The sequence below is a fragment of the Macrotis lagotis genome, chromosome X (genome assembly GCF_037893015.1).
Source record: "Macrotis lagotis isolate mMagLag1 chromosome X, bilby.v1.9.chrom.fasta, whole genome shotgun sequence".
Lineage (NCBI taxonomy): Eukaryota > Metazoa > Chordata > Mammalia > Peramelemorphia > Peramelidae > Macrotis > Macrotis lagotis.
Genome location: NC_133666.1, coordinates 459,726,188 through 460,014,545, shown reverse-complemented (window position 1 = coordinate 460,014,545; position 288,358 = coordinate 459,726,188). Strand labels below are relative to the sequence as shown.

The window sequence follows — 288,358 nt, the reverse complement described above, 5'->3', positions numbered from 1 at the left end:
AGCATGGAATGACTTACGGGATCTGATGCTGAGTGAAGGGAATAGAGTCAAGAGAACAATGTACACATCAACTATATTATGAAATGAACAACCTTGATGGAAGCAGCTCCTCTAGAGAGTCCAAAGAGCTAGGACAACTGTATTTGACTGGTTATAGACTATATTATCCCCAACCAGAGGAAGAAAAACAAAACACATAGGAAAAAAAAAACCCTTCAGAATATGGTGAATGTTTTATAAAAATGATCTCTTATGTATCTCTTTCCCTTAATCCTAATTCCTCATGCCAAAAATTACTAATTTGTAAATATATTAACAAAATATGTATGTAAAATCCTAAGGGAGGGTGAAGGGAAATTTTGTAACTTGGAAATATACATGTACGAATGGTTGAAAATAAATAATTTTTTTAAAAAAGATTATCAATTTCGAACAACTTAACCTTTTCATACTCCAAACTTCCTCCCCAAGGCCTATTGTGCTGATTGGTGGTTGCTCCAGTTACCTCCTACATCTTGGTCTAGGCTTCCAGGAGGTTTCACTTTCCTCTCTGACCATGTAGCTTCAAACCCTTTCTCCCTTTTTCTGTTTCTCTACTAACCATCCCTTTTACCTTTAACTTTTTAAAATAACCTAATCCTGGCTATCACTCTCTATGTATTTTGTTTCTCCCTATTAGAACATAAGCTCTTGGGGGGCAGCTAGGTGGCACAGTGGATAGAGCACTGGCCTTGGAGTCAGGAGTATCTGAGTTCAAATTCGGCCTCAGACACTTAATAATTACCTAAGCTGTGTGGCCTTGGGCAAGCCACTTAACCCTATTGCCTTGCAAAAACAACAACAACAACAACAACAACCCTAGAATATAAGCTCTTTGAGGGCAGGGAATGATTTCAGTTTTGTTTTTGCATCTCTAGTCTTAGTAAATAGCCAAGCATAAAGAAAGAGATGTTTGGGTTTTTTTTCATTCATTCACTCATTCATTCATTTGTTCATTCATCATTCATTCATGGATAGCTTGGAAATGGCACTAACCCCAGATTTCCCCAGGCTCTTTCTTACTGGGTTGGTTTGATCATTGCACTTGCATCTACTTTGGCAAGTCAGGGAAGCCTGATTAGCTTCAGAGATCTCAGTGAATAAGGTATTTCCATGAATATAACAACTCAGGAGCACCTGTTAGTATATTTTGCCTTAATAATTCAGACTCAATTAGCCTTAATACTCAATCAACTTTAATGAAAACATTTGCTGAAAATGAAAAGCAAACAATATAATATTTAATAATTCCAATCTGTCACACTGACCTACCAATACACAGTGTCCACAAAAAGAGTAGGCATGTACCTAAAACCCTAAGATAATAAAACACTCACATAAGAGAACACAAGTGTCCAGAGGAACTCATAATTATAGAACTGTAGACTTAGGGGATGAGGATGTCTGTGTGTGGGATCTTCCTCTGCCTCAGGAACTGTCCATAAAAGGTCTTTGCCTAGTTTCTGTGGGGAACTAATGTTTCTACTGCTCTATTGAACTGACCTACCTGGTTCCTGACTTAAGCCTCTCAGTTGAGAGGCTTATCCTCTGCAGGGCATCTTCTCTGATTCACTGCTTCTTCTAAGATGCTCCTCTGCTCAGATGGATTTACTCTTCCATATCAAGTGTGTATAACATCACCTCTAGCTTCAGACTTAGCAAATGCCTTTAGCTAGACTGGTGTTATTTTTCTTTTAGGAAAAGGCAACCAACCTTTTTCCAAAAGTTGGAAAAAGCTTTTCTTACACTCCTCATACTAAGGATTGTCTTTTTTATCACTCAAGTGAAGATGCTGAAAAGTATCTTTAATCTTTTTTTCTTATCAGTAAATCATATTAAGGATCAGAGAATATATATCTATATCTATACTTATATAGATATGGATATAAAATCTGTTTCATTTATTTTTTTTTTTGGTCAGGATTAGTTTTTGAAAGCATTTTAAACTCTCATTGGCCAACCAAACTACCCAACAACAATGGAGAACTCAGAAAGAAAACTAGTTTCAATCTTTCTAATACTGCTTTAAATTTGTTTTTTGTTTTTTGGGTTTTTTTTAGGTTTTTGCAAGGCAAACGGGGTTAAGTGGCTTGCCCAAGGCCACACAGCTAGGTAATTATTAAGTGTCTGAGATGCCACCTAGCCGCCCCCTGCTTTAAATTTGTTTTTTCACCTCTCTTGTTCTTGTTCTAAGTTCTTAAGTCAACGTCTGGTTGCTTTCTACAAATGATCCCACCTTAACTCTTGGTTAGTAATCAAATTCTCATCTTCTGCTTACAAGGCAAATTACATTTTGTCCTATAATTTTGTCCTATAATTATAGAAGAGTTCTGGCATCCATATTTCCCCATTGTTAACCTGATTCTTCATATATAATTCACTGATGCAGATTGCCTTCTCCATTTGCTCCAATATTCTGCTGTTGTTGTTCACTCATTCAACTGTGTCCAACTCTTTTGACCTGGTAGACTGTAGCACACCAATACCATCCATAAGGTTTTCTTGACAAAAACACAGGAGTAGCTTGCTATTTCCTTCTCCAGTGGATTTAAGCAAACAGAAGTTAAGTGACTTTCCCAATGTCACACCATTCTTGAGCATCTTAGGTCAGATTTGAACTTCTGGGCCAGCACTCTAACCACTAAGCCACCTAAGCTGTCTCCTTATTCTATCACCTACCATATATTAATAAGCAACTGCTATTTCAGAACTAGGGCAAATAATTTAACCTGCTTCTTTGCAGACTACTCAAATTCATAAACTCTCTCAGAATCTGATGCTAGATCAGTGAACTGTTGAAGGTTCCTTCCTCATACATGTACATGAATTAATTTGCAAAGATAACTGAGGCTGGTGAAAGCAACAATGATAGGAAGAACAATTATTAGGGAAAGAGATTCAGAAAAAGTGAAGCTTGTTGGACTCAAAGGAAGACGAGGAATCTTAGAATCAGAGATGATATGGGATAACTTGGGCAAAGTTGGGAGGACCCTTTATGGTGAATTTTTGGAAGGATATGGACAAGTCAGAGACAATGGGCAGTTGTGGATGAAATAACAATTCCACACATGTCTTCCAAAGTGTAAAGACATAAAGACAGAGTTTCCATTCTCAAGTTGAAAAACAACATAGAAAGTTCACAGAAGATTCACAGTAACCTTTTGGGGCCAGAAAGATATCTTGTAGGAGATGGCACTTGAGCTGAGTCTTAGGATTTGAACTCAGGTCCATTGAACATAGCTATGGTATTCTTTCTGCTATATCAGCTTTCCTGCTTAGAAATTCAGGTAAAGATATCTAGGACCAGGGCAGCTAGGTGGCGCAGTGGATAAAGCACTGGCCCTGGAGTCAGGAGTACCTGGGTTCAAATACCTAGCTGTGTGGCCTTGGGCAAGCCACTTAACCCCATTTGCCTTGCAAAAACATAAATAAATAAACAAATAAACAAACAAACAAATAAATAAAGATATCTAGGACCTCCATTGTGTCTATACTAGTGAGTCTGAACCCTGCCTCCTATGTGGGTTCAAGTTTAGGGATTCAGGACCATAGTTCTCATGAGGGCTATAGTCAGCAGGTTCCATTAACTAGTTCAGGTTTAGGGGAAGTTAGGTCAGCAGGTCCCAGTCTACACCTAGTCTCTACAACCTGTGAATAGACTAACATTTGGATGCTTCAGGGAGAACTGGCAAAGTAGTTACCCTTGGAGCTAAATAGTAGTAGTAGTGTCTACCTCTATAAGTTGTGCCTTGCAAATTGTATATGTTCATAGGTGCACATTATAATTACCATTGATACATTTGCTAATTAGCTATGAATAATTTTTCTGTTTGTCTATTTTCAATCCATGACCTACGACTTCCTAAGATTATGACTTTATATGGATCTAGTACAGTATTGGGGCTTATTAAAAAACGGTCAGTTCTGCTTCTTTTGGTTCATTGCCCCCCCCCCCCTAGTATTTACTCCAAGAAAATCTCCAAATATAATTTAGGTATATCTTTTTCCCACAAAATATAATATACAACTCCCATATAAGAACTGAAGACAATTCAAATCAGGTAAGAGACAGTTTTATTACATACTATAGAAAATATAATGATGAAATGGACTCTCAAGCAGTTGCAGGAAACACATAAAACAATCAAATAACCCTTAAACAACTACCCAGAAAGTGATCATATTTTGGGACTACAAGACAAATAAAATTCCTTCCCATCTGAAGTGCCTGAATCATTCACTGTAATAGGGAAGATGACCAAATACAGGTCCCTTCCTTCCCCTTTCCTATTCTTCCCATGCTGGGAACCATGGAGATGACCCTCTTCCTTTTTTGAGAAGTAAAGTGTTCAGTAACTCTTCTCCCTTTAGAGTGTTGGGTCTCCCATCTCTAAAACTTGGCAACTAGATCTCAACAAGATCTTTCAGGCAACCCTCAGACTGGTGTTAAAAGATTCTTAGGTACTTGTCAGTGAAAAGGAGAAGTTTAAGAGAACTTAAAGAGATGTCAGGATCAAGAGAACATTTTTTAAGGATATAGAAGTCCATGATGGCTAAGGAAGTTTATTTTGGCTCCTTTTCAGAAATGTATTCCAAATCACAGAAGGATGGATTTCAAAAAGCTCAGACAAAAGATAGCAATGATTTCCTGGCTTAATTCAAAGGCAAAACAGCCTAAGAGGAAAAGGAGACTAAAAAAAATTCTGTTAGTATAATAATAAATGATTCAGATGGGAACAAGCTAGAACATCTAACTGAGCTAGGGTTAACTCCCCAAGTATTTTAGGAGTCCAGATTTTTAAATGGCACATATAGAAGATGAAAGTAAGAGCTTGTAATTGAGGGAAAAATATCAGTGGTATGGATGGTATCATCTTACAGGTTGTTGTTCAGTCCTGTCTGATTCTACACAACTCCATAACATGTTGATGGGATTTTCTTGGCAAAGATGCTGAACTGGTTTTCCATTTCTTTTTCCAATGTGTTCCCATTTTACAGATGAGGAACTGAGGCAAATAGAGGTTGGGTGACTCAGCCAGGGTAACACAGTTAGTGAGTGTCTAAGACTGGATTTGATCTCTTAGATCTTCTGTGACTCCAGGCCTGGCCTTCTATCCACTATCCACCTAACAGCTCCCTTATCACAGATGCTCACAGACAAAATGATCTGAACCTTGTGAAAAAACCAAACAAAAGTCTATGGCAAAAAGTTTCCTTATTACAGCATTTTCTTTAGAGCCTGTTGCTTCCTGGTATAAGTGTATATAAGTGGGGAGATTCTCTTGCTGAGCTGGCCCAGCCTCTCCTTACTGGTAGTTCCCATGATGAGAATGGGGGAGTGGGGAGGCAAAGAGAAAAGAAGAAAATTGACCACAGAGTTAAGAAGAATTTCACAGAAAGTAAATTCTCACAGCCCAAAGAACAATACTTCAATGCTTATGACTGAAAAGTTTTGCTGAGAAATCTTGATGTTTATGGGATATACAAATTAGAAAATCTAATTCAAACCTAGTTGCGGAGAGACCAGACAACTTACCCATTTATAGAATTTTCCCAGAACCCTGGCAGGAGCCCCATAAAAACAATCACCAAAACCACTCATTGCTGTTGGAGTTAGTTGGACTCCCAGATGAGCAGTGGGAGACTAATGGACTCATCTCAGTAGATTGAGCAAAGAAAATATCTGACAGTTTGTCAAAGAGCAAGATGAAACAGTGGCATAGCAAAAGACATTTCAAGTGAAGAAAGTTCAAGTAATCCCCACCAGTTCAGATAGAGGATTAGAAGCATCCTCTTTTTGCTACCTAGAACTTCAGGAGTAGGGACACCCAGGTGACATTCCGCTGAGAAGAGCAAGACTACTAGCTACCCTGAATCCTGCCTCACACACAAGTTCTGGTTCAGGGATGCAGGACTATAGTCAGGTTGCAGGATGCAGGACTATGGCCAGCACGTTTCATTAACTAGTTCAGGTTTAGGAGTAGATAGGTCAGCAGGTCCCAGGAGACTATACAGCCTGTGAACAGACTATGCTACAAGAGAAACTGAAGAAGTAACTTGTAGCTAAATTGTGTCTATCTCTAAAAATTAAGTTCATGGATGCATATAGTAATTGTTACACGTGTGTGCCATTGAAACATTTGTTTTTAAAGAGGCTCATGACTTTGAAAAGTTTTCTACTTGCAAATATACTAATAATATTATGCACTTAGTGATATTATTGCATTGCTTTTGATGCAATACAAATGCATACTTGCATGTAATGTTTTCTCTTGTGTAATTTAGACCTGTAGTTACTAGAGAGCTATTTGAATTTAGGAACTTAAATACTCCCTGGTTCATTTTCTGGTGAAGTAAATGTTAAACTGGATGGGGATGGGGTGGAGCAGAGAAAGTGAGGGACTGGTACTTGAAATCTAGAGTCTGAATGCAAAGAAGGGGCCAGAAATAAGGTGTTAAAAGAACTATAAAAGAAGTGGCACCTCTTTATTAGGTTCAAATGAATAAGAAAGGAAACAACAGATAGGATGAAGAAATAGACCATTTGAAAGTCATCTTATAAAGGATAACCTTTTAAAAAATCAGTTCATTGAGTCTAGGAGTCAAATTCAGTGGAAGCCAGCTAGTAATAGGACAATGGGAAGAAGCATGAAGTTGGAAAAGGGAAGCTGTAAGAAGCTACCTGGAGCTAGGAAAAAAGAAGCCCAGGTGAGACAAACCAAATAAAGAGGCCAGGACAGCTTGAGCAAGGTGGATTGGGGTGATCCTGAAATAGTCCCTGCCCTCCTACAGACCCCAATCCTATCTCTCCTTTCATCCTCTGAATTCTTTCATGGGAACCTGAAACCTTTGTGAGCTTGTTTTGTTTCTTTGCTTTAAATGTTAATATTATCTCTATAAACATTGGCAACTGCTAGTTATGGTATAGGCAATTGCTAGTCAGGATATACTTACTGGGAACAGAGATGGGAGGAAGGTGTGAGGGAAAACATCCCTGGAGAAGAGGGGGAGAGAGAGAGAGAGAGAGAGAGAGAGAGAGAGAGAGAGAGAGAGAGAGAGAGAGAATTTTCTCCTGAAGAACTAAGAACTATCTGGCTAGGGACTCAGAACTATTAAAAAGATAGAATGACAGCTCCTTTGATGCAGCTTTCCAAAGTGGAGAAGGAATATTTATTCCAGGAAACTCAACTGGGCAACAAGTCAATAATAGGATAAAGGGCAAATAAAAGTGGCAAAACAACCTTCATCACCCTACTGGAATGATGAAATCAGGAGAAACAGGAGGCATAAATGAGGAAGGAGAGAAATACTTTCAGGAAGAAGATGGATCGGCTTGTCCAACAAAGACCACTGTCACTGGTCTCACAGTGTGTAGGGGAATTTATGGTATAAAAATACGGAAAAGGTGGGTGTGTGGGAGGATGGGGGTGGAGGCAGGTTGGAAGAGTCTTTTGAGTGCCAGAGGATTTCATATTTGATCCTAAAAGTGAAAAAGAACCATTGAAGTTTACTGACTGGGGAGAGGCGGAGGTAAGCTTACATGATCATTTTACAATTTACAAAGATCACTTTGACAGTTGAGAGGAAGATGCAATGGAATGGGGAAGATTTGTGGACAAGCAGACCAAACAGTAGCAGGAATTGATGATCGAGTGAAGGGTTTTTGAGGCTGAGAGAGACCACGGGCATTTTTGTAGGGAGTGGGGAAGCAGGTAGATCAAAGAGATGCGAAAGTTGACAGAAGGAGCAATCTACTGGAGAGACAGAATAGAGGGGACAGGAGTTTGTCTTGGCGAGGAGAAAAGCTGCTTCATTATGTGAGATAAGAGTGAAGTGGGAGACAGGACAGAAGGCATCTGGACTGAAGTGTATTGAGGAAAGAAGGAGCTCTCCATAAATGGGAGAAAGGTGAAGAGGCGAAATTCTCAACCAAGAGGGTAGTGCTAGAAGAGGTTTGAAGAGGGATAAAAAGTTTTGAAAAAGCAGCTATGGTGAGGGGGAACATAAGTCAATTAGGGAGGTGTAAAAAATCACCTTCTGCAATGAGGCCCCAATTGAGGATATGTAGCATCATGTTCATTCTCCCTAAGCGTGTGCTTAGGTAACACAGTGCACAAAGTTTATAGATTGATCTGGGACACTGAAATTGAGGGTTGAAAGACCTTTGACAATCCTTCCAAAGTCTTTATTAGGCATTCATTGTGAGTAACTGGTAAATGCACTCCTCTGAGAATCAAAAGTTCGGGAGATTAGTCCTAGTCCTGAATGTCTTAGCTGTAAAATAAGGGGCTTCATTTTTCTGATATGTAAAATGTAAGGGTTGAACTAGAGGATCTCTAAATTCCCCCCAAATTTAAAATTGTTAACTGTTATACAACTAGTCAAGCAATTCTAGGCTGAGATCATGGACTGGTGACCTTCACCAATGCCTTTCCTAGGGGTCTCACCTCCCTGTTTGCTCTGAGTTCATCCTCTCTGGTTGCCTGTCTCATCAGTTCCACTCTCACCTCCGATTCCTAAGGAACAATTCAATTTTTGGCTTAGTGCTAAGAAATTCCCTCCTGCCAGGAAGGAGGAAGTCAAAAATGTACAAACAAGAATTTGGTATACAGAAGAACATTGTACAGCAACATAAGGGTGATGATCACCCCCTTAATGGACTTGCTCATTCCATCAGTGCAACAATCAGGCACAACTTGGGGCTATCTGTGATGGAAAATACCCTCTGTACCTAGAGAAAGAATTGTGGAGTTTGAACAAAGACCAAAGACTATATTACCTTTAATTTTAAAAAAAGACCCTGTTGTCATGTAATTTTGCTCTTATACTTTATTTTTTTTTCCTTAAGGATATGATTTCTCTCTCATCACATTCAACTTAGATCAATGTATAGCATGGAAACAATGTAAAGACTAACAACTGTCTTCTGTGGGGGATGGGGGAGGGAAGTGAGATTAGGGGAAAAATTGTAAAATTCAAAATAAGTATTTTTTAAAAAGAATTTGGTATGAAATAGTCTTATCCACATGTACAGAAAAGGGAAGGTTAAGTTTTTTAAAAAATCACAGAATGATTCAAATCTGAGAGGCTAATATTTAAGCCTAGTTTGGATATTTGCAAGCAACTTCTCCGACAGAGCCACTTCTTAGTAATTTTATATTTCCCCTCCACTGAATCTTGCCAATCAATACCAAGTGGGCTCTTTTGTTCAGTGGTTTCTCCTCTGTGGGTAATCCTTTCCCTCCTCTTGGCTAGTCTGTCTCTGTCACTGTTTCCAATGCAACTGCTCCAGCAGCTGAGTTTCCCAGGAAGGGAGAAAATGCCAGCTGTCTTTTGAGATTTCACAAGATCTTGCACCAAAGTAAAGATGACACAATGGGAAACCGTTCCATCCCAACTTTTGTCTAGTCCAGGCAGCCTTTGTTTGATAAGGGCATGCTTCCTTCAGCCATGTAGAGGTTAGAATCATTCTCAAGGAAGGCAGAAGGAAGAGGCCTGAGGGGTGGTGATTGGCCCTTTAATGTATGCAAGAAGTTTTAGCTTCCAATTCAATCCAATAAACATTAAGCACAAGATTAATAAAAAGACAGTCCCTACTCACAAGGGCAATCTAGCAGGATAAAAATCTAAAGGGGGGGGCAATAAAGGGAGGAAAGTGAGAGGCAATCCATGGTCCAAAGTTGGGGGGGTCCAGTCTGTCCTCCATAAAGGCTGGCATTAGGAGGAGGAGTATGATCCTCTGCCCTCCAATTCCTCCAATTAGAGAGGAGAAAAGGCTGTGGGAGAAGATGTAGTTCAAGGTCTGAGTTAGCAGCATAATGGTGAGATTAGAATAAGCTTTTCCTGGGAAGAGCATTTTTTTCAATGGAGTTGAAACCAGGCTGAGCAGATGCAAAGTCAAGTTTGACCTAGCACTAATTAAAGGCTTCACAGAGTACTTTACAAATATTATCTCATTTTATCCTCACAATAACCCAGAGAGGCAGGGGGAAGTGAGGTTGGGTGAAGCTATTATCCCCATTTTACAGAAGATAAAACTGAGGTTAAATGACTTTTCCAGGGTGAGGCTAGATTTGACTTCCTGACTGTAAGTATACTTCCATTGCACCACCAAAAAGAAGCAGTTAAAGGATACCTACACTTGTTCTAGAGCCTAAAGGTGAACCTCCAACAAGAATTCCCTGGAGGTTATACCATTTTCATACACATTCAAGAACTAAAAAGTGCTTGAACTTTTTAAAGCACTTTCTGCCAAAGAGCTTAATACTCAGTTAACCGGCCTGGGAGTCAGGAGTACCCGAGTTCAAATCCAGACTCAGACACTTAATAATTACCTAGCTGTATGGCCTTGGGCAAGCCACTTAACCCCATTTGCTTTGTAAAAAAAAAAAATACTCCGTTAATATTTTATTTCTTGGCATATCACGACACTTCATAGGTCAGAGATCTAGAAATGAAATGGACCACAAGGGTCTACTAGCACAACTCCTTCATTTCACAGAAACAAAGCCCAAAGGACAGAGGGTTCTATGACTCTGGGCTTACATCCTATTATAGCACTGTGTCTCCTTATGACAGGGGCAGCTAGGCAGCATAATGGATAGAATACCAGGCCTGGAGTAGGGAAGATTCATCTTCCTGAGTTCAACTAGTTGTGTGACTCCAAGCAAGTCTCTTAATGGTTTGCCTCAGTGTTCTCATCTGCAAAATAAGCTGGAGAAGGAAATGGCAAACCCCGCCAGTGTCTTTGCCAAGAAAACTCCATCAGACATGTCTGAACATTATCAGTTCATAATATACAGTCAACTTTTGTCACTGGTAAATTTTATTAAGAGTTCTAGTTGCCATCCTATAACTAAATTTACAAATTAAATATTTTGGGGGGAAAAGACTGTCTGGAACAGCGATTAAAGAAGATATCCCTGGGAAAGTACTAGGAATAATACTGCCACCCAGTGGCCATTTTTCATGCATTGTAAAATCTCTGTTTTATAACACTACACTAGGAAGAGAAGTGCAGAGGATGAAGACATGGCAACAGAGTTAAGTGGTTTACACCATTTGTTGCCAAGGACACCTTGGGACTTCATTCTAAATCCTGGCATCTGATTAAATTCCAGACTCCCTCCCAAGGTTATTTCCAAGATTGGTGGTGATGGTGTAGTAGAAATGGTCAGCTTCTATGGCTATGTTCAATTCTAACTCAACTGAAGATGTAAATTAACCTTGATTAATACATTTAACATCTACAGACCTGAACATCTCAAAGGGATTTTATGCAAATCAAAACATAATAGCTGAAACTGATGTAGCTGTTACAAAATGTTTTCTCTTACTTGAGCCTCTTAACAATTTAAATATAGAATAGAGGTATTATCACTTTTTTTTTTCAGACAAGGAAATCAAGGCCAAAGTTGGACAATCTTACACAGCTACTGTCAAAGGAAAGATTTGTACTCTGGACAGCTTTATTCCAAGTCCAGAACTCTATGCTTCCAAAAACAGTGTGAAGCTTTGTAACTATAATGAAACACCTATTAGGCATTAAGAATCAATGGTCTCATGAAGGTGATCAATGGAAATAAAGGGGGTGATTGCTCTGGGAATCTATTGTACAAAAAAGGCCTGTAAAGTTGTCATAAAAGTATCAGAGATTAAAATAAGAGGGAGAAGCACAGTATTAAAGCACCATTCATACTATCATACCAATAAAATTACACACCTAAAATGTGAAAGATTCTGTGGCAGATGATGTGTTTGATTTTAATCAACTTCCCCTCCTTCACACTTCTCCCCACGAACTACTCAAAAAGGCAATGAAACAAACAGAAAACAAAGTATTACAAAATAGATTGCTGTTTTTTTTAATTTTCAAATCAAATGTAAAATTTCATGTTAACAGGTTTTGCTGAATTTATACATTTTGGGCTATTTTAAATTTGACTCCAAGTTGTGGAGAGGGCAAAAGTGAAATAACGACTGTGGGAGGAGGGTGATGAGGCAAACTGTTAACAGGAAGGTAAGGTGTTTCCCCTTTTAAATCAAGGGTAGTTCAAGGGGTTTTTTTTTCCCTTCTTTTAGAAGAGTTAGAATGTTACAGCATAAGATCTCAGGAATCATCTAGTCAATTCATTTGACTGATGATGAAACTGAGGCCTAGAGATGAGAAATGATTTGCTCGAGTCACAGAACTAGTGACAGTCTAGATTCTAAGCATTTTAAGGAATGAAACAGATTATGTATTGACCTAATAGTGGTTTGTCATTTAATAACAATAATTTTGCAGAAGTATTACTCAGTAAATGTTGTCTACCCTCTCTTCCGATATGAGGATTAAATAGTATATACAAAAGTAATTTATAAACAATGATACAACTGTAAGGTGATGTTAACAAAATAAAACAACTTTAATAAAAAAAGTAGTAACATTCTTAGGAAGAAGATTGTAAAACACAAAGATATGGTAATCATCAAACGTCCCCACTGCCATACTCTAATATCCTCTGACTTTATCAATGCTCCATGTGGGGAAGATTGCCCTATGACTTGAGATATTTGATATGTGCTCTTAATAGGCTTGTGCCATAAATGTTGTGCATTTTAAATCTCTGTATACATTTCTCTTCAAATTACAAGTGAAAATATCAGAATCAACAAAAATACTATTGTCTGGAATCCCTTGCCTCTTCAGCTGGCTGAATCAAAGTATCTTCCTGAGTCTTACATGAATTGTCAAGGACACTCTGGTCTAAAATCAGAATAGAAGTTACAATATTATTGCCTAAAGCAATGGAAATGTGTGGTGCCCCTTCCCTTGAATAAATGCAATTACTTTAACATCTAATTTATTAGTTGCAGTTGTCAGTTTTATGTGCCACCCACAAAACACAGAAAAAGAAAGCTGAGCAATACTGATTACAAGTTCATAAGGAAATCTTAATAAAATTTAATTCATTCTATCACAAGGATTATTTGGTGTTAAAAAATGTTAAGTTATCAAGTTATTTGGTCCTGATTTTCCCCTTTGGATTTCCCCTTAAGCTTATTTCAATTTATGCTCTCAAAACCTTAGAGGTCACTTCAAGAACAACATACTTTTCTTGCCTTAATTTGGTCAATATCATTTCTAATCATCTATTGACAGGTAAGCTGAAACTGTTTCACCCCCAAATATCTAGGAAGAAACCAGCAGTGCTGTCATAAAGAATGACCTATATACATTCTTCACCTAAATTAGGTTAGACCATACTGGCCTTCAAAGAGCTCTCATTTCAGCCAGATATGAATTTTAGCAATCTAGAGCTTGGGGGAAAATGCAGTGAGCTTCAGAAATTTTCCTCATGCTCTGGGATTAAACTTAAATGATAAAATGTTAGTTAAAAAAAATCTAAAATCTAAAATTCTGAACTTACTAAAAGCATGACAAAAGTCCAAGTAAGCATAACAGTTTTTACTTTACATTAATGTTAAACATTTTAAGTTCAGATATACAATGTTCAATATTCACATTGGCAAACCAGCTTGACCATGTGATCTGAACCATGTAAAGTTGAAAATCTCCCAAAAATAATTCCAAAAAACCCCACACATCTGTTTGACTTGCCATGATATTTTACTTTGAATTGACATAATCTTTATTTCAAAATAGCAATTATATTAGAAAAAAATGTAAAAATCCAGCAAAACCAGAAATATTGAGATTCTTTTTTTCTGGGCTTTTCACATTCATTGATTTTTTTTCTTAAATTCTAAAACTCATTTCAAAACAATTTACAACATCATCCCCACTTCCAGTCTGATTACATAAACATATTATAGTAGAAGGACCTAGAATAAATACATGAGAAATAGGCAAGACTGTGAAGCTAAGTGTATGCAGCAGATTCTATCAAGGAAAAAAATGGTTTTAGGAATGAAACATAAATGAAACAGGAATAACCGACATGAATAAGATTCCTTTCAGTCATCTTTGTCCTTTGCTCCATGCTTAAGAATACGTGTGAACTCAATATAATTGAAATTTCCCTTTTTGTCAATGGGTGCTTCTCTGTATAGTTCATCTACTTCTTCATCTGTAAATCGGTCCCCCATTGTTGTCAGCAGCTCTCTCAGGTAATCTTCCTGAATGGTGCCTACAATAAATAAAGGAAAGATAGAGAGTTTGAGGAAGTAACTATTTTCTCAAATCTTCTTGCAATTTCTTTAAACTAGGGCACAAGTCACAAAATATTTCCAAATATCCACAGGATCACTAAACTCAATCTGAAAGGGAATTTCAGAGATTATCTAGTCCAATCCTCTCATTTACAGATAAAGAAATTAAAAGAGGAAACTGTAGATATAACCACAACTAAGGCTGTAATCTACAAGTGTAAAATGGAGAACTGAAACAAGGAATTAACTCAGATCTCCACTCCTCTGAGGTTAATATCTAGTTATAGAAATAATTCTTTCAATGACTTCTATTTTTTTCACTAATGTTTATCATTATCTGAAAACATACCATTTGGAGATGACTAAATGAAATTATAAAATGATTTTAGTGTAATTATGGATCACAGTAAGATAAAGATTTTAATTCTGAACTATAAACTATTGATATGAAAATTGAGGGAAAAATTTCAACCAACAATAAATTGAACAGTGTTCAAAGGGCATGAACCAAGAATTTAAGAGAGAATTTACTTTCTGTAAACAATGTTGAAAAATAATCAACCACCTTACTAATATAGAGAAATGCAAATGGAAACAACTGAGACCCATGCTTTAAATCCATAACATCAATAAAAAAAAAAAAAAGCTTGTGGCAAAACTCAAAGTGGGTAGAATTAGAAAGAAACAAGCATTCAGAATTGCAAAAACAGTACCAAATTTTTAAAGGACAATCTGACAGCACATGACAAGAGAATAATTAGTTTTAGCTTTCTAATCCCATGATTACAACATGCTTTAATAGAGTTATTGTAAAGGGGGGAAAAGTTTGTTTACACTAACATATCCGCATTATTTGTAAGAACTGAAGATCAAAATATACAATAAATGGATTAACTCTGGTATTTATGAATACTAAAGTAATTAAAAATGATAAAGATACAGAATATAAAGAAAGGTCTAGCTGAATGATTGAGAAGAGAAGTAGAATCTATCAAATACTATAACTATATAAAAAGAAAACTGTTTATATAGAAGAGGCAAATTAGTTTAATGGATTGGGCATCAACTTGGGAGTCAAAAAGACCATAGTTCAAAATCCCACCTCAATTGCTATCTTTGTGACAATGAGGCAAGCATTTTACCTCTGACTCTCAGTTTCTTCAGCTGTAAAATAAGGAACCAGGGAGAGTGGAGGTTGGACTTTAAGGTACCTTTTATTTTTTTTAATAAAAGTTTTATTTGAGTTTTACAATTTTTTCCTCCAATCTTACTTCCCTCCCCCCACAGAAGACAATTTGCCAGTCTTTACATTATTTCCATGGTATACACTAATCCAAATTGAATGTGATGAGAGACAAATCATATCCTTAAGGAAGAAAAATAAAGTATAAGAGATAGCAAGATCAGACAATATCAGTTTTTTTTTCTAAATTAAAGGTAATAGACCAATTTGTTCAAACTCCACAGTTCTTTCTCTGGATACAGATGGTATTCTCCATTGAAGACCCCAAATTGTCCCTGATTGTTGCAATGATGGAATGAGCGAGTCCATCAAGGTTGAACATCACCCCCATGTTGCTGTTAGGTGTACAGTATTTTTCTAGTTCTGCTCATCTCACTCAGCATCAGTACATGCAAATCCTTCCAGGTTTCCCTGAATTCCCATCCCTCCTGGTTTCTAATAGAACAATAGTGTTCCTTGACATACATATATACTTCAGTTTGCTAAGCCATTCCCCAATTGAAGGGTATTTACTTGATTTCCAATTCTTTGCCACCACAAACAGGGCTGCTAGGAATATTTTTGTTCAAGTGATGTTTTTACCCTTTTTCATCATCTCTTCAGGGTATAGACCCAGTAGTGGTATTGCTGGATCAAAGGGTATGCATATCTTTGTTGCTCTTTGGGTGTAGTTCCAAATTGCTCTCCAGAAAGGCTGGATGAGTTCACAGCTCCACCAACAGTGTAATAGTGTCCCAGATTTCCCACAACCCTTCCAACAATGACCACTGTCCTTTCTGGTGATATTGGCCAGTCTGAGAGGTGTGAGGTGGTACCTCAGAGAAGCTTTAATTTGCATTTCTCTAATAAGTAATGATCTAGATATGACTGTGGATTGCTTTGATCTCCTCGTCTGTAAATTGCCTTCGCATATCCTTTGACCATTTGTCAACTGGGGAATGGCTTTTTAAAAAAAGAAAATTTGACTCAGTTCTCTGCATATTTTAGAAAGGAGTCCTTTGTCAGAAACTTTAGTTGTAAAGATTGTTTCCCAGTTTACTACATTTCTTTTGATCTTGGTTACAGTGGTTTTAACTGTGCAAAAGCTTTTTAATTTAATGTAATCGAAATCATCTAGTTTGTTTTTAGTGATGTTCTCCATCTCTTCCTTAGTCATAAACTGCTTCCCTTTCCGTAGATCTGACAGGTAAACTACTCCTTGATCTTCTAGTTTGTTTATAATATTGCTTTTATGTCTAAATCCTGTATCCATTTGGATCTTATCTTGGTATAGGGTGTGAAGTGTTGGTCTAATCTAAGTTTCTTCCATACTAACTTCCAATTTTCCCAACAGTTTTCATCGAAGAGTTTTTATCCCAATAGCTGGACTCTTTGGGTTTATCAAACAGCAGATTACTATAATCATCTCCTACTATTGCACCTAGCCTATTCCACTGGTCCACCACTTTATTTCTTAGCCAATACCAGATAGTTTTGATGACTGATGCTTTATAATATAATTTTAGATCAGGTAGGGTTAAGCCCCCTTCTTTTGCACTTTTTTTTTTCACTGAAACCCTGGAAATTCTTGACTTTTATTTCTCCATATGAATTTACTTACAACTTTTTCTAACTTTTAAAGTAATTTTTTTGGAATTTTGATTGGCAGGGCACTAAACAGGTAGTTTAGTTTTGGTAGAATTGTCATTTTTATTATATTAATTCAACCTATCCATGAGCAGTTGATGTTTACCCAGTTATTTAAATCTGATTTTGTGTGAGAAGTATTTTGTAATTGTTTTCAAAAAGTTTCTGAGTCTGCCTTAGCAAATAAGACTCCCAGGTATTTTATACTGTCTGAGGTTACTTTGAATGGGATTTCTCTTTCTAGCTCTTCCTGCTGTATTTTGCTAGTCATATATAGAAAAGCTGAGGATTTGTGAGGGTTTATTTTATATCCTGCTACTTTGTTAAAGTTAATAATTGTTTCTAGTAGTTCTTGGGATTCTCTAGGTATACCATCATGTCATCTGCAAAGAGTGAGAGTTTTGTCTCTTCCTTCCCAATTCTAATTCCTTCAATTTCTTTTTTTCTCTTATTGCTGAAGCTAATATTTCTTATACAATACTGAATAGTAGTGGTGATAATGGGCATCCTTGTTTCAGCCCTGATCTTATTGGGAATGCCTCTAGCCTCTCCCCATTGAATATAATGCTTGTTGATGTTTTCAGATAAATACTACTTATTATTCTAAGGAACAATCCATTTATTCCTATACTCTCTAGTGTTCTTAGTAGGAATGGGTGCTGTGTTTTGTCAAAAGCTTTTACAGCATCTATTGATATAATCATATAATTTCTGACAGATTTGTTGTTGATATAATTAATTATACTAAGTTTTCCTAATATTGAACCAACCCTGCATTCCTAGAATAAATCCTTAGTCAAAATGTATCATCCTAGTGATAACTTGTTGTAATTGTTTTGCTAAGATTTTATTTAAGATTTTTGCATCTATATTCATCAGGGAGATAGGTCTATAATTTTCTTTCTCTGGTTTAACTCTTCCTGGTTTAGGTAACAGCACCCTATTGGTTTCATAGAAAGAGTTAGGCGGAGTTCCGTCTTTCCCTATTTTTCCAAAGAGTTTATATAGAATTGGAACCAATTGTTCCTTAAATGTTTGGTAGAATTCACTTGTGAATTCATCAGGCCCTGGAGATTTTTTCTTAGGGAGTTCAATAATGGCTTGTTGAATTTTTTTTTCTGAGATAGGGTTGTTTAGGTATTAAATCTCCTCTTCACTTAACCTGGGCAACTTATATATTTGTAAATATTCATCCTTTTCACTTAGATTGTCAAATTTATTGGCACAGAGTTGGGCAAAATAATTCCTTAAGGTACCTTTTAACTCTGAATTATGATTCTGAAATAGATACTGGCATTATCAAAAATCAGAAGGGGTGACACAAGAAATAATAAGCCTGTAAGAATATATACATATATATATATATATATATATATATATTATATATATATGTATATATAATTTTTCTATATAGAGCTTGACATTATGTGTGCCGATTTGTATTTTAAAGTTGCAAATTGTGTTATTTGTTTTTTGTTATTATGTAAAGTTGCATGCATCTTCCACAACTGCTGAAGAGGTGGAGGACTCTGGGTATAAAACATTGCATACTCAGTCAGTGTAGTGGATGTGATGTTTCAAAGAAATGTCTTTTTCCTTTTTAAATCTATGTTACAAAGGAAGGTTCAATAGGCAAATGAGAAGGGAAAGGATATATTTGGAACTGATTGTAATATAATAAAAATAATGTTTAGTAAACAACATTTAAATAAATCCTTTTTTATTTTTCCAATTATATGTAAAGATACCTTTCAACATTCATTTTTGCAAAGTTTCCCCCTCCTACCCCCCACCCCCCCATCTTAGGATAGCAAGTCATCTAATATAGAATAAGAAGAAATTAAAAACAATCATATACTACATATAACAAAGCACAAATCAAAAAAAAAAAAAAAACCTGAGTACTCTAATAATCTGAAATCAAGAGTTTTTAGTTTTTACAGACTTGGAACAAAAATGTTATTTTCTTCAGACAATACTTCTCTTAATCTTGGATATTAATTAGCAAATATCATATTTGTTTCATATGCTATAATGATTTGGTTTTTTTAGTTTTTAGTTTTGTTTTTTTTACAAGGCAATGGGGTTAAGTGGCTTGCCCAGGACCACACAGCTAGGTAATCATTAAGTGTCTGAGGCCGGATTTGAACTCAGGTACTCCTGACTCCAGGGCCAGTGCTCTATCCACTGCGCCACCTAGCCGCCCCCTTATAATGAATTTTTAAAGATGTAATATAAATTGTGTAAAAAAGATTTTTTTTAACTATTACAAAAAAAGGTAAAAAAAAGGCCATTTCAAAAAGTATTTCTTTTTTTAAGAGCAGCTGGCAACTAATTTCATAATGGCCTTTTAAATTTGGTTGACTGAAGTAGAAATTGTGTTAAAATTACAAAATAAAATATGGCAATAACCAACCCAAGTGATATACAATATTCAAATATGAATAATAGTGAGTGAATAGTGAATAATTCTCACCTAATAATGAGAAAGAAAAGTATCTGTCATGTAGATATACAGCAGATTTAAAGATTAAATTGCTAAAGTAAGGAAAATAAGCTACCACAGCTGTAACAATAACAAAAAGTCCAAAAGAAAAAAATATATTGTTCAATTTAATAGATCAGTGAGGGTTGAATTTAAAAAAAAATCTTTGTTTAACTGAAATCATAAAACATTCAAAGAAATAGGAAACTGAAAATCAATCACTTGAGTAAGAGGGATGCTCAGGAAGTTAGGGGAAGAACTAATACCCTAAGTCTCTAGAGAAGAGGAAGGAGAAAAAAAAAACAAAAGGAATATATATGCTTTTGGAAGTACAGTTTCCCAATGGAAAAAGCCAAAAGAATTAAGCTCAATGACACAAATCCTAGGGATTTGTTTGGCATTATAAAAGGACTTGTTGGATTAGGAGATAAAAACATAAATGGAATGTTAATATGTTCAAAAGAATAAGAATTGTCTCAACAGACTGTATTCAACAAAATCTTTACTCTCAAAAACTCCTACCTACGCAAGGGACCCATCTATCTCATTTAGCGAGAGTTGTTATTTCTCTCCTCACCTTAACTATGCCAAGAAGTTTAGCAGTGATTTATACCCCAAGCTATCACTTCCTCTCATACTTACACCTCTGTTACCTACTTTCTCAATTCTTTGCAATCTCATTTTTGGAACCACCACTCTAATGAAATTATTTTTTCAAGATAATCAGTGATTTTCTAATTGACAAATCTAACAAGTCTTTTTTTTATTTCTCATAATACTTTACATCTCTGTAGTATGTAACACACAAAATGCAGCACCTTCTCCTCCTCCTTTACCTTCAAAAGGTATCATTCTTCTGGTGCTTTCCCAATTAGTCTTCCTAAATACTATGCTGATACTTTTCATTCTCTTCTAAACTCCTTATCCAAGTATTCCCCAAGAATGATCCTTTACCCTATGCATTTTCCTCCTTCGCTGTTTCTCTCACTATTTTCAAATTTAATCCTAAAGACTCAATTGCCACCTTTTAAGCAGACAACTTCCAAACTTTTAACTTCAGTTCTGACCACTTTGCTGATGTTAAGATCTCCATCTCCAAAAAGATATCCTATCTATTATTGTTCAGTCATTTTTCAGTCATGTCTGACTATCTGTGACCCCATTTGAGTTTTTTTTTTTTTTGGCAAAGACACAAGAGTGCTTTACAATCTCCTTCTCCAAGTTATTTTATAGATAAGGAACTGAGGCAGCCAGGGTCACACAGCTATTAAGTGTCTGAGGGTGAACTGGAACTTCTAAAGAAGAGTCACCTTGATTCCAAGTACCACCTGGCTGTCTCTGGATGTTCCACTAGCATCTCCAAAGCAAAGTTCATTTTTCCAGGTTTTCCTCAAACCTGCTCTTTGATATTAATTCATTATTTTTGACTATGGCTCCATTAATCTTGTTTGCTAGTTCATATCACTGAAGTTATTGCTTGACCCTTCTTCCTCACTTCAATCAACAAGTATTTATGAAATGTCTACTATGTGTCAGGCCCTGGGAAACAAAGATAAAAACGAAAAATATTCTCAAGGAATATACATTTTTGGGGGATAGAGAAAAGACATATATAAGTATATGAAGAATACATATAAGCTAGAGAGCATGAGCAGTAATAGGGAATGAGGAAAGCCAATAATCTATAGAAAGTACTACTTGAGTGTAATATTTTTTTAATTTTTATTTTTTGCAAGGCAAATGGGGTTAAGTAGCTTGCCCAAGGCCACAAGCTAGGTAATTACTAAGTGTCTAAGGTCGGATTTGAACTCAAGTACTCCTGACTCCAGGGCCAGTGCTCTATCCACTGTGCCACCTAGCCACCCCTTTTTAATTTTTTTAATTTATTTTTTTACTTGAGTGTAATCTTGGAAAAAACTTTGAGAACCAGAGATAAGAAGAGAGTGAATTTCATGCATAAGGGACAGCCAGGGCAAAGGCAGAGATAGTGTCAATGGTGCTGGATCAGAGCATGGGAAGTGAACCTGAAAGATGGGATGTGGTCAAGTTGTTCTAAAGACAACAAAATAAACAAGATACTACTTTAACATAGAGACAATAGGGAAACTCAAGAGTATAATTAAGTGGAAGAACAAATAGATACACATACTTCTAAGGAAAATCACTTTGGAAGGTATGTGGACAAGGGACTGCTGCAGAGGTCTACACTAATATAACTCCTGGTTTTTTTTCATATTTCATGGCCATCACCTTCCTGTAGAGTGCTTAATACCAGAAGCCCAACTTCTTCTGCTAGGTTGAAGGATTGGAGAGTTTAGTAACTTTGGAGGCATAGCTCCAAGTTACTTTCCAGAGGACCACTGCTCAAAAATCTTCAGTGGCTCCCCAGAAGTAACCAATTAAATGTCACTGCTCAGAAATTAAAGCCCTCCAAAATTTGGCATCCCCTACTTTTCTTCTGAAAACAGAATGCAAGTTCTTGACAAGAGATGTTCATTACCATCTTTGCATCTCCAGCACCAAGTCCAGTACACAGAGTAGACAACAAACATTTCTTGCTGATTTCAAGCCTAATTCCTCAAACTTGAAACTCCATCCCAAAAGGGCTCTCCTCCAGAACAGACTACACTCTTCCCCCTCTTTTCACATTGCTTCAAGTGTCTGGAATGTTATTACCTGTTCTTTAAAGCCTATCTCACATTCCATTAACTCCAAGAAGCCTCAACTTCACACAACATGTCGCTCTGCAACTTTTTTGCTGCGCTGATGACTAATACTGTGTATAATGCTATGTCTGTGTCCTCTTTCCTTAGCAAAATGGAAGCTCCAAGAAGGCAGGTGTCCTATCTTATGCATGTCCTTAGTATTTTCTGCACACACCATGTCTCCTAGGGATCAAGGAAGATCAAGCCCCAGGACCTCATCCTCCTGCCTTCAAGGTCAAGATAGAAGAGAAGCTCAGCTAAGTCTCAAACACCTATCAAGGCAGGGAAATTTGTATAGAAACTTGGTAGAAGTTGTACTCACATCAGTAAAATAATCCTTTTTTTAACAAGTTTTAACAAAGTCAAACAAATTAAAATTTTAATTCCTGTTGTCAATTATTTGAGAAGGCCAGTTCTGCAACCAGAATCTTAGGTTTTACTGTGATCAAAGGTTCAGGTCAAAGGTCAGAACAACATAATCAGCTAATTTGGAAACTCTGAGATCTAATTTTATGATTAGCACCCACCTGTTGCTTCTTCATCAAAGCAAGCAAAAGCATTTCGAATCACATCCTCTGGGTCTGTTCCATTTAATTTCTCACCAAACATAGTAAGAAACATGGTGAAATTTATTGGACCTGGTGCTTCATTCATCATAGCATCTAGGTATGCATCAGTTGGATTTTTTCCTAAAAGAATTCACATAAAAAAAATGTAAGATTGGTAACTGTAAGGCAGTTATTTCTAGAAGAAGAAGAATCATTACCTTACTAATGCTAAATTATTATCCAATATGCAATATTAAAGTTTAGACTGTAGATTAAACCAAAATTTATATTTGAGTAAAAAAAAAATAGTAACCAGCAACATGACAGCATGTTTAAATCTAGAAATGCTATACACCTATTTGTACATGGGAGATGAAGGAGAAGGAAAATAATTGGTTTGAGAATGAAAAAATTCAAGTTTCAATCCCAATTCTGTCACTTTAAATCATTCAGTCATAAATCTCTCTCTCTAGAAATGAGTTGCTTCACCTCCAAATTGAAGAAAATAATGCTGGCATAACTTACCTCATAAAGTTCTGCAAAGCTGTGAAGATTAAGGGAAATTTTGCACATTTAAGAGCTTTGTAACCATAAAATATTATATAAATATAAGCTACTATCATTTTAGACCAAAATAATATTAAAAATATTGTTTAGATTCTTAGTTTCACCCATAACAAGATCTGAATTATACTAGTAATAGTTTAGTTTCTCATTTTTTAAGAAAATGCATTCTAAGTTCCAACAGGGAATTCTCTCTTTAAGTCTCTTAGTTTTGAGGAAACTTTCTCTCTTGAAGTAAAAGACTTCTGTATCCTGTATCAGTTGTCAACTGTAAGTAGCAGGCCATGTTGTCCCTTCATAGTAAGGATGCTTGTTGATAGTAAAAAAAAAATGGTTCAGTTGTCAGAATATTCAAAACCTGAGAACTCAAAGCTGATTTCCATAGATCTTAGAGAAAGCAGTTTATATAGAATAGAGGGGAAGGAAGCTATAATCACAAAGGGTTAAAGATTAGGTGATTAGTAAGGTAGTGAAGTGTGAGTATATGTAACTTTTTCTAGAAATTTGACAGTAAAAAGGAGAATTATGGGAGGGGTATGAAAGTTTGTGGGGTTTTCAGAAGGGGGAAATAAGCATTTTTATAGACGAGAAGTGGGCAGAAGAGAAATAGAAATGAAAGCTGTAAGGCAAAGAAAGGATACCTGAAAAAGGAGTAAAGTAATTAGCACTATGCTAATGCTAAGAATACAAATAGAAAAGATAGCTTTAAAAAGCTAATAGTCTAATGGGGGGACAACAACACAACATAAATGGAAAAGTACTGTGGTTGTTAGGGTTCAGTTGCAAAACAGACAGTAATGTAGCTTTTAAAATGTCTTTTCCATTGACAAAATCATCAGTTTCTGATGTTTAATCATTTGATAGTGCCAAGAACTTTTTTGAGTATTCAATAAAGTAGCTGTAGCACTATCTGCAGGAGCAGGTAGTTGGAAAGCTGCATCTTTTCTATAAGGTTAGGATAGAGAGTAGTGGGTGGAAGGAAACAAAATAGATGTTTTTCCTAAGTATCCTGGGCTCCCCAGATAAAAGGGTGGTTGAGAGCAGAACCAGTAATCTACTGGGTTCTGCTGCTCCCAGTCTCCTGTACCTATCTGTCCATCACTAGTGGCAAATGGCCAGCTGATGACATTAGACTCAATGATGATTTTGGTGGCTGAGCTAGAAGCAGGTCTAGTGGTTGAGGGGGACAATGTCAATCCCAAGACTCTTAGGTTCAGGTTAGACTCTTAGGATAGGCAGTCTCTGTCAGGTCCAAGAGGAGAAAATGATCAATGTGGAAATGGTAGTTTGACTTGTCTGGTATATCATCTTGCTTCCTGTCTCTCCCTTTGGGTGCCAGCAAAGCTGGCTAACTTATTCTGTAAGTAGCAGGTGGTTGGTATGTGGTGGGGATGGCTGGCCATAGGCATTATTTACAACAGTGATCTCCAAACTTTTTTGATTGCAAATCTCTATCAGGAAAAAGTTTTTGAACAAACATTCCTAATTATGTAATATATGCATGCACGTATCATATATGTAATACTATGAAACTTCTTCCAGTCTATAAGAAAAATGAGAAGGCTCTTTCCCTAGGTCACTCCTCCCTAGGGTGCAGAAGTCACCCTCCAAGTCACTCTGCAACTAGATGATCATATACCTCTTGGGTCATTTTATGCCAGCCTCCATCATGGAGACTAATGATTTATATGGCTAAGCAAAAGTGCTCAGACTAGCTGGGAAGTAAATGAAATTAGAAAATGATTTTAAAAGTTCACAATGTGCCACAGCTGTATGACAAAAATTGGGGCCACCCAATTCTTTTCTAGGCTTAGCAAGAAATAAACAGGCATTCTTTTTTTTTTAAGAGATCAATCTTGGAAATGTACCCCTTTTTTGAAGTGAATCATCTAAAATGCCACAATTTTCCAACCATTTAGAATACCAAAAAACTGTTGCACTGAACTTAAGACTATCATATGAACACTGACCATTTTGTTTGTGTAAAAATAAAAAACAAACCAAAAAAAAAAAAACCTGAATGTACAAACAAAAGGCTCTTAAGAGAATAGTGTTAAATTATTTACATGATTCCCTTGATTGTCTGTGTATGTTTTTCTCTTGTAAAATATATTAGACATACAGAATACAAGTTTAGCTATAGAGTTTGGAATATTATATTTCTGGTTTCTTATTTTAGTGCTTGGCCACATTTCTACCTCCAAGCTATAGAAGGTATATTCTTTATATTCTTCAAAAAAATTAGATCTGCTCTACCTTGTTCCGGCACAATCCCAGGATTCTGATTTAAATTGCTTTTCCAGGCAATCTGACATTCCTAACTAGTTATTCTACCTTTTTGTTAGAATCTGCCTTGCTCCCAGAAACTGTACTCTACTTCCCATACTGGCCAGATCTGCAAACTTGACTGAGCTTAAACCTGCCTATAAAATGAAACCAGTTTTGGTTCTGGGTAGGAGTCCCTATAAGTGAATCATATAAACCCCAGAATTAGTATCAAGTTCCAGTCTTGCTGATAGTTCCCTTACCTGTTACTTAAGTCTCTTATATAAATCTTGATCCTCTGTTGCTTAGGACTACATTGTGCTCTTGACTCCTCACTTTTCTTAAGCTATGGTATCAACTACTACTCTTTACCTTAATTTAGCCCATTCTATCTAGTTCAGGGGTCTTAACTTGGAGTCGGTAAATTTGTTTTTGTAATTAAGTACTGTAATAACTGTATTTTAATATAATGTTTCCTTTGTAATCCTTTTTAATATATATTTTAAAACATTCTGAGGGGTCCAGAGTCTTCTTCAGACTGTAAAAGGAGGTCTATGACACAAAAAAGAATCTCTGATCTAAGCAAACTCCTGTTCTTGACCTTTTTACATGTGCCCTGCCCTTTAGTTGTTCAAGTCCAAGGATGAAATTATTCTTACTTCCACACTTAGAAATCTCTTTGCATCAGTCTTAAGCCAGGTTCAACTTCTCATAAAGCTATTAGTTACTAATCAATTAATTCAATTCATTTTCCTAGGAATTTAGGATGACTTCCTTTGGTTGATTTTCTATGTCCTAGTTTATTAGAAAGCACTGGACTCTGATATTATCCACATGATCTTAGACAAATGATTTAATTTTTTCTGGATTCCATTTCAACATCTTTAAAAGGTTGGACTTAATGACTTCTGAAGTCCATTCCAACTCAAAGATTCTACATTTCTATGTTCTTTAGCCCCTCTCATTGCTCTGATCTTGTCAAATTATGACAAATTAGTAATTACAAGCACCTTACAGTTAACCTGGGAGGGGGTTACTTTTGTGATTTCCCTAATTCACAAAATACTTTTTCTTTTTCAGAAAAAAAGGGGGGGCAGCTAGGTGGCATAGTGGATAAAGCACCAGCCCTGGAGTCAGGGGTACCTGGGTTCAAATCCAGTCTCAGACACGTAATAATTACCTAGCTGTGTGGCTTTGGGCAAGCCACTTAACCCCGTTTGCCTTGCAAAAAAAAAAAAAAAAAAAAACCTAAAAAAAAACCAGACTCTAAAACTTACCTAAGGAAGCAAGCATATCGTGTAAATCTTCTTTGTCAATGAAGCCATCTCTATTTTGATCAATCATGTTAAAAGCCTCCTTGAATTCTTGAATCTGTGACTGGTCAAACATAGCAAATACATTGGAAGTTGCTCGCTGAGGGCGCTTCTTTGTGGTCTTTGTCTTTGCCTTTTTGCTCGACATGTTGGCTAGTGGATCCTAAGAGAAAGAGAAATTCATTAATGAAAGTAAAATTTATAGCATTAAAAATAATGATTGAAAAACCTTATTGAAAAGTTGCTATTAGGGGCGGCTAGGTGGCGCAGTGGATAGAGCACCGGCCCTGGAGTCAGGAGTACCTGGGTTCAAATCCAGTCTCAGACACTTAATAATTACCTAGCTGTGTGGCCTTGGGCAAACCACTTAACCCCACTGCCTTGCAAAAAAAAAAAAACTAAAAAAAAAGTTGCTATTAAGCCATCCTTGGTCAGCTGAAAATAAATTAACTCCAAAGAAATATAAAGAGTTTAAAATTAAGAAGTAGATATTTTCATTCTTTCTCCTTTTAACTTAGGATAAAATTTTTAGCTAAGTATGAAATTATTTCAAACAAATTCCATTATAACTTACTGAATAGATTTGATAATATCATGGGTCATCCCCTAGAGGCTGCATGTCCTAGAAGAAAGCAGGTATCTGACAAGATCTATGACCTTCTGAATTTCCCAATACTATCAAGGGCACTACCAAACCCTAGATATTACCTATGCTAACACCTCGGCTCCACCCCACATATCCAATCTGTTGTCAAATCTTTTCTATCATTGACTTATTCAGACAAATGTTTTTTAATTGGTCTTCCTGTCTCAGCCCTCTCCAAACGGCTACCAAGGTGATTTTTCCTTCAGTGTATGTCATCCCTCTAGTGAGCTACTGTGGTCTCCTCTTACCTACTGCTCTCACATTTTCCAACCTTTTCCAGCCAGTCCCTTCCTAGATTTCACCCTACTCCCATGGTCCAAACAACTATACTGCCCAACTTACCATTCCTCCATTTCTCTTTTCTTTAACTTTGCACTGGCTGTACCCTATGCCCCAAATGCTGTTCCCTCATCTGCACCTTTTAAGATTCAGTTCAAAATCTGTAGGTTTCTGGGTCTTTCCTAGCCTCCTCAGAATCCAGTAAAACTCTCATTCCAGATTTCTGTTCCATCTACTATAACCTGTATATTCCATGTTATTTCCCCCAATTAAAATGCATGCTCCATAAGGGCAGGGACTACTTTTGACTTTCTTTTGATCCTAGTCTTGGAACAAGACTACCACGTAGTAAATATTTAAAAAATCATTGACAATCTTTGGATCTGATTCCTCATATGTGAAAGAAGTTTTTATTATAATAGCCAGAAAAGCAGGGATCTTGTCTCATTTAATTGTGCTTCTCCTCTTCCCTGTCAAATGCCTACTATTCAAAGCATAAAATTCCTAAGGCCCCAACTAGCTCCAAAAACTTAATCCTATGGGGAAAAAAGGATAAAAAAGGTTTTTCTTTCTTTTCAATTAAATGATCTAAAAACCATAAACTGTAAACAACTTTTTAATGATAATGTTGTGGAATAACAACATCACATTGGTTTTTTATCATATGTAATTATAAAGCAGAGGTGGGATGAAAGTCACTTAATTTAACTTACGGTATAATAGAGCTGAGAGGAAGCCTGGTCCACTAGAGCTCTGCCTCCAACCCAAATTGTCTGTGTAAGCCCTAGGTAGTAACTCACTTCACCTTTCAGGACTCTGGTGAGGTGCAACTAGGTGATCAGGTGGATACAGTAATTGGAAGATTCAGTTTCATAAGTACAAATCTGGTTTCAGACTTTATTAATTATGGGACACTGAACAAGTTACTTCACCCCGTTTGACCCAGTTTTCTCATCTGTAAAATAAGTTGAAGAAGGAAATAGCAAATCACTCCAGTATCTTTGCCAAGAAAATCCCAAATCAATTATAAAGAATCAGACAATTGAACAACAACTCTGGTAAGATTCTAAGACTATATACAAGTAGCAGAAAGGATCCTGACCTGAATTGCTAGAGGGGTTTCCTCACACAGGAGTTCTCTACAACAATGACATGATATGACAAGTTTCCATTCCCTTAAGAGAGCTTCACTTTATCTCCCCAAATCTAAGAAGATTTAAATGGAGGGGAGGGGGGTAAAGAAATTGTTAGTTTTAATGAGAGCTTAAAACCCTTAAATTACACCCTTGTAAATTTTAGAAATACAATCAATTTACATTGAATGTTATTAAATTAGAAGGAATTATAAAAAAAAAATGGCAAGAAAATGGGCTATTCAGGAAAGCAAGAAGGATAAGAGATGGCTAGCCCAGAAGTTGCATTGATCAAGACATCATAAAATAGGGGCAGCTAGGTGGCGCAGTGGAAAAAGCACTGGCCCTGGAATCAGGAGGATCTGAGTTCAAATGTGGCCTCAGACTCTTAATGATTGCCTAGCTGTGTGACCTTAGGCAAATCATTTAACCACATTGCCTAAAATAAATTTTTTTTAAAAAAGAGATCTAGAAAAAGATTTCTAGTGCATTAGATAGGATTGAGTTCTAATTCTAGTCCTGCCCTATACTTATGACCTTGAGCAATTCATTTTTCTCCCCCTCTAGATTCTATTTCATCATCTTTAAAATTGAGATCCATTTCAACTCAAAGATTCAATTTCTGTGTTCTCTGGACCTCTCATTTTTCTTTCTATTCTCAGTCTGGCTATCTCAAATTAACAATTTCAAGTATCTACATTTTTAACAAGAATCCAGGAGTATTCTTATGATTCTTATGATTCCCCCAGCTTCAAATATTGGGTGAATATAAGTATAGGGATAATACAGGAAGATATGACTAATAATAAATACAGAAGATATGACTAAGAGCTGCACAGAACCAAAGTTTCTATTTGTTGCCAGGATTAAAAAGGCCAAGATCAAAGATCTACTGAAATAATGAAGAACTATATTTTTTAAAGGACATAAATTAGGAGAAGCAAGAAAAGTTCATTGGTAAGTCTTTGGATAATGTATTGTTTTCAAGGGCAGAAATTGATAAGGTAGGGGAGGCTAGGTGACACAGTGGATAGAGCACTAGCCCTGGAGTCAGGAGTACCTGAGTTCAAATCCGACCTCAGACACTTAATAATTACCTAGCTGTGTGGCCTTGGGCAAGCCAATTAATCCCATGGCCTTGCAAAAACTTAAAACTGATAAGTGTTGCTATAAAATTATTAGGGATATTTATGTTATTAGCTGAAAAGTGGGAAAGCATTCTGCCAAAGACCAGACTGAGTTTAAGGTAAAATATTTTTCAATGAAATTATTGAAGTGAATAAGAAAAATAAGGTTGAACAGCATTTTAATTAATACTAAAAACCCTTTAATTGAAGAGTTTTAACCAGAGCCAAGACACACTTATATAAGAAGTAAATCCACAAAAAGCCTCTTATTCTATTCCTGCTTTGTCACTACTTCTATACCGTTGTATAAATGTTTCTCCCAGTTCCTTTGAATTTTAAGAAAAAAATGCTACCAATAAAATGGTATTCTGATATTGGAGAAACTGAATACCACTTAATTCAGGGTGAAGAGATTTCAAATAATGTACAAATGCCAGGTGCAGAAGAAGAATCCTCTAGGTAATGCTATTTAATCAGGTTGCCACATTATTTTGCTTTTCTTAACTATGAATTCTAGATCTAGTCTAATAGTCTCAAAAAGTATGGCAGTTTGACATATGTTTTTAATTCAGTGGAACATCATGCAGTGGCATACTTAGGTTTCTATAGAATAAACTATGCCAATGCTTCTTCATCCTTCTTTATCCCCTTGTTGGGGGGAAGGTTCATAAGTCATTACGGTTCTTCAAACATTTGGCAAGTAATTCTGGTGCTTCCATACCAAGCAAACACTTAGTTAAGATTGTTAGCTAGTTAAACACCCAATCTACTTGGATTAACAGTGGAATAATAGGGCAGCTAGGTGGCCCAATGGATAGAGCATCAGGCACAGAGTCAGGAAGATTCTTATGTGAGTTTTTATCTAGTCTCAGCTATGAGATCCTGGGCAATTAATCTTATTTGCCTCAGTTTCGTCATCCATAAAATGAGCTGGAGAAGGAAATGGAAAACCACTCCAGTATCTTTGCCAAGAAAATCCAAAATAGGATCACAAAGAGTCACAGCTGAACACCAAAGGAATTACCTGAACTTAATTAACAGCAGGAAGTAAAACTAGATGCAAGATATTTCATTTTTTTTTTGCCAAGCAACAACTGACTTAATATGGAAATCAATATCCCCTTGTAACTTCCCTCATCACTTTCTACAATTTTTCAACCCATCCTATAACTTATAATTCCACAATGCATTGTGCAATAAATGGGCAAGGAAGATACTCTCCTTTCTGAGTTTTTCTGATGCTTCTCAAATCCTGGTGTTCCTCCTGACCAATCCTTCATTAAGTCCTCTCATCTGTTACCACCTATAAGTAGGTATCTCCCATCTTGGTGATCTCATCAGTTACAGAGCCAGCTCTCATTTCTCTTCAGAACTCCAGTTTCAAATATCAATTATTTGCCCCCATAAACATCTCAAGCAATATGACCAAAACAGAACTCTATTATCTTTTCCCCAATCCAATTCTCTTCCTAATTCAATTTCTGTCCCATCACCCATGTTTGAAACCTCAAGATTCATTCTCAATGCCTTACTTTTTCTCTGACCCTTAATATTTAGCTGTCAAGTGTTGTCAACTTCTTTAAAATCTACACACTTTCTTATCCTTATCACATCTCATCTATACTACAATAGCCTACTAATTGCTCTAACTAGTTCCATTCTTTTCCCTTTGCCATCCATTTTAAATACAGTTGTCAAATTGATATTACTAAAACATAGGTTTGGCTATATCACTGACTCATTGCCCAAAAATAAAATACAAATTCTTTTGCTAAGTATTTAAAAATTCTTCATAAATGGCTCCAATCTAGCTTTCCAAAACTGAGTTCATATTCTTCTTCCTCTCATCACTTACAGAGATATTCCATCTCTCACCTCCATATTTTTGCACAGAGTGTCCCCTGTAGAATACTTTCTTCCTCATCTCTACTTCTGGAATACTTGGCCCCTTTCAAGGCTCAGCTAGATACTGCCTTTGATAGGTGGCCTTTCCTGATCCCCCAATTTACCACTCATAAATTTACTTTGTACAAAATTTTTATTTGTGTATGATATACATATATATATATATATATATACCACTTATGAATTTACTTTGTACAAACTTGTTTATGTATGAGATATATATATATATATATATATTTGTATCCCCTCGCCCCGTGCAATGTAAGCTCCTTGAAGAAAAGAAATGTTTATGTCTTTGAATTCCAAGAACCTACATAGCACTTTATTGTTTTCTCCCTCTTCTACCTCCAAAAAACAAAAACAAAACTCAATTTCTCTTTGCAATTATTCCATTACTGTCAGGGAAGCACAGTTTTTCAGCATCTAGCACACAGTGCCTTGCAAATGGCAGATATTTAATAAGTATTTGTTTAATTGAACTGAAGATTTTTTTCTTGGCCTTTTGATTTCAAACAATCCAATTCAATTCAGACATTTATTACCCATGTTTTATGTTCTTTGCACATGTTAAGATCTGAGTTGGAAATAAACCCCCATATGTCATTGTGTTAGTTGCTGAAAGAATAGTGCTAAAGACATGAGATAGTTGTAAAAAGATTTTCTTTTTTTTTGGTGGAAAAGAACTGGGAGTGAGATGGGGAGAGAGGAGACTTGGGGGAAACTGATTATTTTAAACAAGATAAATCACACAATGCCACATGGGATCATAGGCCTAAAATATGAAAAAGAGCCTTGACAATATCCACATCAATTTCCTCATTTTTAAAAGAAACAAAACCAGAAAAAATGAAATGCCTGCTCAAATGAAAAAAAAAATAATAAACTCAGATCCTTTAGTGTTCTTTCCATAACCTCACACTGTCTCTCATTTAAGTGGAGGTAGTTTGTAAAGATAAGCTGAATTCAGATCAGCACAGAAATTACCACTGACTCCATGAAGTTTCCTAGACAGCAACAAAGAATAAAGAGAGCCAAGAGGAATAATGCCCTCAGCTAAAACCTTTGAATACAGGTGAATTTGAGGAGAATGAATGTCAATTTTTCTGTCAAGTCCTTGAAATGTTTTTTTATATATTCCCTGTTTTTCTTCATTTCTGCTCTTTATGAGAGTAGTCAAGACCAAAAATTACCAAATGATCAAATTGTTGTTGTTTGTCCTTGAAGAGGACTGTGACATCTGAGAAGAGATGCCATGACATGCAAATAACTTGGCTTTAAGTGAGAAGCTCTGTGCAAAATCACCAGTCTCATTAATCCTCCAAAGCCATCTGGGTCCAGTGGCCAGATATGAATCAGGACAACTGGAATTAGCCTTTGAAGCCCAGAAGATCTTGTCCTTTTTAAGCTAAAGTCTGAGTGAGGCAATGCCCATTCAGGGAATTAAGACAGAAAGAAATGAAACAAAAAATGGTCTCTTTTACCTAGTTGGATAAAAAAATTCAATCTGGAAGGGGAAGACCCTTCAAGGTTATCTAGTCAAACAATTACATTAAAGTGAGCAATAAACTATGGATACTGCACACAAATAGAATTTAGCGTTATAAGCAAATAAAACTTACAACAAAGTGAATAACACTTATTATTAATCTCATAATAATTAGCCATTTATGATACTGTTATCCTAAATGACTAGCCTTGATACTGTAACTCCCTTACTCAATAAACTTCAGCAGCTTCCTACTGCCTAAAGATTCAAATATAAACTCTAGCTTTCAAAGTTCTTTGTAACATAATAGAAAACAGGTCAGGAATTGAAGAGCTTCTAGGAAAGGCTTTCCCAGAAGTGATGTTTAAATTGTATCTTGAAGGAAATAAGGGATTAGAAGAGACATTGGAATAAGTACTTTTCCATCATGGAGGACAGTCACCAGAGATAGGGAGTTTTATGTCTGAGTAACAGCTACTACTAGGCAAAACTGTGAAGAGATGGATGACCCAAAGGACAAAAGTATGCTCATTACATTACAAGGGAAAAGAGCTAAAGGAGAGACTCCAACTAATGACAGTGGCAAACCTTAAAGCATTATCTGTTAGCTATTATTTTACTTTAGACTGGATCCGAACCTACAGAAATTGGGTGGGGGGGATAGATACTGTAGTTCATTAAGGAAGGGAAGTAGTGGATAAAGGGAGAAAGTTGGTTCCATATGAAACTGTAAGCCAGACACTATTACTTCTCCCCAATAACTCCTAAAACTGAGCCTCTGGCACCCTTACTACCTTGGAAACACATTTATACAAACGTTTAAATTACTAGGAAAGGGTTCAGAAAAAGAGGCTGGGATCACTAAAATTTCGTTTACTTCACAATTCTGCCCAGAAGTGAATAGCTGCCCTCTTACTTTTTTTTCTAGACAATCAAAAACTATTCAACTTGTTGAAATATTTGAAGGACCTAAAATTCCTCACACGACTAAAAGCAAATTGCTAGTGTCAGATGTCTCACCGGCAAAACAAGAGAACTGCCTAGAAAAACTGAGGTGTACTGCAATACAGCACTGGAGACTTTTATTACTTTGATAGCTGGGTCATATTACAAAAGTCATTTCACTCTATGCTTCAGTACTTTCATCTATAAAATGGGGATGGGAAGGACTAGGTCTTTTCCAGCTCTTAAATCCTATACTTATGTTCTACAATTATAACAAGTTGATCTTTATCTCTCCTCTCCCTACAATACTTCCTACATAAAGGTTGCCAGTCTAGTCAACTTAAAAAGGGCCTTCCTATCTGGGACACTATTACATTGTTGGTAGAGCTGTGAACTCATCCAACGTTTCTGGAGAGCAATTTGGAACTACCCCCAAAGGGCAAAGCAACAAAAATGTGCATACCCTTTGATCCAGCAAAACCACTACTGGGTCTACACCCTGAAGAGAAGATGAAAAAGGGTAAAAGCATCACTTGTACAACAATATTCATAGTAGCTCTGTCTGTGGTGGCAAAGAATTGGAAATTACGTAAACGTCCTTCAATTGGAGAATGGCTTAGAAAACTGTGGTATATGTATGTCATGGAACACTATGGCTCTATCAGAAACCAGGAGGGATGGGAATTCAGGGAAGCCTGGGGGGATTTGAGTGAGATGAGCAGACCTGACAGCAACATGGGGGCGATGATCAACCTTGATGGACTCGCTCATTCCATCAGTGCAACAACCAGGGACAATTTTGGGATGTCTGCAATGGAGAATGCCATCTGTATCCAGAGAAAGAGCCGTGGAGTTTGAACAAAGCTCAAGGACTATTCCCTTTAATTTAGAAAAAAAAAAACTTATCTTATTGTCTGATCTTGTTAGCTCTTATACTTTCTGTTTCTTCCTTAAGGATGTGATTTCTCTCTCATCACACTCAAATTAGATCAATGTGAAACATGGAAACAAAGTAAAGACTGACAGATTGCTTTCTGGGGGGGGGGTAAAATGGGGGAAAATTGTAAAACTCAAAATAAAAAAAATGCTGTTAAAAATAAAGGTCTTCCTCATGCTGCCCCTGGATGCATTAAATGTAAACGCCTACACTCCAACCTTCCATCCACTAGCCACAACCTCCCAAGCGTATTTACTCCTTTATTCCACATCCAAATGCTGCCCCTCAGCCCTGGCCCTCGGGCGCTTTCCATTTTTCTATTTTCATACATCCAAATGCGTCTCTTTCGGTTGCCTCCTGCTCCCACCCCCGCTCTGCCAGGACACCCTTTCTTTGGGTCCCGGCCCACGGGGCGAGGTACCCCAGCCCCCCCTCGGCCCCGCCCTGCCGCGCCCGGCCCCAGGCCTCCTCCATCCCGGCCAGGCTGGGCCCCACCGCGGCCCCGGGGCTGAGGAGCCCCGCCGGCTGGGGCGGGGTCGCCCGGAAGCTGCGCCGCGGCTGCAGGGATGGAGGGGCGGGAGGCGTCCGGCTCCCCGGCGCGGGCGCCACTCACCCGCCGCCGCCGGAACCAGAGAAACCCGAGACTTCGCCCTCCTGCGCGGGACCCGAGGCGACCGGCTCCGGGGTGACAGCGGCCAGGCGCCCCCTCTCCCGGAAGAGCGGCTCGGTGCCCGGCCCCGCCCCTTCCGGAAGGGACGGACTCCACCCCGGAGTGAACCCGAGTGAACGGGGGGGGGGGGGGTGAGGCCAGTCGTCTCTGCGCCCCCCGGGTAAACGGATAAAATGTAGGGGCGGCTCCGACCCGGAAGAGAGGGAGAGCCCCACTTGTTTGTTTCTGGGGAATTCCTTCCCGGCGCTTTCTCCTTTTAGCTTGACGGGTGTCATGGCGGCTGTGCGTCACCCCTCGGTCCCGTGAGATGGTAGGTCCCGGGAGCGGTTCCGCATTCCTAGCCCAGGGAAAGGGGCGGGCGGGCAGAACGGGGCTGGGCCGGCCCGAGCGCGGAGTTCGGACCCTGGGCAGGGCGGGGCCCGAGCCAGGAAAGCGGGCCGGCTGGGCCGGGCGGGGCCCGAGCCAGGAAAGCGGGCCGGCTGGGCCGGGCGGGCCGCCGCGCCCCGTCCTGGCCCGCGGCCACTGCCCCGGGAAGGCCGGAGGCCGGGCCGCCGCCCTCCCCAGCGGCCTTGCCTTGCTCCGGCGGGAAGCCCTGCGGGCAAAGCTACAGCCGGGCCGCCGCGGACTGGCCTGTCGCCCAGCGTGGGACACCCCAAATCCAATGTCCTTTTCTCCTTGAGATGACGGATCGCACGCCACGTCGCAGACATCCGTTCAGGCACTGACGAAAGAGAATTCTCAAAAAATACGGCCGCTTCATTTTATATTTAATAGTAAAATTTTTAGTTAAAGACAAAATTTTAAAATTGTTTTTTTCTTTGTCTATTGTTATAGTGATCATAACCATAAATAACCATTATAACCATAATAATCAAAATAACTTATTATGCAAGGTCCAGAAGAGGGGAAATAAGGCTTAGATCAGAGGGATTAGGGACCCAGCCTTGTGTTTTGGGTTTTTTTGCAAGGCAGATGGGGTTAAGTGGCTTGTCCAAGGCCACACAGCTAGGTAATTATCAAGTGTCTGAGACTGGATTTGAACCCAGGTACTCCTGACTCCAGGGCCGGTGCTCTATCCACTACCCCACCTAGCCGCCCCTGGACCCTGTATTGTTTAAGGAGACAGAAAACCTTCGCCTGGATTGAGTTCTCTTCTATTATCCATGATTTTCGAAAAATGACTTCCCCTTTCTGAGCCTCAGCTACCTCATAAGAAAAATGAGCAAGTGTTGGTTTAGATGATTTCTAAGGCTGCTTTTATAAAACTTCTGCATAATTTCTTGTTACAATCTCCCTGCGTAATAAATGCCTTAAGATGGTGGTGATTTCCCACGCAACGATTTTAAAATTCTTAGATGTTCAATTTAAAAAACCAACACTTTGACTGACAGACTCTCAACTCTCCAAACAATAAATATAATAAAGCAAAACATATCAACTCTGATCATTTCTGAAAATGTGTATCTCATTCCATGCCTAAAGTCTCCCATATTTACAAGACACGCTTCGTCATCTTTCTTTTTGTTGTTGTTGTTACATGCTGTTCCAAACTGGTTTCCTTCCTCCCAACCCAAAACTAGAGGCTACCATTTTTAACCGAGATCGATAAATATATGTAAAAACAAACTATGTATACTTCTATTTATGAGTTCTTTCTCTGAAGTTGGACAGCATCTTCCTTCTGTTGTTGAGTACTTAGGATATTCAGAATAAATTATTCTTCAAACAATATTGCTGTTACTGTTCACAGCATTCTCTTGGTTCAGTTCATTTCACTTCATTTTCATGGAAGTCTAAAATGTTTTTCTAAAATTAACTAAATTGTCATTTCTTACAACACAGTGGTATTGTGTCACTATCATATATCACAACTTGTTCAGTCATTGATCTTTTATAAAAGAAAATTAATCTGTCCCCATCCTATTATCCTTGCCCAAATGAAAAACCTTTATCTTCTCTCAAAGTTCTTGCCAGGTGTCATCTCTGGGAAGCCCTTGAATCCCCCCAATTCTTTTGTTCTTTCTCTACCTCCTCCAATAACTTCATATTTATTAGACAAGTTCTGTATTTTAGTTTCCCTAATGGAAGGAGAATTCCTTTAAGATAGAGAATTTTTTTCATTTGTATGAATATTCCAAGCACAAAAGAGCAATGAAGAGCAGTGGGAGAGACCTGGCCTTGAAGTCAGAAGGTCTGGATTGTAGTGCTGCCTCTTACACATCCTAGTGTGGTTCAGAGCAAGTCTCTAAGACTGCATTGAGAGAGGAGTTTCCTCACTGAGAGTTTCTATTACAATGAATTTATGGTTCTGGTCCAGAAACATCACTAGCATAATGCCATATATAATAAACTTAATGTTTAATTGAATATTCTCTCTGTGACATAGTTTATAATCAACTTCAAAACCCTATGTGAAGCTGGCATAATTCCTTTCCCTATTTGTGATGCTGACCATCTCTATTATCCTGGCTGTGACCCAGGAAGAAATTGGACAAGCAAGAAAAACTCCCACAGAGGCTGCTTTAATGAATCAGTAGCCCTGTCAGCTTTCGTTCAATCCAGATTATACACTGAGCATATGGAGTGAGTGTGTTTTGGCATCACATCTGTTCACGTGGCATCATCAGAGTTATTATGGGAGGGTTTGTGAGGTAACAGATCTAGGGATCTTCAGCTTAAAAGTAATTCTTGAAGATCCCACAGAGCAGAACCAAGGCTAAACACTGCACACTTATCTCTCCACAGCTAAACTTTGTGAATGTTTGCAGTAGTCATCTTTAGCAAATATAATTCAGTTCAGTTCAGTGAGCACTAACATTATCTACTTCCTGCCAGACACTGTGCTGGGTGGTTACTGCTGCTGTTTGTGTTTCATTCTCAGAGGATCATGTCATCAGGGGAGTGATGCCATGACATAAAAGTGACTTGGATTTAAGTGAGGGAGCTCTATGCAAAGTCACCAGTCACACTTTATCCTCTGGAGCCATCGGGTTTGGTAGCAAGATATGATTCAGGACAACAGAAGATGACCCTGGATGTTGTTGGAATCGAAGATCTTTTTAAGCAAAGATCTTTAACAGATGTCTGTTGGCTGAAACAATGCTTATTCACTGATTAAGGCTAGGTAAGAAAATGAGGCCAAAACAGAAACAATTATTTACTTTCACTGAGCCAGGTAGGGCCCAAACAATGATCAAGAGGACTTGGCCTGGAACCTATTGTTAACCAATTAGTGAGAGAGTGGTTTTGGTTTTAAGGCATGATTCTTAAGAAATCTAACCCATAAGTCCCAAGTTAAGGTTCTGGTGATCAAAATTTACATTCCTTTGGGCAGAGTACCTGCAAGTAAGGGTATGATTTCCCTTTGGGAACAGAGGGAAGGGAAGGGAAAGGAAAGGGTTAACGGGGTAGAAGAGAAAGAAAGGACTGGCTATGAAATTTTGAGTAATATGAATGAAAATAAGAGTTGAACTCATCGAAGTTGATGGAATCACTGAAAGAATGAGAACAAGTGAGAGGCCAGGACAAAGAACTGGAGGAGTGGAATATAGGTCATAATCCAATAAAAGAGACAGAAGTAATCAGATGGGTAGGAGAAACAGGAAATGAAAGTCAAAAAAATTCAGGGAAGAGAAAGTATCTATGAGATCAAGGCCAAGAATAAGGACTAGAAAATGTCATTGGACTTAGTACCTAAGAATTAAAGAGAAGACTGACAAATTGGTTTCTGTGGGGGTTGGGGGAAGGGAAGTAAGATTAGAGGAAAAATTGTAAACTCAAAATAAATAAAATCTTTAATAAAAAAAAAGAAAGAGAAGAGCTTTTGTCAAGTGATAGGAACCTGAGAGGCTGACTTTTCAATTTGACAGTGATTGACCCCTTGAAGTGGTTCACATTCCAATACCCATGTGTATCTCTCACCTTGATTTCAGGTAGGATAAGTTCAAGAACTGCCACAATTTGTGTCTCCAGGATCAATAGTGACATCATTTGTGACTCCATTTCTGGAACTGTCACTAAGCCATTTTCCAAACTGGTTCCAGTAGAAACCTACAGAATCCATGGAACTTGATCGGCAACAATAACCTGGGGAGAAAACTGCTCTCAGCATCCCTGGGACCCTGCAGTAAGGAGCTGTCAGCAGCAGTCATGGACATTACATGGCACTACTTGTTTCAGAGACAGATTCCCAGGAGAACCAGGAGAGTAACTTGCTTCTCCCTAGACTGGGCTTCACTGAGGATGAGAGAATATGATTCTTTATGAGGCAATGCAGAAACTGGATTCTTTCCTACTTCAGTACCCCAGGTCAGAGATTCAACTGCTCTTTTAAATTTGGAAACATCAAAATTAGAAAGCAGAAGACCAGAAATCAATCTTTGCATAGACAGGAACTTACAAGTAATGGGAGCAAGGAAGGGAGGTTGCTTGGAGTAAAACACAGTTAACTTTTTTGGAAGAAAAACCATTCATTGAAAATAAAGTAACCTTTACCTTGTCTGAGAAAGCTCTCAGTGGTTGAACTTAATTATGTTTGAGCCTGATGTTCATCTCTGCTATGTTAACACCTAGAGCTTAAAATAATGGGTTAGGAAGAAATGCCTGGGAATATACATTAGTCAAGAGTCCAAAGCATCTGAAGATCAGAGGAGAGGCTAAATACTAGCTTGGAAACTGAGGCAGTGAAAAGGAGGAATTGGTCAGAAGAGGGCACCCCTTTAGCACCATATGTGTATGTGCATATATATATATATATATATGTTATTAATTTTAAATAATTTAAGAATAGCTTTTATTATTCTATACTTAAACACCAACTAGAGCTTTTTTCTGCAAAGACTAAAGGGGACTACATATTAAACTGAATTGCTACCAAAATAGCTGACCTTTTTTTTAAAAAGCACATAATGAAGTTGTTATAACTTCAAAACTAATATACTTGTTTGTCTCCTTATGAATCTCCTTTGTTCTGTTTTTTAAAAATGTTTCATCATTAGTATTAACTCTTCTCTCCACCTCCAGGTTCCTCCTACAATTAAAAAAACAAAAAACGTCCCTTTTATGACATAATGTCATGAAGCACAACAATTCCACACAACCAGAAGTGCTTCTCATTCTTTATCTGTAGAATGCTTCATTGTCGTTCCTCTGGTCAGAGTTTAATTGGCTGAGTTCATTTATCTTGCAAAGTTGTTTTTCTTTACAATGATTATAATGATGTCATGGCAAATAGGTTGTTCTTCCGGCTCTGCTTCTTTTCACAACACAATTCATACAATTACTCTTTCTCTGAGTCTATCCCTTTCATTATTTCTTACAGCATAGTATTCCATTAACATCCATCTATCCCCATGTATTTGGTCACTCTGACTTTACATTTTTCTTATTTTTAGTGAGAAGGAAGCTAAATGACTCAGTGGATAGCATCATGAGCCTAGAGGTAGACAGAAGACCTGCATTCAAATATGAATTCATACTTTCACTAGCATTATGATCCTGGGCAAGTAACCTAACCCCTGTTGCCTTAATCCATTGAAGAAAAAGGCAAATGACTCCAGTATCTTTGCCAAAAAAAAAAAACCCATTGACAGTATGGTCCATGGGGTGATGACATGTCTGACAAGACTGAACAACTATTTTTAGTGATTTGGAGCATTTTTTTATGTGGTTATTTATAGCTTATATCCCAGAAAACTGCATGTTCATATCTACTGACCATTTAAGGGAGATAAATAAGGACAAATTCATGAGTTCACAAATGAATTTGAGATTTAATGAAGATATGTGAGGATTACATGTCAAAAATGAATCTTTCCCTTTCTCGTCTTACATATTTAACATCATTGCTCACCCTTCCCAGATTTCTTTCCAATACACCAAAAGTTCAATCTACCACAGCTGACTCTGTTCCTCTTTTTATCCTCCCTCTTCCCTTATCCATTGGATTTTATTCCATTCCAGACACCTACTCAAACCTTAACTTCACCCTTTGTAGTGGACATTCAGTCCCAACTCTGTGACCCATTAAGGGTTTTCTTTGCTAAGATAATTGTGATTTTGCCATTTTCTTCTCCCAAATGATTTAAAATTAAGTCTTGACTCCTCAGGGCAGGTAGATGGCACAACAGAAAAGAGCACCAGTCCTGGAGTCAGGAAACCAGAGTTCAAATTTGACCTCAGACAGTTCTAGCAGTGAGAACCTGGGCAAGTCACAACCCTGTTTGCCTCAGATCATTTGTAAAATAAGTTGGAGAAGCAAATGGCAGACTACTCTTTGCCAAGGAAACCCCAAATGGGGTCAGAAATGACTGAAATTACTCCTTTGATGTTTTTGTCCTTTCTCAAAGATGACCATGACATCGAGGGAGGTGATGCCTTGACAAGCACATAAATTAGGATTTGAGGAGGTGCTATGCAAAGTAACCAGTCTCACTTTGTCCTCCAGAGCCATCTGGGTCCAGTGGCCAGATATGAAACAGGACAACTGTAGATGGCCCTGGATGCGAGGAAATCAGGGTTGTGACTTGTAGCTAATAAGTGGCAAGTATATGAAGCTGGATTCAAACTCCTGTCCTCCTGATAACAACCTCCTGACTTCAGACCCAGTTTTCTATCCACTGAGCCACCTATCTACCTTTCATATCCTTAATACCATTCCAATTTTTGTGTCAAGGACTCATCCAGCTACACATTAGGCAAAAGTTGATCCCTGAACAGAATCTAAGCTGTTACCTATGTAGCCAGGCAGATGAGGCTAATTCCCTTTTAAAGCTTCATTATGTTTGGTACCTCATTAAAAATAAAGTTTGTCTATTCCAATAAAATTTTAAAGTTGATACTAACTTTCAACTGGAGATTGTTGTTAAAGAGGGTTTGGAGTCTACCAAGAAATCTGTTAGTTGTCTGTCAAATCAATTTCTCTATGATAATTGTGATTGCTGAATTTGGAGCTATTTCATCAGTGATCACTGTTGCTAAACCAAAGGTTTAGTTCTGTATGTTTTTGGAATTGGAAATCACTGAACTTTTGCCAGGGACAAAAGATAAAGCTGGTATATTTACCCCCACACACAAACTTCCCATCCCACCCCTTCTTATAAAGACTAATACTGCTATTGGTCTTCAGGAGATTTACCAAACAAAGCAGGTGCTACTGGTTTTGTAAGGGAGGTGATCTTTTTTTAATGAGACCATTCTTTAACATCCTCCACTTAAATACATATACTTTATTGGCTCTGGATTTTATAAGCAGAGATTCCAGAAATGTTTATTAAGCACTGACCTTTTACCAAGCAGAACACTGATTATATATATACTGACAGCAAAATCTTACAAGTTAGTCCTTCAACTCCCTACTTCGCACAATCCTGAGTGTTTCACCAAGAGATGGTGATATGGCTCAAAAATATTTATCTATAAAGAAATTATGAACTTGTCCAAACCTGATTAATCTTGATTAGAATTACCATGGTTTTTATCCAATTTGTGCTTGATAGAACTTTGTTATACTTACACAATATTCAAATTAAGTGAAAAACAAGAATACTGAGGCAAGTAAAGGACCCTACTTCCATCAAAGACTTGGAGAATGGAGATAGGAAAAAATATCCAGGTCATACATGTTCTTGATACTATGGAGATTAGAATGGTATTTTTTTTTTGTTTGGGACAGGAAAAGACTGGGACTCTGTATTTTTATTTTAATGGACTACAAGTGTAGCAGCCTCTTATGGGCAATTAATGATTGGCAGGGGAGGGTTAACCAGGTTGGTTCACTCCTCCTTAGGCACCAGGTGTGCTCCCAAAGGCTCCCCACATTGGTGGTGAACACCATCTGATCCATTTCTACTCTACTATAGCTTAGAACTTTCAGGCTTAAAGGACTTACATGCCTCAGCCTCCTTCAGGAGCAGAGTACAGGTGTGCACCACAACACCCAGGCTCATTTCTTCAAATAGATATATTTATTTCATGACTTCAAAAATTTAAAGTAAAACTTATGAGTCTACAGAGATTTGTTTGCTTTAAACTCACTGTCTTTAAAGAATCCTCATTTTACCAAAAAACAAATAATTGTGCTTAAATAGAGCATAACTGTAGTATTATATAACAAGTCAAATTCAATTATGAAGCAGTATCCCTAAAAACAAACTATGTTTTATTTTAAGCAACACTTGTACAGGATCATGCTATACCTTGCAATATGCCAAGCTAAAAGTAACTTTTTTATAACTTTTTACTAAGGGATATGTATTTTCCTCAGTGCAGTAGAGATGAAGAAGGGACCATGTAAAGTCTAGGATTCATTACATAATTCAGTGCAATGTCTTGTGCAGTATTAGATAAAAATATAACACACCTTTAAAGACTTTCCACATAAAAGGCACAGATACTTTATGAAGATAAGGAAATTCCTCTTAAGAAATCTAAGAGCCATAAACAATAAAAAAAAGGATGAAATTCCAATGTTAAGGCACTTGGGAATCACCTCTCTTCTGAAATAATTTTCCAAATTTAGGCAACTATTATAATAAAAATTCTTATAAATTTGGAATTAAACATGAAATTATCATGTGCTTTCACGTACTTAAGCAGTATTCAAAAAATTCAAAATAGAAAAGCCTAGCCTAGTTAAGATTATAACTACCCAAGTACTACAAATTAACAATGCAATTGTAAATCAAAATTAGAAGAGAGCAAAGGAAACCTGTTTAAATGAGGTTATGGTACCATGGCACTCATTTGACTTTTGGTTCAACAATTAGGTATTCAGTGTCCAGGATGCTAAAAGGCACTTGGGAATTCAAAAATGGTGGAGGTAGATAGAAAGCTGGAGATGGTGAGAAAACAGATAAATTAACTCCCATTTTTTTTCATCTATGGTCTCTGGAAGCACTGAATTGCAATAAATGTCCAAACTGCTATCAACTGATGAGTTTTTGTTGAGCTGAAAAGTTTTAAACAAATACTTCCATCTCAGAAATGTTTTTAATCTAACACAAGAATAAAAAATAGAGGAGTTAACAACTCTTCCTGAGGAAGAAATACCTGATTCATGTATAAGCAATAACTTAGTGTTTGGTCAATTTAGATTTTAAAACATTCACCTAATAGCTGTATTTAGTGGAAATTTGTCGTTCACAACCTTTATTTTAAAATTATTACAAAAAGTGTAAAAAATCCAGCTAAACCAGAAATTTGAGATATTTTCCCTTTAGGTTTTCACAAGTCAATGATCATTTCTCCAATTCTATTTTACTTCAGCTTAAAAAAAGTAATTACCCTTTTTTTTCCAGTCTGATTACAGAGGTGCAAGTGTGCCCCAAATGGCTTGGAATAAATACTTGAGGCAAAAAGCTGTAAAGCTGAGTGCATGCAAACAGGTTCTATCGGAAAGTCTCAGAAATAAACAAAGTGAAAATAAAAACTGTTGGCATGAATTTAACATTTTCTTTTAGTCATCTTTGTCTTTTGCTCCATGTTTAAGAATGCGTGTGAACTCTATATAATTGAAATTTCCCTTTTTGTCAATAGGTGCTTCTCTATACAGCTCATCTACTTCTTCATCTGTGAATCTGTCTCCCATTGTTGTCAGCAATTCTCTCAAGTAATCTTCCTGAATGGTGCCTGTGAAATACAAGACAAAAAGATTGGGTGGGGGGGGAGGTTATTCTATATTTTAACAAGCAAAATTTCTATGATGAATTAGTAAGCATATTTTCCTAAATACAAAAAGAGATATACTTCCATAATTCTATTTCTAACAATTTAAGACATGCTAAACTTACATTAAAAAAAGGTCAAATTGTGTGAGATGTATGATACTTGATAGCTGCCTAACAATTTGTTTCAATGTTCTCTTTATTGTCTGAATAATTAAGCTTTACAACTTATTTCTGTAGTCATACGCTAAACTTCTCATTCTTTGGCTAAATGGGGGAGGTAAAAATTAACGCTAAAATCAATGAATAGTTAGGCAAAAATCAAATCATTTTCTAAAATGCCTTTGAGATGATAAAATTGGGGATGCAGATTATTTTAAGTGACCCAAAAAGCCAGAAGCTTGGTGTGGGTAAGAAGACCAAAAAATATGTTATGCAGTAAAAGAAATCCAGCTAATGGTTAAAAAAATTTCCCCCCAAAATTGATTTGCCTATAATTACACATAAAGAATTCAAGATAGTAAAATAAACACTGAAGGATTTTCATACCATCAAATTAAAAATGATAGTTCATATAATGAAACTTTTTTGGTTATTAATAATAAATCACCAACAGTTTAAATTGCTCTCCTGAGCACATTCACTCATTTATCTGGTGGTCAATAGTCAACAAGCACACTTTTGTCCTCAATGCCACTAAGTCATACAATGTAGTATGTTCTAGTATGTTCCTCTCTTCTGTTGCTTCATATACATAGGGATACCAATGACTGCTTTATAAATTTAAAAAAAGTAAGCTAAATTTACTCTAGAAACAAGGATATTAGTGTCAGAACTTAAAGAGTACTTTATAGTTTCTTGCCATTACTGGGAAATAGTCATTCAAGATATAATCAATGGAAAAAGTATTCTACTCAAGGATTACAATATAGACTTCTGTACAGCTATTTTAAAAGGTATCTCTCACCTGTTGCTTCTTCATCAAAGCAAGCAAAAGCATTTCTGATGACATCTTCTGGATCTGTTCCATTTAACTTTTCACCAAACATTGTGAGAAACATAGTAAAATTTATAGGCCCTGGAGCTTCATTCATCATGGCATCTAGGTACTCATCAGTTGGATTCTTTCCTATAAGGATGTCCACATTTAAAAAAAGCATTAACTCACATTTATGAAGCCCTTTAAAATAAAATAGAAATCCTACTTTTAAAAATATTATTGGTTATTTCACCAGATCTTTGACTTTAAGACTAAAAAATGTTAATAGGTGATATTCTGAACATTGATTATAAGTCTAGACATGGGTTGAAGTTCTCAAACTCAAAACTCAAAAATTTTTTAACTAGGATTTATTCAGTCTTCCTAGCTGCCTCATCTACTATCCTCAAAGTGAACCTCTGAATTTATCACATTCTAATTTATAGTTGATGTTTGTGTCTTATCCTCTTACTAGCATGTAGTAAGACTGAACTGGTTTTTATCTTTGCAGTCCTGGCATTACTTTGTGACATTTATTGAACACTCAAAGAGTATGAGCTCAAAAATTTTTAAAAGTCTCTATAATATAACATGTATATCTCAAATAAAGTAATAAGCAAGGTCCAGCCTAAAATTTCACTACATAATCTTGGGTCAATCATGAAATTCTCTAGAGAACATCTCCAAAAGTTGCTTTAGTTCTTCTAAGCCCTGATTTTACCCTCAATAGCTATTACTGCACTGAAATGGTTAATATTTTAAAAACTTATTATTATGAAAATGTTCATAATATTTGTATGTAAAATGGCAAAAATCTATGGTTACCTAAGGAAGCAAGCATATCATGTAAATCTTCCTTGTCAATGAAACCATCTCTGTTCTGATCAATCATATTGAAAGCCTCTTTGAATTCCTGAATCTGTGATTGATCAAACATAGCAAATACATTTGAAGTTGCGCGCTGAGGGCGCTTCTTGGTGGTCTTTGTCTTTGCCCTTTTGCTCGACATGTTGACTGTTAATTCCTAGAGAGGAAAGAGAAATTTTTTAAAAAATTTAAAATACAAAAACACAACTCAAAAGTATTTTAAAAGTTGAGATACATTGCTGGTATGTTCATCAAGACTCAAATGTGATCTCATTGATTTTGGATATTTTCTCCAGTAATGAAGACTACAATCCATTCATCCCCACCCATTCTGTATGACCTTTGTCCATATTTTCCCATAAATTTCAAGGGGGGGGGGCAGAGAAGGAAAGAAAAGATAAGGCCTTCCAAACATGAGAGGGATATGTGAGTAACCCCACCTGTAATCTTTCACCACATAACTGTCCATCTTTTAAAAATTTATACATATTATCATACACTCTCCTTCATAAATGAACAAGTACACTGTTCACTGCAGAATAAAACAGGAGGGTTAACTGGCTGGATCACTACCTTCAGGTTATTGCACAGCCCCTTTAATGACACAGAACTTGTCCCAGAAAGGAGGGTGGGGGCGAGAAAAACAGAGTTGGATTAGATGGTGTCTGGTCACTTCCAGTTCTAAATTTATGTTCCTATGACCTTTTTTAAACACCATTATTCTAAGGAAAGGGCAATGAAGCAGAATCTGGTGGCAGGTGAGCAGGATGCAGTATGTGACAAATAAGGAACTTCTAAAAAATTATGAACGTGAAAACTATTTATTTATATTTATGCCTTGATTAGCAAGACAGTCTTATTTGAAGTTACTATAATTAAGGCTCCCTTTTCCTACAATCTTTACACTTATTCTGAGTTATGTATTTGTGCTAAGGGAGAAACCATAACTCATGTTTTTTGAGACCAGTCAATCAATATTTAAGGAAGTTTTTTTTCAATGACAACTATAGATATGTTTTACATAATTGTACATCATGTATAATTTATATTTGATTGCATACCACCCTTAGAGAGGGGAGGGATAAAATTTGGAATGCAAAAGCTTGAATAGAAATATTAAAGAACTGGGGGGGCAGGGTAAAGTTGTTTTATTTTGACTAGGACCTCTTAGGTTCCAAAAGGCCAGCACCTCTGTATAACTCAAACCACCAAACTGGTAATTTCAAAGCTGACAGCAACCTGTTGAGATATACATGACATGTACAGCACAACTGTGAACTGTGAACAACTGACATCCCAAACTTCCTGAATTTAAAAAAAAACCCAACTGTCAGTAAGATAAACTCAAGAAATGAAATGTGTATAATGGATGTGAAGAAATCTGTTACCTAACCATAGGGAATCAGTGCCAGGTTTACACTTTGAAAGTTAAGCTTTCACAGAACACAGAGTGGTAGTAATTACAATAATTATCATAATGTGTTCTTCCCATCTCTTCATAGCATTCTCCCCCCCCCCACCTTTCTCTCATCTAGTTAAGCTTTATAGCCAAGTAGAAAGGAAAGGGAATAGAGTAACAGTGAAACAGAACTATGGTAATAGAGTTTTTCACCCAGTACTTCTTACTGCCAAATACCCTTAAGCCTGAATTGACAATTCAGGTACCAGAAATCACTTAAGAAAATTTAGCTATGAAGTTGATTAAAAAATAAATAATACAAATGTACACATGGTAAAAGAAATCTTACACAAATTGTTAGTAAAGATAGATATGAAAACCATTACCATTTTAACTGAAATACAATATGAAATATTATAAAATTTAAGTGACCAGGAATAAAATAAATATATAAATGCTTGTCCCTTTAGCAACAAAGGCAATAATTCCTTTAAGATATTTGGCCTCTCAAAGACCTAAAATTGGCTTGTATAATTAATACAAGCCCCATAACCATTTCACAATAAAATATTTTACTATACCATGGCTGAGCTGAGATCCGGCTAGTAATCTGCAAAAGTTCCAGCTAAAAAGAACGGGACTCTGTAATGAGTTATATTCTTCTAACTAGATCTACAAATAGCCCCTACTGATTTCATCCACTGACCAGTTTAACAATTTTAAAACTTACGTTCCATATACAACATTCATCTATGACACAGAAAAACACTATCCTCTGTACTAAAAATATATCCCTGGACTCCAAAGAATGAACTATCACCTAGATCTCCGTGCCATAAATTTCCTTCTATAAATGAAGTGTTTAGCATAGCAGTTAAAAATTTTTATTTATCACATTAGCTTTGAACAGATGGCTCCCATGACTGACATCAATTATTCCTCTCTTTTTGGTTAGTTACATTCCCTATTACAGTTTCATTACTGCATTCATAAATATATGATCTCATTGCTTTCTTAGTTGTCATTTTAGAGTCTTAACACAAAAAATGCCTAAAACAAAACACCACACATACCAAGGGTCAGTGTGGTAAAGTATGGTATTTGCTATGGCAGGCTCAAAAGCTAAGTGCTAAATTTATCCATTACTCACTCCCAGACCTCTAATTGTCCCTAATCTGCTGAAAGAATTTATAATTGAATGTATTTTCAGCCAGTATTTATTCTAAATTTTTCTTAAACTCTTCTATACTAGAACAATATTTATCTCTTAATTTTGCTCATTTGAAGTTTTCAGGGGTCCCTCAAATAATTCCAAGATACAGTTGTCTATTTAATTCATAACCATCATGATTTTTAAAAGCATGCACAGCATTCTTTATAGACCAAAAAGTGTTCTGATGCCATTGCTAAATTCCTGAATTTTGTTAGGTGCTGCCCTGACAAGAGATATACAATCTATTATCAGTCCACTGGAATGAGCCACATATTTCATTAGGGTATGCACCCAAAGGATTTCATTTGTATTTTCTAAGAGAAACATTTATGAAATATTCAGTCACAAAGAATACTAGCTTTATTCATCACAACAAAACCCTAAAACTACGCTACCAGACACAGACACTTGCCAATTATTTTCTCACTCGATCCTCCCAATAGTCCTCAGAAGTAGGTGCTGTTAACTCATTTTGCAGATGAAGAAAATGAGATTAAATGACTTGCCCAGGCACTCTATCCACTGTACTACCTAGCACGCCTAATTTAAAACTAAAACCTATTTTTAAATAATGCTAAAAATGATCAAAACCTAAAATCAAAAGACTTCTCAAAATTGAGTGATCTTTTATGTATGTCTTTTAAATGTGGCCAATTTTGGTAGAATACAACTTGCTACTAATCATAATGGAAAAGTAAGTTTTTACTCAATTCCTTTATTTTGGCCTGTTACTTAAAGAACTAATGATAAGGGAAAATGTCAAAAATGAGCAAATTTCACATGAAAAGGCTTTTTTTTGACCTCCCACTGAATTCTCATTCAGATTTTATATACAATTACAACACAACTAAGACAGTCTTAGAATCAAGAAATTTACCATACAACTAGTGAAAACAAAGATGTAAGAATGCTAATTTTGCATTATTTTATTAATCATGTCAAATTATGTCAAAAATTTAGAGTTGACAAAAACACAAGCGATATCACATGCTTTATTGTCAAATGAATGGTACTTGGTTTAGAAGAGACATAAGTTAACTTGAACCAGTAAAGAAAGCTTTATGGTAGAAGGGCTTGAACTGAAATACAAAATATTTCAGAGTTGAAAGAGACAGTACTGTATTCTGGTATAGTGATGTTATTGGTCTCATTTCTACTACAAGCTAGCAATTCAAACTTGCATTAACTCACTTAACCTCTTGGATTCATTGGATTCATTCTATATAAAGTCTTTTGCTCTAAACTCTTTTTAGCTAATGTTTGACTACATCCAATAACCAGTAATTCCAAAAGCAGAATGCCTACTATTCTTACTTCTTGTGTAAATCTTAAAGGTCAGCTAGGATTTCTACTGGCATAATAAAAGAATAAATGTTCTCCTTGTCATATTAGGACAGAATTGCATGGATAAGACAAAAATTTTAAAAATTCAGAAAAAGCTATCTGTATGTGAATTTGGAATGTTATTTTTTATGCTCACATCCAAATAAGTACACTTGATATTGAAATTCTCAACACCTAACTTCAGTTTAACTTTTTTGGAGCTCCAAGAAAAAATTTTGGAAAATAAATTTAGATAGAGAGATAGATATATAAGTAAACATTTTTCTCCAAAGGTATTTTAGTGGTGTACATATGTGAAAAAGGAAAAAAAGAAAAAAGGAAAAAGAAAAGGAGACTACTGACAAGAACTGTTTTCTTTCACTGCCTCTATAATTTATGATCCCTTGTCATGTCAATAAGAGCCCTATATTAAAAACTTTCAACAAAGTAAATAACTTGTAAATGTCTCTGCTATCAAGTTGAAAAGCTCAGATCAATTGTCTCTCTTCCATCCCTCTGAATTTCATTTTAAAATCCAGTCTATCTCTGGGATTTTCCTGCTACTTTTACATTAGTGTAACTCTGAGTAAGTTAAACTAAATAAACTTTTCATCAAGCAAGTATAAATTAGATTATGTTAGAGTAAGTTATTAGTAACAGCTAACATGCCAGATAATGTGCTAAATATTATCTCAACTGACCCTCATACTACCCCTTTTGAGACAGGTATCCCAGCTTACAAATGAGAAATCAGACAAACAGGTGAAGTGACTTGCCCAGGGTCACACATCTAATAAATATCTAAGAATGAGTTAGAACTCAGGTCTTTTGGACTCCAGGCTCTATGCTTTATCCAATCTACCACCTAGTTGCTCCTTTATTTGTAAATACAGTTGTAAAGGCCTCATATAATCTGCAAGCATTGGTGGGATGGGATGGGAAGTTCAACAAGCCACAGCTTTCAAATAAAGAATTGCTTGGGTATGAAGTCATACTTAGGCTTTAAAAAGTCAAGAAGAATGAAAGGCTAATTAAAAACAACCAGAAAGCTGAATAATAACAACTAATATTTAAATAGTGTTTACTATGTGCCAGGTACTTATTATACTAAGAAGTCCTTTAACAATGATTACATTTGATTCTCATAATAATCCTGGGAAGAAGGTACCATTACCATGCCCATTTCACAGGCGAAGAAAATGAGGCAAAAAGAGGTTAAGTGACATGCCTAGGGTCATACAATTATCATGTGTCTTTAAGCTAGAATTTGAACTCAGGTGATCTTGGACTTCAAGTCTAGTGCTCTATCCACTGTACCTCCTAGCTTCTCCAAATTTTGAAAATGTTACATACAATTCATACAGCTTAATTTAGTACAATTTTAAAGAAGAGATTTTATGGAAATAGTCTAGATTAGGTATAACTAGAAGCAGTAAGATTAGGGGAACCTTTACAAGTTTCTCCCCTAACCCAGGGCATTCCAAATGTTGCCCTCCCACAAAGGCAAGGGATGCTAGTGAAAATAATCTCTCAAGGTTAATTTATATAACAGAGACTAATTTAAAATGGCAATTGATCAAATTTTCAAATCTGAAATGAGAAAATTGGGAGTCACTAGATAAAAACTATTTCAAAGAAAGGCTGGTGTTTCCTCTTTAAGGATATGATTTCTCTCATCACATTCAATTTGGATCAATGTATACCATGGAAAGAATGTAAAGACAGGCAAATTGCCTTCTATGGGGGGTGGGGAGAGGGAAGTAAGATTATAGAGGAAAAATTGTAAAACTCAAATAAAACTTAAAAAAAAAAAAAGAAATGTTGGCATTGTGTAGTAAAGACACTGGCTTTGATTGAGGTGCTGTATCTGAATCAAATTTCAATCTGTGTTGAATCCTGGGCAAATCAACAAACCTCTCTGATCTATAAAATGAGCGATCTGGACTCCATATCTCCAATCTCTAAATCTTAAAGACTTCATGACACTCCTCTGGATGTCAGAGGACCTGGAGTCCAACAAGCTGCAGGGCATCGATCTATCTGAACAATTCAAGTAATCACAGGCGATTTCATTTCTATAACTAATATGCTGGAAAATAAGAAACTTAATTTGTAGCGTAACAAAAAGTGTCCAATATACTAGGAGACAGTTTATTTTTAAACTAGCAAATTTCAAACTAGTCTGCATATTTCTTTATTGCTGACTAGTCTAATAATTTCACAAAACCAGTGTTTTTTTTAAGTCCCACTTTCCAAAAGTTAAATGCCTGCTTGGTTTCTCTACTCTCCTTTAACTTCCTGTTTTGAAAGCAGGATCAGTTAGGGCTGCCACACCCCACCAGGGGGAAGTTTCTCTTAAGTAGTTGGGAGGCTGAAAGTAAAAAGCTTCATTTCAACCCCGAGTCTCGTTTAAATCTCACAGACTGAGGACAATCCCCGTTCTCTTGCAGTTTTACCCTATTCCTTATGTATCTCTTGAGAGAAGGGTCCTTCAACTTAATAGCCTTTTAAAAAACGTAAGGAACTCCAGGCTAATTTTTAATCTCTCTCTCTCTCCCCCCTCTCAGTTTTAGCATCTATGTATTTATTTATAAATGCTTCTTTATCACAAAAATATGACTGACTTTGGTCTATGGTCCAGAGATGGGCTCCACGCAGCAATTTAAAATGTTGCGGTGGGTCTGCGATTTCTGACAGACCGGTGTTCAGTTCAACTTATTATTATATATTATATAGCAATTATATGTGTATATATATATACACATACAACACATAGAAATACATATATAACACATATATGCACACATGTAACATATACGTATAACAAATATACACGCATGTGTATATATGTATGTACATGTACGTGTGTGTATGCATATGCATGCACATGTGCGGGGAGCGGCGGTGGCCGCCCGCGGATCGCCCTCACACACCAGCCCGCGAAGGCCCGCCGGGGCCCGAAGGCGGACGCGGCTTCCGGTGGTCTCGAGCGCCAGCCCCCTCCCGACCTCTGCCCTTTGACACGCAGACCCCTCCTCAGAACGTTTGTAAAAGCACAAAATTCCAAAGTGGGGAAAAAAGGCTTCCGTGAAGTTTCCCTCTTCCGGAGTTTGAGAAGAGTTCCCAGCCCCCCCCCAGGTCACGCCCAGGGAGCTGGGGGGTCGCGCCAAGAGGCCGGGAGGAGACCTCCGAAGCCCCCCGGCGGCCAGTCTGGGGGGGCGCGCCCAGCTTCCCCTTCGGCCGGAGGCCACTCACCTGCGGCGGCACAGGACCGGGCACGACGGAGAAACGGCGACGCGCCTCGGAGCACCGCGGGACAGCAGGAGGCGGCGGCGGCCTCGACGCGACTCGGCCCCCAGCTCCCGGCGGCCCAGGAAGCAGCGCCCGCGCTCGGCACTTCCGGCCGACTCACCGACCGGAAGGAAGTCGGGGCCGGCTCCATCTTCAGTCGCGTAGCGGGGCCCTTGTCATGCAAAAAGGGAGGGGTGGGGAGGCAGCATGGAGCTCAAAAGACAACCGGCGGACTGCAGAAAGCCACGAGCACGGCACACTCCGCCTAGTAGCGAATGAGCGTGCTCCGTGGCATCCCTTCTAAACGGCATTCTTTGGTTGCTCGGGGTTAGCCGTTACGATTTAGTTCCTGGTCTCCCCTCTCCTACGGCACGATGGTCGCGTCCGGCCCCAGGCCCCGGCCTCAGCTCACATTCCAGGCTCGAGAAGAGGCGAGGCTCCGCAGTCTTTGTCCTTGTAGGGAAGTGAAGAGAGAGGCTGCACGGAGACACACGTGATCCCCTGGTGCGATGACCTCAGAGCTGCTCCTGCGCAGGCGCTCGGCAGCCTTCCCGCCCGCCTTGGGCCTCCTAGGCCGGAGCTGCAGGCCCCGCGTCCGCAGGAAAGCCTCCGCCGGCCTTCGGACACCGGACACCCTTGTTGTACATCTCCATGATTAACAGTACTTTATCAATTCATTAGTAACCGTCCTTTAAACTCTCTTTTTTTCCCCTAGAAAAGGAAGCGCTATGGAAGGAAGGGGAGTTTTCATGAATAGTTTGCCCTCCCTGGCCTGGCTCTCATTGCTTTGGGAAAGCTGGAAGTCTTCTTTCCACGGGCGGGGCCGGGGGGGGGCCCCCTCCAGTAGCCCCCACCCGCGTCCTCCCGAGCGGCTGGGCATTCCTCTTTCATTAGTATTTTTTTTTTAGGTTTTTTGCCAGGCAATGGGGTTAAGTGGCTTGCCCAAGGCCACATGGCTAGGTAGCTATTAACTGTCTGAGGCCGGATTTGAACCCAGGTCCTCCTGACTCCAGGGCTGGTGCTCTATCCACTGCACCACCTAGCTGCCCATTAGTAATTATTAATATATTGTATATTTTAATATATTTTATTGATATTAAACATATTAAGCACCATTGGGCGATGATTACCCAATGATGATACAATAATAAAAGACAATTCTAAAAGACTTGTGATGGAAAACGCCATCCATCAGTCAGCCGCTTAGGAATTCTCTCAGCCTTGCCTTAGGATCACCAGGGCAGCTTGGATTTGAACTTGGGTCTTGGGCTTAAGGGCTTGTCCCTGTTCCTTGTCTTTACAGCTACCAGCTAAAGACCTGGGGACATTCCAGAGAGGCATCCCTGAGGATTCTCTCTTGTGGGCTTCCCTCCCGGCTCTTTCCTAGACTAACCCCCATGCCTAAAGTGCTCTCCCTCCCCACCTCCCCACTCCTGGCTTTCTCTGCCTGCTTAAAAAATGTCTTATCCCAGGGGGTACCCCAGTTACTTCCCTTCCCCTTCTAGATTGCCTCCAATTTGCATCTTGTCTCCCCTATTGTCTTTTTATCCCTAGCCCTTGGCCCAGACCTGGCCTATTGTAAACTCCTAGTAAATGCTCACTGTCAAGAAAGTGAGCGAATCCAGCTCAAAGCTAGATGCCAGAGGGGAAAATAAACAATAAAGCCCAGCACCTTCCTCCCAAACCTTTCCTTCTAAATGTTTCCAGATTACATGGTTATTCTTAAATTCAGGCTAAAATCGAAAGGGACAAAACAAAGGCCGTTCCCTGACTATCCTCCACAATCACACCATAATTTGGGAATTTTGAGAAAGACTGATAGGTCAAAAACAAAGGAGGAGAGGCAATATTTTTCTAGGAATGGAACCTTCCAGGTTTAAATAATGCAATGCACATTTGTCTCCACTGAGCGGCAACATACTACAGAGTACTCGAATAGAAAACATGCTTCTAGGGACTGGACCAGAGGTAAAAGAACGTTTTAAAAAGCTAGGGTGTAGTTTCCTCAAAAAGTACAAGATGGCAGCAAACAAAGAATCTCGCTCAACCTCAGTGATACGAAACAGAGACAATTCCCTTGTTGACTCGAAGTTAAGGGAAAAGACTCATAGAATGCCTTAATTCCCGTGAGTTATTGTAAAAAAGTGCCAGAAGAAGTGATTGTTGTTGGTAGCCTGATCCTCTTATTCAGGTCATTTTCCAGGCAGGCCCTACAAGTTGCAACATCCAGGAAACCTCTGACATGTGACCACAAATAAAACCAATGCAACCTAGGTTAGTTAAAAGGAAGACAGTAAGTTGGGAAACAACTTTTACAACTAGTGTTTCTGACAAAGAATTCGTTTCTAAAATATTGAGAGAACTGAGTCAAATTTATAGAACAATAATGTTCCATCCATTCGTATGCTACACTTTGTTCAGCCATTCCGCAATTGATGAGCATCTCCTCAAATTCCAATTCTTTGTCACCAGGAAAAGAATTCTATAAATATTTTTGTATATGTAGGTTTTCCCCAATTGATAAATGGTCAAAGGATATGAAAAGGTAATTCCCAGGCTATCTGTAGTCATATGAAAAAATGCTCTAAATCATTGATTAGAGAAATGAAAATTAAAACAACTCTGAGGTACTACCTCACTCACACCTATCAAATTGGTTAGTGTGACTAAAAAGGAAAATGATCAATGTTGGAGAGGATGTGGGAAAATTGGGACATTAATACATTGTTGGTAGAGTTGTGAACTGATCCAATTTCTCTGGAGAGCAATTTAGAATTACAACCAAAGAGCAATAAAACTATGCATACTCTTTGATCCAGCAATATCACTACTATTTCTGTATCACAAAGAGATGGTTAAAAAAGGGTAAAAACCCCCATGTATACTAAAATATTCTTAGCAGCTCTTTTTGTTGTGGTAAAGAATTGGAAATTGAGGAGATGCCCATCCACTGGATACTGACTGAACAAATTGTGGTATATGAATATGATGGAACATTATTGTTCTATAAGAAATCATGAGGGACACTGGAGTAGCCTGGAAAGACATACATAAACTAATAGTGAAATGAACAGAAGGAGAAGAATATTAAGCATATTAAGCAACATTGGATAATGATTACCCAATGATGGACTTGTTCATTTCAGTAACACAATAATCAAAGACAATTCTAAAAGACTTGTGGTGGAAAATTTCATTCATATCTAGAGAAGGAACTGTGGAGTTTAAAAGCAGACCAAAGCTAACTCTTCAATTAGGCATTATATAAACTTTTTCCCTCTCTAATTTTTTTGTTTGTTCGTTTCAATTGTTTTCTTCTTTCAACATGATTAATATGAATCTTTTTAGCATAGTTATACATGTATAGCTTATATCAGACTGCTTTCTGTCAGGGAAGAGGAAGGGAAGGTAGGGGGAGAGAGAAAATTGTAAAACTGAAAACCTTGCAAAAAAAAGATTGTTGAAAACTAATGTATGTAGTTGGAAAAATAAATGAATAAAAACTTTTTTAAGAAAAGGAAATATATTTTAATTTTAATCTATTGATATAAAGGTTGGGAAAAAACCATATCACTACTACTCTGTCCCAGCCTTAAGCTCTACTTAAATATCTGCTTTTCCTGGGATCTCTTCACTCTACTTTGCTACTCTAAAAGATCTCTGCTCTGAACTGATTTATTCCCTACTTTTGGTCTCAACTCTTACCTTTGGTGGATATTTAATTCTTTCACAGCCCCCAATCCAAGTGATAAGAATCAAGATATACTTTAACCCTTACTAAAACAGAACCTAGGGGTGGCTAGGTGGCACAATGGATAGAGCACCAGCCCTGGAGTCAGAAGTACCTGAGTTCAAATCCGGCCTCAGACACAATAATTACCTAGCTATGTGGCCTTTGGCAAGTCACTTAACCCCATTTGCCTTGCAAAAAACCTAAAAAAAAAAGAGAACCTAACCCCTAATAATGTTTAATAAATGCATATTATTTATAGCATCTATTTGCATATATATATATATATATATATATATATGTACTCTCAAATATAGGATTTAAATACACAGTAATAGCAGTATAGGGTGTCCCAAAAAGTCTTAGGGTAACTTTTAAGTTATTAATACATAAAGGTTATGTATCTTCCTAAGGGCCATTCCTTTGAAATGTGGGGAAGTGGAGGAAGACAACTTTCTTTTATGTACAATCCTTCCCTCATATTGATTATTTAGAAGAACTTTATGTAACTGCATTGAGATTATTAAACTAGGTACTTTTTTGGAATGATAGTATTAACATCCTGTTACAATAATTAACTTAAGCCAGTAGGCCATATAGGCCATAGTCACTAAGGTCCAATGGTTCCTTCTTCTTTGACTTTAGGAAGTTTATCACTATCATAATTGTTCCAAGCCTGGGATAAGAGGTTAGGCTTAGAAATTTCTAACATTTAGAATGAGATTGGTTGGACTTTCTTGATGTACATTTATAATGAATTTCTAGTTAATCTCTCACCTCTTTTTGATTGCTGGACCTCCAAGATTACTAGAAATGTTTGGGTGATGAAATAGCATTATATTAAAGTAGTTTTTGTTTGAATGGGTAGAGATACTGTACTGAAAGGGAAAGAGACCAAAAATAAGCTTCCAGCAGAAGGTGGGAATTGAGCTGAGTGCTGAAGGAAGCCAGGAAAACCAACAGGATGAGAGGATGAAACATTTGTGGCATGAAGAATAGCCAGTGAAAAGGAATAGAACTTTGTTTTGTGATTTTTCTCAAAGAAGAGTAGGGGTGAGATGGAAGAATAATAAACCAAAGAGTTGTTGATCTTTAGGGCAACCCCCAAAATCAGACTTGGTTCATATAAGCCAGGACATGGACTGGGGCTTACATTAAGTTGATAAGTAAAGCAAATCATCTATGTTGAAGGATATCATATCTCACAAGCAATAAACATTTACTAATTGTCTACTTTGTTATTCACTTTGTTATTCACTTTGTGCCAAGTGCTGAGAGAGGATACAATGACAAAAATGAAATATGGGAAACAACAAATTCATAGATGAGTCGATACAAACTATGCAGAAATTAAGCCATCCTGGGAGAGCAGATACTTGCAGTGGGAAGCATTAGGAGAGAGGATGTTGCGTATCCACAGTGCTTCTTTCAGGTGAAGAAAATCACTCCTTGGAAGAGTTCTGCATAGAGATGGACTGTAAATAAGAAGCTTAGGGATATCTCAGAGGCAAGAAGTTTTTCAAAGAAGCACTGGGCAAGTCAAGGAAAGGTAAAAAACAGAGGAACTGAGTAGCTACAGAGAGAATGACTATTATAATGAGAGGTGGTTCTATTCTAATGAGGGGCAAGGGGATGGGTGTGACTTTGATCTCTCAGTCTTGGACAAAGATTTATTTCTACTCAGAACAAACTTTTGTAGGACAATCTAGATAAAGAAGTTCTATTTCTATTCAGATTTGTCTGAGTAGAACACAATGGGCCAGAATTCACCTAGACTAGATTCTCTTTACCTTTCCATCTCTTTTACCTTTTGATCAGTTCTAAGATTTCCCCGTTGGGTAAGTCTCCCACTAATTTCATCTCATCATCAGCCCTACCCTTCAGAAAAATCAACTTTGACCTGATTCCCAAATGAGGAAATATAAAGGGGAGGGGGGGGAATCCTGCATCTTTTCAATATTAACAACTGGCTATGTAATAATTATTTCTCTTAGTCTTCAATTCCAGTATAAGGAGAGGGTCTCATACCAATGGATTGTGAAGCAGGGGTTACAGTAACAATGGCTAATCCTAGGGACAAATTAACCTATTGTGTCCTACTCTCCTAAAGTGGGCACTGGGCAGATAGAGTAGGGCCAGGGATAAACCTAGACTCAAAACCTTCTATCCTAGAGAAGAGTGAGAATATCCCTGATTTTATCCTGCAAATATAAATTCTGGTCAACCTTCCTCCCTTTCTATGTGTCTTCCTTTCCCCAAGCTCAAGAAATCATTACAGATTGGTGAGAAGCTAGACAACTTGCCTCTACTAGGAACTCTATTCCCTTTATTTTCCCTCTTGCCTCAGAAGGTGAACCCGCAACCAATCCCATTTCTCATTGAGTTTGGATGAGATGGGAATCAACAACAAACAAATTCCAGTGAGATGGAGCATAGCTAGGTCTTTCCATCTGCTCTGCTTCTCTGCTTTATAATCCCCAGTCTGTTATCTAGCCTACTTATTTCAGGATCTTGCCTTTCCTACCACTGCATACTTAGAACTTCCTGGTCTTTCCATTTACTCTCATGTTGCCTCAGTTTTTTCTTCTGTAAAATGAGCTGAACCCTATGAAGTGTCAGACATAACTGAAGAACAACATTTGCTTCACATTGAACTTTCTTTTCCTTTATTCAATCTTCTAATTAAAGTATAAGTTTTTGGGGACTGCATCCTTAATAATTATTCTAAAATTTATTGATTTTTAAAATTACTACAATATAATATCTATCACTAAATAATAGAAGTAAGAGAACAAGTCTTTATTAAGTACCTAATATGTGCTAGGCTCTATACTAAATGCTTTACAAATATTATCTCATTTAATCATTACCATAACTCTGGGAAGTAGATGCTATTATGATCCCCATTTTATGGTTTAGGAAACCAAGGCAGACGGAAGTGAAGTTCTCCCAGGAATCACACAACTAATAAATGTCTAAGGCAGGATTTGAACTCACTTCTTTCTGACTCCAGGCCCAGCACTTTGCACCTACTATGGTAGCTGCTTATAGGGAAGAAACTCAGAAGAAGCAAGAGCTCAGAGCATTAATTTCAGTAGATTTGAACCTAAGACCAACTTTTGAGGATCTGCATTTAATATTGATTATCTAGATTATAAAAGAAGAAAGGAAAACTTTCAGTACAAGAAATCTCTACAGATTGATCTCTACAGAGGCTAAGAAGTCTCAGAAGGGTTGGGACTTTTTTTCTTTTTTTAAAATTCTGAACTCCTACACAAAAAAAGAACATTTTCACCTAAGCTGCCCCTATATAGGACTTTTTTTTTAGGTTTTTCAAGGCAATGGGGTTAATTGGCTTGCCCAGGGCCACACAGCTAGTAATTATTAAGTGTCTGAGGCTGGATTTTGAACTCAGGTTCTCCCGACTTCAGAGTTAGTGCTCTATCCACTGCGCCACCTAGCTGCTCCTTATATATTACTTTCAAAATTGTCCTGCTTGTCAGTGTTTTCTCAAGTTTTCATCTATACAGTTTATAAAATGTTTCAATGGTCCTTTCTTTTCTCTTTCTCCCATTAAAACCAGAGAATAAAAAATTTTAAATTATTTAAATAAACATAGTCCAGCAAAAATAAATCTACACAAAGGTCATGTCAAACATTATGTGTGTGTGTATATATATGTATATATATGTATATATATATTGTTTTCTGTACTTTGTGTCCATCTTTCCTTTATCAGGTGAAACATTTTATCATAGGTCCTCTGGCGACTCTGATCATATTTCTTAAGTTTGTCAAAGTCATTTTTCTCTACAATATTCTGACATTATATAATTTGTCCTTCTTGTTCAACTCACATCATTCTGAATCAGTTCATACTGCTCAAGTTTCTCTAAAATAATCTTTTCTCATTTCATATAGTGCAATAATATTCCATTACATTCATAAATTAGAATTTGCTCAGTCATTCCCTAATTTTCTAAGAGCCAATCTAAGATCTACTCTTAGATTCTAGTTCTTTTTCCCTCTTTTTACTCACCTATTTAGAGTCAGAAAATACATTTGCTTGCAGATCTTTCTTCTTATTGCTATTCAGCTTCTGACTAATTTTCTTTTTAATCTACCCAAACCCCAGCCCCAATTATTTTCCTATGTACCAAATCTTTGGTTGTATATGTGTACACATGATTAACTGTTTTGTTTCAGGTAAGAGCTTTAAGCTTATTATTGGCTATCCACTCACCTACCCCTTCCTCTACTTTAAATATTCTTCTCATTCATCCCAATTAAGAGATCCACTCATATCTTTATTTTTTCTGCATTAGTGTTTTTTGTTTTTTTTTTTTTTGCCATTCCCCTCTTCAGATCTTGTTTTTGTGAGGCAATAGAGTTAAGTGACTTGCCCAGCTAGTAAGTATCTGAATTGAATTTGACCTCAGGTCCTCCTGATTCCAGGGCTGGTGCTATACTACATCACCTAGTTGCCTCTGCCTCTTCAGATCTTTAGAACAGAAGCAATCCACTCCCAGGTCCTCCCTTTGATTTATGAAGCTCTCTCTAAATGCCCTTTGAAGATATTAAAGTTCAGAATGTACACATTTTTTCTTCTTATTAAAATGCTAGTTTTATGGCCTAAGACACTTGCTAATTACCTGTGTGACTTTGGGCAAGTCACTTAACCCTATTGCCTTACAAAAAACAAAAAACAAGTTAGTTCTACTGTTAATCCTATAATTACATAGCCCTTCCCAATTGTCAAAATAAATTTATTTTTTTCATTTAATATATATTTATTACATATTATATTTATTATGTAATATAAATTATTCTCATAATTTATATTGTTGAATTCTGTTCAGATATTTATATTCCTACTCAATTTTGACCTTTTCATCAGAAATCCATTAATGATCCATTTCCATTCTTTCTGTCCTCCCTTGTCTGTTGAATTATACTCATCTTTTCAGAGTAAGATATTCTTGGCTTTAGTCTATTATCTTTGCCTTTTGGAAAACTGTATTTCAAAAACTGTTCTCATTAGAGTAAAATTGACATGCTCTATGCGATCTTGACTATAGTCCCCTGGTACTTGAACTGCTACCTTCTGGATGCTTGAAGAATTTTATTCTTGATGTGGGAATTCTTTATTTTGGCTAGGACTCCCCTAGGACTATTCCTTTTGATGCATCTTTCAGGAGATGATTAGTGTGTTCTTTTTGATATCACCTTTTTTTCTCTTATTCTTATTAATCTGGGTAGTTTTCTTTTATGATTTCTTGAAATATAATACATTGATTAATTATTTTTAATTATAGTTTTTAAGGATTCCAATGATTCTTGAATTATCTCTCCGCGATCTATTTTTCTGGTCAGTTGTTGATATCAGCCTACATTTTCTTCTATTTTTCAGTCTTGTTTTTGTTCTAATATTTCTGGCTATATCATGGAGTCAATGATTTCTGTTTGGTCTATTTTGATTTTCAGAATTTAGTAACATTTTGTTTTCTAAGCTATTCTCCTAGTACTTTCTGCCAGAGCCTTTATTTAATTTTTATTTCTTAATTTTTCCTATATATTTATTTAGTCCTTGGAAAATTTCCTTTTTTTAAAATCCCTTCTTTCAGTTGTTATGAAGTCACTTGTTCCTTTTCTTTAGAGATCTCTAGAACTGTAATAATTTTTGATAATGGTTGGTATTTTCTTTAATTTCTGAATTCAGTCTGTAGTTCTTTTGAATCTAGGGCCAGGATTTTCTCCAGTATAATTTTGGGTGCTTATTCTTACCTGGGGTCCCTTAAGTTCTTGTACTGATCTCTTCTCCTATATTTAGGATACACCTCCACCTTGAGATTCAGAATACTGGATCTATAGGCCCCTTTCTGGTAGAACAGAGTGTTAGGAACTTCAGAGCCTTTGAGCTGGGCTATACAGATCAAGCCTCTACAGATCATTTTGTTTACTGTCTTCTACTACTCTCAGACATTCTGACCCCGCATTGGGAATTTCTTGAGGGTTCCTCCACTATAGCTACCTTTGAACACAGATCCCTGCAGGTTACATGTGTCTTCCCATGCTCTGGTCATGCTGGGAGGCTGCCTTGAGCTGATACTGGTTTTGTCAATAACTTCCTTTCTTATTGCTATTCAGCTTCTGGCTAATTTTTAATGCAGTTCTGGGGTGAAATAAGCAACTTACTTTAGTTTGGTTTTGAATTTTTTCTTAAATTATCATTTGTTCTGGTGGGAATTTTAGGTGTTTTCCAAAGAGAATTGGGCAACTTGTTCTTTAATCAAAGAACCATTTTGGGTGGGAGTTCTGTCTTACCTCTTGGAAGAGTTATGATCTGTTTCAATGAAAGGAGTAGTTACATGAAGGCAATCATACGTCATTCTAATTGTTCTGTTTGGATAATCAAATGGAGTTTTACTCCATTATATATGAAATATAACAGCTAACATCAAGAGGACAGCAGCAGAGACTCCCTACTTTCTTTTAATCAGATAAGAAAAATTCTCATCAAATAGGTAGGAGTTCCAACATGTTAAAATTAGTTTTATTAAATAACTTACAAAATATATAATTATAAAAACTATTTTTATATATATCGATTACCTATGAAAAGTAAATTTAAATAGCCCTCTAGCTGGGCTCCCTGCTTTCAGACTCTTCCCCACTCAGAACCACCCTCCAGTGTGCCCTCAGGCATCACTTTGAACAAGACACTTTCCTATTTAAAAGATTTCAAAGACTATCTCATTACCTATGGAATATATAACATGAGCCAGTCTGGGCATGCCCAGATCAACTAAGGGAGACAGTGCCCTTGAAGAGTCTTTGGAGCATATCTAGATTGCTTAAAATCAAGGTTTCTTCATCTCCTGTTATGTGGTTGGGGCTACCCTTCTTTGAATAGCTGCCTTATCTTTAAAACTAGTAAGCCTGAGTCATTCAATATCTTTTCCACCCAATTTTCCTCCACTTTATTTCTGTTGTACTCTTTTCAAAAATTTTTATCTAATGTGACCAGCAGTAATATCATGAACTGAATCAGAGAGAAAGAGGAAGGGCTCTCCTCTTGCTTCCTCTCTTTTACCACCCATTAAGAAATGAACCTGGGGGTATTGGTTTCTGTATTATGCTGTCTTTAGTTTTATGTGTTGGAAGTGATCCTTTGAGGCTAGGAGTTTGACCATGATGACAGTGGAGCCCAAGAATGAAGATACTGAAGTTGTGCAGAGGCAGAGGATGATTTTTGCCTCCCGTGTCTAATTTTGGGGATGAGGAAATAGAAGCATAGCTAAAAATTGTACCATGAGTATTGGAGATAAGATTTGAATCTATACTTCTAATTCAAGATCAAGCATTCATTCCACTGTACATGCTTTCCTCTAGTTTAAGAAGGATATTGAGATAAAATTATATCCTCTCAGAGCTTATCCCAAATAATAGTAATGTAGGAGGCAATGATGATTGATTTTTGTCTTTTGTTCTCAAAGAAGATCATGACATCAGGGAAGTGATGCCCTGATATGCATATGAATTAGATTTGAGTTAGGGGGCACTGTGCTAAGTCACCAGCCTCATTTTCTCCCTGGGTCCAGAGGCTAGATATGAATCAGGATGATTGGAAATGGCCCTGATATAAGGTAATCAGGGTTAAGTGACCTGCCCAAAGTTACCCAGCTAGTAAATGTCAAATATCTGAGGTCAAATTTGACCTCAGATACCCTTGATTTCAAGACTGATGCTCTATTTAGTGTTCCATCTATCTGCCCATCTAGGAGATAATAAATTCAGGATTCAACATGATTGTTCTTAATGGGGAAGGTAGCCCATAGCTCACATTCACAAGCTTAGCTCCTTCCCACTAAATGCTGGTTATACAGATCATTATAATCAAATATTATATATAATATATCCATATATCCAAACAAAACAGAAAACTGAAATGGAATAATTTATACAGATAAGAATAAATCAAAATATTCTTAAGAATGAGTGAACTCGGGGCAGCTAGGTGGCGCAGTGGATAGAGCACCGGCCCTGGAGTCAGGAGTACCTGAGTTCAAATCTGACCTTAGACATTTAATAATTACCTATCTGTGTGGCCTTGGTCAAGCCACTTAACTCCATTGCCTTGCAAAAAACTAAAAAAACAAGAAAACAAAAAGAAAATCCTATATCAGGATGGTATCAGTGGGAATAAAGTAGAGGAGATAAATGTGAGGGGTGTTGTATAGCTGGAACTAATTGTATTTAATAAATAATTAACTATTAGAGATAAGAATAAGAAAAATGACATTATAGTTTTGAGTATGGGAGATAGCATATATTGGTCCATAAGCAGAAGTAGTGAAGTCAGCAGTTATGGGAGAAAGATAGTAATTTCAGCTTTGGATTAGTTGAGTTGAGGTGTCAGACATCCAGCTGAAGGTGTCTGGTAGGCTCCTGGAAATATAAATCTGGAATTCAGAGAAGAGATCTGGTCTGGAGATAAAGATTTGGAAGTTAAGCACACAGAGATGAAGATCAAAGCCATGAGAATGGATGAGATTGGTAAGTAGACATAAAAAGAAAAACACTGAAGACAAATCCTTTGGAAAAATGCACATTTAGAGTATAAATAAAAGGAGCCTTTAGAGAGGGAGGAAGAAAATTGTGGAAGCAGTGGGTCAAAGGACCAGAGGTCATCAGGGTGAAGAAGTTATTTCATGGGAGTGAAAGAACAGGAGAGGTAGAAGAGGAGCAGGAGTTTGGGGTCAGAGAGTAGAATTTCCAATGTCCATTGTGTGTGATCATGCCTAGTGTGTGATTGAAGTGGGTTGGAAAAGAGTATCATTGGAATTGAAGATTCTGATAAATTGAGTTACATTCTTAGAGTGGTAATCAAAATGATGGCTCTAAAAATGATGTCAAGGTTTGGATTAGAGTGAAAGACAAAGTCAGGTAAATAAGAAAATGAGGGAAATGACCTAAAAGTTGGTGGGGAGTGGGAACAAGTTGAGGAAAGGGATGATAAAGATAGATTTCATGAAATTTAAAAGATGAAATGTCAAACAGGAATAGTAATTTTGGAGCCTCTTCTGATCATTCTGGCCAGAAGTAACTCTTCCCATTGTACTTTCTAAAATATCATTTTTATTTCAATTTCAAAATGTTATGGTGAATAAAGAACTGATTTTGGAGTTAGGAAAACCTAGATTCAGGTCCTATAGCTGACATATTTGCTATGTGATCCTCAGCAAGTCACTTAACTTTTCAGTACCCTTCTCCACCCTCTGGGTAACTTTCTAGTTTCAGAATTGTTACTGATGATATATATCTATATATATCTATATATATATCTATATATATCTATATATCTATATATATATATATATATATATTTGTAGAAGGGATTTCCTCACAATTTTCAACACAATAAAATCATAGATTGTGACTCCCACTTTCCTCTCCCAGTAAAAGTATTTACCAAATGCTAGGGCTTCTTTCAAGGATCTGGATTAGTGTCTCTCTGCCTTTATGAAGTCACTCCTCAATTTTACATTTATTTCACATTTTCATTTCTCTGAACCTCTAAGGAACTCAGAGTCTATATCACTCAACTTAAAAAAAGCAGAAATGTTCCCCAAAGATAAAACTGACTTCTCATAATATCATGGGTCACTGATTGTGGAAGCAGTATGGACCCATGTGAAAATGACTGAGGAGAGAGAGAGAGAGAGAGAGAGAGAGAGAGAGAGAGAGAGGTGGTGACTATTAGGAAAATATACAGGGTTTTCAAATCAAACAAGGGAAACTTGTTATTCAGTTGTTTAATAATGTCAAACTCTTCATGATCCCATGGATCATAATGTGCTAGGCCTTCTATCCTTCACTATCTCCCAAAGTCTGTCTAAGATCATAGTTTGTTGTTTTCATGACTATCTATCCATCTCATCCTCTACTGTTCCCTTCTCCTTTTGCCTTCATTTTTTTTCCCAACCTCAGAGTCTTTTCCAGTGAATTCCATCTTCTCCCATGGCCAAAGTATTTAATCTTTAACTTCAGTATTTGTCTTTCCAAAGAATAGTCTGAATTAATTTTGTCTCTTTGCTATTCAAGAGACTCTCAAGCATCTTCTCTGGCACCACAATTTGAAAGTTTCAAATCTGAGGCTTTCCTTATGGTATCTCATAGCCATTTATTACATACTTTCTGAGTTTGCTGACTGAGCGGTTGGTCTTTGGAAAAGTCAGTGTTGATGATAAAGGGGAACTATGGAATCTATCTTAATCTGAATAGAAATCTCAAATCTATAAGGAAAAAGAGTTGAGAGAGATATGGTATACAACTTGAACAAATAGATGCCAGAGGAAGTAAGTCTCCAGAGGAAGCAGATGAGATATAGACTCAGTATTTTGCTGAGATCTTCCAAATCTACTTGCAAAGCAGACTTTTCATTAAATGGTGTTGAATAGTTGTAGAAATTTTCAGCCCAACTGGGGGGGAAATGGGGTACTATTCCTTTCCTAATGGGTTCAGGTACAGATCCTATTTCTGTTCTTTCATATTGTAATAAAATTGTTCAGATGTTTATTAGGAGCTTGTTGCTTGAATGGGGAGAGCTATAGATCATCTAAATTTGGATATTCCACCTAAACAACTTGTAGGTGGGGTCAAACACAAGTCAAAAAGTTTACGTAAATGGAAAACTATTCCAAGAAGAGGGATATCTTCCTCAGTGGGAAGCCTAAAACAACTCACTTTTGATAGAGATAGCATTATTATATATATTTTTAGTTGCAAGGAAATGGGGTTAAGTGGCTTGCCTAAGGCCACACAGCTAGGTAATTATTAAGTGTCTGAGACTGGATTTGAACTCAGTTACTCCTGACTCCAGGGCCGGTGCCCTATCCACTGCGCCACCTAGCTGGCCCTGCATTATTATATTTTAATTATTACAAGCTATCTTAATTTGTTCTCTATTGTTTCATGTATGTATGTCTTTAAAACATTCCTTGTGTGATACTCATGGACCACACATGCATAGGCATGTTTTCCTCACTTAGAAGTTAAGATCAGAACATTTGTTGAGCATGGAGATGGGGAAGATGTTTATAACTGTACAATCCACCAGGTGGCACTTGAAGCTTGAATAACACCTATCACTATAAACAACCAAATATACTTTCCACCTCAACTTCTCTATATACTTTCTAACATTTCATTCAAAGGTAAATCTAAGAGTACTCATTAATTTTCTCAAAATCAAAATCAGAAAATATCTTACTTGGATTCCCATTTGACTTCTCCAGTCTTGCCTTCTCTTCTGACTATAACCCTAAAATAAATCTCTCATTCAGTATTCAGACTAAAAGCACTTTACTAAATTGCATTAATGTAGACAAGAGATAATAAAAATCTAAACCAGAGCTATGTCTATGTGAGCATAGAAAAGAGAAAAGATACAAGACACAAGAAAGGATACAAGTGGAGCTAGATTTCAAGAGACTTGTTAATTATTGAATATATGGGAAAGTGAGGGAGGATCTTAGGTTGTTACTCTGGGTGCACAGATGTGATTTGAGTTCTCAACAGAAATAATAAAGTCTGAGGGAAGTGCAGTAAATGTTTAGAGGGAAAGATGAGGGTACTGTTTCGGAAATATTTGGGTTTGAAATGCTGATGGTGGAGATGTCTAGCAAGAAGTTATTAATATGCGACCTGAGATAGATGAGAAATGAATATATAGGGGTGGCTAGGTGGCACAGTGGATAGGGCACCTGCCTTGGTGTCAGGAGTACCTGAGTCCAAATCTGGCCTCAGACACTTAATAATTACCTAGCTGTGTGGCCTTGGGCAAGCCACTTAACCCCATTGCCTTGCAAAAACCTAAAAAAAGAAATAGGTAAAAAGAAATGGATATATAGATTTGGAAATCATCTATGTAAAGATGATAATTTGACCCAATGGAAGCTTAGAGATAGCAAAGAGCAAGATTGTAGAAAGTATAGTAGGATGATTTCCAGGTGTGTTTCCCTGAGGAAACACTTATACTAAGGGAACTGGAGATGGGCAATGATGATCTAGTACAGTTGGTTAGATAGAGAAGAAGAGAACCAAGGAGAGAGCAATGTCAGTGGAACTATGAAGAAAAAATCATTACTCTTCCACCAACCTCTTAGTCAGTAAACTCAGAAGATATGTAAAGACCTCATTATTTGGCCCATAATCTAAGTTTTTCTGTTTTCATAGTAGTTGCCCAAAGAATGTATTAAGTTATCAAGCTTCAAAAATTCAGTCATATATAAAGATGAGGCTGAAGAACAGGGGATAGGAACAAGTTGTTTATAGAACCATTTAACAAATGCAAAGATAGGTAATTATAAAGTAATTTAGAAATCAATACTGACTTCTTGTCTTTGCTCTTGAGATTTTAGTTGTATCACAACTTCCTTTGTTTAGTACCCCTTATCTTTTTACCTTTAGGCTTCAGTCACCAGATGGGGCAGAATTATTTACATATTTCTGGTTATATATCTCTATATAGAATCTTAAGTCTTTTTTTTACATAAACTGTTTTTTAGCCATGTTTCTCTTAGCTTGTACTTGAACTTTTTTTATCTCTAATTGATTTAATTTTCTGATAGTTGATCTGTTATTCTAGCCTATAAAAACCTTTTTTGGAGCCTTAATTCCATGTTAGGTGTGGCTAGGTGGCTCAGTGGATAGAGCACCGGCCTTGGAGTCAGGAGTACCTGAGTTCAAATCCAGCCTCAGATACTTAATAATTACCTAGCTTGTATGGCCTTGGGCAAGCCACTTAACCCCATTGCCTTGAAAAAAAAATCTAAAAAAAAATCTTAATTCCATGTTAGCTTTCCCTCCTAGCTTCATGTCATCTGAAAATTATATAAATATGTCATATATACTTTTAATCAAGACCTTGATAAAATGTTAATTAGAACAGGGTCAAAGGGACATCTGTGGGGCACTCTGCTAAAGACCTTTCTCAGTATTAATTAATGACTATTATGGATCCAAGTTATTCAAGAGATTCTGAATCAATTTAACTGTTTTATTATCTAGCCAACATCTTCATCTTATCCATGAAGATGACATGAGAGACTTAAGACACTTTGGGGAAATCTAGACCTACTCTCTCTTTGACATTCCCTTGATCTATCAGTATAATAATTTATTCAAAAAAAGAAAACATAAGTCTAGCATGATCAATTTTGATACTGGCTTGGTTAACATTTCCTTTTCTAAATGGTCCAAACTATCTCTCTAATAACAATAATAATAATAATAATAATAATAATAATAATAATATATTCAAGAATATTCTCAGTAATCAAAAATAAACTTGATGGCCAAGTTTGTAGACTCAATTTTTTTCTTTTATGAAAATGGGGACCACATTTTATTATTCTTCTATTTCCTGATACTTTCTCCATATGCTGTGATATTTTGTTCATCTCATACAGTGGCCCAGAAATCAAACTTTTAATATTAGGATGTAGTTTTTTGAGGTCTTGTATTTGTTAAGCTAGTAAGAGTTGCTATCCTTTTACATATCTTGGGTTTCAATTCTCTTTTAACTAGGCAGTTAGTTGGTCCAGTGGATAAAGCATAGGAAGACCTGAGTTCAAATGTGCCCTTAAGATAATTTCTAGCTGTGGGCAAGTCACAGTCTTAGTTGTAACTTAGTTTCCTTATCTATAAAAGGGGGATGATAATAGCACCTACCTCCCAGAATCAAATGAGGTTTCTTTTTTTATTTATTTTTTTATTTTAGGCTTTTGCAAGGCAAATGGGGTTAAGTGGCTTGCCCAAGGCCACACAGCTAGGTAACTATTAAGTGTCTGAGGTCAGATTTGAACTCAGGTACTCCTGATTTGAACTCAGGTACTCCTGACTCCAGGGCCCATGCTCTCTATCCACTGCACCACCTAGCCGCCCCCCAGAGTCAAATGAGAAAATAATTATAAAGCACTTAGCAAAGTGCCTGTCACATAATGAGAGTTTATATATATATATACATATATATACATATATTATATAATATATATAGTTAGTATAAATATTATCATTATATACTATAACTGGCAGATAATATTGGAGAGAACACATCAGAATGGATATTTTTAGCCAATGGCATTAGAGAAGTACCGACCCTCAGAGGAAGATGAAGCCAGAAACCTTACTTAAGGAATCTGCAGTGAGAGTAGGAGTTGAAATAAGAAATCTAGTTAATAAGGGTGACTCACCTGCCTCAGTGGGTAGAAGAATATGGCAAGGACTCCAGTTCCCAGACTTTTCATGGATCATTCTTCCAAACCATTGAAGCTCACAAGGTTCTAGTCTAGTCTGGTACTGCTTCACTAAAAGCAGGACAGAACAAACACAAAGAAACAAAGACCAGAAGTCTATATTCATGTTCAACCAGGTAGGGAGGGCCCAAGGCTCTCCTTATTAGAGGCTTATTACAAGTGACCGTCCCTCAGAATAGACAGACAGAAAGGAGGGCTAAGTTGTCTCCATAGGAGTCTTTGGCTTACTTACTAGTTCTGGTTCAAGCAGCCAACCCCAAAAAGCACCCTTCACCACAAGATTAGTGAAACAAAATATCTGCACATTTTCTGAGCCATTTGCATTCATCACCTTTCTCTGGAAGTAAGCTCCCCAGCTTCTTCCATCTTGGCTGGCAACAAGTAGAACATTCTGCAAATGCTCTTGGATGAGTCTTCATTGATCTATTCCCTTGTTTCATATCTCTGAATTCTTTTAAAATCTTTCTCTCCTAAAGTCAATGTCAAATTATGACAAAATCAGAAACCCTTATGGCATAGTCTGCTTCACGTCTTTCCTGTCATTTTTATTTTTCAGGGTTTCTCATTTGTCAGAATCAGGTCTAGAATAACAATTCCCTGATTTGAATTTTCCATTTTATGAAAGATGAAATTGTCAATGAGGTAAGTTAAGAATTTATCAGCAGCTTTATTAGAAAATGACGTTCTGGGGGCAGCTAGGTGGCGCAGTGTATAGAGCACAGACCCTGGAGTCAGGAGTACCTGAGTTCAAATCCTACCTCAGACACTTTTTACCTAGCTGTGTGGCTTTGGACAAGCCACTTAACCCCCATTGCCTTGCAAAAACTAAAAAAAAAAAAAAAAGAAAAGAAAATGACATTCTTATTAATGCTTGGATAGCATACCAATACAATTACATTCCAATATCTTTCTAGCTTTGTGGTGTAACTGTACAAACAACAAAAACAATAACAATAGGAAAAGCTTTCTATATCCCACATTCTTCTAAATATACACTTTCACTAAGTAGCAGCAATAAAAACACTTCCTGTATCCCTAGTCTTTCTGTTCAATTCTTCGTAATCTTCAAAGATTCTTTCCAAATTTCTTTGGAAACAGTCAATCAATTTTTCATTTGATAATTTTTAAACACCTCCCATATGCATAAGTGCTGTATTAGGAGCCAAGAAAAATATTTAGTTTAAATAAGACAGTCTTTGCCCTCACAAAACTTACAACTGGAAAATAGGATTGACTGTTAGCTTCACAATCTTTTCCTTATAGTACCTCTCCCATCTCTATTTTTCTGTCACATCTCATAAAGAACAAAATTAAACAAGAAAACAGGGGAGCTGGGTAAAATATCAAAGCTGGTTAAGGCATCTAGTAAAGTCTTAGGAGAACCTAATCTGATGAATAGAATTATATATCAGAAACTTGCTATTTTTCATGAACTGAAAGACCACAAATTCCCCCACAAAAAAAGACCACATAATGGACTGAAAGCTTCTGTACCATCTTCACAGCCTTGAATTGGCAGATGTTTTCCACTAGATGCAAATGTGCTCAATAATCGCAATTGTAGACAGCCAAAATGACTCTCTGGGGGAAAATAATGATGTCCACTGCTTTATGAACTCCTTCCCAAAGGGGAAAAATAGCAATGAGAAGCTATCCCTGCATGAAACCTGTGCCAAAGATTCAGTGCAGGTCCAAGATTAGCTTTAAAGGGGAGGATCACAGCCTTTGCATGAAATGAGTCAAATTGTGAAACACTGTATGAATTCCAAACTGATTGGATACTTGTTTCTTTAGATCCCTATCTGACCATAAGAAAAATTTACCTGTTTTTTTTTCCTTTTGAATTTGACATGGCTATATATTGTCAACCCCAGGATCACAGAGTCATATGAAACTTGTGGCCCAGGGCTGTGGTTTTGGATTTACCAAGACCAGGTTCAGTCTTAGGGACTTCTCACAAATCTCTGAAATGGCTCATGATCCCAACCTCTTTTTCTCTGGGAACATCAGAATTTGGTTCATTCTGAGATCTCTGGAAAAAGATAAAAAGGTGCTGAGTTCTCCTGCAAGCTATCAGTTCAACAAAGGAAAATGGAATACCACAAGGCAAAAAGACATGTAGCTGAGTCCATCAATGATCAAATCTATTTTTATTTTCTTTTTGGTGGGAACTTCTTCCCCCAAAATCCTATTACTAGTAGTCTTTAAGAAATATAATGTTGGGACAGTTAGGTAGTGCAGTGGATAGAGCACTGGCCCTGGAGTCAGGGGGACCTGAGTTCAAATTCAGACTTAGATAATAAATACCTAGCTGTATGACCTTAGGCAAGCCCAATGCCTTGCAAAAACAAACAAAAAAGAAATATAATACTGCCTCAAAGGCATTGGAGTATTTCTCCAATGAGGAGAAAGCTCTTAGAATCACTAGAAAATCTATTCTTATGTCCAAAGAGCTCCATCTTTTCAGGGACCTCTATGGTTACTTTCAGACTTGGAGATGAATAATAGACCTACCATCCCCTGAAAGGGGAATGAACTCAGAATCATAAGACTTCTCCCTTCCTTTTAACCTGGTCCTGCACAAATCATCAATCTCAGAGGACCAGTGAATGACAAGGTAAAGATAGTCAGCATTTGTGCAGTTATTAATTTCACAGAGTTCCAAATAGTTGTTGTGAATATTAGTTTTCAGTATTTGTATTATTATTCAATCTTATTTAATATTTGTATTATTAATATTCATAAGTAAATCTTGCCTATCATCTGACTCTCATAGTCTATTATAGTCAATGAATTATATTAAGACATATCCCTCTTTCTTGACATATGTAAGCAGCTCTTCTCCCCTGCTACACCCAGAAAGGCTCTCAATCATAGTTTCTGTATTTCCTACTTTTGTTGTTTATTCTTATACAACAGTATAGCTTCTGTTCTCATCACCAGGCAAAAATTAACTCCATAAAGCTATACTTCATCCTTGGATTCACATTAAGGACTCACTGTCTTTTATCTCCAGACATACTAATAAATCCTTCATTATCCCTTCTTTGCTTTGACCTTCTTTAGTCCATCTCAGTTCTCATACGATTAGTCATCAGTCCTTAGATTGTCAACAAGAAGGAATCAAGCAAGGATTAGGGAAATGGAAAATAGCCCTCACAACTTTCCTTAAAGAAAGTTTCAGGGGAACATTATCAGACTTGTTTCCTTGGATTCCAATCAGTTCTTTTCCAGTACTGCCTCTTTTACTAGTTAAATTATTTGGCTAGTATAACAATGACATGCATATAATGTACATGCATTTTTACAGTGCGTTCACACATGCATGTGATTATGTGCATATATATATGTTTATACACACGTGCATATTTGTTCTAGATATCTCACATGATATGGAACATATTTATTATTTATATGTTTTTATATATGTGTACATGAATATATATTAAGTCAAGCATTTATTAAGAAGTTATGCATACATATATTTTAAGTATATTTATACACATAAATACACATATACATATTTACACATGCACACAAATATACATAAATTGTCAACAAGCTTTTATTAAACATCTACTAAGTACTTAGTTATACATGCTTATTTATATATAGGTACATATACAAATATACTAACATAGCAGAGACATGTGGTCAGGGGAGGTAGAGGAAGCAGAACCTCTGCTAACATCACAAAAAAGCAAAAAAATAATAATGATAAAATAAAATTAACATTAATACCTGCTCACTGATTCATGTTATATATGTAATTTCTGTATGATTCCAGTAATTTTTATAGAAAAAAACAGTTGAATTTGGGGTTTTTTTTAGCCTCAAATCTAGTAAAGCTAGGAGGTGAGCTGTGCCTCATCTCATATTGTACAACCCCTCACAAACTGAGCTGAGTGCATAGAAGAAGTTCATACCTGCTGCTGTTTCTCTTTATGTCATCTGTGTGATGTTTGTAGATCCTTTTTATTATGTATGCTTCGCATAGCTAGTAAGTGAAAAGTGTCTGAGGCTGGATTTGAACTCCCCTTCTCCCAACTCCAAGATCAGTGCTAGCTATGTGAACTTGAGCAAGTCTATTAATCCTGATTGCCTCAAATACAGGACCATTTCCAGTTGTCCTGATTCATTTCTGGCTCCTAGACCCAGATGACTCTGTAAGAGAAAGTAAGGTTGGTGACTTTGCACAGCACCCCCTCACTCAAATCCAATTCATGTGCTTATCATAGGTTCACCTACCTGATGTCATAGTCTTCTTCAAGATTGAAGGATTAACATGATCATGTATGCTTATTTTCCATAGTCTAGGTGATACATTTCACATAAGGGTATTACTGATCTTGATTTTAGCTACTTGGTGAGGCAGTCAGGGTTTTTTATTCCCATACAGTGAAAATTAGGACTCTGATATTGTTCATGCCTCCCTAGTTATGGACCCCACTGCACATCACTGTCACATACATATAGACACATATACACAGATACACTTGACTTAAGTCAAGACAATAAGCTTTTATGAAGCAACTACTACAAGCCAGGCTTTGTCCCAAGTGCTAGAGATGCTAAAGAGAAGCAAAAACAGCCCCCACCTTCAAGGAGGTCACAGGCTAATGCCACAAATGATTCAAATGCAAAATAACACAGAAGTGCCTGAAAGCTACAAAGAAAATTTTATTAAAAAACCTAAGTGAGGTGGGAGAAGATCATCACTTCCCCAGAAGTTTGGAAGTGAAGAAAGTCTTCATTATGAAGAGGGAATTCAAGTTGAATTTTCAAGATGGGGTAGGAATTTCAAAAACCTAAGGCAGATGGTAAACTCAAAGCTTTCAGGGAAGAGAGACTAGTTCACTTTATTGATCCTTAGAAAGTATGGAAGCTAGCAGAACAAATGTGAACAGTTTATTGGCACTAGATTATGTAGGGTCTTAAGTACCAGGCTAATTGAATTTTACTCAACTGGTAGTAGGTTTTACAAAGCAGTGATGTTTCAATATCAAATGAGATAAGAAAAACTGTAAAGCCCTTAACTTTAGAATAAGCATTGTATAGTTAGTTTATGTTATCTGTATAAGGAAGATGATGGGCAGCAGTATAGACTGCAATAGTAGTGGGAAGACTTTTAGAATAGCTTAAGGGGTATAGCGATAAGTGCCTACACTAGGATGGTAGTAGTGGGAAGAGAAAAGTGATTATCTGACAGATTAGAGGACAAAGGACTTAGTAACTGAAGACTATGAGAAGTTATGGTGGTTGATCATCCTTTGTGCAAATGACATCATGGTGTTGGGTTCAAGGTACAGTATGTGTAACCATGGTTGGTCCATTACAAGATTAAAAAGGCTCTATCACAGGTTAGGCACAAATGGTTTGTTTGAACTCTTGGGATGAAGATGTCACTAGATTTGCTCATTTCATGTTTCCTTTATGCTACTGAGAAGGAAGAGTCAAAGATGATATCAAGGATTCAATCAGGTAAGAAAGTTGGTGCTGCCAACAGAAATGATAAGTTAGAACGGGGAGCAATTTTTGGAGGACAGTAAAGAAAGTTTGATATTAAGCATATTGATTATGCAGCATCTATAGAATTTCCAAGAGGGGATGCCCTGTGGGCAGATTAAAGACATATGGCTAGGGCTATGGACAGAGAGGTCAAAACTAGAAAAAAAAGATTAAGGAATTATCTTTTGACAGTTAAAACCATAGGAGAACTAGGACAGCGTTATATGCTTGAACCCAGGTAAGGAGAGACTATCCAGAAAGAGGGGGTGATCAGCAGAGTCAAAATGGTGCAAAGAGGTTAAAATATATGAAGAATGAGACTAAGACTATTCTATTGGATTTGAAGTTACATGGAAGAATGATATTTTTTTCCTGTTTGATCATTATTAATTAGGAATAGTGGGTGAATATTGAACATTATATGTGGGAGGATTGGGACATTATATGAATATTGCAAAGAGAGAAATTTCAGCTCAATGTAAGGAAAAACTTCCTAACAATAGATGCTGCCCCAAGTGCAACTGATTTCCTCCATAATTAAGGAATTTCACTATTACACTAGTAAAAACTGGTTGATTGTGGACAGTCTTCTAGGGGAAAATCCTTCTCAGTCATAAACTTAATTAGATCTCTGAGATCCAGTCCAATACTCAAATTCTTTGTTAAGGAAATTATCACTGTAGCTTGCGTTGTTTTTCTAATCTGAGTATGTTCACTCCTTAGGCAACCAGGTGGCACATCTCCCCAGGGAATTTTCATATAGGTATAGTAATTTAGTATGCCTCATAGTCTCACCTCAGAACCTCCAAGTTCACATGATACTCCCTCAGTAGTAAGGATTATAAGTGTGTACCAATACTCCCAACTGCAATATCCTTTAATAGACCCAAGTTTGCATGTCTCAGTTGATCTGAAGCACATAGAAGTTACCTAGTAGCTACCTGTCATATTATACAATAAATTGCTCTATATTTATTAATGTAAAACATGTTACAAACAATTCTCTGTCCTTTCTTTATAGATTAATGGTTGACAACCCCTTAGAAATGAAAGGTTTTTCTTTGGTTTTGTTTTAATAGCAAAGTATTAAAAGAACCTTTTTGTTAAACTTATAAGTCATTAAAAGACATCCTTTAGACTGTTATTCACATTTATATTATAAAAGCTGGACCTTTTGAATCAGTAGCAATATTAAATATCTCCTCAATTCTGGAGTACAGTTTCTCCCAAAGACATATAGTGCCAGTGGGAAAAGTAGGTATCTATCTATCTGTTGTTGTTGTTTTTTTTGTTGTTGTTCAGTTATTTCAGTCATGTTCAACTTTTCCTGACCCCCTTTGGGGTCTTTTTAGTAAAGATACTGAAGTAGTTTGCCATTTCTTTCTCTGACTCATTTTACGGATAAGGAAACTGAAGCAAACGGGGTTATGTGATTTGCCCAGGGTCCCACAGTTAGTAATTGTCTGAGGCTGGATTTGAACTCAAGTCTACTAACTCCAGATCTGCTGCTCTATCCATTATGCCATCTAGCTGGTGGTAGAAAGAGTGGGCATACACCATTTCAGAGACACTCACTAAGAAAAACATATAGTCAAAATAACTCGAATTTCCTGCACTGATAGCCTTAAGCTAGAGGCTTGAGTTTGCTCTTTTTTTCTTGTCTTCATGCCACTCCCCTGGAGTGCAGTACTACTGCTGGGCAGGTAGCATCCCTGGGTTCCCTGAATTTATTCATCCCTGTGACTTTCCTTGAAATACAAATAGACTGGGCCTAATCTTTGCTGGACATGGTATTTCCCCGATGGCTGAATTTTCTGTTTTTGTTTGTTTGTTTGTTGTTTGTTATTGTTTTTTGCAAGGAAATGGGGTTAAGTGACTTGCCCAAGGTCACATGTAATTTTTAAGTGTCCAATGCTGGATTTGAACTCAGGTCCTCCTGACTCTAGGGCCAGTGCTCTACCCACTGTGCCACCTAGCTGCCCCTTGTTTGTTGTTAAATAGAATTTATTACTCTTGTTTTTATGCTAAGAATAAAATACAGTATAAAGTTCACCATATTCTGTTCCTCTGGGGAATAACCACATGGTACAAACATTTGACTATATATCACTTCACATATAAATATTTTTAATTGATATTTTAGTTTATTTTTCCAATCACATGTTATATAAGTTTTTCAATATTCATCTATATGCATATTTATGTTATATAATGTTCTTCTACCCTCCTTTTCCACCACCCCACCACCCCCAGTGGCAAATAATCTAGTGAACGTTGTACATATATATATTTGTATATAATACATTTACATATTAGTTACTTTCTGTATGAGGACTTTAGGACTAAGGGAAAAGAAAGAAAACCATTGTATAGGAAGGAAAAATAAGAGAAAATTTTAAAACGTGAACAGTGTTTATTCAGATTCTGTATTTTGTTTTGTTTTGTTTTCTTTGTCTAGATGTGAATGGTGTTGTCCTTAACAAGTCTCCCAGGGTTCCTAGCTCTCTGAATTGCTGTATCCATCAAAGTTGATCAACTCAAAATGTTGTTGTTAGTGTGTACAATGTTCCCTTGGTTCTTCTCCCTTCACTCAGTATCAGTTCCTGTAAATGTTTCCATGCTTCTCCTGAGTCCAACCATTCCTGGTTTCTTATAAAAGCAGTAGTATTTCATTATATATATATATATATATATATATATATATGTATATATATATATATATATATATATGTATACCATAATTTGTTCAGTCATTCCCCAATTGATAATAATTTCTTCAATTTCCAATTTTTTACCACTACAAAAATAACTGATAGGAATATTTTGGAATATGTGGGACTTTTCTCATTTTTATGATTTCTTCTTTATATAGGCCTGTTATTGGTATTGATGGGCCAAAGGGTATGGAACAGTTTTATTGCTCTTTGTGTATAGTTCCATATTGCCCTGCAGAATGGTTGGATTAGTTCACAACTCCACCAACAATGCATTAATGTCCCAATCCTCCCACAGCCTCTTTAACATTGATCATCTTCCTTTTTTGTCTTCTTAGTGAATCTGATATGTGTAAAATGGGACCTCATAGTTGTTTTAATTTGTATTTGTCTAATCAATAATGATTTGGAGTATTTTTTCATATGATTATTTCTTTGTTTGAAAACTGATGGCAAACCCTTTAACTGGTTGAATTTTCTGCCACAAGATCCCACTGCTAATGAGACAGTGGAGGGGAGGGGAGGAAAATCCTCCTGTCATTGTTGAATTCTAGAAATGGTTCAGTGGAAAAGGGAAAGAGCATTTATTCTTTCAAAAGCTATGTTCTTATAGCAGGCTCTTTCCTTGACTGCCAGGGATGAATGACTGACTCTCCTCAGAGAGAGTTGTTTTTTAAGGCCATCAAGTACAAACCTATTCTTTCAGTCAGACAATGTCTAATCATCCAGTAATTCCATCAATTTGACTGAGGCTCTGATACACATCTCCTTAAGGAGTAATATGTCATTTAAGATGTGATCCATGGCCTTTATAAGCCCTGAATACAAACATTTACAAGTCTCAAAGGGACAAGTTTTTAACACCTCATTGTCACTCATATCTGAGGACTAAATTGATCAGAGGCTTCCTGAAATTTGTTTTGTGATTAGAGTGCTGAGCCTGAGTCAAGACGACTTATCTTCATGAAATCAAAATTAGTCTCAGACACTTTCTAGCTATGTGATCCTGGGCAATTCAGTGAACCTCATTTGCCTCAGTTTCCTAATCTATAAAATAAACTGGAGAAGGAAATGGAAAACACTCCAGTATTTTTGCCAATAAAACCTCAGATGGGATCAGGAAGAGTTGAACTTGATTGAAAAATGAACAAACAACTATAAAAATATTATGGTACATATAATTTGTTTTCAGTTCTGTACTTCTACAAGAAATGTTGTAATTAATATTAGATATATATGTAGAATGCTTCCAAATGGAATATGCACACATACACACAGATCTGTTGAGGCAATGGTACATAGGAAATGAGTAGAGATTATATTGCATCTTAACTCTATAGCCTTTTTGTCCAAAAGTGTACACTTCATCATTATTCATCCAGAATCATGGTTGCTGATTGTGTTGATCAGAATTCTTAAAGCTTTCAAGTTTGTTTGCTTTATTGTATTGTTGTTATAAATTGTTCTCCTTGTTTTCTCTTCTCATTCAAATCTTCATATAAGATGATTACTTATTTGACTTCCTTGAATTTTATGTTTCATCAGTGGCATCCCTGGGAAAAACTCAAGAGTGGTTTTGTTCAATTTCTAAACAAAATTTATTTTTGTTTCATATAAAGTACACTGTATGAGGGTTACCTCTAGTTTTTTTTTCAGATAGTTGTGCCTGTAGTATCTATTACAAACATATACTGTAGCTTTCCATGACAGCCAACTTTGATAGATTATGGAAGAATCTCTGGGAGCAAAAAAATACCCTCTCAATATTCAACCCTTTATCTGTTTTAAGTGACAGAGTGTGAAGGAAAAGAGAGCAGGAATGGCCAAAGATGGCTTTTGATGAAATTTATTTCTCTTAAATTAAAACTCTCTTAAATGATAAATAATGTAACTGGATATTTCAGTTACCCTAAATTAACAAATAACTAGGTCATGTTCTTTATGAATACACTTGAAAAGAAGACTCTGACACAGAGTCTAAGTGAAAACCAAGTTCCCTAAAAATATTATTCTTCCAGTTAGCTCTGTTTGTAGGTGCTGATTGTATCAAGACCAGAAACATTTGCAGATCCAGAATCAATTTCTGCAAACAATTTCTCTAGCAAGTGACATTTCAAGCTTCAGTCAGCTGATGGGAGAGGATTTTGGAGAGGTGGGAAATGGAAACCTTCTGAGTCCTTTAAAATCACATAATAAATGACATATGAGTAAGACTAGAATTGAACAATCAACTTTTGTACAAAACACCAAATTTTATATAAGGATAACACAGAAAAAGCAACTTAAAAAAATTGCAAAGTTGACCATGTGTAAAATTTGATGGGTAGACATATTCCATATATGTATATGTATGTATATATATGTAATATTTAATTTACAGTTATTTCCAGATATACATCTTCTGCCCCAGTGACTGTTTACAGTAACAAAGAAAAACTATTTACAGTAACCAAAAAAAAAGGCCCAGTGTTGTAGCATCCTATATCTGTAGTACCCTATTCTTTATGAAAAAAGACAGGGTGTTTCCTCTTCTCCAAAGCTAAGATTAGTTAGTATAATTATTTAAAATTTTGTTTCATTTTATGCAGTTTTTTGTTATTTTAGACATGCTTATTATTCTCGATTTTTAAATTGCATTCTTATACTGTTTCTATGTTTTTCTGACCCCTTCTATTCATAACTTCTTATGGCAATATTCCATTACATTCATATACTACAATTATTGTTATTCTCTGACCAATAGGCCCCTCTTTGATTCTAGTTTTTTCAAAACTTTAATATACTTGTGCTTAATTTTTTTCTCAATACAATAAAGGAAACTTTTACTTCATAATACTACTGTTAATAATCTTAGTCAATTATTACATGCTATGGATAATGAGTTTCATACTAGATTTATTTCCTTTAATTTAAAATGAATGGTTAGCATTTCAGGAAAGCACCGATCTTTTACAGAATTTTCTTCTCTTTAGGTATTGATGGTTTGCTCCTGCAAAGTTTTGTTTGGGGCTTCTTTGTTAAGGTCAGCTACTCTTCCAAATATATTTCCTGATTATAGTTAGAAACAACTTGATTTTTTTTGTAAAAAAAAATAAAAATAATTGAAATAAATTTATACTGAATGTCTCAAATTGTTTTCCCCTTATACATAAACATGACTTTGATTGCTCCCAACCATTTCCATTTCTGTTATTATGATATGATGACTTCCATTTGGAAAGGTTTTTTTAAAAGTTAAAGTGGCACTATATGTATATTTTACAAACATATTATGATTTCATAGTTCTTACTGGTAGTGAACCTGACCTCTTTTATGCTTATGAGATATGAAATAGTGAATATGGAAGATAGTGACATCTGTTCTTTTGCATTCAAAACAATATCACTAAAGGCAAACCCTTTGCAGAAGTCTCTAGGCCTTTTCTAAAAATATAATCAGCTCAAATACTTTGTATTAGCTATTTATGTAGCACTGTAGAAATTGAACTGTCTAAAATTAGTCTGATTAATCTCTCCCTTCACTTCTTTGGGGGGATTATATGCTTTAAGAGATTCTAATTTAATCTCTAATAATGTCAGTATGATGTCAGGAAAATTCATTTGAAAGATCCAAGTAGAATTTGTTTCTTGGATTTTGTTATGTAGAATGCTTCCAAATGGAATATGCACACACACACACACACACACACAAACACATACAGAGGATTCTGTTGAGGTAATGGTGCAGAGGAAATAAAGCAAAGTATATTGCATTTGGACCCTGGAGCTTTGAATCTTACTACTCCTTCTTACTAGCTGTAAAATCAGGGACAAACCACTCTTCTGGCCCTCAGTTTCTTCCTCTATAAAATGGTATAATATTGGTACTACTGAATTCACAGGCAGCTATAAGAAAATAAAACTAAAGTACTACATACACTGAGGGTCTATTTTAATATATTATTATTAACTATCTGACTTCTATAGCATATAAAGATTAAAGACAGGTTAATATGTTGTTCATTGTTGTTCAGTTTGTTTCAGTCATGTTCAATTCTCTGTGATCCCATTTTGGATTTTGTTTTTAGGTTTTTTTGCAAGGCAATGGGGTTAAGTGGCTTGCCCAAGGCCACACGGCTAAGTAATTATTAAGTGTCTTAGACCGGATTTGAACCCAGGTACTCCTGACTCCAGGGCCAGTGCTTTATCCACTGCACCACCTAGCCACCCCCCATTTCGGATTTTTTTGGAAAAGACACTGAAGTAGTTTTTTAATTTCCTTTACAAGTTCTTTTTAAGGATGAGGAAACTGAAGCAAACAGAGTTAAGTGGCTTACCCAGGGTCACACAGCTAGTTGTTGGTCCTTTATTTTCTGTTGGGTTTTTTTTTGCAAGACAAATGGGGTTAAGTGGCTTGCCCAAGGCCACACAGCTATGTAATTATTATGTGTTTGAGGACAGATTTGAACTCAGATACTCCTGACTCCAGGGCCGGTGCTTTATCTACTGCGCCACCTAGCTTCCCCCTCCGTCCTTCATTTTCAAAGGAGACCAATGACATCATGAGGTGATGTCTGGATTCATAAGTGAATTGCATTTAAGTGAGGCAGAATTGCACAAGATAATCAGCCTCTCTCTCTCTTCCAAATTCACTGAAGCCCAGTGGCAAGACAAAAGTCAGGACAACTGATGATGATCTGGAGTACAAGTCTTCAGTGTTTGACCAAGCTCTAAAGCATTCCACAGCACCTGTTTCAGCCACCTTCATGGCCATTGGAATAGATTGTTCTACCTATTCTGGTCAAGGAAGTCTTCACATGCTTGGGGTAAACATCCCCCTAACCACTATGGTTCTAAGGGTATGAATTTGAACTCACGTCTTCCTGACTCTAGGCCTGGCATTCCATCCACTCTACCACCTAGCTGCCCTAATATGTTCCACAGGCAAGATCAATTAGAGTCAATTTTTACAGCTAGGAAATTTTTTTAAAAGGGTGATGTAGCAGAAGGAAAAAAGAGGAAGTTCCATAAAATCAAGCACTGCATTTAAAAAAAATCTGATTTTATATACATTGTTCCAGTGTGGATCCCTACCTCTGCAAAGTGGGATGGAGGGAAATATTTTCTCACATCTCTTCTTTGGGGCTATATTGTTCTCAACAATTTTGCAACATGCAACATGGTTTGTGGTCTTCCTTTCCTTTTACTTTGTTGTAGTCATTGTGAGTATTCATTTTGCTTCAAATCACAGAAATTTTTCTGTTCTTTGTTACATTTTTATGTTCATATAGCACAATAATATTCTATGACACTCATGTGCCACAATTTTTGAGTCATTGATGATCCTCTTATTTGTTTCCAATTCTTGCTACAACCAAAAAAATTGCTATTATAAATATTTTTGGCTATATGGGACTCGAATTCAAATATGACCTTAGACACTTAATACTTACTTAGCTGTGTGAATTTGGGCAAATCGCTTAACCTCATTGCCTTCCAAAAAAAAAAAAAAACCAATATTGGATGCAATGTTCTCTTAGTTCTACACATATGTTATCGAAGCATAGAACTTCACTTATGCTAGTTTTAAAATAAATTACTGCTGGAACAGAGTAATAGTCTTTCTCTTCAATAGAGAGTATTTTTCAGTCATTTCAGTTATGTCTGACTCTTCATGATTTCCATATGGGGTTTTCTTGGCAAAGATACAGAAATGACTTGCCATTTCCTTCTCCAACTTATTTTACAGATGGGGAAACTGAGGCAAACGGGGTTACATGACTTGCCCAGAGTCACACAGTAAGTTTCCAAGGCTAGATTTGAATGCAGGTCTTCTTAACTCCAGGTCCAACACTTTTTTTACAATGCCACCTTACTATCCTACTGTCGTAGCATTAGGAGAAATGAAGAATGTTGTTTTACAGGACAATGTGTTCAAAGTATAATGAAAAAGTGCTCTTACTGAGGCTTTTAAATGTGTATTAAATAAATTGAGAGAGAATTGTGATAGTTGATCTACCACCAGTAGTCACCTCTAACTCATTTCTTAATGACATTTGCCTCTGGTTTTCTCCTTGTTCCTTTTTCATTATCTCTACTGTACATGTACTATTAACAGAACACTGAGGCCTGCAGCTTGCCATGAACATTCCAATTATGTTCTGAGGTTCAAATTACTCAGCTTCATTTTCACTCCCAACATTACTGTTCTTTCCCTGGGAACATTCACAAGCTTTTAAAAAATTCTGCTGACCAAAAAATATTGCACTCTCTCTCTTAGAGCAAAATGAAGTTTTCCTTTTTGGTTAGGTGAGGTGAGGCCTCCCCAAGGGGGAGATGTCATTTCAAGGACTTGCTTGCTCAAATTCCTGAAACCGTAGCTATCAACTGTGTCTGTTCTTTTTCATCTCCCCCTACCCCACCCCACTTGGTTGCTAAATTTATCTGTCTTCTTGGCCATAAAAGGCCAGGCCTATGGCCCTGACTTTCTCCTGACTACAGGCATTATTTTTGTACTGGCCCCAAGAGTTCAGTCTTTAGCCCTGCCTCTTTTTTTTCTTCGATTCCACTTGGGTGTATTCTTCATTCCATCATTCAGTTCCATCACCACATCAGAACCTTTCCACCATCATTACTCATTTGGACCCTGGTAAGTAAGTGTGACATTTTCATGGAAGAATGTGCTTATTTGAATCAGAGTTGAACCAGCCTGAATTGATTGTAGTTCCTTCTTTCTTCCAGGATCAGCTATTTTTAAGGGACTTGTGGAAACAGCAAAGAAATAGAAAGGTGCAGCTATTGAGAAAAAGGAGAGTGGGGCAGGGAGCAGCTTTTGGGGGAGGAAGGGCACAGTTATTTTTACTGATTGCTGAACTAGTTTTAAAATAAACTATTGCAGTAACTACAGGAATGTAAATATGCTTTTCTGTCTGAATATTGTAAATCTGAACTAGTTGTACTTTCACCATTTAAAACAGAGTAATCTGGGGTGTGGGGGTTGAAATTGTTTAGAATCTGAAATGAATACGAGAAGCTGAAATCCCTAGGCATCATTCTTTCTGATTAGCAAACCCAGAGAGGCAAATGAACTGTTAGAAGTCAGTCAGAAAATTTCCCTGATATTGCTGCAGAAGAACAGGATGTCTTGTAATAATTCTTTCAAAAGAGTAAACCACACCAAAGAGTCATGATCATAGAGTTAGAGCCAGACAGGAGCTTAGGTATCATTTAATTTAATTCCATTGTTTTGCAGAATTGGAAACTGAGGTCCAGTGATTTGCTCAAATACTCATAGAGAATAGTCAGCTCAGACTCAAAACCAGGGTCTTTCTCAGATTCCAAAATCCAGGGCTGCATCCACTAAAACAGTGCTAAACTTAACAGCTTCTGCCAGTCTTCAAATAACTATTTATACCTCCATGCACATTGTTAGCTTGCACACTTTGAAAGACCTTCTGGCATCAAAGTTAATAGTTCTCCCTGAGCATCTACCTTATCAAAGGTAGCTAGATTGTGCAGAGGATAGAGTGCTAGACCTGAAGTCAGAAAGAAAAGAGTTCAATCTGACTTCAGACTCTTACTAGCCACACTCATGTCCCTGGGTAAGTCAATTAACTTTTATTTACCTCTATTTCCTCAGTTATAAAACTGGATATGATAATAGTACTTACATCTCAGAGTTGTGAAAAATCAAATGAGCTTGAAATGTGTAATTTGTAAATGCATTGTAAAAATGCACAGTACAGCATTTTTCACAGAGTAGGCACTTGATAAATATTATCAAGAAGTGATTAAGATAGTCATGCTTTTGCAGGTAATATAGACATTTTCTTACTAGCAACCCCTCATATATTTTTTAAGGTTTTTTTCTTTAGTTGATTTAGAAAATGAAGATGGTGATTTCTTAGTTTTGGTTTCAGACCATGAAAACATCTTTATATAAATCATAGACTGGATTTAGTTGTAAAAGAATTTGTTGTTATTCGGTCATTTCAGTCATGTCTGACTCTTTGTGACCCCATTCAGAATTTACTAACAGAGATGCTGGAGTGGTTTGCCATTTCCTTTTCCAGTTCATTTTATAGATGAAAGAACCTGAGGCAAATGGAATGGATTAAGTGACTTGCCCAGGGTCACACAATGAGGAAATGTCTAAGCCAGATTTGAATTCACAAAGATGAGTCTTCCTGGCTCCAGACTCAGCACACTATCCACTGTGCCAACTAGTTGCCCATAGTAATAGAATAATATAGGTTAAATATGTCTTTTTCAAAGGAGGACTGGGAATAGAGAGTTGGATCTCAGGAGCCCTGGGATTGAATCTTGCTTCAGATACTCAGTGACTGTAGGATCCTGAGTAAGCCATCCTCTTAGAGTTTCAGTTTCCTATGGTAAAGAATATATAGTTCTTATTTTATGGTTTACAAAGTGTTGCACATTCATTATATAAGTTGATACTTCTAATACCCTATAAAATAGGTGCCTTTGTTAGCATTTCAGTTTTTAATAGATGAGGAAACTGAGACTCATGCAGGTTAAGTTTCTCCTCCAAGGTCACACAAGCCAGTACTCAGAGGTTCAATTTGAACCCAAGTCTTCTTAACTCCAAATCCAGTACTACAGCCAAAGATCACTTTATCTCTCTATTACTATACCATATATCCTTAAATATGAAATATAAAGATAATTTTTTACTATAAAAAAGAAGTTTCACAGATATTTGCATATTAAAACAACACATGCAGGATATAAGTTCTTAACACCTCCTTGGCTTAGTTGGTCTCTGACTTCTAACACATGTAGTAACAATACATTATGCTCTTTCAAACTCCAGGCAGATAAAATCTGCTAATGTCGCAGCTCCTTAATCTCAGTTATCCAGTCTCAAACCCATGTTCCTCAAACCCTCACCTCCATTCTGATTGTTATTAAAACTTTCCAGTTCTACTCTGGTGGGATGGACATGGATGGGTGACATCATCTAGACCATTCCATTATTCCCCTCAATTGTCCTCTCAATTGTCAGCAAACTTCCCTCCATTTGACTCTCTATTCTTGGTCATATAATAATAATAATAATAACTGGCATTTATTTAATATCTACTGTATACCAGACACTTTACAAATACCATCTCACTGAATTATCATAGCAACCCTGGTAGGTAATGTTGTTATTATTTCCTCATTTTCTGGTTAAGTAAACTGAGACAAATAGAGGTTAAATGATTTGTCCAGAGTCACATCAGGTCAAATTTGAACTCGGAGCTTCCTGACTTTAGGCCCATGGCTCTATTCACTGAGCCATCTAAGGGCAATTCTTTTTACCTTCTCTCTCTAACTGAAATCTGAATCTAGTTTGAAGACACTGCATCCCTTTTGATCTTTGCCACTGGAGGACACTTGACTTACAGGGTTGAGGGTATATATAAAAGGCATACTTCTAGTTCCTCACTTCTATTTCTACACTATTCCTTTACCTAACTCCCTTTAATGACCTTTTCTCTTTTAAAGTACACAGAGTTTGCTTTTAACATCTTTTCCCCATTCTTGTTACACACTATCTTTCAAGTCATTTGACTTTTTCAAAGCCTTTACAACTTAGATTATGACCTCATTTTCTACAACATTCATTGTCTTCGTCTTCAGGAATTACAATATTCATATCTCCATAAAATCCTGACTTCTTAATTCTTCAACATCTTCAACTCTAAAAACCTACTTATCCACTCCAATCTTGCACCAACATGGTCATAACTTAGACTTCTTCTTCCTCCTTCTTTTCTCAGTCTATGTGTCTCTCTCTGTCTCTGTCTGTCTGTCTCTCTCTCTGTCTCTCTGTCTCTGTCTCTGTCTCTTTGTCTCTCTCTCTCTCTCTCTCTCTCCATCTCTCTGTATCTCTCTATCTCTTTCACTGACTCTCTATCTTGTCTATCCCTGTCTGCCTGTCTATCTGTCTCTCAGAATTACACTACATCTGGAAGTTGAACTGGATGAGTACTGAAGTTTTTTCCAGTTTTACAACCCCATGAACTTTTTCCTCATCTGCTTAAAAACAGACCTTTGATAAAATAAATGTTCTTTTTTTTAAACACCCAATCCTCCTTTACTTCTCTGGCACTTTTGACTCTATTCACTACTTCAAGATAGGATCTTCCCATGGTTCAGAAATTCTTTACTCTTTTGGTTCCTTACCTGTACAACCTTTGTTTCATTTGTTGATTCCTCTTCTTCCTGACACCTTGATGTGAGTATTCCAAAAATTTTTTGGCAGGTATCAGGAAGACCTTGCTTTATTTACTCAACTATTGTCATAGTTTGTGCAGCTATGGACAAGTCACCAAACCTTTTTGAATGTTCATTCATCTATAAAATGAATTACTAATTAGTATAAGATTGAAATAAGAGAGCATATATAATATTTTCATATTTCAAAGTACTTCATTTTTTTATATGTCTCTCCTTTCTGTTCTTAATTTCAACTACTACCTCATATACATGTTGTTGTTTTTCCATAGGCAATCATACCACCAGTGGGATAAACTAGCAGACAGATAGCATTCATGAAAGGACACTATGTAGTCAGATCATACATGTGGAGAGCACAAATTTAGGGACATGTGTAATTAAGTTGCATACATATAAGAAAGGCAATTCATACCCCTGACTCTGAAGAGCTGTCCACACACACACACACAGACACAGACACAGACACACACAGACACACACACACACACACACACACACACACACACACAGTCTGGTGATATCAATAAATTGCCATCTGCTGGACGTGGCATCATTTCCATTGGGTATTACATCATTTCCATTCTCTAGTATATTGGCTCATCTAACTATCTCTACTGGTGTCATGCTTGCTGAGCTGTTCTTTGATATCATCTGCAAGGCTTTAGCCATAGAGACTCTTCAAGGCAGTAACTGTGCTGTTTTCTACTAGGAAGTAGCATTTGGAAAGCTTCTCTCAGTTATGGAGGAGTATGACTTTTTTTTAAAATTATATAGCAACTAGGAGGCACAGGAGATAAGAGTGCCAAACATAGAGTTCAAATCTGACCTCAGATACTTATTAGCTTTTTGACCTTGGGCAAGTCACTTAACCCTGTTTGCCTCAATTTCCTCATCTGTAAAAATGAGCTAGAGAAGGAAATAGCAAACCACATTTGTATCTTTGCTAAGAAAACCCTGGATGGGGTCACAAGGAGTCAGACAACAAATAGTTTTTGTTAGTTTATAGCAGAGGGTATGAACTAACACATCCAACTAATCAACAAAAAAAATGGAAAGGCCCAGACTTAGTGAATACTCTTTCCTAGAGCTAATTTGAAGTCCTTGATCCCAGACATATCTAATTTAGAGTTAGGAAATTACTTTCAAATTCTAAAAGTTGTTGATTTTTTAAATTTCACAGATACTACGGAGGGGCCTAGAGTGATGAGATTTTTTTTCACTTTCACAAATCTTCTTCAGTATATAAATGAGATCAGACAAGAATGAAAGGTTAATTGAAGAAGTCATGGTCCTAAATCTTTGCCTCTGATTCACATTCTTGCTTTTATTATATGTACCTGTCAATGATTTTTGTGCCCACATTTTGGTTACCATAAACCTCAATGTTCTTATATAGACTAATACTTTCTCCTTTGTACTATATTTTCATTAAAGTTTTGCTTTGCTAAACAGGCTAAATTCTAAATAAATAGAATTCAGAATGTGGACAGGTAGTGCAGTGGATAGAGTGCCAGGCCTTTATCAAATATGACCCTAGACACTTATTTACTAATTAAGTGACCCCGAGTAAGTCACTTAATATTGTTTGTCTCATTTATAAAATAAGTTTCTTCATCTATAAAATAAGCTGGAGAAAGAAATGACAAATCACTCCAGTAGCTTTCCCAGGAAAAACTCCATGCAGGATCATGAAGAGTCAGATCTGATTGAAACAACTGAACAATGGCAAATCCATATACTACAAATAACTCACATCTATATAGAGTTGTAAGGCTGATAAATCATTTGTCACTCATCATGGAGCATTGTATTTGGGACTAGGTATCACTCTTAAAGGAAGAAAATTGATAGATAAGTTAAAATGCATTCAACATAACGTGAATAGGTTCATAGGATTTAGAACTCAATGGGGCCTTAGAGACAGTCTTGTCTATCATTTTACAAATGAGGAAACTGAGAGGTTAATTGACTCGTTGAAAGTTACAAAGGTAGAAAGTGTCAGTGATGGGGACTGAGCTCTTATCTCTGCTTAGGAGATGAAATCTGCCATTTCTTTATTTTTTTTAAGATTTTATTTATTTTGAGTTTTACAATTTTTCCCCTAATCCTACTTCCTTCCCCCACCCCCCACAGAAGGCAATTTGCCAGTCTTTACATTGTTTCCATGTTATACATTGATCCAAATTAAATGTGATGAGAGAGAAATCATTTCATTAAGGAAGAAACATAAAGTATAAGAGATAGCAAGATCAGACAATAAGATAGGTTTTTTTTTCTCTCTAAATTAAAGGTAATAGTCTTTGTTCAAACTGCACAGTTCTTCCTCTGAATACAGATGGTATTATCCATTGAAGAGAGCCCCAAATTGTCCCTGATTGTTGCACTGATGGAATGAGCAAGTCCATCAAGGTTGATCATCACTCCCATGTTGCTGTTAGGGTGAACAACGTTTTTCTAGTTCTGCTCATCTCGCTCAGCATCAGTTCATGCAAATCCCTCCTGGTTTCTAATAGAACAATGGTGTTCCATGACATACATATACCACAGTTTGCTAAGCCATTCCTCAATTGAAGGGCATTTCATTTACTTGATTTCCAATTCTTTGCCACCACAAACAGGGCTGCTATGAATATTTTTATACAAGTGATGTTTTTACCCTTTTTCATCATCTCTTCAGGGTATAGACTCAGTAGTGGTATTGCTGGATCAAAGGGTATGCACATTTTTGTTTCCCTTTGGGCATAGTTCTAGACTGCTCTCCAGAAAGGTTGGATGAATTCACAGCTCCAGCAACAATGTATTAGTGTCCCAGATTTCTGAAATCTGCCATTTCTAAGAACAGAATCTATAAAAAAAATTAACTTGGACCAAACTGAAAATTTTCATAATTTGGAAACAAGGAGAGATTTCCCCTAACAGTTAAGGACATAATAATGAAACTAATAAGAATATAAAATAGTGAAACTAAGAAAGAAAGAAATAATCAAATTATTTTAAGAAATATAGTCTTAAACTAGCTTGACCAATGCTAAGGGAAATAGCCTGGGGCTTGCTCCAAAGGACATCATGGAAAATATTGTAGCAGTAAAAGATTTATTAAACCTTCTAAGTTGTTCAGGCATTTCAGTCATGTCCAACTCTTTGTGATTCTATTTGGAATTTTCTTGGCAAAGATACTGAAGTGGTTTTCTGTTTTCTTTTCCTACTCATTTTATAGATAAGGAAACCAGGTTGCACAGCTAGGAGATGTCTGAGGCCATATTTGAACTCAGTTTTTCCTAACTCCAGACCCAGCACTCTATCCACTGTGCCACCTAATCAGGAGCTTGGTTTCTTCATCTGTAAAATGAAGATATTATAATTAAATAATATCTGAGGTCTTTCCCAGTTTTCAATCTGTGATGCCACTTAATCTGTTTCTTTCCTTGCTGAAAGAAATTGGAGGTTGAAAGGAACAAGAGATAATTTTCTAAAAGTGGAATAGGCAGCATCAGGAGATATTTAGAGAATTCTGAAAGTCTTCAAGTGGACGCTGAATGACTGCTTGTCTGGGAATGATATAGAAGGGATATTCATAGCTAAAATGACTTGGGAAATTCCTTCTAACTCTTACTTTCTCTAAGTTATGTATCTAGCATATGTAAGTCATGTATCTGGCAGAGCTCCAAATAGAATCCAGGTCTCCTGACCATCTAAATACCATCAAACCCAAATATATGCTCTTCATTTCTCACCCTTCTGTCCTACTTTGAATCCTCTTACCTCTTACCTCTCTCTCACTACTCTCCCTAATTTTCAGGGGGGGTTTTGTATATTATCTTCCCCCATTAGACTGTAAACTCCTTGAGGGCAGGGATGGTCTTTTTCTTATTTGTAATTCCTGATCTTATGTGCTTGACATATATTATATATTTAATAAATGTCTTTTGACTATCATTCTCATTACTCAAAGTGCTTTGCAATAATATGATTTACATGCAATTGGTAAGTTTTGCTTGATCATCTTAATTTTTCCTTTTAACTTCCACTGACCAAGTGTTACTTTTGATGCAATTTTCCATAGAGAAGTAAGATTGTCGTTGGGTTATTTCAGATGTGTCTGTCTTTTTGTGACCCCATTTGTGGTTTTCTTGGCAAAGATACTGTTGTTTCCTTTTCTAGTATATTTTCTAGATGGGGAAACTTTACGCAAGCAGGGTTAAGTGACTTAGCTGGTAAATGTCTAAGGCCAATATTTTTTAACTCAGGCAGATGGGTCCCCTTGATTCAAGACCCAGAGCTCTAATCTAGTAGCAGTCAATAAATAGTTATCATATACTCACATAATGCTAGGCATTGGAAGGAATTTTAAGGTCCTTTCTAACTCTGTATCTAAAAACCAATGACCCCAAGGAATGCCAGTTAACTTCTTTACTTCTGGGTGAATTTTCCCACAATGAAAAGAATATACTAGAGATCACAATCAGAACTGAACATTGGATAGTAATATTTTTTTCCTGTATCCTTAATCTAGTATTTTGAATGGAGCATAATAAGTGCAATCTTTTAGCTACAATGGATAACAACAGTTAGTAATTATATAGCCTTTTAAGGTTTGCAGAACTCTTTAACATGTTATCTCATTTGATCCTCACAATAAGCCTGGGAGGTAAGTGCTATTATTTTCTGCATTTTCCAGATGAGGAAACTGCGACTGAAAGAGGTTAAATCAGATTCACACCACTATTATGTGAGACAGGATTAGAATGCAGTCCTTCTTGACTCCAAACTCTAATATATTCATTGAGCTGAGAACTTTTACATGACCAAGAGATTTATCAGGAGGAACTGTTTTTTATGAGGTAAAGTTAGGTGGTCTTTTCTTAATAAAATTTACTCCTTAAATGACTGAATAGTTTTGTTTTGCCTCTTATCTTCAAGTGGCAAAAGGTTAGTCATTCAGAAGACCATTTAGAGAGTTTCTTTGGATATGACCACTTTAACTGTCCCATAAGCAATGAGGGAAAGTAGCTATTTAGAGTCTCTAAGAAGAGTTCCATCTTCCATGTTTAATATGAATGAGATGATTTCCTCTTTTATTAGAGGGGAATCTAAGGAAGGAAGTATGAATAATAATATCCCAGCCAATAGGAAAATGTTGTTTCCTGGATTTAGTTTCTCATTTGTTTATTAAAATGTTTTCATTTTCATTTTTTTTTATAGATCATCTGTCACCTGAGACTACCAAATTAAAACAAAACCCCATAAAGAATTGTACAAAGTAGGAGGACAATATGTCTTTGCCTTTCTACCAGAAGTACCATGAGCACTTTGACCGAGGGTACCGCAATAAAGATCTTCGGTCCACCATGAGCCAATATCAACAGGAGAAGAAGAGCTCTGCTATCTATACTCATGGCTCAACAGCTTACAGTCATATGTCTTCAGCCCACCACCGGGCCTCTGAGGCCTATGGCTCCTCAGCCTATAGGCAGGGGTCCCAGGCGTACAGTCTTGGATCTGCAGCCTATTCCTTAGGATCTGAAGTCAGTAGTAAAGCATCTTCAGCTTATGATTATGGCTACAATCTTGGGTACGTAAAAACAAATCTTTAGGGCCTGGGGAAAAGATATGTCATTTCAAATAATTCTCTGAAATGATTATTTCTGTTCCTTCCCAGTTATTGTAGATATTTGGCATGTGGAATAGAGAAAGGGGTTCTTTTCTCTGGGAGATCTGACTACATCAACCTATCAAAAGGCTTGACCTCATGGGGTGGAGAGTCAAGGACATGCTGTCAGTCACTGGCTGGGCCTCTGTCTATGTCCCTTTGCAATCACAATGTGCAGTCTTCTATGTTTGCATACTGAGATCTTGTTTAAGTTATAAACTATGATATTTTTCCTAGCAGGGAAGCTTTGCCAGATGTTAGAAGAGTAGCAATAGTAGACCAAAAAAAAAAAAAAAACATGATTTAAACTCTCATACTAGGTTTCCTGGCTTTAGAAATGCTACTGTCTGGATTAAGCATAGCCCTTACAACAATCACTTGATGAGAGAAGGGAGGAAGTATAGTTGTCATTTATTCTATTTTTTAGGAGAGAGGCAATCTGGTGATTCTTCTGTCTTTATTCAAGTAATAAGTATCATATTTCATTTTCTTTAGATTTAAAAACTTGTGTTTCCTTTTTAATAAATATTCTGTCACTCAACAAAAGCTCTAAGGGAGCATAAGCATAGATTAAATTCAGGAAATGATGACTAGTCTAGATTGCTTGAAGCATAAAGGGATGAAGAGGGTGTTAGGAATTATTGTGATCCAATTGAAAGACCTTAGAAATCATATCAAACCCTATGATGTTAACAGAATTTTAATAGACACAAAGGACAAACAAAATTAGTGAAATATTCAAAATTCTTACAGTTTAGGACAGGGGATAATATAGTAATACAAATTCAATTTCAATTCATACCTAATAGGACAAGTAGAAAAATTTATATTTATAAGGGACCCCAAAGGTCTTAGTTTAATTTTTCTCATTTTATAGAAGAAATTGATGATTTAGAGGATAAGGTAAATTGCCCAAGATCACTCAAATGGTATAAGCAGCACACCCAGGATTCTATCCCAAATAGAATGACTACAAATATATTTCTCTTTTTATTCCATCAAACAATTCAATGAGAGTGTTGTTTTTGTTGCTGAAATTGGCAGCTAGGTACTTTGGTGACTAGAATCTTGGTCTTGGAATTAGGAGGATCTGTATTCAAAACTTTCTTCAAGAACTTAATCAGCTATGTGAAGGGGGTCAAATCATTAACTTTTAACCTCTCTTAATTTTAGTTTCCCCATCTGTAAAATGGGAAGATTAATTGTACCTACTACTCACAATTATTTTGAGAATTAAAGCAAATGACATGATGTATATAAAGTGCTTTGCAAACCTTAAAATACTATAGAAATGCTGTGATTTCCCAGCAAGGCACTGTGCTAGGTGCTAAACACACAAAGACAAAAAAAGAAAATAGTCCCTGTCTCTAAGGAGTTCATTTTATTCTACAAATAACTCTAATAACTAAGTATATGTGACGGCGCAATTAGGCAAGATATATTTCTTCTGACAGCAGATCAGAGAAGGTCTCATGGGGTGGTAAGTGAAGCTCAGCCTTGGAATTAGAACTTGAAGAATGAATATGAATTGGATGGGCAGTGTAGGGCCTTCAGGGAATGAGGAATTCATGGGAAGCAAACAGCATGAGCAAAGTCATGAGAGTAGGAAAGCATGGGTGAATTCAGAGAATGATGACTAGTCCTGATTGATTAGAGCATTGGATGTTGAAGAGTTGCTATGAAATGAGGCTGTGGTAGTAGACTGAGGTCCAATTGTAGAGGATCTTAAATATCAAACTAAGAGGTTTGGCCTCATAGTTTCATGATTTGGTTTTAGTTTTGGCCATAAAATAAAAATCTACATTTAACAGAAATAGATTTTAAAGTAAAATTTTAGAGTTAAGGGGAATAAACAAAAAGTCCTCTTTTTTGCACAGACTACATTTGTTACTGAAATAAGGGATGGATAACCCAACCAAGTCCTCATGTACTATCATTTTAATTCTCACAAAACTCAATTTCATCAAAATCTGGTCATGTACACATAGCACCATAAGTTTCTGGGAAGTTAAAATATATTCTGGAAAGAAAAAAATTGATTTGTAGAAGGCACTTGCTGGAATGCTTGAGGACAGAAATCCCTTTGCTGTTGGAATATGGCCCAGGATACAGGGCTGCCATTTTCTTAACTCAGTCAGTGAACACTTGGCAGCTGCTGTTATGTTCAGCCAGGATCTGTTAGTAGACCTGGAATTTATGAGGCTGAAGTTCTGGAATCCCAGTGTTAAATAGAACAGGATCATTTTACAGGTTTCTTTTCACAGGGTCAGATTCTGCCCTGAGATATTCATAAGTGTTGGCCACAAATTCAGAACCACCTTCAGGGTAGCATTGACTTCAAGTAGCGTGGTTGACATTACTCATGACTTTGAAAGAAAAACTGGGAAAGAATTAGTAACATATTTTGTTTCTTTTGCCTAAAAAATGCCCTATGATTGTGGCCAAAGAATCCTAAACCAGAAGGTTCCCCTTGATAAGAAAAACAGCTGTTGTGTCCTAAAGGAGGAAGGCATCATAGATATCCATTTTCCTGTACTGCCTGTGCTCAAAGGAGCCTGAGGAAGATAGGTACATGTAATCATTAATCATTAATGTGAAAGTCAGCTTAGAGCTGTAACTTGGAAAATCTATTTGCTTTCTTGGTCATTGGATTATTACCAAAGAATATTATGAATTAAACATTCATGAAATTACATATCTTCTTAATTTGATTTACAAAATCATGTAAAAAAGAAAATTCTATGAGAAAATCTAGTAAATAGCATTTATCTGTCAGCCTAGTTATTATCTTAGACATAAATAACATAAAACACAAAAAATAAATATTTTAAAGTCTTTTGGAGGTATCTAACCTCTGGAATTCTTAGCCATTTCCAAAACCCAGATAAGAAACCTCATTGGGAAATGAGAATTCTTTTTAAAAGATAAGCCCCACAACTCTTTCCATTCCTACTTATCTTTTTTTATTTTTTAAAGGAGCCTGATATGGGAGAATGATAATAAAAACATATATCTGACTTGTTTGAAATGACTCTTTTGTGAAAAACAATACTAGTTCCCAACCTGTATTCCTACCATCAATTATGTGAGGTTGCTTGAATTGCTGGACAAAGAATAATAACTGATCAGGAAATCTCCAGGTCCAAATTCTTAAAATTTGGCATGGCTAAAATTTGGTCTGAAAGGACCTTGAGCTAATGTCAGGGATGAGATCTTCCTCACCTTCACTTTCAAAAGGAATCAGGTGCCTTGCTAGCATTTCCTATATTCATCCCAGATAGTCACTTTGGAATAGATTTCTCACCGTTTATTTCTGAGAATCATAAAACGTTAGAGCTGGAAGAGATCTTAGAGGTCAGTGGTTCAATCTTTTCATTTTTGTTCCTTCCAGTCAGAAAAACTAAATTCCAGATTTATAACTAGGAATTTTTTCCTCCTCAGCAAAAATAATTGAACAGGGGCTAAGGGTGAAATGGTAGTGATATGGAGGATAGTCTAACTTCGGGAGAAGGTCACCCTTCCCTGTTCTAAGATTTAGAGGAAGGAATGCCCGGGGACCTCTACTGGGACAGGACTCAGGATAAGAGCTTTTTTAATCAGCCAGCCTATCAACATTAATTAAGTACATGATTTGTGTCAAGAAATATAAATAGTTCTGACAAAACAAAGAAATGCAAAAATACAGTTTCTACTCTCAAGGAGCTCACATTCTAGTTGGTGGACAACATGCAAATAACTAAGTACACCAAAAAAACATATACAGTGTAAATGGAAAGTAATTTGGGAGGAGAGAAGTTCAGAAGTAGTGGGATGACTAGGAAAAAACTCCAGAAGGAGATTAAATTTGAACTGAGTCTTGAGGGAAACTAGGGAAGCCAGTAGACAGAGGTGTGAAAGAAAAAGCATCTCAGGCTTGGGGGAAAGTCAGTGCAAATCCATGGTGTTGTGAGCTGAAGGGTTATGTGTGTGAAACAGCAAGTAGGCTAGTGTAAGCAGATCAGAGAGCTCCAGTAATTTGTAAAGTGAATGTGGGAAGGGATCAGATTGTAGAGTCCTTGAAGGACAAGCAGGATTTTAAAATTTGATCTTGGAAGTAATAGGGAGCCACTGGAGTTTATTGAGTAGGGGAGTGGCATTGTCAGACCTGCCCAATAGGAAGACACAGTTGAGTGGACGGATGATGGGTTAGAGTGGGCAGAGTTGGAGGGGAGGTTATGGTAAATAGTGGAAGTATGAGGTAATGATACCCTATAGCAGGGTGGAGGCAGTTACAAATGTTGTGAAGATAGAAACAACAAGGCTTCAGGCAGAGAGACCAATTAGAAGATTATTCCAAATAGTCTAGGTGAGCTACTGAGAGCCTTACTGGAATGGTTGCTTAATGAATGGAAAGAAGGATACAAGAGATGGTCTGAAGATAGAAACAAGAAGACTACAATAGATTAGAACTAGGGATTGATATGTGGGAGTGAGAAATCAAGAATGGCAACATATTGTGAGCCTGGGTACCTGAGAGGAGGCCCCCGGTAGGAAACAAAGACTTTTGGAGGAATAAAGTTTCACATCCTTCCTACCCAAAACCCTTCTGATGTAAGAGTTGGACCACATCCTCTCTTGGAGTGCCTGAATCCAAATCTAGCCCTGGCACTGAGAATCATGAGGTGCCAGAAATTTCTGTTGGAAGGAGCATGCCTTTCTTTGAAGGAAGCACAGAGATATTGGAGTCTCATGGCAAAACTTCATTCCCTCAGTGTAAGTTACAGTCTTGTTCAATTCTCTCAGAATTTCCACAGAGTTCTTTTGTACTCTCAAGGAGAAAGAGCTCAGTCCTTAAATGCCCACCAATCAAGCTTAGAAGCTGAGGCTCACTCATTTCTGAACAAATTTACTTTTTTCTTTTTTAATTTAATTTAATTTTCACTTTTAAATCCTCTTCCTCCTACTTTTCCCACTCCCACTCATTAAGAAAGAAAAATGAAATCCATCACAAAATATGTAATCAATGCAAACAATTTCTACTTTAACCTGTCCAAGAAAGAGAAAAAGAAAAGAAAATAAGTTTCCATTTGCACTCTGAATTCACTAGCTTTATCTACCTTGGATAGAATGTTTCTTCATGAGTCCTTTGGAATTGTGGTTGTTCCTTAAGTTACTGAACCTTATCAAAGCTGATTATCTTTTCAATATTGCTGATACTGTATAAATTATTCTCCTGATTCTGCTTCCCTCTCCATCAGTTCATACAAGTCTTCCTAGATTTTTCTGAAGCCATCCCCTTCATTATTTCTTACAGTACAATAGTATTCCATCACATTCATATACTGCAATTTGTTCAGCCATTCTCCAATTAATGAGCATCCTCTCAGTATCCAATCCTTAGCCACCACAGAAGAGCTGCTATGAATATTTTCATATGTATGGATCCTTTTCCTTTCTTTTTGGCCTCTTTAGAATACAGATCTTATAACAGTATCTCTGGGTCAAAATGTATGCAGAGTTAATAACTTTTAAAGCGTAGTTCAAAATTACTTCCAGTTCACAGTTCCACAAACAGTGCTTTAGTAAACTGTTTTCCCACAGCTCCTACAGCATGTCTTATTTTTCTTTCTTGTCATCTTAATCTGATGGGTTGGAGAATCATTGACTCTGGAGTACTTTAGAGGGTTATAAATCTAATAAATTAGTCTCCTTTCCAGCAGACTGTAGGTAGATTTTATAAAGCCTTTTGCTTTATTATAACTTTGTATAACAATTAATACTGAAATTGTTTAAGTCCTGAAATCTATGCACTGACTCAGTCATAAGTATATTGGTGAAAACCAAGTTAAACTAAGATTTTATGGGAAATTGAATTTGCCTGAAAATGACTAAGAAAGAAGGTCATGCTCTCTTTCTCTTTTGCAAGGATAGCTGACTGGGAGGGTAGTCTTTTGAATTCTACTTTAAAAAAATCACAACACTCACCATGTATTAATGAAAAAACCAAATAAACCCAAACTATAAATCTGGTCATTACACACTATGTAATGAAGAATCAACATGAGATACCAGTTTCCTTTTAAGTACTTGAGATAATCAAACTCATCAAAATTATGAACAGCAACACTGTCAGAAGAGTGAGATGGTAGAGGAAATGAGAACAGAATGTCAACACTACTTCCTTAAAAGTCATTAAACTAATGAAGGATCACAAAAATCTAAATCTTTATACAGGAAGAACAATATAAGGATAGGTCCAACTCCATTTTTCACCCTCTACCACTACTCTAACCTTGTTTGTGGAAGGAACAAGTTAGGATTCAACAAACTCTTTTCATTCCATAAAATTAACTGGCAATTATTATCTGCATTTTGGGTTTCCTCATTCACAAAAATTTAGATAAGAAAATATGAGGAACCCAGAGGGTGATCGCAACCTTACTTAGGTAAGTGAACCATTACTTGGAGAAGGAATATATTTCCTTTTATTTGATATGAATTGAGTGATTTAGGCAAAGGTCCAAGAGAAGCAGGGACGGTGTTTTCCAGTGCCTCACAGTTAAAATGTCAGGTCCATTTTTGCAAGGCTCTAGCTCTGGCCCTGTCAAGTCTGCACCTTTCTGCTGGCCAGGCAGCAACACAGTAACTGAGCTTCCCACAGGGGCCCATGACCTCTTTGAGATCTGAAGCAATCTCTACAGGGGCTTTGACCTTTTATATTATATTCTTTCTGGATAAGACAAGAGAAGGAAAAGCCACCTCAGATGCTGAAAATACAGTGGTCACTGGCAAAATTACCACAGTGACCACAGACTGTGGCAAACCAGTCAATGGTATTATTTTATCTTCATATAAAATATGATAAATAATTTGTTCTAAAGTTTACAATAAAGGTTTACAAACATCATGTATGATCCTCACAACCATATTGAGAGATAGGAGCTATTATTTTTCCCAAATTATAAATGAGGAAATTGAGACTCATAGAAAATAGAGATCAAATGAGGTCAAATAAGCCCAAAAGATTGAATGGTGAAGCTGCTGAGAAAAGTAATTGAGCACTAAGAGTTGATTACTAGAGGTTTCTAGACCCACAGGTCATCTGTACTCTATGAAAATGTAGTGCATAAGAATCTTTAAATAAGGCAAGCAGTCTACAACTGGGACCTGACAAGATATCTTGGGTTTTATTGGTCCCCAATAACTCTGGTTGTCATTAATTGACTAATAAGAGGTTTCAGGTCAAGTCTGCCTTGGTTGCTATTTGGGTTTTGATTGTCTCAGAGTCAATATAAATAGTAATTGTTTTTGTTTTGTTCAGAAACCCTGAGAGTGTTCCTCTTCCAGACTGCTTTTTTTTTTTAACTAGGTAAAAGAGTTCATTCTTTGCTCCATTTCTTTCTTACCTAACATTTTCTCCCCAATTTCTCTATAATTTAACAAACTGGGGTATCCAAACTTGAAGGCCCTCCCAAAATGTGAAGAGCCTAATTTTATCATAGCCATACAAAGTGATTGTGCTCTGTCATGCTATTATAGGATCAGATCCGCTATGTAGGCCCTCATAGCAGTAGAGGTACTCTGAAAGATCTGGGGTTGTCTCTCTTCTAATGACATCAGTTCAAGCCCTCATCAGTTTGATTTCCTCTCACTGTTAGGTACCAGTGACTAACATACTAGTTCCTTTTATGCACTAAGTATCAACAAACTCTGACAGCTAGATATTTACTTCTGAGATAAAACATTAACAAAAGTATGACCATTTCACCTTTATATTTTAGGGGCATTCTCTGCCTTTATCTAACCTTATTCTCTGTGGACTATACTCACTCTTAGCATACTTCCTACATAACATCAATATTCACTTCCAGATGTAGCAATCATCTTCTGATGACTGGATGAGTTCCTGCTTCAGCTTCTGCTAGGTTGGACCCTAAAGTTTACTCTTTGATCTTAAGAGCATTAGACTTGGACTGTGTATAAAACCCAGTATTGATTCAGATTCCCAGACTCCTGAAGGCTCACCCTCTTCATCTTTCCAAACCCACAATTTTGGAGCCTCTAGATTAATCTCCGTCACCTAAAATTGAGGCTACAAAATTCAACATTTAGGATCACATATTCATATTGCTAGCCAGAGCCATAGGTCTTTCCATTTACAGCAGAGCTTCTCACTATCAGTGAAGATATCAAACCAAGACAAAAGAGCCAAAGAGAGAAAATGCAGTCAAAGAGAAATTGACTGAAGTTCTGGTATCTACTGGCTATCTGAAGGCTCCTCCTGTTTCAGCTAATTGAAAAACTAGAACCAGTTAAAAAACTAGAACCAGTAATAGAATCACTCTACAAGTTCCAAGGCACTTCTATTACACATTATCATATCTTTCCCAAAAGTAAATCCCTTAGTGTCCTCCATTTGGAAAGACTCCAATAAAGGTGCTCTTTGCTTTTGCCAATCACCACTACCTTGATGAGATAACTGTAGAGCTCTGAGCTTAAGTGGATTTCCTAAGGTCAAGGAACTGGAAAGGGAAGATCCTCAACTATACCCATAGCCTGGGAGGCTTTCTACAACTTTCTAATCTGCAAAAGGGGATGACAATAGCATTAACTCACATATTTCTTGTGAGGATAAAATGAAATAAGGTATATTAAAGTCTTTGCAAACCTTGAAGCTATGTAAACACTAGCCATTACTTCTACTACCACTACCACTAATTATTATTATTATTATTATTATTATTATTACCATTACCAATATCATTACCAGTACTACTACTACTACTACTACTACTACTACTACTACTACTACTACTACTACTTGACTGATTATAATTACTAAATAGAATTCCTAGGAAATTTCAACAAATATGAATTAGTTAATACTTATTAAGCTGCTGTTTGCCCTTCATTCTTTTTTCAGTTTTTGCAAAGCAATAGGGTTAAGTGGCTTGCCCAAGGCCACACAGTTAGGTAATTATTAAGTGTCTTGAGGCCGGATTTGAACTCAGGTACTCCTGACTCCAGGGCTGGTTGTCTATCTGCTGCGCCTCCCCTTGTCCTTCATTCTTGAAGAGAACCATGACATAGAGATGTGATACCATGACAGGCAAGTGAATGAAATGTAAGTAAGGGAGGGCTGTGCAAAGTTACCAGCCTCACTTCCTCCTCTGAAGTTATCTGACTCTTTTGGCCAGATATGGATCAGGATGACTAGAGTTGGCCCTGGATACAGTGGGAGAGCTTGATCTTTTTAATCTAGAGTCTTAACAGGTCTCAGTTTGATTTGAGCAATGCCCATTAAAAGAAAAGAAGAAAGGAAGGAAAATAAGAAGGAAATACAAAACACTGTAAGATAAGAGTCTAAATATAAGTACACAGTTTAAGTTACATTCATTTTTGTCTTGAAGTTATGTACAAAAGAGAGGTATAAGCAGTGTTAAGAGAAGGAAAAATTTTCTTCTCCCAGGAAGGATCAAGAGAGACACTATGACGTATTAGCCAAATTTTCCCTTTGATTGCTCCTGGCATAGTATGTCCCAGGCAGGACATGATCATAACAGGTTAAACAAACATGTGCATGCCAACTATGGAATTTATGCTGTAGGAAATAACCCCATAAGTAGTATGATAGTGCAGAAAATATTTCTATATATCTAATATATATATTCACACAATATCCACACATAATATTCACATATATACACATGCTTGCCCATATGCTTGTATGAGCACATACATAAACATGCATGTGTGCCGAGTCAGAAGCATGCAGTACACTTACAATCCCCAATGCCCCTATCCTATATTCAGTCCTTAGAGTCATATTGTCTCTGACAACTAAAACTCAGAAGGGATAAAGATGGGGGGGGCTTAAATGGGACTGAAATAACATTGCATAAAACCTTTTTAAAAATTAAATATCCACCTGAGTTCAAATCCGGTCTCAGACACTTAATAATTACCTAGCTGTGTGGCCTTGGGCAAGCCACTTAACCCCATTGCCTTGCAAAAAAAAATTAAATATCCCATTTAAAATTTGAATGAATCATTTCATCAAAAGTTTATAATGAGACATATCCTTCCTGTGTAGAGCTTATTATCAGCCTCAATGTGTGTTTGTGTGTGTATGTATATATGTTTGTTTATGTGTAGATAGGAAATATCAGCACATAATTATAAGAATATAACCATAATGACACTGAGGTATAACCAAAACATTCTAAGAAGATCAAGGAAGAAGAGAAAATTTTGATCAGGGACTGATTTCAGAGAATTGTTATTCCAGGATTAGGGAATAGCATAAACAAAGACAAGGAGACAGGAGAATGGAAGTATAATAAGTAACTGAGCTTGGTTAAAGTATGAAAGAAAAAGTGTTAAGAGATGATGAGTCTGGAAAATTAGTACAGTACTAGATTGTGAAATATTGATAATGAGTTTGGACTTTAAGAAACCAACAGAGTTTTTTTTAAAGAAGTGGGCATAATCAGATTTATATGTGTATAAATGTGTGAATTATTTGTGATTTCTTCAATATAGGGAACACCTGACTTAGTAGATTATAGGATCATAGCTTCAGAGCTGGAAGGGACCTTAGTCTCTCATTTTAGTGTTGAGGAACTGAAGATAAGTGCTAAAACCTCAATCAATAGAGATTACTTTAACTTACTCAGTCATACCCAATAAGCATTGGAGATGGATTCTTGTTCAAAGTGAAGCATTCATTCCACTATGTCATATTGCCACTATAGACTTTATCCTAGCAAGATTATTGCCTATTAAACATTTTCTCATGGGTTTGCTATTAGTGCTACAGACCCAATTATCCAAAATTTAACATATTATCTTTCCCCCAAATCTACTTTTCTTTTGATTTCTTAACATCTATCAATGGCACCATCACTCACCCAATCACAAGTGGCATTACCTTTGACTTTTCCCTAACCTCCTGTCACATCTGTTCTCTCTCCTCTTTATTTGCACTGCAAGCATTCTCTTAGATCTTCATTATTAGAAATAATTTCATCATATAGATTCTACTTTAAAGACCTTTAATACCTGGAAAAGCATTCTAATTTCCATGTTTGGATTAACAAATGGGTAACTTTAAGTGTCTTCTGCCTCCAGTAACAGAATAAAAAGCTTATTTCCACTACAAAATACGTATTTTTACCACTTCACACCCATAAAATTGCTGATAACTCTATCTACAGGAGTAAATTAAATTGAGTTTCTTTGTCAAACCATCTACCCTTGCATCACTGGTGAGGACAATGTGGGGGGCTAAAGCCATTCATCAAAGAAGGAGTTGTGTTCTATGAGCATAGCAGAATTATAATAGCTTGAAGGAAAAGTGAGATTTGAAAATTTAGAGACATTTCCTTTCCGAGTGGTCATATGAACTATTGTGCCTGACCTGTGGTAGAGCTTTCTGGGCTCCTATTGATCTGATCAAAGTCAGACACTATGAACATTGACCCAGATATTAAGATGTTATTTTGGTTCTCTGAGCACAAAGGAAAAACAACAATTTACAGATTCAATTAAACAAAAACCAGTTGAGTGCTTTGTATTTAATAGACATCTAGGGAGATGTAAAGAGAACTTTCTCTCCAGTCTTTTCCTTATCTCTACACCCAAATCCATCCTATTATCACTTCCAGATTTATCTTTCTACTTTGTAAATATCACTGTTCAGGGATCCTCTTGTTTACACTGAACAACCAACATACCAATATTTCTGGAAAAGACGCTCAATCTATACCAAGCACTGTGTAGGTGTCAGCTATACAAAAACCAGATTTGCACAAAATAAACATTTTGGGGACTATATCTACGATTCCAGCAGTACAGGGACTTCCCATTGAGGAAACTCCCTCTTACCAATACAAATTGGTGCCTCCTCATTAACTTAATATAGTCTTAGAAAGTGACCTGGGGCATGGAGAGGTTCAATGGCTTGTCCAGAGTTATACGACCAGGATGTGTCATAGGCGAAATAGGAACCCAGGTCTTCCTGACCTGATTCTATCTACAACATGAATATGGCCTCTCACAAAATACATTTATGGTAGAAGAGCTGTGGGAATTAGGAAAAACCTTCATTTAGAAGATGGAACCTGAGGAGAGTTTTGAAGAAAAGAAGGAATTCTACTAGAGTACAAGCTCAGTGAAAGCAGCAATATACTTTATTCTTTGGTTCTCCCAAAGTGTCTGCTATATTCAAAGCATTAAATTGATGTTAATTAAATTGAATTTCTTTGTCAAAACATCTACCCTGTATTACTGGTTAGGATAACAAGAAAACCTAAAGCCATATAAATTAATGCAATCTGGACTGGAATATAGAGTCTTTTGCTTAAAAAGGAAAAATATTCATGGGGGGGCACAGAGAAAGTGAGAGAAAATTTGGAACTCAAAAAGTTTACAAAAAGAATTTTAAATTATTTTTACATTAAATGGGAAAGATAAAATGCTAAATTAAAAAAGAAACATAATGAACATTGACTATGCCAGCAATAAGCAAAAGGAATTACTATAAAGGCCTGTTTTTTTAAACCTTCAAATCTGCTTCTAGGATATTCTCTTATTGACTTTTAAAAATCTAAATCCTTTCTTCATATGCACATGGAAACTATTTTCAGTTCCTTCTGTATGTGCCAACATTTAAAGGACTCTGGATTGGAAAGAACATTATTCAAGATCCAAGATCCTATGAAATGTTTTACAGGTTAAACCTCACCTTTTTTTCTGTGTGTTCTGAACATATCTTCCTATAATGTTAGAATCTAACCTCAGGGGTTTTATTTCAGACTTACAGATTCTACTCTAATGTTAGAAGATTATTCTTCCAAGTTGAGTCCCCAAACAAAAAGGGCCAAAAAGAGCTTCGCCTCTGGAGAGGAGAAAGAAATTCAATCAAAAGACTATGTGGTACCTATCTTCTCAGGGCGGTATGTATGCTTTCTCTTTTTGGTATTATCAATATTGTTGTGACACTGTACTTATCCTTGCAGAATGAGATCAGTTACATCATTATCTCAGGTTTCCAGGGATATCTCTGAGGCGATGGGAGTGTCCTTCTCCAGATGCTACCAACTCAGATTCCCTGTTCTGGCATGCTCTTGATTTCTGATTGTCAATGATCAGCATCCCAGCTCTACCAATCAATCAACATTGATTAGCCTTTACAGAAGAATATCTACCAAGAACAAACATGGCAAGCACACACACACACACACACACACACACACACACACACAAACACACACACACACACACACACACACACCACCACCACCACCTCCCCCCCCACACACACACACACTCACAAGGCTTAGGGATACACTCTCCTCAAATTACCCTGGTCCTTATAGTGTGAGGTCCAAACCCAAAGAAATTTCTAACTAGAGTTTTATCCCATCAAGTTTCTCTCTAAATGTGACACAGCTGCTTAATGAATCTGTCTCAGCTACTGTTAGACTGTGTCCCAAAGGTCTCTCCTTAGGCTCATTACTGATGTACTAGGTTAACTCTCAAACCCAGCATGAGGACTTCTGGTGAGTAGTCATCCTAATATTTGGAAACTGGTAGGGTCACAACTGTCTCCAAAAACCTTGACCTAAAAGTGAGAAAGACATGTGTTAAAGAGAGCCTGATGCCTCTCTTCATTTACACCAGAGACTTCCAGAATGTCAGTCTGAACTAGACAGAAGACCCCTAGGAAAGAGAAATGGCCTGAGGAAGAACCTCACTTTGACTTTCTGGTGTCCTTTGAATACATCCCAGTTCTGGTTCCACAACCAAGCAAAAGTCTATCTCTTTAACTCATGATTAGATGACCAGAATCAGTTCAGAATGTCTGCTCATGCTCAAAATGGGGGAACAGGGCCTTTCCAGTACATGTCGATTTAGCCTTTCTTGAAGGAGTACTCCAGTCTCTTCCACACGGAGATTGCATCAACTAAGAAAATTGCACATCTTTACTAGATCTTCCCCCTCCTATTCCCCCCCCTTCCACCAGTGCATTATTTTTGTACTCAGAGATTATAAGGATAGGGAAGGTTATAAGAGGAAGAGAAAAGTTAAGAAGACCTTCCTAAAATTTGCTATAGTGGAAAATTATACTAACTAAAGAACCAGAGAACCTGAGTTCAAAAACCACCTCTAATGCTGTGACCTTAGACTACCCACTCATCTCCATAGGCCTCATTTCCTTATCTTTAAAAAAGAGATCTGATAATAAATGGTCTAGCTCTAGGTCTATAATACTATGAACTTGAACTTATATTGTTAACAGGTTCTTATTTTCTTTCATTTTATATATATATATGTATATATATATATATATATATATATATATATATATATAAAACCTCTTCTTTTTGTTTGTTTTCTGTTTTTATGCTTACTAGTTATTTTGATTACAGCATCCTTCACAGGAGCAAAAATCAAGAAAATTAATTTTTTTAAAAAACATTTTTAAGGGGCAGCTAGGTGGCACAGTGAATAGAGCACTGGTCCTGGAGTCAGGAGGACCTGGGTTTAATTTCAACCTCAGACACTTAATAAATTACCTAGCTGTGTGATCTTGGACAAGTCACAACCCCATTGCCTTGACAAAACAAAACAAAACAAAATAAAAAAAATATTTTAAAACTTGTCATGAAGGGACTTTAAGAGCTTTTTCTGAAACTAGTCATCTTAGAGGACGGAGCAGTCATATGGAAGAATATTTTAAAAAACAGCATTTTTCCTATGGAATTTTTTAGAACTTGGAAGTATAGCATGCTTGAAATGATATAGATCTAACTATGAAAAAATAGGAGAAAGGAATATTTAAGTAAAATACTAAATAAAATGAGAATGGAAAGGGTCAACTGTCATGCCATTATTAGTTATTATTTATTAGGAAGAAAAAAGACAGCAAACAAAATCTAATAGTTTCATAGACTTTTATCGTAGAAAAATTTACTACATCATTTAACCTTAGCATCAAAGGCTTGGGTTTTGATGGAAAACAAATTATTTCCTTTAATTTCATGAATACAAAGAACAAACAGGAGAAACAGATCAACTTCCGTGTAGTGTTCATTACTTTTGTGGTAATTTTCATTTGAACTCTAATAGTCTTCTAAGGAAGCTTGAAAGGAACTTGACCGAGAAACCGAGATCAAGGGCTAAAGGAGCCCTCATGTCCTTTCCTATTTGTTTTTCTTTGCTGGGCCAATGATTCATGATCTTAAGGTGGCTGACCAAATGTCATCCTCTCGGGCCAAATGACATCAAGAAATGTCATGGAAAAGAGCCTGGATGAAAGTCAGTAGGAACTCTTTTCCGACCCTGATTTGTACTTCTGTTGTTCTTTCCTGCTCTGACTGGGGGCTACTTTTTGAAGTGTTCCACTGTCTAATGGAACTCTGCCTGGGGTGGACTCAAGGGAATAAATAAAATCCTTTCCTTTGCTTCCTTCTGTGTAAGATGCTATTTTTAGCTTATTTTCCCAACTCTGCTTTTTTTTAAATTAACTTTTTTAGGTAAACAGTCACAATTCTTTCTCTAAATATGTTACTGACTACTTTTGCTTCTTCACTAATTCAATAGAAGTTCATATTTAACAGAACTTCATATAAGCTAAATAAATATGAATTTAATATGAGTTGTGTTTTATTATACCTCTCCCTTTCCAAAAAAAGGCTTGAATTTTTCCTCTTCATTTCATTTTTTCTATCTTTGTAAACCATCAGCAGCAGTCTTTAAAAGTAAAAAAATTGCCTACATTTGTAATTGTATTTAATGATAATGTCTCACAATAAAGCTCCCAAATGTCTTACATTAAGTCTCCTTTCCTTGGCACACCCCATTTAAAAAAATATGGAAAAGGAGACTTCAGGATTGATTTTCTAAGCAATATGTGTTTAGTTAGGCAAAATCCAAAAAAGTGATCATGCAAGAGATTTTTCTGTTGTTTTTTTTATGTTCAACCATGGAATAAAATGGGTTAAATCCTTTAATTTCTGTTTGATAATTCAATAAAGCATACCACGAAGTCCATCAAAGTTTTAACAGTCTAAAAATGCTCTAAAATCTTCTCTAAAAGGTCTTATGCAATTTTATTGTTCTTTAAAAAAAAGCATTTCTTTTGAGGAGAGTTGGTTTTCTTCTTTCTCTCCTTATTTCAAACTTTCCTTTGAGGGCAATGTGCCTTTCTTGGCAGCTAGATGATATGTTTAACTACAATCTCAGGTACTAGTTGTGTGACCCTGGCCAAATCACTTAATCTTTAATTCCCTACTTTTTCTCATCTCTAAAATTGGACAATAACAGAATTTATATAGCAGCCTTGTTGTGAGGATGAAAAGAGATACTGTGCCTTACACAATATCTGATAAATAACAAGCACTATAGAAATGTTACACAGTGCCTGATACACAACAAGCACTATAAAAATGTTAATAATTACTAACACACATCAAGCAAACACCTATTGAGATAATTCCCAAAGGGTAGAATAATAAAAAACAGTAATAACAGCAACAAATATTTCATTTTCACAAGAATCTTGAAAGGTATGTAATAATTTTAATTTCCATTATATGGTTGAGGAAACTAAGGCAGTCTTCCATAGAATAAACCAGGCAAATTTCCACAATGTCAATAGCCTGGGTTTCCAGCAACAATAACTACTTTCCACTTTCTTTTCTCTCTGATTTTCTACAAAAAATCAGAATCATGGAATGCTAGATTTGTAAAGGATTATAGGGCATGTTAAATTCAGTTTCCTATTTTGCAGATGATACAAATGAAGAGGAAAGAAAGGAAGTTTCTGGCATATATAGGTTCTTAAGGAATGCTGGTTAACTGGTTGCCTGAGGAGATTCAGTGAATCAGTTGTAGAGGTGGATGAGAACTAAGGGAAAATCCACAAAATATATCTTTTGAATTTCATAAGACATAAGGTCCATCATTGTCATAATTTAGGTTTGTTAAATTCTAAGAGAGAGAAGAAAAACTGGCTCTCTCTCTTCAACATTCAACCATACATGCATATACCTATCTTATAGAATAAGCTGTAAAGCGTGTATAAATACAATTTCTTTATGTTCTCTGTTCATGGTGCTAATCATCTCTCAGAAGGGAATTAGAAAGCAACTATTAGTCATCCACTATAATAAAGTAGAAGAAATTAGAAATTCTGAACTTTTTAGTGTAACTAAAATTGGCTGTATCCTGTCTAGAAGAAACACCCAAGGAAGTTGCAGAGAAGAGACTGAAAAAGATTCTAAATATATAGCTTTTTAATTTTAAAAATAATTTTGAGACAGTCATGATTAATATGAATAATGAATCCTTTGAAATGATTGTATTATTTGAATTTGTGGTGTATATTTCTATTGGACTGAAACCAAAACTATATTTATTTTACATGCAGTTAATTATAACTTCAAATAATGTGAATTCAAATAATGCAACTGCTTAATAGGATCCATTGTTCATGATAATAGGGATACAGTTTTATAAAATGCAGATTGTATAGGGTCAGTGTTTTTTTTATAGAACTTTGCTTTCTCCTCTTTTATTCCACAGCCATCAACCAACAATATTGTTGACGATATTAGAAATGAAATTGCTATCAGTAAATTGAATAATTTGGCGGCAGATCTTTTTTTCTAAATATATTCATTAAAAAATTGTTGTTGATGCTTTGGGGCTTTTATATCATGATCATTCTCGCTTGGAGGTCTGGTCTATTCAACCATCCCTAATGGAAAACAGTTTAGCAAAAGAAACTAAACTGTAACCCTATCCAACAATTAAGGCAATGTTTTGCCCCCACAGTTTCCTACTTTGCTGGGACTAAGGCAGTATTATCAATTTGACACATTCAGTGCCCTCTAGTGGGGAGTGTTTGATGAACAGCTTTTAAGGACATGAAGGACGATGACTGCACAAGAATATTTGTCTAAGAAAATAGAAATTTTTTTAATGTCTTGATAATCTAGGAACATTATTCGATTTCCCCTCCAAGAGACAGATCCATAATCACCTGCAAACTTTTACTGTCTAGTCTCCATAACTAAGTCTGGCTATTATAGAGCTGATCAGCTTCCCAAACAAGAAATAAATTAATTCAACAGTTGTTAAGTTGAAGATGGCTATACATTCATTGTTTCATAGAACTGAATGGAGTCTCATAATAGATTTATTTAGCATAAAGTTTGTAACTCATTTTCCTATGTAATTGCTCTGAATATTGAACCAGCTTGTTTTTAAGAATCCACTTCTCAAACTATGGATTAAGAGGTTAGATTTCAAACTGATTGTAAATTTGCTAACAATAATAATAGTGATTATTTACAAATGCTATATCATTTAAGCTTCACAACAACTCTGGGAGGTAAGGACTATTATTATCTTCATTTTACAGATGAAGAAATTGAGGCAAATAAATTTAGTAGGTAGTAAGTAGAAGCTAGTAATCTGAGGTCAGAGTTGAATGCAATTCTTCCTGACTCTGGGTACAGAATTTGATCCACTTCACCAGCGAGTTGTCTAATTGCAATATTCTTGAAGATATGGGTGTAAATAAAATTATATTTAAACAAAGTTAGGAAGCATAGTTTTTACCAAAAGTGATTGGTATATGGGTAGTTAGAACAGTGGATAGAACTCAAAGTCATGGAGATATGAGTTCAAATCCAGTATCAGGTACTTGTTAGCTATGCCTCAGCAAATCATTTAATCCTAATTTCCTCAGTTTCTCATTTGTAAAATGAGTTGGAGAAGGAAACGGTAAGACATTTCAGTATCTTTGTAAAGAAAACCTCAAATGGAATAACAAAGACTCAGATCTGAATAACAGCAAAAGTGTATTCCTTTGAAAGATGAAAAATCTTTGTATAATGTGAATAAAAATCTCTTTATGTATTTTGTGAATGAATACCACTGTGTGGAATTGGGTACATTGGGCAAAAAATGGGGATTTGGTTGCCCATTCATTCAACTTGTATTTTTTTTATTTGAATTTTAGCCAAGTAAATGTCAATGGAATTACTGATACAGAAGAGGAAAGAATTAAAGAAGCTGCTGCCTATGTTGCCAGGAGAAATCTTTTGGCCACTGGTGAAGGCATCACCACCACCAAGCAGTCCATGGTATCTTCACAGCAGGAGGAGCTTTTTGAAAAGAAGTCTAGGAAAGTGGCCATCCGGGAGAAGGCAGAGCGCTTGACCCTGAAAAAAACAGTAAGAGCAGACAAATAGGTCACGCTGCCAAAGGGAACATGCATGCAATATGTTTTAGATACAAGATTTCCTTCAAGTGCTAAAATTCATCAAACTCTGAGGGGGTTAAGAGAAGCAGAAGTATAGACAAAATAGAAAATTAAAGGGGACAAGTTAAATATTTCTCAACCTCATGTGAAACTGATACATTTTAAAGAGCCTTAAGAAATCTGTTTAAGGAAGGGAGCATCCCTTGCTTTAGTTTAGGGTTAAGAAAATCTTAATGAGCTTTAAAGGTCACATAAAAACCGTTTGCCAAAGCTACAAAACTCATCAAGAACAATTATAATCTTTTAAAAGCAAAAACCCCAGAAGTTTAAAATTGTGCTTTATTCATCATTTTTTAGGGAGATAGAATATTTTGATTTTGGAATCGTTTTATTAACATGTTTTTTTCAGTTAGAAGAAACTGAGGAATTTCATAGAAAGTTGAATGAAGATAGTCTCCTCCATGCTCCTGAATTTGTCATCAAGCCTCGTTCCCACACTGTCTGGGAGAAACAGAATGTCAGATTACACTGCTCTGTGTCTGGCTGGCCAGAACCACGGCTCACATGGTAGGTTATACCTTTATAAGAATTATTGATAGAAGCGATATACATGACTTCTAATTTAACAATATATATGGACTCGATTTGGACTACCAATGTGTAAAAATTAATGAAGACAGTTTCTAGTTTGAAGGATTATCAGGAGGGATTATGATGCTGGACTATGTACCATATGCAAGAGAAGAGATTGTGTTTAAGATGACATTATTATTTCCACATCTTGCAAACAGTATTGAAAGTTATTGAAAACCTCTCAAATAAAATAAAAATCTATAACCACAGTCATACCAAGAGAGAACTTGAGAACTCTAATCAAATCTAACACATAATCATTTTGACTAGAAGCAATGCTCTATTGTTTTTCCTTTTTTAAAAAAATGTACATTTTTAAAAAAGATAACTCTCCATGCCTACTCCTGTGTTCCATCTCTGACCCCATCTAATACCTTCTCAAAAGTACCAGAAAATAATGCAGTTTGAAAATATCACTCATTAAAGGGGCCAGCAAAAAGGGGCCCACAAAAGTGTTCTATAGTTGCCTAGTGTCTTTCTGAGCCCTAGATTGCAAACTGACCTATAACAGACACTGGGGCTCTGGCCACATAAAGCAGGCCCTGGAAAGAATTAAGTCAATTTAAAAAGAAACCTTTTCTTTTTAATCCTTTGACACCAGTGACATGTGTGTGTTGTGTGTGATGTTTCTTTTATCCTCACACGTGATGTGGAGAGCAATGCATGCTGAAAGAATAAACAATATATGAAAGTGAATATTAACCCGTGAAATTTCTTCCTTTCTATTGTATCAACACTTTAGACCGCTATTAATGAAGATAGATGAAATCATTCATTTTTTTCTTTAGTTTTTTCAAGTTTACTTCTCAAGGAACAATTTGTTATCATATATTCAAACACAGACATATATATATATATACATATGCAAATTCATTTGTGAAAGTATATATATAAAATTGTAATATACAGTTACATATAAATATAATTATAAACCATTTCACTAGCCTCATGAGCTTGAAACCCAGTCTGTTATCAATTATCAAGGCAAATAACAGTGAGTTCAATCAGAAAATAGATATTTAGTGATATCATCTACTGAGGGCAAAAGATTTTTTCCAATCATCAGACTTAAGTTAATAAAAGGCCCTAGTTATGTTTAGGAACAAATTCTCACAATGTCTCATCCTTCTCCATTGCGGTAGCCAAGTGCACAATCAAAACAATTTCCATTTCCCATTTAAAGAGTAGTTGTTCAGTTTGCTTGGTATAGATTATAGTAATTTCCTGGTTGTTGGATGTTGAGTTTTTCCCAGTTTTTTTCCCAGTTTCTCCCAGATTAGGGGAGAAGAGGTGTCACTGATTGATTGATTTAGGTTGATTGATTGGTTCTTGTCCTTCATTATTGAAGACCAAAACAACAACATTGTGGCAGAGACAAGTTACAGTGTGTCCAACTGTGGCTGATTAGACCAATAAGAGTTCAAGAATACTCTACTACAGGTCGGGCACCAATAGTCCACATGAACACTTGGGGCTTACACATCTCATCTTTTTTTTGAGATGATTTGTAGTCAAAGAAGAGAGAGAGAGAGAGAGAGAGAGAGAGAGAGAGAGAGAGAGAGAGAGAGAGAGAGAGAGAATTTAAGTTCTTACTAAGTCTCCCAGTGCTATTCAGTCCTTAACATTTTTAATCTTTCTCATTAAAAAGTCATGAGAACATGACTTTTGGCAAATTTTTGTCTCAAAAATGATTGATTGCTAGCAAAACTCTTCCCTCTTCCATAATATACAGCACCACAAAAGACTTCACTATATCAGTAAGAGGAGTATTTGGAGTCCCTTATAGAGAGATGGATTTACTGCATATTATCCTACATGTTTTCACACTTGTTGGAACTAGTACTAATTTGCTATGCCCCAAATGATCTTTGTAATTTGAACATACATTTTGTCAAAGATGATATATTACTAATGGTTATTCCTCTAATGGAATTATATATATATTATATATATATATATATATAATATATATATATATATATATTTGCAATACCAGTTATATTTGAGTTTGAGTTTGGGCAAATGTGATAATTGTCTTGGAGAAAACAATAAGAAATAATGAAGACTGACCTCCCAAAATTACATTTAGATTCCATGCAGATTGCCTGTTAAAAATCAAAATTAGTTCAAGGAGAGGTGGAAATCTAGAAACTGCAAAGAACAAAACTGCCTGACACACATATTCATGATAGAATTAGCAATAAGAATATTAGTCCTTGATTTTTAAACCTTCACTTTGGGATTTGTTGTGTTAAATGTGGCTCATGTCCTTCAAACAATTCAATTAAACATTTATTTATTACCTATTAGGTTCAAGGCTTTGTATACTAAATTGTCTCTGAGGAAATAAAGGTGAAAAACCATAATGTACTTTTGCTATAATAGGGAGGGGCAAGAGGTACAAAATTTGTGTATAAAATATACATAAATGGATATAATGATAAAAGCTAGTATTTAATACTGTGCTTTCATTTTTTCCTCACTGTCCCAAGAGGTGGGTTCTATTATGTCCATTTTACAGATGAGAAACCTGAGGTTAAGTGGGGTAAGACACTGAATTGAGGTGTTTCTTACTCCAAATCCAGAACTCTATCCACTCTGTCATCTAGCTACCTAGCTGTATTGATATAGGGTAATAGCAATACTAAAACAACCCAGGTCTTGTAGGAGCACAAATTCCCTTGCAACAACCCCATGAGATAGGCAGACCAAGAATTATTGTTCTAATTTTAAAGGTGAGAAAATTGTCTCAGAGAGTTAAAGAGTATGATCAAAAATCACACAGTTAGTGTTAAGACAAGTATCTGAACCTATCTCTCTTGACTTTTAAAGCTTATTCTTTGGGTGGTAGAAGAAAAAGAGGAATAAAGATCAAATAACTCTTAAAAAAAATAGAGCTATTTCTAGATTGGGCACTAGGAAAGAATCTTAGAAAAGGTAGTTCCCATTTTGGTCCTTAAAAGTAGGATTTCAACTAATGAGGAAGGAGCATCTTCCAGGCCTTTTGGAATATGCTAAGGTAATAGTGTTCAGTTTAAAAATACACATTTTCAGTTTTGCTAAAAGGTAGAGTATAAAAAAGGAGTCATATGAATAAGATTAAGAAAGTCAGAGGTAAAATTTCAATGGGTCTTGACTGCCAGAGTAAAAGGTTATTTTATCCCATAGATAAAAGGGAACCATTGAAGATTCTTGAGCAGGAGACTGACATAGTGGACATGTTTTAGGAAGTTTAATTTGGCAGCTGCATAGTAAAAAATCTCTCTGTGGAGGTAGCAAATTTCTTCACCATGACTCCTCAATATATCCCCAGAGCATGATAGAATTAAGCACCAAGCTAAGCAAAACCTGCTATGAAATTTTCCCTTGAGTTAGGATGATAGATAAAACTTTCATAGTTCTTACCTACTTAAATGAAAATTTCATGGAAAACTAAAATTAAGAACCAGTTGTCAATAGAACAAGTAACTAAATAGTATTGTAGATAGTGTCAATAAATCTAAAAGAAACTTTTCCCTCTGATTAAACCAAAATATGAATTATCTCCTGAAACATAATTGAGAATTGAGTATAGTATTTAACTAGATAAAGTATAGTTCCAAATTCCCTGGATTCTCTGGAATGGGATATCTAGATTTCTGGACTATGAACTTTTCAGGAAGTATAAAAATGACCTAAATAATTTTCATTCGGGTATAATAATGTATTTTTCAGTAAAATGTCATTTTTCCCTACATTAGCTAAGGAAACTTAGAGTTTATAATTAAGAGAAAATTTTTCTTTTTTTGTTTACCCCTTTTAAATATTACTATCTTTTAAATAAGAAAAATCACCAAATGTAAGCTTAACTAACAGGCACATATGAATTTCAGAGTCTGAAATCAGGAAGTCCTGACTTAAAAGTAAGCCCCAAATTTGGCCTCAGATATTTATTAGCTATGTGACCATGAATAAGTCACTTTACTTTAGTTTACCTAAGTAATCTCAATTGTAAAATAGGAATGAAATAGTATCCACCACCCAAGGTTGTTGTGAGAACCTAATGAAATAATATTTGCAAAACACTGGCACTTAATAAAAGGTTTGTTTCCTTTCTGATTGACACAGCAACCCAATCTATCAAAATAACTACATTCTGCACAAGTCATCTCTGACTTGTCCATCCAGAGGAGAGATGAATACAATCTTCTGTTCTCAGAAACCAAGATTGTTCAATGCAATTAAACTTAACGAAGTATGTTCCTGGATCTTGGGGGTATCTATTTTTAGAGATAGAAGGGAACTTAGAGACCATATAGTACAACTTCCTTATTTTGCAAATAAGGAAACAGAACCAATAAATCTCATATTCATCTAAGTGATAAAAGAGACACGATTTAAACTCAGGCCATATAATTTCAAATGCATTGTTTTTCTAAAGAAAGCCTGCTTGCCTTGGAATTAGCATCTCAACAATAAGCCTCATGGGCAGAAGTATCTAAAAATGTTATTATACTTAGGTAAAATATTTCCTTTTGCCGGGGTGCTGCTGTTCCTCTTAAATTCTACCACCAGCTTCTGATATCTTTTGACTGACAATGAAAATATAAAGGGATGAAGGAAATAAAGACATCACCCTTCACAGACTGGAGGTGGCTAAAGAGAGTACTGATCTTATCATCAATAGACTTAAGTTCAAATCCTGCTACTGAAGATTGCTGTTGGCATTACCTGGGGCAAGTCACTTAATTTCTGCCTGGACTTCAGTTCCCTCATCTATAAAATTAGGGAGCTGGATTAGACAAGTCTGAAATGCCTTTCAGATAGAGGTTTATAAACCTAAATGAGATGGATGTACCAGTTCAGTAATGAATCACAGAATTCTAGTCTGAGATGGAAGAGACCTTAGCAGTCTCTCTTTTGATCCAACTGTGTAATTTTAAAGATGAAGAAATAAGGATTTCAGAGGTCAAGTGACTTGCCCAAGATTTTGTCATTCGGTTCTCAACAAAAATAATTGACAATAGCAACTCATTTTTATAGCATTTTAGGTCTTTAAAACATTTTTTAGTATACCAAGATGCTGTGGATAGAGTACCAACCCTGGAGTCAGGAGGACCTGAATTCAAATCCAGCCTCAGACACTTAATAATTTACCGAGCTGTGTGAACTTGGGCATGTCATTTAAACCCAATGCCTTGCAAAAATAAAAAAAAAAAAGCTTTACTTTTAGCATCCTTAAGAGCCAAGAACAGATTCTATTATTTCTATCATACAATGAAGAGACTGAGATTCAGAGGGAGTATGTGACTTTCCAGAGATAAACAGCTGGTGCTGTTCTATTTATCTATTTGGGGAGGGGGCAGAACAGAACTTGAATTTCCAGTCCAGTGGACTCTGCAACACCATGCTTCTATCTAGTGCTCCTGTATACATAATATTTTGCTGAAGCTATTTCTGGTCCTAATCACTTAACACCACCAAATTCTCTTCTTAAGCACGTGAAACTTGGATTGTTAGCCTTCCTAAATAGAGTGTTTTACAGTTTCCACTAGGCATCATTGGAATTCTAGCATCCCCATGGTCTTAGCAGATGGCCTGGCTGTAGAGCATTTGTTTTTCTGCCAGTCATCCATTTGGCCATCATATCTATTTCAATCAGGTCCAGCACTTACCCTAGAATTGCTAAATGAAACTGATAAGATTATTCCTCAAGAGCAGATGGCAGGTACAATTGATTAGAATGCAAAAAGTATTCCTTTCAGAATAATCAAATATGTCTTGTTAAGTATCCGTGTGTTCTGGGTACTCCACAAATTGCTAAACCTATGTGGTTCTCTTCCTGACTGCAAAAATCTGAGAGTGGGTGCAAATGCAACACCAATGTCAACAAAAATTAAGAGGAGCTTTATTTTAATGTAGGAATATTTTCTTCTCTCTGGACCCCAATTTCCTAAATCTGTAAAAGGGGGGAAGAGAATGAGATGATCTCATTCAATTCTCATATTCTTCTTGTTGTTATTGTTATTCAGACATTTTAGTTGTGTCTGACTCTTCATGACCTCATTTGGTGTTTTCTTGGCAAAGAATGGTTTGACATTTCCTTCTCCAGCTCATTTTACAGATGAGGAAACTGAGGCAAATAGGGTAAAGTGACTTACTCAGGGACACATAGAGAGTAAGCGTCTGAGGCTGGATCTGAACAAAGATCTTCCTGACTCCAGTCCAGGGCTCTCTATTCACAGTACCATCTAGATGACATAATGCTAAAAGTTTTTGCTAATAAAGAAAAAATGTTATTAATTATACCTAAAAAAAAGCACATTATTGCCAAACCTAATCAGGTTCCTGGGCTTGCAGAGCTGAATAATTTTTACATGGAAACTCTTGATTGCACTATATAAGTAATGACACATTTCCTCACCATGATGCTTATTGGTAGTACTGGATGGGATTAATTAAAATGTATAAATACATGCATGGGGACTCTTTAAGTCATTTCTTTCTCTTTCCAAATATGAGGGTGGTTCCTATTAACTCCTAGGCAATGGAAAATAGGAATGGAAAGGAAGTTGATGTCAAATCCTGCTAATGACACAATCTATGATTATGTACCTATTACAAAAATATCAATCTTTGGGAAAGAATATTTTCATTGGGAAAAATTCTATCCTACTGGAGTTGGAAATCATCATCATTATATTTCTTTACTATAATAAAGTCATTTACTATATTGTCCAATTCTGTCACACCAGTGAAACAATTATTTTAAAATAAGATTATAGGCAATTACTTACATTTTAAAATAACTTCCCCCAAATAGATGTTTTGACATTCTTCTTAGATCATTGCTATTCATTTAGTACCAAAATATATTTTAGTATGACATGTATCCCCCCAGAAAATTAGGACTTGTCAGTAACACCCCACTCAAACATAAGAACAAAATTAGTTCATGAGTTTAATGACAAGAAGCAATCAAATTGGGGGAACAGGGGAATTTCAACATCTATTAAATTGAGTTGAAAGATAGTTTACCTGGCATTTTCTGATGATAGAAAAAAAATGTAGAATTTTATTCTCTGGATCACATTTTTCAGTGCCTAGAAGCTTTTATTTAGTTATCAGGGTTAGCCTACCTTGTTCCTCCCTGGGCAAATCACTTCTGTTCCTCAGTTTCCTCATTTGTAACATGAAAGAACTGAACTAGATGGCTGCCTATGCTTCTAATTCCAAGAAAAATATGAATTAGGTCCAAAAAGACATTTCTCTAAGTTATGAAAAATTCAGTTATGGACTCCATTTAGAAATCCTTATGCTAATTCATTACAGCTATCTTATAGACAATAGATAAAACAAACATGGAGGACTTCGAACATGAGGGATCCGAGGATATTTAAGACACTTTTGGCATATAAAACCAGAATGGGGGGGGGAGATAGCTAGGTGGCACAATGAAAAGAGCACTGGCTCTGGAGTCAGGAGTACCCAAGTTCAAATTTGATCTCAGATACTTAATAGTTACCTAGCTTTCACACAGCAAGGACTTGGACAAGTCACTTAACCCCATTGCATTGCAAAAAAAAACACACAACAATCCCCCCAAAAATCAGAATGGCCATTTATTTTCCAACATTAGCTGATGACTAGGCTGGCTTAGAATTTCACTTTCCAGAAATAACAAACTATGGGCTTTATTCTTTCTAATAATAAGTATTGCAGATCATGTAAAAATTCTTCTATTCTTAGCTGAGTAGTCACTAGTTACTTAGGACCTAGACCACCCCCAACCCCACCTCACTCCACCCCAACTTGAATGCCAGGGTTTAACTGCCCTGTAAAATGTTTCCTGACAGATTCCCTATGTGTGAAATTGAATGGTTCACTGATTTCTGCCAGTTTAAAAAATAAAGATTTCTTTCTTGGCAGACAGAATACCTAAGGAGAAGACACCCTTGCTTCATTTATGTGTCTGTGGTTTAAAAAAAAAATCATCTTTTATTCTCCAAGTGATCACAACTGAAAAGGCAGGAACTCCTAGCTGCGGGGATGATATTAAATCATTAAACCAAACAGGAAAGCAAGTCCTTTAGTGAGGGAATGTGAGGAACTAAGAACCTGTCATTAAGCTCAAGCTTCATAGGAGGTTTGCCACCATTTTCAATTGGAAGCCAAGAAGGTCTCACTTGATTATTTGTTCCAGCAACATCTGATTACAGTCCTTCCTGATCTCAAAGGAAACACATTCCATCTCTTGGGAAAAGCTAAAGGCAGCAAACTCCTCTAATGCTTGGGAAATAACCCAGGCCAGTAAGGAGAAGCAATTTTGCTTTTTCTTTTGCATGTTTATTCATGTAATAAGCAGTCTGTTTCTTGTAGAACAGATTTGTCAGGCTTCTGTCTTTCCAGAAATTTTGTAGCTAGCCTTGCTGTTCAGTAATTTTTATTAGGAAATCAAGCAACACATCATGTAGGACTTTAAATTAGATGGAATATATATCAGTAAAATGTATCTTTATTGTAGCAAACCAAAATCTAGAACCTTAAAACTAAATAAATTCTCAGTAAACAGTAAACATACACACATACACACCACCACCACCACACTGAATTTCCAATTATAAGAAAGGAATCAGGAATTAAGCTTAACCCCCCCCCCATAATTTTCAAGGTATGCTATTCAGTTACTTATCCACATCCCCTATGCCATTAATACAATCACAATTCATATTCAGAAGGATGACCCTTAGCCTAGATTAGATCTTTAGCCTTCAAAAATAATCATCTGACCTATAACCATTATCAGTGAGGCAGCAATATGAACTAATTAGATTTAGGAAAGATTTTTCAATAACATAGGTCAAAACCAAACAGTTGTCCTAGTAACCAAAATCCCCATTTCGATGCTAGATTAGATATCACTGTATGTATAATACTACAAATACTAATGCAGTACTTTGGATTAATATAGTCTTTCTTACAGGGAACTGAAAGTATCTTATTCACAATTTATTACTCAGTCTTATAACAACCTCAAGAAGTGGTAGGGAGCACTTGAATTGAACAGATGGTTTCTTTACTGCATTAATGTTTATGTTGGGGCTGGAGGAAGACTTGCTACTTCTTTTGTGATACGCATAAATAAAATTATAGAACAGGAAAGGGGGATTTTTTTTTTAGGTTTTCTTTTTTTTTTTGCAAGGCAATGGGTTTAAGGACTTGCCCAAGACCACACAGCTAGGCAATTATTAAGTGTCTGAGGTCATATTTGAACTCAGGTTCTCCTGACTCCAGGGCCAGTGCTCCATCCACTGCACCACCTAGCCACCCTCTACTGCTCCACCTAGCTGCCCAAGGGGGATCTTTAAAACAATTTTTTTCTATTCTCCTAATGAATAGCAGAGAAAGGTGTGTCTCAGAAAGATGGAATGATTTTTTCAAGGTCATACAGCAAGATGAAAACCCCAGTCTACTCAGGGATCTGCCAGAGCCATCTTGTACTCCTTTGTCCAAGTAGATTGTTGATTTTTTTGTTGATTTTTCAGTGTGAACATTTATACCTTGGAAATGAGCAAATGCTACAAATTAGGGATTGATTTATTGTTTTGTTTATTTAGACTTAAGAAAATAGTGGAGAAAATGTTAATGATGCATATTAAAATTTAACATATACTGTATGTACATTTCTTCCACCAAAAGAGCTGAATGCTAAACATTTATCAGTATACTCTTGCTTTTGATTCCCTCTTTTCATTCTTCTATATTACAAAATCATGACTTTTAGAGTTCTAAGGGAACACTGAGAATCTTTAGTTCAGTCTCCTCATGTTGCAGATGAGGAAACTGAAGCCCAAAGGGAAGAAATTATTTGTTCAATGTAACCAGGTGACCCCTCTGGTGTTGCTCCTTCTCTGTAAGCCTTTCATTTTGTTATCATAATTGCACAATTCCTAAGAACTAAAACACAACAAATTGAGAACCAATGAAATTATAATACAAACATGCATAACTTATGAAGTAACTTATGAATAACATACAAATCACTTAGTTTCAGTATTTGAAAGACAAAAATTATGTGAACAAAATATATAAAAGGAAAACCCTATTCGAAAAGTAACATCACTTATAATTCCAATGTCTAAGAGGAATAATTTAGACCTTAGCCAGAAGATCAGATTTTTAATACCACTGACTTAGCCAGATCATGGCAGCCCCAGTGAAAGAAGACTTTTGTGTTTATTCAGAAGTCTTTTATGTGTTTTATATTATAAAGTCTTCAAAAGCAAAATTCATGCCATGTGTTGGACAACAATCCAAAATTATTAATTAGTAGCTACATCATAGTAGCTATCATTAATCATTATAGATTAATAAGAATATTAAATAACACAATGATCATAAATGATTATAACAAACTTTTTTTGCAATTGGTTCTCAAACTTGTCCAACTTGTTGTGCCATATTTAGGCAGATATGTTGGAATGGTTTGCCATTTCCTGCTCCAACTCATTTTAAAAAAATGAGGAAACTGAGACAAATAGGAGTAAATGACTTGCCCAGGGTCATCAACTATAGCAAGTGCCTGAGGCCAGATTTGAACTGGGGAAGATGAGTTTTCCTGACCCTAGGACTGGCATTCTACCCACTACACCATCTACTGCCCAAAAAACTTATACAGAATAAGTATTTGACAAATTATTTTAATTGCATTCAGATTCATTCCTCAATTAATTCTTTTTGTTTGTTTTTGCAAGGCAGTAGGAGGGTTAAGTGACTTGCCCAAGGTTACACAGCTAGGTAATTATTAAGTATCTGAGGCCGGATTTGAATTCAGGTCCTCCTAACTCCAGGGTCCAAGATCTATCCACTGGTCACCTAGCTGCCCCCTCTTGATTAATTCTTAACAGTAATTTTTTTAAAATATGCAATCATGTTGGCAGAAAGGAAATTTTTATCTTAAACTCAGCCAACAGCAAAATCTCTGTTGTCTTAAGCACAAAAGGTGCTTAATAAATGTTGCTAACTGGCACCTGTCACAACTTCATCATGTGTACACTCGCAATATGATCTCATTTTTTAGATGTAATCTTAATGAGCCAATAAAAGTCCTGTGCATCAAGCAGAAATAAATTTTTTCAAATGAACTATTAACACGGGGCAGTTGGGTGGCACAATGGAGGGAACACTGGACTTGGAATAATCTTCCAAATTTCAAATCTGGCCTCAGATTCTTACTAGCTGTATGACCCTGGGCAAGTCAATTAACCCTGTTTACCTCAGTTTCCTCATTTGTAAAATGAACTGGAGAAGGAAATGGCAAACCATTTCAGTATCTTTGCCAAGAAAACCCCAAATGGGAGTTATCAAGTGTCTGACACAATTGAACAGCAATAAAATTGCTAACTTCTAATTTAAAAATAGATGATATTTTACGCAGAGAGCCCCATCCCCTCTGGGGGTGGAGTTGGAAGAGATTTTTTTTCTTGCAAAGTTCTTCTAAACTTTATCCTTTTGACCATCAAGTGATTCATATTTGAGCATATACTTAATTCCATTTCTGATGTTCCACAGGTACAAAAACCATGTGCCCATTAATGTCCACAATAATCCCGGAAAGTATATTATTGAGAGCCGATATGGAATGCACTATCTGGAGATTAATGCGTAAGGAAATCAAAACTGCTTTTATGTCCTTGAAAAATTACTTAGTGATGTATGTATGTAGATCTGTGTGTGTGTGTGTGTGTGTGTGTGTGTGTGTGTGTGTGTGTGTAGACCAGAGTCAGTGAGAGATGTTTAAAATCAACAAATGTCTGACGATGGTGTACTGTACTGCCTTGTCTGCCTTAACAGTTAGCCGTCTTCTTGCTTTACAGAGGAAGAAATTGAGATCCCAGAGAATATCAGCAATTTTATTCAGTTTCACAAAGTTTATTATGAGGGCTTGACAGCCCTCATACTTTGTTGTGCAGAGTTCTTTGTTCTAATATGTTAAAAAAAATTGTCATTTCATTTTGACTTGGTGATAGGGAAAAAATCTCTTTATTTGAGCTGAAGTTGGATATTAGGTATGTGACCTTACCCACATTTCTTCACCTCTCTGAACCCACTTCTCTGTCTATAAAATGATTGAGCTGTATCTAGTTCCTTATGAGTCTTGTAAATTCTGAGCAGAGCTAGGACAGTGCCCAACATAAGGTTTCAAAACTGTGACTGCTTCCCTCTATCATATTACTTCTTCACCCCCTTAAGAATAGAATGGGGGAGGAAGTTTGAGCTTTTACTAAATTCATGTTTCAGAGTACTTCATTTTTGTTTATGTAAGAGATGAGGGAAAAAATCACACTCTGCAGTACGTGTGTGTGTGTGTGTGTGTGTGTGTGTGTGTGTGTTCATAGTTATTCTTCTTTATGTGTTCCTTGAAGTTTTTATAGAATTTTAGAAAGTTAAAGTTGTAGAAAGTTAGGTCCTTTGAGGACATCTAACCTAAATCCTTCATTTTTGAGAAAAGGAAACCAATGTGTGTATTGCTCAAGGTCACATGATTTATTTCTGGCACTATAGGAACCCATGTTATGTCACTTTGCCTTTTTTTTTTAAAGCAAAAGCATTAACAAGAAAGTTTCTCAATTGTTCTTGTGTAAATTTGGATTTATTCATTATTATCTCTTTGGTCCCAAAATGACTTCATTGCCTCCCCTTGGCCAAAAAAAAAAGCAGTCATGTTTTCCTTGAAAGGTTGACAGATTCTCATTTTCTTAATCATTCAGTACAATCATAAACATGAGAAATTGACTAATATCTGTATATGATCAATGGTAGCATGCAATAAAACATTTCATCTCACCAGTTAGACTTCATTCAATTTCCTCATAAAGAACACAAGGTTATTGCCTCCAAGGTCTTGTCAGCTCTAAGGCAGTGAATGATTCTCTGCTTTCAAGAAAAATGAGACTCAAGACATTTATTAACCCAATGTAAAGTTTGAAATCAGAATTCATTTCATTCTTTTGAAGTTTCTTCCCCCAAGTTCATTCATTGTATTTAAGCAGTTTTAAAAAAGCAACTTGGCATGGGAGATGAAAAGGGCTAGATACAGCCCTGACATTATCAGTTCAGATAAACCCAGAGTCTGGAGATGTCAAAAGAAATTTTGCATGTGGCCAGTCTCTGGAGAGTTGTAGCCCTTTTCTCAGATCAACATGTCTGTATAAGTTGATGAGCTTTAGATGTGGCTCCAAATGGAACCTTGTGAGATTGCCCTCAGCCTTGATCCTGACTGAAAGTCATTACAAATTTTCTGGACTGGCCTGACTCAGAGCTTGATGGCTCCACTGAGCTCCAAGGCTGCTTCAGTCACCTCTGGCTCAGCATATGTTGAATCCCTCTGTGGCTACTGAATAAATGAAAAAAGGAAATTGCATTCAGTTTACTTAATTATCAGGTGCTTTATTATTGAAACCAATAACATTTTAGCCATAGTCTGTTTTACACTGGCTAAACTCAACTAATAGCAAAGAAGGACATAAGGAAAAATGTGATATCTTAGTCAGTCTAAAAAGCACTTTATATAAGTGCCTATTCTGTCCCAGGAACTGTGAAACAAAGAAGGACTTGAAAAAAAAAATCCTTATCCAAAACACTATGCCAGGCTTTCTATAGGATGGAATGATAGACTCTAAAATTTAGGTTCAAATTCCACCTCTAATACTACTTCTGCAGATCACTAAATCTTAATGTCCCTCAGGTAATTCACTCAAATCTCAATTAAATCAGTAGGCTCTATTTTGGTAGATAAGAACCACTGATAAAACCTCAATAGTTCTACATACACGTATGTTTTTGTATATCTGTACAAATGTGCTGTCCTTATCCCTATTCCTATTCAGAAATAATGTAATACTGTGTGTGTATATGTATGTACAGTGATAGTTTTGGGGAAGAGGGGGCTACAATGATAAGAACATTCTATAACACCTACTCCAGTGTTTTCTTTCTAGCTGCCTACTTTTCCCTTCACTCCCTCCAGTCAGAAGAGAAATAGTATAGAGTAAAGTTTGGATTGGGAAATGTAATTTTATAACCCCAGAACTGTTATTAGAGATAGAACAGAACCTAGAGTCTAGTGCAATCATGCCCACCAGGAACCATGTTTTAGATCAACCAATGTGGAGCAACAACAAAAGTAATGAGATTGTGGGTGAAGAAGATAATGACTATCTTTCCCTTCCACTGCTTCTAGGCAGAACTCAGTAACAGTGGAAAGGGTTTCTGATGATCTCCTTCACCTCTATTGCTCCCCAGATTTCCTTCTATCCACAAAAGTATGAATGGAGAAAAAAATCATTTATTAAGTATCTTCTATGTGCTAGGTGCTTTACAAATATGATCTCATTTGATCCTTACAGCAACCTTGGGAGTTGATGCCATTATACTCCATCTTACAGTTTAAGAAATTGAGGTCGACAGCAACAAAGTGCTCAGAACCACACTGCTTGTCAGTGTATGAAGCTGGATTTGAATTCAGGTCTTCCTGATGCTGGGTCCAGCACTCTATCCACTGGGCTTCCTAGATAGGAATTGGCTTTAAGTTACTGATAAAATGCTAAATTAAAGAAATGTTTTGTAACTATTTTAACAACACTTTTATCTTAGATAGGATTACTCACAAAGTAAGTTGCTAGGTGGAACAGTAGAGTGCTTGCCCTGGAATCATGAAGACTCATCTTTTTTAATTCAAATCTGACCTCTGGACCTTTACTAGCTGTATGATCCTGGGCAAGTCAATGAATCCTGTTTGCCTCAGTTTCCTCATTTGTAAGATGAAATGGAGAAAGAAATGTCAAACTACTCCAGTATCTTTGCCAGAAAACCCCAAATGGGTTTACAGAGAGTAAGACCTGGGTGAACAAGTTATAATGCTTCTGTTCATGTAAAGACTAAGGAGGTCAGTCTGCCAGTACAAGTCATCATAAACAAGAATTGGTCCAGGCTAAGTGGAGCATCTTTCCCCTTTGTTTACTAAAAGGTTAGATAAAGGAAAGGGAATAGAAGCAATCTTATGATATGTTAACTGAAGTATGTTAAACTGAAGAGGGAGATAGCTGTTAGAAGTATTTACTATCTGTCTTAATTTAGAGCTAGGAAAAAACCATCAGGTCATTGTGGGAGGAGTCAACGGGAAGGTGTTTTCTTATTTACTTCTGAACCAGTTCATTCTTCTCCCACCTAAATATTCACCAGGCACTGGAATGTTCTGCTTCTCCTGAAGGGATGTAGAAATATTGGGAATCAAAATCTTTGCATAGTTGGGGTATATTGTGTTCTTTCCTTTGCTGCTTATGGTGTCAGGTAGAAGAGAGCATAAGGTTCAAGGGATGAATCCTCTAGTCCCAGCTCTGAGATTGGATGGAAAGGAAAGGTGTCCCTGCTTCCTGGGCTTCAGCATGGACTGCCTTTCAGACTCTTAGTTTATGCTCTATTTTATCTAGGCCACACAGACTCTGGAGTTTTTCTAGGGGTGATAGATAAAAAGTCAGGAAAGTACATATGGGGGTGTAGCTGTTTATTTTCTTGTGGCCTTTCAGTCTCCTCATGATGTCTTTACTTGGGGAGAGGGAGTCAGAGGATGAGGAGGATCAGAGGTGGCTAACTGATGGCAGTTTAGATGGTTAATGATGATTAGAGGAAAAGAAAAATGTTATTCTCAAGGTAGCAGAGGCTAGGATTAGGGTCAAAAAGTCTTTTCCAAGGACATTCTCCCAGAGCTTGAATGTTAATTTTGGGCTTTGGACCTGTCTCAGCTTTCCAAGTGAAATCCCTAGCAATTCAGTCAAGGGCAGAGAAAGCTTCTTTCTTCTTAAAATCTTTAATACGGTATAAAATGTAACACCAAAGTGAAATCCAAATGGTAGAACTTCAAGACAATGGAACTAACTCTGGTTTCAGCTGGGTTTAGCTCTAGTCACTAGTGTTTTATCTTTACTTCTCTGTGAAGATGCTCAGGGGAACCCAATGCTGCTGGGGCAGTCCCACATTAACTTCAAGCATCAATGATAGGTAGCTATTCATCCCCCATCTCTGCTCTTGAGTAACATCCTTACAATGAATATAGCATCCTTTAAACTTTAAAAAATTTCCTAATTAGTTGGATCTGAGATAGTAAACTTGATACCTCCCTCCTCGAGGCATTTGTTAGACCCTCATTTGTAATTTCCTCATGTTAACAAAGAACTCTTTAATCTCAAAACTAGTAATTAAGAGAAGTGTTGATATTATGGCTAATCATTTGCATAATGTTCTTTCAGATGTGATTTTGAAGATACTGCTCAGTATCGTGCTTCTGCTATGAATGTTAAAGGAGAGCTCTCAGCTTATGCCTCCATTGTGGTAAAGAGTAGGTTTGCAAGATTTTTTTTTTATTTCAGTAGCTTAATGATACATATGTCTATATGCATCCATATATAAGTGTAAATATGCATCGAACTTTTTTCCCTTGGTGATAAAATGAAAAGTGGATGATGATAGGGAAAACCCATCACTTGTTTTCATTCTTTCCCCCTCTCTCCTCCAGGATACAAAGGAGAATATGATGAGACTCGTTTCCATGCTGGCGCTTCCACCATGCCCCTTAGCTGTAAGTTTGCTAAATTTCTTCTTCATTTAAAATTCATTCAAAACCCCAAAAGCAAATTGATAGTTTAGAGTTCTCTAATTGCTAAATCACACATTAAATTGCACTCTTGACAATATTAGCATTGGGTCTCTGTGGTTATTATACTTTTTGAGATTCTGTTGGTTAGTTTCTTGCATTGCCCAAATGCAATAGAATTCCATTATAACTGTTATTGGAGATTAAAAAGAACATTCCCTTTATGGTTTTGCTGTGTTACAGTGAGAGTTGCTGGTTAGCTGTGGTGGCCCACACCTGTAATTCCAGTGATTTTTACTGAGGAGGCCAAGGCTAGTATATAATTTGAGAGTGATAATTGTGAGCTGCAATAGGGTTATATCAATTGAGTGTCCACATTTAGCATGGCATCAATATGGACAGCCCCCAGGACCTGAGGGTCACCAGGCTCCCTAAGGAGGGGTAAAGTATTGATTAGTTATTGTACTTCCAGAAGGTTGGGAAAGAAAGAAACTGAGAGTGAAAGACAGACAAATGAAGAGAGACAGAATTAGAGGATGGAGTACAGACAGAATGGGGGGGGTAGTGTGGTGATTCAGTATATCTGAATCCATGATATACCATGACACTTTATTATTTCCTGTAGTTAGATGTATAGAGGTAGAAACTGGATCTATAATTTCATTGATCTAGGAATTCCCAATTAAGAAAACTACCTCTATCAGTGAAGAACAACATCTTCATTGTAACATCTAGTTTTTAAGGGTTCCCTAGGCCATTGGGAGATTAAGACAATTGCTCAGGTCACTTAGCCAGAATATGCCAAAGGTGGGACTTGAACTGAGTCTTTTCAGCTTCAAGGTCAGCTTTCTAGCCACTGAGACAGGCTGCCCTCGTGGATGAATGCTGGATGGTTTTTATTTTATTTTGTTTTAATGTTAAAGGATGGACTTGATGACCTCTGAGATACCTTCTGGCTCTACATCTATGATCCTCTGATCTCTACTCTAGTGAGTCTAGGGAGCCTTTGAAATTTGCTTCCCCTCCAAACAAGTAATTCTAGCCGTCTTATCAAAGGCTGCCCTGACTCCTTCATTCCTCTCCTATTAAAATTCTTGATGCCATTTGGACAAGATAAAATAAATGACTGAGGTTTTTTGTTTTTTTGTTGTTATTTTGACTCAGTTGGTGTCACCCCATATGGCTTTGCTTCCAAGTTTGAAATCCACTTTGATGACAAGTTCGATGTCTCTTTTGGAAGAGAGGGCGAGACAATGAGTCTGGGCTGCCATGTTGTTATTAGCCCCGACATCAAACATTTCCAGCCAGAAGTTCAGTGGCTTAGAAATGGTGAGTATAAATCTTGTTATCTCTCTTTAGTGCTTCTTCATAAGCAGGTAAATCAATGCTGGCTTCTAAGGTATGGTGCCACAGCCTAAGAGCAGCCCCAAAGGAAAGGCAGCAGCATCTTGAAATAAGAAAGGGACCTGGGGGCTGCTGGCCCTGAGCATTTGCTACAAATCTAATCCAATTTGGCTCCAAGTCAAATTCATGGACTTTGTAGGGCTGACAGGTTTGATAAGGAGTGATGGATTTAGGGAATTACTCCTTTCTCCTTTCCTGTGAATATTACTACTCATTCTACTAATTAGAATCCAGATCTGTTTTCTTAGAATTTTTTAAAAAATTAACTTCATCTGAAAGAAATCTTTTTTAGGTTGTCAACAAAGTGTTTTCTATTAAAATCAAAAAAATTTCTTGATAGGTTTTTTTCTGAGGTCTATAGGAGGTCCAAACCTGTGATTGCATCAATTTGAGGAGCCCCTGGTATGGCAACTTCTTGATAAAGATCAGTGACTTGCCCACACTCATACAGCTAGCTGGTGTGAAAGGCAGGACTTGAATTAGAAGAACTCTGACTCCCAGGCCAGTTCCATATCCATCTCACTAAGTCACCTCTCTCCTTGATAAATATTGCTTCAGATAGAACTCAGTTTAATGACTGTAGGTGTACATATAGTATGAGTCATTGACCCTTGAATGAAATAAGCCTAGAATAAGGGTAAATTATATCCCTGAGGGGAAGGGAAAGGCTAATGGTAAATTCTTCCAGGGGTCAAGGAACACAGCAGTTGTGACTTCCCAGTTTTCCCTTTTTATTTAGCAAAGATCCCACCTCTGATGTGTCAGTAGTGTTTTCTCCAGTCTTCCTCATTTGCCCAAGGATGTAGGATGGTAAGATTAGAGGAGATATAAAGTGCTGTCTGTTTGGAAGTCTTTGAGCATTATAATTGGTTGAAGGAGCAAAGAAGGGGGAAGGGGAAAGGGGAAAGAGTTATATTCACCCTAAAGCTAATTCACTGGTCTTTTCAATAGAGTTATTCTGTGAAAAGCTTTCCTAGAATCTAGGGGTTCAGCCCTATACAAGTGGCCATAAATTCTTAACAAGTCTCACGATAAGACACAAACGAAGGGTGACAGTGAGTTTTTACATGACCTAAATTTCTCATTTAATGCATTCTTCTGAATCAGATTCCAGATTCTAATGTATGCCATAGGCACAGTAAAAAAGATTTGCTTTGGGGCGGCTAGGTGGTGCAGTGGATAGAGCACCGGCCCTGGAGTCAGGAGTACCTGAGTTCAAATCTGATCTCAGACACTTCATAATTACCTAGCTGTGTGGCCTTGGGCAAGCCACTTAACCCCATTGCCTTGCAAAAACCTTAAAAAAAAAAGATTTGCTTTGTGTTCATTTGTTCAATACTTCTGGAGTAGCTTACTTTTGTGAAATGAAATATCATGCATCCATGCTATAGGTCAGCAAGCAATTATTAATGAGAATATTAATATGAATATACATACACACATACACTTCTCTCTCTCTCCTTTTATCTCTATAATAGCGTTTCATTTATATTTACAAAGGAAGGTTGACTCTTGTATTTACAGGAACTATAGACCAAACATTACGAAGTGAATAGTAAAAGATATAATTTAGCTAGCCCTGTCCCATGAAATGGCAGATACATTAAGGAGCTATCATAACCAAATTATTGTGGTCTACAGGTCTCTAATCTAGCTCTGGTATATTATGGATTGCTGAATGTCAACATTTTAATAATATATTTCTATAATCTGGGGGAATTTTGTAAATCACCAAGTAAGAAATGGAAAGAAGTGATAAATTTATTTTTTTTATAATTTGATTTTATGTAATATTGGACTTGAAGAATGTTTCTTGTTTTTTGGTCATTTTAGGAAATTGATTTTTAAAATCTGATTTTTATGGATTATTAAAAAAGGAATACTTTAATCAACATGAAGCTAGATTAAGAATATATTCCAGATTGTTTTATTCTTATTCAAACTTATCAGGCTTTTAGTCATTGCATCTGAATCATTATTATAGTTTTTTGTAATAGATATTTGACTATACAATATGACTGGTCAGCAAAAATATAAAACTATCTTTTTCTTCAGCTTATAGTTATATCTTATACCAAACAAGGGGGAAAACTCTTTCAAGTGTTTTCTCCTAATTATGCCTTTTCAGAAACATCAAATTTGCAGTGGGCTACAAACAACCAGTAAAACTTCTTTAGTATGCCTGAGATTAAAATGTGATTGTAATATGTTTTTGCAAATTAATAAAAATGCAATAGAATATAGTTATTGGTGACTGGCAATTTTCTAAGTCTATATTGGGCTTTCTGACATCCTTTACATTTGACTTTAATGCTACTATAAAATCATCCAATGGTGTAGTTTTTTTTAGCCTAGAAGAAAGAATTTCATTTTTCTAAATCATTTTGTGACAAATTCTTTAAAGTCTAAAAAATTTTACAGAAAAATATTATTATCAAAGCACTGGTCTTAATTTAAACTTTAGTAATAATGTCTAAAACAGATATCACATATATTAAAACGTTTTTAAATATGTTAGGTTGTATTAGTCAGTGAAAGAACCTAATGGAGGATCCCCACCTGCTCTTTTTGTCTTTCTCTACTTTCAGTTTAGACAGAGAAAAAATTATTGACTTTCAGGAAAATGTCCTCCTTACCTAGTTTAATTTGCATTTAGGTGAGAGCAGACTTGAGCAAAATCCATGGATACTTGGAATCAGTCAGAAGGTTCAGGAATCAAAGAAATGATGGGAAATAGTAAATCTATAGAATATGGTACTGGACTATTTTCTTTAACTTTAAATTATGAAAGCTTTTTTATTTAACCTCTGGACATTTCTGTGAAATTCTCAGAAACTTATTCTGATTGGGTAAAAGGAATGTTATACATTCATTCATTCAATCAATCAGCTATCATTGATTATAAATGACGCTACTGTCGTAGAATATGGCTCCCACCTGAAGGCTAAATGTGTTAGATATTACCATTCTCATTGCCAAAGTTTTCTGGTACCCTTAAGGGGACTGAGGAATCTTTTAAGTCCTCTGCCATTGGTTCCAGCACTCAATGATGGTTTTCTCCCAGGTATAAGAAATAGTCCCATACCCAACATTTCCACTTTAGCAGTCAAAGTAGCTTTTACAAAGAAATATATATTTCAAAAGGTTTAATTACAAATATATATATATATATAAATATTTATATATATGAATATATGTATATACTCCCAATATACACCTCATACCCTGGGGAAGAGAAGGGGATTTGCTTCACAGCTTAGCTTGCTTCCTATAGAGCACAACCCCAGTTCCAAGTTCAAAACCCAGCTTAGGTTCAGGTCCCAGGCACTGTGCCTCCTCAGGATTTCCATACTAGGATGACTGACTGTACCATCTCACCCACAGTACTGACACCATCACCCTGGGTCCTGTGAGCATCCCCTCTAGCACCTAAAACTAAATAAACACCTTGTAAATCCATTTCTCAGAGTCCAGGGACAGAAGAGAGGATGCTGGGGAAGGACAGTCCTCCTCTCACCAGTTCAAATCATGGTATCTTGACTGCAGGTGAACTAGAACCTTCATTTTCTGAATGCAGTGAATAAGAGTGACCAAAAAAATAATGTAACATGAAGAGGATGATAGAAATGATAGCCAAAAAGAATGAATGGTTCTGTCTTGCCAGTTTTATAGATGCAATCAAAGAAGGATTCTCCTATCCATGGGTAGAGGCATAGTGGGCTCCATGGCAGGCAAACTGGGTGTGCACAGAGAAGTCAGGGTCACAAATATAAAAGCTGGAAATGACCTTAGGGAATTGTTCCCTTCTTTAATTTTGAAGAAACTGAGACCTGGAGAGATAAAGTGAACTAGGACTGTTTTTTGCTGCTTCCCCTATACTGCAGTTGTAGAATTGTTGTAGAAAAAGAATAATTGTGGGGGAAAAAAAGATTTAAAGGTTTTAAAGAATTTTCTTTAAAATTTTTTTTATTAATATAACATATCTCTGTTTGCTCCTTCCCTACCCAATGGACCATTATAAAAAAGATTAAAAGGGGGGGGGGAGGTGGAGCACAGTGCAACAATCAGTCAGTCGATGAGTATTTGTTAAATGCTTAGTAGGCCCCATTGTGAAGCACTGGGAAAGACAGTTCCCTGCCCTCAATTTAAGATTAACATCCTTAAATCTGAGACACTGGGAGGAACCAATCAGAAGATAAGGCTTCCAAGTCAGAGGATGAGAAGCATTCTAGGGGTAGTGTGAGCTTCCAGGGTGAAGGGGTTTCTAGGGTGTAATCGAAAATGTCCCAGGGAGTTGAATCAGGAATACATATCTGGAATCTTCTTCTCCCTAGGGAATTCTTGTAGAAGTCCAATAGTGTGTGATCATGAAGAAATCAACTTTTCTGCTTGCATTTCTGTTTTCCAGGGATACTTGTCTCTCCATCAAAATGGGTTCAAACACAATGGAGTGGGGATCGAGCAACCTTGACCTTTTCTCATCTCAATAAAGAAGATGAAGGGCTCTACACACTCAGAGTGCGGATGGGAGAATATTATGAGCAATACAGTGCATATGTCTTTGTTCGAGGTAAGAGATGATCCTGTTAATGCTGGTGATGTCAGTGTGAATTGCATATGCTCAAAGTTACAGTAGAATTCTGGTGATAGTCTATTTTAGAGCACTCTTTGAAAATACTACCAGGATACGTGAACATGGGAAAGGTGGAAAAAATGGAAAGACTTTTGCAAATGCAAGCCACCAATATAGTTACCTGAGGCACTATAATCTATGGAAACCCACTGTCCTAAGTCAGATTCTTGTGACTTTTTTCATGGTCTTTCTCATTCACCAACTTACTTGTACTTATACTTCAAGTTCAGCTCACTACAGGCTCAGAGGAGCTATAATGAGTACGAAGGAGAAAAACGAAGTCCTAATTTGTAAATGGCACAACAAATTCTTCTACTCTGAGCCATGAGAGAAGAGGCTACGCTCCAGGTACCAACATCTGGGAGGCACAATCAAATTTCACACTCACCCCTTTTCCAGACTAGTTGCCACCCAATAGTGTTTCATATATTTCCTATTATTTTCCTGGGTCCTGTCTATCTTTTGGAGTCAGCTGCTGGTCTGAGGCCCCAGATCCCCCAGGTGGGATGTCTGGGATCAGCAAAGTATCAACAAAGCAAAATGATTGGTAAAATGATTAAAGGGAAAATTTACAAATATTAAAGGGGATATGGAAAAATTGGGATGCTAATTCATTGGTGGAACTGTGAAATGATCCAATCATTTTAGAGAACAATCTGGAATTATGCCCAAAGAATTACTAAACTACCTATACCTTTTGACTCAGCAATTCCACAACTAGGTCTTTCCAAAGATGATTAGGGAAAAAGGAAAGGAACCTATGTGTTCTAAAATACAGTTCTCTTTGTGACAGCAAAGAGCTGGAAATTGCAGGATGCCCATTGATTGGGGAATGGCTGAATATATTGTAGTATATGATTGTGACAGAATACTATTGTGCTATAAGAAATTATATATGTTCAAAGATCTTAGAAAAAACATGGAAAACTTAAATGAAATATTGAAGAGCAAAGTAAGCAGAACCAAGAGAGCACTATATACAATAACAACAATATTGTTTCAAGAACAACTTTGACTATTATTTAACCATAAAGGACATATGAAGAAAAATGCCATCAGCAACCAAAGAAAGTATTGATACCTAAAAGTATGTATAGAATGATTTTAGAGAGTTAGATATTTGTGTCTAATGGTAGCCATCTCTTGGGAGGGGGCAGGGAAGAAAAAAAAGAAAAAATTACATGATAACTATATTATATTTTTAAAAGGAATAGCATGTTGTTTATAATAGATTTGAAATTTCATGTGCAGTCATCTATTTTATTATACTATTTTCTAGAAATTCTTCTTTTATTCCACAAATTAAATTTAAAAAAAAAAAAGATTTGGGGAGGGCGGCTCAGTGGACCAGTGGATAGAGCACCAGCTCTGGAGTCAGGAGTACCCGAGTTCAAATCCGGCCTCAGACACTTAACAATTACCTAGCTATGTGGCCTTGGGCAAGCCACTTAACCCCATTGCCTTGCAAAACTAAAATAGATAGATAGATAAATAGATAGATAGATAGAAAAATAGTTAAATAGGTAAATAAATAATTTAGTGAATGAATAAATAAATAAATGAATGAATAATAAATAAATAAATAATAACAATAAATCTCTAAAAAAATGAATTGGGGAAAAGAGACAAGAACACATAACAGTGCTACTTTCATCTTTTTTTTCACATAGTAACCTTACATTTTCTAATAGCTACCCCCTCAGCCCCAAAAGACACTCAATCTTAACTCTCTCTAAAACCTAGCTTCCCTTTCCACTGTGTTCTCCTAAAATCCTCTATTTTTAATTTTCCGTTGCTCCTAGATCTCTACCTCTCGCATTCCTTACATCTTCTGGGACTCTCTGAAACCTAGCTTTCTTCTGAAGATTTTAAATCTCCTAACATTCCCAAAGGTTGATTGCTATTTCTGTCACATCCCCTAATACACATAATTGGAAGAATTTGGTATGCCCCTGAATCTAAAATGTCAGACTGCCCTTTCCCACGATCACTTGGTAATTTTAGAGTTTACTTCCAATCCTTATTGCTAACATCTATGGATCTTTAGTTCATTCACCCTCCTTCCAAAAAAGTTCAGAATTTGGATCAAAGTCTTACTCCTAATATCCTGACTTTCCAGTTCCTTGACTTCTGGACTTAGTGAATTCTCTCTCCAGTCCACCTCAACCACACTCAGGAGTTGTCATACCTTTGAAACTTTTTTTCAATCCTCAACTTTCTTGACATCTCCAGAGCTTTGAAACTATCAGTCATATTTCTTCTCCTGGATATTGTGCCCTCTAGGTTTTCATGACTCTGTTTTCCCTTGGTTCTTTCCTACTTATCTGGCCATTTTTTCTCAATCTACTTTGCTACATCTTCACCCAGATCATACCCACTGGTTATCTCCCAAGGATCTATCCTGGGCCCCATTCTCTTCTCCTTCTATAGTGTGTTTGGTGATTTCATCAGCTTCCATGAGTTCAATTATCACGGATATACAAGTGGTTTCCTGTTCTAAATATTTAGTCCTACTCTCTCTTCAGTTCCCACATCTCAAATTGGATGTTTTCATAGGGATCTCAAACTCAACATTTCTAAAATTAATTGCCTTTCCCTCTCAATCACTAGGTCAAAGCTATAGACATTTTAGGCAATGTCTTTACATAATTCAAAATTACTTTCCAAAAGGCTGGACCAATTCACAGCTTTTGAGTATTGGTGGATTTGTCAGATAGTTCAACAATTCTGTTTTCATCTTCTGTATACATATTTTGAAAATCTAAATTGTTTGGCAGCTCTTTATGGGTTCATCCATGTTATTATATTTTGACAGCCCCTGATTTTTATCCTCTCAGAATTATTTCTAACACAAGTAGAAATAAAAACCCAGTGTACTTTGACCAGGTCACTGGAAAATTCCCCTTGCCTTTTGTAATTGTCTTAACTGAGATTCTCAGTTCTCTCCAACTGTTCTTAGCTCTTGTGATTGTCGTGGATAAATGTGGACTAATGTAGGCTTTCCCATTCTTTCTCATGACACAATATTGCTGTTTTCTTTCTTGGTAGCATGTTTATTAATAATTAGCATATTCTTTCTAAAATCCTACTTCAAAGAGAAGCTATGCCCAGCTGTTTTCTGGGGGTGGGGGGGGCAATCTTAAAAGGAAATCCAAATTCTAGTTACCTCTCATCCCTTCTTTTCTCTTCTTCCTCTATTTGTTCAGACTAGAACTTCTACTATGTCCTGTTTCTCTGCCTCCCCAGATTTCCCTGCCTCACTATTTTCCCAATTGCTATAGTACTCCAAAATGTCTAATTTATGCCAAAGTATCTTACTTGATTGCAAAAACTAGTCAATTATCTTCTATCTTCATAGGATATTTCCAAAAACATTTTTTCTTTCTTAAAATAGTACTCTAGCCTATCATTTTTCATCTATTCATTTTTTCATACTAAATCTGTCTCAGCTGTTAAAGGCAGCTGAGGCTTATGTTGCTAATTCCAAACACTCTTGCTTTCTTGGATCTATGACCATACCAAGAATGGTGCCACTTTGCCAAGGTAGGCCAAACTTTACAAATTACTGACAACAGCCCAGCCTGCACTGTGTGGGAAATAAAAGTAAGGCAGAAATCATGGAAATTTGAAGTGAAGCCATGAATATGAGTTTGCCAACCCACAAAAAAAGGAAAAAATGGAAGCATTCATATACTCATTGGTTACAGAATGATTCTAAAAAAGAGTATCCTCTTGCTAATTTTTGCTAGTTGCTAATATAAGTAATGTAAGGCACAAACAACCCAAAGTATCAATGGTCATGATAATTCTAAGTTTAGAAAAAAGAATAAGGCTTTGATAAAAATTTTTCCTCTACATAGAATTCATTTTGAAAAAAATTTAACTTTGTTTCTCATGAGCTGTATTAGATAATCTATCTAAATCATTCATACCCTAACTTAAAATGAGATAGCATCTATTGACTAAATTTCCTTTTAGCATGTAATATTTACACTTACAAATAGCTTTTGAGCTACATGAGCAGCATCTATAAATTCCTATTCAACTAATGCATATATCAAAATATCTAATTGTCTGAAATTTGCTTGGCTGAGTTTAACAATTTTAGTGTAACTCATAGGATAGTATTGAATAAAATCAAATTCTGAAAGGACCAGAAAAGGATGTCTGCATGAAGAAGGGAATTGGACTTCAGAGTTGGGCAAGAGCAGACTCCAACAGGGGAGATGAATATCAGTCATGGGACAAAGTATTCAATAAGTCACACCAGAAACAAGGCAGGTCAAGAAAGGGTTCTGGGAAAGAACCCAGAACAATTTTTTGTCATTAACCAGTGAGAAGCTTCTGTGATATTTAAAGCTGGGACACAACCTGGGTCCTTTTTCCTAATCTTCGCAATGGGGAGGAGGATAAGGGGTAGATGAAGTGGCTAACCTCTTCGTAGGTAGCTTTGTATGGACCTAAAGTGGATATGGTACATTAATAAACCATGGCTGTGTCCAAAAAGTCATCTGATGACAAATTGCAATCTGTCTTTTTAACATAGTTCCACTAAGATCTTAAATGATTAGTGTCATAACAACGAGAAGCATCTATTAAGTGTTTACTATGTGTTAAAGGAGGATAGAAGGAGATACAGAGAAACACAAAAGCAAGCCCACCCTCAAGGACTTTACATTCTAATGCACAAAATGCAAACAATTAGGTACCATAAAGGTGTACTGGACAAATTAGAGATAATCCCATAGGTAAGGCACTGATATTAAGGAGGAGCTTAATGTCAAATTTCTTACAGAAGATGCAAATTTTTCTGATTCTTGAAGGAAGTCAGAGAAGCCAGGGGACAGAAATGAGAAGGGAGAGAATTCCAGGCATGGGGGTTTCTTGTGGGAGGAACATCAAGGAGACCAGTATCATAAGATGTTAGTGTAGGTAGAGGGGAGAAAGAATTAAGAAGAATGGAAAAGTAGGAAGGAACCTGCTTATGAATGACTTTAAAAGTCTGATAATTTGAGAAAGAATTTAAATAAATATGGAACTCTACTGAAATCAATTTTTTGGCTGGGGGCAGAGAATGTTTGTTTAAAAACCTTGTATTTGGGAGCGGCTAGGTGGCGTAGTGGATAAAGCACTGGCCTTGGAGTCAGGAGTACCTGGGTTCAAATCCAGTCTGAGACACTTAATAATTACCTAGCTGTGTGGCCTTGGGCAAGCCACTTAATCTCATTTGCCTTGCAAAAACCAAAAAAAACCCAACTCTTGTATTTTATTTAATATTTTATAAAAAGATAAATTCTGGTATAGGATGAGATTTTAGTAATTACAAATTATTTTCAAAGAAATCAGTCTATGCTAGAGATCAAACTGTGTTGGAGATAACATACATAAAGCAATATATAAATGCTAGTTATTGGTTGCAGTAGCAGACAGGCAATAGTGGTATAGAGCTAGAATTCTTAATTAGCATAGCTCTAGTGTTACCCAGTTCCTCCATTTGATATTTTTTTTAATAGGAAAAGCAGGATACTGTTCCAAAGCATGCTAATCCTTTTCTCTGTTAATCTTGCCTGTGGGAAACTTGACCCTTCAAACCATGATGAGGCCATTTTCTTGGAACCACCAACCACTTGATGGCAGCATATTAAAGGACTTTTAATAATCTTTAGTGGCAGATAGGTGGAGACATAGCTAGCCTTACATTGGAAAATAAGTTGTGGATACAATGGACATAAAGATGAACTTAGAATCAAAAAGACATGAGTTTGAATCCCATGTGAGATTCTTATTAGTTGTGTGACCCCAGACAAGTCAATAATCATTCCGAGCCTTAGTTTCCACATATGTAAAATGGAGAGAATAGCTCCTGCCTGGTTAAGAGTTGTTGTGAACCCCAAATGAGATAATCTACATAAAGCACTACATAATGATGATTAGTAGTAGAATAATAATTAGAAATTCTATAGTGAAATAGAATTAGAATCCTTAATTTACATTGTTCCATTTTACCCAGTTCTTCCACTTGTAATGTTTCTCCTGAACCATCCCTGTTGATGAAGTTTTAGCCCTTATAAACTTTGTGGGTCCTTAATTACTATTCATCAGGTCCTACTATCAAGTAAGTCACCTCCAGTGTGTGAGGGTCTCTGTAACCCAGAAACCTGGGCTATTTTTGTAGTCTATAGCTATATTTGTATCTATATCTATATCTATAACCTGCATCTATATCAAGATGGATATAACTATAATCTTATCAGCTGTATCTAAAAGTAGTTCTATATCTGAAACTATATCTATACCTAAATCCATATCTACCATACCTATGTAGTTTATATTTATTTTGGAATCTAGATCTGTATCTATATCAACATCTATACCCATTTATATCACATCCTTATAATCTATATCAACCTAAATATAGATATACCTATATCATCTACATTTAAATTTGTATCTATATTGTTGATGCTTTTGGCAATTATTATCTTTCTGTTCCACAGGTTAATTGGCTTGTCGTTCTGAATAGTAAGATTAGGAACTTCAAATATAACAATCATTATTCCATCCTCCAGTAATTTCAAAATTTCAGAAAAAAAATAGCTTTCCCTTATGAAGTGTCTACCCCTAATATATGGTATTAAGAACTATTGCATTTGAAGGAAAGTTATTTTCTGGAAGGTTATTTAAACTCCACCTCTATCTAAGTCATTTAACTTTAGCCTTAACCCTGAGAAATTTGACTGGGACACAAGTTCTAACTCATTTCTGGGCAAAAAATATTATGAAAAAGGATATAATTGGAGTAAGGTGTATTTCCTAAATGAATAAATTCCCTTTGTTCATACAAATAATCACCTTTTCAACTCAATATAAGAATGAAAAATAGATATTTTGTATCTCAGGCGATCATGATTTTTATGGGGAGAACAATTTTCTAAATTACAAATATTTGAATTATGTGCATTTCTATATGATAACCTGAAATCCAAAATATGTTGTTAGTACTTCAGTACTTCTATAATCAAATTACTTATTTTTGAGCTTTCCTAGAAACATATTGTCTGCTCCTAATATAATATAATATATCATTTGTCTTATTCTTGTAAAAATTAAAGGGCATTTGAAATAAAAAGTGAATTTAAAAGAATTAGTATATATATGTATGTATGTATATATATATATACATATATATATATATATATGTATCTGGGTATAGGATAGAGTATATAAATGGATATAATGCCTTTGCTTTTGGGACAAGAGAGAAGCAACAAAGGTAAATGTTTGAGAAATGTTACATTACCCCTTGATTATAATGAGGAAACATAGTAAATGAGAGGGGGGATTCACCCTAGGAGGGCAGCAAGTACACTGGATATGAGGAGAGGTATGTGAGAATGGAATGATTATGAGAATGCATGTGTATAGAAACACAAAGAGAAACCAAGAAAGTAATGAACTGGTTACAAAAACGGTTTCTAGGCCTGAATTGGGCTGCCAAATGAACTTCCCTAGTTAAGCATTGAGATTGGGATTGGTTTAGGGATACTTGGCCTGTATGTGTTAAAGCTCCACATCTTCATTTACATAGTGATAGAAAAAAGCACCCTATTTGCTATGAAAGTGATTGAATTCATTCGACAGGTTTTTGTTGTATGCCTACCATCTTTAGGCAAAGCACTGTAATATACTGAACAGAGAATGATATACTGAAATGGGGGGTGGGGGCACAGAAGCAAAGGACTAAGAGGAAAGAGACAGGCTTCAGTCCTGATTCTGCCATTAACTGAATTTGAAACTCTGAACAAATCATTTAACTTCTCTGGGCTTTATTTCTTCATGTGTAAATGATGGAATTAGACTAAATCATAGACTATCAGAGATCTTAGGTCTTATAGATCTCAGAGTCTTACATAAGGGAATTAAGTCTCAGAGAAGAGGTTATCTGCCCATAGCCACAAGACTAGGAAGTGGCAAGTTACAGAATAGAAGCTGAATTTAATTTCTCCTGATTTTCCATGTTGTTATGTTCCACTGAGGTTTAAACATTTCTGTATTGTTATCAAACATTTTCCCAACTTAGAAAAACTCAATGAAATTATAAAAAAGTCTGAGTATAAAAAAAATTTCCTGAGCTAATATTGTTCTGCCTTGGGCATGTGACATGTTGTTGTCTTAGTCCCTTGTAGCTTGTAGACAATGACCAAATGCTGGGAGAAACTGGCAAAAGGACTAAGACTCCTCAGAGAAACCCCTACTTCATCTTTTTGTTTTGTTTTGTTTTGTTTTTGCAAGGCAATGGAGTTAAGTGACTTGCCCAAGATCACACAGCTAGGTAATTATTAAGAATATGAAGACAAATTTGAACTTAGGTCCTCCTGACTCCTCTATCCACTGCATCATCAAGCTGGGCTTGAAACCATGACTTCTTAAATCTTTTTCTATTAGCTCTTTGGAAAGGTTACAGAGTTTCATTTCTATTTCCTCTTCACCTGAAAACACAACCCTAGCTCACAATCTCCACTGAGCCAAGACTCATTTCACTAAGCGAGGCTCTATGCAGGAGTATCCTATTTCAAAAACAATCACAGGTTCTTGTACAGTCCTAGATTTTTACTATGATCAAATCAGATAAGCTAAAATGTTTCAGCACTTCTTTCTTAACCATGGCTGGCTTGGAAAATTTTTATTTCAATGATTATATTTTCCTTTATCTTCCAAAATCAAAATGTAAACCTAAGGAATGGCCAAAAACTAGGGTTCAAAAGACTGGTTTGCATATCTTCCAGAAGGCAAGATAGGGGTATTTGTTTTAGTTGCCTTTTCCCCCCATCACCTGAATCATCAAAAGTACAAAATTGTATACAACTCTTGGGCCATGCCTCAACTTGTATTGACCAATGGAAACTTCTTTCATTTACTTGAATAATTCCTTGACTCTACTGAAGTCCTATACAGGTACCTTGTACAGCAGTAACTATAAGTCACTAAAGGTTAGTTCAGAGCAGTACTATCTTTGGTGGGCTTGGTCAGGTGGAAAGACTTCATGTATTCACGAAAGACTTCACCCAGTTATTGTCTATTTTATAAGAACCAGGCTGATTAGTTTCCAAAAAACTTGTCAAAATGTTGACCAGAGGGGCGGCTAGGTGGCGCAGTGGATAGAGCACCAGCCTTGGAGTCAGGAGTACCTGGGTTCAAATCCGACCTCAGATACTTAAAAATTACCTAACCATGTGGCCTTGGGCAAGCCACTTAACCCCATTGCCTTGAAAAATCTAAAAAAAAAAAATGTTGACCACACAGCAAATGTTTCAGATACATCAAATCTCAAATAAAACTGGAGAGGAGACATTGTCTCCACACTCAGTTCATTTAAGTATTAAAAATAAGCTTCTTGAACAGGTAAGTCTTGGCTGAAAAAGAACCATTATCAGGTTCCTGTTTCTATGTTTCTACACCTTATATATTCTGAACATACATATGTGCAGGGTGACTAGGTGGTGCAGTGGATAGAGCACCAGCCATGGAATCAGGAGTACCTGAGTTCAAATCTGATTTCAGACACTTAATAATTACCTAGCCTGTGTGGAATTACCTAGCTGTGTGACCTTGGGCAAGTCACTTAACCCCATTGCCTTGCAAAAAAAGCCTATATATATATATATATATATATATATATATATATATATATATATATATATGCATACATACATATATTTCTACTGACAGAATCAAAGTTCCTTGAGGGTAAGGGCTGTTTCTTTCTTATCTTTGTAACTACAGTGTGGTGCTTAATAAATGTTTGTTTATTGATAGATTCTATGAGAGAATCCAATGTTGATTCAAAGTAAGCATCTCAGGGCAGCTACATGGTGCAGTGGATAGAGTACTGGCCTTGGAGTCAGAAGTACTTGAGTTCAAATGTGACCTCAGACACTTAATAATTACCTAGCTGGGTGGCCTTGGGCAAGCCACTTAACTCCATTGCCTTGCAAAAACTAAAACTAAATAAATAAATAAAAATAAAGTGAGCATCTCTTCCTAGGGAAGAGAGAGTAAAGACACTTACTTAAAGATGCTCTCCATTGTAGATAAAAAGGCTACAAAGTTAAAATTTGGCATGATAGGCTATGGGCAGAAAATTTTAGTATATGTGTTAATGCATTTAAAAATGCCCATAATAAGACAATTTTGAGGTATCTGCAATGGAGAATACCATCTGTATCCAGAGAAAGAATTGTGAAGTTTGAACAAAGACCAAAGACTATTACCTTTAATTAAAAAAAAATTATCTTATCATGTAATCTAGCTATCTCTTATATTTTATTTTTTTTCTTAAGGACATGATTTCTCTCTCATTACATTCAACTTAGATCAATGTATACTATGGAAACAATGTAAAGACTGACAGACTGCCTTCTTGGGGGTGGGGGAGGGAAATGAGATTTGGGGGAAAATTGCAAAATTCAAAAATAAATCAATTTATAAAAAAAGAAGAAAAATACCTATAATAAGAAGCAGCATCTTGACCTCAGATAGGTTTTGATTAGTATAAACAATGACTCCCCTGAAATGATCATTTATACAGGCAGGTAAGTGGCACAATGAGTTTGGAGTTAGGAAGTCCTAAATTCAAATCCAACCTGAGACACTGATTAGCTATGTGATCCTTGGCAAGTCATCTAACCTGTTTCCCTCAAGTTTTCTCACCTTAAAAATGGGAATAATAGTAACACCTATGTCTCAAGCTGCTTGTGAGGACTAAATGAGATAATAATTGTGAAGTGTTTAGCATACTTCCTGGTATACAAAACTCACTATATAAGTGTTAGCTGTAATTATTATTGTTATTATTTGAATTTACCCTATAATTATGTAAAATATGGTCATAGGTTCCATTCCAGTGGAAATACATATTAAAAGTTAGGATAGTGTGATATTTCAGGTATTTCATTATTCATATTAATGGACCTAACTGTAATTAATGCTTCATTAGATTTAGAGTGACCTACAGTGAACTTTAACAGAAATGATGTCCTTTTCTGTATAGATGCTGATGCTGAAATTGCAGGAGCTCCTGCTTCCCCCCTAGATGTGGTCTGCTTAGATGCCAACAAAGATTATGTCATCATCTCTTGGAAACAACCTGCTGTGGATGGAGGAAGCCCAATCCTGGGCTATTTCATTGACAAGTAAGTCAATTTTCAGTATGAAGTCATTTATAACCTTTCAAAGGACTCAGGGAGTCAAGAAGACTCATGTTTAATTGGTTATACCATCTGCCTGTGAAGCCTTTTTATTTGACTATATCATGGTCATGTAAATAGTGACTGTCAAGCTTTCTAAAGACAGACTTGTCTCTGATTCCTAATTTATTTCAATATTTGGATACAAAGGTTTTTAACCTGGTTTTGATAATGATAATAGCTAATGTTTACATTATGTTTTTTAAGGTTGTAAAGCACTTTACATTTGTTAACTTATTTGAACTCAATGAAGTTGGTGCTCTTATGACTTTCATTTTAGAGATGAAGAAACTGAGGCATAGAGAGATTATGGGACTTGCCCCAAGTCACATAGCAATAATAGTAATAATTGATAACAATAATAATTATATAGCAATAACAATAATAACAATGAAAGTATTTATATAGTACTTTAAGTGCTTTTAGGATTCATAAAGCATTTTATGAATGTCATCTCATCTTATTCTCACACCACCCTGGGAAGCAGGTTCTATTGTCTAAACTCAAAAATTAGAAAACTGAGACAGACAGAGGTCAAGTGACTTATCTAGGATAACATAACTAGTAAGTGTCTGAGGCTAGATATGTGCTCACATGTTAGTGTCTCCAGATCCAGCACTCTATCCAATTTGTCACCTTGTTAGAGAGCACCTGAGGCAAGATTTGATTTGAAAAAAAGTCTTCCTGACTCCAAGTCTTGAATCCTAGATACCACCTAGTAGCCATGGTCTATAGGGGATCTGTGAGATTAGATGGGATATATCTATATATCTATATATAATATAGATGCACATGTGTGATCATTACTTTCACAAAACTTTAATTGAAATTTAGTATTTCTTTAAATTATGAATTTAAAAAAAATTATCCATAGGCTTCACCAGACTGCCACAGAGACCCCAAACACAAAAAGATACCAAGAACTACTTTAACAGATTGGTGATCTTATCTGAGTAGGTACTGTCTTCAAAGAGTGTAAATCACAAATCATCCATATGTCCTCATCCTATGTGACTTTTATTCATTTCCTCCTATAAATCCTCAAGAAGCACTCCATTCAACATCCTGGAGGCTTTCCTTGAGGTCTTTTTTTTTTTAAAGCATTCTGTGGGTATCAGTGTAAGACCCAGGCTCTCCATTATTCATTATTGCTACATGACTAGCCAACTTCCCTTTCTGATAAGACATTTCTTAGATATTATATTTTATGTGAAGTCATTATTGATAACTAAGTTCTAATTCACAGTCACCATGGCTCTCTCGTGCACTTCAAGTGACCCTCAGTTTTGATTGTTTGGATATCACAGTCTTCCATGTTTCATATTCATATTACAACACCAGGATAATATTGATGTCAAAAGGATAGACCTAGGTTGGAATCATTGGAAAAATTGTGTACTTTCCCAAATGAAATTTAAACCACTCTTTTCCTTTTCCTATTCAGTTCTGGACCCAGATGATTGTCCATCTGTAATGCATTTCCTGGACATGTATACTTATAGACTAACTCAGTTGGCTGCCCATCCAGTCACATATCATCATCTGGAGGTATAATTTAGCAAGCATTCTATCAATCTGTACATTTAATTGAGTCCACTTTGAGAATTGAATATCTGGATTGTATGTCAAAAGAACTGGATTATTTGCTGTGTAGTTTGGTTTTGGGAAGACACTAACCTTTCTGTATCTCAATTTAATAAGCACACAAGTCTACATTCATTTTATGTGTATAATTTAAAAATAATTGCCATACAGTTGCTAAGGAAACCCAATATATGATATAATATGTGGTTTTGATTTGGTCCCAAGATGGGAAATATATTAGTGTTAACTAGTTACTAGCTAAAATGCTTAGATGTTTTAAAGTTAATAGACTTTATATCTTACAATGTGTTTACACAGGCAAGTGAAGACCTGAGAAACGATCTAACTAATTTGATTCATGTGAATAGCAGAACTGAAGTCTTAGAACTAACAAGATTGTTTTTTTCCTTTTTCGCAATTTTTAAGGTCATAATTATTCAGGCATTTTCTACCAAGAATGTATAGAATATATCAAGGTTTATGCCAAGGAAATAAAATACTATCTTTATCTTAATGTGAAGAAAAGTGCTAATGTCACTGTAACCTATTGGGCCTACTTAGAAATAAAATTCAGGTTCATGTTAAGGACTACACATGCACCAAGTATCTTTTGGGGGGGGGGGTTAAATGACTTGCCCAAGGTCACACAGCTAAGTATGTATTAAATATTTGAGGTTGAATTTGAACTCAGATCCTCCTGACCCTAGGGCCAATGTTCTATCCACTGCACCACCTAACTATCCCCATACCATGTAACCTTAACCTTGAAGTTAGTTAAGAATCTCTCAGACACAGCAGGGACTGTGTATTAGAAACTTGTATATTAACCTGATTTCATTGGTAATTGCCAACTCTTATCTTAATGAATTGTGGACCTTAAATCTATATTGTCCTCCTTAATCATAGCATCTTCTTGGCCTTCACAACCATCTTTACCCTGGAATTCCCTTCTTCTCATCATCCCCCAGTCTCTGGTTCTCTCCTTAACCATAGGACCTTGGTTTATGGCTGGCGTCTTCTTTGGAAGGAGCAGGAAATTGTTCTAGGGGTTGTAATAGGATCTTGACTATCACTGAGGAGGGATGGTCAGCCCCACTATCCCTCTTGAGAGATTGAGAGCCTGACATGGGGGAGCCAGGAACTTCTCCTTTTTGTTTTTCCCCCTCTTTTATTTTTCTTCTCTGATAACCCTTCTTGGTGCTTATTATAACAGACCTTGGCACCAATAACAGGTGATAATCTGGTTCTTTGAGTAGGTAGGGAAGTTGTTTGACTACTTTGCCCTTTGAGACATAAAGAGTCAGAAGGGAAATGACAGTCAAAATTTCCATGTCAGCTCTTGCTCTGGAAAATGTCTTCTTGATCTAGTTATCTACTGAGATGATTCAGTTCTCTAATATTTTTGCTAGTAAAGATGACTCTAATGGCCGAATTGATCATTAATTTATAAAATTATGGAATGGGGGCAGGCACACCCAGTTATTTAGATATCTCTGGGAAAGACCACAATTGTCAGTGAGAAAGGGGGTGGCAATCATGCTTTAAACATAGAGAGTAGAGTGATGGGGCAGCTAGGTGGCACAATGGATAGAGCACTTGCCCTGGAATCAGGAAGACCTGAGTTCAAATCCAGCCTCAGACACTTAATAACAACCTAGCTGTGTGACCTTGGGCAATTCACTTAACCCCATTGCCTTGCAAAAACAGTGGGGAGGGGAAGAGAGTAGAGGGACAAGCCATGAAAGAACTAGACAGGCAGATGACAACACAAGGGGATGGGATGGTGAAGGAAGGCAATGTGAGGAAGAACAGGAGGTAGGGGAAAGGCAAAGAACATCACTCACATAACCATGGATTAGAGCTGGAAGCACTAGGCAACATGTAGCAAATGGAAATGGAAGAGTCATCTGGGGGAAGAAGTTTGACCTCTCATTTTTATATATCTTTTATGCCTCCTTGGTGCTAGTTCCTTTGTTGTTGCTTACTGATTTCAGCCATGTCCAGCTCTTTGGGGTTTTCTTGACAAAGATACTGAAATGGTTTGTCATTTTCTTCTCTAGCTCATCTCACATATTCAAACTGTTTCAAAGTTATCAGTAAGAATTTCAATCATATCAAAGTTACCAGCAACTTTTTCATGTTTTGTTGGTCTGGAGCTGGGGAGATCTGAAACTTGTATTGAACTTAACATATCATAGAATCATAACCCTGACAGCAGCCACCTAGATGGTTTCTGCTAATTCTGCACATACACCAGAATGTGAATTTTGGTTACTATGTATTACAATTTGTAAATAATCCTCCGATTTTGGGGATGTTTATTGATGACTTCCAGGTTTACTTTTATAATCTTATTTTCTGCTATTGACCCCTTTATACTAGCTATTTATCAACATACTATATTGACTAGAAGGGGCAGGCATCAGGAGGACTAGAACAAAAACCATTTTAATACAATGGCATTTTGTGATTTACCAGTACCTATTACTTTATTTTAACCTCCAAGGCTGAATTAATCGATTAGCCTAATGATGGCCTGGTTTAGAATAAGGATCAGCCAAGTTAAACTGGAAGGAATCACAGAAAACATCTAATCCTCCCCCTTATAGGCAGTTAGGTGGTTCATTTTACAGAGTGCTGGGCCTGGAGTCAGGAAGACTCCTCTTCCTAAGAACAAATTTGATCCCAGAAACTTCTTAACTGTGTGACTTTGGGCATGTCACTTAACCCTGTTTGCCTCAGCTTGCTGATATGTAAAAATTAGCTGGAAAAGAAGATGGTAAAGCACTCCACTATCTTTGCCATGAAAAACTAAAAAGGCAAGAGTCAGACACAATTGAAAGTGACCAAACAACAATAATGCTCCCTTCTTAAATTACAGATGAGAAAACTAAGAACCAGGAAAGTTAAATAACTTACCCGTGGTTACACAGCCAGGATTCAAACCTTGCCACTTCCCCATTGTGACTTGGACTTTGTCATTGCTGTGGAAGCTCCAATATCCCCATAGACTGAACATCAATGGATAGGAAAAAGCCCCTAGTTTCATTGGTTTTCTCATTTCTTTTACTAAACTACAAAACTATATGAAATGAAATCAAAGATGATCTCAACACTCTCCATGCACCCACCTAAATCCCAAGACCTCTTGAAGCTACAGATAAATTATTAATCACCACTTTACTCTCTGTGCTTATGTATTGTCTCTATTCCCCACTGGTGATCAGATCTCAGTTTTAGGTGGCAAGGAATTGCACAACAAACAGCAATCAAGATGTCCAATGGCTTAGGAATAATATTGAATGAAGTTAACCCTCTGTGGTTTAAATGCCTTTGTAAAACTCTAACTGTGAGACCTGAAATTTAAATCACTGAGTTTCCAAAGGATGTCTGAATGAGAGGTAGTACCCAGAGGACTTATGTTTCCTTTTTGAACCCATAGAACATTTAGAAAGATGTTCCATCTCTGAATGAATACTACCAAGTCTTTAGAGAAGTAGTTTGATATAATGGAGAGGACATCAGACTTGGAATCGGGAAGAATTTGAATCCTGACTCAGCTATTTACTTACTCTGTAATCTTGAGCAAATTGTTTAATGTTTCTCAATTCCATAAAAATGAGGATGATAAATAATAGCAGTTACTTCATGGGATTATTATGAAATTCAAATGAGATAATGTATTTTGAGCATTTTATAAACCACAATACAAATGTAGGCTATTTTTATTATGGCCAAATAAAGAATTTGGTCCTACATCCTATTAGATCCACTAGCTATGTGACTTAACTCATTTGTGACAGCAAGTGACAGCAAATCACTTAACTCATTTGACTTCAATTTCCTTATCTGTAAAATGAGCTAGAGAAGGAAATGACAAATCACTCTAGCATCTCTACCCAGAAAACCTCAAATGAGGTCAGGAAGAGTTGGACATAACTGAAAAACAATTGAACAACAACAAAAAAAAGCTGTTAGGTTGGAAATGTATTGCCTGATTATTATTCCCAGCGAAGTAACATTAAACAACACTGATATTATATACTTAAATTTTATTTTAAATATTCTAAAAGATTGTTATTCAGTCAAAATTAAAAATAGGTTTATTTTATATTTAGTTCCCTGGCCTTCTCTTTCCTTAGGCTTTTTTCCCATTTCACTTTCTTCTATTTCCAGGTACCTAGGGTTCTTCTCCTATTCCTCCTTTTCTCCAGAGAAATGCTACTTGATAATTTCAAGCTCACTAAGGGATTATTATTATTATTATTATTATTATTATTATTATTATTAGGGATTCAGTACACCTTTAAGGAGACCTGGAAAGGACAGTGTTTAACATAAAGAAATAAATATTAGCATTGCAACTTAAAATACCATGGTGATGGAGAGTTATTTGGAAATATAGTCATAGGATTGAGAACTAGAAGGAACATTAGAAATCTGCTAGTCTAACCCTCACATCTTATAAACAAGGAAATTGAAGCCCAGGGAGTTCAAATGATTTGCATAAGGTCATGCCCAATAATAAGAAATTTGAACTCAGATCCTCTAGTTTGTGAATAAACATGTATTAAGCCCTATTATAAGCTTTAAATATAAAGAAAAGCAAAAGACGGTCTCTGCCTTTAAGAAGTTTATAATCTAATGGGAAAGATAATATGCAAACATCTATGAACATACAAGCTATCCATAGGATAAATTGGAGATAATGAGCAAAGTCACTAGAATTTAAGGGATCAGGGAAAACTCTCCCTCTAGAAAGTGGGATTTTAGCTGGGACTTGAAAGAAGCTGGGGAAACCAGGGAAGCCCGGAGCTAAGAATGAGGAGGAAAGATCATTCTAGGGAATAGCTAGAGAAACTGCCCTGGGTTAGGTGATGAAGTGTCAGATTCCAGAAATAGCAAAGTGTACTTGGGGATGATAGGGGAATGAGTATGTAAGACTTGAAAAGTGGATGGGACTAGGTTATGAAAAGTTTTAGTGCCTTTTCCAGTGATCCATACTTCCTCTACTCAGCTTCTCAGATGCTCATGGGTAAACCAATGCCAGAGTCCACTTGTAGGTATCTGTAGTCATATTCACCTTCCTTGCTCCCTAAACTTTTCTTCCACAGGTACTTCAGCTTTCCTCGGGTCACCTCAGCCTCCCAAAACATAGCACAGAACACCAGGTCTGCTGTGAAGTAGTTCAAAAGAGACTGGAATGTATACTGAATAGACTCACATTTCCTTCTCCTTGTTAAAGAAGTGACAACCCAGTTGGAAGGCTGTAGTGGTAGCAGTAACAGGATGCCTGACCTCTCTGTTCATCTGGATTGCTTGGGCAGATGATGATGTCATATACTGCTACTGGCCAGGTCACTGGGGATCAAGCCCCAGCTTCTGGGCAGCTGTGTGCAAACTCAGAACTGGGCTGCTGCTCCCACTTTCTATTGATACTGCTCTGTTCTCTTTCCTTCAGGTGCGAGGTAGGCACAGACATCTGGTCCCAATGCAATGATACACCCGTCAAATTTGCTCGCTTCCCAGTCACTGGATTAATTGAAGGTCGTTCTTACATATTTCGTGTTAGAGCTGTGAACAAAACTGGAATAAGCATCCCGTCCCGGGTTTCTGAACCTGTGGCAGCACTGGACCCTGTAGATAGAGCTAGGCTTAAAAGTAAGCATCTTTAAGTATCTTCCATTAATCAGAGATTAAACAAACTCAATGATCTACAAGAGGTTTTATTTGGATTCATTCCTCCATTCATCCACCAGAGGGAGGTAGGAGTAAGAGATCTTTCCCTAGATAAATTCACTCAGTTCATTGACTTCCCCATTCTCATGAAATTTAGTATTGTTTGCATTTGAAATTTTAGTTTGTTAACTTTGCTTCAAAGATTTGGAATCCAAGAGCCTGAAAACTATTTCTGATGATCATACTAACACATTCCAAAAACACGTGTTTGGTTTGTTTGTGCATTTTCAACAGAGAAATTCTGTATCTTGAAGTAGCTAGCTCCTTGGAAGCAAAAGCCCATCCACAGTACATCCCAATCTTCAAGCAAAACAGTTTTGCAAATTAAACTGGAGATCCTTTCACTTTAATGATCAAAAAACATGTTCATTGTTTATGCACGAAATCTTAACATTAAACAAAGGAGGTAGCTAGGTGACACAGTGGCTAGAGCACCAGTCCAGGAGTCAGGAGGACCTGAGTTCAAATATGGACTCAGTCCCTTAATAATTGCCTAGCTGTGTGTTGGGCAAGTCACTTAACCTCATTACCTTAAATAAATAAAATTTAAAAAAAAATTAAAGTATTAGTAAATGAATCCAGCCTCCAGGTTTGTTGAAAAAAGCACACACCCAGAGGATGGGGAGACTTTGAACCATGGCATAACAATAATTATGATGATGATAGATAGATAGAGAAATAGTTAGATAGCCTTTATATACATATATATATATATATATATATATTTAAGGTTTAGAAAGTGCTTTATAGATACTTTCTCATTAAATCCTCATAATGAGAAATAAATATAGAGGGAATAAAATATTGTTATCCCCATTTTACAAATGAGAAGACTAAAACAGATAGAAGTAGTGATTTGTCCAGGATGACACAGCTAGGAAATGTCTTAAGTCAGATATAAATCAACTTTTCCTGACTAGGTCAGCTCTCTAACCACTGTGACATGCAGTACCATATATCTATATCTATATCTATACCAATATATTTACATATAGATTCATAAAGCAAAGGGCAAGAGTAATGAAAATTTTCCATTTGGTCATTTATTTGAGCTCAGACCTAACTACCCCACCCAAACTAAACTCCTAAGAGACAAGTGAGGTATCTTAGACAATCTTCCAATTTACCCTTCCTTCACAAACATGAAGCTTTTACTTAGAAGAGACACAGTGCAGTGAACATTTTGTGGAATAATTAAACTAATCATAATCTGGGGGTGAAGGGTGGGAAAAGGAAATCAGTCCAATAGTTCTTCAACCAAATTGACTAAATGAGTCACCCACATGGTATAAAAATAATTGAACTGATTGTGCAATCACAGTTAGTCTTCATTAGGGAGTAGTTTCTAATTTTCAGTTTTTGTTTCTTTTAGGTCAGCCTTCTGCACCCTGGACTGGACAGATCATTGTCACCGAAGAGGAACCTGCAGGTAAAGGTCATGATGTCCAAAGATTTATAGCCACAAATTAAGATGTGTTTGCCCAGTAAATATTTGAAGCCAGATTTGAGCTAAGGACTTCCTGACTTTAGGACCCATGCCCTATTCAAAATTAAGATGTTTTTATAGGAAAGGATCATTTCCTTTATTTTACAAATGAAGAAATTGACTCAAGAAGTTTAAGTATATTAATTTCCCAAGATCATGAAAGTAGTAAGCATCAAGGACTCAGATGGATGCAGGTCTTTTCTCAAAGCCATACTGCCTCACAAATTCAACATGTCCTCAGTGTAACTCATTTCCCCCCTCTAAACCCATCCTTCTTCTATGGATTTCTTCAAGTCTTAGCCAAAGTACCACCTTCTACCAAAAACCTTTCCAATTCTTTTTAATCTTAGTGCCTTTCCTCTGAGACTACACTATCTCATTTATCTCACATCATAGCCTATCATTCTATTCCATTTGTATATAGTTGTTTGCATTTTGTCTTTCCTATTAGACTATGAGATCCTTGAGATAATAGTAGGCACTTAATAAATGATAGTTGACTAATTGTCTGATTCTAAAATTCCACTTTTACTGACAGTCACCTTTTTAGTTTCTTTCTCTTTCTCCATTTTTTTTAGGTTTTTTTTTTTTTGCAAGGCAAAAGGGGGTTAAGTGGCTTGCCCAAGGCCACACAGCTAGGTAATTATTAAGTGTCTGAGACCAGATTTGAACCCAGGTACTCCTGACTCCAGGGCTGGTGCTTTATCCACTATACCACCTAGCCACCCCATCTTTCTCTTTCTGATGCATTCTTCATGCAGTTAACAAACTGATATAAAAACCAGGTCTGTCCCCACTGAAAGACCTCTAATGACTCCCTATTGCCTCTAGAATAAAATGCTTTCTTCATTATAGCATCTAAAGTTTTTGCCATCTGGCTCCTGCCTACTTTTCCCATTTTACTTCATGTTACTATTTCCCCATTCTCTTTTCCAGCAAAACTGACCTGTTAACTGGTCCCTGTACTTAATATTCCTTTTCCCATTTAGGTGCCTTTGCTGAATACTCTCCCTTCTTACCTCTGCCTTATTATAACCTTAGCTTTCTTCAAAATAGGAAGTTTTTCCTGATTTCCATAGTAATTAGTGCTGTATCACTCTTTTTTGTATTTTTTTGTATCCCTCTTGACATTATTTTATATATACACTTGTATATACAAGTTGTTTTGCCTCAGGAGCACATGAGCTCCTCAAGGAAAACAGACATTTCTTGTTTGGTGCTTTGTTCAGTATCAATCAGAGGACCACTGGACATAGTTGTCTCTTATCTTGAATCCATGAAGGAATATTAAATTATCTATTCATCATAATATAACTAGCACTTTAGGATTTGCAAAGTGCTTTACAAATATTATTTCATTTTATTCTCAAAATAACTCTGGAAGGTAGGTTCTATTATCATTCCCATTCTATAGTTGAGGAAACTGAGACAGACAGAGATTAAGCGACTTGCCCAAGTCACACAACTAGCAAATATGTGAGGTCATTTGACTCAGGTCTTCCTAACTTCAGTTCCAGAGCTTTATCCACTGTATCACCATGCTACCTATTTCATAGTCATTAATAACAAAAAAACTAAGTACAACGGGTACATATATTTTAGCGTGACCATAAAGATGTAGTCTTCTGTGGAATATCAATTATGAATGTCTAACTATTCTTTCTCATGTTTTCATCAAAGTTACCTTCAAGACATATGTAGATGGTGCAGTGGTTAGAGCACTGACCTTGGAGTCAGCCTCTGTCACTTGCTACTCAACTAGCTGTGGGACCTGGGGCAAGTCACTTAACTCTGATTCCCTTGTATCCTGGGCCAACTCCAGTCATCCTGATTCATATCTGGCTACTGGATCCAGATGGCTCTGGAGGAGAAAATAAGGCTGATGACTTAGCACAGCACCCCCTGACTCAAATCTAATTCATGTGCTTGTCTTTGTCTTCTTTGAGAATGAAGGACAAAACATCATCGTTATATCACCTTCACAAAGGTTTTATTGACATGAGAAAACATGTATATGGGTCAGAATTATTTATGTCGTATTCTCTTCATTCCCCTTTGTGGGTAGTAATATCATGTCATTTTTTCAGTCATTTAATATCTTCCATCTTTTGAAAATCCTGAGAATTAGTAACATTTCAGAGCCCTCAAAATTATCTTACCTCTAGCATGGTCCTCTTCTGTCTAATCTAGACTTACTTGTTCTTTCTGCTTTCGTTGCCCTTGGAGTAATTTCTACTTCTTTTATAGTATATTGGGAAGTAGTGAGATATAGTAGTCTATGTGTATGGGGCTGCATCATTGATGCCACAAATAGCCTATTCTAGAAATGTTGGCACATCTTTCTCATTTTTTCTGTTTGTTGTTTCCAGTTTTGTTTTTGAATGCTTTTGGATAATCTAGACCATAGTTTTATGCCTTACTTGACTTTAATAATCAGAGGGCTGTTGAACAGAAGTACCTCTGAAGTTGGTTTACCAAGGAATCTCACATAACCTTAGCATATACATAAAAGAAAAGTAGCATCTTATTCAACTGACTAAAATAATAGTCAAACTTAACAATGGGGAATGTTGTATATTCTGTATGCTTCAATCATACAACTATAGAATGTAGTCTGCTGAAGAGCATTATATGCAAAAGTCTTCATATTCTTGCTCATTTTCATTGAGCATACTTGATATGTATATAATGCATTCTTATAAAGATTTTCTAAAAATAATAAAGTAGCTATATGGATTGGGAGTTATTGATGTATTTTCTCTCTCCTTTTTATTTTGTCAATAACATCCATGATTTTTAAAATATTATTTTAGCATCTGAGATATCTTGTAAAGTAATATTTAATGGATTTCCTTTGTGCTCTTGGTCTAGTCCCAGTTTTGTCTTCTTAAGTGCGATTTTTCCATTACTATGTGACACATTGGACATCGAGCTATTAGAATCAAAATGAAGTGTTTCCTCCATCACTGATGATGAAAATAAAAATAGAATGTTAGAGAAATATTAGCAATTTTCTTCTACTTCTCATCTGATTGACATTCTCCTGTTATTTTCATGTAAATGCTCTTGGGATGATGTGGCTCATTTTAGTTTCATAAGTTTTCCAAGATTTTTTCTCTTCCTTTTCATATTTCAGAGGAATATATTTATCATTAATCTTCCATAATCTTCTGTAGTGCTTTATGAAAAATTTGTATTCTAAAGTGGGTGTTGTGTTTGACTGTCATTCTTTTTCTTCTTTGTAAGTAAATCAAATAATTTCTGGTTAATGAGATTTCTGAACTCATTAAGACTCTTTGTTGTGGCAATTGTTTTGCATTGATTCTACTTTGGTCATCATGATGTTCAATATTTTTTCCTTTTGCATTTTTCACATCTTGTCGCTGATAGATTAACTGTAAGGTTGAAACTTTATGGTTTCACAATGGAAAATGTGGCTCAAGTTCAAGAAAAAAAAACAAAACCAAAGGTTTGTAAATTATTCCAAAGTCTCAAACCTATATAATATGAATACTTTCTTCCAAAATAGAATCAGAAATTGCTATAAAATATCCCAAAATATGAAATTATATTGCAACAGACAGGAAATGACTGATCATCTATATGAAAGTAATATATGAATCAGACATCTGTATACAGTTAAACCACCAACTTGTTAGTAGAGAGACCAAAATCATCAAAAACTCTAGGTTAGAATGCAAACTTATTTGAAAAACCTTACAGAGAAGCATGGTGAAAGATTATGAGTCATATCATTTCATCAAATAGCAAATAACTTTATAGGAAGAAAATGAAGCCTTTCTTTTTATCAATTACTTACTTGGAAGGTATTTGCCTAATAGTAGAATTTTTGGATCAAAGGGGTTTTGACTTTTTGATATGTTATTTACACAGTTCCATATTTCACAGATTCACCCACAATGCAGTAGCTAACATGTTTCTTTCCATTACCTCATCAACTTCAACTATTCCTATCTTTTGTCACCTGTGTCTGTTTTCTAGGTGAGAAGTGAAATTTCAGGGTTCTTTTATTATTAGTGATTTGGAGGGGTGGCTAGGTTGCACAGTGGATAGAACAGCAGCCCTGGAGTCAGGAGGATCTGAGTTCAAATCCAGCTTCAGATACTTAATAATTACCAAACTGTGTAACCTTGGGCAAGTCATTCAACCCCATTGCTTTGCAAAAACAAAAAAAAAATAGTGATTTGGAGCATTCTTTCATATTGTTGTTTATGCTTCATAATTCTTTCTAGAATTGTTTAATATTCTTTACCCATTTTTCTATTAACAATGACTTTTGTTCTTGTATATTTTTTTAGTTATTTTCTTTTCAAGAGAGACTTTCAATACTAAAATGATTTAATTCCTCTAATAGTATATGTGTTTATTGGTCACTAAATAAAGATTGTATATATATGTATGTATTTCACCAGAAATTAATACATTTTTTTCTTTTTTCTTTTGGAAGGCAATGGGGTTAAGTGGCTTGCCCAAGGCCACACAGCTAGGTATTTATTAAGTGTTTGAGGTCATATTTGAACTGAAGTACTCCTGACTCCAGGGCTGGTGTTCTTTCCACTGCGCCATCTAGCAGCCCCCCAAATTAATACATTTTTATAGATGGTCTAAAAAGTAGGTGACTTTTTATACTTCCTATTCCTTTTTATGTCACATTGCCACAATTACAGCAGAAACAGAAGGAGGATATATAAAGACCTGAGGGCAATTTAAAATTTTTCCCTGTTTCATGATTGCCATAGTCAAATAATCTATTCACTATCACTATTTAAGATCATATGATAGAAGCCCTAGGCCAGTATATTGAATTAGGAACCAAGTTATTTTTCCTGTGTACATTCTTAATTTGATGTGGCCATTTTAGATTAATCTTAATAAAGTAACTGTCCATCTTTGTATCTGTCAAGCAAATGTCAGTAAATGAAAATTACTGACTGTCTATATAAATAGCTTTTGCTGGTGATATTCAGAGGAACATTGTTACTGAGATAAATTCTCCCCAGACTCTTTCTTATGTTGACAAACTAATGCATGGCATTAAGGCAAGCAATGTTAAATTTTTCAGGTTTTTTGCAAAATTCAATATAGTAATAATTTGATGTCTCATTGTATGAGTATGTTCTCAAGGTAATAAGAGAGTGACATTAATTAATGGAAAGGTATCTGATACATAGAAATAGGAAATGCACATCCCTAATCAAGCAAGCAACCAAACATTTATCAAGCATTAATTGTGTGACAAGCATTATAACTTCTATAAGTAAAAGACCCAGGAAATGGGAAATTTTTAGTTCATGAATATTCTTCTTTTCAAATATTAAAATGTCACAATGGCTTATCCAAAGTAAGACTGCCTCAGTAGTATAATATGTAATTGTAGATAGAGAAATAGAGAAATAATAGATTATTAGTTATATGACTTTAAACAAGTCAATTAAGTTCTTAGCTTCATTTTCTTCAATTGTAAAATAGGCATAATAATAATAATAATACTTATCTTACAGGATTATTGTAAGAGAATCAAAGGAAATAATAAATATATGAATCACTTTAGAGACAGAGATCCATTCTATACTCAGAAAAATTATGACTATTCTATCTGATAGAGTTGAATTGAAGCATTCATTCCATCACCTTGTCCTCCAAATATGCCTTGGTTTTTTCCCCCAGCTCTTGGCCTTTGATCATCCTCTTCCCATCTCTAGAATTCCCTTTCCCTTCCTCCCCATCTATTTAAATCCTACCCCTTCTCCAAAAACCAATAGCAGTACAGGAAATGTGGGTAGTAGTGGACTTGGGAGGACAAAGTGGAAGAAGGAACTTGTAAAAGGGCAGAAGTGGGAAATAGTTATAGGAGTGAAGAGTGGAAGCAAACCAGACTTGTGAAAGTACAGAGAAGCTGGTAGAACTGGAGAACCAGGCAAGTCATCCAACCAGCATTCAAGACACTAGGTTGGAAGTAGATGAGCCTGGAGTCCAAGTGGGCTCTGTTTTCAACCCAGCAGCAGTATCCTGAGTCATCTAATAAGGAGACTTAAAACACAGAGAAATTTTCCAGAGGACAGTGGGTCAAAGACCAGAGATGATCATCAGGAACCAGGAAGTTCATAATAACCAAAAGAACAAGGAAAGCAAGGCTGTCAGGAGAACCCACATGAGAAGTGAGCAACAAGGAGACCTTGATTCAGGGAAAAACTTTGGGTCAAGGTCAGAAAGTTTCTTCTGTTCCCAGATATTTCCCAAACTTCCTCATCTTTATTCTGCATATACTATGGACATCCTTGTGTGTGTGTGTGTGTGTGTGTGTGTGTGTGTGTGTGTGTGTGTGTGTTTTCTCACCCATATCCCCGATTTGAATCATTGACAGTAGTAACTTTAACTTTTGTTTTTGTATCCTAGCATTTAGCATCATGTCTGGCCCATGGTAGAATATGAATAAATGCTGATTAATTTATTGATTAGGGCAACTATATGGTACAATGAATAGAGTACTAATCCTGGAGTCAGGAAGACATCTCCTTGATGAGTTCAGATATGGTCTCAGACATCTACTTGTTATGCAAATTACTTAACCTTGTTTGCCTCAGTTTTCTCATCTATAAAATGAGTTGGAGAAGGAAATGGCAAACCTCTCCAATATCTTTGCCAAGAAAATCCCTAATGGGGTCACAAAAGGTTAAACATGATGAAAATAAATAGCAAAATAAAACAATTGAATGATATACTTCTTGCAAGAGCAGGAAGTAAAATCATGACTGGTCTGCAAAGGAATAGTTTTCTGTCACATAGTGGAAGTTCATCTTTCTTTATGAAGCAAAAAGAACACTGATTTGGGAGTCAAAAGACCTAGATTCAAATCTCTGGTCTAGTTTACTGCATATGTGATTTCTGGCAAGTTGCTTCACCATTCAGTTTCAGTCCCTTATCTATAAAATGAGACATTTGTATTTAATATCCTCTAGGGTCCTTTCCAGCTTTAAATCTATTATGCTCTAATCCTTTCCAGACCCTCCAGTCCAGTGATTTTTCCATTCCTCCAAACTTACATGGTGCTTATTTTTGCTCCACTCATTTAATAATATCTAGCTTTTATATAACACTTTAAGATTTAGAAGGTATGGAGCAGCTAGGCAGCACAATGGGGAGAATACCAACTTTCAAATTCAAATTCAAGGTTCAAATTCAGCCTTAAATATTTGATACTTACTAGTTGTGTTACCTTGGGCAAGTCACTTAACCCCATTACCCTATGAAAACAAAGTAAAAGATTGAAAAGGTGCTTTATAGATATTATCTCAACTCATCCTTACAAGAATTCTGGGAGATAGATGCTATTATTATCCCTATTTTGCAGATATGGAAACTGAGACAAATAGCAGTTAAGTGAGCTCCTCAGGGTCACATTGTCAGCAAGTATCTTTCTGATTCTAAATTCTTCACTCTATTCAAGGTGTTACCTACCTGACTTAGCTGCCACCTATTATACACTGCCTTCTTTTATTCAATTTATCATGTGGGTAGCCAACTATATCTCTCTAATAAGATTGGGTTTAGAGAGATGGATTTTTTCACAGAAAAATTCTAGGTCACTATAAAGAAATCTAATTGAATATATTTGTGAATCAAAAAACATTTATTATCTGCCCATTATGTGGCTGAACCCAGGGATTCAAAGACAAGAGACAATCCTATCCCTGCCCTCAAAAAGCTTATAATCCCTGAAAATCAAAATTATTTCTCTATATAACTGATGTTATTCTTACCGTGAATCAGTTACAAAATGTCCATACATTTTTATAAATAAGAAAGAATTGTATTACTTCTCCTGTTAGGGAATTCCTGTAAGCTCCCTAAGAGAGGGATCCTTTTCACATATTTTTTGGTATCTTCCAGAGTATATAGCTATTACTAGGGTTAATTTTCAATAAATATATGTTCACAAGATGAATAACTCTTTTTTATTTTTAAAAATTGTATTTGTTTTTCCAACTTCATGCAATTATAGTTTTTACCAATCAAATTTTTTTGCAATATATTGAGTTTTATATTTTTTCTCCTTTTCTCCCTTTCTTCCCCTTTCCCCTGACAGAGGGCAATCTATATAGACTCTACATTTATAACCAAGCTAAACATATTCCCATTTAGATATGTTGTGAGAGAATAATCAAGTCCAAATGGAAGAAAGAAAATGTTAGAGAGAAAAAATGACAATATATGCGACAACTTTTTAAAAATTGAAGATAATAAGCTTTGGATTTCATTTAAATTCTGCAGTTCCTTCTCTGGATATGGGTGGTGTTTTCCATCCCAAACTGTCTTTGATTTTTGTTCTTCTAGAACAAGTCCATCATAGTTGATCATCACCCAGTGTTGCTGCTAGTGTGAATAATGTTCTAGTTCTTATTTCATTCAAAATCAATTCTAGTTGAATGACTCTTACAGAAGGATTAATGATGATAAGGTAGATTCTGTGGGGATAAATGGATTGTTCTTTGGAAATGTCATGTGACCTCTTGGGGACACTAGTATTATCCAGGATATGCAACCTTTCTATTCATGTTAGTTTTGTTTTTTGTTTTTCAGAGGGTGTTGTTCCTGGGCCACCTACTGACCTCTCTGTGACAGAAGCCACTAGAAGTTATGTTGTGCTCAGCTGGAAGCCTCCTGGTCAGCGTGGTCATGAGGGCATTATGTACTTTGTGGAAAAGGTAAAGTTGTGTCAATATTTACCCTAATGATATCTCTTATAAGGCTTCCCCTAAGGAAAGAGTTTTCCAGACCTCAGAGTTTTCACTGTCCCACAGGCCACTAACTACCTAGCAAAGTCTTTCATTGACTCTCCCTAGTCTCTCTTTCCTTAGATCTGGCTGCCCCATTTCACTGCCTCAGGCAGAGATGAAAAATTGTGAATTCTCATCAGGAGGTATAGTGGCATGTACTTATCCTGATTAGTCATTTTTAAGAAGATTTATCCTGTCCTGTTTGGACAGTCTGGGTAGTCTGGGTAGAAGCAATCACCAATATTATGATCTGAGTTTGAAGTAGGCGGATAGTTTAGTCATCAGTGTTTTTCTCTGTCTGTTACATGCTGGCCATATAACCATGAACAGACAAGTCATATAACTCTTCTGCCATAGTCTTTGGGTGACTGAATCTATGTCAGTAATAATAGATGAGCAAAAAGGAATTGAGAATTAGTTAGAACAATGACCAGTTCAGCTCAATAAGCATGACCCATGATATATACTTTGTGTTCAACATGATTCTAGAAACTATGGGGGGAAATGGAAACTTAAACTATATCCTTACCCCTCTCTAATTTAGTCATATAAATCTCCAGCTGCAAAAATTGTTCTCTTACTTTCTTCGATTGGTTAACTCTTTAGATTAGAATCCAGTGTTAATGAGGTCAAAGGCTCAGGAACTATAGTAGAAAGACCTTTGACTTGGGAGTCAAGGAACCTGGATTTGAATCTTGGTCTTGAAACATATTTACTGTGACCAGGGACAATTTGCTTAACTCATTCCTACCCACCTAGCTACATATACTTAGTCACTAAGTAATATGCTTTCTCTAAATTATGATTTAAAAAAAATTTTTAGCACAATCACTGTTCAGTTTTCTCCATCAGAAGTATTAAAAGGGGGGCAGCTAGGTGGCGCAGTGGAGAAAGTACTGGCCCTGGAGCCAGGAGTACCTGGGTTCAAATCCGGTCTCAGACACTTAATAATTACCTAGCTGTGTGGCCTTGGGCAAGCCACTTAACCCCATTTGCCTTGCAACCCCCCCCAAAAAAAGCAGTATTAAAAGGACCCCCCCCCCAAGTTTCTATAAAAAAATCTGTTTTTTTAAAGCAGCCAGAACTTTTTTTCTTGTTTTTTGTTTTTGTTTTTTTTTTAGATTTTTCAAGGCAATGGGGTTAAGTGGCTTGCCCAAGGCCAATGGCTAGGTAATTATTAAGTGTCTGAGGTCAGATTTGAACTTAGGTACTCCTGACTCCAAGACCAGTGCTCTATCTACTGCACCACCTAGCCACCCCAGAACTTTTTTCTTAACAATTCATGATGGGATGATTGGCAGATCAAGAACCTAGTGAATAAATATTAAAGAGAAAAGGAAAGAAATTTAATAAGCATCTGGAAAACTTCTTTCCTCATCATAAAAATATAAATACAATCCAATACAATGTGATTCAATAATCATTCAGTAAGCCCTACACATATGCAGGGCCCTGTGCTAGGAATGGGAATACAAAGATAAATAGATCATTTAATTCTTATTAATTTTAATACAGAAATATTCATATATAGGAAAAGGGATGGCCATGGGATTTCATTGATGTAGGAAATTCAAGGAAATTCCCAGCAGTCTTGGTCAGCACCTGCTCTATAACTTACAGTCTTAGAGAATTGCCTAGAGCAAAAAGAAGTTATATGACTTGTCTGTTCATGGTTTCATGGCCAGCATGTATCAGAGAAACACTGATGACTACACTATCTGCCTACTTCAAACTCAGATTGTAATATGGGTGATTGCTTCTACCCAGACTACCCAGACTGTTCAAACAGGACAGGACAAGTCTTCTAAAAAATGACTAACCAGAATAGGTATATTCTACTATACTTCCTGATGAGAATTCACAATTTTTCACTGCCTGAGGCAGTGAAATGGGGCAGCCAGGTGGCTCGGGAATTCATCTTTTCTAAGTTCAAATCTAGCTTCAGTCACTTACTAGCTGTTTGACCCTGGGCAAGTTAACCCTATTTGCCTCATTTATAAAATGAACTAGAGAAGGAAATGTCAAACCACTCCAATATCTTGTCAAGAAAACCTCAAATAGGGTCATAGAACATCAAACATGACTGAAACTACTGAACAATAAGCCAGTGAATCTAATAACCAAAATTTCAGAATAGCCAAAAATTTCAGAACACAAAGTTGATTCAAAACTTTCTTTGGGTTCCTGGATAAATCCCTCTACTTTATCCAAAAAAAGATATCTATCCCCAATGGTAAGTGGAATAATCTATCCAGTGACTTGTCCTGATAGGTGGGTCACTATAGAGGCTGATAACATGTCTACTGCTGGTACAATTTCAATGAACCTGAGAAATACTTTCCCAGCAGCCCCCCATTACTGAAACATATCCTATGTGACATGAGTCAGATTAGATGACTGGAAACAAGTAAGAGAAGAGACAGGCAAATACTGTCCAAGGTTGGAAGTTGGAGCAGGGGCTAATCAAGAAGAGAGGGAGAATTATGGCTATGTATCCTGGAAAGATGTTTGACTACACTGGAAATGTTCTAGTAATGGCTGTTGTTGGGGAAAAGTTACTCAGGGACCCTGGAGTCACATCTTAAGAAATATACCACACCCCTTACACAAAGACCATCTTGGCCTATCTATGGAGATTCCTCAGAGAATAAAGATGAATTAACAGTTTGATTTCTACCTGAAATCTTGAGAGGTCTACCACTATCTGGAAAACTCACTGCAGGCTATCTGGGACATTCACTCTGCTTCTCTTAGGCAAGGCAACTAATTCCTGTTTCTAAAACTACTCTCATTCCTATTAGTCCATAAAGGCTCTCATAGGGTAGCCAGTCCTGAAATTTGATCCATTTATTTCTGAGACATATGTTCTATCTGATCTCACTAGTCCAAAGCTTTCACTTTAAGAGGTTATTAGGTTAGCCAATGACTATTCCATTGTCTGAAGTTGGAGAAAGGTCAGAGGTGCAGATATTAAGAGTAATGAATAACCTCAAAGGCAAAGAACGTGCTCTTTGGAAAAGAAGCAGGAGAGGGGGAAGAATGATATTTTATGTTGCTGTAGGGCCTGACATTTTATCATTTATGTTGAAATCATAAAGTCATGAACCTTAAAATGAGGAAGTTAGACTCAATGGTTTCTGTGGTTCCTTTTAGCTCTAAACGTATAGTCTGAAAATCTGGGAACTGAATTGGATGATCTCATTCACTAATGATCCTTTGATGTGATAAAACTGAAGCTCATACAGTGAAATGTCTTGTCGCTGATCACACCATTGGAAATGCTTACATACAGATCTTGAGGTTCTCCTTAATCTTAAACAGCTTGCATTTTAGAAGAGGAAGTTAAAAGATGTGGGCTCCAATGTGTCTTGATATTAGGGTGAGCAATGGGGATAATCTCTTGCTTTGATGGGAGAAAGGAGAGTGAGGCAAATAGCAGTGCACTGGTCTCTTCTTATAGCAGCTAGTATAGTATAGTGAGGCTATGACCTAGTTCAGTGTCCATAGATGTCATTGAGAAGAAGGGGTTGAATGAAAGAAAAAGACAGCTAATGCAGCTTCTGGTGAGGATTAGGAAAAGTTTGAAGAGCTCAAGGAAAAGAAATTTTAAAAAGCATAGATGAGTTGGAATTATGGTTAGGAATGTCTGGGAGTAATCTCTTGCCTGATAATGGCTTTTGGAAAATAAAACTGAGACAAATAATAGTTAATTATATCATTATGATACTATAGGGAAAGGCAGCCAGTGACATTTAAAGGCTTTAGGGGTGTGAGTGGGGGAAATGAGGAAAAGTAAGAAAAGTTAAGACATCTAAAAACAGAATAATATTCATTTAGTACTTCCTTTGCCAATGCAGATTACAACTGCTTCATGCTTTAGGAAGGGGTCTCTAAGTGTCACAGAGACCAAAGAATCATTATGTGATAGTCAACTTTCTGATGAAAAGTTTGTCCCAATTTGATTGGGTAAGTTCTCAGGAAATAGATAACTAGTCTAGCATAGTTTCCAGACTTGAATCAATCAGTAAGTGGTGGTTAAGCACCTACTATGTGCCAGATTTGATGTGTTTCTAGTTTATTAGGGCCCACAAAATCTTGCATGGCATTCATAAGGCAAGGTAATCTCCAGGCCACAAATGAGGCACTGAAGTAGAACTTTAATAGAGTAATATAGGATTAAATTGGTGGCATAATTTCATATGACATTGTGGTATTTCATCTAGTCCTTTTCATCTTGCCTTCTTTTATTAGAGTATTATCTTTATTAATATTTTGGTTTTATATCACCTGCATTTTTTGAGTATGTCCTTCCCTCCCCCCTTACCCTACTAACCATTCCTTATAGCCAAGAAAAAAAAAAAGAAAAAATAGCAGTTTGACAAAACTAATCAATACATCTACCAACTAGGATAGCATTTGCAGAGTTCTACATCCACAATCCATGATCACTGCAATGAATGGAGGGGGGGAGTACATTTTCTCATCTCTTCTTTAGGGCCATCTTTGGACATTTTAATCATGCAATATTTAAATTTGTTATTTTTTCCCTTTAAATTGTTCCTGTTATTCTTAAAGAGTGCTATTTTACTGTTTTTGTTTTTGTCTTTCTTTTAATGCTTATTGCTTAACATAGTGCCTTATGCATGGTACTTGACTTGGTGACTAACCAGGCTAGGTATACATGGGACATTTCATTAAGGTGTACTTTCAAGGAATTTTGTCATTTTAAGAAAGTATATATATATATATGTATATATATATATATGTATATATATATAAACTCAGTCATAAAGTCCATTATTTGTATTGCCCGAACAAACCAAAGAAACTAAATCTTAACTAAACTTAATTTTTAAAAATATAAACTTAAAATGAGAAATGAAATATTCATTTTTGAGAGATTAGTGTGTTCCTAGTTATACCTGTACAACTTTCATGGACATCTGTGCACCAATGCTTAAACTGAAGTTGATAAGAAATAATATTTTCATATGAGACCTAGGAATCTAATGAAATTCTGAAAACTTCAGAAGAATCAGAACTAAGAGTCAATGACTGCTGGGTAATGTTACCCTATCCCCCCAGTCCTCTCTCCAGTCAAAGATTGTATCTCTCAAGGTATTATTGTAAAGAACATGTTTGGGAAATATTTCCTCAAAGGTATTATGCATTTCTTGAGGACTAATAGTGTTTTCTACAATTTCAATTCAATTCCACAAATATTTGTTAACATTTCCTATTCTATTTGATCCCTGTTTCTTTATACATAATTCTTTATAATAATTGGAGTTGTGGAGAATGTTATAGCAAAGGATCAGGGGTAATTATAAGCTTGGAAGGTTTAGGGAAATTCATCTCTGACTCAAGGTCTCCCAAGTAGCTCTGAAGTTGGTCTGACAGGAGCAAAGAATTTGTCTGTCTTAGAGAACAGAGGGGAAAATGTTGTATAGCATAAGTGAAGCTAGGACTTAAGTCATAAAATTATAGGATTTAGAAAAGAGAGAGAGAGATGAACAAGAAATCATCTAATGAAAAACTTATGGTGAAAAGAGATTACATATATTAGAGAAAAGAGTGTGAACTGGATCTGATAGGTTGTTTTAGGTCTTTGATAAGGTTAGTGAAAATAGAACTTTGGGGGGAATGATATTAAAAGTGTATAGAATCGAAGGCAGCTAGGTGGTGCAATGGATAGAGCACTGACCCTGGAGTTAGGAGGACCTGCGTTCAAATCTAACTTCAGACATTTAATAATTACCTAGCTGTGTTGGGCAAGTAACTTAATCCCTGTTGTCTTGCAAAAACAAAACAAACAAAAAAGTGTATAGGATGAATTGGAGTGTTTAGGAATCTGTAGCTAAGAAAATCATTTAGCAGTTCATTATTGTTCTGCTTTGTCAATTAGTCGTGTCCAACCCTCCATGACCCTACTTGAGATTTTCATGGGAAAGATACTGTAAGAGTTTGTCATTTCTTTCTCCAGGGTTAAGGGACTTGCTCATGTCACATAGCTAGTATCTGAGGCCTTATTTGAACTGACGCCCTCTTAGCTCTATGTCCTGGTGCTCTGTCCACTGTACTTAGCTCCTCTTAGGGGTCTATTACAGTCTTTTAAATCTTTGAGAAATCTAGTTGAGTAGCAATAGTCTATGTGGGTGTAAACATGCAAATTGGGTGACTATTATGCAGTATTGACATGCTAATATTCTTTCAGCTCTCCACCTTAGCTATAGACTTTCAAATGCTAACGAAGATAAAACCTGAGAGTCATAGACTTCCCTTTATTAAATCATTTCTTTGACAAATACATTTTCCTTTTTCCTTAACAACAGAAAACAAATCTCCATCACATACATTTTTCAACTCCCGATTAGAAGAGATAGATCTTGTAGCACAGTCTAGTTTTACAAATTAATATCTCAGAGAAATTTCTTTAATTTTCAGTTTCTTAGAAGTTCTTTAATTTTGCACAGATAAGCCTAGGATTGAGATAGAGCTAGAGTTTCATGCTGCAGTAGAAAGTAGGATGGGAACAAGCTTTTATTGAGTGTGTTAAGCACTTAACAATTATTATCTCAGTTGATCCCCACAACAACCTTTCGAGGCAGGTGCTATAATAATAGCAACTCCATTAATCAGTTGAAGAAATTGAAGCAGACAGAGATAAAGTAACTTATTCTGGATCATATAACTTGTAAATATGAAGGCCAGATTGAAGCTCAGGTCTTTGAGCACTCTATCTACCATGCACTGCCTCTAATTTTTTACACAATTTTACTAATATATGTTAGGGTCCCTGCTAATTACTTTCAAATTTTATGTAAGAACAGAGTTCTGAGAAACCCTGAGAATGGTCATTGCTATCTTATTTTTATAATTCCTGATATCTTTTGAGTGTATATTACACACACACACACTCACACACACACACACACACACGCATCCTTCCTTTCCCAGATAACCTTATATACCTCAATACAGAAATTAAAAAAGACAAAAATCAAACCAGCAAAATTATCTAAAACATCAACAGAGCAGGACAGTCTCTCTCCTTAGATAGATAGATAGATAGATAGACAGACAGACAGGCAGGCAGGCACATAGATAGATCTCTACATCCATAGTCAAGTCTTCATCAGGATCTAACTTAACTATTACATTTACAGAATTCAGTTTTCTTCTTTTTTCTTTTCCTTCCTTCATTCCTTCCTTTCTCCCTTCCTTCTTTTTTTCCTCCCTTTCTTTAATGTTTCTTTTCTTCCTTCTATATTTTCTTCCTTACCTCCTCTCTTCCTTCCTTTCTTTTCCTGCTTTCCTCCCTTCTGTCCTTCCTTCTTTCTTTTCCTTCCTTCTTTCTTTTCCTTCCTCTCTCCTTCTACCTTTCTTTCTTTTTTGCAAGGCAACAGGGGTTAAGTGACTTGCCCAAGGTCACACAGCTAGGTAATTATTGTGTCTGAGGATAGATTTGAACTCAGGTCGTCCTGACTCCAGGATCAGCACTCTATCCACTGCACCACCTAGCTGCGCCCCCCTTTCTTTTGTTCTTTCTTTCTTTCTTTCTTCCTTTCTTTCTTTCTTTTCTATCTTCTTTCCTTCCTCCCTCCCTTCTTTCCTTCCTTTCTTTCCTTCTTTCTATATTTTCTTCCTCCCTCCCTCCTTCTCCCCTTCCTCCCTTCCTCCCTCCCTCCATTTTCCCCTCCCTTTCTTTCTTTTCTATTCTTTCAATTTATAATCTGTCAATCAACTAACATTTATTAAGTTGTTTTTTTATGTGCCAGGCATTATACAAAACACTGATGATTCAAATAAATATAAAATGGAAATATTATTAGGAATAAGAAATATACATAAAGTAGATAAAAATTAATTTCTATGGGGAAGAGAATAGACTGTAATTGTTTCATATATAGATATTGTCTTCCTGAATCTGTTTACTTTACTTATTATCAGTTGATATAGAACTTTCTGCACTTCTTAATATTTATTATTTCCTTTAAAATTATTTTTCAATTATTAATCATTTTTTTCTTCCCACTTTCAATCACTGAAAAGGAAGGAAGGAAGGAAGGAAGGAAGGAAGGAATTCCTGTAACACATACAATTAAGCAAAACATATTCCCCCATTGGACATGTTCAAAAGCGCATTACTTATCCTACATATTAGTCCATCTTCTCTCTGTCATGCGATGTATATCATTCTTCATCAGTACTCTGGAACTATGGTTATTATTTGGTTCATCAGAGTTTCAAAATTGTTTATTTTTATAATATTGATGCCATGATTTAAATAATTCTTTTGTTCTGCTCACTTCACTCTATATCGGTTCACATGGGTTTTTTCACTCTCTTTGAAAATATCTTTCCCTTCATTTCTTATAGCACAATAGTATTTTACTACATATATACTAAAATTAAAGAAAAGAAAATGACAAATGTTGGAGGGACTGTGGGAAAACAGGTACAATGATGCCCTGTTGATGAAGCTGTGAATAGGTTCAACTATTCTGCAAACCAATGGAATTACACATAAAAAAGTCACAAAACTGTGAATACCTTCCAATGCAACTATATCTCTGCTAGATCTTTATCCCAAAGAGATTAGAGAAAGAGGAAAAGGTCTTAAATGTACAAAAATATTTATATTTATTGTTTCTAATGTTTTAGGTTTTTGGGATTTTAATCATTAAACCAAAAAACCCCTAAAACTTAACTAAACAATCTTAAAAAATTAGCAACTAAATTTTATTTTAAAATACATACAAAAAAAGAGAAAAAGTTTTTAATTTTTTGGAGATAAGTTGTCAGTAGATACCCCTGACATACCCATAGACAGAGCAATATATTTCCTTTCTTCTTTTTCTATAATTGTAACCTAGTAACAATATGCTGCTGATTTGCTACTAAGTCTATATTTTCACATGCCTCAACTTGGACTTCTGATCTGCTTTGGCCACATCTGCTCTATCTCCTCTATTAGGTTTTAAAACTTCTTATGACTAAGCATAGCTGAGTTTATAATGGAACTCAGAATGCTCTTTTATCCATATCCCCGTTGGACTAGAAAAGTCATTTTGTAATACCAGCATCTATGGAGACTACATCATGGAGAGAGAGAGCATTATTCTATGTGTCTTGGGAGGGAAGACAACAGAATTAGAAGAGACGATCTCTAATTTTAAGGATTCTTATGATTTATCAAGGGAGATAGAATACAGAGGAGTAGCTCTTGAGTATGTTTACATAACTCTATCCAAATGTCAGCTCATATTCTTGAGTTCTAAGTCTAAAAACATTTCCAACAAACACTTTTGATCTATTGACTTTTCTTAAGAAAAATGTTTTTGTATCTGATCTATGGAGATTGTTCTTCCTTCCTTCCTTCCTTCCCTCTTTCCCTCTCTCCAAACATTTTGGTTTGTAAATGCCTGTTGGGACATCAAGACAATATTCAGCTCCTCTATCTTAGATAAAAATGCAGTAAAGCACACAACAGTAGCAGCAAGTCACAGGAAAAAACTCCATACTATTTGACCAGTGACTAGGTTAATATAAGATGTCCTGGTGGTGATGATCAGGAATGTTACTTAAGAGGCCATAAGTGCCTAAGATTCATATTGCATTCTGGTGAGCAAGTGATAGGGTGCATGAAACATTGAAGAGACAATAGTTAATCTTTTAGAATACCCTGTATATGGACTTACTGTTGTATTGCATGTGGATGAAATTATAGTAGTGACTAATAATAATAGTAAATGTCTATGTTGTCCTTCATATAAACACTGATTTTTATAACTAATTTAAAATAGAAGAACTATTACTATCTCCATTTTACAAATGATGAAAAAACTGAAACCCAGAGAGATAAATAACTTACCCAAGATCCCACAAGTAATAAGTGCCAAGTCATGGGATTTAAATCCATATTTCTCCTAAATGCAAGTTCAATTACTTTTATCTTTTACCAGATATACTTTTTTAATGGAAAGGAAACTTCAAATTCTTCCAGGATCACCAACACATATTCCCTTTGTGCACTTGACTCACTAAGAGGAATGGAAAGTGAGAAGGTAGGGGGATAGAGAAAGAGTCCCTTAGGTAAATTCTCGTATTTCACTTCTCTGTGAGTGTTTTGATCATAGACTTCTTTTTCAAGGAGCAGGACAAAGCTTGAGCATGTTGGCATATTTTCCTCACAAAACACATTGTTGTTATTTTCAATCATATCCAACTCTTTGACACTCCCTTTGAGATTTTCTTGGCAAAGGTACTGAAATGATTTTTCATTTCCTTACCAACTTATTTTACAGAAGAGCAAATTAGACAAGCAAGGTTAAGTGACTTACCTAGGATCACCCCACTAGTAAATATCTTAGGTCATATTTGATCTCTGGTCTTCCTGACTCCAGTGCATTCTATCCAGTGCACCATCTAGCTGTCAAATATTTACCTAAGCCTTTAATAGGTACATAGAATAATAACTTTTGTTTCTTTGCCAGTGCTGGAGGATCACAAATCAGTAACATATCTAGTTATGTTTTGATTATAGACTCTTGAACTAATTTAAATTGAGATTTTTTTTCCAGAAAGGGCCATTTATATCTTTAAATAAGACAGGGTTCTTCATTATCAAACTGTTTAAATGAGTCTAAAGCACTTTTCAATTGAAAGTGTCACATAAATGCTCACATATCCAAGCTTCCTATGATATTCTCTTAATTTTCTCAGTTTCTCTGACTCTACCTCCCCATCATAATCCCAAACCCCAAAAGGGAAAAGGAAATAGCATACTTTTTATAATCTTTGCTTACTCAGCTCATTTATTCACATTAAAGTATAGGTGATTCATAATATAAATTATTATTCAAGTTATCCAAGGCTTAAAATAAAGGCAAGAAATTCTAAGGTACAGAATTTTAGACCCTAGGCATTTACAGGAGGATAGAAATTTCAGGGTACAGAGATATTCTGAACACATATCATATTTATTTGTATCCATTCTTCCAATAAAAGTGGTGCAGTGGATAGAGCACTGGCCTTGGAGTCAGGACGATGGAAGTTTGAATCCAACCTAAGACACTTGACACTAGCTTATGTAAGCTTGGGCAAATCATTTAACCCTGGTTGCCTTGCATACAGGGTCATTTCCATTTGTCCTGATTCATATCTGGCTACTGGATCCAGATGACTCTGGAGGAGAAAGTGAGACTGGTGACTTAGTATATCATCTTCTCACTCAAATCCAGTTCATATGCTTGTCATGGCATCACCTCCCTGATGTCATGGTCTTCATCAAGAATGAAGAACAAACATCATGAATAAATGGTATTATTTATAATACTCCAAACCCAAATGTTCCTGCAAAACCTGGGTATAATGAGAAGGTGAGAGGGAGAGAGAGGGTACTCCTTGAGCCTTTCAGATACCTTTTATTTCTGATAAAAGTATAAATAATGGAATTTATTTAGCAAATTTAATTCAAAAATCTTTAGTTCCTAAAACATTCTTTTTAGAAGGATGAAGTGTTAATGAAGAATTAAAGTAAAAATCACTTATTGACTCTCCTATTTTGAAACTTAAGCCAGGAAAGAAAGAATCTCTTCATAGATTCATTCATTGAAACATATTACATATAACATTCTTAATGATTTAGTTCAGTTCAATTCATTTCAAAAGATAATTAGAAACCATCTGTGTTTATTACTATGTTAAACGCTATGGAAAAGGGGGGAAATTGATGAAGAGGAAGAGAATATTTTCTTGTTGTTCAGTCATTTTTCAGTGATATCTAACTCTTCTCAATCCCATTTGGGGTTTTCTTGGCAAAGTTACTAGAGTGGTTTGCCATTTCCTTCTCCAGCTTATTTTATAAATGAGAAACCAAATAAAAGAGGATTAAGACTTGCTCAGGGTCACTGCTTGTGACTGAGGTCAGATTTGAACTCATGATATATACACAAACATACATATATATATATGCATATATATACATATATATATGTATAAGGAAGTATAAAGCACAGCCATCCTTAAAATAAATCTCAGCACTTCATGAAGATATAGATATTATTATCCACCCCCTCCCTCTCCCCATAGTGACCTTCCCCAAGATTATTTTTAAATTGTTCTAGAAGACTATGTCACTAGAGTATGAGCTCTGGTAAGTTCTACCAAACTAGAAAGGTTTCAGGTAGGGCCCAAACAAGCACGGCATGGCCAGGGCTTTCTTTACTTTAAAGAGCACCAAAAAAAAAAAAAAAAAAAAATACCCAGTGTTTTCTTTTCATGGACTTGAGCTTAGACTCTGGAGAGATGGGTAAACCCCTAATGTATCCCTAACTAGACTGTCCTCTGTGCTATTTCTGTCTCTCCAACTGAATCTGGCCCTGTTGTTGTTCAGTTGTATACATTTGTTTGTGACCCTTTGGACCATATCACACCAATACTGTCCATGAGATTTTCTTGGCAAAGATACTGGAGTGAATTGCCATTTCCTTTTTCAGTGGATTAAGGTAAACAGAGGTGACTTGCTCGGGGTTACTTACAGTGACATGGTGTCTGGCCTCAGGTCTTCCCAACTTCAAGCCTGGGCTGTTATCTGTTAAACCTCGCTGCTTCTAAATCTGACCCAGTTATTCATAGTAATAGCTAACATTTTATAATACTTACTATGTGCCAGACACTATGCTTTACAATTAGCTCAATCCTGGGAAGGAGGTGTTATCATTATTCCATTTAACAATTGAGGAAACTGAGGCAAATATGGGTAAGTGACTTGCCCAGGGTAATAGAACTAGAAAGTATCTAAGGTCAGATTCGACTTCAGGTTCTTCCTGACTCCAGTTCCAATGCTCTATCCAATGAGCTATCCAGCTGTCTCTAGGTATGAGAATTCTTCTTTACTGTTGCTATAATCCCAGCAATGGATTTCATAATTGTTATCCAAGGACTGGCATAACTAGGTGTGGAGGAATACATTCATTCCAACAAAATTGAGGCACTAAATTTTTTCCAGCCATAGTAACTTACAAAATCATTCACTAAAAGACAAAAGTATCTTATGCCCCATGCCAATGGAAGGAGCACCAGTAATGTGACATTATGAAGAAATAAAGTGACTTCTAGAACTCCTGAGGCACAATAGTGATCTTTTCCATCAAGAATTCCAATCAGCCTGTATTTTTAAGTACCCACTGACAGACACTATGCTACTGGAACAAGGTCAAGAACTGCTGCCTTCAGGACCCTATTTGCCTCTATCTCTCTCTCTCTCTCTCTCTCTCTCTCTCTCTCTCTCTCTCTCTCTCTCTCTCTCTCTCTCTCTCTGTCTCCCTCCCTCCCTCTCTCTTTGTGATCACTGATTACAAATTTAGAGGTAACAGCTTAAGAGCTCATCCAATCCAACCCCTTCATTTTATATGTATGCAGATAGCAGGCCTAAAGAAGGTAGAAATGCTTTAAGGGTAACAGTTATTATTTGAAACAAGATTCTGACTCAGGACTTCCTGACTCCAAGTCTAGTATTCTATCACTCTTTCCTTAGCCCTGTTCCAATTTTATATGAACAAGTGCACATAGTAAAGCTGTGTGGTATAGTCAACCTGGACCTCAAAGCTTAGTTGAGATCTTCCCTTTTCTGAAAGTTTTTTATTCCTCTGAATGCAGTGTGTGGCAGATACAGAGAACTGGCAAAGAGTGAACACAGAGATTCCTGTAAAGTCTCCTCGTTTTGCCCTTTTTGATTTGGCTGAAGGGAAATCCTATCGTTTCCGAGTTCGATGCTCTAATTCAGCAGGAGTTGGTGAGCCTTCAGAGGCAACTGATGTTACTGTGGTTGGGGACAAACTTGGTAAGTAAATAGCCAAGCATGCATTTTATGACAATTTTGAAATAGCATTGAATTTATTTTTTATGTTTTTAAAATAGATTTTTATTTATTTTATTAAATACTTCCAAATTATGTATAAATATTTTAACATTAATTCTTTAAATTTTTGAGTTCAGATCATTGATTTCAAGAACCATTTGAGGGACAGCTAGGTGGCAAAATGGATAGAGCCCTGGCCCTGGAGTCAGGAGAACCTGTGTTCCAAATTTGACCTTGAACACTTGAAACTTACTAGCTGTATGACTTAGGCAAGTCATTTAACCCCATTAACTTTAACTCACAAAAACAAAAACAAAAAAAGATGTTTCTAATTTACCAATGGTAGTAATATTGACATATTTCTCATGAAATGGTATCCAAAATAATGCTTATAGCTAATCCAGAAAAGGATTTCATTGTTTTGGTTTCTGAATGCAGGCTTACTTTCAAACAATCAATAATCTATTTTTTTCTTTTTCTCAGATATTCCCAAAGCCCCTGGCCAAATCATTCCAAGCAGGAACACAGATACTTCAGTGGTTGTTAGTTGGGAGGAATCAAAAGATGCTAAAGAGTTAGTTGGGTACTACATTGAGTCAAGTATCGTTGGATCTAATCAGTGGGAACCATGCAACAATAATCCTGTGAAAGGCTCACGGTAAGGAGAGTTAGAGTGTGGGATGCTAGTGGGTGCTGGTGACCAGGAAGTAGAGTTCCGCAACCAAGCAAGAATGGGGGGAAAGAAATAAAGCAGTTGAATTTGTTAGGCATTTACAAGAATCTAAAAGCAAATAGAAAATATATTAAAAAATCATTTACAAATATACTATAATATATATATATATATAAAGAGAGAGAGTATATAATGATATAAAAATGGTTTTTTCACCCTCAAAGTAAAGTGCCAGACAAATGAATCAAAATTATCTGATTCTTCTTCTTCTTCTTCTTCTTCTTCTTCTTCTTCTTCTTCTTCTTCTTCTTCTTCTCTCTCTCTCTCTCTCTTTTCTCTCTTTTCTAATCTGCATTTTAAATTCTATTTCTTTTTACAATAACTAATATATGTCTCTGGAACATAAAGACTTAGTCTCAAATAACACAAATTATGGAGGATTATATATAATCTACAATTTGAATAGAAGAGTAAGATAATAATATTTTTAAGATTCTAAAGATAAATATAATTAAAACCAGTAAGTTTTTTGTTAGACTCTGTGCTATGTAGGTATTTTTTATTGTGACTTTTAGAGACAATTGGTATAGTGGAAAAAGAACAGGAATTCATAATCAGAAGAGAGTTTGTTTAAATTCTGACTCTGACATTTTCTAGCTGTGTGACCCAGAGCAAGTCATTTAACCCATGTGCAGTGAGGATGATAACACCTGAAGTACCTACTCACAGTACTATTTTGAGAATTATATGAGGAAAAAAAATGTTTATAATAGATTACGATCAGCTCTTACTATTGCATACATTTTTACCAATGAACAAAGCTTTCAGCTTCCTAGAGAAAACTGTCATAATTGAAGGTTCAGAAATAAATTGAGGTAGTCTTGAGAAACATTTTGCTTTCTCAGAGGGCCTTCTGTCTTGATTCAGCTTTGAGTAATAAGGATGCCAAAAGGGATATGTTAGTTCTTTTTCAGATCACTAAGTGCAAGAGAATAGAAATAAATTGGGTTAGAAGACAGTATGTTTACTAACACTTATGCAGTGAATTGACTTTAGCCTGGATCAAAGCCTCTATTTCCTCATCTATTTTTAGTTTCTCTTCCCAAATCTTGCTGTATCTATATTGAAACAACCACCCCAGGCAATGCCTTTTTAGGTTCATTCTATTCCTGGTATAGTTGATACATTGGTCTCTCAAGGGAAAGGTTATGAGTTCTTATAATAAATATTTTCAACCTTAATATTCTTAATAGTAATGATCATTAGCAGATATCTGTTATTTCCTCTGGTGTAACAACTCTTACCTATGAGCTAGAATGTTATAGTGATTCATAGGCTAACTATTTCTAGCTTAATGGAGTGGGAATGTGATAAATGTGAAGCTGCCCAAATACTTTACTCATTACAGACTCCTTTATCTAAATGTCACAGAAAGCGATATCAGTGGGAAGCACATTATAATTCTGAAATGCAACTTTTTGTCATCTTATTTTCAGTTCTTGATGGAGCTTCCCTGTTTTTGGATGAGTCAGGATAATAATAATAATAATAATAATAATAATAATAATAATAATAATAATAATATTTATATAATACATATTAAGATCCTTACAACAACCCTGGATTTGTTGTTGTCACTATTTTACAAATGGGAATAGTGAAGCAAACAGAAATTTAGTGATTTGCCCAGGGTCACATAACTATTTTAGTGTCTGAAGGCAGATTTTGAACTTAGGTCTTGTTGACTCTGGGCCCAATATACTCACTGTGCCACCTAGTGTCTCCATTTTTTTTCCTATTTCAAACCCAGATGTAACCTGGTTTGGGTTTAGATTTTTTTAAAAATAACACTTTCCCCAAGATCAGAAGCATTAACTTGGATTAGAAACCCATCCAGTCTAGTTATTTCTCCATTGTTTTCTTAGGAGAAAAAAGAAAAAAAATCTCTTCTTTTTGCTTCTTTTTTTTTTTTTTTAGATTTACTTGCCATGGACTTGTTAATGGTCAGAGTTATATTTTCCGAGTCAGAGCTGTGAATGCAGCTGGACTAAGTGAATATTCACAGGATTCAGAAGCAATTGAAGTGAAAGCTGCTATTGGTAGGTCCTTCAATCGATTTTCAAGTCAGTAGGAAAAATGAATTTCAGTCTTTCTAATGAATAAAGTAAGGATTTTTTTTTTCCAGAAATGATGTTTTAAACTTCTTATACAGCCTAATGGTACTATCCTCAGAGGATCCTTTGTTCTAGGTGACATCTTAACACTTCATAGCTGTCATTATGCAAACATTCCATCACTTATCCAGTTTCTGTGTACCTGTAGCCTTTTCATCTTGACAAGTCCAAGCTAGATGTTTTTCATGAATCCTTGCCTGAAACTCCATTCTAACTTCATGTTCAGCCTGGGAACTGTGGAGGGCCGGTCAGACTCCATGACATGGTATATCATCCATAATACTCATCATCCTGCTGCCTAAAAATGATCACTTCATCATCACAAGATCCTGGTCTGTTTCCATCCCTGATCCTACTACTATCATCATACATCATGTTCCATGCTATTGATCGTACATACTGTTATCTCCACTAACTCCTCTAACTCCATGCATGTCATATAAAACTGCGATCATTCCCGTTTCATCTCCACCTGTATTTCTAGTCTAGAGCAGCTAAGATACTTGTTTACTGACCCTCAGAGTATGCTTTCTTCACTCTAATCCTATCTAAATATATGAGATGTACCTCCAGTCTTATATATATTTACAAAGGTGAAAGGAATATAAAATGGACATTATGGTGCTATACCAAAACATTTATGCATATTAGCTATTAATATATTGGTATGATAACAATAATAATAATTGAATTTATATAGCATTTGAAGGTTTGTTAAACACTTTACATGTTTGTTAAACACTTTATATAAGGTCACACAGCAATTGTCTCAGGCAGAATTCAAACATAGGTCTTTTTGGCTCTAACTCCTGTGTTTTATCCATTATACCTCCTAGTTAAGCATTAAATATTTGAAATATTATTCAATTATCATGCACAGCATGGTATAGTATTTAAAGATCTGGCCTCTGATGTTCTGACATATTTACTGTGTTACCTTAGGCAATTCATTGAATAGCTCCAGTGCTATAGATAAGTCCTTAAGACTTGAAGTTGCACAGAGAAATGCACCATATTGTTAGAGTTTTGAAATCGGAGGTTTGGTCCCTGTCCCATATTTAATATCTGTTACCTTCAGATTGCATTCTTCAGAACCCATTAAGGTTGGGAGGTACATCTAAATGCCCTTCTTTGTTGATAGATGGCAATACTCTAACATCCATAGAACAGTGCTGTTTGTGTTCTGTCTATTTTGCTCTTGATGTTCATTTCTTCATCCTGTTGAATAATGGAGAAAATTAAATGTTTTCTTGTGTTTAATATATAAGACATGTTTTGTATATCTAAAAAGCACTTTGGTTTTTGGTTTTTGGTTTTTGGAAAATCAAAATTGTTCATGTTGTGTCTGTGATTCTCTCTGTATCTCTTCATTTGCTTTGTTAATAGAAATGTTAGAATATTCTTGGTGTAAAGTGTGTGAGACATATGGCATTCATATCTCTTGCCAACCCGAATTCTGATTTCTGTAACAGTGAGATTACTCCTGTTCTGTCTCTGGCTGTTGTTGATGTTTTTCTTTTTTGGTCTGTTAAATAATGGCAGGTCCGTAACCTTTTCTGGTTCAAAATGTTTTTTGTTGTTTTCTGGCACTTGTAGGGGGAGGAGTGTCTCAAGGTGTGTGGCCTGAACTGAATGATAAAGCTGGTGGACTAACTGACTACAAGGGAGGCATGCATGAAGCCTCCCGGCCAACCTTTAAGAAAGCTGCTTTGCTTGATAGTGGTGATAAATTTAACCAATGTACACCACCCAGTAGCTCTGATAGACTGGACAAAACAGAAGTCAGTAAAGTAAGTGAAAAAGTTAAGGATAAGCAGGAACCTGCTCCAGCATCGAAGAAAGCAGCTGCTAAGGAGAAACCAGAAGTAAAAGAAGTAAGTGAAACAGTTCAGAAGGATCATTCACCATCAACAGAACCTCAGAAAGTAGATGATCAGGGGCAAAGTAAATCTGACCCTTTAGCCCCTGCAACTTTGGAAAAAGGGAAAAAGAAGAAGGCCGTAGGTGAGATTTGTAAAGTCAAGTCATTCCACCAGTCTCCATCCATCAATGGTCTCCATCAGTGTATTCATCTCACTGTTCAAGTCATAACCACTTGTCACTTTCATCAATGTTTTCTTCTCTTAGGTTGATGGTTATTCATCTTTTGGTGTCCATTTAGAGCACATTTATGCATGAGCTATTAAAGTCATTTCATATGTTTTCTATACTCGTAAATTATGCATTATATTTAATAGCATTTCTATTGAAGTCAGTATAAATTCATTGTCCAATATTTGGTGGTTTTGAAACATCTTTGGCAATTTTATTTGTATTAGAAGTTCACTCAATAAGCACTTATTAATTAACTACTATCTACCAATCACTGCTTTAGGCACCAGAGTACAAAGAGACAAAATCAAAATAGTTCCTCCCCTCAAGAATCTTACATATTAAGAGAGCATAATGGAAATGACTTCATTGTCATTCATGGCCTACATGGGGTTCTTAAATCATATTCCCATTAATTAGATAAGAGAAAGTTGTCACAAAGGAATAATTACATGAGATTATATTTTATTGTTATTCTAGGTTTTATCTGCTGATGATTGGTGCTCAGATTTTCACCTTACACTTCAGGTTAAAAATCAGGCATATTGTTATATCATATCAAAGATACAATATGACATTTTCCAGTATTAAACTTAGAAGAATAAACTGAAAATCTGGCGAGATATCAAGAAAGAATGGTTATAAGACTATTTTCCCATTTAAATTAACTTAATTTTCCCATTATATGATAGTCTACTTTTCAATAACTGAAATTCCAGTGCAATAATAATTGACTATTTTCTTAATGATTCATTTATAGTATTTGAGAATAGTTGGAAATTTCAATAGTGTATGATGTTTAGCTAGGCAAAAGTTACCCTAGATTAAAGAAAACTTAGTCCAAGTGGTCCAACTTCTATACTTTCTCTCCATAATACTTTGGTGAATTTCTGTCTCATCTTGTGCAGTTCTTGTTCATATCTTTCCATAGGTCCTCCATAGAGGACTTTGACTATTTGGGGAGGCACCAATGTTTTATTCAGATTTAGTTCAGTAGGGTGTCATCTTGTAGATTACTATATAGAGATTACATGTTAAGAGAACCAATAGTTAGATGAATCTTTATAAATGGCAGATGAACTTTGTGGTGCCAACAGCCTTCTGTCTCTTTTTCTGCTACTCTACCATTGCAAAAACAGAAGGGGTCATGTCATGAAGTAATGAGGATCATTCAGTTCTTTTATCACTTTCATGGGTTATAGTAGACAGAAAAAAATTCAATATCACTTCCGTACTAGTGATGTTCCTCTGTCTACTTAGATGAGATGATTTTTGGACTATAGACACACTCTAGATGCCAATTGTAGACTGAAAACTTTTCCCATCTGGTAGAATCTGAAAGAACTTGGTCCTTGTTACTACAGCCTTCTAGAATTCAGAATAAGGCTTTTGGGGAGGATGCTTTCTATAATCCTTTTAAATATGAAGAAAATTAGCCTTCATATCTAGATGATTTTTCATCAAGTACCATCATCTAAAATTACATTTTCAATGACTGACTGATAAGTTAATGAGAAAGGGCACTCTAAATCAAGGAAGACTTAAAATACTCTCTGAATTTTATTCGAGTTTGACATTAAACATGTTCATCAGCTGAATGTATCATGGGAACCATTTGAAAACTGATTCTCTCTCTCTTACAGACTATAATCACTAGTATTGGTTTGCAAAAGCACTTTATAATTATTAACTCATTTTGATCCTCACAACAACCCCGGGAAGTAGGTGCTATCATTATTATCTCCATTTTACAATTGAGGAGACTGAGGTTAAGTGACTTGCCTAAAGTCTCACAGTAAGTAAACAAGTACAGAATTGAACTCAGATCTTCTGTGTACAAGTCCAGCCTTCTCTCCACTGTACCACCTAGCTACTGTTATAAGAAACATTACATATAGGGAGACATTATAGTGATTATACTTGTTAAAAATGTTGCTTCCCATGAAGAGGGGAAAACATTATTGATGAGTGTTTAACTAAGCTCCAGTATCAGTTGTCCTCTACTTGCAGACAGATCTCCATGTCTGTGATATCTACCTTTCATAAAGGTAAGTGCAATGGAATGGTGAAGTAGAATATATTTGGAAATACATCAACACAAAACTAAGCAACTAAAGGTAAAAGGTGCTGTTTATCTCCTATTCATATTTAATTGCTAACAAAGATGAAAACAGACAAAAAATGATGAGCCGGGAGTTAGAAATTGAGTATATTTTCAGAATGCTTTGTCATTTTGCCCCTAGTGTTTCAGTCATGTTTTCACTATCCAGGGAAGGGAACAAATAGTGATTATCTTTTTTTGAGAACTAATTATAACATGTATTTTTCTATTGTGTCAGTTTGATTTCTGGAAACTAAACTAAACAAAATGATTTTTTTACATTTCATATTTTACATTTCAAATTACCAGTTGGATTGTCTTTATGAAGAGTACCAATTAATAAAATATCTATAGACTAATAAACTGATTTCTGTCTACTTATATGGCAATCATCTTGCAACAGCTACTCCATCTCCACCCTATGATATCACTTGTCTTGAGAGTTTCCATGACTCAATGGTTCTTGGATGGAAGCAACCAGATAAGACTGGAGGAGCTGAAATTACTGGTTATTACGTGAACTATCGTGAGGTTATTGGTGGAGTACCTGGAAAATGGAAGGAGGCCAACATTAAAGCCATCAGTGAGCAGGCATACAAAGTAAGAAATACAATCTGAAGTTAGTCATAAAAGTTACCCAATATTTTAATGATCCAATGCACTTCCTAACCTTGGATTAAAAAAATATTTTATTTTTTATGTACATATACAGATAGTCTTCAACATTGATTTTTTTTAATATTGATTTTTTTGTAAGATTTTGAGTTCCACAATTTTCTGCCTCACTCCTTTCCCTCCCCTTCCCCATGAGAGTGAGTAATCTGATTTAGGTTATATATATATATATAAATCATGTTCAAAATTTCCATATAAGTGCTATTGTGAAAGAAGAATCAGAACTAAAGGGGGAAAAACATGAGAAAAAGAAAAAGAACAAGAACATAAAATAAGTTTTAAAAGTAAAAAGAGTTTGCTTTTTAGTCTGCATTCAGAGTTCATAGTTTTTTCTCTCTGGCTGTGAATGGCATTTTACGTTGTCTTTGCTCATTGAACTGCTGAGAAGAACTAAGTCAGTCATAGCTGATCATCACATTATGCTGCTGTTAATGTGTAGAATGTTCTACTGGTTCTTCTCACTTCACTCGGTATTAGTTCATATAAATCTTTCCACCAACTTTGTATTGTAGTTTGACTGGACAGAAAAGTGTGGAATGTACCAAATTTACGAGATGTGGTTTGGGAATTCAGGGATTACTTTTGTTTTCTGACTTTATACATAAAAGGCTAAATTAGACCATCCATTGTGAATTGTATGTATAAGGTACAAATTAATATCTGCTTCCTGTTTCTCAAAATTTTGATGGAAATTCCTACTCACATAGAATTCTAATCTTTCCCAGTTTCCTAAGGGTGCTACCTTTAAATTTTCTTGGGTAGGGAGGAGAAAGAAGCTTTTCTCTTCCTCTCCCATTGAGATTCTCTTCTATGGGCAAAAACTAGGGAGCATTCAACAGAAAAACTAGTATGGTGAAAGTTCTAGAATCTATGTAATATAAAGATTAGTTGAAAAAACTGAGGAAATTCAGCCCTTTAGAAATTAGGTGTTATGATAGCTGCTTATTGTAAAACAAATTTAAGACCCCAAAGTTAAAACTTCTCAACAATTAGTGCTATTCAAAAATAGAATGAGTTGCTTTAGGAAGTAGCCATGTCCTTCTCACTGTATGATTTCATACTTAGTCTGAATGACCTGTATTTTGTATTAGATATATAGATTTTGTGCTATGGATTAGGCTTCTTAATTGCTGAGATCCCTTCTAACCCTGAAATGCTGTGATTCTGTGAAAGACTAAGATGTATGTCCCTGACATGAAAGGAATCTTAACCTTAATTTTATTTATTTTTTAAAGTTTCATTGATATATGAATGTTTTATGCCAGTCATTTCCTAATCTCTTCTCCCTTTCCTATTCAATCCTCCCACTAAGAAACAAAAGCAAGTAAATTTAACCATCCAATCTTAGCTGAATGTGACTGTGGCCTTCTCCAGAGGGCAAGATTGATGATTAGGGAAACTGGAACCATTTAGCTGTCTCTTCTTTTTTTTCAGGTTTTCATTTTCAGTAGTGGCTCTCTTTTTAAAAATCTTTATTTATTTATTTATTTGTTTATTTATTTATGAATTTTACAAATTTCCCTTAATCTTGCTTCCCTCCTCCCCACCCCCCACAGAAGGTAGTCTGTTAGTCTTTACCTTGTTTCCATACTATACATTGATCTAAATTGAATGTGTTGAGAGATAAATCATATCTTTAAGGAAAAAAATAAAATATGAGATAGCAAAATTATATAATAAGATAACAGTTTTTAAATTAAAAGTATTAGTATCTTGTCTTTGTTCAAACTCCATAATTCTTTCTCTGGATACAGATGGTATTCTCCATCGCAAATACCCCCAAATTGTCCCTGATTGTCGCACTGATGGATTGAGCAAATCCATTAAGATTGATCATCACCCCCATGTTGCTGTTATAGTGTACAATGTTCTTCTGGTTCTGCTCATCTTGCTCAGCATCTTCATGCATATCCCTCCAGGCTTCTCTTAATTCCCATTCCTTCTGGTTTCTAATAGAACAATACTGTTCTATAACATACATATACCCAAATTTGTTCAGCCATTCCCCAAGTGATGGATATTCACTCAGTTTCCAGTTCTTTACCACTACAAACAGAGCCACTATGGATGTTTTTGTACAAGTGATGTTTTTACCCCTTTTCATGATCCCTTCAGGGTATAGACCCAGTAGTGGTATTTTACTGTATTTTCCTCTTAAGTCATGAGCTCTTGGTGAATTGTGTGTCCAGAGAAATGAATAGATGGAATAATGTCATACCAGGTCATTTTATCTCTGTAGGATGAGGGGAATGATTCTCCATTCTTTCCTTTACTTCAGAGGGAATATCATTGCTTTTTTTTTGAAAGAGGATACTTCTTTCTTATATTTTGAATATAATTTGGCAATTGGTTCTAATATTACATTCTCACAGCCTGAGTAAATATCCTTTGTGGTTTCCCTTCTCCCCTCCACCATATTTGTTTTGAGGCCTACAGAATAGACTGTAATCTACCAAAATTGTTTACTAACATCTTTTCATACCAGAGTAGAACAGAACACAGGATTTCATCAGTTCTATGCCTTCATATTTTCCCATCTATATTTAAAGCCCAACCATTCATAACTGGTCAGCATAATGTTTCTTATCTTCTGCATTATTCAAATGAAGTCAGCAATTGGAAACAATGTACAGACTGGCAAATTGCCTTCTGTGGGTGGGGGGTGGGGGGAGGAAAGTAAGATTAGGGGAAAAACTGTAAAACTCAAAATAAATAAAATCTTAAAAAAAAAAAAGAAAAAATGAAGTCAGCATTTAGAGTCAGAGAGCTTAAGTTTGATTACTGACTGACACTTCCTACCTCTCTGGACCTTAGTTCCTCATCTGTAAAATAAGGGGATTGAATTTGTTGTCTTCTAAAGCCTCTTCAGCTCTAAATCTATGATCTTCTGATCTAATAAACTGGGAATATTTGCTGATTTTAGCTGTCTGGGAAGATCATGGGGTGGGAGTTGTAATATTATAGAATATTAGCATTCAAGAGTACCTTGAAGATGACTGAGTCCAGTCCCTCCATTTTACAGATGAGAAATTTGAGATCCTCTTTATTTAATTTACGTGATATCCCTATTCCCCACTTATTAGTAACAGATAAGACTTACTGCCTGTATAAGATAAACTTCCTGCTTTCCAGAGCATTTGAATCTGATGAGGATTGAAATAGATATACATTAGTTGTTTCCAGGTATGCCAAAAGCAGGTAGATCTTTTTTTAATTTAAGTATTTCTTTCAATAGCATCAAACATATTTAACTGTGTACCATTTATTAAGCATTGTTTTATGTTCAAGGTGCTTAATGTTAAGTAATTTTTCTTTTTTTTCATGTTTTATTTATTTAAAACAATGGGGTTAAGAGTGACTTGCCCAAGATCATACAACTAGGCAATTATTAAGTCTCTGAGGTTGGATTTGACCTCAGTCAAATCCAAAGGGCCTTCTCAAACATTATCTTATGTTTTCAACAACCCCAGAGACCATGGCCTGCACCTAGGTAGCTCTTTGGTTAGAATGATGACTTGAAACCAATTCAAACCTATCCTCAGACACTTTACCTGTGTGACCCTGGGCAAATTATTTATCCTCTGTCTGCCACAATTTCTTCAATTGTAAAGTGGGAATTGTAATAGCAGCCACTTTATAGAGTTATTATGAGTATTAAATGAGATATTTGTAAAACCCTTAGCACAGTGCTTAGCACTGGTAGGTGCTATATAAATATTAGCTCCTGTTAGTCTTAAGTAAGAATCGAGTAATAAGAAGCAGCTTGATAGATAGCATCATCAGCATCAACATCAAATTTCATATTTATATAACCCTTAAAAATTGACAAAGCACTTGACCTGTATCACCTCATTTGATCCTCACCTTGGCAGGGAGGTATTCTTATTACTCCTATTTTACAGTTGATGCAACTGAGGCTCGGAGAAATTAAGTGATCTGACTAGAATTGCATAGTTTTTTTTATCCCAATAAACAAACAAAAGGAAGGCTTTTTGACAAGCATTTTGATTTCATTTCTCCAATTATACATATAGTTTTCAACATTCATCTTTTTGTAAGCTTTTGTATTCCAAACAAAATTTTTTTTGTCTGAGATGGAATTTATTTTTTTAATTTATTTTTATTAAAGATATTATTTGAGTTTTACATTTTTCCCTCAATCTTGCTTCCCTCCCCGTCCCCCCCACAGAAAGCACTCTGTCAGTCTTTACTTTGTTTCCATGTTGTACCTTGTTCCAAATTGGGTATGATGAGAGAGAAATCATATCCCTAAAGAGAAGTCTAAGAGGTAACAAGATCAGACAATAAGCTATCTGGTTTTTTTTTCTAAATTAAAGGGAATAGTCCTTGCACTTTGTTCAAACTCCACAGTTTCTTATCTGGATACAGATGGCACTCTCCTTTGCAGACAGCCCAAAATTGTTCCCGATTGTTGCACTGATGGAATGAGCAAGTCCTTCAAGGTTGAACATCACTCCCATGTTGCTGTTAGGGTGTACAATGTTTTTCTGGTTCTGCTCATCTTACTCAGCATCAGCTCATGCAAATCCCTCCAGGTTTCCCTGAAATCCCGTCCCTCCAGGTTTCTAATAGAACAATAGTGTTCCATGACATGCATATACCACAGTTTGCTAAGCCATTCCCCACCTGAAGGACATTTACTGGATTTCCAATTCTTTGCCACCACAAACAGGGCTGCTATAAATATTTTTGTACAAATAATGTTTTTATCCTTTTTCCTCATCTCTTCAGGGTATAGACCCAATAGAGGTATTGCTGGGTCAAAGGGTATGCACATTCCAAACAAAATTAAAAAAAAACAAACCTTGAAACCTATCATTTTCCATTCTTGCAGATAAGCAACTTGAAAGAAAATATGGTCTATCAATTCCAAGTGGCTGCAGTGAACATCGCTGGAGTGGGTACACCCTCTCAAGCTAGTGCATCCTTTAAATGTGAGGAATGGACCATTGCCGTTCCAGGTAAAAAAAAAAAAATGTTTAAGATTCTTTACATTATTGGGTTCCTCTATAAATGCATCTAATCTAGTATCCAGGAGTGCATTTGTGACCTGGCTCAATATTTTATCATTAATTTAAGCAGAGTAAATAAAATGGTACAAAAGAAACTCAAGGGGAAGTCAACTTCCAATCATATACACTCAGGAAGCACAAGAACATACTCACCTTTCATTGTCCTTTCTTTATCATCAGTTATAGTTCTGAAGTTGCCTCCTACTATGACTTTCAGTGGGAGGTTCTTGTTGTGCATGGAGATGACTTTGAACTTAAGAATTTGTTTGCTAATTACATAACAGTGATTTTGTCACCAAGTACTTCAAATCCCTGAAGAGAGTTAAAGAATGGGTGGGGGAAAAATCTTTTAAAATTTTTTTAATTTAAAAAAAAACCAGGAAAATCCTAGCACTCATATAGACAAAGGGATAAGGAGAATAGATCATAAAGGCAGTAGTGCGAATACTTTAATATAGGAGAGAAAATGTCTATTATGGAAATTATTTGCTTGAATACACATGTATAACTATATTGAATTACTAACCTTCTCAATGTAATGTGGGGGTAGGAAAAGAGAGAATTTGGAACTCAAAGTTTTAAGAAGGAATGTTAAAAATTGTTTTTACGTGTAACTCGGGAAAATAAGAATAAAATACTCAATTTAACATGGGGGAAATTGTTTTTACGTGTAACTGAGGAAAAAAGAATAAAAAAACTAAATTTAACATAGGGGAGAAAGAAAATCTCCCTGCTCCCTCTTAATCCATTTTTAACTTGGTGCAGCATGGCAAAGAAGTCATAGAGAACAGATTCTTTTCTCTGGAAGGCATCTCAGAGAAGGCAACTTCTCATTTTATAAATTAAGAAACTTAAAAGAGAGTTACTTAGTTACAGACTCTAGTCTAGAACCAAGTCTTCTCAGTCTATGGCTGGTATTTTTCTCCAATACCATATTATCATTTCAATTTTCTGCTTCTTCAATGGTGACAAATACAGGGAGCAGAGGCAATGGGGTGTGTTTGTGTGTGTGTGTGTGTGTGTGTGTGTGTGTGTGTGTGTGTGAAGATGACTCATATTTGTAATTATTGAGAATAGAAAAATGCTGGAGGCCACATAGTGTGGAAATCCCATTGGACTTTGAATCAGAAGTCATGACTGGCTCTGACATTGATTAACCATATGACTCAAGGCCAATTACATCACTCCTCTGAACCTCTGTTTCTTCATTTGAAAAGACCAGGGTAATAATCTTGGTATAATCTTTCCTCACTAGGTAGAAATATGCTTTATATATAGCAAAAAGCCCTGGAAACATGAGCCCTTTCACAACAATTAAGAAATACTACAGCATGGTTGGTTTGTTATTTGCACTTCTTTTCAAGGCTAATACACATCATTGTAGGTTAATTTGATTGTTACAAGAGAAATAATTTGCTAATTATTCCAAAAGTATTTATTAAAAACAGGGATTTGAGATTTACAGAGCACTTTTCTTAAAATAAAAAAATGAAGTAGATTGTAAATATTGACTGATGAGGAAGCATGGCACTTAATGTTTATTGAATCTAATGGAATTGAATTAAGTGACTTGCTTAGGATCTTAGAGTTAGTGAATACAAGAGCCAGGATTCATCCCTGGGTTCCTGACTCATGATATCATAAATTAAGAATCCAAAGGTATATCAATAGGTCATCCAGAATTCTAGTCCAATATTCTTTTATTTTATACTTGAAGAAACTGAGGCCCAGAGAAGTCAAACAACTTGACCAAGGTTCTGTAGCATTCAAACTAGCATTGAATTCAGATCCTCTTCTTCCCCATTAGGATGTAGCCAGACAAACATACTAAATACTAGTCCAGTTGATGATTTTCTTCTGAGAATGATGCCCTACTGTATATTTTTTTGAAGTAATCACATTTACCAGGTCAAAACCTGAGGATCGTTTTCCCAGCATATTCTTTTGCCTTTGTGTAACTATGCAGATACTTATAAAATCACATTTCCCATTTTAGACCATTATACTTCCTGTGGCAGTTAATAGAATTGTTTTCTTCTTATTATTTGATATTTGTGGAAAGTTTCAGCTTGCATTAAAGACATGATCAGCCAATACAACCAAATTCAATTTTTTTTTTCTGGCAAGAGATCGACTAGCCAAGGAATGAAAAATTAATCCAGAGAGAGGACTCATATAAGGCCTACCATGAGAACTTGAGCAAGACACAACTTTCTGGTGTCCTGGTTTTATGACTCCAGTAAAAAGGGGTTTAACAATCCATATCATCATATTTTTTTTATCAGGAAGAGACATCAAAATGATCATACTTAGAAGTAGGAATTTTTCCTGTAAAGCTACATCTTTAAGCACATGGTTTTAAGATTATGTACATTTAATCTTTCTTCTCTGTATCATAACATTTATTTCTTGGTTTCTCTAGGACCACCTCATGGTCTAAAGTATAGTGAAGTCAGGAAAACCTCCATGGTTCTCCAGTGGAAGCACCCAGTCTATTCTGGTCGCACTCCTGTAACTGGTTTCTTTGTTGACATCAAGGAGACAAAGGCTAAAGATGATCAATGGCGAGGGATAAATGAGAAGCCAATAACAAACACATACTTGAAGGTATAAGTATTATAATTTTTAGAGTATCAAAATGCTCAAAAGTTCTGAAGATGATATTAATTTTAAATGAAGTATAATTTCATTTTAAAAGATAGGAAAATAAAAACTCTATTAGTTGAGGTTCTCAGAAAGGATTTTTGAGTTTCACCACACAGCTTTTTCCCAGAGAGAATATTTTCCCCAAAAGAGAATATTTGCGGGAGGAAAATTTGTGAATACTCCCTATTACCTGGTGGGTCAAGTCCAAACCCTTCTGCCTAGCCTTTAAGGCCAACTGATTTCTTCCTTTCAAGGCCCTGAAGAATGGGACTCAAAAGTGTTTATGGGGAATGAATAAGAAAAATCAGGAAGAATCTAGATTAGGAAGAGTTGTCATAGTTACCAAGGAGGAAGTATGAAGCATGTTCTTTGTAAACTTTATATGAGAGAAGAAAGAGAAAAAATAAAAGGCAAAGGAGGATGACAATAGCAAAAGAGGGATAGAGTCCCAAAGACAAACTTTGCCTGATTCACAGTTTTGCCTGTGACCAACCCTGATTCATTTAATATTTAGTTTTTCATCAGTTAGTTATTCCTTTACATCGAATATGGCATGGCCTTTTTATTTCTTGCCATATTTTAGTTTATTGTATCATCCCGTTTTATAGATATTTTATCATTATATTCTTTGAGAATATAAACTATTTTTTCCTTTCTTCATCTCCACATTTGAGAGTCTCTGACAAATAGAAAATACTTTAAAATACTTGTTTGTTAATTGTTTGTCCATTGTTTGATAATAGTAATATGGAGACATGATGATACTGTTCTGATAATAGTGAACTGAATAGAATTTATCAGAGAATAATTGTCTCCCTGAGCCTACTGCTAGAGTTACAAACTGCAGAAATCTCTTTTTAGAGAATTGGTTAAAAAGTTAAGGAATTCTGAATACCAGTTAACTCTGTAAATTATTTTTAATAAACAGAATTTAACCCATTTTATTCAAATAATTTAATTAATAGAATCATTTAAGCATCTCAAATGCCCTTAACCACAGGTTACCAGAGGTTTAGAAATAGTGTTATTAAAAACTAGGGTTAAAGTTTCTTAAGAAGCAAAGTTGGGGTAGCTAAGTGGTGCAGTGGATAGAGCACCAGCCCTGGAGTCAGGGGGATATAAGTTCAAATCCAGCCTCAGACACTTTATAATTATCTAGCTGTGTGACCTTGGACAAGTCACTTAACCCCATTGCCTTACAAAGTAAAAAAAGAGAAAAAGTGAATGTCTTGTAAACAATTATGGAGAAGAAATATGCAAAAGAGGAAAATAACCAGAATATATAGAACTGTTGAACAAAGTAATTATTGACATTCTGTTGACCAGCAAAGTTAAAGGGTATATCTATTATTCCATGACTAAATGCAAAGCTGTATATATTTATGTGTGTATATACATTTCATCAATCATGCTGTAAAAATCTGACTCCAAAAGGTACATCAGCTACAAATTCCTCAGGTATAGATGTGTCAGGTGATTCTAAGTTTGTTTTTCTTAACCAAGGAAATATTCAGGTTCTTCCTGTTTTGTTATGCTCTAGGTAAAGTAAATCTATAGTTTGTTTGCATTTCTTCTAAATAAAGAATTAGATTGAATTTAAAATGTAATTTTACTTTTAAAACTTTAAGTATGTGGCTAAAGGTAATCTTCACTTAAGCAAATAGACATTTTTGAGAATATTTTTCTTTAAAACAAATTCCTTATATAATTCTATTTTTTCCTATTGTTTCCATGATAGGGAAATGGGATACTCAAGTAGAGAAGTAGGTAGAACATTGAGTCTGAAATCAGGAAAATCTAAGTTCAAATAAAGTTTGAGACACTTATTAGTTGTATGTCCCTGGGCAAGTCACTCCTGTTTGGCCCAGTTTTTTCAACTATAAAATGGGGCTGATGATAGCACCTCCCTAGCAGGGTTGTTGTGATGATGAAACAAGATAATATTTGTAAAGGTGCTTAAAATAGTGTCTAGTGTAGTATAGAAGCTATATAAAAGATTTCTTCCCTGACGCCCTTTCTCAGGGTATTGTACTTTGTAAACCTTAAAGCACCATGTTGAATATATGAGGTTTTATAATATCATTAAGTATTCTAAGCATGGACGTATGTCCTTTTTCCTTATCTTTGTTGTTCAGTTGTAGCCAACCCTTTGTGACCCCATTTTGGGGTTTTCTTGTAAAGATACTAAATCGGTTGCCATTTCCTTCTCCAGCTCATTTTACAGATGAGAAAACTGAGGCAGAGTTAAGTGACTTGCCCAGGGTCACACAGCCAGTGAGTTTCTGAGACTGGATTTGAACTCAGAAAGATAAGTCTTCCTCTCTTCAGGCCTGGAACTCCATCTACTGTACCGCCTTTCAGTCCTTTCTTTATCTTTAGAACTCACCAATCATTGCTGGACATTTACACCTTACTAGAATTAAGTTCTAATTCAGTAACTGAATGGGGGGAAAGGATTGTTTGGGGGGGTTGGGGGGGTTTAGTTTTTTAACAAGGCAAATAGGGTTCAGTGGCTTGCCCAAGGCCACACAGCTAGGTAATTATTAAGTGTCTGCGACCAGATTTGAACCCAGGTACTCCTGACTCCAAGGCCGGTGCTTTAGCCACTATGCCACCTAGCTACCCTTGTTTGGTTTGTTTGTTTTTTTAAAGAAAAAAGTGAATGTCTCCTAAATAATTATGGAAGAGAAATATGCAAAAGAGAAAATAAGTATATAGAGTATAGTTATAGAGCTGAGTAGTTATTTGCTTTCTATTGACCTCCAACATAAAAGGGTGTGTCTGTTATTTCATGACTAGATATAAGGCTGCAGACACACACATTAAACACATACACACACACACACACACAAACACTTTAAGGATCATGTAACAATGTAGCCAGTCTAAAACTGTAGGTACAAAATGCTGAAATTTTTTCTAGAAAAAAGGTAGACTGAGTGAACAGAATACTGGAACTGTAGTAAAGAAGACCTGAATTCGAATCTAGCCTCAGAGACTAACTGTGTGACCCTGGGCAAGTCACACCCTCATTCTGCCTCAATTTCTATGTCTGTAAAATGGAGATAATAATAACACCAACTTCATAGGGTTGTTGTTAGGATCAAATAAGATAATATTTGGTTTTTTAATCGCTATTTTATTTTTTCATATATATGTGATGAAAGTTTTGCCACATTCATCCTCATGCATTTGCATATTTTTAAGTTACATAACTTCCTTCCATCCTCCCTTCCCACCCCCCTCTTCTCAGCAGCAGTCAGGTGAATATTGTACATATGTTTCTGTTAAACATGTTTATGGATTAGTCATTTTCAGTATGAGGAGTTAGGATTAAAGGGAAAAAAAGAAGAAAACCATGGGTTTAGAAAGAAATACACATAAGAGAATTTTTTTAAAAAAGTGAATGCAGTGTTCATCAGATTCTGTAAGGTTTTTTTTTTTTTGTTAATTTGTTTTTTTTTCCTTCCTTTGGATAGGGAAAGCATAGCTAGTCTAATAGAGATGCTGTAGCTCTCTGAACTGCTGAGAGCAGCTACATCCATCAGGGTTGATCACCTCACAATTTTGTTATTAATGTGTTGAATGTTCTCTTGGTTCTGCTCCCTTTGCTCAGTATCAGATCTTGTAATTCACTCCATGCTTCTCTAGAATCTGACCTTCATGGTTATGATACAATAATTGTAAATCATGTTGCAAACCTTAAAATATTTTATAAGAGTCTGTTCTTATTGTCATTATTCCAATTATATTGTTATTATTCTTACATCAGCTTTCCACAAATGCATTCATTTGATGTTATCATTCCCCTTGTCATCCCACCTCTAGATTCAGTCATCTTTGACTCTTTCCTTTCCCTCTTCTCTTACCTTTAGCTAGACACCAAACTATCTGAATTCTGTATTCATTCTATACTTCGCAAATATTCCTTCCTTTCCATTTTTACTGTCACTATCACCCTGGTCCAGTCTTTCATTACATATTGCCTATCATGGTCTCCAAATTGATTTTATTCCTTCTCTTTTTTTGTCTCCTTTCTAAACCTTCTTACTCATTACAGCTGGAATAGATAAATCTGAAGGCCTGTGATTGCCTCAATTACAATCTTTTTAAGACTTACTAGATAATTTTAAGATATACAACATGGTTTTGTGCTTTAAAGTTGGGGAAAATGTTTTATATACATTATCTAATCTGATCCTCACAATGGCTTGACTCCCCAAGTATTGTTATTATTCCCATCTTACAGATGACAAAACTGAGGCTCATAGAAATCAAGAAGCAATTTGACATAGGGATAGATTTATAGATCTGGAGTGAGAGAGAAGGAGATCAGATCTTACCTCTGGCACTTGTTAGCTCTTAGGCAAGGGCAAGTCACTTAATCTCTATTCATCCATAAAGTGGGAATAATTGTTGCTACAGTAACCACCTCTCAGGGCTGTTGACAGGTTCTGATAAGATAGTGTAAGTAAAGAACTTCCTTTGCAAAATTTTAAGTATTATAAAAATGCCACTTATTATTACTAAATGGTTTGCCCACAGTCACTTAGCTAATAAATATTAGAGGTAGATTTTGATCCTTGTCTTCCTAACTCCAAGCACCACACCTAGTCTATTCTGTGCAACTACTAGTATTGGTCTCCTAAAACATCAATCTGTTTTCATCATACCTCTGTCTTCAATGACTTCCCATTGCCTACAGTATATTTTCCAAAACCTTGAGCTTGGAATTCAAAGTATTCCCTGATTTAGTCCACATCAACCTCTCCAAACTTCTCAACTACATGCAAACCCTTTTCTCCAACCAAACTGGCCCACTCATTGTTCCCCATGCAAATCATTTATATTCCCCTGGTGATTCATATCTTGGAAAACCTCCTTAACAACTTAACCACCCTATTCCTCAGCCTTCTCCATTCCAAGGACCTCTTCTTCTACAGCACTTCCACTCCACACTGGTATATTAGATTTTTCTTTCTCTCTAAACTGCAACAATCTCCAAAATCTTGAATTTCAAGACCATTCTCACTGCAACTTCCCATGCTTCCACCTCTCCAGCCTTCTCAGAATCATTGAACATTCGTGTTGCCACTCTTGAAGTCTGCCTCCCCAACTCTGATTTCCCTTGTTTACATACCCAGCCTCAACCTTGTGGTCTGCCATTTCAACAGTATCATGAGCTTCAACCATGGTGACTGACCTCTGCCACTCTGGACTTGTAAAGCCTCATTCTTAGTTAACCATGACCATCTGATTTCTTTGTTGCTGTTATTGAGTTATCAAGCATCTTTAGGGAAAGTGGATAGAGTACTAAGCAGAATGGTGACTGAAATGCAGGACCTGAAGTCAGGAGGATTTGGATTCAAATCATCCAGCCTCGCCTTCTTATTAGCTCTGTGTCCCAGCAAATAACTTAACCTCTCAGTCTCAATGCCCTCATCTGTAAAATGGAAATGATAGAAATAGTACCTATGATACAGGGTTGTAGTTTGCATCAAATGAGATGATAAATTATATTTTTTTTGCAAGCCTGAATTGCCTTATTGGTTGTTGTTGAGTCAGATCCAATTCTTCATGACCTTGTTTTGGGGTTTTCTTGGTAGAGATAGTGAAATAGTTTGCTGTTTTCTTTTCTAGCTCATTGTACAGATGAGGAAAGTGAGGCAAACATAGTTAAATGAGTTGCCCAGAGTCACACAACTAGTAAGTGATTGAGGCTGGATTTGAACTTAGGCCTTCCTGACTCCAGACCCAGTACTCTATCTATTGTACCATCTCATTGCACCCAGAGGAAGAGACCTGAAGCTGTGATCCCTACCTGGGTGTCTCACTGTCAACTCAAACTTAATAAGCTCATCAACTCGCTTCCCCTTAAAACCTGCCCTACTATCAAACATTAAATTTATTTCTATGGCATCATCATTCATTCTGTTGAAACATTTGCCGTTCTTGACTTTTTTACATCTGACCTTTCATATTTAATCAGTTAAAAGTTCACTAATTTCAACATCTTCATCTTCTCTCTGCCACAGCCTCAGGATGGCTCTTCATTGCCACCTGCCTAGATTAGTTCTTTTGTCCACCAGTGAATCTTCCTCTCCTCTCTCCTCTAATCCACCCTTCTCCCTTCTGCTGGCTGAACAATTATCCTTGTGAGTCAAAAGAGGAGAAATCATATTCATTTTGAAACATTTGCTTTTAATTCAACAATTTGTAAATCAATGGAAATATTGAATACTTATATTTTAAATTCTCCCTTGCTGGCTGAAAAAAGTTTATAAATGAATTACATAATATTCCAAAAGCAAGAAGAAAACTCACTATTAATGCCACTCCAACCACATGGTGCCTTGGCTCCATGACTCAGGAAGGAGGAAGCAGACATTTGCCCATCATTGCTGCTATTGCTTGTTGAATAACAGGGAAGAAGGAAGCAACCTGGGACAGTGTATGGAGTGCTGTCATGAAGTATGGGCATCTGGGTTCTAATCACACCCCTGTGACATTACTTGTATGACTTTATTCAGTCATAATAACTTGCATTTATCTAGTGCTTTATGGATTGTAATATACTTTACAAATATTCTCTCATTTTTATCTTCACAATAAACCTAGGAGGTAGGTGCCATTATTATCCTCATTTTACAGATTACTGAGGCTGAGAGGAGATAAATGACTTGCTCAAGGCCACACAACTAGAAAATGTCTAAGTCTAGATGTAAACTTAGACTTTCTCAAGTCTAACTCTCTACAATCTCAAGTGTGTGTGGAGGATGGGGGAGAGAAGTCCCCCTGGAAAGAGGAAGGGGGTAGTGGTCAGTAAGAGAAACATCAATAGTCAAATGACAATTGGACAAAAAACAAACAATTGGAATCACTACTAGAGATGTAGAAAATAGTATTCAAAATGACATGAAATTTTATATTACTTCTCTTCTTGCTTTTTTTCCCAGGTCCAAAACCTCAAGGAAGGTGTCAGTTATGTGTTCCGGGTCCGAGCCTTAAACCAAGCAGGAGTTGGGAAACCCTCTGATATTGCTGGCCCCATTGTGGCAGAAACTCGTCCAGGTTTGCTATGTGCACTTTCTACTTTTCCAGTTTTAAAAAAGCCACCTTTGAATGAAATAATTGGGAACTTAAAACTTACTCTGCTCTCCATAATGACTATTAGTCACACTGAATGCTGACTGAATAATAAATAAGTCTGATTGTAAGCCAATAAATGCATAAATACAGACTGTCCAGGGTAGGTGCAAACCAGGCTTGGGAGGATCTGTCCCAGACCCCCAGAGCTGGGTTTATATCTTTGTGTATGAGAGTCTGGGGTCTTTTTAGAGTCCCTGCAGCAGCTGTTGTCATCCCAGAAGGTTCTAGACTCTGACTGGTCACAAAGGCACACAAAAGTCTTGCCCAATAACAGGCCAACCTAATTGCCCACATGGCCAGACAATCAAAGCTGAATTTAAGCACTTGCAGCTGCTGAATTTTCCAGTCAGCTGCTCTCAATGAATGACCTAGGAACTGAGGAAACACTCATTCTCCAGGTCATAATAATGCTGTAGAGTCTGGAAAGACATTCTCTCCCTTTTGGAGTATTCTATGAAAGCAACGACTTGATTATTGTGCACACATGGTCAGTTTGTGCCAGATAAATGCTTGATGATTAGAGGGTGTTTTCTTGCCATTTGAAGCTGTTCAGGGCTTGAAAACATCAAGCTTTTTCTTTTCTTCTAAATAGTCAGTAATCATAGTTTTATTTATTCTCGTTTTATTTGGCTGTCATTTTTCTTAAATTGTAGAATTAAAAACACAGCCCTAAGTAGTCCCTCCAAAATAGACATTTTTGGAAGCATAGTAAATAGATTCTTCATCATCCAAACTTAGTATAAAATAAAATTGTAGAGAAAACAACATAGAACTAAATAATCAGCATTCAGGTTAATGTATTGAACTTATGTGTAATTTAAACTATAGTACAGGTTTGGGGCAGCTAGTTATTGCAGTGGATAGAGCACTGGTCTAGAGTCAGGAAAACTCATCTTCCTGAGTTCAAATCTGACCTCAGACACTTAAAAGATGTGTTACCCTCGGCAAGTTAACCGTGTTTACCTCAGTTTCCTCCTCTGTAAAATGAGATGGAGAAGGAAACAGAAAACTACTGCAGTATCTTTGTTAAGGGGACCTCCAACCCAGATCACAAATATTTGGACGTGACTAAAAAACGGCTTAACACAAGTTTATCAGTCCTTGAGATAAACTTCAGAGCTTAGATTCGATATAATGCCCTTCTTTTTTAAAAATAAAGATTTTGTTTCTTTTTCCAACTACATGCAATAATAGTTTTTAACCAATCTTTTTTTTTGTGCAAGGTTTTGAGTTTTACAGTTTTCTCCCTCCTTCTGCTCCCCTCCCCCAACAGAAAGCAATCTGACATAAGGCTCTATATGACCACATTAATAAACATAGATCAATATTGAACATGTTGTGAGAGAAGAATCAGATCCAAATGGAAAAAATGACAATATATAAGACAACTTTTAAAAATTGAAGATAATAGGCTTTGGTCTTCTTTTAAATTCCACAGTTCCTTCTCTAGCTATGGATGGTATTTTCCATCACAAGTCTTTTAAAATTATCTTTGATTATTGTGCTGCTGAAATGAACAAATCCATCATGGTTGATTATAATCCCAAGTTGCTGATGTGTACAATGTTCTTCTGGTTCTGCTCATTTCACTCAGCATCAGTTCATGTAAATATTTTCAGGTTTTTCTGAAATCCTGTCCCTTGTGATTTCTTATAGAACAATAATGTTTCATCACATACATATACCACAGTTCCTCAATTGATGGCGATCCCCTCTGTTTCCAATTCTTTGCCACCACAAATAGAGCTGTTATGAATGTTATTTGTACATGTAGGATTTTTACCCTTTTTCATGATCTTTTCAGGATATAGACCTAGTAGTGGTATTGCTGAGCCAAAGGGTATGCATATTTTTATTACCCTTTGAGTATAATTCCAAATTGCTCTCCAGAAAGGTTAGATCAGTTCACAATTCCACCAATAATGAATGTATTAGGTCCCAGTTTTCCCATATCTCCTCCAATATTGACCATTTACCTTTCTATTAATATTGGCCAATCTGAGAGGTGTGAGATAATACCTCAGAGATGCTTTAATTTGCATTTCTGTAATCAATATTGATTTAGAGCAATTTTTCATATGACTATAGATAACTTTGATTTCTTCATCTTAGAATAGCTTTTCCATATCCTTTGATCAATTGGGAAATGACTTATTTTTTTTAATACAATTGACTCAGTTCTCTATATATTTTAGAAACAAGTCCTTTTGTCAGAAACACTAGTTGTAAAAATTGTTTCCCAATTGATTACATTTCTTTTAGACTTGGTTGCAGTTGTTTTTAATGTAATCAAAATTATTCAGTTTGTTTTTTTATAATGTTCTCTATCTTTTCTTTGGTCACAAATTACTCCCTTTTCCAAAGAACTGACAGGTAAACTATTTCTTGTTCTCCTAATTGGCTGTAATCCCCTTCTTAATAAGAGATAGACCAAGAGGTGTTCTTAGAAATGAATTGTTTCATCACAGTTAGTACCCTGGTACCAGAATTTCCAGGTAAGGAAGCTCCCTCCACCACTGATGGATGACACCTCTAAAACTTAAGTAAACTCTCAGAAGTTTACTAGAGCAATGATTTTAAACTCAGACAGAAACAAAGCCACTAAACCTTTCATAAAGATCCTTTCTGCCATTTACTGTTTTGAAAACCACGTTAACATTATTTATGCCCTATGTTTATTTTGTTAAATATTTCTCAGTTACATTTTAACCGAGTTCCTGCTGTATTCTAGAGTGCAGTCAAGTAAAAACGGTTTGACATCTTTGACCTAGAGCACTAAGAGGTTAAAGATTTGCCCAGTTATTCAGACTATGTTTGTTAGACGCAAGAGGAACATAGAGCTTCCTGACTTCAAGCCCAGCTGTCGAGCCACTATGCTTTCTGCCTCTCACTGAGAAAAAATTAAAATGTAGCCTAAAGAAATTTCTCCTTCGGAGAAATAATTGCCTCTTTCTCCTACCCCTCCATAAACAACACTCCATTCTCACAGAGATGTATAACTTAATCATGACTTTACTCCGAAAGTAAATTAATTCTCCATATAGAGGTTTGAGATCAAGGGCACATGATTCTACTATTAAGACTAACAAATATGAAATTCTCCTGACAAATAATGAAACTAAGCATTTCTGAAAATTTAAATAGTAACAACCAAAGACAGTAGACCAGTACTTCCTTCCTCGAGTCCCCTAACTAATCAGATCTCTCCTCCATAGAGATACTCAGAACACTGAGGTGTCAAATCCAAAAAGCAAAGGTACCAAGTTATCGATTCCATCACTTCCACAGATTCTAATAAAAGCAACTGAATCTATGATCCAGTAAGACAAATAATTCCTTAGAGCAGTAAGTTCTAAACTTTTTCATCTGAAGAATAATTTGAATGCATTTTTAAAATTTTCTCACCAGATGAATATTTATTATCTCCTCCAAATAGACAGAGCATGTGTTACTTAATAGTATGGCTCACATTTTCAATTTTTACCTCCAGCACAGTGCCCAGCATACAGTAATTATTTGCAAAATGCATTTTCATTTATTTATTCAGGAGGAGAAATCCTTAGGACTGGTTGGTTGCACAGCCCCCTTACATGCCATATAAGCTAAGTATAACCTATGTAACTTCCTCACTGTAGCAATTTTGCTTTTAATGGAGCAACCACCAGTAGGTTCCTTGGCAAGATTTGGGTTGTCCCAACTTTGAAATTACTTAACCAAGTCCTTCCTGGGGCCACTTCAGTACAAGGAGGAGGCTGCCTTTGAGCTTTTGTTATTGCTTGGCTGTTTCGCTCAAGTACAACTCTTTGTGACCCCATTTGGGGTTTTCTTGGCAATGATAAAGCAATGTTTTGCCATTTCCTTCTCTAGTTAATTTTACAGATGAGGAATCTGAGGTAAATAGGATTAAGTGACTTTCCTAGGGTGTTATAACTAGTTAGTATCTGTGGTTGGATTTGAACTCAAGTCTTTCTGACTTCTGACTTCAAGGCCAGTGCCACAAATGAATGAATTTCTTCTCTCCATATCTCCAACTATGGTTTTCCCAAGGCACAGAAGTAAGACATTGAAGAGTACTAAAGGAGACCACAGAGTCCTATTTGGTTCTCCTTGACTGAAAGCTAGAGTATATAGAGACAAATATCTGTGATCCAAGTTCTATTACAGTGTTTCCTATGGAATCAGTTTTTTGTTTGTTTGTTTTAGGTTTTTTGCAAGGCAAATGGGGTTAAGTGGCTTGCCCAAGGCCACACAGCTAGGTAATTATTAAGTGTCTGAGACCGTATTTGAACCCAGATACTCCTGACTCCAAGGCCGGTGCTTTATCCTCTGCCACCTAGCTGCCCCCAGAATTAGGTTTTATCAAAAACAGTCTGCTGGAAACCAGTTCTTGATCTTTTTTTTTTTTTTAATCATGGTCCTCTTGGTCCCCCTTCTCAGAATCAAATGGATAATGGATACAATAAATTACAGATTAGTCAGTGGGTCAATTGAGCATTTTACCATGTGCTATACATTAGAAAGGATACTAATTAGTACATCTAAAGACATAATTTTTCCTAGTTCAAGTTCAAAGATCCTCCTAAAATCTAATAAAGCTTTAGGGGGTCTATAGACTCAAGTTTAAAAATCCTTGCTCTAAATACTGGCCCTGGGATTCACAAAAGCATGCAGATGTATTTGGAAGGGACCTTTGAGATCATCCAGTGTAACCATCTGATTTTATATCTAAATGAACTAAGTAAGGCACATGGGCCACTGAAATGACTTTCCCAGAGTTGCACAGGATTTGAACATAGATTGTCTAAATCCAGACTCAGTGCTATCTTCAAGAGTTCCCAAGAGCAATGTGGGATAAACTTGAGCAATTGTGTGTTGCAAGGTCCATTTATATTCAACTTATTTCAGTACAGTAAGTGTCGGTTAAGAGCCTACTATGGACAAATACTTTGTGAGGTCCCAGGGAGACAAAATAAAACAAATGATCCCTTCCTTCTAGGAACTTTCTTCTGGATAGGGGCTTCCATTGACCTATAGGCAGTGGGACATAATGGATAGAGAATCAACCTTAAATTCAGAAAGACCCAGGTCCTGCCTTTGATACACAAAAGCTCTGTGACTATCACTGAACCTCTCAGGAGAATCAGAAAAAGTTTTCCATGGGAGGTGGTTCTGGAGTTGAGCCTTGAAAGACGCTAAGTGATTCTAAAATGCAAAAGACAGAAAGGCATGTATTAACTCCCAAGATATTTGTAAAGTAGGAAGCTTATGGATGGTGTAAAAGTATTCTAGTTATATTTCCCCATCTTTCTGTTGAAAAAGTGATTTCTTACTTATTTTTGTTGCCTGTGTAGCTTGGTCAAGTGATCTGACCTCTCTGGGTCTGTTTTCTCATCTGTAAAATGAAGGGATTAGATTATATATGAATGGTAATCAAAGTAATCTGGGAATGTCTGAGTCCCACAGACCCTTTCAGGGGAATTATGAGGTCAAAACTATTTTCATAATACTACTAGTATTTAAACATTCTAATATGATAGAAAGCTATAACCTATACAAACAAAAGCTCTTTCAGGACCACTCAGTAGTACAGAGGCTGGTATTGCCTACCTAGAAGTGGAAAAACTCATCTTCCTGAATTCCATTCTAGTCAAAGACACTTATTAGCTATGTGACCATGAATAAGCCGTTTAATGCTGTTTGCCTCCATTTCTGCATCTGTAAAATGAGCTAGAGAGGGAAAGAGCACACCATTCCAGGCTCTCTGTCAAGAAAACTCCAAATAGGATCATAAAGAGTCAGAAATAACTGAACAACAACAATTTTATTTGGTCATTCATTCATTTATTTGTTTGTTTATGTTTGTAAATTTTTATTGAGCAATGGGGTTAAATGACTTGTCCAAGGTCTGACATAGCCAGTATCAAGTTTCTAATGTCATATTTGAACTCAGGTCCTCCTGACTCCAGGGTTGTTGCTCTATCCACTGAACCACCTAACTGCCCCACCAATAATTTTTAAGAATATAAAAAGGCCCTAAGGTCAAAAAATTTGAGAACTTACATATCAAGCTGCCAAAAGAATATTGGACAGGGGCGGCTAGGTGGCACAATGGATAGAGCACTGGCCTTGGAGTCAAGAGGACCTGAGTTCAAATCCGGTCTCAGACATTTAATAATTATCTAGTTGTGTGGCCTTGGGCAAGCCACTTAACCCTTAAGCCTTGCAAAAAAAAACTAAAAAAAAATATTGGACATATAATCAGAGATCCTGGAATCAAATCCCTTACTTAACCAATTATGTAATCTTTGTAAGCCTCAGTTTTCTCATCTGTAAAACCAAAGGGCTAGTCTCAGTGATGATCAAAGTAGAAATTGATGATTTTAACTTAAGACTGTGCCAAAATGAAAGTCAGTGACTTGCTTTAAAGTTCAGTTTCCAATTAAAAAGAATTGTCTCTAAGGGACTGTTACTGAGATTTCAGACTGAAAACAAACCTTGTCAGGTAATAGCAAACCTCAAACACACCTCATAAGACTGCCTACACTATAATTCTAATTAAGTGGAAAGTTACCTGCACTTGCTGTGACTGGTAGCATTTTCTATTTTGATCTAGTCAGGAGATGAACAAAAAGATTTAACATAGACATTTCTATGAATACTAATGAAGCTAGTAATGGAGATCCCAAATAGCAATATGAAAAATGTCCTGCTTTAGCAAGAAATCTATTACCTAAAAAGGATTATTCAGCTGCCAAGATAGAAATGATGTTGTGCTGCTCCAGAAATGCTTCTGACTTTTTTAAACAGTATTTGTCATTCATTATCTCACATGTTATAAGACTACCCAGAAAGTCTAAGGCATGACCCTGATTGGGACTTGCTGGTTGAGCCAGTTTCCTTCTCTCTGTTTAATGGTAACTGACTGTAAGCCAAACTTTGGTATCCTACTTTCTTAGTCAATGGGTATTAGAACAGTGTTAAAGCACAAAAAGAGGGATGGACACAAAGTACCACCTCTATGGGAAAAGCATGACCATTGATTTAGAGCTACCAAGGATACTAGAAAGCATTGAACTCTGCCCCTTGATTGTACAGGTGAGGAAACTGAGGCCAAAAAAGATGAAATGATTTGCCTAAGGTTCCATAACTGGTTAAGTAAAACAGATGGGATTTGATCCCCTGTCTTCTGATGAAATCTGCAATATTCTTTCTGCAGCATGATTTGTGTTTCTTAATGATGATGAATCAGTGGTAGCATCTATATGAGGGCATCTGGGGTGGGGGATGGGAGGGAAAGTCAATAAAGATCTCTGGTTGTTCCAATGAAATTCAGACATTCCAGGAAACCTTCTGAGACTCATTGTGCCAGATGTTGATATCAGGTACCAAAGGATCAATCAATAAACATTTCTTAAATTCCTACTATGAGCAAGGCACTTACCAGCACCATGAATTCTGTTTCCAAAGTTTCTAAAGGAACTGATCTTCTTGACCTTTTACTAGAAATAGACTAGGTAGTTCCATAAAGGATTTCACCCTCTTTCAGGGAACCTTGCCAAGATTTCCTTCAATCCTAGATTGGATATTAAAGATCATCTACATAAGGGAAGGGAGACTAAGCCACTATATAAACTGTTCATGTATACATAGGCACATATATATTCATGTGCATATAAAGTATATACACATATGTTGTAAAGCATAAATATTATATGTATAATATGTATGTATGTATGTATATATATACATATATATGTGTGTATATATATATATATGTATATGTATATATATATATCAAATCAGTTGATGAGAGTACACCAAGATGAATAACAGCCAAGCTGACAGTGTTCCAAGTAGTTCACTGGAGAGTAAGCCAGAAGCAAGCATGTAAGACTGGTCACTACAAGAATGAAAGAATCAAGAATTCCTACAGGGTTATTTATAGCACCCATCACTAAGGAGTATGTGACCAAAGCTTTGATATCTCCAAGATTGTGGGGGATGTTCCTCCATCTGGACACTTCCTAGTGCCTTCATCCCCTGGGCACCATTTCCACAGCATCAGCTGCCAAGTTTCTACCTTGGATCCTTTATATATGTGTACATACACACATAAGAACTTTATACAAACATACACAGATAAACACAGAGGTACATATTTTATGTATGTATGTGTGTGTGTGTGTGTGTGTGTGTGTGTGTGTGTGTAGACACAAATACACTCTGGATTTTTGTTTTCAGAGTTTATTTTTTTAGAATTAGGATTTCCTTTACCAAAGTTCTATAGACTTGACAAAAGTTCCCCTGGAAAAAGTAAATACTATTCCAAGGTTTGGAGGAAGCAATAGTCCTATCAATTTAAAATACTTTGAATTTAAAGAGAAATTAGAATGTTTTAATAAGAATCATAAAATACAAAGACACATGAAAACTAATTAAGTTTAAGGAGTATGGACCTGAGATTCCATGGGAAAGAAGATATTTATTCTGCCAATGTTGGTCTGCCCTCTTGTCTGCGCCTTATGTCTTAGAACCTTGCCTAGAGAGCTGAGGCAAATGGCCTACATATTTCAGCCAACATATGTCAAAGGGGAGTTGAGACTTGAACTCGGGTCCTCCTTACTTTAAAGACAATTCTTTAGCCATGGAACTGTGCTGCCTAGCAATTCACTTTAAAGCTATATCTTATTCAGAGTTTTCTTTTACCTTTTAAGTCCATTTTGGAAGTAAAGAGAAAAGATGTCACTTTCTAGTTCATTCCTTTGCTGTTTAGTTCATAAAAATAAAGGAGGAAAAAAAAAGCAGTATCAGGGCTTGTTACAAATATCCTGCAGTTGTCAAGCATGATCCCTTTATACAAAACAGATGCTTTACTTTATGATTAATTTTTTAAAAGCTGTGTTATTGCTTTGCTAAATGAGCAATAGGATTAAAGTACATAAAACAGAAGCAGAAACTTAATCATCAGCATTGAATCAGCTGGAACAACCTGCATTAAAAATGGATATTCTTTTTTTTCTTTTTCTTTCTTTTTTTTGGGGGGGTGGGGTTTGCAAGACAGTGGGCTTAAGGACTTGCACAAGTTCATAAAAATGGATATTCTAATGGACCTGTAGCACCTCATGTTCTAATTTTTATTTGCTTGTTTTATGTAGATTAAGTTTATTCTCTGGGACTGCCCTCAGACCATTCTCTTTGGTTCATGTTTGAATCTCCTTAGGTGTAGGTAACAGAGTCCACCTTTCCCATGCAAGTTCTCAATGAGGCAATGTGAAATCTCTATCAGATTTAGGACAACCTTTATTCCACCACACAAAAAATCCAGATTCACATAAAAAGACTCACAGGAGCACCATGTCAATACAATTCCTCTATCTCTTTGGTGAGATCTCATTTCCCCAAAGTTTTTAAGGCATCATAGAATGGACAATTGTGCATGTGGGAAACAAAGCTTTGCTTCTGTACAACCCCTGAGATTTTCTATTGAATTCCTTTTTTCCTTTTATGGACATCCAGGTATAACTGGTGTGTTGAATTTTCTGGAAGGATTCATCCTAGGGTTGCTAGATGGTAACACTTAGACAACTTTAAATCCCATGAACTCATACATTCTTGTGGCATTACATTAAAAGACTCAGACTCCTTTTGGAAAGGAAACATTCAGGAACTAGACAAGTAACTCTCTTCTTCCCAATTCTTCTACTGTCCAAATTACTTAAAGAAATAATGTATAGCAAAATCCAAGCCTCTTGATCACAATTTACACCACCCTGATATGTCTATAGCATCAAGGGTCATATAATCATTTTCTTTTTTTTTTAGGTTTTTGCAAGGCAAATGGGGTTAAGTAGCTTGCCCAAGGCCACACAGCTAGGTAATTATTAAGGGTCTGAGACCAGATTTGAACCCAAGTACTCCTGACTCCAGGGCCAGTGCTTTATCCACTACGTGGCCTAGCCGCCCCTATATAATCATTTTCTAAGAGACTGGCACTCAGCACTGCTTTGTCTCGGGTGATTGAAATAAGGAACTCTTGAACCTCCTTCATCAGGTTAGAATTCAGCTACTCTTGTCACCCGGACATGTGGTTCCCCTCTCCACAGCTGCATGGACTGAGAGGCTACTCCACTACCTTTCCAAAGCAAGTACCTCTCTGGGAATATGGAGGCTGTGAATTCTTCACTCTGATGGTTTGAGCTGAGCATCTGCATCTCTCATATGCTTCTGTCACAAGGCAAACATTATACCCTTCCCCTTCCCCTCAGGAACATGATCATGCCCTCAAAGGGAAGAGAGACCTGAGTCTCTGAAAGAAGACTTTTTAATAGGCCAGAACAAAGGAACAGTCCACACACATATACTTTCTGTACTGCAGACATCAGAACCAACCAATTTATCCATAAACATTAAGACCTATTCTCCAGGAGCCTCTAAGGAGCAGTATCATGCTCTCTATAGTATGTAATCAAAAGCCCCAAAGACTTGCATCTTCTCAGGTTAATAAGAGAGCTCCCCTGATCGGTTGATCAGTCAATATTTAGTCAATAAGTATATGACAAAGATCTGAGGATGGGGACTAAGAGTGACTTAAGAGGTCATTTTAAGTTGTCAAGAGTAAGATTAAATTTTTCACTTGAATGAATTTGCCCCATTAGGTTATAATCATGACTCATGAACTAAAATATCTCTGGTTTGGGGCTTGTCCCTTGCCAACTCACAGCCCACTATCTACCTTCTCCACTCCTATACATATGACAAAGCTAAACAACTTTGGTTGGCTGAGACTACTGCAAATGTATGTTCTCTACTCTCAATGTCACAGGACAATCCTTTTACTCTTCCCTAATTTATTCCCTATAGTATTCTCTACAGAGAGACAAACCTTTCTTTTCTCATCAAGCCTTCCCATGAGACCTCTCCCCCATCCTCAAAGCAGAGGACCTGCCTAATTAATTAATTACTGAAAAAAAAGTTTTTTCTTAATGACAGGACAAATTTCTTCTTTCATATTCTGTATTTTAACACCCTATATTTGACATATTCTACATTCATCATCCCCCCCCACCCAATTCTCTCTTTTGTTATTCTAGTCAATGAAGAGGTGGCTCTTTTCCTCACTAGGACCAATCCTCTCATCTAACTTCCTTCTTTAGCTAGATTTCCCTCATCTCCATACCTATCATTCCCTCCCTTTTGCTACCCTTCAATATCCCTAGGTACTAGCTGCTATGAACTCTACTGCCTACATGTCTGCCAAGATCTCTTTTCTATTAAAAAAAAAACCCTTACTTTAATCTTCCAGCCCCTCAAACGTTCATCCCATATCTTTTCGTTTGTTTTTTTTTTTAGGTTTTTTTTGCAAGGCAGATGGGGTTAAATGGCTTGCCCAAGGCCACACAGCTAGGTAATTATTAAGTGTCTGAGGCCGGATTTGAACCTAGGTACTCCTGACTCCAAGGCTGGTGCTTTATCCACTACGCCACCTAGCTGTCCCATCCCATATCTTTTCTACCCATAATAGTCAACCTCTGCATTCACTTTTTTTTAAACCTTCTTACTTTTTTTCCAATTACATGCAAGGCTAGTTTTCAACATTCTCATCCATTTGTGAGTTTTAAGTTCCAAATTTTTCTACCACCCTCCCTTCCTCCTTCTCCCCAACCCACCCCTGTCATGGTAGTGAATAATTTGATATAAGTTGTACTTGTTCTATCTATACCTCTTAATCTTTGGAGGAAAACCTTCCATTCTCAGGGTTTTCCTAAGACTGTTATCTGAATCTCCTTGTACTCATCTGATCACTCCTACTTTCCCATTTCCTTTATATACCCCATTTTTATCCCTCAACTAATATTAATTATCATAGGGTCATTGAACAGAAGTATTTCTTTTGATATTTCTTCCAAGGAATTTTAATGATCTTGATATATAATGCAAGACTTGTGGGTTGTTCAGTCATTTCAGTCATGTCTGACATTTCATGACTCCATTTAGGGTTTTCTTGGCAAGAAAAGTGAGACAAACAGAATTACATGACTTGTTCAGGATCTTACAGCTAGTCAGATTTCAACTCAAGTCTTCCTTACCCCAGGCCCAGTACTCTATTCACTATGCCACCAAGCTGTCCATGATGAACCACATAGTGTTGTAAAAGTAAGTTTTAGTCTATCAAATCAAATGCCAAAAAAGAAAAAAAAATCAACAAACTAATCACAATAGTTTCTTATACTCTACCTATTTCAGTTAATTGTGAAATGGTAAAGATGCAATCTACTACTGAGTATCATTTGAGAAAATCGATTTATTCCCTACTAATAACCTCATTGAAGATGTCCTTGGCCCATACATAGGTGACTCATAAAGGTTTTGTATTAAGGAGAGAATAGGTATATGGTAATTATGGACATTTTTTCTCAGTCATCTTTTTTCACTATTAATGAGATCTGAAATCATTTTCAGTTCTTTGGTTATTTCCCCTTTCTTTAGATATCTTTTGTAGCTATTCCTCAATTCTGCAACAACTTGTATCATCTCTGGCATGGATCTCCTCTATATTCACTTGGTCCAATCCAGTTGCTTTTCTTGTTTTTATTTCTTGTGCCATTTTAATCTCCTCTATAAGCATATTTGAGGTTGTGATATTATTATCTAAGTGTGATGGTTTACACTATTAATGAAGAAAATAATTTTTTAAAATAATGGTTTGGAGAATGTTGTAAATCTTTCCCATTTTCTCTTATTTTTAGTCTTTATGTTTATCCTTGAATGTCCTTGTGATTTGTTTAATTGAATATCTTTTCAAGTTTTATTTAAAAAATTTTTTAATCTCTACTGTTTCTGTTTTATTACTTAAATTGCCCATATTCACCTATTATTCTTCTTTGTAAGGGTTTACAAGTGAGTTTATATTCTTTTCCACTATTACCTTTGGCAACCTTCTTTTCTGTTACAAAGCATTTCAGTTGTTTGACATTTCTGGTTCCTTGCAATGAATTTACCCTGGCTAAAATTTGAAATTATTCTGGTCTAGGTCAGTGTCATTTCTGTTCTCCATTTCCTATTTTTAATTTTCAGTTATTTGTTTAAATCAGAGTTAACCATTTTAATTTTACCCTATATCTCTTTTTTCTCATTATCATCCTCTTGTTTTCTGTTCTTCTAATCATAGCTCTGAAAAGTCTGACTATAAACAGGCAAAGTTTTTTTTTTCCTATCAGTCAAAATCAAATGGTTTTTATTCTTTTTGATGTTGTTTAGTGCTTGCCATGCCCAGACTAAAACTTCTTTTTCCAAAGAAAATGTTCATAATATTGAGACAACTGAGTCATATGATGATTAGAGCACTGAAGCTGAGTTCAAATTCAGTCTCAGGTACTAATAAGCTCTGTGACTGAGCAAATCGCTTAACTGCTCATCTGTAAAATGGAGATAATTGCACCTACTACATCCCATACTTATTGTGATGATTAAATGCGATAATATTTGTAAAACTCTTTTCAAGCCATAAGGCATAATATAAATGCTTTTAATGATGATGCTTTTGTGTAATCTAGGCTTTGGCCTCTCTTGTTCCTTCTTCTTTGAACCATATTTTCTCCTATACTTATCTCTATTCTCACCTTTTCCTACTTTTGCACTGAAATCATCAAGAATCAGAGTGCATGCAGTTTTGATCTCTAGCATCTTATCAAGTTCTTTCTTGAATTTCTCTATCACTTCATCCTTAGCAACTAATCCTACATTTAAACTACATTTAAAAAATTTTGCAAATATTTAGCATTATTACTTTGACATACAATGGTGAAATATCCAAAAGAGTAGTTTCTTGTCACTTCTACACATGCAATTCAACTCACAATGCTGATTCTTTGTTTTGCCTTTTTAGTTTGAAGTGAAAATATCTGATTACCACTAAAGTTCTATTCTGATACTTCAACATGTTATTGTATCTCCATGTATTGCCAAAAGTTACCAGGGAGTTAGTCAACAAGTGTTTATTAAAGCTTTTACTAAGTGAAAGGCATCATACCAAGGCAAAGTCACAGGTTATCTCCTCAAAGAACTCCCTTTCGACTGGGGAAACAACATGGAAATAACTATATACATGCAATATATATATATATTATAGATATATGGATCTATAGATTATAAATAGAGATAGATTATATAGATTAAATGCAAGACTTACTATAACTAGGTGTTGTAGTGGATAAAGCTTAAGACCTGGAGACAGGAAGTCTCATATTCCTGGATTCAAATATGTCCTAGACACTTATTAGCTGTGTGACCCTGGGTAAGTCATTTAACCCTATTTGCCTCAGTTTCCTCATCTGGTATGAGTTGGAAAAAAAGAATTGACAAACCACTCCAGTATCTTTGCCAAGAAAACATCAAATGAGGTCACGAAGAGTTGAACACAACAGAACATCAGCAAAAAAATCTAAGATAAGTTCAGCTGGAAAGTTCTAACAACTAGGGAAGACTGGTAGGGGAAAAAAATCTCCAGGCGGCTAGGTGGCACAGTGGATAGAGCACCAGCCTGGAGTCATAAGTACCTGAGTTCAAATCCAACCTCAGACACTTAATAATTACCTAGCTGTGTGGCCTTGGGCAAGTGACTTAACCCTGTTTGCTTTGCAAAAACCTAAAAAAAAATCTCTTGAAGAAGGTGGGTTTTGAGCCAAGTAATGAAGGATGTTAGTAAGCTGGGAAGTAGAGGTGAGAAAGGAAGACACTACTTCAGTCACCTGAGAAATGCAGTGAAAAAATCAAATAGTAATAATAGTAGGGGTGACTGGGTGGCAGACAGAGCATTGGCCTTTGAGTCAGGAGCACCCAGGTCCAAATCCAGCCTCAGACACCCAACGATCAAGATGAGGGTTTCTGTGTGAGGAAGAATAAGGAGACCAGGAACACTGGAAGTTGAGGAGAGTCAAGCATAAAAAGCCTGGAAAACTACCAGTTGAATTCAAACTCACAGACTAGAAAAGACTAAAAACAATCTACTGTGGGTTTGTTTGTAGAGACTGGTTAGGTTAGTCACATGGAATGGCTAAAGCTCAGTTTAAGGGATTTCTTCTTTGTCTATGATAAGGACTTTAAATGTTCAATAGAGATCCCTCATGAGGAAATTGGCTATTTTCTCAGGTTCTGAATTTCTTTTTTAAGTAGAGATAAAATTTTTGATTCCATTTTGTTTGAACCTTATCTCTGAAGTGATGTCTTTTTCTTGTAGTTCAGTACATGATTTCACTTTCAATAATTATCATCTGTTCTTTCTGTTGCTTTTCTAATTATCTTTTCAAAAACATTTCCTCAAACCAATTCCTTCCTTTCTAAAGGGTAGTATAATATATTGATTAGAGTCATATTAGAAAAATAAAATATTCCCTGGATTAATCATCATTATTAAGACAAAAATTACTGTAAAATATTCTAATGACTTATGGCACTCTCGAATCTTCCACCATATTCGGACCTGTAAGAATAAATAGAAGTGGGGCGGCTAGGTGGTACAGTGTATAGAGCACTGGCCCTGGAGTCAGGAGGACCTGAGTTCAAATCCAACCTCAGACACTTAATAATTACCTAGCTGTGTAGCCTTGGGCAAGCCACTTAACCCCATTGCCTTGCAAAAATCTAAAAAGAAAACAAACAAAAAAAAAAGAATGAAACAGAAGCTCAAGAAAGGAGCAGTAGGATATGAATGTAATTATGGAGTACTGCAATGCTGGGCATTAGTGCTGGAACCCACAGAACAGAGAGCTTATATTTGGAAACTTGTTGTGTTGAAATCTCTAAACCGAAACCTGACCTTAGGTTGATTCTGAGACACTGCTAATGGTACAGTCATAAAGAACCATTGCAACTCAAAAGTATTGTGATAGCTGCAAAATCCAAGACATAAGCTTATCATTTTTAACATACTAGTCTCCTAGGACCTAGCACATACCATGACCCATAATATACCTGAAGTGGATGCCTCCCATTCCTCTCACCTTGAAGTATTCAATAAGGAGTTTGTTTGGAGGATTGTACATTCAAGTTTCAAATTCTTTACAAGTCTCCCCTACAATCTTTAAAATTGCTTGTTTGCATTAATTCACATCTGATTAAAGTTTAGCACATTTTAGGTGAAACCAATTTTTCAAAAATTAAAAATTATTCTCCCATTTGCTTACTTTCCAAAATGACAGTGTAGTTTTTTTTGTTTTCTTGTTGGAGAAAATGGGGACTAGCAGTGCAGCAGCTTGTATACACTGAGAACAGTTTGCTATGAGAATAGATTTTGCTTAGCTTTTTAAAAGGCCTTTTAATACAGTCAATGATTTTTTTATATAATAATCAATTCCCTATATGGTCTTGATGAAGCAATCCTGTGTTATGTTAAAGAGACACATGATAACTGGGACTTATAATAGAGCCCATTTGTTTATTTGTTTAATTCTGCATTGTCTTATAAAGTTCTCTGATGCAGTAAAATCTCAGCTCACTTCAGAAAAGCAAATGAATCTACCATTCAAGAAATATTTATTAGAGAACTACTACGGGCCAGGCACTCTTCTAGGCCCTGGAGATACAAATACATAAGTGATGCAGCCGTCAGAAAGCTTACATTCTATTAGAGTAAAAAAATACACACATGTACATGTATGTGTTTTGTATACATGTTGTATATATGTATACATATATACATGTATACATGTACAACTGTATACAAAATAATAAGGAAAATAAATGTTTTATACTCAGAGTGGGAGAGATAGAGGGTCGAAGAGGTAACCAGAAAGACTGAATAACTATGTATTCTAGAGAGATGAGAATTGATATACTTACTCCCTTGAAGTACCCAAAGAATTTTTTTTAATTAAAAATTCATTGTTGGGGCGGCTAGGTGGCGCAGGGGGTAGAGCACTGGCCTTGGAGTCAGGAGTACCTGAGTTCAAATCTGGTCTCAGACACTTAATAATTACCTAGCCGTGTGGCCTTGGGCAAGCCACTTAACCCCATTGCCTTGCAAAAAAAAAAAAAAAAACTAAAAAAAAATCATTGTGATTAAACGATCATTGTGAACGTAAGTTATAATGTATTATACTTTTATGCCTTCATAAACAGAGTACAAAACATAATTTAACTTTTTCTTATGACGCAAAATCATCATTATGAATACTATTATTCTATTCTGTGATAGGATAACTTGAGTCCAAATGAAGTTGTAGGGTTTCTTGTTTTTATGGAAAATGGCATAAAAAAGCAAAAGCTGTGCTTTTGAGTTATTTTGATTTTTAGAGGTAAAAACTCCTATTCCCCTCCCTCCTCCATGGCATGACTTTACCCTGCTTATTCTCTTCTCTTAGTATAGGTATCTTTTTTTTTATAGCCTTTGACCCATATTCTCTCTCTCCTACCCTCAGCTGAATTTTTCTTAAAATTTTGATTTTAGTGGACTTTCCTGGATCCTTGTCCAAATGTACATTTTATCATCCTCACTCTTAGAGCCAAAATGACTCATTCTTCCACCCTTACTATTCATCACTAGGTTTTTTATTTCCTGCTGTTTTCCTGTTGTTGTCAACTGTCATTTTATTACTTTTGTAAGATATACCTATCTAGGGCAACCATTCTTCTAATTGACTATTTCTGGTTTTTAGTGGGCTTGGAAATCCAATGACTAAACCTTCCAGAACTGTATTTAAATCAAGAATAATAAGCCTCTGGGTGAGGTTCTAGGAGCATAGATGTGTTGTCTTAAGAGATCAATGGCCATTTTCCTTACTTCCTATTTCTTTGCTATGTTCTAGATAGATGATATTGCCAAACAGCTGAATTCAGACAGGGGAATCAATAGGGAGGAAAGTAAATTAGAATCCCTTTGGTTTTAGTCCTCCCTTTGTTGAATAAGCAGGCACTTCTCTTTGATAAAAATAAGTTGCTGAACCTTAAATAGTATTTCTTTTAAAATTTTAACTCAAACCCCTAGGGTTACAAGTACATACATTCAATTGATTTAGTTCCTTCTTGTTTAGCCCTACAAACCATAACAGCTAAGCAAAGAAGTGATTAGGATGCACAGGCTGTCACTGCTTCCATCAGAAGTGGATACAAATATCCAATTAAGGATTTAGTCTGGTTTTTCTTTACATCATTCTTTCCATCTTCTCATAGCACAAAGTACAGTGGAATGAAAGTATACGTTCCCTCTGTGATTCAACCATGCTAAATATGTCTGGTAACACTTCCTGAACCACAGTGTGCCAAAGAGTGAGCTATTTTAAAATCTTTAAGCTCTAGCTGCAGGTTTCAAATGTTTACTGATGAGAGTTAGTGTGAGTTCTGAAGAACAAAATGAAAGCTGGCCTCATTTGTGGAAACTATTTTTAAAAATTATATGTGGAACAAATGTATAATGGAGTAAGATAGCTACCACCTTGATTATTCCTTATTTCAGTTTACACATATCTCTACAGTGCAAAAATAACTATTAAAAAGAAGACAGTACCCCTCCCATCTCATTCTAGCAGGCTTTCTCCAATTTTAACAGGTGTCGAAATCCATTATTTGTAGGTTTCTTGCACATATTCAACAGCAGCCTCAGGAAGGACATTCCTGAATAAGGTCCCTGTTTTGCTTTCTCTCCTCAGGAATGATGAACCTCCTTTCCCAGGCTGGCAGCATATTAATGCCCTATCCTTGTCCAAAGAGTATCCCTGAGTACTCTTTTCCAATTTGCTTTCTGTTTATTGTGTTATTACTTTGTCAATAAAAATGTTTATCCATTATAAACCATTCTAAAGGAAAAATTTTCAAACCCTTAGAAAATATTAGTTATAGGAAGTTTCCAATGCTTTTAATGGAATTGCACCTTTCTAAGATTAAATCATTTTATTTAAACTTATTCTTAGGTATATATGTTTTAATAGACTTATTCTGACTATTAAATCAGTGTACCTAGGAGGATAACTTTATTCATCCCCCCCAAAAAAATTTGGACACAGATAAATATCTACAAACACTGCATATACATACACACACACACACACACACATCCTTGAAATGTGTGTTCATTCTAGAGGCAATTCATTTTGACTGTCTTTAAAAAAACTAATTCCAAACAGGAGCTAATTTTATCCCTTTCACTCCAAACTCTCCAAAATATTTTAAAATTAATTTAGATCATTTAAAAATTATTTTTCCAGCTATAATTTTTTATGAGAGTAAGGAAGATAAAATGTACATTTGGACAAGGATCTGAGAAAACCCACTCAAATTAAAATTTTAAGAAAAATTCAATGGAGGGTAGGAGAGAGAATATGGATCTAAGACTTTAGAGAAAAAAATTCCTATACACAGAGAAGAGAATAAGCAGGGTGAGATCATTCCATGGGAGAGGAAGGGGATAGGAGATAGTGAGGTATCTGTGAACTTCCTATTTTAAGTAATTATTTTTCTTAACTAATTCCCAAACTCAGTTATTTGTACCTATTGAAGTGTAAATGCTGTAAGCATACTCCAAATTTCAAGGTCCTGAGACAAAACACTGGTTTGATAGTTGAACCTATAGAGTTGAAAGTCTACCAAAATCTGGGTCCTTCATATCTTTGAACTAGTCATAGAGTAAATGCAAAATTGGAAGCTAAGCTTTTTTTCCATTTGGCTCACTTAGGCTTATTTAAGTCTAAGCTATTAACAGAACAGGCTTGTCTATATTTAATGTTCTTAAAATGTTTAAGATATTACAGATATAAATCCTTCCTTCCAAAACTACAATTAAGTTGGCATGACCAGTGTTTTGTCTCAAAATTTGGAGGATGCTTACAGTATTTATACTTCAATAGGTACAAATAACTAACTGAGTTTGGGAATTAGTTAAGAAAAATAATTACTTAAAATAGGAAGTACACAGATAACCTCACTATCTCCTATCCCCTTCCTCTCCCATGAAATGAGGTCACCCTGCTTATTCTCATCTCTGTGTATGAGAATTTTTTCTCTAGTCTTTGATCTATATTCTCTCTCCTACCCTCAACTGAATTTTTCTTAAAATTTTGAATGGATTTTCTCAGATCCTTGTCCAAACGTACATTTTATCTTCCTTACTCTTAGAGCCAGAATGACTCCTTCTTCCACCCCTACTATTCACTTCCTGCTTTTAAAAAGATATTTCCAAGTTAGTTCTCTTATTTATTTTTCCCCTTTTTCTTCAATTTCTTGCTCCTTTCCTTTCCTTTCCATCTTTCCTTCTTTACTCCCTTATTTCTTTTGTTTCTTCTACCTTTCTTTTTTCTCTCTTTCCTTCCCTTGTTTCTGGTTTCCTTTTTCCTTCCTTCCTTTTTCTTCCTTTCTTTCTTCCAGTCTTTTTTCTTTTTCTTTTTTTCTGCCATTATTTCTTTCTCTTGTTGGTTAGAGCATAAATCTAATGAGACCGAGGTCACAGATCTAGTCTCTGTGTAGACCAGTTCTCTTTGTTTCATGACCAAAAGTAAAATCTGTGATACTGATCACAAAGAGGTCTGAATAGAATACACATGTCCACTAGTCCCACTATTGGAAGTGTCATCTCAGAATACAAACACAGTTTATTTAAAGTACATTTACTTAAATTTAGTTTGGTAGGATGGTAGCAGATGAGCCAATCATCAGATTAAATTTATGTGCTTTGATCAAAGAGTCTGAGGCATCACCAACTCAAAATCCAATAAAAGATATTTATTTGATTGATTCTACTAGAATGTAGCAGTATTCCCTCTTTTTTATCTTATAGGAACCAAAGAGATTGTCATCAATGTTGATGATGATGGAGTCATTTCACTGAACTTTGAATGTGATCAAATGTCCCCAGACTCTAAATTCGTCTGGTCCAAGGATTATGTACCAACTGAAGACTCTCCTCGACTAGAAATTGATACCAAAGGCAATAAGTAAGAAATGTTTCATCAGTAACAATGGTTTCCTTCTTACTTTCTATTGTGATGACACTAGTATGAGGTGATAAAACTTATATGGGACAATACACTTTTCACAGAATTGTCAAAACTTATACTTCAGTATTTCAAGGATTTTTATCATTTGGATACCCTGGATATATTCATCACCAATTAAGACTAATTGTAGATTGCAACTTAGTAGACTCTATCGTTGTTACTATGGTTGAAAAAAATTCATCACCTCCTGACCATTTTCTATTGATGAGCCTCTCAGAAATAAGAAAAGCACAGAGTACAAAACCAACATAGTTGTTGAAGGATGATAATTACAAAAAGAGCTCACCTTCGTGTTGCAAAGTATTTCCATATTTTTTATTAGTGATGCCAGAAGAATTTTGACTGGTTTTGTTGAAAGAACAGTGACCTTGGGAGCCTCGTCTTGATTACCACTTAATAATTGTGGCACTATATATGTGACTCAATTTCTTTGAAACTCCATGGTCATATCTGTAAAATGGGGGTAATATGGGAGTAATCCTGTGCATTATTATTGTGATGAAAGTACCTTATCAGTTATAAAATGCTATGTAACTGGAAGCTTATTATTAAATAAAAGGCTTGTAATACTCCCTTTAATGCTAAGGATGCTGAGTATAAAAAAGTTTGGTGCAAATAAATATTTCTAGAGACAGAAAAGACTATTTTTTCCCCCATCTTCTAATAGGGAGAGCATAGTATAGTAAAATCGTTAGTCTTGAATCTCCCAGTAACTCTTTATGTGACCTTGAGTGAGTCACAAACTTTGTAAGCCTCATTTCTTAATTTTAAAATGAGTGGATTGAACAAAATAGTCACTAATATCTTTCCCATATCTAAAACTCTATGGTCTCCCATTTTGTTTTTTATATTTTACCTAACTTTTCAGATTCTTTGAGATCATTAATAGTATATAATTTGATTTTTAAAACAATACAACTAAATCAAAGTATGCATATATGTGCATATGTATATTATATATATGCCAACACCATACAATCTTGTCAGCAATATATTTTTAGTAATAAAATCTAAAAGTGCTTGAAAAAAGCCCAATATATCTTCCAAAAAAAGTTAATTTGACTAGAAATGCTTTCTCTTTTGGTAGGATGTTAGCAAATGAGCCAATCATCAGATAATAGACATGACATTTTTCATTTATGGCTTTCTTTAACATTAGAAAATATAATGTACTTAATTTTTCAAGATCTAATTTTATGACTCCTTTTCCCATTCAAATATTTTATTTTCAAGGACTAAAGCTACTTTTAAAGACCTTGGAATAGATGACTTGGGAATTTACTCCTGTGATGTCACAGATACTGATGGAATTGCTGCAAGCTATTTAATAGATGAAGAGGGTAAGTTTAAGTCTGCCCACCAACGTCTGGAAAAATGATCCAAAGAAAAGAGTTCTGGATTTGAAATTCAAGAAATTCTCCCACTTACTATCCATGGGAGACCTACTTCTGTGGGTCTGATTGCAAAATACCAAGGCTAGATTTAGAGACATGATGGAAACAGCTCTTGTTGGCCTAAGAAAACAGATTATTAAAATTTCAGTATGATCATTTATACCTCAGAAATTGGTAGATATTTCTGAGCTTAAGTCATTGCTTTGTTAATTGTCTTGATTTAAGAAAGTTAGATAAAATGTTAATAATGAGGACTGAACTTAAAAAAAGTGTTGTGAGTACATTTTTTTGTAAAGACAGTTGTTATCATTTCTAATTTTTTTCCAAGCCTACATTCTATAATTTCTAATAATTATTTGCCAATTTCATATTTTGTGAAAGATGAGATTGTACATTTCATGTAGCCAAAAAAGTACAGAATTGAACATCAGAACATTTGAGCCTAAACAGTACCTGCTGTTCCATGTGTGACTATAGACAAACAACTTCTCTGGTTCTGTTATTTGTAAAATGAATATAGTAGAATTTCCTCTATGATAATATACATGAAACCTTTTAACCCATGTTATTATTAATACTAACAGCTCTCTTTTTTCTTTCTTTTCCCAGAGATGAAACGTTTACTTGCTCTCAGCCAAGAACACAAATTCCCAAGTGAGTATCAGAAAAATATTCATGGGCAGTGGTCACTACACTGTGTAGTGAGCTAGTAACATTGATGGCAGTGAATATAGAAATGAATATTCTAGTAGCCATGCTGAGACATATATCTTGGCACTATTCTAGTAGCATTTCCTAATAAATTTTAAAAAATCAGATGATGTTATCATTTGTTTGCAATTAATAGTTCTCCAAATGTATTGAGTATGTTGATACAGTAAATGTTTCCTTTAGTCTACACAGCACCAAAGTGACTCTTTTTATGGAGTATAAGATCTGGATTATAGAATGATTTTTTTATCTAAATATTTTGATATCATATCTCTGTCACTTTCATCAGATATATTCATTCATATGTCACCATGGAGAGGCAGTATGAAGTCATAGTAAAGGGTTGATCTTTAGGTCAATAATCAATAGGTCTTTATTAAATGCCCTCAAACTAATTTGCTAGCTAATACATAAGGAAAGTTAATTAAGACTGGTCAAGGAACCGGGCAGAGAGTCAGTTAGTTCATCTGATATCTAGCTCCTTTTAGAGCTTATTGCTCTCTTAAATGAAAGATGAGATGCCTCAGCTAAATGTTAGGAACGTATAAGCCTGTAAGGAGACTCTGAAGGTACATTGACCTGAAAGCATCTTTTGCCATTAACATTCATTAGCTGAGACAGTAAAAAGCTACAGTTAGTTCCTAGAACTTGAGTTTAAAAAATTAAAATAGGAACTAATGCAATGTTGTTATAACCACATGATCCTTGCATAACTCAGAGGTTTTCCTTTGTATTCCATATGCTAAAAACAACTTATTCATTCAAAGGTCAATTCTCTGCCTAGTTTTTTTTAAAAATTCACTTTTTCTCCTCCATTAATGTCACCAGTACAAGAGTAAGACTTAGAAATTCAAATCCTCCTATGAACCACTGGAAAAATAATTTATTTATTTTTTTACATAGGGAAAATTTAAAAGGAAAAAAGTGGTACTTTATTATTGTCTTTTGTTTGCAAATGAAACTCAAAGTATTGGGTCTTACTACTTACCCAGCCTTGGTCACTGACTCCCTTTGTGACCTTGGGTTAAACCGTCATTGAACATTTATCGAGACAACATCCAAAGAACTGTGTACCAAAAAGCTATATACAGGAGAAAATGAAGTTAATCCACAGAGGAAAAGAACCATGAAAAAGGGGGAATCAAGCAACTCATTTAAGTGTCCTCATTACAGTGTCCTTATCTACAAAGAAGGATTTATAATATTTGGTCACACATATTTTAGAAAGACCTGACAGGAATTAGAACAATATCATTTATGAGTTTAAAAAAAATACTGAGTAAATTTAAGAAAAGGATCCCAAATCTTCTCCCTTATTAGGAAGAAACTGTCAGAAAATCCTGAGACTTTCATTTCAGACTATTTTTTTTTCCATTTCAAAGGTCTGCAGTCATCTTGGAAGGCAGAAAATATATGGAGATAGCTTGTACTTTGGTTTTCCTTTCACTCCAAATCAAGTGGAGATGAGCCAGAGTAGTGAACTTTAAATATGTTAATAAAGAAGTAGAACTCCAGAAATGGTGATAGTCAACTTTCAATTATTTGTGGAAACAGAGGGGACAGCAACCAGTCAAAATGATTAGTCAGTAAACACTGATTGAGTGCCTAAATAGCAAAGTCATTTACATTTGACTATAATAATGGAGAAGAAAAAAATGAGGGCATAGCAAATAGTGAGTCATTCCTGAGTTAGGGATCTTCAAATATAATTGATGAACTTGGTAATACATCTATAATCATTTGTACTTTAAAAATAGAATGAAAGAATAAGTAATTTTGATATCTTGAGGGGTTTTTTGAGGGGGGGAATGGTTAGGAGGCCTATGATTCTAGGGGAATACACAGTAAGATCAAGTGATTTTTACTTTTTGTATATATTGTTTGGGTAAGTAAAGTAATGAACTTGAAAATTGTATAGGTTGGGGAACCAAATATGATTTTTAGATATTATATTTATGGAGAGTTAATGCATCTCTCTAAGAATATAAGTTGCAGTGCAGGTATCCATTTGCAATAGTGAAGAAGTTTTTTCATTGGTAGTTCCCTATAAGAATGAAGTCACAGGTATGGTCATGCAAAAAAGTCTGTGAAAGACAAATGCCAATTGCTCAATCCAAAGAAAACACTATGAAAATCCTTTAATACTTTAGGCCTTGTTTAAAAAAAAGCTTGAAAGTTTTTTACTTTAGTTTCTAATATTAGGATAGCACTCTTTAATAATCTTTCAATATGGCAATTAGGTTAATATATTTGTATTTTGAGAGACCTGATAGCAGGACCTCAACTTGTACCTGCTTCCTCTTGTAAATGCTGATTTGATAACTAAATTATTTTTAAAGATTTGGTTAGTTGTTAAAAGGCAGATAGATGGCATGAGTCTGAGGTCAGGAAGATCCAAGTTCAAATATTGCCAAAGATATCTAATAGCTTTTTGACTCTAAACAAGTCACTAAACCATGATTTATTTGCCTCACTTTCCTCTCTTGTAAGAGGAAGATTATAATAAAACCTACTTCCCACAGTTATTGAGAGGGTCAAATGAAATAATGCTTGTTAAATATTTTATAAACCTTAAAGCACTATAAATGCTAGATATTGTTATAATTTCTCATGGAATTTAATGAAGCCTGGCATTTCATTATACTTAAATGACAAGTTATTCAATAAATTCTTCATTCTAGAAATTTAAATCAATTCAGAAATCTCTAAACCAATCTGTTGGGAATGCAGGTGTGTCAGGAAAAATGTCTGTGTGTGTGTGTGTGTGTGTGTGTGTGTGTGTGTGTGTATTTTTCAATTTAGGATTCTGCTTCCCAGTTAAGAAAATTGAAATGAAAGTAAAGCTGTGTCACTTACAAGAATTCTGGAACCTAGAAAGTGGAACTGTGGTCATTGCCTTTGGTGCTAGTTTTAGCTATAGAGCATTTGTAGGCATTGACACTCCTCATTGGCCAGTCACTGAACAGATGTGGTATTGGACCAAATTAGAATCTGCCTGAGGTATTGAGAAAAGTAGGCTGAAATTGAAATGCTCCATTAGACAAGGAAACTGGGAATCCAACTATAGCATAAGGAATGTGTTATGGAAATGATATATTTTGTAAAAAAAATGTACTTAGAAATATTTACTTTTAAATTCCCTCTCACTGTCTCTCTTCCCTAGTTAAAATTAGGAGGTTTAGAGAAGAATGTTGAGGGGAAATAGAACATACTGTTGACAAAGAAGGGGGGAAAAAGGAGGTCTAAGAGCAAGCCAGAAAAGCAAACATGTAAGGATAAAATTAGACAAATTTTCCTGTTATGTCTTATGGCAATGTTACAGTGGGCAGAGGGGCAGGATGTATGAATTTTTGCCTCTTTTCCAAGATGATCTGTGCAGATAGAAAAAAGCAGAATAAGAGATAGAGGGCTTCTAAGTATTCTAAGTCAAATCACTTGCGTAACTTTGGATAAGTCACTTAATCCCTCAGGGCAACTGTCTAAGATTCTAAACTACAAATGAGCTGCCATTCTGCTTTGGTGTAGGGCATTTCTATTATAGGAGTTCCCCCAATACATCTGGAGTATACAAAAACAAAATAGCAAATATGTCTGTGATTATCTTCTTAAAATACAAAATATCATTAGGTTATAGTTACTACATCAATACCTTGAAAACATTCTGGGTCATATGAACATATATGTACAGATGTTTATACTTACTAGTATACATAGATACAGCATATAGGAATCATTTGGAGGAGAAAAGAATCATTATGATCTTTTTAATCAGTGCTACCACCGTGGAAAGGATGCTAAATTTGGAATCACTGAGTTCAAATCTAGACTCTACCACTTGCAAACTGGGCAATTTGAACAAACAAAACAGTTTATCTATCTGGGCCTCAGATGAAACAACTGTACAATGAAGGGTTTGGACTAGATAACATTGACAGCTTTAATGAATTGCATTTCTGAACAACTTTTTTCCAAAAGTAGACAAGGAGACAGTGATAGTGAAAAACTCAGTGAGTGAAAAAGAGACAGACAAATAGAGAAGAGAGATATATAGGGAGGCAGAGGCAGAGACAGAGACAGACAGATAGAAACAGAAAGAGAAGAGAGAGAGACAGAAATAGAGACAGATAGACATACAAAATGTGTGAAGGAATAAGAAATACATGGATAGGTGCCTGGTAGCAAAATCCTTAGAATCAGAAGAACTGTTGGGAGAGGAATGAAGCATGAAAAATCTGGACCAGTTTCCAAAATGAAAGTCCATTCACCATCATGAGAAGGGGGCTGTCAGGGTGAAAGGATATTGCAGGGTATGAAGGTCCCTGGCTCTCAAGGAAGTTTCAGGTTGAAAAGCAGCTGGAAAGTATGCAGGACCTGGAATCAAGAAAATCTGAGTTGACATTCAGTGCTGTCCTAGTTGTGTGACCCTTGACAAGTTATTTAATCTGTTTGCTTTAGTTCCTCATCTTCAAAGTGAACTAGAGAAGGAAATGGCAAATTATTTCAGTATCTTTGCCAACAAAAATCCCAAATGGAATCACAAAAGAGTCAGACACAACTAAAAAACTGATTGATTTGAGCTATGCCACATTGTATTAAAGCTCTGGGGATACAAAGAAACTTAAAAGAATACCTGCCCTCAAAAAAGTTCCCATTCTAATGGGGAAAACAATATTCAAAGAACTCTATGAAAACAAGCTATCAACAAAATAAACTGGAGATGATCAATAGAGGGACGGCACTCTCTTTTAAGGTGATCCACAAAGCCTTCCAGGAGAGATGTTGGCCAGGACTTGAAGAGAGTTATAGGGAGTGAGAGCATTCCAGACATAGGATACCAGTAAAAATTCCTGATATCAAGACAGGGAGTGTCTTGTGCTAGGAACAACCAGAAGAAAAATTACATGAATTCAATTTGTTATCATTACATTTACTATTGTCATTTTTTTCCTTCCTGAAGCTGTCCCACTTAAATCTGAGCTGGCTGTAGAAATTATGGAGAAAGGGGAGGTTCGGTTCTGGATGCAGGCTGAAAAACTCTCAGGCAATTCCAAGGTCAATTACATATTTAATGACAAGGAAATTTTTGAAGGTCCGGTAGGTGTCATTCTTTTTTAGTTTCTTCTAATAGCATTAAAACAGAAAGTAGTGGGTAAAGGTGGCCAAATAACCTGAATTAATTATTACAAAAGCATGGAAGGGACATCACAAGTTGTGTGCATATGGAAAAGCTGGGAAAATACAATTTTTCCCATTAAAAAGAAATATTTCTGGCAAAGCATTATGGGAACCTGGATTATTACATGAATTAAATTAGTAGTTTTTAATATTAAACAAAGGCCTCTGCAAATTATGAAAAACTAATTTCCCAGACTTGCATGCATCAGAAAAAAACTTTTTTATGACAGTGGAGTTGTGGCATCCACATTGAACTTTTCTTCACTATCAACTATTACAATAATGAATATAGGTGTCATCCTCTAAGAATTATCATTTTTGTGACTCCAGTTATCATCCATACTGAGGCCAGAGGAAACTTGAAAGAATGAGGAAAGGTTGGGGATTTATGTGTTGCTGCCTTTAATCTAATTCCACTATCCTATTGGGTACATCTGTTTACAGCCACAAATCTCTTTTCCTAGGGATTTAGAAAGGGTGGAAAGGATAGCCAGTTTTTACAACTGCCCACAACCCTTTCCAAATACAACTATCACCTTGGAGATGGGGAGAGGGGGCATGTGTGTGATGATGCCTTCAAGCATGACAACTTGTGGGTAATATAACTCACTAATGACTAGATGGTGGCAATGATGAGATTTTTTTAAGTGGGTAAAGATGATGGAGAGGTGAAGAAGGGTTAGGTTTATTTAGTGCAAATTAGCTTTAAGTCAGTTTCAAATTTATGGGCATGTTCATTTGAATGTGCTTGCACAAGGGAATATCATTAAGATAACACTTTATCTCATACCTTTTAGAAAAATCCCAGTGAATGAATCATATCATGATATGATAAAGGGTCATAAAAATACTGAAGAATCTACTTCCATGACTACATTTCTCATCAGTATGGGTGTTCCCTCTCTCAGATGATCTATCTGTGCCTTCTCATCCTGTACATCTTATCCTTGTTCTTTCATACACAAACAATTGACCCAATGTACCCAAGGCCTGCCTTAGTTCTTCCTGCAACTATTTATCACTTAGCCTTCACTCTTCAGACCTTTGGATTTGGAATTAATTCAGGATGATTTGGTCAGGAAATGGATTGTACCTTTGTGCTATTTTTTATAAGATTTCTTAAGCAAATCAATAAAGTAAAAATCTGACAGTCTGATGAGTATCTAAGAGAGCAAACTGTTTTCAAGCACTATCACTGAGACAATTATACTAGAATGTCCTTTTATAACTTGGACAAAGTTCAGATACCATTATACAACCAAACCTTGACACTATGTGCTATGGTCTACACATGATATGCTAAGTACAAATAATGCTTATGTAATAAGAACTAGAGTTCACCTTGTTATGCCCTTGTTCCCTCTGATTACATGTGTTTCAAAGTAACAAAGCTATAATTCAGAAATTTTATTAATTCAGCTTGGTCTTTTCCAACCAATTTATCTGAATTAAATTTCCCATAATCTATTTCATTTTCATAGATTTATGTGCTTAGAAGAGTATTATCTGTAAAATTATAAAATAATCTCACCAAAATGTTTCAATTTTTTGTTTTAGTGTTATCATTTTCTGAAATTATATTGCAACTGATAAAAAATATTTTTTTCTGCTCTACTTTTCAATATGTCTGAAGAAATATAAGATGCACATAGACCGAAACACAGGAATAGTTGAAATGATTATGGAGAAGCTCCAGGATGAGGATGAAGGAACATATACGTTCCAGATCCAAGATGGGAAAGCAACCAATCAATCTACTCTTGTTCTCATTGGAGATGGTAGGAATTTCTCTACATCTTTATTTGCCCTCAAGTTTTCCTACTTCTCTCAACAAAAATATCCCACAATACAAAGACAACTAGTCAGATGTCATTAGAAGTCATGGAGATGAGTTCTTTGATCTAAGAAATGACTCTCTGGGACAGGGGATTGAGAGAATAGAGAAAGAAATTTAGACAATGTAAAAACAAAATATATCAATAAAAAATTATCCTAAAAGGAATAATGGAGATGATTTCTCAGCTTTATATATACATTATATGATTGTACATTCATAAAAGAATTTAAGACAGATAGGACTCTAAAGAGTTCACTAAATCTATTTTTCTGCCCCTAAGACTATTTAAATTATTACAATAAAAATCATAGCCTAGGAGCGGCTAGGTGGCACAGTGGATAAAGCACTGGCCCTGGAGTCAGGAGTACCTGGGTTCAAATCCGGTCTCAGACACTTAATAATTACCTAGCTGTGTGGCCTTGGGCAAGCCACTTAACCCCATTTGCCTTGCAAAAAAAAAACTAAAAAAAAGGCAAGAAACAAAAATCATAGCCTAAAATTACCTGAGGACCTTATTGTTATTGTTAAATCTATTTTTCTTCCCCAATGCTACTTAAATTATTACAATAAAAATCGTAGCCTAAAATTACAAGAGGACCTTATTGTTATACAATCACCATTGTTAAAAGAGGGCAAGTGTTTTCCAACTAAACCTTAACATTTCCATGGTGATATAACTGATATTTATTGCAAACAAGCTAAACTGAGAAAATTTTAAATTCTCTATATAGTTATATATCTGCCTCAAGAGGTAGTAGGTTTCCTTCTGTTTTGGAAATCTTCAGGCAAAGACTGGACAACAGCCTTTTTTACAGTGGGATTTCTTTTCATATAAGGATTGAGCTGGATAGCCACTAAAGTAACTTGATTTCTGAAATTCTGTAATATACTTCAGTCTTTCAAAGGCTCTGGAAGTCCATTGGCATAGAAGATGGCCATCCTTGAGCCTTGAGTCAACAAATAGTTCTTGGAAGCCTTTCCACATTGATTGAAACTGATCAAGTTTGTATGTAGCATGATAGTGTAGGCTCTGAGAACCCAGTGTCACTTACAAGCAACAATTGTGGAGACCATGCATTGATATCAATGCAAAGTGTAATGTAGATGAAATATATTCATTATAATTGCATCTAATTAGTGATAATGCAGTTAAGAAGCAGACATGGAAAATGTGAATCTTTAGAAAGGAATATTTGCATTAGAAAATGAAAGGCAGGCTCTTCAAATTATCAGCAAGTGTAACCTCCCCATCTTATGGGCTCAATTATATCTCAAAGTCTTCTTTGTATTTTGTTCCTAGTCTACAAAAACCTTCAGAAAGAAGCTGAATTCCAGAGGCAAGAATGGATCAGGAAACAAGGTAAATCTGGGGAAAGAAGTCCATCTCTTTATCTAAGTAGATATGGACATAGGTTTTTCAAGAATGAATTAAAATACAAATCATTTTTATGTAAGTAGTGCCAAATAAATATTATAGTCCAGGATGTACATTTGAAAAAAATCTATTTGGAATATTTTTAAATTAAGAAATGTAAAATTTCAAAATTTAATTCAATATTGTTACCTTATGAAAAAAATGAAATTTAATTTTGCTCTTATGATGAATATGATCATAACTGATATCATTGTTTTAGGTCCTCATTTTGCTGAATATCTCAGCTGGGAAGTGACTGGTGAATGCAATGTACTATTGAAATGTAAGGTAAGAAGCTCCTAAATTTCTTAACATGATGCAGAGGAATCCAAGACAAGACAGGAAATGAAAAATTAGATTAATATATTCATCTCTTCAAGTTGAACCAATGTGATGGAATATATATGTCATAAATGTCATTCAACAGTTTATATACACATATAAACTGTTGAATGACATTTAAGTAATATAAAATTATTCAACTAAAATCACATAAAGCTGTCAAGAGAAGAAGCTATTTCCCCCCAACTTTAGTTCCTGGTGTTATATCTGTGTAGATATATAAACTGTTGAATGACATTTAAACTCTTAAGTAATGTAAAATGCTTCTAATAAAATTACATAAAGTGGTCTAGAGAAAAAAAACACTAGTTATTTCCCCCCAACTTTAGTTATACCTGGGTTCATTTATTTTCAGTCCTGGGAGTCTTATATCCTTTGTTTTAGTCTGTGTCAGCTGCAGAACTATTCTGGAATTGGCTTTGCTATACTTTGCAGTTAAACATGTCAGCAGTGGTCAGCCTACACAATGATGACTTTTTATACCTCAGTGTCTGCCAGTCATGCCACTGGGGCAGGAGGGATGACTCTGGAACAGCTGAACTGATGTGCCTACACACAATTAGTGAATGGTTTTACAATTAGGTTGCTGAGTAGTGGTGCTTTGGTAGGTAGGTACAATAGCCAACCTATTGTAAAAATAAATAAATAAAATAAATAAATAAATAACACTACCTATTATCCTGTATAAATTAATGAGACAGAGTAATCAAGCAGGTTCCATCAAATATTCATTTAAGTTCTCCTATGTGCAAAATTTTCTGCTAAGGAGGGAGGAAGGGCAGGAATCAGTTCTGAACAGCAACTATGGCAACATAAATAATATTTTTCACCATAGATAGTAGAACTAAGCTCTTTCAAATCCATAAATGTATTAATAAATAAACACTTATTAAGTAATGTTATATGCCAGACACTGTGATAAACCCTGGTTATACAAAAAGACAATCTTTGCAAACAAATTTAGGCAAAGAAAGTTATATACACGATGAATAAGGAGATAACAGAAGAAAGGTACTGGAATTATGAAGGGGCTGGAATTAAGAAGTAGAGGGAGGAGAGTGGCTAATTATATTTCCTTCCTAGCACCTAGAAAAGTCATTAAGGGGACAGCAAGGTCTCAGTGGATAGAGCACCAGCCCAGAAGTCAGGAGGACCTGAATTCAAATTTGACCTCAAATACTTGATACTTACTAACAATGTGACCTGGTCAAGTCTCAAAAAAAAGTCATTAAGTAGTTTATTTGTTGAATAAGTGAATGAGTGAAAACAGGGGTTATCTTGGAATGGATTTATTTAAAGTTAGTTGCAAATTATGGTAGTTACTATATAAAGATGGAAGTGTGTGTGTGTGTGTGTGTGTGTGTGTGTGTGTGTGTGTGTATGTATGTATATATATATATATATATATATATATATATGTACACATATATCTCAGAGAATAAATGTGTGTGACCCCTGTCAGAAATCATCAACCTAATTTTTAGTACAGCCAGAAAGGTCTGTGAATCTGTGAATGAATGGATTTATAGTATCATCATTATCATAGGAATCCATTTTTGTCTAGAGGAAAAAGGGAGGTGGCAGCTAGGTGGCACAGTGGCTAGAGCACCAGCCCTGGAGTCAGGAGTACCTGAGTTCAAACCCGACCTCAGATAATAATTACTAGCTATGTGGCCTTGGGCAAGTCGCTTAACCCCATTTGCCTTGCAAAAACCTAATAAAAAAAAAGAAAGCAAACAAGGGAGAGTTCAATCTTGCCAAGGGGTATAGTGATGATGTCTGTAATAAATAAATAAATATATATATATATATATATATATAAAGTAATATATAATAAAAGACAAAAGATATCAATAAATATATGTATTGCATATAACAAATACATAATTTAAATGTACAAAAGAAGAAAATATTATTCATAGAATTTATGTAGAAAACTATTGTATAGAATATTAAGCAAGCCCACTGTCAGCTATGAATCTAAACAAATGAGACAGCTTCCTATAAAATAGACTAAATCACTTTGTTTTATGAGAAAGATCCCTAGAACATCTTGGGTAAAGGGGGAGGCTAGCAGACAAGGCTGCCAACATGCCTGGAAGACGGGTCAGTGTTGCTAATGCCAAAGTCCATCCATGCCAGTAAAGTGTCTTTCAATGAGAATCACATGCACTTTAAAAGCAGTAAAGTGTTTTCTTTTCTAGGTGACCAAGGTTTTAAAATAGAGTTTTATTGCTCTCTTTTGTTTATACATTATTTAGACTTTTCCTTACTATTCTTCCCATTCCCCCTTTTAGAGAGTTTTAAGAATTTTTGAAAGAAAAATCAGAAAAACCAATAAATATATAAAAAATTGATTTTTTTTTGTTAAATGCAGTGTTTCATTCCTATGAACCCCTCCCCCACCTCCCCCCCCCACCCCTCACATCTCTGAAAGAAGTAAAAGGAGGTATCTTTTATTATCTCTTCTTTGGGGTCAAGTTCTTTAACATTATTCTTCTATTTTTTGATAGTTGTTATTTTGTTCATTTACTTTGATATAGTAGATATTATTTTCCTGGCTCTGCTTTACTTGTGTTTTGTTTCCATGTATTTTTCTTGTTAGTCATTTTTTATTATATAGTAATACTTCACTACATTCATCGAACCTCAATTTGATTAGTTAACTAATGAGCATCTACTTTGTTTCCATTTTTTGCTACCACAAATACTTCTAATATAAATGGTGGACTTTTTGTTGATTATGAGACTTTTTCTTTTTATTAATAATGTCCTTCAGTTTATATGCTTAGCAGTGTAATTTCTGGGTAAAAGAGCATGGATATGTTAGTCACTTTATTTGCAGAATTCCAAACTGATTTCCAGAAGGATTGTGCTAATTTGCACCTCCACCAATAATGCATTAGTATTCCTGTCTTTCCATAATTCCCCCAATATTGACTATTCTTATCTTTTGTCATCTTTGCTAGGTGGCCAATATTAAGAAGGAAACACATATCATATGGTACAAGGATGAGAGGGAGATAACAGTGGATGAAAAGCATGACTTTAAGGATGGTATATGTACTCTGCTTATAACAGAGGTAAGTAATTCTCAGAAATATACAACTTAACCTGTTCAATGTAATTTTTAAGAAGACAACAGTTCCTTCAGAATAAGTTTCTTCTCCATCACAAAACTAAACAGAGGAAGTGTGGCTAGACTGCAATAACTCCGATAAAGAATTAGTAATTGAGGGAAATGCAAGCTCAGTGTGAGTCAACAGTGTGACACAGCAGCAAAATGAGCTAATATGATCTTGAACTGAATTAAAAGAGGCATTTTACATTGGACTTGAGATGTCAGAGTCCCACTGAACTCTTCCCAGTATTCAGACCATACCTGGACTATTTTGTTCAGGTCTAAGTATCATGATTTAACAAATAATTAATCAATCAACAAAGATTCATTAAGTGTCTATTATGTGCCAGCTTCTGGGTGATTGATATAAAAAGAGACAAAAGACATTTCCTGCCCTCAAGGAGCTTACAGGCTAATAGACATAGATTAACTTGAGAACACTCAAGCAGAGGTCAACAAGGATCTCAAGATCATCCAATATGAGGAGTGGAAGAAACCACTGCAGATACTTAACTTGGAAAAGAGAAGCTGGAAAATATGAAGAGCTTGAAGAGTAATCATGTAGAAGAGAAACTGGACTTACTTCCCCTCAGCTCAAATTCTGGTTCCTCTATAAAGCCTTTCCTGATACTTGGTTGTCAGTGATCTCCCTGACTCTCTGAAATTATTTTGTATTAACTCTCTAAAAATATGTCTTATCTACTTATTAATGTACATGTTTTCCTCAGGTAGAATATCAGCTCCTTGAGGGCAGGGACTGTTTTTGGTTTTATCTTTATATCCATGATACCTAGGATTATGATTGGACCAGCACTTTAGGAAAATCCTTTTAGTGGCTGAATGGGAGATGGATTGGAATTGGGAAGACTTGAGATTGAAGACCCATCACCAAGTTATTATTCCAAGATTATTCCATTGCAATAATCAAGACATGAGGTGATGAGGGTAATTTAGATGCAATGATAAGGTCTGGAGCCAACCTGAACTAAATTGACGGTGGTGTCAAAAAAGAGAAAGGAAAATATTAAAGAGATTTGCAAAGGAAAATCAACAGCCTTATCAATAAATGGAATGTGGGGGGATGAAAGATAGTAAGGAATCCAAGATAATTCCTTGGTTATGAGCCTGAGGGACTGGAGAAAGGGATTGTTCCTACTACAATAATAGGGAAAGTAAGAAAAGGAAAGGGTTGAGGGAAAGATAATGGGTTCTATTTTAAATAAATTATGTTTAAGATGTGTATTTGGCATCCAGTTTAAGATATCCGAAAGGCAGTTGGTGATTGGAAATCATCAGAGAGATTGGGGTAGGAAAGGTAGATTTGAGAATCATCAACATAGTAGAGATGGTAATTAAATCTCTGGAAGCTATAGAGGAGAAGAGAAGAGGATCCAGAGCAGAAGCCTATGGGAGTTACAGAGTTAGAGAGCATGATCTGAATGAGAATATAGCAAAGAAGACTGAGAAGGAGCAAGTCAAGTAGGTAGGAGGAGAATTGGGAAAAAGTGATATTCTAAAAACATAGAACAAAGTATAAAGGAGGAGAGAATGATCAGCAGTGTCAAAAACTGAAGAGAAGTTAAGGAGAATGAGGACTGAGAAAAGATCATTGATTTGGCAGCTAAGAAATTATTGGTAATTCAGGAGAGAGTAATTTTAGATGCAACAATAAAGTTTGGAGCCAGGTTATAAAGAGTTAAGAAGGGTGTGAAAGGAGAGACAGTGGAGGCAACTATTTGTAGGTGATTTTTTTTCAGGGAATTTAACCACAAAATTCAAGAGAGATGTAAAACAATAGTGGAGCCTGAAGGATCAAATGAGAATTTTTTCAGGTTGAGGAAGATAAGCATATTGTAGGCAGTATGGAACCAGCCAGTAGACAGGGAAAGATTGGAACTAAGTGATAAAGCAAAGATTACAGAGTTGGCAATATGTTGGAAGAGTTGGTTAAGAAATAGGACTGTTTGAGGGGAATTATACTTGGTAAGGAGTAAGACCATCTCATCATATAAGATGGGTGAAGGAGATAGTAGCAGAAGGCATCTGAATAAGAGATAAAGAAGGGAGAAAAAAGAGCTCTAAAGGACTCAATTTTTCTGTAAACTATGAGGCAGGATTTTCCACTAAGAGAGTAGGAGGAAGAGAAAGCAGGGGAGTTTTGAGGAGGAATGAAAAGGAACTCCTATTATATAAATTTATATGTTAATAAGGCAGTTATAGAATTGCCTAGCAGCAGTGAGTGCCTAATTGAGGCTGTTAATATAAGTTTGTGATGTACCCAGTCAGAAGAGTTGCATTTTTTTTCCATCTTCTTTCAGAAGCATGTGTGTAGGAATGAATTTGGGAAATGGTGGAAACGATTCAAGACTGACGCTTGGGAGGCAGAATCACCAAAATGATAAGAGGGGCTGAGATTCAAGAAAAGGGGGCAGCTGGGTGGTGCAGTGGATAGAGCACCAACCCTGGAGTCAGGAGAACCTGAGTTCAAATTACCTAGCTTTGTGACTTTAGACAAGTTACTTAAATTTGTTGCTTTAAATTTAAAAAAAATTTAAATGGAAAAAAAATGAGATTCAAGAAAGAAGAATGCTGTAGACTGAATTGGTTCATCAGGGGGTCAAGATGGGAAAAAGAAGAAAAAGTGACTAGTGCAGGGTAAATTGCATTTGTACTCATATATGAGAAAGTTGAGGTAGGAGACATATATAGATAGTAGATTGTTAGATTTCCTTATTTGAACTTCAAGATAGCTCATTTTCCCCTATACTGCAAATCAAACTATAAAAATATTTTTCAATCTACTTTCTGTTTAAAAAGCAATGCTTTTGAATGTCCTGAAATTTGGTTTTAATAAATGAATAAATTATTATTATTATTTAATAAATAAGAAAGAGTACAAGCTAAGGGCCTCAGACTTCATTGTCTAAATCATTTAAAGTTTCACAACAATTACAAATCCAGATTGCTGGTTTGTTGTTTGTCCTTTGTTCTCAAAGAAGATCATAACATCAGGGAGGGAATACCATGACAAGCATGTGAATCAGATTTGAGTGAGGGGATGTCATGCTGAGTCACCAGGCTCACTTATTCCTCCTGAGCCATCTAGATCTAGTAGCTAGATATGAATCAGGACAAACTGGAGATGTCCCTGAATGTGAGGCAGTCAGGGTTATATAACTTGCCCAAGGTCACACAGCTAACTAGTGTCAAGTGTCTGAGATCATATTTGAACTCAGGTCCTCTTGACTCCAGGGATGGTGCTCTATCCACTGCATTGTCTAGCTGCCCCTTGCTTAGGTAAATTATGATGGGAAGATCCTTCTGAGAAACCATCCTCCCATTCCTCAGATAAATTTCTTTTTTTAACTATCCCAGATTTACATTTAGTCATGGGACCTTAAAAATTCAAATTCAATTTTTCTTTTTAAAGCTTCTCTCAACCCACCCACGACTATTATTCATTGGAATGTTGTATATTTTTTCTTCCTCCTTCCCCTTTCCTCTAGTTTTCCAAGAAAGATGCTGGTTTTTATGAGGTGATATTGAAAGATGATCGAGGAAAAGACAAGAGCCGACTAAAGCTTGTGGATGAAGGTTAGTAGCTAGTCTTTACTTAGGTTATGAAAATGTGCCTGAAGTCACATGACACTCTATTAATAGATTTACTCTAAATTAAAAGTTCCAGTAGATGAGTTATTGTTTCATTTGAAAGTCTCCCTAGAAATCAAACTGGTTATACAATGGGGATTCTCAGGCACTATAAAAAGTTTAATAAACTAATTCCAATGTTTACCTTTATCCTTTAAAAAATTTTACCAACTGGGGGCGGCTAGGTGGCACAGTGGATAGAGCACCGGCCCAGGAGTCAGGAGTACCTGGGTTCAAATCCAGTCTCAGACACTTAATAATTACCTAGCTGTGTGGCCTTGGGCAAGCCACTTAACCCCATTTGCCTTGCAAAATCCTAAAAAAAATTTTTTTTTTACCAACACAAAAACACAACCATTAGAATTGACATTTATGTAGCAATATAAGATTTGCAAAGGACCATAACTAGACAATCTCATTTGATTCATACAACAATCTATAAAATAAATACTATAGGTAAGATTATCACTGAGAGAACTGAGGTTTAGAAGGATGGGATTTAAATCCAGATAGTCCTACTCCATGCCCAGTACTCTGTCCACAGATAGGCGTGTGTGTGTGTGTGTACATGTACACATATACACAGAGACACATAAACACAAAACAACAACAACCATGTATTAAACCAATCTGTTCTCAAATGAAGGCAAACCATAAAGTGAATGATTATGTATGAAATTCCAAACTATGTAGCTATTATCTAGGTAAGAAACCCCACTCAAATGCAACTTTGCTTCTCTAAGTTTCTTGAGAATAGTATTGTGGTGTGGTAGCACTGGATCTACAGTCAAGACAGACTGGTACAAATCCAACTTCATATGACTATAGTGAGGTCAGCTAACCTCTCTAAACTTCAATTTCGTATCTATAAAATGTTAACACTTTATCTTTCAGGATTGTTGTGAGGATCAAATTAATTCATAAAAAGTACTTTACAAATCTTAATATTATTATTAATTTAATGCTGTCAGTCTTAAATTAATAATCAGCTGTAAACTATCAGAATTATAATTATTAAGCAAACACCCAACTTCTTCCAACATCAAACCTTGTAGCTGAATTATTAACAAGTAAACAGTTTGAATTTTGGCTTTCATCTCTTGTTCAGGTATGGCATATGATAGTGGAATGAACAAGGAGTCAGGAAACCTGAGTTCGAATTCTGTCCTTGAGATTTCCTACCTATGCTGTCTTGGATAAATCATTTAAATTTTGTGTGTCTCACTTTCTTCATCTTCCACTTCATCTTCCACTCCATCTTCACTTCCAAATCTAAATTTCTTTATCTTCTCAGACAAGCAGAAAAATTTGAAGTTAAGTTTTTATGTTTAATATAAACTTGTTTCTTTTTTCTGTTTAACTTTTTCCTCTACTTTTGTTTTCACAGCTTTTAAAGACCTAATGACTGAAGTCTGTAAGACAATTGGTAAGCTTTCATTTTTTCAGAAGCCACATGAATCAATAACTTTTCTGTTTTGTGGAGGGACCTAAATGCACATGAAATAACCTGCCATCTCTTTTCAGCTTTATCTGCCACAGAACTGAAAATTCAGAGCACAGCAGAGGGTATCAGATTGTACTCCTTTGTTACTTATTATCTGGATGATCTGAAAGTGAACTGGTCCCACAAGTAAGTAAATGGGAAACTACTGGCCTTTAAGGTAACTTTCTTCTCTTTACTAAAGAAAAGCAGAAATCCCAACATTCTTTTTTAGAAATAGAGATTTCTCTCCTTCAGATTGGAACATATAAGATTAGAATCCACAAGTAATGAACTTGTGGCAGACTATTCTTCTAGAGACTCTTTTCCTTAGGGGGTGAAGTAGACTAGATCCCAAGTGGTAGTTTAGATTGAATTTGAATACAGGTCCTCTGATTCTGTCTGAATTTTAAACATAGAAAAAAATTATTGAAAGATGAAGAGTATATGTTTAACACTGTTAACAAATAATTATCTATTAGTGGGTCTTAGACTTCCCAAGATATGTTCTAAAAGTCTTATTCATCAAGGAAATCATAAATCACTGACTAAACTACTATACTAATGAATGTTGTAGACCCTACAGCCCACATCTCAGGAAGGACAAGTATGGACTGTTTCAAACTTGAAGGAACTTATAATACCTCTATCCTAGTCTTCTGTTGATTACTATTATTATTATAATTTTTAAGATAAAAAACTTAATTTTATATTTTAAAACCTTTTCTTCATCAATATTAGTTCATAATTTAATACCTAATTAGTTATAGTGCTAATATTTGCACCAGATCTTCCCCAGCCATCCAATTGTTAGTTCAGTTAATATTTCCAGGGAGTTAATATGAAAGAAGGGCAGCTAAGTGACAAAATAGAGTAGCAGGTCTAGAATCAGAAAGATTCCAACAAATCCAGTCTCAGACACTTGGTGGCTATGTGACCATGGGTCAAGACACTTAACCTAGTTTGTCTCAGTTTCTTCATCTGTTAAATGAGCTGGAAACCACTTCAGTATCTTTGTCAAGAAAACCACAAATAAAAGTTGGACACAATTGAAATAACAACAAACAACCAAAAATGTGGAATAAAGCAAGATTCTAGCAGAGAATGTTCTGTTTCTTTCCTTTGTTCTGACTTTTCTCTCAGGCTACATTTTTGGAAGTTATTGTAAGTTAAAATGTATAAAATTAGGTCACTGAGTTTCTAGGAAACTTATGTGACATGTGTACATTCCAGTGAATAAGCTTGAAGGAAATAGTAGGAGCAAAGATAAGTAAATACTATAAAAATGACAGTTTTGCTGTTTGGTATTGGCTAAGAAATAGAGTGGTGGACCAGTGGAATAGACTAGGTGCAAAAGCAGAAGACAATTATAGTAATCTGCTGTTTGATAAACCCAAAGAGTCCAGCTATTGGGATAAAAACTCTCTCTCTTTGATAAAAACTGCTGGGAAAATTGGAAGTTAGTATGGAAGAAACTTAGCCTAGACCAACATCTAACACCCTTTACCAAGATAAGATCCAAATGGTTACAGGATTTAGACATAAAAAACAATACTATAAGCAAATTAGAAGATCAAGGATTAGTTTACCTGTCAGATCTATGGGGAGCAGTTTTAGATGATTTCGATTACATTAAATTAAAAAGCTTTTGCACAGATAAAACCACTGTAACCAAGATCAAAAGAAATGTAGTAAATTGGGAAACAATCTTTACAACTAATGATTCTGACAAAGGACTCATTTCTAAAATATACAGAGAACTGAGTCATATTTTTTAAAACAAAAAGCCATTTCCCCAATTGACAAATGGTCAAAGGATATGCAAAGGCAATTTACAGATGAGGAGATCAAAGCAATCCATAGCCATATGGAAAATTGCTCTAAATCATTATTAGAGAAATGCAAATTAAAGCTTCTCAGAGGTACCATCTCACACCTCTCAGACTGGCCAATATGACCAGAAAGGATAATGATCATTGTTGGAAGGGTTATGGGAAATCTGGGACACTATTACACTGTTGGTGGGGCTGTGAACTCATCCAACCTTTCTGGAGAGAAATTTGGAACTACGCCCAAAGGGCAACAAAAATGAGCATACCCTTTGACCCAGCAATACCACTACTGGGTCTATACCCTGAAGAGATGATGAAAAAGGGTAAAAAACATCACTTTGTACAAAAATATTTATAGCAGCCCTATTTGTGGTGGCAAAGAATTGGAAATCAAGTAAATGTCCTTTAATTGGGGAATGGCTTAGCAAACTGTGGTCTATGTATGTCATGGAACACTATTGTTCTATTAGAAACCAGGAGGGACTAGAATTCAGGGAAGCCTGGAGGGATTTGCATGAACTGATGCTGAGTGAGATGAGCAGAACCAGAAAAACACTGTACACCCTAACAGCAACATGGGGGTAATGTTCAACCTTGAAGTACTTGTTTATTCCATCAGTGCAACAATTAAGAACAATTTGGGGCTGTCTGCAAAGGAGAATACCATCTGTATCCAGATAAAGAGCCATGGAGTTTGAACAAAGTTCAACGACTATTCCCTTTAATTTAGAAAAAAAACAGATATCTTATGGTCTGATCTTGATATCTCTTAGATTTTTTGTCTCTTCCTTAAGGATATGATTTCTCTCTCATCATACTCAATTTGTATCAATGTACAACATGGAAACAAAGTAAAAACTGACAGATTGCTTTCTGTGGGGGGATAGGGGAGGGAAGTAAGATTGGGGGAAAATTGTAAAACTCAATATCTTTAATAAAAAAAAAAAGATTGGGAAGGGAGATGAGAGTAAACATGATGGAACAGGATAGTACTGAGAGACTGGAGAAACTGAAGAATAGGTTTAAGAGGAGTAAGGCAGATGGAAAAATAAAGGATTATTACAAGATAAAGGAATTTTAGGGTTCTTGATCAGAGAAATGGACCCTGGGTGAGATCAAGATCATCCTTCTATAAAAGCTGGTTTAACTAGAAGAAAAAGTGATGGCAGTTAAATAGATCTCACAATGTCGATATCTTAAAAGTATTCTGTGAAACCTGGACAATCTAACAGCACCATATCAGGAAATTGAATTTCACCATACCTATCCTTGTGTGTAATTCTGGGTGTTCAGATCTAGAGGGATGAGGCTTGAAAATGAGGTGTGTATCTGTTATCAAAATAACTACTACAAGTTTTTATAACTATTTCTGGTCAAAGGTTGATATTTCTTAGCTATTATGAGGAATGGAATGTGTCCTCCTTAGATTCTGAAAGGAAGACTTGTCCAACCCTCTTTAATTATAAAGGTATAATTTGAAAGGAAAATCTTGTCCTATAGTCTCCAAAAAAAAACAAGTACTCACCCTGTCCTCCCAGTAATTAAACTTCAAAAATGTTACCTCCCTCAAGGAAAATAGCATTGTAGAAGGATGGTTCTCAGAGATCAAATAATACAATGGTCTCCAGCAAGTTTAAGGTTTTTTCCTACTCTTATTATGTTGTTTGGGGAGATCATTCTTAGTTGGTCTACATTACCTACTTGTATGCTTGGGTAAATCCCAGAAAATAAAACTTCATGTCTAATCAAAAAAAATGACAGTTTTATATTTTTTTCTACAATAATTAGGGGCTGAACAAGAAAATTGGAGCATGTGAATATTATCTGAGAAAGAAGGTGAATCACATACTCTTCAAGTTACACAGAAGGGGCCATCTAGTTCAATATATCCCTAAACAACCTAGCCAATCAGCTGGGGGAGGTAGAGTAGAAATTGAATTCTGACTATAACATTCCTATAAGTTTTTATTTGTAGTTTTCTTTTAGGAGGTAATTGATGACTTCATTTTGACCTTTGATATAAATGTGCATATATATATATATATATATATATATATATATATATATATATAAAATGATGATGATTATGATGTTTGTCCTTCATTCTGAAAGAAGACTATGACATCAGGGAGGTGACGCCATGACATGCACCTTAATTAGATTTGAGTGAGGGGGTGCTGTGCCAAGTCATCAGCCTCCAGAGTCATATGGGTTGTGGCTAAATATGAATCAGGTCAACTGGCTCTGGAGGAGAAGAAGTCAGAGTTAAGTGACTTGCCCAAAGTGACACAGCTAGTAAGTATATGAGGCTAGATTTGAACTCAGATCTTCCTTAAGGCCAGCACTATATATATATTTATATATATATATACATATATATATATATATATATATATATATATCCTTGTTCTATTTTCCAAATCAATTTTTGAAATTATAATTTCTTTTATTTTTTCAATCTTTTAAATTTAAAAATATTTCTTCATGTCTTATGGAGTCAACTTCTGTTCAGTCCATTCTAATTTTCAGAGTCTGTTACTTTAATTTTTTTTTACTTTTTTTACTTCTTATACCATGTTTATAATTCTCTTTCCATGTCTCTCTTCCAAAGTTCTTATTTATTTTCCAATTCTACTCTAGGAAATCTTTCATTTCCTTTACATATTTTTTAAAAAAACTTTTATCTTTTTTTTAAACTCATCTCTTTTCTCCTAATTTATCTTGTGAGCAAACTGCAGTTTTTCTTCAAGGGTTTTGCATTTGGAATTACCCTTTTCTTCTGGATTTTTGTCTTAGGCATCCCACTCTTCATAGTAGCTCTTTTGTTTTATTTTGTTTTGTCATTCTTCCAGGAATCTGCTCTGAGCTACCCTGGATTGTTGGTCTTTGTGGGCTGATTCTGTGACCTGCTCCCTTTTGGAGATAATAGTCCTGTGCTATTTTCTTGGGTGACAGGTCATGCTGCATCCACACTGAGTCTGTGCTCTAAGTCCTGAACTGCTGACCTGGGACTGAGTCCAAGAAAAGCCCTAGATATGCCAATACTTCAGGTCTACCTCAGAGTTCTAGGAGCTGAGTCCAAGCTCCTGGCCTTTCTGGGAAACCCTTAACTGGTGACTCGGCTTCAAGACTTGCGTCCCATGACCACCTCAGGATTTCTCCTTGTTGCTGGTCTTTCTTGGAGCTCTGAATCTGTGCTCCTGTCTTCAGCTATTGACTTGGGGGGCTGAAGACCTGGGAATGGAAGAGAACGTGTCTACTCTGTGCTATCCTACCTTGGAACTCTGGCTGTCCCTCTAGCCTATCCGTTGTTATTGTCTTTGTGGGGAGGGGAGACAGACAAGTGACCCGAGTAGGGACTGCGGAACAGAGGTAGATTGGGATCAAAGACTCCGTAGGTTAAATTTGTGATATTGGACCCAAAATATAACCCACTGTGACAGTGATTTCCTATTCACTATTTGGTCTGGCAGACTCCTTGGATCTTTACTAGAGCAGTTGTGGAAAGAGTAACTGTACTGCTTCTTCCTTCTCTTCCATTTTGGTAGGTTTTTTCTTATTATACTTTTCAAAAGGGCTGCACAAACATATTTTTATTCAAAGAAACAATATTTCTTTACTTGTAGATTCCAGATGAAAAGTTATGATTCTTGCTATATTCTTATTATTACAGATAGATATACTAGTTCAGACTGGCCTTGCCTTGGGATTGATTGTTCTTTTGAACACATCATGTCCTAGTTCAGAAGAATCTTCCCTTTTCTTTCTTGAGACAACTCTGATTCTTATCCCTGCTTCCTCCACTCTCCCATGTGTCTGAAATTATTTGGCAACAGCATTTACAAATGGATTTTATGTAGAGATGAACCCATGACCTTTACCAGCTTGCAAAGTGTAATCTGTACCCACAATGCATCCATTTTGTCTCTAAGATGAAATATAATCTAACCTATAACTTGGTCCTTTAGCCTTAGTAAATCCTTCTTAATTACAAATAAGCCTAAACAAAATTAATGGTTAAGGAGCAGCTAGATGCTATAAAGGATAAGTGCTCAGTCAAGAATCAGGAAGACTCATCTTCCAGAGTTCAAATCTAGCCTCAGACTCTTGGTAACTGTGTGATCCTGCCAAATCACTTAACCCTGTTTCCTCATTTGTAAAATGAGTGGAGAAGGAAATAGCAAACCACTTTGGTGTGGTTGCCTAGAAAACCCCAAATGGAGTCACAAAGAGTTGAACACTATTGAAAATAACTGAACAAAAATAACGTTAATAACCTACAACTAATTGTTTACTGTCTCAAGGAGCAGGGGAGGGGAGGGAAGAAGGGAGGGACAGAATTTGGAACTCAGAACTTTAAATAAAAATGTTTTTAAAAAAATAATAATAATAAATATTTCAACACATATTGGGGGCTGGCAAGAGACCAAAGTAGGTCTCATTCAAGTAGTTGCTTTTCTTTCTGACCTCCAAACTACTATTTGGGGTGATATGCTCAGATAAACAAAGTTTGGCATAGGGTGACAAATGCCAAAACATAGTCCCATACCTTCTTATAAAGTGATTTATGGTCACTGGTCATTATAGAGCAGGTATGTCCAATCTGTGGTGCACGAGTCACATGTGTCCCTCAAAGCCCATATTTTATTACAATTATTACATTTTATTGTTATTATTATTATACTCATTAGTAATATGGGTTACATTGTAGTCATAAATAAATAAATTCTATATGCAGCCCTTGACAAGTTTTTTGTTGGGCAATGTGACCCAGAAAAGCTAAAAGGTTGAACACTCATCTTACTAGAGCCTTGTTTCAACAGCCAGAAATATTCACTGACACACAGAAGTAATTGCTCCAAGGCTGACAGCCCTTTGAAAGTCCAATATTTTTATTTTGCCCTCTTCTTAACTAGAAGAGTCCAAAGAAACAAGAACTATTAACCCAAAGAACGCACTAATGATGTTTTCCTTTGTTTCCCAAAGCGGAACAGCTATTAAATATACAGACAGAGTTAAGAGTGGTGTCACTGGAGAGCAAATTTGGTTGCAAATCAATGAGCCTACTCCAAATGACAAAGGAAAATATGTAATGGAACTCTTTGATGGCAAAACTACACATGAGAGGAAAGTGGATCTTTCTGGACAAGGTAAGAAATATACTGGGGGAGGTGGGTAAGCACTAGTCCTGAAACCCAAAGACCTGATGTCCAAACGAAACTTCTTCAAACTTCAATTTCCTCATTTGTAAAATTATGGTGATAATTCTTCTTTTTCCTACCTCACAGGGTTGGTTGTGACAAAAAGTATTTTGTAAACTTTAAAACAAGTATAAAATACTCTTACTGATGTCACTGGGTGGTTGTGATAAACATCATTTTCCATAATCATCATCATCATCATTGTTATTTCTTCAAACTCCTTTCTATCATAGATCATTCTAATCTACCTCCTTTTTTTTTGTTTCAGGATCAATAATTTAAAATGCAAAATTCTTCTTTATAGAATCACAGATTTAGATCTGGGGGATATCAAAAGTCATTGAGCCCAACCCCCTCATTTTGCAGATGAGAAAATTAAGGCAGAGATTGTCTCCCTCCCTCCAGTTCTCATGTTCCCAGTTCCCTGTTTGGGAAATATTGGATCCAGCTGAGCATACAAGGAAACTAATCTGATGTGCTTCTCTATTACAGGCCAGCACAAAATCACATGGAAACTATACATTTAGGGAACTGGATGAACATGGGTTCTAAGATATTTCATTATGGGAATTCAGATTTTAGAATTCACTGCCATTGTTTTTTAGAGAGACTGGGTGACCTTGTCTCACAAGGTCTGTTCATAGCAAGTCACATTCTGATTGACTCAGAAGTTTTGACCTGCTCAGTTTCCTGAAGGGCCCCCCAAGACGTCATCCTTATTGTGAATTCCCAAATGGCATAGCCCACTGAAAATCAGATCTCCTGAGCTCAAGAGAGTTTCCAACTTCAGCCTCCCTGGGCCATAGGCCAGCGCCATCGCCCAGCCTCATACCCAACTTTTACAATGGTCATCTTTAATAGGCCTAGTCGACCACTTTTCTGTTCACTTAGCATATGTCTGTTTCCCTACACAAAAGACCTTTAAAATTTAACATTTGATATTTGCCACCTGGGGAGCAATTTTTTTCCCCATTTTAAAGTGAATTCAAGTTTTCCAGCAGACAAAAGACATAGTCTTAGGCAAAGCATGGGTAAAGGTAATTATTATAATTGAACTCTGTGGGTTGTGGATTTTCCATGAGAAAACACTATCATTGTGCTTTTTTTTTCTGTTGGCAGCCTACGATGAAGCCTTTGCTGAATTCCAGAGGTTAAAGTAAGTCCTTTTCCTTGTAAGTGTCTTTTAAGTGCCCTAATTGAAATGGGAACACTATGTACTGTTTCTGCTGAGCATTTTTTTTTAAAAAGGGCCTTTTTTTGCACGTAAAAAGTCGAACTTCCAGCTGCTCCATTGTGCAGCAAGGTTTTTCTGAAGCAATCAGAGGCAGGCCAAACTAGCTACCTTGAATCAATATTAATGTGTGTTTTTTTTTTCCCTTTTGTTCCTGAAAATCCAGACAAGCTGCCATTGCTGAGAAAAGTAAGTGAACAACTTTCACATTTGACTGTAGAAAAAGTTTAGGATCAGAATAACCTTTTACTTCACTGTGGTGACTGTGAAGAGAGATTGCCTAGCTTGCACAAATATTTTACCCAGATGTATTTGTTACCTTATCTCCATTGCTGTGTGTCAAAAACATGTGTGGTATGAAAAAAAAAGGATCCAGATTACTCTAGGGAATAAAAGGTAGGAGAATCTCTCTACTGGAAGTCCTAAGAGTTTGACACCAACTTGTAGGTATTCATTTTTTCCAAAGTAGTGGGAGGAGTGTGAAATCTTATTAATATATTCCTACAATCCAACCTTGGATCACAAGAAGTGTTGGTTAATATCACCTATAGTTCTTAGTTAGTTCATCTTTTTATACTGGGTTATACCCTTTTCTGCTGGTGTCGTCTGCTCTTGACTGATATGGTGTCATCTGCTTCCTCTCCTCTGGAATGTCTTTTGGGTCACCTCTACTGTCTTCTAGTTAAAATTTAGGCCCGGTGATATTAGGATGGCTAGTCTCTGGTCTCTCTGCTAAGAGTTATCTGTTTCCTATTCAAGAGTCTCTAGTCTCTAAAATCCTTCAGCTCTTCATGGACATTCTAGATATTTGTAAGACAGATAGATATCAGACCTCCTTTCCTGATCTAGCTAAAAGTTCTAACTTTCATCAGAGAACAAAGTCCTTTTTGGTCACTTCAGAGTATTCCAGAACTTCTTCCCATCCTTCCCCCTTTCTTTTCTGTCTAAATGAGTATTTACTGTAAGGTTAGGGATTTAACCAGAGTATTGGGAGCAGGAATATATGAAGTAGCAGATGATCCTGCCCAAGTTTTTCCCATTTCTCCCTCCTCTTTTTGGTGGATGAATCCAAAAGCTATAGTAAATGAGGTTGAACCCCATTACCATTCTAGGCTTAATTTTGAGAGTCTTCTACTATCTGAATATCTTCTAAAACTCAGAGATCTCAAGGGTTAAAAATGAAGTGGGCATTTGGAACCAGGTCAAAGGACAAAAATGAAGGTAGAGTTGAACCAAATCATAATAACTGCAGGTGTCTGTTTATGTTTACAGTCTGACTCAGAGAAAAAGAGGGTGAGCAGATATAAGGTCCAGAAAAACATTCTAAAGGAAATGGGAGGTGTATCTAAATGTAGCAGAGGTAGGGGCTGGAGTTATGGCTCAAATTGGAATCATCTACCCAGGCCTTTTTAGACAGCTACTGGGAGACTATGGACAAGATCTTTAGAGAAGTTTATAAATAAATTCAATATGTTGCAAGCCTCCAGACACATTCCCCTGCATAATTCAAATCATTTCTAATTCTGGGGAAGCCCAGAAATCAGTCTCAGATGGCCCTAGAAGGCATTTAAAAGAACTTCCTCTGCCATATAAAACCAGATGTAGTTTCATTCAGTTCCCATTATCTGAGCCAGAAACAAAGAGTTCTGGAGTAGACCTTTTCTCTGATTCAAAAGAAGGGTCTCAAGCCAAGAAAAGATTTCATTTTGTTCATAGTGATTATCAAATATGTTTGTGAGAAGTGGAAAATGTATATGTGTATATGTTTATTTTAGCAAGTGAAAATCCAAAATCACCAGATACATCATTTTTGTTACATATATTAAAAACAAATGAATTTTTAAAAAAGAAAGAGAGGAAAGAAAATGGAATCTGAAAATTACTTACTGGACATGCTTTTATCTATCATATAAGCATTTACAACCTTGTAGATACTTAGTTGAAATATTGTACTTTCAGATCGTGCTCGGGTGTTGGGAGGTTTGCCAGATGTGGTCACCATACAGGAAGGCAAGGTAAGTCACAGAACACCAGGCCCTGTGATTACAAGCAAAAAGCTTACTTTCTATTGGGAGAAGACAACACCTAAAAGGGAGTCAGAAATGGGTGGAGAAATGGGGAAAAGTGTGCACAAGGGACATGACATTTACATTGGAAAGTGAGTCAAAAGCTGAACCAGGAGAAAAATCAATCAATCAAAAATAAGAAACATTTATTGAATTATCTGTTCTCTGCCAGCCTCTGGGTAAATTAAACACCAGGGATTCAAAAAGAAGCAGGGAGTTTACAATCTAATGAGGAGCTTACAGGTTGGCCAACTTGGACCCTTCCCCAAAAGAGACCCTGGAACGAATCACCCATGGGAGAAGGGGACCAGCATGGGAAAAAAATGGGTTCCAGGGTGAGGAGGCCCCAGGAGCTGAGGGAAATTCCAGGACCATAGGCAGTTTTCAAGCCCTGTCAGTTTCTATCCCGATCCAATCCCTACAATTTATCTCCACTGTTACCATTCTGTTAAAGGTCCTCTTTAGCACCCCCTTGTACTAGTACTATAGCTTTATATTTTCCCTCATGTCCACAATTTCCCCCCTAATCCATTCCTCACAGACTATAAGATGAATCTTCTTTATGAACAAATGTGTTCATGTCACTTATGTGTTTAAAAAGCATTCAGTGTTTTCTCACTCTCTTCTCTTGAGATTTCATCAGTTTGGGAACTTCCTCCACCAGTACAGAGCAAAAACTCTTCATAACTCACAACCTTAGATTGTAGCCTGAAGCACTGAAAAGTGACTTCTTGTAAATCACTCAGTTTGTCTCAGGGGTAGGTCTTGAACTTGAGTTTCCGCAACTCCAAGGCCAGTTCTCTGTCCACTCACCATATACTACCTCTTTCAATGTGACTGAAGTTGTATTTGAAATTAAGGTGGGCTTCCCTTTAGGTATATAGGTTATTTTTTATAGTTTCATTTTATTTGAAGAGCTGATTTCTCCCCATTTGCTTTAAAACTGTCAATAAAAAATGTATTAAGTGCTTACTATTTTAGGTGCCAGAGTTACAATAAAAGGCAAAACAAAACAAAATCCAATCTCTGGTCTCAAGAAATTCCCAGTCGAAGGTAGGGAGACAATGTATAAATCACTATGCAAAAACACGCTATATATATTTATATATATATATATATATATATATATATTGACAAGCTAATCAAAAAAGAGAAGACACTCAGATTAAGAAGGAATGGGGTGGGGTGACTAGGTGACACAGTGGATAGAGCACTGGCCCTGGAGTCAGGAGTACCTGAGTTCGAATCCAGCCTCAGACACTTAATAATTACCTAGCTGTGTGGCCTTGGGCAAGCCATTTAACCCCATTTGCCTTGCAAAAACTAAAAAAAAAAAAAAAAAGGAATGGGAAAGCCTTCCTGTAGAAGGGAAGATTTCAGCTGGGACTAGATGAAAGGCAGGAAAGTCATGATGCAGAAATCTTTAAGCTTTTTATGAGTCTATCATCAAATCAAAGAATCTTTCACCAGGATCACCGTTCCACATCTACCTCACCAAAATCAAAACTAACAAGGCCATCTTTGGTGCCTCTAGAAACTCCTTTCCATATCTGGAAGACAATGAAGCTAGTGCTTTTTCATAGTAATTTATAATAACATGATAATAATTATAATAATAATTTATAATTTGATGTCTAATAATTTATAATTAGGCAAATTAAATATCTCAGTGTGAGGGAGTTTGATATAGTAGCCAGTCTCTCCATGGGTGAAAAGGATCAAAAGTCTTTTCAAACCAATCTAATTCAATATAAATCAATAAGCATTTATTAACTACTGACTGTATAGAAGGCATAGTGCTGAGCATAAGGAAATATGAAAACAAAATGGAAAATCAACTTTATCATCAAAGAAGCTCCTTGGTCTTTGATTTAGAACACCTGTAAGAAAAGTGGTAAAATAGAATCTGAAATGTTAGATATGGTGATATTTGCAACTAAAAGGTTGGTCTTTTTGATCCAATCTAAATTTTTTGAACTTTGAATTGGGAGATCTGGGCTCCTAAATTTTTTTGAGCTTTTTGAACTCTGAATTAGGAGATCTGGGCTCCTATGTGGTCTTGGACAAATGATTTAACCTCTCTGGTCCTTAATTTCCTCATCTGTAAAATCAGGACAAGGGTGGATTTAAGACTCCTATCCATTCAAAATCCTGGGATACAATATAGTAATAAACCTGTTTTGGTATGGGTGGGAGCAATAAATGGAAATATTCTATTTAGAAAAAGGATTTTGACAAGATTTTGTAATTTCCATAGATTGAGAGGGATTATCGGAAAAGAGAAAACAAAGGAAAATAAATTTGAAAATAAATTGGAGTAAGAATTTCACATTATAGTAAAAGTGATCAGCTGGCATTTCTGAAAGAAAGGGTGATGTAAAAGAATGTTCCTTGTGACATCTGAAAGTAATAATAAACATTAGCCTCTAAATCTTCCAAAGTCATATTTCAGTACTAAAGAACCTAATTTGTTTAGTGAATTCTTTGGGTGGAAAGTTTAACTCAATAAGAAATCCAGGGGTGGCTAGGCTGCACAGTGGATAGAGCACTGGCCCTGGAGTCAGGAATACCTGAGTTCAAATCTGACCTCAGACACTTAATAATTACCTAGATATGTGACCTTGGGCAAGCCACTTAGTCCCATTGCCTTGCAAAAACTTTAAAAAAAAAAAAAGAAAGAAAGAAATCCAGCACTCACTGACACAAGTGCAAACCAGCCAACAATAACTGGTCCATGACATCTATGCATATATTTTTCATCTGATCATGACAGAGGACTCAATGAATTATTCTGGAAATTATTATTTAACTAAGATTATTATCTCTTTCATTGCCTTCTCTTCTACATCAATTGTCTTTTTCAGGCACTGAATCTTACTTGCAACCTGTGGGGTGATCCAGCTCCTGAGATCTCCTGGTTGAAGAATGAAAAAACGTTGGCTTCAGATGAGCATTGTATCCTGAAGCTAGAGGCTGGGAAGACAGCCTACTTCACCATTACAGCTGTCCAAACTAATGACTCTGGGAAATACAGCCTGGTGGTGAAAAACAAATATGGCACTGAGACAAGTGACTTTACTGTCAGTGTGTTCCTCCCTGAGGAGGAGGCAGCAAAAGCTGCCTCAGATACCCAAAAACAAACTAAGAAGACAAAGTAAATATTAGGCTAAGGAAGAAAGATATATGAGCAGAGATGAGGTAGCCTATGATAGGTGAAGGCAAGTGGTTTGAGCCAAAGATAAGAAGCAATCTCTGTACTGTCCACTGAGTTCTTGTGTTAGCCCTGCCCCTATAATGATGTATCATTATAAAACCTCCCCTGAATCCACCAGCTCAGGCCATCCTTGATTTTCCTTCACCATTACATAAATTCCTAAGAAAATCATATGGGAAATAAAGAGGAAGATAATAATTTTAAGGAAAAAAGAAAGATGAGGTTGTTGGGAAGAAAAGCCAGGGTCAAAGAGTTGCTTTCTTAGAGCATTAGATTAGAAGTCTTTGGCACAGGTCTTAGAGAGTACCAATAGAAGAGTGTAGCATAACAAGATCTACTGAGACGAAGTGTTGAGACAAATGGTGTTTACTATGTGTGGTCCTAATAGAAATTGGCAAGTTGTGTCTATGTTGTTTTGATGCTAAAACCTTTTCCTTGTTGTCAAATAAAGGTTCATATACCTTTCTTTTAACCATCAATCTGTTTCTCTGACTCTTGAAACATTATTTCTTAGTTTTGTTGACCACAATAGAATTTATCCAGTACATCTCTTTGTTTCAAATTCATTCTTCAAGACTTTTAATAATATATTAAGATTCTTTATATTGAGGCAACTAGGTGGCACAGTGGATAGAGCAAGGGCCCTGGAGTACCTGAGTTCAAATTTGACCTCAGACACTTAATAATTACCTAGCTGTATTGCCTTGAGCAAGCCACTTAGCCTCATTTGCCTTGCAAAAAGCAAAAAAAAAAATTCTTTATAATTGTTCCCATGGAGTTTATATAAAGGTAGAGCTTTTGAAAAATAACTAAAGTCAGCATTTGCAGGCAAATGCATGGAAAAGTGGGCCATTGCCAGACAATCAATCCACTTTGTCATACTTTTCGCTTTTTAAGACATCTATAAATAACTAAACCACAATGTGGACAATTGGGTCATTTTGGTCATTTTCATGGACAAATTGTATCTACTTTGCAATGATCATCAAATCAGAGCATGAAAATCAGCTGTTTCTAGAGGGAAAAAAAATTCCCAGTTAACATTATACTGCCCCACCTGGCAGTCAGAAAACCAGCCTGACCTGGTAGTCAGAAAACAGAGCTGAGGCCTGGCTCCATTATTTGTTATTTAAATGACCTTGAGCAAATTACTTATCCTCTGAACTTCAGGGACCTGATGTTATGAAAAACAGCAATAACATCTGTACTTAACAACCTACATTTAAATAGCACTTAAGGTTTAAAGAGGGTTTCACTCACAATAATCCTGTGAAGTAGGTAATAATATATGAATACTGGAAGGACCTGGGATTTATTCAGCCTAAAAAACTCCAGGTTTGTAACTGCTGATCTCAATACAGATTTCCTCACAGTGACAGCCCCGCCCCAACCCCGACTTAGTATATAAGTTCTAGAAAGTTGCCTGAGATACTTAGAGGTTAATTCAATTGGTTAGGTTTTCACATTTAGCAAATGTTAGAGATTGCATATGGGCTCACATCTTAATGAGTTCAAAATCAGATCCCTATCTACTACACCATGCTACTTATAAAGCATGCAGTTAGGTGGATAAAACTGAGCCTGGGGTCAGGAAGACCTCAGTTCAAATCTGACCTCAAATACTTATAAACTGTGTGACCCTGGACAGATCACTTAACCCTATTTGCCTCAGTTTCCTCATCTATACAACAAACTGGAGAAGGAAGTAATAAACAATTTATTCCAGCATCTTTGCCAAGAAAACCTCAAATGGGGTCACAAATCTAAACATGACTGAACAACAAATTGCAAGTGTTTTCATCCCTTAGTTTTTCATCAACTGTAAAATGGAGATAATAATGGTGGAAGGAATATTATCCCCATTTTATGGATGAAGAAGCTGGGATTTAGAGAAGTCAAATATCTTGGAGGAGTCTAGCTTGAGTTTCAAATAAGAAACAAAGTCCAATATTCTTTCCAGTATACTATACTGTTTTTATTAATATCTAACACTTAGCATTTTATATAACACAATTTTCCTCTCAGGGTTGTTACAACTTCAAGTGAAATGTTTGCCCTGTGTTTTGTAATTATGTAACCCTAGATTTAAAAAATATATATATCCCAAATTGTAGGCATTGTACTATGGTGTATTAGATAAAGCACTAAAATGGAAGTTAGGGAGACTTCATAACTTAGCTTTGTCAGTAATTTGCCCTGGGCAAAGTAGCTTACTTTTCTTAGCTTCAGGTAGGTCATCTGTAAAATAAAGAGTTTAATTTAGACCTTTGCTATGTTCCTTTCCTACTCAAACATTCTTCAAGTTCTATAGAATATATCAACCTAAAACTGGAGAAAGATTCACAGTTTAAAGGAATGGTAGAGCAATCCATGAAAAGACTCGACTCACAGTGACAAGGGTGTGATCTTCGGGGTTCCTTCTGCTTGGGGTTGTGCAATTTAAACTCAGAATTTAGAAGATTTCATCCTTTTCCATTCTCATCTCTTCTCATTTCAAAAAGTATTTGAGTATTTGTCACTGAGTATAAATCTGTCAATAATGTTCATTAAAAATAAAATGACTTGGGTGGGGCAGAGCCAAGATGGCGACAAGAAGGGATCGAGTCTTAGGAGCTCTCTGATAAAAACTCATAAACTAAGGACTCTAACTAAACTTTTGAGAGACAGAACCCACAGAGGGACCCAGTGAGGTAGTTCTCCTACTCAAGGTAACTTGGAAAAGAGCAGAAAGGCTCTGCTCCTTGGGGCAGGAGGGGTGGCCCGCCAGAGGGGTGGCCCGCCAGAGCCAAAGAACTTCAGCCTCCCGGAGGCAGCCCCAGGGCGCTGGGAGCCTCAGCTCACAGTAGCGGGGGAGTCGCCTGAGCTGCACCCCGGGGAGCACTGGCACAAAGTGGGGGAACGGCGGGGGGGGGGGGGGGGGGGGGGGACCTCTGCCAGAGCTAGCACGTGGAGCCCAGCCCTCAGGGCACACAGCCAGTAGCCTGGTCTTTCCGCAGCCCTGATCCAGGAAACAGAAGCAGGTGGAGCTGGTAAGCAGGAGCTTCCAGGGCATGAGCCCATTGAGCTGAGGGAGGGGAGTGAAGAGAGAGAGACTGCAGAGCTCTGTCCTCTGCCCCTGGAACAGGACTCTGGAGCTCTGACCACATTCAGATCCTGATCACAGTCTAGGCCCCCCCATAGAACAGCAGGGCCCCCCCCCACCTCAGCCCCATGGCAGAGGGAGGTGCTTATGGTCACTCACAGACCAGGAGGGAGGACAGAACCTCACACACTGAGACCCTTGTGGGAGTGTCCCAAAAGCTCAGGAAGCACCCCCCAAAAACAGGCTTAGGCTGGGAAAATGAACAAAGAAACAAGAGGAAGACCATTGAGAAATATTTTGCAAATGAGCCCAAGAAGGATCAAAATACTCAGTCTGAAGATGAGGAAGCACAAGCTCCTGCATCTAAAGACTCCAAGAAAAACAGAAATTGGGCTCAGGCTATAATAGAGCTCAAAAAAGACTTTGAAAATCAAATGAGGGAGTTAGAAGAAAAACTGGGGGAAAAAAGGAGAGAGATGCATGAAAAACATGAAAATGGAGTCAGCAGCTTAGTCAAGGAAATCCAAAAAAATGCTGAAGAAAACAGCATGCTAAAAAACAGCTTAGGTCAAATGGATAAAACAGTTCAAAAAGTTATTGAGGAGAAGAATGCTTTAAAAAGCAAAATTGGCCAGATGGAAAAAGAGATAAGAAAACTCTGAGGAGAATAAATCCTTCAGACAAAGAATAGAATTCAGGGAGATTGATGAATTTAACAGAAATCAGGAATCAATACTTCAAAACCAAAAAAATGAAAAATTAGAAGAAAATGTGAAATATCTCATTGAAAAAACAACTGATATGGAAAACAGACTTAGGAAAGATAATTTGAAAATTATTGGAATACCTGAAAGTCATGATCAGGAAAAGAGCTTTGACATCATTTTCAAAGAATTACTACAGGAAAATTGCCCTGATTCTACAAGCAGAGGGCAAAATAGAAATGGAGAGAATCCACCGATCCCCCCAAGAAAGAGATCCCAAAAAACCAACCCCTAGGAATATTATAGCCAAGTTCCAGAACTCCCAAGTCAAAGAGAAAATATTACAAGCAGCCAGAAGGACACAGTTCAAATATCGTGGAGCTGCAGTCAGGATCACACAGGACTTAGCAGCAGCTACATTGGAAGCTCGTAGGGCTTGGAATACAATATACCGGAAGGCAAAAGAGCTTAGAATGCAGCCAAGAATGAACTACCCAGCAAGGCTGATTGTCCTCTTCCAGGGGAAAAAGATGGACTTTCAATGAACCAGGGGAATTTCAAAGGTTCCTTTTGGAATGGCCAGAGCTGAACAGAAGGTTTGATCTTCAGATACAGGACTCAGGTGAAGCATGGAGATTGGAGGAGAGGGGGGAAATATGAGGGACTTAAGGAGGATGAACTGCACGTATAGAAAAATACTGATAATATTCATATGAACCATCTCAGTTAATAGAGCAGGTAGAGGGAGCTTTTATAGTTGAAGCACAGGAGAAAGCTGAAGTCAAAGATAAAATATGGTGTAAAAATGGAGTAAATAAGAAAAAAAGGGAAATAGAATGGGAGAAAGAAAAAGGAGAGGGGGAATAGTCCAAGCTATTTCACATAATAAGATTTTTTTTTATTACAGTGAGCTATTGCAATGATATGGAAGCGGGGAGGCAAAGGGCAATGAGGGAACCTTTGCTCTCATCAGAGATGGCTAGGAGAGGAAACAGCAAATATACTCAATGGGGTGGGGATGTGAATAAAGGAGGAGAGGATGGACCATGGGGGGACAGTGGTCAGATATAACACATTTTCTTTTTTTACTTCTTGCAAGGGGCTGGGATTGGATGGCCTGCCCAGGACCATCGTGCTAAGTGGATGCTGGGCCTCAGGGGTGGTATGGGGGCTCAGGGCTTCTTGGCCCCAGGACCAGGGATCTGTCTGCTGGGCCACTCAGCGACCCTACAGCAGAGTAAGAGTGAAAGGAGAGAGAAAATATAGTAGGTAGTGGAGAAATAAGAAAGGAGGGAGTTGCAATCAGCAATGGCAATGTTGGAAAAATATGGAAGTAACTTTTGTGATGGACTTATCATAAAGAATGTGATCCACTCATGACAGAGTTGATGGTGTTGGAACAAAGACTGAAACACATTTTTTGTTATTATTATTTGGGGGAGGGTGCAAGGCAAGTGGGGCTGGGTGGCCTGCCTGGGGCCACATAGCAGGGTGATCATTGGGTGTCTGGGGCCGAATTCGGACCTGGGTGCTCCTGGCTCAAGGGCCAATGCTCTGTCTGCCACCCAGCCACCCCTACTATTATTACTATTTTATTTTATTTTGGGTCTTTTTTTTTCTTCTTTTTGGTTTTTGCAGGGCAGTGGGGATCGGGTGACTTGCATGTCACATGGCTGGGTGATTATTGGGTTTATGAGGCTGGATGTGGACTCAGGTGCTCGTGGCTCCAGGGCTGGTGCTTCGTCCATTGCACCACCTGGCCATACCTACAATTATTACTGTTATTTTTTTTAATTTTAATTTTTTTCTCTCCCCCCTTTACTTTTTTGCCCAAGCAAGTCTATCTGTATTCATGGGGGGAGGGGTATTTTGTTTACTTGTAAGCAAGTATATTTAATTAATGTAAAGAAAAACATTTGTACAAAATGAGAATAAAAAATAAATTAAAAAAAATAAATAAAATGACTTGACCTGAAAGTGATAGTTCATATTGTGTTCCCCAGGATTAAGGAGGACATTATTCTGGCTTATAGGTCCTGATCAGATATATGTCCAAGACTAGTTGTCTTTCTAATCCATGTCTCATTCCTAAAGGAGCTTGCCAATCAGGCATTTTAATCACTGTTGCTCATACATACTTAACCATTTCTGGAAGTTAAGGATCATTTGCACCTTGCCTTAAATAAAGAAAAAAATACCTATAAACACTAAGCTCTGTCACATCAGTATAATGGTAAATTATTCAACCATCAGTTCTGTAAGAGGGAAAAATATGCAAAACACATTTATATATTTAAACATGATGCCATCACTTTCTTAAATCTAGACAACCATCAAAACAATAAAACAAGCCCTGACTTGCAGCACTGATATTCAAAATCTAAATGCTCACACTTAAACATTTGATAATTGGACTCCTGGACCTATACAACCTGACTCCAATATACCCCTATGTGCATTTCTTCAATTATTAATGCTCAGCACCCAAAATTTTTGCAAATTTTACAAGGAACAGATAAAAAACTATTTTCTTGCTCATTGCTGAAACATAACTTATAACACCTTTATAGAGCAGAAGGATCTATGGATTACATTTAAGTAAAGGCAAAATTATTTATTTTGTGAGCCCATTCACATTATGCACACATCTCCTCAAATCATAAATTTAGAGTGAGGAGGAATCCTAAAGATCATCTAAATCCAGCCCTTTCATTTTATAGACAAAGTTCTAATTGGAATAAGAATTAACATTCCATTTTCATACCTCATTTGGCTTCATAAATTGGCAGCATTGGATAGAATTGGATAGAAAGTCAGTCTTGGAGTCATGAAACTGAGTTCAAATCCTGCCTCTGAATCCTCTCTCAGATGGCTCTCAGATCCCTAGGTAACTTTCTTAGATTATAAGTTTCATAACAGGAATTCACCTAAATTAATCAAGGGAGTTCCATAGGCCAATAAAATCACAAGTCCAGTGCCTTTCCCTGATTTACTTGAAGAGATTTTCTGTCATCACTGTTAAGATGGCATGAAGGATTGAAAAAATAGATTTTTTCAAAAAGTATATATAAATTGGGAATAGCGTGTCACTCTATAATATATTTTCCCAAAAATTATTCTTGAAACTGTGGACAAAGAAAGGGGTTGTTGATAGTTGATATTTGGTTCAACCAACCAACCTTATCTAGATGAATTTAGGGAATATATTAGGGAATAACTAGGAGATAAATGCCCACTCTGATCCAGAATCTTCAAGATGCTTTAATTCATTAGCTTTAAAAAAAAAAAACCCTAAAACTTCAGGATTTGGCACTTGCTGTCCATAATTTAAGATGGATATGGAGGACTCTGAGTTCCATTAAGTATCAGGTACTGTATGAAGTATGGGGGCTTCAACTGTCCCTACTGTAAGAAATTTCCCTTGGGGAAACAACCTGTAAAATGGCAGTAAAAATAAGACCCATCCAGGATATATTGGAAATAATCAAAAAGGGGAGGCACAACACTAAGAAGAACTAGGAAGGGTGGTAGAATATGAGATCTTTGCTAGGACTCAAAGGAAGCTAAAGAAGTCAGAGAACTGAGAGGAAGCAATGAGGAAGGGGAGAATTTCAATGAAATGGCCCGTGAAAATGAACAGTTCAGAGCAGCAAGGTGGCACAGTGGAATCTACATTTGATGGCAGAGAAATTTGGGGTGATCTAGTCTTGAGTTTGAGAATGTGTGTGTGTGAATGAAATCACAAAAGATTGATTCTTGACACACTAGTATTTAGGGACAAAAAGGGTTTATTCTGTTAAGATAACAAAATAAAGGTCTTAAACCATAATGGAGATTTACCTGAGGAACTAGAGAAGACTAGAATAGTTGACTGATCAGTTGTAGGCATCAGGTGATTTTGCACACTGGGATAGAAGTAGGAGCAGGCTTTGGGGTAGTTTCTGTGAAAAAACTTTGAACAATGGGATGGGGGTAAGTGTTAATATAAGAACGGCTCAGAAATAAAAAGATTAAATATGCTATTTGACATTGTTAGCATAGAGGGAACAGATTTGTTATGGAAAATATTTATCTAATTTTTCCTCTGCTACAAAATCATAAAATTAGAAAAATATTGAAAGGCAGCTAAATTTAGATAAAATACAATAAATTATTTTGTTTCCAAATTATTAAAGTTAAAGAATATATAAATTCTACAGAAGTGAAAAATAGCATGTATCATCTTTTACTATCACAACATTATGTCTTTATAACCCATTTTTTAAAATAGAAAGGTATACTGTATGTGTTGGAGGGGGTAATGTTTGTTGACAAGTTATTGATATGTAAAGTCTAAAGGTATTAATTTACAAAAAGGGGAAAGTTACCTTTTTTTATTCTCACATTTTCATTAAAGATGTTTACAATATTTTCTCTATTGTTAATTTTAAAGCAATGAAAAAGCAGGCATGAGGTTAGTAGTTTTTGATGACCTCAACAGTCTTTTTTTATTTTTTTCTTTGTAAAAGAAAATCATCCTTTTCCATTCTTCTTAATATTTAAACCATTTCCTCTTTGTTCTATCTCAAAAATAAATCTCCTGTGTCTTTAGAAACTTAAATACCTACAAAACTAATTTTTCTTGAGTTTGTATTTAGTCAACTTGTCAGTCTTCTTTAATATATCCTTGTAAATACTACTGCCTTTTTTTTACACATAATGCTTCAAATAAAGAAATGGTGGGACTCCAGAAAAGAAAGTGAGACTGTTGACTTTGCACTGGTCTCCCTCACTTAAATCCAATTCACTTGCAAACCATGGCATCACCTTCCTGAAGTCTTGATTCTCTTGGAGAAACAAAGGATAAACAACTCTCTAAACTGATGTTGCTTTGTGCTATCCCAAGTCTTCCAGACTGACAAGAGAACATATCCATGATTAAGTGTTAAGGAAATTATTCCCTCCCTAAATGTTCTATGCATTTCCCATATTGTAGTAATTATCTTGCATTTGTTTTTCCAGTTTCCATTTCTTCAAATTTAAACAAATCAGGCTAGAATAGCCATAATAATATAACTGTGACTTCTTATCTTTTCTCTTATTCTGGTGTTTACTTTTACCTCAGTTTTAACCAATTGATGATTTGACTGTACACAATTTTTCTGAAGTGACTGCTTACAGCTATAAACAATAAATTTTTGTCTGTTAAGATAAAATCATTTTAGTTTTTAGTGTGCCACATTCATTCTAAATATTTGTGACACTTCTTTATTGATTATCCTGATTCTTTTTTCAACATAATTTTTCCTATCTTCCCCTGCAAAATGAAATCACAGATAATTGTTTATAAACACACATTCATGTAATACCCTAAGTGTTCTACAAAGTGTTCTCCTCAGACCAGAGTCTGTAGGTAACCCAAATATTATCATCCATATTTTGGTCAGAGAGTCACAACCAGTCACACAGAACTAGGAATTGAAACCAAGTATCCAGACCAGAAACAAACACTACTGAAAGTATTTGTTTGTAATTCAGGGTTCACTCATTTGCATAAATCTCTCATGGTTGAAGAACAGTTAGGCAAATGGATGGACTTATTCCCAAAGAAATGTTGATTTAGTTTGGGGGATCTTATCAAGTTCTTCATCAGATGTCACTATTTTTTCCTTCTTTGAGACAGATGCTGGCATATAACTTAAAATTGTCTTCACAATGGTTTGTTTGATTACCCATCTATTAGATACTGAAAATAGGAAGACCAAGTATATCATTCTGTCTCTGGTCACACATTTGCACAACTTTGTCAGCTTCTTTATTAAACTCTTTGGAATAGGTGAAGATGACAGAGTAGAGGTAGCAATACAGCTGAACTCTCCCAAAATTCTCCTTCAAACAACTATCAAAATTCCTTTAATCAAATTTTGAAGCAATAGAGCCAACAAAAGGTCAGAGTGAGATTTTTTTTCTAGCCTAAGACAATTTATGAAATTGGCAGGAGAGGTCTGGGACACCAGGATGGGTTCCAGCTAGAAGATGCATGAATGACACCAGCGATGAGCCTTGGAGTCAGCTGTAACAGCCACAGCAGCAACAGCAACTTCAGGAGCTCTCCATTCAGAGACAGTAGGGAGTCTGAACAACTGGTCAAAAAGAGATTACGGGGACTCTGATGACACTGAGTTCAGTTGGTACTGATTGGCAACTCTATTGCCCATATGCAATCTGTGTCATAGCTCCAGAGCAAAAGAAGAATCTTGGGATTGTTCACAAAACAGCATTATAGATAAACATTATGGAGAACAATTTAGAGTTATGCCCAAAGGGCTTTTAAATTATGCTTTTGACCTCTATATCAAAGAAATCAAAGGAAAAGGACTTACATTACAAAAATATTTCTAGCAGCTCTTTTTGTTGTGGCAAAGAATTGGAAACAGAGAGGATACTCATCAATTGGGGAATAACTGAATAAATTGTGGCATATGATAGTGTGATGAAATACTTTTGTGTTTTATGAAATGAGGATGGGGTAGTTTCAGAAAAACATGGCCTATATGAAGTAGTGCAAAAAATGAAGAAAGAACCAGGAGATTATTGTACACAATAACAGCAATGTTGTAATGATGGTCAGCAGTGGAAAAACTTGGTTACTCTGAATAATACAGTTCTTCAAGACAATTCTAAAGGACTCATGATGAAAATGATGCAGAGAATTATGAATGTAGCTTTAATGCTGTTAAAATCTTAATTGTTTTTTATTTAAAATTTTTTTCATACATATAATCATGTGTATTTTTAAGTTACAAAATTTCCTTCCACTCTCCCTTCCCACTCCCTTCCCCTCAGTGGTGAACAGTCAAGTTAGCATTGTATATACATTTTTTGATAAACATTGACAGATTATTTTCAGTATGAGGAATTAGGTTTAAGGGAAAGAGACACATGGGATAATTTTTACAAAGCATTTATCCGATTCTGAAGAGGTTTTTTGTTTTTGTTTTTGTCCTGTTTTGTTTTGTTTTTCGTCCTCTGGATGGGGATAACATTGTCCATAGTTGATCTAATACAGTTGCCTCACTCTTTGAACTGCTGACAGCAGCTGCTTCGATCAAGGTTGATCATCTCACAAGGTTGTTGATAATGTGTACATTGTTCTCATCAGATCCTATAACTCATTCCATGCTTCCCTAGAGTTTGACCATTTATGGTTTCCTATAGAACAATAATATTCCATAGTATCCATGTACTATAACTTGTTTAGCCTTTCCCCAATTGATGGACATCCACTCAATTTCCAATTCTTTGACACTACAAAAAAGAGCTGCTATGAATATTTTGGAACATGTGGGACTTTTACTATTTCTTATGATTTCTTCTTGAATATAGGTATAGAATTGGAATTGCTGGGTCAAAGGAAATGAACATTTTTATTGTTCTTTGAGAGTGTTTCCCTATTGTTTTCCTTTTTTTTTTTTTTGCAAGGCAATGGGGCTAAGTGGCTTGCCCAAGGCCACACAGCTAGGTAATTATTAAATGTCTGAGGCTGGATTTGAACTCAGGTACTCCTGACTCCAGGGCTGGTGCTCTATCCACTGTGCCACCTTACCCAGCCCTCCCTATTGCTTTCCAGAATGGTTGGATCATTTTACAACTCCACTAGCAATACATTAATGTCCCAATCCTCCCACAACCTCTCCAGTACTGATTATTTCCCCTTTTTTCTCATTTTGGCCAATCTGATAGGTGTGAGGTGATATCTCATAGTTTTTTAATCAATAATGATTTGAAGAATTTTTTCATATTATTATAAATATCTTTAATTTCTTCATTTGAATACTGTCTATTCATATCCTTTGGCCATCTATCAACTGGAGAAAAATCTTGTTAGTTGTGAAAGACTATTTGCTCCTGAGATGTAAACTGACCCTGATGATTGTATCCTTGCTGCCCTTGATTGTATCTCATTCCCCATTTTCCCCTCCATTTAACCTTGGGTCAGGAAGGATCAGTATGACCTAGTGTGATCAGAAATAACATATTGAACTTAGAGGTGGAGCACCTTAGGATCAGAGGGACCTGTATGTTGCCTGCCATTGGAAGATACCTGGCCCAAGGTATAGAGCCACTCCCCAAGTGCCACCCCTAACCCAGCCTGTCACAGAAGGGTATTTAACAGGAAGCACCATTGCTTCTTCCTTCTTCGAATCTAGCAAGATGGGTTTTTCTCACACTCTTTCTTAGGCCATGTGGAGCACCATGTGCCTCCCCTATGCCACGTGGTCAGACTAAGCTAAGCCTCATGACTGCCTGCCTTTTTCTCTGTCTCTCTGTCTGTCTCTCTTTGTCTCTCTTTGTCTGTCTCTCTCTCTCTCTCTCTCTGTGTGTGTCTCTCTCTGTCTCTCTGTGTCTCTCTGTCTCTCTCTCCCAGTCAGCTGATTGTCTATTCCTGTCTCTCTTTTTCGCCCTCCCTGTCTCAGCCTCTGTCTACCAAGCAACCATACCTAGCCTTTTGTTATTCACCCTGTCCCAAAGTGTTTGTTGACCCTTTTAACCAGTTTACTTTAATATATTTCATAATAAAATCTGAGTATTTTTAACATCCCAGAGAACTCAAATTCTTTTCTTTTAGTGGTCCCCAAATTCTTTTGTTTATCTGGTTATCACAGATCCCATTGACAACAAAAAATGCTATTCACCTCCAGAGAAAAAACTGATAAATTCTTATGTGCAAATAGAAGTATGATGTTCTCACTTTATTTTTGGGAGGAGGGGGTTGTTTATTTGATTTTTTAAATATGTTTTACATGGTTCACATGTATAATTACTATTGTTTACTTGTCTTCTTAGTGGGTAGAAGAAAAAGTAGGAGAAAGGTTTCAAAATATTTAAAATAAAAGAATGTTAAAAACCAAATATTTTTTAAAAAGAATCTTCACATTTAGTTATGGTATCATTTATATCTTGTCTTAAAATCACAGCATTTAAGAATAAGGTTTACCTAAGCTGAAGATCATCTTTGATACATTATCAATTAGATTAATAGATATTTGTTGTATTAATACTGCAAGGAACTGTGCTAATAACCCCTGGAAATGCAGAGACTAAAATAAAGATAATCTCTGCCATAAAGGAGTAATGTAATAGCTCACATTCTAATGGGGGACTGATAATGAAGACTGTCATCTACCACTAGACAGAGGGGTGATGAACTGAAGAATTAAACATTCATTTTTCGACATGGCTAACAGAAGCATTTGTTTTTCTTGACTATGTATATTTATTGAAAATATTCCAGGGGCGGCTAGGTGGCACAGTGGATAGAGCACCAGCCCTGGAGTCAGAAGTAGCTGAGTTCAACTCCAGCCTCAGATACAATAATTACCTAGCTGTGTGGCCTTGGGTAAGCCACTTAACCCCATTTGCTTTGCAAAAATAAAATAAAATAAAATAAAAACCTAAAAAAAAAGTATTCCAGTTATTTTGGGGGGAGGAATGAAAAGGAAAAAATAAATGTTTATTTAAAATAAAAATTTAATTTAATCTTTTATTTAAATTATTAAATTTAACTATAAATTTTAAATATGTTTACAACATATTAGTGTATATTCATATATCATTTGTAAATAAAAATGTTTAAAAATTTATTGAAAGGTTATACATGGAATTATCTTGTTGCTGGAGAGAGAGGGATAGCTGTGCCTACCCAGAAATGTTGCCAGAGCACCTGGGGTGCAAAGATACAGCTGTGGTTTTTTTTTTGAGTGAAAAACTCACCAATCTCTGACTCAGGGAGATAAGAAAGTCCTAGACATTAATTCACAGGTTGCGCAAATGGTTTCCAAACTACCACAAAAGTCCGCAAACTACAACAAGAAGTTCACAATTTAAGTTCTTTGCAGAAGCTGCTACATAGTGAGTTTCTTAATGGTGATAGCAGTTTCTCTAAGAAGGTAGTAGTTACTAAAGAGATAGTAATTTCTAAGAAAGTAATAAAGTTAAGCAAAAAAGACATAGTTGAGAGAAAATAGCAAAGGGGATAATCATTTTAAAGAGATAGTTTACAAGCTGGGAAAGGAGGTAAATAAAAAAGCTATGCAAAATGAGACAGTTAAGAGAGAATAGCAATGGATTACAACCAGGAATCAACTACCTAGCAAAACTAACATACTCTTTCAGGGGAAAAGATAGCCATCCAATGAAATAGGAGACAATCAAACTTTCCTGTTGAAATGACCAGAAATGAACAGAAAGTTTGATCTTCAAATACACTCAGGTGAAGCATAGAGAGGGTGGATGGGAAGGGAAAATTATGAGAGACTTAATGATGTTGAACTGCTTGTATTCCTGCATGGGAAGAAGATACTGATGATACTCATGAACCTTTTCATTCATTAAGGCAGTTAAAAGGAGCACAAGGCACAGGAGGGAGCTGAATATGAAGGTATAATATAGTATAAAGACAGAATTAATGGGTGAGAAAGGAATGTATTGGGAAAGGAGAGTTAGAATGGGCTAAGTTATTTTACATAAAAGAGGGAAGAAAAACTTTTTGCAATGGAGTAGAAGGGGAAGGGGGTGGAATGAGTCTTCATTTACATCAGAAGTGGCTCAGAGAAGAAATAATATACACACACTCATAAGGGTATAGAAAACTATTTTACCTAGAGAAAATAGAAGAAGAAAGAGATGGGAAAAAAGGAACAGGGGGAGAGGAAGGGGAGGAATGTAGGGGAAGGTAGTCAGATACAATACACTTTTGAGGAGAGACAGGTGAAAGGAGAAAAAGAGAATAGAATAAATAGGGTTGGGGAGGAATAGGATGGAGGGAAAAATAGAACTATCAATAACAACTGTGGGAAAAATATTGAAGCAATTTCTCTGATGGACTTAGGATAAAGAATGCTATCTATCCCAAAGAGCTGATGGTATTTGAATACAGACTGAAACATATTTTTTTTCTCTCACTTTATATTTCTTGAGGTTTCTCTATCTTTATGGGGGGAGGAGGGATTATGTTTACTTTTACAATAAGACTATTGTAGTAATGTGAAAAATAAATAAATAAAATGTTATAGAGGAAAAAAATTTAAAAAGAGAGAGTGAATAGCAAGGGGATAGTTAAGTTAAAAAGGAAAAAGGGAAAGAAAGGAAACTTAGATTAATAGAGATCCAGCCACATGGAACTGAGACCCCATTGGTCCAGCAGCATAGAGCCTGAGCTTAGAGAAAGAAAAGGGAGAAGAAACCATAGCATCCTGGTCAAGTCAGTAGTAATAAAGAGAACAAGCTGGGCTGGGGGAGGGACCTTGCTTAAATATATTTCCATGGTGAACCAGACAAGGATGGTGCTTGAGGAATAGTATATCACTGAACTTCAGGTTGGTTGGTTGGTTCTTTTCCTTAATTATTGCAGAAGACCAAAATGACAGCACATGTTAGAGACAAATTACAGAGTGTCTGATTGTGGCTGGTCAGGACAATATGAACTTGAAATGCTCTACTGCAGGTTGGGGCACAAATAGTCCATGTGAATAGCTGGGGTGTTCATTCTAAATTTAGATATTTCACATTTTCTTTGAGCCACTTCAATTCTACCTTCCTCATAGAGTACAGCCCCCTTGATAATGAGGACACTCCATGCTGGGGGGGGGGGGGGTCCTGTGCCAGTGTCTCTCATGCTACACAATCAATTCTAAAGTGCTTAAGAGAGGCTTTCAGATATCCCTTGTTGATTATCCTGTGTGAGTTCTCCATAAAGTAGTCTTTTCGGCAAGCATACTTCTGGCATTCTAAAAACATGATCAGTCCATTATAGTTGCCCTTTCTGTAGTAACATTTGATTGCTTGTCAGTTTAACTTGAGAAAGAAGTCTTCCACTGCCAGGTGATCTTCAAAATCTTCCTAAGACAATTTAAATGGTAGCAATTCAGGTTCCTGACAAGGTGTCCAGATTTCACAGATATATAGAAATGAGTCAACACAATGGCTCTGGAGACCTTCAGTTTGGAAGTCAGTCTAACATCTTTTTTCTCCCACACTTTCTTTTGGAGCCTCCCAAATACTGAGCTAGCTCTGACAATGTGTGTGTCAATGTCATTATCAATGTGTATCATCTTGGTAAGGACACTGTCAAGGTAAGTGAACTTGTCCACAAACTTCTCCATTTACTGTAATCAATGGTTCCACATATGGATAGTGTGATGCTGGCAGATGGAACACCTATGTTTTCTTGATGTTAATTTTTAGGTCAAAATTAGCACAAACAGCAGAGAATTGATCCATATTTTATTGCATCTCAGCTTCAGAGGCTACATTGGGAACACAGTCATCTGCAAACAGAAGATCATGTACTAATACCCCCCTTCCCCTCCCCCATTCCTTTTCTCCCATCTCTTTCTTTTCAAGTTGAAGAATTTACCATTGATGTTATATGTTCATACTCAATGAGGTATTTGATTACATATTTGAAAATATCATGCTAAAAAGCATGGGAGACTTGTTTCAAATCTCTAAAGCATCATCCACTATCCAGAACCCAAGCAAGTGTGCCCTCAAACAAATGATGTACAATACTGATTGACCACTTCGAGCAACCAAATTTTGATATAATCCTCAAGACTAATGGCATCAAAGGCCTTGGTCAGATCTACAAACATTGTATAAAAGCCTGTGTTCTGCTCCTGACATTTTCCCTGGACAGCAAACACCATTATCGACGTTCCTCAACTCTTTCTGAAACCACACTGGCTCTCAGAGAGGTTACCATTTTCCAGGTGAAGGATCAGCCTATTGAGAAGCACTCTGGCAAGAATCTTACAGAGATGACTAAAAGAGAAATACCCCTGTGATTGTCAGAACAATCTATTCCCTTTACCCTTATAGAGATGGGCAATGGAGGCATTCTTGAATTTCTGAGAAATAATCTTTTCATGTCATATTATCTGGAAAATTTCAATCAGTTTTTGTATGAGCAGTGGACCCCCATCTTGTAAATCTCAGTTGGAATAGAATCAGCATCAGGTGCTTTGCCACATGAAAGGAGCCTAATGGCATTCAAAACTTCAACTTCAGTTGGAACTTCAGCTAGATGAACTGATTTCAAATTGAGGTAAACAGTCAATGTGTTCTGCATTGATTGATGATGGTCTGTTAAGAACACTATGGAAGTATTCAGGCCATCTCTCTAGAATCCTGTACCTATCACTAATCAATGAGACTCTGTCACCACTGAGTAGTTGAAATGCATCATAAATAGCCTTCAGTGCATCCTGATGTCTTGGTCTTCTTTGAGAATGAAGGACAAACAACATTATTGTCATCAAAATTTTGGGCTGAAAGTGCCCTCAGATGTTGGAAAAACAAATAAAATATTTTTTAAGTCATTTATTCTAATCCCCCCCCCCTTATTTGCACATGAGCATGCTGAGGCCTAGCAAAGTTTTTCTGGGGTCACTTAGATAATAGCTAACAGAGCCAAGATTTGAACCCGGGTACCCTGCCTCCAAACTCAGTGTATACCCCACTGTGCTACATTCAATCACATCATATTATCAAATGGTTCTATGATCTCCTCTATTCAAAATTCCCCTCCAACAATGCATATTTCAACCCATCCAGCTACCACATATAAATTATAAATATGAAAAAACCCAAATGAAAGTTAAAAAAAGTTTTGCAAGTTATTAATAACTCAATTTTAAAACTTTACATATTTATCATGATGGGGTTTTTTTTAAGATGAATAGACTAGAATTAAATAGGAAGAGCTGCATTGCCTTTAGGAAATTGCCTAAAGTTTAAATGGCCATAAGCTTCTTCCTGAAACAAGGGCTCATCATTTTAGCATCAATATTCTTCATGTCACATGGCTATGAGTCATTAAAATACTAGTCTCTGAAAAAAGTTCTTGATCATCCAAAGGACAATGAAGAGTGCATGATAGTCAACTGCAATATTTTATCAGTGAGGAATTGCACAAGGGGGAATGATGTAAAAGGTATCAGAGAAATTTAAGGACAGAAAAGGAACTGGGATGATTGTGTAACAACAAGAGATAACAAATATTTGCAAAGTGCCCCACTGGGGTATATGCAACAAGAAATTTGGAGGAAGTTTTCTTTTTGTATATGTTGCTGGAAGAAAAAAAAAAGGAGAGGGGGAGAGAAAGAGACAGAAAGAGAGATGGGAGGGAGGGAGGAAGAGATTTAGAAAGGGAGAGAGAGGAATAGACCTACAATGGACCCTTCTAGAAGTCTCCTGGGAAGAAATATTCAAGAGTCTCATAGAAAAAAGAGAGAAAGCTTAGGTTAGAATCAGCACCATTGGCAAATGAGTATACTCACACTGATAAGGCCATAGATCCCCAGAGGAGCTGGAATATTTTAAAGGCAAAAAAGCAAAAACAAAATTAAATTAAAAACAAATTTCCATTATGATGCAGGGAATTACGGGCATAGGAAATATATAATTGGAAAAAAAATTTTGAAATCTTTTTGCACTGTTAAAATCCTGTAATCTCACTGATCCTTATAGCCTCTGCACTATTAAAACACTTCCTCTTGACCTTTACTTTGACTGTGGTCATGTTTTCACCTGTGGGTCAAGCTAGATGTTAGATTACACAAGTGACAGTCATCTTAAGCCACCTCCTACAAAGACCTTGACTACCCTGACCTGAAACAATCTTTTCAATACAAGAGCCCCAACCACTCTAACGGACCATTTATTTTGTTTTGGGGTTTGGTTTTTTTTTTAGGTTTTTGCAAGGCAATGGGGTTAAGTGGCTTGCCCAAGGCTACATAGCTAGGTAATTATGAAGTATCTGAGGTCGGATTTGAACTCAGGTACTTCTAACTCCAGGGCTGGTGCTCTATCCACTGTGCCACCTAGCCACCCCCCTAAGTGTCCATTTAAAGAAACTCTTGGGGGGGGCAGTCATGCTAAGGCCTCTTTTTCCTTCTGACTTTCTGTGAGCAAGTTAATCTGCAGTACCTAAAACCCACAAGGTCTTTAATGATCTCTTAACTTTATCTCTTTCTTTATGTTATAATGACTTCTTAATACATTTCTTTTTTTTTCTTTTATAACCTACATTCCTAGGTCAGTTAGTGATTCATCACAGGAACAGACTGAACTCTCCCACATTTTTTTTAATAAAAAAAATCATTTATTAAGCATGAACTATTTGTCAAGCACTATGCAGTAATAAAAGTAGAGTTCCTGCTCTCAAGAAGTTTACATTCTTATTGATGTGGGAGAGTTCATGATAAATCACTAATCAATCCAGGAATGCAGATGAAAAAGAAAAAAAGGCATTTATTAATAAATCATTGCAACAAAGAATTACATTACAACAAAGAAACAGAAAACTTAAGAGATCATTAAAGGCCAGGTGGGTTTTAGGTATTGCACATTAACAAAGCAGGCCAGCTGCAGATTAACTTGCTTATAGGAGGTCAAAAAGAAAAAGAGGCCTTAGCACCCCCAGAGCCCCCTTAAATGCCCACTTTAGAAGCCATGGGAGTGGGGGGGGTCCTGTATTGGAAAGAGGTATTTGAGGGAGGTGGCTTAAAATGACTGTCACCTGTGTAATCTAGCATCTAGCTTGACCCACAGATGAAAGCATGACCAAAATCAAAATCTAAGTCAAGAGGAAGTTTTAACAGTGCAGAGGCTACAAGGATTAGTAAGATTAAAGGATTTTAACAGTGCAAAAAGATTACAAAATTTGTTTCCAATTACATTTCCTAGGCTCATAATTCCCAGCATCAGAACCCTTCCCAGAGCTTGGAGACTGTGTTCTTCCCGAAAGGTCTGGATTTAGGACCCTTCCTCAGACACCAGGCCTGACCAAGAGCCAAGCATGTACAGTGATGTATTGGTGTATGTTTAACAGTTGACTTTCCAGAAACAAATATATGCATGACACACTTTTTTCAAAAGTCTAAGATACATTTTCTTAAGCCTAAAGACAATCAACAAAACAATAAATCAAACTTTGATTTGTGGTGATTGCTGATATAGGAGATATAAGTGTTCAAACTGAAAATTTAACAATTGGCTCTTGCAACCCAATTTGAGCTGGCTCTAGCACACCTGTGTTTGGGCATTTTCTGAATATCTATTTCCCCTTCATTCATCTTCCTCTTCCAAGTTTAGGGTTGGACAAAGAAACTTTTACTAAATGTGAACTCAGCCAGTCTCCTTGGGAAGACTTTTAAATTATTTTAATTATTAAAAAGTTATTCTTGGGGTGGCTAGGTGGTAAAGTGGATGGAACATTGGCCCTGGAATCAGGAGTACCTGAGTTCAAATTTGACCTCAGACACTTAATAATTACCTAGCTGTGTGGCCTTAGGCAAGTCACTTAACCCCATTGCCTTGCAAAAACTAAAAAAAAAAAAGTTATTCTCAACATCAAGTTTAAATTAACTTCTTTGCAGCCTCTACAGTAGTTCTGCCCATAGCGGCAAGAACAAGTCTAGGCCTCTTCCATGTGACAGCCTTTCAAATACTTGAAAACAAATAATAAGTCCCCTACCTTGAGTATTCTCTTCTCTAGGCTAAAACACTCAGTTCCTTCAGTGGATTATATCACATAGACAAAAGGCTCTTTTCATATTTCTCCCCTGGACACTCTCCAACTCATTAATGCCCTTCTTAAACTATGGTTTACAGGACTGAACACAACCCCCAAGAAAAGGTCTGACTAAACAGAATCTGGGGAACTATGTCTTTACTGTTTGTCCTATGGTCATTCATGACCTAACAAGCCTCAACTCTGAATTATTTCCAACTTTTTTTGCTCCTATTCCTGACTAGCACTAGAAAAAGTCACTCCATTATGTTGGATGGGTTCACTACAAATTCATGTCATCTTATCTCAACTGGATTCTTTTAATCTACAATAATCCTTTAGATCATGATTTAAACTCATTTTCCACGAGCATCTGTTCCAAACTTCATGTCTCTCAATCCCTCTTCCCCAATCCTTGCTACCACTCTTTTTGCCTCCTGCTTTATAGTGAAGCAAGGAATATAACAATTTTGGTTGTGAGTAGGAATTGGAGAAAAGGTTGCTAGTAACTCCAGATCTCGTTGATCCTTTATAAGCTTGTACTTGAGTTGACTCATGGGGCAAGTACAACCATGATCAGACTGAAAGGACTCCCTTCACTCCAGCTTCAGTCAACCAGCTCACTAAAGTAGTTCTTAAGTATTTAAGTCTGTCCTTTAAACTCCTTTTGCTGGACTGTTGGGAAAAGTGAGGTGGTGCAGTCTAAACTCATATAATTAGGTGAGAAAATTCCTCTCAATTTCTTTCAGACGCCTAAATTGCTAATCATTGTTGCTGCTGTGGTCATGCCCAACTCTTTATGACCCCATGAATTGTATTGCCCATGGGGTTTCCTTGGCAAACATATTGGAGGAGTGGTTGGAGGTTTTAAATGTGCACAGGATCACACATGTCTAAAGCAAAATTTGAGCCCAGGTCTTTGTGACTCTGAACCCAACATTCTATCCACTGAGCCTCAAGTCCCCTCATATTATCCTATTTAATAAAACTGCAAAGGAACAGTGTATAGCTTTGGTGAGATTTGTTTGTGTCTATTTACCATGCAAATCAACTCAGGAGCAAGATGGAAGATAGATTAGGGCCAGCTGAGGTTGGTGGAACACATAGACTCTGCCATATTTACTACCAGTAAACAAAATCACTGTATCGCATACATTAAGAAAAACAGAGACTATTTTTTTAAAAAACATCCTTTTTTTTGTCTATTTTGCCCCTCATTTTTTTCATGATTTTCTCCGGACTGATGAACAATCAGTCCCTTTTGCAAGATTAACTCTTTCACATGTACCCATTTTCCCATCCTTTGACTGCTTATTACAATTCATTTGCAGCTACTAGCAGGTTAATTTTTACACATATTTAGTTTAAAAGGTATTAATCACAAATATGCAAACATATGTCCCCAACATATAGGAGATTCTGCACCACCAAAGTTTTGAGAGGGGAAGGTGATTAAGTTAGTATCTTAAATTTCTACAGAGCACAATCCTAATTCCAAAATCAAAATTCCCCAAGCTACCTAGTTTCTCAGGGCTTCCATGAAGATGGGCTGGCTGGTTGGATAATTGCATACCACCTCCCACCCACCCACCCAATCCAGGCTCTAAGGGCAGAAAAGAGAATGAATAGCTCAGTTTTAAAGATGCAGACAGTCAATCAAATAAGGTTACCTCCATCCATGTGACAGTGAATCCCGAATCCTTCATTCTAAGCAATCTGGACATGTTCCAAATTACATATATTAGGCAAAATAGTCATGCCTAAATTTCTGAAATACAATTGTCAGGGTTTTGGTTTGATCAAGGTTTTCAGGAGACTAATTCTCAAATTATTTCTCTGAGACCTATATTTCATGTGTTTTCTGAAAATTTTATATTTTCAAATGATTTTTTCAACCTTTTTAACTTTGCTTTTTATTGATCCGTTGTTTCTATTGTGTCTGGATCTTCAATTAGGGTTTTAGGGTTTTCTTGGCAAAGATACAGGACTGATTTGTTATATCCTTCTCCAGTTCATATCACAGTTGAGGTTACTGAAGTAAACAGGGTTAAGTGATTTGCCCAGGATCACATAGCTAGTAAATGTCTTTGGCCAGATTTGAACATAGAGAGATGAGCCTTCCTAACTTCAGTCTCAGACCTCTCTCTATCCACTGCATACCTCATTTTTTTTCTTCCAAACTTTCATTTATTTTGTAAACTCATTTCTTCTGGCCACTATTATATAAGACCTTGGGTCATCATTTTTTTTTCACTGAGACTCTACTTATAGCTATTGTGGGGTTATTCTCTTCTGGGCTTATTTGTGGGACTTTTCTTGCCCTACAGTATTTATTCATTCTGTTCAGTGTTTTCTTCTGTTCCTGACATTTTTAGACTTAGACTGGGATTTTGTGCTTGGACTAGTTCTCTCCAGTACTCAGATGGATTGAGAATGTCTGGTTTGTCTTATCCCTCTTGCTGCTATAATTGACTTGACTAGTGTGTCTAGTATTAGATTCCATACTTTGGCAGTCAATAATTATCAGATACCTACTATAATTTTGTTGTTGACATTGTTCCTTTGTTTTTGAAAATGACCAATGACATCACATATCATGTTCCATCAGTAAAATGTTAACCTTTTGAGGAAAAAACTATTGCATTTTTATTTTTGTACCCCTAACACCTATTACAAGGCTTGGCATATTGTAGGTGCTTAATAAATGCTTGCTGATATGAATTGATTCTTTTCATCATTTTTTTTATTTTATCTTTGTAATATCTCTTTGAAATTGCTTAACTTAAATTGGAAAAAGGATTAGGCCAGTTGGGTATTATTTGTATCAGATGTCGTTGCAATTTAACTGAAGAACCAGTGGGAGAAAACAATATATATTTCTTAATGTCTTAATTTTTTATGTCTAGTCCTGAGAAGCATGAGGAAATTCCACTGTACCACTGAAGATTAGCAGTTACAACCTTTAAGAGATACCTGGGGGCATGGCGAGAGTAACTTGTGCAGTCACATTACCAGTTTGAGTCAGTTGAGATTTGAATCCAATCTGATTTTGAGGCTGGTTCTTCATCCAGTACTCAATGCTACCTTTCCAGGTTTAATTTTCTTATTTCAATTCAACTTAGTTATACTTGGCATAAAAGATTCCTCTTAGCTATTAGAATTTTTCTGCCTTCTGAGCATGTAGAAATCTCTAAACAGTAGATCAATATCTACTGTTAATCAGAAAGCTTTACCTAGCAGCTTTCCCAAACTTTTGCAGTTTAAAGACCTCTTTCTAGATTTATCAGTTTATCAGTTTCTCTTCCAGAAGGAGAGCACAAGGTTATTACACTTTCCCTTAAACTCCTTTGGCAAAGGAAGCAGAAGAAAAGAGCCAGCCTACTGTAGCTTCAGGGAAAGAAGGATCCTCACTCTTGAAGCCCACTCTGGGTTGAGTCTTAACCACAATCAACTAAAGGTGGGAAAATGACATGAAGGAAAGAAAGGTCTATGGTATATTGAAAAGTTTTGATTGTAGTCAAAGGATTTGAACTCATCTCTGACCTCTGATACCCATCTGACCAAGTCACTCCTTGAGTCTCAGTTTCTTTGGATTCGATGACCTCTGAGGACCCTTCCACATCTATGCTGTTATTGAGTCGTTTTTTCAATTTTATTTACCTCTTCAGAACTGCTTTGGGTTTTCTTATCAAAGATACTAGACTGGTTTAGTGTTTTCTTCTTAATTTTCCAGATAAAGAAACTGAGGCAAAGAGAGTTAAATGATTTGCCAAGGGACACACAGCTAGCAAGTGACTGAGGTCAGATTTGTATTCCCCAAAAAATGGGTCTTCTTGACTCCAAGCTCCTCACTATCCACTGTGCTCCCTAAAAGAAAATGAGATGTGTTATGACCCATAAAAATGTTTTGAAATATTCTATATGTAATATGAGAGCTTTGGAAAAGGAGTGTTTACTTCAAAAAATAATAACAAATATACAGATTTATTCCCTCCAACCCATGGATGGCATAATCCTCTTCCCCCTTGCATCATTAAAGTCCCTGGGAAGGGGAAGAAGATTAATTTTATGGCTTAACTCTGTTCCCATAGAACATAGTCTCAGTTCCAAGTACAGCCCTTACCTCTAGCTCTGCGTCCTAGGTATCTTGGCTTCTCAGAGATTTCATACTGGGCTGATTGGCTGAATCACTTGGCCTACAAACCTGGTTCCCAGGTCACCCTGGGTGAAACTCTTGGGTCCCATGAGAATCACCTCCAGCACCTGAAACTAGGGAAGACAAACAAACTAGGGAAGAATAGGAAAAAATATCACCAGACCCATTTCTTAGAGCTGGGTAAAAGAGAGGAAAGCAAATCCTTCTTTTTCCACGGTTCAGTTCATAGCATTCAAGCCAGGAACAGCAAACAGGAATCATGGAAAAAGAAGTCAGAAAAGAGAATGAAAGAATCATTCTTGCCAGTTTTAAAAGATACACATAGCCAGTCAAGGGAGACTACCCCCATCCAAGTGGTAGGGGACTCATAGGACCCCATTCTTTATCAAAGGTTCCTCAAGGACACCTATATTAGTTGAATTAGGCATGCCTAGACCAACCTGGATTGCACATGAATGTAAAGCAACATATAGTGGCATTCATTCTGGAATTAATCTCAAAAATCCCTCTATTTCTCAACTCTATAACCTATTGCTTGTCTGGAGGCAGCTAGGTGGTGCAGTGGATAGAACACTAGCACTGGAGTTAGGAGGACCTGAGTTCAAATGTGATCTCAGACACTTAATACTTACTTAGCCATTGACCTTGTGTAAGTCACTTAACCCCATTGCCTTGCAAAAACAAACAAAAATAATAATTTATTCCTTGTGTGAACTTGGGCAGGTCATAAAATCTTTGGGGTTTCACTTATGACCTTAAAAAATAATAATTAATTTAAATAGTGTCAATCTTCAGAGTCTGTCCTAATAATGGATGGACAGTAACCTCCAGAGTTTGGCCTTAAAGAATAAAACAGAATTAGGTTAATATTTAAGTTTATTAATATTTCTCTAAGTTCACTGATTATACAGGTGTGAAGAGCCTGGGTAGAAAACTGGACCCTCAAAATGTAGTTTTGCAGAAAGATTGGATTTTTATACCTTTCACTATCAGAAGATGGGATCTGAAAAGCTACTTCAGTTTTTGCATCAAGAAAGTGGCCCTCAACTTAGGATGGAAGGGGATGTCAGACACATCTTCTAGAAGATATGTGCAGGCAGACATGACAGAAGGGATGGCTCCTCCCAAACCTAAGATCTTTGAGCCTTATCAGTTATGGTAAGACCTCTACAAAGCAATGTGAATTATCCTAAGATCTTTACAAAGAACTTGTGTTTTCCTTCTGGAAGGGAACCTAGGGTGATAAATAGGTCACCCTAGAAGGAGGTCTTTAAAGGGCAAAAGACTTAGAGAGCTTTCTGATTTAACAGTAGATATTGATTTACTCTTTAGGGTATTGGAGCCACACAGAGACCATTAAAGGGGATGAAAGGTCTTCAACAGCTAGATGTTGAAGTGGAGAGAGTGCCACACTTGGAATTAAGACAACTTGAGTTCAAATCTAACTTCAGGTTCTTGATAGCTGCATGACCACAGGCAAGTCACTTAAGCCTGTTTGTTTCAATTTATTCTTATGGAAAAATGTACTGGAGAAGGAAATAACAAGATATCCCCAAATGGGATCACAAAGAATAATATACAACTGAACAAAACAAAAGCCTTACTAAAAGAACTTCCAATTCAAAATAAGATATAAAGCCTTTCCACCAGTAGGGTAATAAACTATTTAATGTTTGCATTTGAATCAACTTTAAAATATTGACCTCCAAAATGTCACCTTACTTTAACTCAGAAGTCTGCAGCATTCTGTTTTCCCCTCTGGTCCACTGGAATCTGAATTAAGTGGAAAGGATTTTATTTTCATTTTGTGACATTTGTGCAGTTTTTTATGAAAATAAAGTAGATGACTCCCTCTTTGATAAAAACTGCTGGGATAATTGGAAGTTAGTATGGAAGAAACTTAGATTAGACCAACACCTAACACCCTTTAACTAGGTAAGATCCAAATGGTTACAGGACTTAGACATAAAAAACAATACTATAAGCAAATTAGAAGATCAAGGACTAGTTTACCTGTCAGATCTATGGAAAGAGGAGCAGTTTATGACTAAGGAAGAGTTGAAGAACATTACCAAAAATTTTGATTACATTAAATTAAAAAGCTTTTGCACAAATAAAATCACTGTAACCAAGAGCAAAAGAAATGTAGTAAATTTGGAAACAATCTTTACAACTAATGATTCTGACAAAAGACTCATTTCTAAAATATACAGAGAACTGAGTCATATTTTTAAAACAAAAAGCCATTCCCCAATTGACAAATGGTCAAAGGATATGCAAAGGCAATTTACAGATGAAGAGATTAAAGTAATCCATAGCCATATGAAAAAAATGCTCTAAATCATTAATTATTAGAGAAATGCAAATTAAAGCTTCTCTGAGGTACCACCTCACACCTCTCAGATTGGCCTATATGACCAGAAAGGATAATGATCATTATTGGAAGGGATGTGGGAAATCTGGGACACTATTACACTGTTGGTGGGGCTGTGAATTCATCCAACCTTTCTGGAGAGCTATATGGAAATACGCCCAAAGGGCAACAAAAATGTGCATACCCTTTGATCCAGCAATACCAATACTGGGTCTATACCCTGAAGAGATGAAGAGAAAGGGTAAAAACATTACTTGTACAAAAATATTTATAGCAGCCCTGTTTGTGGTGGCAAAGAATTGGAAATCAAGTAAATGTCCTTCAATTGGGGAATGGCTTAGCAAACTGTGGTATATGTATGTCATGGAACACTATTGTTCTATTAGAAACCAGGAGGGACAGGATTTCAGGGAAGCCTGGAGGGATTTGCATGAACTGATGCTGAGTGAGATGAGCAGAACCAGAAAAACACTGCATACCCCAACAGCAACATGAGGGTGATGATCAACCTTGAAGGACTTGCTCATTCCATCAGTGCAACAATCGGGAGCAATTTTGGGCTGTTTGCAAAGGAGAGTGCCATCTGTATCCAGATAAGGAGCTGTGGAGTTTGAACAAAGTGCAAGGACTATTCCCTTTAATTTAGAAAAAAATGGATATCTTATTGTCTGATCTTGTTACCTCTTAGACTTCTTGTCTCTTCTCTAAGGATATAATTTCTCTCTCATCACACCCAATTTGGATCAAGGTACAACATGGAAACAAAGTAAAGACTGACAGATTTCTTTCCATGGGGGGGAGTAAGATTGGGGGGAAAGTTGTAAAACTCAAATAATATCTTTAATAAAAATTAATTTTAAAAAAAAGGAAAATAAAGTAGATGGTTGTCTTACATAATGTAGACCTACTGCCAATTTTTCCCATTCCTAGGGCACTAGAAAACAGATGGCTAAAGTCAAGTGAAGGGTCTTCTCAACCTCTTTAAGGATCTTTTAAGCAAGTGATCAAGTCCTTAGTGCCACATAATTAGGACTCAGTACAGACAAATTGGGATAAATTAAAAACACGAAAAAGGGAACTTTGACCTTTATACTTGTTACTTCTGGACAGTAGTCCTTCCACCCCTCTCAAAAAGAATATTACATAAAGATGGAGAAATGTCATCTTAGAGAACCATTCCATTTTTCTGGGCTAACAATAGTAACACCAATTCACTTGTCCTTTGTAAGCCCAGGATGTGATTCATAGCCTGCAGGAGTATAACAGTGACATCATTCAAGAAGAGAGTCAAAGGGTGGGAACTCCCTTTTCAAAGGGGAAACATCCACCCTCATTGGTGATTCTGTATTTTAATTAGCTTTTTAAATGTTTTTTATAGAGATTACTTGTTTCTTTCACTACCTATATTTCTTTTTTTTTTCCACTACCTATATTTCTAACCAACACAGTTAATTCTGCATTTCTCTGACACTGGATTGACACTATCTGAAAGAGACCCTTGATTACTTGGTTCCCCTCATCTTCTTCCCTACTCTTCCAGATTTTTCCTTTTTTCTCCCCCCTTGGCAGGAATACCAGTATTCCTTACATTAAATAAAGCTACCTTGCCCCAAGGAGGATTTTGATATCATCTGGTGGTCCATGTTTTTCTAGCACTACTCATCTAAGAGCTGCCACCCCAGGGGTTCTGATTAAGATCTCTTCTCTCCCAAGCTCTCTTCTCCCCACCAGCCTTCTCACCAACTCCAACAACATTCTTATGCATAACCAGGGCAATGATTTTCACCAGTGAGGAAAAAGTTCCAAAGTTCATTGAGTTAACTGCTAAGTGTACTCATTATAGAACTTAATGGAAAATGGGTCTTGTAGATCAAACTTAAGTCCTGCTCCCTCTGATTGATGGATAGCAATCAGAAATTAGTTTGAATCTGAAAAACATATCCTCTAGATCAACAATATTTAAGGGAGGAGATAAAATTCTAATTTGGAATTGGAAAAGAGGTGTAGGAGAACAAGGCCTTACCATATCAATATTTGCCCACAAAGTACTATTTCCTTTAAATAACTTAAATATTTGAAAACTACAGTTAACCATTATTATTGTAATCATTACCAAATATTTACTGAGTACTTACCATGTTCAAAGTACTGCCTGTGCTATAGAGATACTTTGAAAAGAAACACAAGGATATGGTGACTGGTTCATATAATCTTGATAGGGAAATAAAACATTCATATGAATAATAATTAGTCTATAAGCAGTAAGTTTAACCAAGGGAGTGGTACAGGTTAGTACTAACACCTGAAGTGATTAGTCCAGATGAAAGGAAAGGCTCTCTCTCTATTCACAGTTCCCTTACACATATTTAAATTCTGGGCCACAGCTGCTGAAATTAGGGCTAAGGATCCTAGAGCTCTGGAAATTCACAATTATCTGATAATGCTTGCATTAGTAATTTGGAATTCACTGTAGTTCAAAATTTCTTTTGATTTGTTTCTCTCTAGCACAGCCTTTTTATACTCTTTTTTGTTTTTCATTCTTTCTCCCATTTTGTTCATTGATTTAATATGCCAGTCCTCTTATTGCATTCATGCTTTGAATGTGTTCAGTGTGGGCCAGAGCACAACAGTCAGCTCATGTGCTGTTTTAGTGTCATTCCTTAAGGCTTGTTTAAATAAGCTCAGATAGACATTTATATTTTTTAAATGTGTGATAGGTTTCTATTCTTTTATTAGCACTCTTCTCTCCCTAGAGGTAGCATCATGGGGAAAAGGTAAATGGTTTTGGAGTCAGAGGATCTGGGTTCAAATTTGATTGTACCTCCAACCTTGGGTAAATTCCTTAATTTCTCTAGTTTTAGTTTCCCCAGTTGAAAAATGAGAGGATTTCATTAAATAATCTCTGAGTTCTTCCAGCTCTAAATCTATAATGCTACAATAGTTGACATATCCCTCTCAAAGGAGATAGTTAAACATTTACCAGCATACCTCTGCATGAAGTCTTTCCCTGATTCTCTCAGCTACTAGTGATATATGTTGTTAGTCCTTTGTTATCCAAGAGAACCATGACATCAGGGA

At 36.2% G+C, this 288,358-nt stretch overlaps 3 protein-coding genes across 6 annotated transcripts; 1 reads left to right on the top strand and 2 right to left on the bottom strand.

Annotated features, from left to right (window-relative positions):
• Positions 1–8,850: 8,850 nt before the first annotated feature.
• LOC141501644 (myosin regulatory light chain 12B) lies at positions 8,851–36,126 on the bottom strand. 2 transcript variants are annotated; one of them, XM_074205831.1, is made up of 4 exons: positions 36,014–36,126; positions 26,907–27,105; positions 22,780–22,941; positions 8,851–14,171 (listed from the first exon to the last, which is right to left on the bottom strand). In XM_074205831.1, exons 2-4 carry the CDS (start codon positions 27,088–27,090, stop codon positions 13,999–14,001), a joined length of 519 nt encoding a protein of 172 aa, XP_074061932.1. In that variant the 5' UTR covers positions 27,091–27,105; positions 36,014–36,126; the 3' UTR covers positions 8,851–13,998. The 2 variants fall into 2 exon arrangements, with proteins under 2 accessions (XP_074061932.1, XP_074061931.1); XM_074205830.1 differs by lacking the exon at positions 36,014–36,126 and adding an exon at positions 28,581–28,740.
• Positions 36,127–41,817: 5,691 nt separating this feature from the next.
• On the bottom strand, positions 41,818–54,875 carry LOC141501643 (myosin regulatory light polypeptide 9). 2 transcript variants are annotated; one of them, XM_074205828.1, is made up of 4 exons: positions 54,769–54,875; positions 47,537–47,735; positions 46,700–46,861; positions 41,818–45,697 (listed from the first exon to the last, which is right to left on the bottom strand). In XM_074205828.1, exons 2-4 carry the CDS (start codon positions 47,718–47,720, stop codon positions 45,525–45,527), a joined length of 519 nt encoding a protein of 172 aa, XP_074061929.1. In that variant the 5' UTR covers positions 47,721–47,735; positions 54,769–54,875; the 3' UTR covers positions 41,818–45,524. The 2 variants fall into 2 exon arrangements, with proteins under 2 accessions (XP_074061929.1, XP_074061928.1); XM_074205827.1 differs by lacking the exon at positions 54,769–54,875 and adding an exon at positions 49,559–50,313.
• A 32,655-nt stretch (positions 54,876–87,530) lies between these two features.
• On the top strand, positions 87,531–258,904 carry MYOM1 (myomesin 1). Of its 2 annotated transcripts, XM_074202601.1 has the most exons (38): positions 87,531–87,702; positions 96,501–96,870; positions 109,743–109,883; positions 115,961–116,174; positions 116,613–116,770; positions 128,387–128,479; positions 133,123–133,211; positions 133,389–133,451; positions 134,631–134,795; positions 139,279–139,440; positions 150,554–150,695; positions 157,795–157,994; positions 159,445–159,501; positions 168,160–168,284; positions 182,019–182,202; positions 182,704–182,878; positions 184,871–184,992; positions 186,664–187,071; positions 189,663–189,859; positions 194,790–194,916; positions 197,390–197,574; positions 204,570–204,684; positions 225,524–225,680; positions 226,977–227,083; positions 227,747–227,791; positions 232,806–232,942; positions 234,657–234,801; positions 236,161–236,220; positions 236,495–236,562; positions 239,586–239,699; positions 243,244–243,331; positions 244,773–244,811; positions 244,910–245,015; positions 251,684–251,847; positions 253,018–253,054; positions 253,296–253,318; positions 255,089–255,144; positions 258,060–258,904. In XM_074202601.1, exons 2-38 carry the CDS (start codon positions 96,572–96,574, stop codon positions 258,351–258,353), a joined length of 5,061 nt encoding a protein of 1,686 aa, XP_074058702.1. In that variant the 5' UTR covers positions 87,531–87,702; positions 96,501–96,571; the 3' UTR covers positions 258,354–258,904. The 2 variants fall into 2 exon arrangements, with proteins under 2 accessions (XP_074058702.1, XP_074058703.1); XM_074202602.1 differs by lacking the exon at positions 186,664–187,071 and having other exon boundaries at positions 87,535–87,702.
• The last annotated feature ends 29,454 nt before the right edge of the window (positions 258,905–288,358 follow it).

Excerpts from the sequence above, each read along its gene's own strand:
- LOC141501644 (XM_074205831.1), bottom strand. The coding sequence starts at position 27,090 with ATGTCGAGCAAAAAGGCAAAGACAAAGACCACAAAGAAGCGCCCTCAG. Across the intron at positions 22,942-26,906 it reads CGATATGCTTGCTTCCTTAG|GAAAAAATCCAACTGATGCA; the intron begins GTAAGTTTTAGA and ends GAATTCTTTTAG. Across the intron at positions 14,172-22,779 it reads CTTTGATGAAGAAGCAACAG|GCACCATTCAGGAAGATTAC; the intron begins GTGGGTGCTAAT and ends TATTTATTGTAG.
- LOC141501643 (XM_074205827.1), bottom strand. Across the intron at positions 46,862-47,536 it reads TGATATGCTTGCTTCCTTAG|GAAAGAATCCAACTGATGAG; the intron begins GTAACCATAGAT and ends ACATCCTTATAG. Across the intron at positions 45,698-46,699 it reads CTTTGATGAAGAAGCAACAG|GCACCATTCAGGAAGATTAC; the intron begins GTGAGAGATACC and ends TGTATTTCACAG.
- MYOM1 (XM_074202601.1), top strand. The coding sequence starts at position 96,572 with ATGTCTTTGCCTTTCTACCAGAAGTACCATGAGCACTTTGACCGAGGG. Across the intron at positions 227,084-227,746 it reads CTATTTAATAGATGAAGAGG|AGATGAAACGTTTACTTGCT; the intron begins GTAAGTTTAAGT and ends TTCTTTTCCCAG. Across the intron at positions 244,812-244,909 it reads TGAAGTCTGTAAGACAATTG|CTTTATCTGCCACAGAACTG; the intron begins GTAAGCTTTCAT and ends ATCTCTTTTCAG.